Genomic DNA, 288,358 nt, shown 5'->3' with positions numbered 1-288,358 from the left:
TTCTTGCTACTTGCTTGGCGGCTTTTACGAACGCGAATTGTGGCACACGTCTTCTGCGTTGGACGAGCTGTGGCAATAAAGGCATCGCTCCGTCTTCCCCAAAGCATTTTTTATGCATGGCTTGAATGTGGTCCTCTTTTGTACCTAGGTATAAGTGCAGCAATCGTTCAACGGCTTTACTGTTTTAATTTTTTGTCTTCGTGGGGTCTATCATGGCTTTCAGTATGTTCCATGTTTTGGCCGTACTCAGCGTTCCATTGAGTGAATCACAGAAATTGGCCCAATTAGTTGCAGCTAGTTGATTGGCGTAATCCTCTGCGCGCTGGGTGATATCTTTGATTCTTTCAATTCACGGTTACGTTTCTGTCTTTTCCATCTTTTCGTAAGGCTTCTTCTTGCTTCCCAAAGATGTAGTAGGTGTGAGTCGACCTCAGGGGCATTGCTTGATTGCGTTATTTCTTTACTGTACCTTTCTTTTTGACGCCTTATTTCGTCACACCAATCACTCAAGTTTGTTATATCTGAGGCAGTCAACTTTTGTTCCAGTGATTTTCTGAACGCATGCCAATTAGTTATTTTGGCAACGCCAATCTTTTTACGTATCTGATCTGTGTGTATAGCGGTGCATAATATGTAATGATCACTGCCTAGATTTTCTAGTGTTGTGCCATTCCACCTCTTGACAATTTTTGCACATAGTTAGATCCGGTGTCGTGTCTCTGGAGTTACTGTTTCCTAGTCTTGTTGGCATTGCTGGATTCGTCAGGAGTGTCATACCTGTAATTTCAATTTACTGGGCTATGTTTCTGCCTTTGGCATCCTGAGTGAGGTATCCCCAGCTTGGGTCTTTTGCATTGAAGTCCCCCACCACTACGTGCGTGTTCTGCTTCGCTAGTTTTGCTGAATCTTCAAATAGTTTGTCGAAAGTTGCCTTTCTTTGTCGAGGTGGGCTATAAATGTTCAGGATTGTGCTTTTCTTTTTCTTCTCTTTATACATGATTTCCGTAATGGTATGTGGGATTTCGATTTTTTCTATTGGTTTATGCTGTATTGCGGTTATGGATTTGTGGACTAATGTCACCACTCTTCATTCGTTGTTATTATTCACAGCTTCACCATGAGTGTCACAACTCTGCATGCTTGGCCTTATTCCCACCTCTTGGAGAGCTATCACAGCAGGTGGCCTCGGCTGCATGGCCACCAGCTGTGAAAGCTGTTCCTTTTTTCGCCGGAATCCCCGGCAGTTCCACTGCCATATATCACACTCTTCCGTAGTTTTTCTTAGTCGCTTATGCATTGTCAGTATCTCCTTGTGTCATATTATGTAGGCCCGGCCTGTTGTATGCCTTATCTGCTTTTTCCTTTATGCGGCTGCCATTGGTATGCTTTCTTAACGCCTTCGTGAGTTCTATCAGTTGCGCTTGAATTTTTCTTTCCAACACGTCGAGTTTTCTATCTAGCTGCCCCATGACCTGTTCGACGATGGAGGGAACTATTTCTTTTACGGCTTCTTGGCTTCTTTCAGAATAGCTATCGTCACCACAGTGTCTCTTGGCGCTTGGTTTAAAGCAGGTTGGGAGGCTGCCGCTGCCCTGCTTACCCTGAATTATTGCTTGCCTTGCCTTGGCTTGCCTTGCCTTGCCTTGCCTTGATTTGCCTTGGCTTGCCTTGATTTGCCTTGCCTTGGCTTGCTTTGCCTTGGCTTGCCTTGCCTTGCCTTGCTTTGCCTTGGCTTGCCTTGGCTTGGCTTGCCTTGGCTTGCTTTGCCTTGCCTTGCCTTGCTTTGCTTTGCTTTGCTTTGCTTTGCTTTGCTTGCTGCTGCTGCTGCTGCTGCTGCTACCGCTGGCGGCGGCGGCGGCGGCGGCGGCGGTGGTGCGATCTCTCCTTGAGCTTTTTGTTCTTGTTCGTTTTGCTTTCTTCTTGCCGATTGCCTTTGGAACTGAAGTGGTCTCGGGAATTGGATCTGGACCTTGATCTCGAGCGGGAACTGGATCGAGATCCGGAGTGTGATCCCGCGTCGGACTCCTCCGTTAAATCCATATCCTGCCTTTCGGTGCTGAACCACCGACGCTTTAGTATTTCTGAAGATCGTTGTCCATTTACGTGTCCAAGGTGCTGTACCTGTTCTTTTCCCGTTGGAGGACTTTCTTAAGCCTTTTAGTGCATTCTTTTGCCGCAATTGGATGATCCCCGCCACATAGTGCACACTCGGGAACGCACTCGTGGTCTTTTGGAGGGTCTTTAAGCCTGCAGCCGCCACACACATTCACAGTGGGTGTTGGACAGACGTACGTCCTGTGGCCTTGGCTTTTACACAGTTTACAGTATTGTCTTGTGGGTTGGTATGGTAGACATGGCATCTCACCACCATAGTAATACACACAACGCGGCACAATGGGTCCATCAAAGGTTATCATTGCCGTCTCAGATTTTCCCAACATGCGTGCTTGCACGATTGTGACGACCTGAGTGCATACTCTAAGGTTGTTGAGAAGTTCTTCTTCCGGTGTTTCACGTTCCAGTCCGTGCACAACTCCCTTGAGAAACCACTGGAGTGTAGAAATGTAGGTATTCACGAGATGTCTGGTGTTCTTGAGGTCCAACGCCTTGATTTTCAAAATTTGCTCAGCGACGTGCTCGTGCGGAGTACTTGCAATGGTTATGTTGGATCCACTCCGGAGGCGCAGCAGGAATTTGTCATCTCTGCATATTTCCGAATCTCCACATGAACGTGCAATCGCTCGTGCCACTTCATATTGCCGCGTGCATAGCTGCATTTAGCGGCGAGATAGCAACGACAACGAAGAACGCAGATTTGCTCGAGAGGCGCAGTGCAGGCGAGTGAAGAAGACGTCAATTTTAGCGGCCTTCTCTGAGAGCGTCTCTACAAGTTCCACTGTCCGTGTTTTAAATAAACCCCCTGTAATTTATAACCCGCTGCACTGGTGGAGGAGCTGGGTACTACCACCTCATGATCAGCACCCCTGTGAGAAGCCCCGAGTCCAGCCATACGAGACAGCCACGCGCGGAGACGCATGTGCACCGCTCAAGCCGTCGCCTTCAAGGTCTTGAACCAGAATTTGGCCTTTTAAAGGGAGCAACACTTTCGACAGCCACCCCTACTCAAGAAATGGCAAGGAGTCCTGCACAGGTGACGGTTCAGAATATGCGCATTCCTGAACCATTTCATGGCCGGCCAAACGAAGATGCGCAAGACTGGCTTGAGCAGTTTAAACGGGTAGCTAAATCGAACTACTGGAGTCTCGATAGAACGCTCTTCCACGTATACTTTGCCCTTGAAGACGGCGCGAAGACGTGGTTTATAAACCGGAAGGCAACATTGACGACATGGCAGGAGTTTTGTCGTCGGTTTCTTGACACCTTCGGTAACGCGGACCGACGCGAAAACGCACAACTCCTTCTTGAAGGACGCACCCAACAGCTGCATGAAAGCGTCGCCATGTTTGCTGAGGATATGGTGCGTCTGTGCCACCGCGCGGACCCCAACATGCCCGAGGCTCGAAAGCTAAGCCATCTCATGAGGGGCGTCAAAGAGCCGCTCTTTGTTGGGCTTGTGCGCAATCCACCCACAACAGTGGACGAGTTCACCAGGGAGGCCACCCCAATAGAGCGTGCTCTGCAGAAACGGTACCGACAGTCTGTACGCCCGGCCACCGGCGCAGCTGCAGGCGCCGCCGCACTTAACGCAATTGACGAGCTTTCTCTACGCTACCTGATTAGACAGATCGTGCGAGAGGAGATCGCGAAGGAGAACGCAAAATACAAATTGCAGTCACAGGCATTCCCGCAGCAGGAGTCCACGGTATCCTCAGTCGCTGAAGTCGTTCGCCATGAACTTTGGCAAGCGTTTGCTTCTCCTCAGCAATATTCCGCTCCACCACACTGTCCAAACTCGTGTACCTATGCAGACGCTGTGCGTCGTCCATTGGCTCCAGAAGTATCCTACCAGCCGAACGGATACAGCTATGCAGACGCTGTTCGTCGACCCACGCCCATGCCAGCGCCGCAGTACCTCGAACCGCATCCTGTGGCAGCCTGGGCTCAGCAGGATTCTGTAAGGCGACCCTTTATGCGGAAGACCGACATATGGCGCACTGCGGATCGCCGACCACTCTGCTACAACTGTGGAGGGCCAGGGCACATTTACCGTTTTTGCCCATATCGCCGAGCTGAATACCACGGTAGTGCACCTACAGCTACACGCCGACAGTTCGACGAAAGCCATGCCCCCATCGACGACGACCAGGCTGGCAGGCGGGAAGGCTCTTCTACCTTCCGGACGTGCTCACCATGCCCGGCTCGCTTTGGTTCACCAAGCCACCGTAGTTTTGCTGACGCCATCAGAGGTCGGTCTCCCAGCCCACGGCGGATGGATGGATGGATGAATCGATGATCTTTTTTCAATTCCTAAACGCAATACGCGACATGCTTCGAATGGTAATTTCAATCTGCCCAAATGCTTTAATGTTTACGGAGAAAGACTGATACAGTTTAGTGGAACAAAAATATGAAACACGGTCCCCCTAGAGATTAAAACGGCACGTAATTTCAGCATGGCATGTAAATCATTTTTTCTGTGGAGTCAAGACATGTAAGCATGTGTGTGTGATTCGATTTTCATTGTATTTTTTTAATAAGTGCCTATGTATAGAAACTAGCTGCAAGCTAATAAGTATGCATATCTGCAAGAAAAAATGTATTACTGTGTTATCTGTATCACATGATTGTTTTTTTTTATGTTGTTACCTCAGAGCTGACCTGTACACTTTTTTATGTTGCACATTGTATTGGACCGTCCACTAGCCACTTTAGGCTATCGGTCCAAATAATCCCTGTAATTGCATATATCTATTTATGAAAATAAAGCTTCATTGATTGATTGATTGATTGATTGATTGATGAATATGGCTGTACTCTTTAGATCGGGCGGTGGCTAGCGCCACCAAGCCGTAATACTTAATGAACCAAAAGCTATACTTTGTTTTCCTTAAAAAGTGAGTTTGAGGATTCGTACTTTGCAGTGAAGAGTTTAATTTTCTCTCGTGCCTTGACTTTAGCCACCAATCACATAACCTCCTTCTAGTTAAGTCTACCCGCTTAAAGTACATTTTGCCCTCCCTGCCCCTAAACCCCAGTGCTTTGAAAAACTCTGCGCCATCATCCTGAACTATAGGGTGAAGCCTTTTACAGAACATTATCAAGTGTTCGGCACTTTCTTCTTCCTCTCCACACACACTGCATAATGTGTCTACCCCTTCGTATTTGGCCCGATATGTCTTGGTTCGCAGTACTCCCGTCCTGGCCTTAAACAGTAGAGAACTACCCCGAGTATTATGATAGATCCTTTCCTTGGCAATTTCCTGCTTAAAAGTTCGATAGATCTCTAGTGCGGACTTCTTAATCATGCCCATTCTCCACATGTCAGTCTCCGTTTCCTTCACTTTTTTCTTAACCGATAGTTCTTTTTGGTTTGGCCACCTGCTGTTTTCTAAGTATTTACCAGTCAACTTCCTGGTTCGCTTTCTCCATTTTGTATCGACATTCTTCATGAACAAGTAGCTGAAAACCTTCCTAGCCCAACGCTCCTCCCCCATTTCTCTCAATCGCTTCTCAAATTTTATCTTGCTGCTAGCTTCCCTGCCCTCAAATGATGTCCATCCCCTATCACCTTGTACTCCCTGATTTGGTGTATTCCCGTGAGCTCCTAAAGCAAGCCTACCTATTCCACGTTGCTTAATTTCTAATCTTGCTTGAACTTCTGATCTCATGCACAAGACCGCATTGCCGAAAGTCAGCCCAGGAACCATGACGCCTTTCCATATTCCTCTCACAACATCATACCTATTGTAATTCCACAGTGCCCTATTTTTCATCACTGCTGCATTCCTGTTACCTTTAGTCGTCACGTATATTTCGTGTTCCCTCAGGTACTCGGTCCCATTGCTTATCCATACGCCCAGATATTTGTATTTATCTGTTATCTCTAGCGTGACCTCCTGTATTCGAAGCTCACTACCTTCGTTGTCACTGAAAATCATGACTGCTGATTTTTCCTTACTGAATCTAAAATCTAACCTATCTCCCTCATTACCGCAGATGTCCATCAATCTCTGCAAATCTTCCTTGTTGTTGGCCATTAGCACTATATCATCTGCGTACATTAGTGCCTGTAGTGCCTGATCAATAAGTTTTCCTTGTTTCACTAAAGAGAGGTTGAAGCCCAGTCCACTTCCCTCTAATTTTGCCTCTAATCCTTGTAGGTACATCATGAATAATAAGGGTGACAGGGGGCACCCCTGCCTAAGCCCCCGTTTTACCGCTGCAGGCTTGGATATCTGTTTTTCCCACTTTATAACTACCTTGTTACCTTTATAGATACCCTTTAAAAGATTAGTAACTACATGTTCCACGCCTAGTGTGTCCAGTATTCCCCACAATTCCTCTTGAACCACGCTATCGTACGCTCCCTTGATATCCAAAAATGCTAGCCACAGGGGTCTGTGTTCCTTTTCTGCTATTTCGATGCACTGCGTCAGTGAGAACAGATTGTCTTCCAACCTCCAGTGTTTCCGAAACCCATTCTGCAGTTTCCCCAGCACCCCCTCATCCTCTATCCATGCCTGCAGTCTTTATAATCTGCATCGCCAGCATGTAGACCACTGATGTCACTGTTATAGGACGGTAGTTGTTTATGTCAGCTTTGTCCCCCTTTCCTTTATAGAGCATGCTCATCCTGCTAAGTTTCCTTCCATCGGGAACTTCACCATCGATTATTAATTTTGCTCACTGCCTCTCTCAAAGCCTGCTTAGACTTCGGACCTAATGTCTTTATCAGCCTAATTGGAATGCCATCTGGGCCTGTTGATGTACTACTAGGAACCCTTTTCTCAGTCCTTTCCCACTCTCGTTGTGGAAATGGAACCATTTCACCACTTGATTCGTGCTTGTCTATTGTGGTGCATAAAGTACTTCTTTGTTGAAATTTTTCTGTCACCCTTGCTCTTATATATTCAATAGCTTCGTCCCCTTCTAGCCTGGCACCTTGGGCTGTAGTTATAAAACTCTGCGCTTGGCTCGTCTCATTTCTTAGGGAGTTTAGATGGTTTCGAAATTTCGCAGCTGCCTTTCTATCTTTTTTCTACTAGTAACTAAAAGCAGCGACCTCTGGGGGGAAAGTTGCAAGCCGTCTAATTGCCGAAAATCCCCCACTGCTGCCGAAACACGTGAGAGACGACGATGAAGACTCCGCCGAGAAAACTGTGGACTGCCAACCTCACTGTGATGATTGACGGCGTTGAAGTGACGGCCTTAGTCGATACGGGTGCAGATTTCTACACAATGAGTGAACGATTGGCAGACGAACTGGCAGACGAAAGAAAGTCAGGATGGAATGGACGGGCCCTTCTATCCGAAATGCTGGAGGCCAGATAATGACTCCCACCGGAAAATGTACAGCAAGACTCACGATTGAGAATGTGGCTTTTGTAGCTACATTTCTGATCCTACTGGAGTGCTGCAAACCTATGATATCGGGAACGGACTTCTTAAGAGAGTACGGTACTGTGGTCAACATACGCGATGGTGTGATCACATTCACCGCTGACAAGTCTGTGACCTAAGATCCAGGCCAAGAACCCAGGGCGTTGTTACGTTTGGTCGACGACGACGTCTGCGTGACACCACTGTCATGTAGTCTTGTTTCCGTGTGTTGCGACGGGCACTGTAATGAAGACGCCATAGCCGAACTCATCACTGCCCTTCTTTTTCGCCAAGGCATCGCCATCACTCGCGGCATTGTCAGCTTAGTGGATGGGCGCACAGAGGTGCTTCTGACCAACTTCACGAATGAGCGCCGGCACGTTGGTAAAGGCACGGCTGTGGCGTACCTCGAAGAGCTCGACTACTCTCACGACTGTCTTCTAATGCAAGGGGAAGCCACAGCTCAATCACCTCCACATACACCACCAGTCGATATCGGTCCAAGTCCAACACCGACTGAAAGATGCCGTCTTATGGAGCTGCTCGACCAGTTCAAGGACTGCTTCTCATCGACATCACGATTGGGTCAAACGCCTCTGACTAAGCATCGCGCCATTACGGAAGACACAGCGAGACCAATCCGACAGAACCCATATCGCATCACTCAGAAAGAACGTGAGGTAATCCAGCAGCAAGTCAAGAAGATGCTAGATGATGATGTAATCCAACCATCACAGAGTCCTTGGGCATCGCCGGTGGTACTCCTGAAAAAGAAAAATGGCAGCTTGCGTTTCTGCATCGATTATCGTAAGCTGAACCATGTTACAAAAAAAGACGTTTATCCATTACCACGGATCGATGACTCTTTGGACTGGCTACGGCATGTGCGCTACTTCTCGTCAATGGACCTTAAAAGTGGATACTGGCTAATAGAAGTAGATGAGTGCAACCGAGAAAAGACCGCCTTCGTGACGCCAGACGGGCTTTATGAATTCAAAGTCCTCCCTTTCGATCTATGCTCAGCCCCAGCCACGTTTCAGAGACTAATGGATACCATTTTGTCCGGCCTGAAATGGAAAACATGCCTTGTGTACCTCGACGACGTGATCGTTTTTTCGGCCACGTTCGAAAAGCATCTAAAGCGGATACTGTCAGTCCTTCAAGCCATATGGTCTGCTGGACTCACACTCATACCGGAAAAATGCCACTTCGGCTTCGAAGAACTCCAGTTCCTGGGACACGTGATCAGTCGCGAAGGTGTGAAGCCTGACTCAGATAAAACGGCAGCCGTCGAAAAGTTCGCAAGGCCTGTTGATAAGAAGGCGGTCAGGCGTTTTTTTCTGGGTCTCTGCGCCTACTACCGGCGATTTATAGCAGGCTTTGCACACATCGCCTCTCCACTCACCCGCCTTACAAGGGAAGACGTTGCATCTGTATGGGGTGAAGAGCAAGAAGGTTCGTTCAACAAGCTGCGACAGCGTCTACAAACTCCACCTGTCCTCGCTCACTTCTTCGAGAATGCACCAACAGCCATTCATACAGACGCCAGCAATGTGGGCCAAGGTGCTGTTCTTGTCCACTGCCAAGATGGTGTGGAGAGAGTGGTCGCCTACGCTAGTAGAACGTTGACACGCGCCGAGTCCAACTACTCAACAACGGAGAAGGAGTGTCTGGCCATCGTTTGGGCAGTTGCGAAGTTCTGCCCGTACTTATACGGCCGCGCTTTCCAAGTCGTAAGCGGCCATCACTCTCTTTGTTGGTTGACCAACATGAAAGACCCATCTGGACGTTTAGCACGATGAAGCTTACGGCTCCAAGAGTACGACGTGGCCGTAGTTTACAAGTCCTGAAGGCAACACTTAGACACCGACTGTTTGTCAAGGTCACCGATTGAATCACCGGCTATAGAGGATGATGATTTCCCAGGTTTTTTAGGAGTTGTTGATTCAGGTATCATTTCTCGGCAACAACAAGATGATCGGGATCTCAACTCGCTTATAGAATTTTTGAACGGACGAGCCGCCAATGCACCAAGAGTGTTTTCGAAGAACTTATCGTCATTCTGTTTACAGGACGGAATTCTGTACAAAAAGAACTTTTCATCAACAGGTAGAAGCTATCTGCTGGTAGTTGCTGGAGCTGTCCGCAGCGAAATCTTACAAGCCTGCCAATACGAAGCCACTGCGGGCCACCTCGGTTTCACAAGAACACTGACGCGCATCAAAGAAAATTATTACTGGCCAAAAATTGCAGCAGAGGTTAAACATTACGTCCGAACATGCATTGACTGTCAGCGGCGCAAGGTACCATTTGTCAAACCCGCTGGGCTATTACATCCTGAGCCCGTGCCAGAAACCACGTTTTTTCAAATCGGAATGGATCTGCTGAGCCCATTCCCAACATCGGCGGACAGCGGCAACAAATGGGTTATAGTGGCGACGGACTACCTCACCCGATACGCGGAGACCAAGGCAATCGCGAGTGGCACTGCAGCTGAAGCGACCCAGTTCGTCATTGAAAACATTGTCCTGAGACATGGTGCTCCAGCTGTCGTCATAACAGACAAAGGCACCGCGTTTACAGCCGAGCTTTTGCGCACTGTGCTTACGCTCAGTGGCACAGAGCATAGGAAGACGACTGCTTACCACCCACAAACAAATGGGCTCACAGAACGACTTAACAGGACAATCGCTGACATGCTTTGCATGTACGTCGACGTGGAACACAAGAATTGGGACCGAATATTGCCGTACATCACAATCGCGTATAATACGGCACGCCAGGAAACAACAAAAATGACGCCGTTCGCACTAATTCATGGCAGAGAAGTTACGACAATGCTTGACGCCATGCTGCCTTACGATTGCAATGATTCAGAGACAGACGCCGCAGACTTCACTGAGCGTGCCGAGGAAGCAAGGCAGCTTGCCCGCGTCAGAATAATGAACCAGCAGCAACTTGACGCCCAACGGTACAACCTTCGCCATCGATTCGTCATTTATCAACCAGGAGATAGAGTCTGGGTTTGGTTTCCTGTACGACGAAGAGGCCTCTCAGAGAAACTCCTACGCCGGTACTTCGGACCCTACAAGGTTTTGCGCCGTCTTAGCGACATGACGTACGAAGTCGTGCCCGACGCCTCCTCCAGTTTGAAACGTCGCCAGCATCTGCCTGAGACGGTGCACGTGGTCCGCATGAAACTTTACCACTCTCAGTGATGTAAGCACCCGCTGGCTGCATCTCTACCTGTTGAGCATCGGGACGACGCTCACTCTGGCGGGAGGGTAATGCCGCGTGCATAGCTGCATTTAGCGGCGAAGAACATAAACTTTATTTGTCGAATCCAGACGATTCGAGTCCGGCGTTTTTTAGTGGGCCTGGGCACCCACCGGGGAGGCGGTTCCGAGTCCTTGTCTCGAAGCGGCTTCCTCGGCTCGCTGGACGGCCCAGAGTTGTGCTGTCAGGTTCGAGCTTAGCAGTGCGGCCTTCCAACGCGAGCGGAGGCTGGCGGTGGAAGAGTGAGATAAATCGGCACTGTTCGAATTGTTTATTAGGCCCTGACACTCCCACAGCATGTGACTAAGGGGGGCAACCTCGCCACATGACGTGCATCTGTTTGTAGTGTATATGTCTGAATACATGGCGTGCATGAGTCTAGGGTTTCTGTATTAATCTGTTTGTAATTGTCTGAAGTGTACCGCTTGCGTTCTGTTTAGCCTTTCGTGAGGACATGGGTATATGCGTCTTTGTAATTGGTAATGTGTGGTGATGTCGTGAAACCTGGTCATACGATCCTCCCATGCCCAGATGTCTGCAGTTTCCCGCGGGGGCTCGTCGTCCTCCGGCGATGCTCGGTGAGTGAGGCCTCGAGCAACGCGGTGAGCCGCTTCGTTGGGGGTGCTCAGTCCGGTATGTGCCGGGATCCATAACAGGTGCCTTCGGTTATGGAAGTCGACCTCTCCTGGATGTATGAGATGTCGTTGGAGTATGTCAAACGCCTCTTGCGAGATGCGTCCATTGGCAAAATTGCGAATTGCTGTTTGCGAATCACTAATCACGTATGTGGCATTGGTCTGTGTGAGGGCCAGTGCTATAGCCACTTCCTCTGCCGCTTCAGCATGTGCCGTGTTCACAGTGAGGCTTGTGATGTACTTGCCACGATGGCCGGTAACTACCGCCACGAAACTTTTTTATTGGTATAACGCGCAGCATCAGTGAAAACCGCTTCAGTGTCGTTGGAGTAGCTTTGAGTAATGCGTTGTGCCCTGGCTTTACGCCATCCCGTATGGTATTGGGGGTGCATGTTGCGAGGCAATGGGGGTACTTACACTTGCTCGCGTACCGATCTTGGAATTTTGGCTTTGATGCCGTGCTGCGTATGATACGTGATGCCAAGCTTTTCGAGTAGGTGTCGGCCTGGGCGGGTCTTAGATAGGCGCTCGAGCTGGGAAACTTGTTGCGCCTCCACGAGTTCCTCGAGGGTGTTATGCAACCCTAGCTCTAGGAGTTTGCTGGTGCTTACTACGGGCGCCAGTCCCAACGCGAACTTGTACGTCTTGCGTATCAGGGCGTTAAGCTTGTCTTTTTCCGCAGCTGTCCATTTGTGAAACGGTGCCGTGTACATTAGTTGTGAAATAACAAAGGCTTGTATGAGTCGTTTGACGCTGCCTTCGCGCATGCCCGCATGTTTGTTCGTGATGCGTCGGATGAGTTGCATCGTGCTGGTGGCGTTTGCCATTATCTTGCGCAGTGCTTCACCATTGCCGCCGTTCTGCTCAATCATCATCCCCAGTACCCGGATCTTCTTTACCATTAGGATTGGTGAGCCTTTTGATGATGTTTGATTTCTTGTTTTTCTGAAGGTACGTAGTTTTTGGGCGGGCGTCCCTTTTTCACCGGTCTATATAGCAGTAATTCGGATTTTTCGGCCGAGCAGGTGAGTCCCGTGCCTACGAGGTAATGTTCCACGCATTCTATGGCCGCCTCTAAGTGATCCTCGATCTCTCCGTCACTGCCAGTTGTCGTCCAGATCGTAATATCATCCGCGTATAGCGCGTGGTGCAGTCCATCAATTTGATGTAATCACTCGGGTAACCCCAGCAGGACGAGGTTGAAGAGCATCGGCGAGATCACCGAGCTCTGCGGTGTACCCGAGCTTCCAATGTTGATTTGATTTGAGTCTAGCTGTCCCACTCGCGTGGGTGTGGTTCTTCCCGTGTCGTCGTTTTGTTCTCGCGCTATAATTATCGTCATGCCATACCAACTAGCCCAAGCTGCCACACTTCGTAGTTGTACACTCGCATTCCGAGGTTCAATCTGTCTATTTGTCGCAATATGGCGTCGTGACGAACGTTATCGAAGGCCTTCTTCAGGTCCAGGCCAAGGATGGCTCTCGTTGAGCACCCAGGATTTTCTAAGATTTGATGTTTTAGTTACAGAAGAGCATCCTGTGTGGAGAGATGTCTCCTGAACCCAATCATTGTGTGTGGTAATAGGGTGTTGTCCTCGAGGTTATCTGTTAGTCTATTGAGGAACGCATGTTCCATCAGTTTACCTACACATGATGTTAGGGAGATAGGGCGCAGGTTCTGCAGCTGCAATTTCTTGCCGGGTTTCGGTATACGTATGATCTGCGCTACTTTCCATGGCTGGGGTAACTTTCCACGCACCCAACACTCGTTAATATAATCTTTGAGTTTCTCTAGCGATCTGTAATCGAGGTTGCGCAGTGCCCTGTTCGATATTCGATCTAGGCCTGGGGCTGACACTGTATTGAGTTTGACGAGGGCCACCTCGATTTCGGAAATTGAGAATTCTGCGTCTAGGATGGCGTTGCCTTCTGCCCTGTAGTCCGGATGTACTTGCGGGGGCGTTTGGGATATGTAATGGAGTTCCACTTCCCATAGGAAATCTTGCTCCGTTCCCCCGTAAGCGTGTATGATTTTGCATATGCCTTGCCTCTGTGAGGTCTTGGTGTTCGCGGGATCTATGAGGTACCGCAGTATCTGCCATGTGCGACTCGTGGTGAGCTGACCATCCATCTGCGCGCATTTTCCTTCCCATTGCTGTCGTTGCAGGTTAAGTGCGTGCTTTTCTATTTCTTTGTTGAGCTGTGCTATTCGTTTTCGCAGTCTCCTATTATGTCGTTGTCGTTTCCAACGGCGATGCAGTTGGGTCTTGGCTTGCCACATGTGCAGTAACCGGGTGCCTATTCTATCAAGCCCAGCTGTTGACGGCATCATTTGCGTCGCCCCTCTCGATGTCGTGCCGAAGTTGCTCGGTTTATTGCTCAATGTCTTTGATGTCTTCTATCTGTTGCTTGTCTCGATTTTTTCGTAGTAGTTCCCAATTGGTGATCTTCATTTGGCGACCGGCATTGTGTTCCTGTGGGTCGCCTTCTGCTTCTATAGAGATAATGTAATGGTCACTGCCCAAGTCTTTCGTGGTGTTTCTCCAAGTCACCTTTCGTGTATTGCACGTAAAGGTAAGGTCAGGCGTGGTGTCGGTGCTGACGCTGTTGCCCTGCCTAGTTGGTGCCGTTGGGTCAGTGACCAGCCCGAGGCTGGCGAGTTGCGCTGTTTCCCACAAATGCCTGCCTTTCGGCTGATCGTGTTTGTAACCCCACGCCGTATGCACCACGTTGAAGTCATCTCCAATGAAGAGTTGTTGCCCCTGGGCGATATCGAGTGCTCGTTTGAAGAGGACGTGAAAGCGGTGTTTGCGGCATCTCGGACTGCTATAGACATTGAGTACGAAGATGCTGTCGGGAGTCTTACGCGGTGGAATTAGCTATACGAGGACGTTTTCAATATCCTTGACATGGGTGTCGTGTTCGATGACCGTGAGCTCTCACTTGACCAGTGTGGTGACGTTTGAATTTTCCTCCTTGCCTGTTATAGACTGGTACCCTGAAAGTTTGGCGGGGCCGTTTGTTTCCTGCAGTATGATGACGTCTGGGCGTTCGGGGATTGTTTTCAGGTATTGTTGTAGGTGCGCTCGTTTGTTTTTGTAACTTCTGCAGTTCCACTGCCATAATGTATGTTTTTGTTTCGAAGGTTGTCTTGCCATGGTTATGTGGTACTGCAAGTGTGGCGCCGCTTCGCTATGCGACGTCACCAGCGCGCTGTTGGCAGCTTCTAATCTGGACAATCTGAGATAAATGCTCTCCAAGCTCTGTTGAATCGTACGCGTGATAGTCGCGGTGATAGTTTCCTCGAGATTGCTCACGCGAGCCTCGAGTGCCTTCACTCGGGTGTCGCCCGTTGCTGCGCGCGTACGCTTGGAACGTACTGACTTTTTAAGGGAGATAGCCGGCTAGCGTTTAGTATCAGGGCCTTCGACCTCACCGTCCTCTACGAGTTCTTGTGTTTCCTGCATAGCCTGTTGATCAGTCTCGCTGTGAGCGGCAGACTGGAGCTTTTGTATGAGTTCGTCCTTTGCGTGAATCCGTGCCTGCATGCATTCAATTTGTTTTGCATAGTTTGTATCATCTGTGTTAACTGAGCTATCTCCGCCTCTATCTTAGTGTGTATTTTGCCGCCAGCCTCCACGTTTCTCGCGCGTTTTCCTTTGACCGTGTAGCGGCGAGAGAAGAGGGACGTGAGACGGCGTCGAAGGCGGCCGACGGGGCCGTGCTGATCTCGCCACTTTATTCCACGCCTGATGAGGAGCCGCGGTGGCTGTCCACGTCCGACGCGCCAGGTGCGTGAGCTCGTTCTAATCCTCGCGCCGCTCGAGCTAGCATCAGCTGCACGAGAGGCGCGGCGCGGTGATCAAGAAATGATGATGGTGATGATGGCACCACAGGGCTCCCGCCTAGCGCTTTGCGCGATTTGAAGGCATATGAAAAAAAAAAAGATAGTGACAAAAGCTATATACATGAACGACAATCCATAAAGTGATCATTTGGAAAGTCCAGGTTGTCAACGTTGATGGGCCATCGGTAAGCAACGGGTCTCTGGCGGGCGACACTGGGAATGGCGCAGCGGACGAGGGTGGCTACGCAGGCACGCTGTTGGAAGGAGCGGGTGAGGGTCGTCATGAAAGGACACTTTTGTCGATAGCGAGTACCAACGACAAGGCGAAGAATGGTCAAGGGCCGAGAACACACACGGGCCGTTTCGGTGCGGTCGATTGTCGCGCGCACTCGGACACTGATGCTTAAAAGATGGACTGTAGCATGAGCGTAGTACGGCCAGTCCACAGGGTCTAGTGTTACTTCCATGTTGGAGCTGGTGGGAACGACGACAGGGAGTGCGGTCAACCCTGGTAGTGTGTTTACCGTGCTGGTACCGTCGCTTCCGGTGGCACATTACCGGCTGCGGCGGCCGCCTGGTCGGCCGAGTAGGGTGCATATATAAGTTGGAAACGGTGCGCTTTGGACCGATGAAGTGCGACATGGTTTACAGTGATAACGAGCCGGCTCAGAGGGCACTGATAGATTGCTTTTTCCGACCTTTGACGACGTGTGACGCGAAGGCGTACGCCGATGAGTCGTCGCGTTGTTCGAGCTAGAACCGACGTTTGGTGATGCGAGATTGAGCGGCGGGTATGTGGCGTCACAGTTGTCATGGGCCGTCGACGGCGTTGAATTGCTCAAGCACGCGTACGTAGTGGTAGGCGGATGGTTTAACTGCGCATCTGTTGGGGCATGCACGGTGTGCTCCACCAGTGGTGAGCCAGGCGTGCGGCTCTCGGGAATTCCCGACATCGTCACAGCATCATGCACGTTCAGCCGTGCATGCTCAGGGGCTTGAACTTCTGTAGGATACATAGAGGATGATGTTAGTAGGTGCTGGCAGTACACAAGGTTTTGAGCAGCAGGCACCGGTGTGCAGGGGAAACTGATGGCGTGGAGTGTCACAGCGGGCTCTGGGTCCATAGTGTGAGTGGTGTCGCGGGCCTCCACAGGTGCCGGGACAGGCGGCACCACAACCGCATCTGCAAAGCTCACCGAATCAGTTGAATTCGCGTCCCTTGTTGGGGTCCGTCCAGGTGTTTGGCTGCGAGCTCGGCGTTGCTGCTGCTTTCGGGGTCCCGGTGTGCGGCTACGAGATCGGGAGTGGCTTCGATTGGGTGTCCTGGATCTTGAGCGGGGCTTGCTGGTGGAATAGTTGATGGCAGTGGCCTCTGCCTCCTTGTTGGCCCTGCGTCGTTCCCACTGTCTCTTCGTCACGATGTAGGGCGTTTTGTACCTTGCACGGCAGTTGCGGTCCGCCGTCATGTGTGCGCCCCCGCACAGCTTGCAATGGGGGGAACACTGGTGGTTGGGGCCTGGGTTAGGGGCGTCACAACCACGACACACTTTGTCCTCGGGCTTTGGGCACACCTCCATGTGGTGACCAAGTCTCCCGCAGCAGTGACACATGTCGATTTGCTGGCGATACAAGGTACAGCGAAGGAGAGCACCGCCATAATTGACGTAAGTGGGCACTCGCGGTCCTTCAAACGCCACTATGACGGTCGTAGCGTTACTGTTTGGCTGCCAGGGCGTAAGGGTTACGTGCGTGAACGATGCTGATATGAATGGACTTGGCGTCTTCTTCCAACGGGATGCCCTTGATTATTCCCTTCACCGTGTTGTCGGGGGCCGTCTCGTACGCACTAACCTCGTGGTGGTGGTCGCCGACGGAGATGGTTTGAAGCTGTCTGTACTTATCGGCGTGAGAGGCATGGGGTGTGCTCACAACGATGATGTTTTAATGGTTGTTAGAACACACCGTGTCCTCCCCTGCTTCATGAGCCGGTACGTTGGCCGCATGGTAAATTGCCGATGCGAGGTGCACGGTTTCAGTGGTGGCCACGTCGAGGCCTCCTCGTGGTCGTATCACGATCTTGAAATCGCTCCGTGGGAGTAGTGGCATTTTGCTCTTTCTAATGACTTGCTGCTTGATGTTACGCGGTTGTCGACGCGAACGCTGTCGGTTGAAGTCCGCTCCCTCGCCGGTGCAGGAGGGGGCTCCGTTTTGGGTGTTGCTCTGCGCGTTTGCGCGGTTAACTTGGGTCTTAGATCCGATGGCGCACCAATCCGTGCCCTCCAGAAACACTTCGGGGGAGATATCCTCCCCGTTCACTTGGACTTCCATCGTTGTTGGGCGAAGAAAGCGCCCGCGTCCGAGGAGACGCTCAGCGCGTCTCGTCGGGTGGCCGGCTTTCGTGAGCGTCGGGCCAAAGGGGCGCGGGTTGAAAACCTCTCAAATCCGGCAAAAAGTCCTTTCCCACCTTGAATTTTGGTGTCAGTGGAATCCTGGTCACTTTCCGCACGTGTTGTAAAATTCATGGGCTGAATGACCGAAAATCACTGGCAAATAGTTCTTGGAAGACTGAGCCGACGTGATGCGCGTACGCTCTCTTCGGCGACCAGCGCGCCCTCCCTTTAGCGGCGAGATAGCAACGACAACGAAGAATGCGGATTTGCTCGAGATGCCCAGTGCCGGCGAGTGAAGACGACGACAATCTTAGCGGCCTTCTCTGAGAGCGTCTCTACAAGTTCCACTGTCCGTGTTTTTAAATAAACCCCCTGTAATTTATAACCCGCGACAATACGTTTTTAAGTCTCTCACCACGAGCCCTGGTTTGGGTCGTACAATAATTTTCATATCATTTTTGGGTAGAGGCGTCGCACGTAAGCGTCGGCGGCCTCTCATAGCACCCGACGCATCTCGTCTACTCCCGTGCGCCCGCTCAGGCGTTCCGTAACTGCCACCCGCGTTCCTGTCGCTGTATCTGAAGCTGCTGTCTGCCAGAGACGCAAAGTCATTAGTTCTTCTTTTTGTAAGATTTAGTGATAATGTTTGCTGAAAATCACCAACGTGCCTGGGATTTTCCATGACCTGCACTTGCTTCCTAGGCTCTTACGTTCGCGTAATGAAAGAGCAAGCTGCCACTGACCATCTTTCGCCTCGTCGTCAGCTCCCTTTGATGCTTCATGGTGTTCGCTCGCGTTGCCGCCGGCTGACTCCACTTGTGTCGCCTCGTCAGACGATGGGGGATATTTGACGAAATCTTCTGCAGAGCCCAGTTCTGTGCTCAAATCTTGATCGTACGTGTCCACGGCTTCCTTTGCCGTTACCTGGTCGTCGTCCGTTGGGTTATTGGCTGCTGCATTGGCACGCCCAGGAGAGTTGCTGGTAGTCGATGCACTGCTCCCCGGTCCGCCGCTAGTACTAGCCTGGCGGCCGGGCATGCCAGATCCTTGGTCACTTCAGAAGGGAAGAAATTGGTGTCGTTGTCCCGATAACTTGATGTCAAAATGGTCACGTCATACTTCCAGACACACTCTGCGTTTGCTTTAAAGAAGCCACGAAGTTTAACGCGAAAACAGGCAGAATTTTGAGGAGCCGAGACGAACGCGTCCGATCCGCTCGACGCCACCTAGCGTCTCCCTACAACGGGGCGTTTTTGTCTCCAACGCACAGAGCAGAAAGAAGAAAATCAATCTTGTCTCAGACGCAAAAATTCTCGTAGTACTTCTTAGTGCGAACGCATTCATTGAAAGAATTCTCGCTGGCCTTCACAAGGTTGCGTTAGATGTAGGAAACGGAGTATAGGAAAAGACATTCGTAGAACACATGAACATGGGCTCAGAGATGTGGCTCTTATGTGGGTGCCGTCGTAATCCGGTATGAGTTAGCAGTATGTATAACCCCCCTTTCTCCCACCCTTCCACTAAGTGTGACGCTGAGCTAGATTGTGCTGCTACACGATAATCTGTGTGTTCGTGCGATTACGTCGCATTTAGAAATCTGATCATGGCGAAAATTAAAAATTTCCTAAAGCAAACAAGTTCGTGGGAACTTAGTTTACCATGATTTAGGCAGCAGCACTAAGATGGTGAAACCAAGACGGGAAACAGCGAGAACCAACTTACGAATCATCCCATATACTAGGTGGTCCACGTAATTCTCATAAAAATTTTTAGAAAAACCATTTGCTCCTAGAGCTTCTAACTCCTCTATATAAGTGTAAAACATCCGTTCAACTAATCATCAACGAGAGGCACTTAATTTAGGTAACCCTCTTATTGTAGTTGGAGAGGGTGAAAGTTGGCAAAGAACTTCAGGATCCTCAGGTTATCTTGTGCTGAAATGCGCATGGCTGTTTTTAGCGTAAGCTACATTGGCTGACGTCTAGCAGTTTCGCGTGGCAAGTAAAAAAAAGGATGCGCTCGCGTGACGCTCCATCAAGCCAATTAATGCCAAGGGCGCTACATCTAAAAGAAGGTTAGCGGTGATGCCAGGGCACTCAAACGCTTCAAAGCATTTGTTTGATGTCATGTTCAATTGTTATACCATGGACTTGAGTGAGTTATAGAAACAAAGAGTGTGTGTTTGTGTATGTGCCTGCGTACGCGCGTGTGTTTACACTTTAGTGAAACGACGCCGGCTTCAGTCTGCCAGCTGTCACTGGGGCACCTTTCACCGTCGTTGAAACTACGGCCACAGTTGACGGATAGTAGGTGAAAGACGCCGCCTGCGTTTGTCCTCCTTGGTTTTCATCGGCCGATTTCCACCGCCTCGCGCGACATACAAGACACGCGCGAGGCAGGCGACACTAACTGTAGTTAATTGCGCGCGCAATTTTATCCCTTTTTGCAAGCGTGTATGAGTGGCGTCATCTGGTGACTTCTTTCAATTCAGTTCGGACTGGCACGGTGGACGGGCGTGCTTTTGGGGGCTCCCGATCGACTGCGTAGATAAGTGGTTTTGAATGTTTTGAGGTTGATATTATAATTATTAGGGCAGCAGTTTAAACTTTTGTAGTACTTATTACATTGTACGCTTTTTCGGGGGTCAGTCACCTGGTATTTACTAGTTTGTGTATGTTTGTTTGTTCGTGTTTTTTCCTCTTGCCACCCCGTGGTGGAGGTGCATGTACACCAAACACGCAAATCTTTGTAGTAGAGCTTAGACTTTCTTTTTTTTTCGTAAGGCAGGGTTCATCGTATGCCATGTTTTGTAATTATCGAGTGGGACAATTTATAACAGACGAATGCTGTCAAAAAGACATGGTTAAAAGACTGTAAAATGTTCAGGATGCGAAGTGGGTTTGAAAATGGGTGCAGACGCGAATGAAGAAGAGGCTGGCGCCAAGTGTAGGAAATGTGAGGTTGAGGAAAAAATGAAGAACATGATTGTTGCCCAGAGTGAACTGTGGATGAGAATCGCCGAGCTGGAGACTGCGTTGGCGCAGAGCAAGAGAAAACGAGGGCTAAGGGAGACAGGCTATAGTCCACCGAGGAGGCACTAGCGAAGGTGAACAAAAGAGCTGGCGACGGAGAGGACGGTAGGGCACTGGCAACCGGAACGGCACAGAAGAAAGAGCAAGCAAGTTTGAAAAAAAAAAGGTTCAGCCTGTTTTTTGGTTGCAAGACCCAGCTTCAGCGAAGTAGTGATGGGGTTGGGAGGGGACAAAGCAGCCGGCGTCACAGGTACAAGTAACCCATAGGTGCAGGACGCTCCAGCTGAAAAGTGACAGCACGTGATAATCACTGGGGACTCGAATTTAAATCAATGCACAGAAGCAATTAAAGAAAAGGTAAGAGGCAACAAGAGAGTTGCAGTAGGGACGTTCCTAGGACGCAAGCTGGAAGCAGTCATGAGGCAAGCGAGCGCAAAACACAAAATTACAGCTGATGGACGAAACCTCGTGATAATTGCAGGTGGTTTAAACGATGTCTTAAATGAAGATACGGCAGGACTAGCGACCACACTAGCGAAAGGGGTCGATGACATGCGCGCCATTCCTCGCCAGGTACAGGTAGTAATATGCATGGTACCAGAGGTACCGGTGCTGGACGGCAACCTACAAACAGCGGCTGTCAACGCAAACCAAGAGATATGGCGTATGAGTGGACAGAAAGGCTTGGAGGTGGTGGAAATAAACAGAGAGGTGCATAGGTGGGGTGGTTTTCAACGAGACAGAATTCACTTCGATGGGAGGCTAGGTCATGAGGTGGGTTGGCGACTTGCAGGACGTGCAGTAGCTTTTTTGGGGGGAGGAGGGGGGACACGTGGCCCCCCTCTCCTCCCCAAAGGAAGGAGGGAGGATAGCAAAATAGCTAGTAACGAGGAAAACAACCAGGAGGACTCGTTGACAGGTGGTATAGATAGATACCATTTCAAAGTGGCACCAATATTTAAAATATGTACAGTCCGGGGTAGAAATTGACGTAGCCACGAGGGCCGAGTAAATTCAGACGTAGTATATTAACATGCAGGGTGGCAGGTATAGGCTGAAGTGGGAGGAGATAGAAGAACAGCCAAGGTAGGAGAGGCCGATGGTGTATGGTTTTGTAGAAACACATCTTAGGGACATGGAACAACCTCCTAACAATCCGGTATACGCGTGGTAATATTGTAATAGAACAGAATGCAGCAGAAAGGGGGCGGGTGGTATTGGGGCGTTCATTCATAAAAGTACAGACTGACAAAGGGTTAATCAGGTATGCAAGAGACATTTATGACTAAAAGGGAAATTGGCAGGGCAAATGATGCTCCTGGGTTTTGTATCCTTGTGGACAGGGGCAAAAGCCAGAGAGGAAAATCAAGAAATGGTGCAGTGCATAGGAAATGACATTGACGAACTAGGAGAAGAGTGTGAAGTAATTATATTAGAAGATATGAATGCGCACATAGACGATATGGATGGATATACTGACCCAACAGGCAGAATGATAAGAGATATGAGTGAAAGGCATCATATAATCATTTGCAACAGCACCGCGAAATGCGAAGGGCAGATAACATGGGAGGCACGCGAGAAGGCTGCAGTCGACAGTAAATTACGCAATAATGTCACATAGGACGTATGATCGGCTAAGGGTGATGAACGTAAAAGATAGCAAAAAAAGGAAGAAAACATGGCACTACATGAAAGATAGCAAGAAACGAGTTACTCAAATATCAGTTAACGGGAAGCCAGTGACAGATAAGTGTGAGATTGCTCAACACCTCAACAACTATTTACGAAGTGTATTCTCTAGTGCAACTGTATGCGCGTGTGACGGCACATTCTCCAAACTATTAGATACGAGTTTTGTATCGTATGCCGGGGTATTTAATATGCTACTTACATTGAAAACTAAGTGTTCTTCTGGTCCCAATGAAACTCCTAACATATTTCTCAAGCAATATGCCGAGCTTCATGCCAACTCTTTTGTAATTTTGTTTCGTGTCTCAGTCATTACTGCACAACCGCCTATTCACTGGAAGACAGGCCGGGTCGTTCCAATGTTGAAGAAAGGGGACAGGACATTTGTACAAAATTATCATACTATTTCACTGACATCCCATTGCTGCAAACCTATGGAACATATTATAGCTGTGTTCGTGAATTTCTAGCAATCCCGGCTGTGGCGGCTGCATTTCCGATGGAGGCGGAAATGTTGTAGGCTCGTGTACTCAGATTTGGGTGCACGTTAAAGAACCCCAGGTGGTCAAAATTTCCGGAGCCCTTCACTACGGCGTCTCTCATTATCATATGGTGGTTTTGGAACGTTAAACGCCATAAATCAATCAATCAATTTCTAGCAAATAATGCTGCACTAACAGAACATCAGCATGGCTTTCGAAAAGGGTATTCAACGATAACTCAACTAATAACAGTAGTTCATTCGGTCGCTTCATCTTTTGATTCTAATGGCCAAGTAGACGTAATATTTCTTGATTTTAGCAAAGCTTTCGACAATGTTCCGCACGATAACCTAATCATAAAGCTTGGAAGTCTTGGCGTCCCTGAAGACTTCATCAGGTGGATTTCCGCTTACCTGACTAACATGAAGCAATATATTGACATTGGAGGGAAACGTTCTGAAAGTTTTCCAGTCCCTTGAGGGGTGCTACAAGGCAGTGTGCTAGGCCCCTGCTTTTTTTGTTTATATTAATGATATTGTTAACGTAGTAGGCCCTGGTGTTCAAATTCGATTATTTGCAGACGTCTGTGTATTATTCAAAGAAATTTTTCATCGCGATGATCAGGTTGAGTTAAATAGCAGTTTAAATAACGTATTGAAGTGGTGCGAAAAATGAGAAATGGTTTCGAACACCGATAAGACCGTACTGTTCCCTATAACGCGTAAAAAAGCGCCCCTGCCTTTTACTTACCAGCTTGGTTCTTCGCCACTTAGGCAAGTCGATAGCTCTAAATACTTAGGTGTTACAATAACAACTAGCTTATCGTGGAATAAACATATAAATATTATTTCCTCATCTGCATTCAGAAAGCTCTGCTTTCTAAAACATGAGCTTCCTAATGCCTCAAGCAATGTTAAATTACTGGCCTATTATTTTTAATAAGATATAAATTAGAATACGCCAGTGCAGTATGGGACCCATACACACAAACTAACATCAAGTACCTGGAAAGAATACTGAGGAAAGCCGTCTGGTTCATTTTTAACAAGTTCTCAAGAGTTGACTCTCTTTCTGAAATAATGAAGGCCAATAGCATTTCCCTTCTGCGCACGCGGCGAAAACAGATATGACCTTCTTTCTCTTCTTCTGAACCACGAACTTGCGACTTACCCATCGCCCTACCTGACATCGTTATCAACCAGGCATCATCACGCCAAATCTCTAACACCTTGTTTCTGCAGTACAGACTCTTATATGTACTCATGTTTTCAACGCACGGTCTCAGATTAGAACGACACAACTCAGGCATCCTCATAGAATCTATTTCTTCTTTGCTCTAAATAGCATTGTTTTGCAAATTCGAGTTTCCGATCTTTTATTACAGCGTTTTTATTTAGTTTCTGGCTTTGACACAATAAATTGTGAACATGTGCTGAGCTGTGGCATCGTAACCATATAATGAGATGATGATTATCGTGCTGTGATGCAATAGGTTGCGCGATTGCGCGGTGATGTTCTGTCACGGGTATATATTTCCTGCGTTTTCGCTAGTAAAACTTCAGTTGAAGTCAGTGCTCTTTCTGTCCTTGTATCTTCTTCTGTAGTTACGTCGTAACTATATGCTCGTAGTCTTGCGCTGTGCAAATATGTGAATTATGTCCTCTTGTAACTCCCCACCTGCTTGGACCTAAGGGTCTGCAGTATGCAATAAATAAAACATAGATGAATATGGGTCGAGAAGCTTAAGTTGTGATCACAAACGTATTAGGCTCAGTTTTGGAAGAGAAATGAAATTGTAAAGGCGGCATTACGAGCAACCACACAGTAATATTTATTCAGAAAGGCAAAGAGAAATAGCAACTAAAGAGATTCAGAAAATAATCCCCGAGGATACTAAAACAGAGTAGACGTACACAAATCTAACCGGATTGTTTGAGTTAGAGCTTGCAAAGGTGCGAGTAAAATCAACCGGGAAAAGCAGACACAAACCCAAGAGCTGGTGGAATGAGGAAGTTAATGGAGTCATAGTAAGACGTCAGGAAGCCTCCAGGGAACACAGGTATGCTAAACAGAGGGGTGAAGCGAAAGATGATGCCAAAAGAAAATGGGATAACTTTTTGAGCTGCAGAAAGGAAGCGTCCAATTTGATCAGTGACAAGATTAGAAGAAAGGGGGCCCAATGGATGGCAGAAGTAAACAAAAAGGATAGAAAGGCAGCTGCAAAGTTTTGGAACCATCTCAATTCTCTGAGTAATAAGACAAGCATGAAACGTGGTTTATAACTAGTTCAAGGGGTCAGACTAGAAAGGGATGAGGTAATCGAATATATAAAACAATGATGACAGACAAATTTAAACACCAAGAAAGCGCTACATGCACTGTACCAGATTAGGATGGACCAATCAGCTCAGTTGCTCCACTGGGATAAAGAGAGGGGGAAAGGGCAGAGAATTTAGTTCCTAATAGCACATCAACAGACCCTGATGGCATCGCAATCATGCTAATGAAGAAACTAGGACCAAACTCTAAACAAACATTAAGAGAGGCAGTGCGCAAATCAATAATTGAATGGTGAAGCTCCCAATGTGTGGAAACTAAGCAGGATGAGCATGATCTATAAACGAAAGGGGGACAAAGCCGATATAAACAACAATACCGTCCTGTAACTGTGACATCAGTATAGTTTACAGGCTTGTGATGCAGATAGTAAAGGAAAGACTACAGACATAGGTGGAGAATAAGGGGGTGCTGGGAGAACTAAGAAATGGGCTTTGTAAACGAAGGAGGTTGTAGTACAATCTGTTTTCATTGACGCGGTGTATCGAAATAGCGAAAGAAGAACACGGGCCCCTGTGGCAGGCATTTCTAAATATCAAGGGAGTTTAAGATAGTGTGATGGAAAGAAAGGTTTCATGTCACAAGCGCAGGGGCGGGCATGGATAAATTGGCAGCGCTTTCGTGGATGGAGGTGGCTAGCTGGTCCACCATTACGTTACCATAGATCTCGCGGTACCAGGGCAGCATGAAATGCTATTTGGATTTGAAGATTGTGTATAATATTCAATACAGCGAGACAAGGACAGAGTTTATGTGTTTATGAGTTTGCAGACCTTTTAGCATACTTCGAAAATCTGTGTAAATTACTGCTTTCTTTACTTTTAAATGCTCAGTGTGTTGAATGGTAGCAAGTATAGAAAAAGCTTCTGCAGTGGAAATGCTTGTATCGGGATACATAACGCCGGCCTCCGAACAAGATGGACCGACCGCTCCGTATGACACAGAACAGAAATACTTTGAGGTGTCTGTAAAGAACTAAGGACGTGTACTTATGTTGCAGTTCCAGGAAGTGTGTGCAGATATGTGCAATGGGCACGTGCTTCGTGACCTCCACGAAAGACACATCGCAAACTGTAGTCGGCCACTGCCATAGCGACAAGTGCGCTGCAGGAACCTTCAAACAGTGTTCACGTGGCACACCCGTTTCCTCGGCTAGGCCTCTAACACAAAGCGAGTAGGGCTTCCGAAACGAGGGATGGTTTTCAAATAGCACAAACTGGACATATTCATTGTGATGCATGATGGGTGTATTTTGTCTGCGTCCACTTTCAGATAGTTTGCAAAAGAAATGTATCATTGCTGCAGTTGAAGCAACAACTTGTTTGATCATACGTACAGGCTTTCCATAAGACTGGTTCGAAAGGCACTCGTAGAAAGACGAATGCCCAAATGGTGGATAGGGTGAAGCATTTGCAAGACGCTTGTCGCTGCAGATTGATAGATTATCGCCCCATGTCCAAAGTGTATGCATATAAGACTTTTATAAATATTCAGCAGGTATTTACTGCCCCATGATGTCCGTGACATAAACTTGAGTATATTTATAGCCTTAGGCACTTGTTCATGAGTTATTTTATATGGGTTACGAGTGATAGTTTCCAGTCAAATATAACGCCTAAAAATGTGAGTTCAGTTTTTACAGTTAACAGCTGACCGCGCAGGTCTATGTCTGGATCAGGATGGAAATCTCTCTTTCTTGAAAAGTAAAGACGTCATTTTCATCGGAACAAGGGTAAATTCATTCTCGTCTGCCCATTCGGTGACCCTTCAAACCAAGTTGAACTTGCCGCTCACACATTGAGATTGTAGGACTTCAAATCAATTTCCATGTCGTCGACATATGTGCAGTAAAACATAATGTGTGGAATGTAGGAATGTAAGGTATTCATTTTTCTAATGAAATGTGAGCAACTCAAGACTGTATCTGGCAGAACTCCACTCACCTGGACAAATGTTCGTGACATTACCCACCCGGACATGAAAAGTGCGGTTGTAGAAATAAATTTTGATTATGGTCAGCATGTCTGACACCTAAGTGTGAGAGATCTCGCAGTATGTCACAGCGCCATGTCATGTCATACCCCTTTTTCATCTCTAAGAATACTGCAAGCAAAAATTGTGAGCGAAAGCATCGTGGATTTGTGGCTCGGTGCATAGGAAATGGTCAGTGGTGGATCTACCCTCACGAAATCCACACTGGTATGGGTCCACTTGTTTGTTTCTAGAAAATATATCAGTCGGTAGTTAATCATCTTTTCAAGAAACTTACACTGGCAACTTGTTAGTGTATCGGCCTGTAACTTCCAATGAGGTACAAATCCTTGCCATTTTTCAAAATTCGTATGACAATAACCTCCTTCTAAAAAAATAGGGATTTCACTGGAGAACCATATGGAATCGTACAGAGAAAGTAAGGTTTGTCGCGTTTTGGGAGGTCAGTTTTTTAGTATTTTATACCCTACATGGTCAGAACCTGGTGCGAAATTACTGCAGCTATTTAGCGATGTTAGTAGCTCAGCCACGCTGAAAGGTTGGTTGTACACCTCGTATTTTGTACATTTCCGTTGTAGTTTCTGTTTCATAACTCTCATCTTGTGCCGCTGGAATTCTTGAGAGTAGTGCTACGAGCTGGAGATCTGTGCCCCAGCTGACTGTAACGCAAAGTGCAGCCCGCCACCGTGCACTACATCTGGACCACTCCAAGGCTCCCGGTTTTCTGCCGCACCCGTTGCCTTGCCCCAGGCCGCGTGCGCACAGCCAAGGCAGAGTTCGAAGCCATGCTTTGAGAAGGCGTCGCCCGTAGCTCCGATGGCGCATGGGCCTCCCCACTTCGCCGAAGGTTTGCGAAGGTTCGCAATTACATTCATGCCAATTTCAATTGACCAAGAGTGCAGAAAAGTGGATTGCCAATTTCAATCATTTCAATATAACCAAGCCCAAGCTGCAGTCAGCAGGCACGGTCACATCGTTATCACAATCGCATGTTCACAGGATATTAAGTTGCGACATAATCCTGAAATGAATGGTTTCTGGGTGGACACTGGTGCAACGCTTTCCTGGCATCATGCAAAGCATGAGCCTTCTTCGTTTCTCCGTAAAGAGATGGACACATCTGCGAAAGCACACATTTAAAACCTTGCACAATCAAAAGAATACACTCAAACATACTTTTGTCATTGGCATCAACTCAAGCTCATGGTTAAAAATTCTATAATCAACTACATTCTTTGAACTGTAATTGAGTGACTACTCTTTCAATAGCTATTTTGACGTTTGAGAAGACAAGCGCTGTACGTAGGGCAATATAATTAAGCACTTGAATTTGGATTGAAGCATGAAACGAACCCCGCAGGGGCGCCTATGTGAGCAGGCGTTTGGTGTGTAGCGACACCACGGACCCGAGCTAACGGGGGAGTTTCGACTCCCTCCCACGCTTAGCCGTGCGTGGCTTTGCCGTGTCCGGGGAAAAGGGGATCATGGGGGTTGAGCCAATGCTAGGTGGTTGGACCTTTAAGGCCCCCCAGCGGCGGCAACACACCCCTTTGGCCCCGGCTTCACGTAGAGGGCACTCCCGGATCGACCCGCCCGGGGGGAATCGGCAGTCGCCTTTTCCTGTCTCCACCTCACATCTTCGTCTTTTCTCTTTAAATCTTTCCTGCCCTCTACTCACTTCCATTGACTTCCGTGTTTCCTGGCGGAGAGGGTTATCCTTGTGTGACTATCCTACCTTGGATACACCATATCCGGTTATAGTGGTGCCGTACAGCTGGCGTCTGCAAGGCCTGTACTTACAGACTCTGCAGCGTCCCCTTGTAGGACTCTATGGTGAGTGGCTGGCGTCGCTGCCGAAATTAAACATTTACATATGGCTAGTTCCTTCCCGCTCTAACCACTATGCCATCGCTGCACACCCGCGTGGTGATGGAACTGCATTACGAGGCCTGGGGTGCGGCCTCACCGGTAACCACTGCCGGGAACGCACTCCCTCACCAGAGAAGGATTGACCACCCTGGTGCAGTATCTGGCCACTACCTCATCCCACATGCATACGTCAAATAACTCACGGCCCTCAGTCCCCAGCAGCTGCGAAGCAACTGACCACGGTGGCGGTCAGATCTGCAATACAGCAGAGGGTGCTAAGAATCTCTGGATCCGGACAGGCCGCCATTGGAACCTGAAATTGGCAACGTTTAACCCTAGAACCTTATCTAGTGAGGGAAGTCTAGCTGTACTGTTCGAGAAGCTAGAGAATGTTAAATGGGATATAATAGGGCTCAGTGAGGTTAGGAGGACAGATGAGGCCTATACGGTGCTACAGAATGGGCATGTCCTTTGCTATCGGGGCTTGGCTGACAGAAGAGAACTGGGAGTGGGGTTCCTAATTCACAGAAACATAGCTGGCAACATAGAGGAATACTATAGCATTAATGAAAGTGTGGTAGGTATCGTAATTAAACTGAATAAGAGATACAAGATGAAGGCGGTACAGGCCTACGCGCCTACATCCAGCCATGATGACGCTTCAGTTGAAAGCTTCTATGAAGACGTGGAATCGGCAATGAGGAAGGTTAAAACACAGTATACAATACTGATGGGAGACTTTAATGCAAAGGTAGGGAAGAAGCAGGCAGGAGACCAGGCAGTAGGAGATTATGGCATCGGTACCAGAAACGCCAGAGGAGAGCTACTAGTAGAATTCGCAGAACGCAATAATTTACGGATTTTGAATACCTTCTACCGAAAACGAGAAAACCGCAAGTGGAGATGGAGGAGCCCTAATGGCGAAAATAAGAACAAAATAGACTTTATAATGAGTGCACACCCAGGCATCGTGCAGGATGTGGAAGTGGTTGGCAAGGTACGATGCAGTGACTATAAAATGGTACGGTCTCGAATTCGCCTAGATTTGAGGAACGAACGACAAACACCGATACGCAAAAAGCCAATCAATGAGCTAGCACTGAGAGGGAAAGTACAGGAATTCAGAGTCTCGCTTCAGAACAGGTACTCGGCTCTTAGTGAGGAAACCAACCTTAGCATAGATGCAATGAATGATAATCTGACGAGTATCATTACGGAGTGTGCGGTGGAAGTTGGAGGCAGGGTAGTTAGACAGGACACTAGCAAGCGTTCCCAGGAAACGAAGAATCTCATTAGGAAGCGTCAAATCATGAAAGTCTTAAGTACAACAGACAAAATAGAACTGGCAGAGCTTTCGAAGTTGATTAATAGGCGTAAGGTATCCGATGTAAGAAGGTATAACATAAGGAGAATTGAACACGCTCTGAAAAACAGAGGAAGCGTCAAAGCAGTGAAGAGGAAACGTGGAATAGGCGAAAATTGGATGTATGCACTAAGGGACAAAGAAGGCAAAATAACTACCAATATGGATAGGATAGTTAAAATAGCGGAGGAGTTTTACAGAGATTTGTACAGTAGCCGGGACAACCGCGACTTTTATACTATAAGAACTAGCAGTAACCCAGATGACACCCCACCAGTAATGATAGAAAAAGTCAGAAAAGCTTTGGAGAGCATGCGAAGAGGCAAAGCTGCTGGTGAGGATCAGGTAACATTAGATCTGCTGAAAGATGGAGGACAAATTGTGTTAGAAAAACTAGCCACCCTGTTTACGAGGTGTCTCCTGACGGGAAGGGTACCAGAGTCTTGGAAGAAGGCTAACGTCATCTTAATACATAAGAAAGGATATGACAAGGACTTGAAGAATTACAGGCCAATCAGCTTGCTCTTTGTAGTATACAAGCTATTTACAATGGTAATCGCTAACAGAGTAAAGAAAACATTAGAATTCAATCAACCAAAGGAACAAGCAGGATTTCGAACAGGCTACTCAACAATCGACCACATTCATACTATCAATCAGGTAATACAGAAATGCTCAGAATATAACCAACCACTATGCATAGCCTTCATAGATTACGAGAAGGCGTTTGATTCAGTAGAAATATCAGCCGTCATGCAGACACTGCGGAATCAGGGAGTCGATGATGTATATATAAACATCCTGGAAGAAATTTACAGGGAATCAACTGCTACCATAGTGCTTCATAAAGAAAGCAACAGAATACCAATCAAGAAGGGTGTAAGGCAGGGGGACACGATCTCCACAATGTTATTTATCGCATGCTTACAGGAGGTTTTCAGAAGCCTAGAATGGGAAGAATTAGGGATAGGAGTTAATGGAGAGTACCTAAGTAACCTGCGCTTCGCCGATGACATTGCATTGATGAGTAACTCAGGGGACGAATTGCAACTCATGATTACTGAGTTAGACAAGGAGAGCAGAAAGGTGGGTCTTAAAATGAATCTGCAGAAAACGAAAGTAATGTACAACAACCTCGGAAAAGAGCAGCGCTTCGAGATAGGTAATAGTGCACTTCAAGTTGTAAAAGACTATGTCTACTTAGGGCAGGTAATAACCGCGGAGCCGAACCACGAGATTGAAGTAACTAGAAGAATAAGAATGGTGTGGAGCACATTTGGCAAGCACTCTCAAATTATGACAGGTAGATTGCCACTAACCCTCAAGAGGAAGGTATATAACAGCTGTATCTTGCCAGTACTTAGCTACGGAGCCGAAAACTTGACACTTACAAAGAGGGTTCAGCTTAAATTGAGGACGACGCAGCGAGCAATGGAAAGAAAAATGGTAGGTGTAACCTCAAGAGACAAGAAGAGAGCAGGGTGGATTAGGGAACAAACGGGGGTTAAGGATATCATAGCTGAAATCAAGAAGAAGAAATGGACATTGGCCGGGCATGTAGCGCGTAGACAGGATAACCGCTGGTCGCTAAGGGTAACTAACTGGATTCCAAGAGAAGGCAAGCGGGTTAGGGGGAGACAGAAGGTTAGGTGGGCAGATGAGATTAAGAAGTTTGCGGGTATAAATTGGCAGCAGCAAGCACAGAACCGGGTTAACTGGCGGAACATGGGAGAGGCCTTTGTCCTGCAGTGGACGTAGTCAGGCTGATGATGATGATGATTGAAGCAGAATTGTGGGGATTACTGGATACACTAGATGTGGAAGATGGAATAACTGATCGTCTAAAGGATACCTATAAAAGTAACAAGATAGTTATCAAATGAGAAGAACAGGTGTCTGAACCTATAGAGACAAAACCCGGGCTTCGACAGGGATGTCCCTTGTCACCTTTGTTATTTATGCTGTATCTCCAGGGACTAGAAGCAAAATTAGAGGGGTGTCGACTCGGATTCAGCCTTCGTTTTGCCAAACAAGGAAAACATATTGTACAGTCATTACCTGCATTGATGTATGCAGATGATACAACAAGAAAGATCTGCAGGAATTGATAGACAAATGTGCCAATTAGGGAGATAGGTTAAATTTGAAGTTTAGCAGGGAAAAAATCGGCAATCATGATTTTTTATTGATAACAAAGGCAGTGAGCATAGGATACTGGAAGTCACGCTAGAAATAGTAGATAAATAAAAATACTTGGGCGTATGGGTAAATAATGGGACTGAGTATCTGGGGGAGCACGAAAGATACGTAATGACTAAGTGTACCAGGAATTCAGCTGTAATGAAAAATAGGGCACTGTGGAACTACAATAGGTATGACGTTGTGAGAGGGATTTGGAAAGGTGTCACGGTTCCGGGTTTGACGTTTGGCAATGCGGTTTTGTGCATGAAATCAAAAGTTCAAGCAATGTTTGACATTAAACAACGGGGCATAAGTAGACTTGCTTTGGGAGCACACGGGAATACCCCCATATCAGGGGGTACAGGGAGACATGGAATGGACATTGTTTGAGTGCAAGGAAGCTAGCAGCAAGATAGAATTTGAGGAGCTATAGGGAAAAATGGAGGAGCGTTGGGCTGGGAAAGTTTTCAGTCACTTGTGCATGAAGAATGTCTATACTAAATGAAGGAAACCAACTCGAAAATTGTCATGCAAGTACTTAGACAACAGCAGAATACCAAGCCCAAAGGAAACATTGGATAAAAAGAAGGTGAAGGAAACAGAGAGCTTTGCTAAGGCACGTTGCCGGGCTAGTTGGTTGAGATTATCCAGGTTTTATCGGTCTACTGTTACATAAACAGTGTGTGTGATCGCAAATAAAACGTTAGTTGCATTTTAGCGCTGTGTGTATGTGCATCTCTCCTTTGTGTGTGTCCTTGTCGTGGAGCGTTATACCAGTGAAAATGATGAAACAGAGAGGAAACTGTGGAAGCTGGGAATGCTTACGAAATCATCACTGGATACCTACCGAACTTTTAAGCCAGCAATTGCAGGGGAAAAGATCTACGATAATTCTCGAGGTAGTTTTCTGCTCTTCGAGGCTAGAACGGGAGTACTGCGGACCAAGAGGTACCGAGCAAAATACGAAGGCACAGACACGGTAAGTAGTGCGTGTGGAGAGGAGGATCAAACGGCTGAACATTTGATAATGTTTTGTAAAGGGCTGCACCTTATAGTCGAAGATAATGGCGCCGAATTTTTCAAAGCATTGGGGTTCAGGTACAGTGAAGGCAAAATAGACTTTAAACGGGTAGAAATAACCAGGAGGAGGTTAACTTATTGGTGGCTACAATCGAGGCGCGAGTGAAATTCAATCCTTAAACACTCAGTGATAGTACTTAACTTTATGACTAGGTGGCGTAAGCCACCGCCCGATCTAAAGGGCACAGTCAGATCCATCCACCCATTCACACATTCATCCATCCATCCATCCATCCATCCATCCATCCATCCATCCATCCATCCATCCATCCATTCATTCATTCATTCATTCATTCATTCGTCCTTTCGATGATTGCGAGGAGGGAGTGGAACCGCCACCTTAAAGAACCCCAGGTGGTCGAAATTTCCGGAGCCCTCCACTACGGTGTCTTTCATAATCATTTAGTGATCTTGGGACATTTTACCCCACATAAAAATCAAATCATGTTTTCAGTGCTTTGTCACCCACTCCTTTCTGCCCTGCCCCTCTACGGATCCTGTTCTCTCAATAGAATTCTCCATAAGTGCGCCACGGTGCAGCAGGTGACGCAGCCAGTGTATCGTAGTGAGTGTGTTATGTAGTGCTTGTTGAGAGTAGGAGGACACAGCTGAACAATCGCTAATGAGCTGTAAAGGGCTTCACCCTATAGTCCAAGATATATCTGCACGTAATTTTTCAAGGCATTGGCGTTTAGTGAAGGCGAAATAGACCTTAAACGGGTAGAAATCACCAGGAGGAGTTTCGTCGATTGGTGGCCATACAATAAAGGTACGAGTTAACTTTAATCCTTCAATACATCACCACCGGTCGACGCGCACGCTCGTTTCCTTTACGACCTGTGCATGGGGGGCTGTTTGTACATACCGCCGCATACTCGCGGGTTCGCTCCAAGCCAACTTGCCGCCGGCCGTTGCGGAGGCTAGTGCCAGGAATGCTCAGTTACTGCTGTCGCACTTCCTGCTCGTATGCGATGGAAACATAGTAGCAATCATATATGACAACTCCGATCGTGGAAGAGCACCAACGCGGGTATAGAAAAACATTTTTTAATGCAAATAAATTTCTTAGTCGGAATATGTCAGGCATCTGGCGTTGTCCGCGCGCCGGCAGGTGCTATATATCTCTTCATTCACTCCCTTTCCCATAGCAACAGCTGCGGGCGCTCGCTTATTCTTAGGAGAGGGTATGTGCAGTACTTCGCCGCCTCTTCTCTCTAAATTCACTCTCTCTCCTCCCTGCGCCCCACTTTCTCGTCCACTCGCGCCTCACTCTCGACCGTTCACCGGCTGAGCGCCTCTTAAGAACATCCGGAAAATTGTGCTCGAGACGCCGCTGTGAAAGGCCATCGCTGAGCCGAGAATGCTTTTTTGTTTGTTCACTTCATAGTATTTTCAACCGCGCACGCTAGCTATCAGAGATGGAAACGCATAACGCGTTTCTCGCGACAGAAAAACGCCACGTGTAACAAATGGCGCTATTGGCTGCATGGTGTAAAAAAAAAGATTAGATTGTTCTACTAATACTGGGTCCTCACGCGCGAAACGCCGTTATGGACGCTACGCAATGCATTCGCGCATATTTATTTATTTGTTTATTAAAACATTATTTTGATCCCGAGAAGACGCAGGAGAGACCCGCGACATACCTGAAACCGGTCCATACCTCATAAAGTTCGGTACACGGTACCCGTCGAAAGCGGCAATGACGGTGCCGGTTTGGGCTATTCTCATGGCTGCTAAGGCGAGTGGATTATTGGTGTTGACAATCTTGACATCGATTACGTCACGGCCGTCTTGAAGGGGAACTTTGCACATCGAGTGTGGGGCAGTCTCTTAGCACATACCTCGTGCACCTTGCTAGAAATGAGTATTTGCTTCATCCGAACGTATGAACCATCATTTTCACGTTTAGGAGTATTGGCAACCTTAATATTTTGCTGCAGATTCGGGCTTATAGTATCCTAGCACAAATGTCTCTGGCTTATGTCAGCGGCAACGAGTATTGCGTCTGCACCGTAACTGCGCCAATTTTCGAGAAATTGAGTCCACCTCTCGGCCGTATCACAATCTTGATGTCATCTCGAGGAAGCGAGGGCATTTTCACCGCCACGTAGCACTTTGGACTTCAGCGCTGCACCACCCGCTTTGCCGCGGCGGGCGCCCGGCGGCGACAATGGCGCGTTAGAGTCAGCAGTGCGTGTTTTGGCACCCTGCAGCTCTTCTGGCCGCAGGGGAGTGCCAACCTTTATCTTGACTAAACTCTTCTTCAGAAATATCCTCCCCGTGCACTTCATACTCCATCGTGAGCAAATAATTCAGCGCACCGGGCCTCCAAATGGCCGGCCGCAGGCGAAAAAGTGAGGTGAAAGGCCCAGTGAAAGTGAGGTTTTTCGAGCCACTCGAGACGCGGCGTTTCAGCGCGCGCGTGAGACGCATGTCACGTCGGCTCCGTCGGAAATCGACGAATGTTGTGGACTTTTGGCAAATATTCACCAGAAACCGGGTTCAGCGTTTCGGCGAAGCCATCAGGAACCTCTGCATACCTATTTTATCCAGGTAGGCCCATTTTCCGCCAATCTGTGACTGGTTCAACACCACGCGACGCCCGAGCCCGGCTAAGCCTAACGCCGACGAGGCTTACGCCCGGGCTCCCCAGCCATGGCAGCGTCCACGAAGACAGGCTACGACCCCAGCACGATGCAGTGGGTTGACATCGAGGTGGCAGAAACACGGGAAGACCCCATACCAGGTGAAGACGAATATCTTCAGATCATGGTTCGCCAAACGCAAGAGAAGCTCGCTAAAATGAAGCCCCGAGGCTCGACGGCCGCCGCCCAGCCACAGGCTCGCAAAACAGGATCAACACCCGCAGCTTGCGTTGAGTACCCGCGGCAGCTGGTGACGTGGAAGCCAACACACACGCCTCGAATCCGGTCAGACGAGTTGGTTATTGTGCTTAAACCAAAAATAACCATGGATCTGCACGCTGCCTTCGGCTTAGGCGGGATTGGCACAGCAGTGCAACGCTTCACCGGCAGCACCACGAACGCTAATATCTCCGTGTGGCCGGTGTGGGACCAAAACATCGTTGTTGTAGGTGTGAAAACGGAAAGCCTGGCCTCGAAGCTCATCGGGGACATCACGCTTACGATCGGGGACCGCCAGGTACCATTTCAAGGACATTTGAGATCAGCCGGAGAAACCTGCAAGGGTGTCGTCACCGTCGCAGACAATGAAACTTCGGAATCCCTTCGACGCAAGCTCGAGTGGATCGACGGCGAAATTTTGTATGTGCGAAAACTCGGAACATCCAACGTTGCAGTGGTGACCTTCAAAGGACGCCGCGTTCCAAGATTCATTCACTACTGCTCTGAAAACGTGCCAGTGCGCTACTACAAGAAAACGGTTCCGGCATGTTACCGGTGTGGAACGGTGGGCTACAGACCGGATGCGTGCCCCAATCCGGACAATCAGCGGTGCATTCACTGTGGTGCGAAGGTGGAACTCACTCCGGAGGGCCCAGCGAAGCACGACTGTCAACCCGAGTGCCTTATATGCGGTGAAAACCATTTCACCGGCTCAGCGCAGTGCGTCGGAAAATTCCGGAAGGCATGGAAGCCCGCTCTAACACAGCGGCAACATGGACTAAAAAACAAGCAAGAAGAGCCCTCAGCCCCTCTCAGGACTGACGAAAAAGCGAAGCCCATGCATAACAGGCCCAAGCCGATCAAAGCCCCAGCCGGACAGAAGTTGAGGCCGCCTTCCTTCGGCGCCGAGGATTTCCCGTCACAGGCAAACCCACCCAAACAGGTGAGCAATTGGGTAGGGGTCTCCTCTCAGTCTCTCACCACCACCACTACCTCCCCCTCCAATTCTGAAATTTTAAAACAATTGGAAGCCATAAAAAAACGCATTGAAACTCTGGAACGCGAAAATCGGGCGCTGAAGGCGTCGCAGGCTGCTACTCCTCCACCACTGTCGGAACCGGTGACTATGCACACCTCCGACTGCTCGGACGATGAGCAGGACACTCAGTCAGACGTATCGGGTAACACTAGTGTGTCTAAAACTGTAGTAGGTGCTTCGAACGACATAGAAGGTCGACTAAGCAGACTAGAGGCTAAGCTTGAGGAGCAGAGCAAAATGATCCTAGAACAAACCAAGCTTACAGTACAAGACATTTTTCCGCAGCAGCTGAACCTATCAGTTTAAGCCGCTATGCAAGACCTCAAGCAAAGCATTTTGCCAATTCTCACAGCCAGAGTACTACAAACCGTTCAAAATTGGCTCACACCCCAATTGGACCAACTCAAAACTAGCATTAAGACAACAGAACAACCCCGACGCAAAATTGTTCATCGTAACCTGGCAAATTCTGAATCCGAGAACAACATAGCCCAGTCGTTAACCAACCAAACTGAGGCCCCCACGCCTCTCCAGGCTCCCACGCTGGATGCAGTGGCGAAAATGACACCTCCTCAATAATAAATTCATGATGGCAGGCAATTCTAAACATAATAATAAAAGCTCCAAACAACAACAACTCGATATTTTCCAGTGGAACTGCAGGGGGTTTAAAGATAGGAAAAAGAGGGCCACTTTTAACGTTTTCCTGCAGAATCAACATTTTACCCTTTTACCCCTGCAGTTTTGGCGCTACAAGAAACCGGCTTACAGGCGAAATTGCCTGGTTACAACTCATTTCAGGGAAGTGCGTCCACCTGTGTTCTCGTACACAAGGAGTATACCGCTTGTCAGATAGACCTTGATCTGTCAGAGGCGCATGAATACACGATGGTCAAAGTCCTTCCCAATGAAAGACGAGATCCTAGCTTGTACATTCTAAATGTATACAGTTCTCCAAAATCTAGGCAATGTGTCTTCAACGAAATGTTTTATAAAGTGATTAAGGAAGCAGATAAGAACGCACTAGTAATTTCGGGTGACTTTAACGCCCCCAGCTATCATTGGGGTTACACCCGCGAAGTCCCCAAGGGACGGAAATTGGCAGAACTGATATCCACTCTTCGTCTATCGCTTCTCGCAGATCCATTAAACCCACTTGAATCGGGAATTCTGTAAACCGAGATACTTGCCCGGATCTATCACTGACTAAGAACATTTCCTACGCAACATGGGAAAACTTAGAAGAAACGCTCAGCAGTGATCACTGTCTCCTCAGAATCACACTCTCCGGCAACATAGGCCGTAGAAAATGGAGCCAAGCTAAGCTGACAGATTGGACAGCCTTCCGCTCACAGGTGATCCCCTCTGTGCCAGGGGCGGGAGGATATACGGGATAGGCAAAACAGCTCCTTGCAGCCAATTCCAAGTTTCCAAGTGTCTTAAAACTATAAAGACAACGGAAGACACCCCGCCGTCGATAAGTACCTGCTCCACCTTTGGGACGCCCGCAGAAGCTTAACTAAACGTTGGCGGAAAAACAAATTCAACCGCAAGCTTAAACTTAGAATAGCCAAGTTGAGTAAACAAGCGGATGAATATGCTGCACAACTAAACGAATCCAACTGGATAGAACGGTGCAATGTTGTAGCTAAAGAAATGAATACAAAGAAAGCATGGTGCCTTTTTCGAACTCTCGTGGACCCCGCCCAAACCCGAGGAGAAGCGCAAAAGCAGCTCCGTCGAGCCCTGCACAGTTTTCAGGGAACCAACTCCCAGCTGGCTGATGATTTGTGTGCTAGATACCTATGTCGCACCACGGATCCCAACAGGAACGCATATGAATACGCAGGTAGAGAAAACAGTCAGCTCGATGCCCCTTTTGAAATGTGCGATCTGAAAGCAGTACTGAGAAAAATGCGCAGGGGCACTGCCCCGGGCCGAGACCTGATCACGGTAAAACTGTTAGCAAATCTGTCGGACGATTCTTATCGGCACCTATTGCAATACATTAACGCGATCTGGGATGGCCATCCACTGCCAACTGAATGGAAAACAGCAGTTGTCACATTCATCCACAAACCAGGCAAGCAAATCAGCACGGACAACCTCAGACCTATATCATTAACTTCATGTGCCGGCAAATTGATGGAAACAATGGTTAGAGACCGTCTCGCCACGTACCTCGAGAGCAAGGGGCATTTCGCAGATTCCATGTTTGGCCTTAGGCCCCACCTGTCTGCGCAAGATATCCTCTTGCAACTAAAACGAGACATTATCCAACCCATTCCCTCGACGCACAGCGACAGAGCAATCCTTGCATCGACCTTAAAGGCGCATTCGACAACGTTAAACATGAAAGCATCCTGAAGAACTTGAGTAGTGTCCATTGAGGTAAGAAAGTATTTGCCTACATCAGAGACTTCCTCTCTGAAAGACTGGCGTTCATTCGCATAGATAACGAGGAACATGGACCATTCAAAATGGGGACGCGGGGATCCCCCCAAGGAGCTGTCCTGTCTCCGCTGCTATTCAACATTGCCATGATGAAGCTCCCGCAAGCATTAGCAGTAGTGGAAGGAATATATCATGCAATATACGCCGATTATATAACAATCTGGACGAATCGAGGCAGTTTAGGAGAAATTGAAGACCGCCTGCAGCAGGCCGCCTCCATTGTGGAGGACTATGCGGCCCAGTGTGGGTTGCAGTGCGCTCCAACCAAATCTGAATTCCTGCATATCAGAGAAAACATTAAAGATAGGACGACCCTGAACTTGATGGTTTCAGGATCAACAATACGAGAGGTTTCAGAACTACGAATCCTTGGCCTTCTGATTCACAACAGAACAAAAAACAGCACCACGCTAGACAAGCTACGGAAAATTGGAGAACAGGTATAGGCACATGATCCGCCGAGTGTCAAACAAGCGCGGGGGGCTACGAGGAAGGGACGCGATTCGGCTTGCCAATGCTTTTGTAACTAGCAGGATTCTATATTCAATACCGTACTTACGAATGACTAAACACGAAGAGAACAGAGTCGATGCTATTCTTAGGAAAGTAATTAAGCGCGCACTTGATTTACCCATCAGCACTTCAAATCAGAAACTCTCTGCATTGGGAGTCTTTAACTCTATACAAGAGCTCCAAGAAGCCCACCTCACAAATCAATATACGCGTCTTACGCAGACGCCCCCCGGGCGGCGCCTACTGGACCGCCTCTTGATCCAGCACGAATGCGAAATCGAAAACGCGGAGCGTATTACTGAACTTTGGAGAACAAAACTCTGGGTGTCCCCGCTTCCCCGCAATATGACCAGGGAGGCGCACCAGGGTGGAAGGCAAGCGCGTGCTGAGGCACTTGAACAACGGCTTGGCTCCCGTAATGGGGTCTATTACGTCGATGTGGCCGGGCCGTCACCTAGGGGATACTACACGGCGGCGGTAATACATCAAGGAACGCAGGTGGACGGCCTCACTTTCAAAGCCACAAGCTCAAGTAAGGCGGAGGAGGTGGCCATTGCACTGGCAGTATCCCATCCAAACTCAAAATAAATAGTTACAGACTCTCGAAGAGCCTGCGAGAGCTATCTTGCAGGAGAAATCTCTCCATTGGCTAGTAGACTTTTAAAATTCAGCATCAGGAACCGCGATCCTACCCCAAAACGTCTTATATGAAATCCGGGACATCAGGGTCTACAGGTTAACGAGGCTGCACATGCAGCGGCCCGCGTGCTTACTTCCCGGGAAACTTCCCGTTTCCCTGATAGACCTGAACGTCCCACACCTTTAACACGGTTTCGAGAAATCAAAGAATACTACATTGAGCAACGCCGCTTGTATCCCGCACCAGCGAAGGGACTCTCGAAAACGGAGGAGCGCATCCTGCGGCGCCTACAGACAAATACGCTGCTCTGTCCAGCCATACTAAAATATTATGACCCTAAAATAAGTGGGCAGTGCCAGTACTGTGGGGAAGTGGCCAACACTTACCATATGGTCTGGGCCTGCCAAATAAACCCAAAATTAACCCCCTTTCCCAACCCCACCAAAGAGGACTGGGAGACGACCCTACTCAATAGCTCCACACTAGAGGAACAGCGAACTCTAGTGCAGCGGGCTCGGGTGGCGGCCTCGACTAATGACGTCCCGGACTAGGGATGTCAACCAGCCCGGTGGGGATAAGGGCTATCTGGCACAGCCAGAATCAATAAAGGTTTTTTCCTCCTTCCTCCTCGAGCCACTCGGTAGAATTCAAGAGGGCACCGCTCCGCAGAAAAACTGGGGTTCCTAATTTTTCAAAAAAAAAAAAAAATGACTTACTGTGGTCGAATATGGTATGAGTAAAATCCTGATGACTTCTCGAAACCGATGTGAGCAACAGCTCGTGAACACGTGACGAAAAAACTCTAAAAACACAGATTTAGTTTTACACCCGCCGCCGTATACAGACGCAGCCTCCCATTCCGCGTCTCCTATGCATTCGCATTTCCTCACGATTCTCTTCGGGGAGGTGGCGGCATTGTTTAAATGCGAAGCATTTCTTAGCGAACTTCGACGGCTTTGAGCGTATCTATCTATCTATCTATCTATCTATCTATCTATCTATCTATCTATCTATCTATCTATCTATCTATCTATCTATCTATCTATCTATCTATCTAGCCACCTAGGACTTTTCGCTCTCCTGGCCGTTTCGATAAAGATATCAATACCAAAATTATTATGTCATAACATGACTGTATGATGAGCATAAGTGATTAATCATAAAATGAAAATCATGATATGCATGCCAATATTGTCATGTTTTATATTTTATGCTCTTGCTGCTCTCGCACGCGGTGGTTTCGTTGACATGACATGTTACGAAACTGGTATGGTATGACATGACTGCATGGCAAACGCAAGCGACAGACCCTAACATAAAGATCATGACATGCGCGTCATGTAACAACATGACTACATGCCACAGCCATGATGCGCTGGCGGCCGTTTCGCTAGCTTCACTTATACCAAATTTGGTATTACGGGACGTTGATGGAAGACGAAGGTATGATACTGATGCAAACATGATAATCATGAGATGCGTGTCATGTAAGAACATGACTACATGCTACGCTTATGATGCGCTCGCAGATGTTTCGCTAGCTTCACATGTACCAAACTTCGTATTACGCGACGTGAACGGACGACATAAGTAAATGACACATCCAAACATGATAATCACGACATGCGTGTCATGTAACAACATGACTACATGCCACACTGATGATGCGCTCGCAGCCCTTTCGCCAGCTTCACATATGCTAAATTCGGTATTACGTGACGCCAATGGATGACGAAAGTATGTGACTGGTGCAAACATGATAATCATGAGACGCGTGTCATGTGAGAACATGACTATATCCCACAGTCAAGGCGCCAATACATTTTGACGTAACGCGGTGCGCGGGCTCATCGGTGTTCATTTCGTCGCGTCACGCCGGCGTTGCCACGCCAGGCGCCGGTCCTGCCGTATACTCGCAGGCGCGCGCCGCACTGCGTTGCTTTGACGCATGCGCGCTTCAGCACGTCCAGCGTCCCTCCATAACGAAAAGTGGGAGACGCAGTGTTGTCTGGGTAACGCATCGGTGATCGGAGTGAAATGCAGCATGTGCCGTTTCGCACCGGTTGCCGTCGGGCCGCGCCGACGGACGCTGGTCGCGCCTGGCGTCAGACTATAAAGCACTCGCGTTTGCTAACGTAGCGTTGCTGTGCCCAGTGTGAGCACGCGTCAACGCTACCCTGAAGTATATTGGGCCCTTCATGATGCGCTCGCAGCCGTTTTGGTAGCTCCACATATACCAAATTTGGTCTTTCGTCACGTCAGTGGATGACGAAAGCATGTGACTGGTGCAAACATGATAATCCTGACACGTGTGTCATGTAAGAACATGACAACATAGCAAGCTCATAGCGTGCTCGTGGTCGTTTTGTTAGCTCCACATATACTTAATTTGGTATCGCGTGACGTGAATAGATGACGAAGGTAAACGAATCATCCAAACATGACAATCATGACAGCGAAGTCATGTACGGAATCATTTACCCCCACCTCGTATTTTTGGGCTGATTTTAAAGTGACATATCAACCTTTCTCATACGTGCTTCGCATATAATCGATTCCCATTGTACGGGGGATCTGCCTTTTTTTTATTTCTGTAACCTGAAAAAAAGGGCAAAATGATGAATATTCCATTTTGCGCGCATGTACGTTCGGGCGTAGCGTTCAGGGGGCTCGGCCACATAACCCTTCACCAACCGGCAGAAGAAATAGCAGAAAACTAACTTTTGTTTTCCAAGAAAAGGTCACTGAAATGTGTCGCCGGGCTCGCTGTGCGTTGTTTGTTTGCACGCTTTTACTGAATTTCTGTTCGGTTTCTTTTTCCAAACCGGCATGCACGGGATCTTCTGGCTCTGCCTTTATTTTGGTCGGGTTGCTTGAATGAGCGGAGTTCCAAGCTGTTGACAATTTGAGATGTTGACACAAGGTACGACTTCCTTGAAATACCGTATCCTTGAAATACTGTTGACACAGTGCCGGGAGTAACTTTTTTTGTGTCTGTTGACATATAGTCACTCACTTGCTGAGCTTGTTTGCAGAATTGTTTGCAGCAACGCTTGCTGCAAACAGGAGGGAGATTTCACTGTTATTATTCATGAGATTTTCCCGGGAAATGCTTTTCTGCCACTTCGCGTATAGTTGCTCATTAGTAGCGAATTGGCAAAATGACACGCCGGCAGACTTTTCAGCTCGCGATTTGAAAAACAGCACACAACAGTACACAATGCATGTGCGCGCTGTGCAAACGCTGCACCAGAACACCAAGCAGACATGAAAGTCTTTTCGTAAAAGGCGAAAGGCAAGAATGCGTGCAAAAAAAAAGAAAAAAAAACATGCCTGGGAAACTCACCGCGACACATATATGGCGGGAAACTACTTGCACGACTACTTCGTGGTAGCTTGTGACCATTGAACCTGTCTTTTCTGTTTCCCCTTTTCTACCGCTCTGGGCGCCGGTGCCCTACCGTTCTCGCCGCCCGCTGCTCCTCGTTCATTTCGCCTACCTTCGCAAGTGCCTCCTCTGCTGACCTAAGCCTTTCTCTCAAAGCCTTCGTTGTTTCTCGCTCCGTCGCTTACGCATTTTGCAGATCGGCGATACACTTCATCAGTTCACACTAGGTAATCATATCATTTCCTCAATTTTTTTTTTCTCGACCTCACATTGTCTAGACTTGGCGTCGGCTCCCTCTGCATTCACATCCGCATGCACTAGCCTTTATTTTCCAACCTACTCCGCATCCTGAACATTTTAGAGTCTTTTTGACCATATCTTTTTGACACACTTTTTGACACCAGTTCATCGGGGTCGCTCACGCGTATCAACAATTTGTTGAGTCTCGATATGCTAGCTCTTGACCGCAAGGAACGACCTATAGACGGATCACCGTGTAGCCCGAGGCTTAATCAACTGGGATTGTGGTCCCCTCAACCCCGGACTTCCACAGGAAGGGATGAATACATATAACGAAATTGCAGCTTATTACAGAGGGAACCGCAAAGCTTACGCAGCCCTGCATACAGACCTCACAAGAGACAGGCTACGATCTGGAGCCAGAACCAAACAAATTCTTTTCCGAGCCCCCCTCAGCTATATAAAAGTTATAACCACACACATTCAGTTGCCTGAAGGCGACCCAAAATCGCAGTCTTTAGGAATGCGAGGGGAACCCACCACCAAAGACAATAGTGCCAGTTTTCAGAGGAGTGGGAGTCACTTCTATCGTCCACTCATTCAGGCAGAAGCGATTGACTGGGCCGGAACGGTCGAGGGAAGCTACAGGCCACCACCCCAACTGGTAGGTGTTCTGTGACCACCCTAGGACTACAGTGCCTAGTAAGTGTATTCTAGGCACTTTACTAGGACCAACCTTCAAACCACCGGTACCACCAGACCCTGTCGTGTCTTTTAATGAAGTTGTTTCTACCTCTCTATTTATGTTTCTTGCAAGGCGTTGCCTGCAGCGTTGCCTCTCGATAAAAACTGAGTGGAAAATAGAAACTGATTTTACAAGTGCTGCCATCTGTCTTGAGCGAAAAGAAGAGCATGTTGTGCAGCTTCAATCGAAGTGACATTGGTAGCGCGCACTTCGCAATAAGCTGCAAAAGGTTGTCATGGGGCTGCTGAAATGAAAGCCCCTGGAGCGAAGCCAGGTTGTTGGGCTATCATCAGATGATGCTCGGCTCTCCGGCGCTGCAGGTGCTTGCACTGCAACACAACTCGTGATCCGCCTGTCAGCGCGCGATGATGGCCACCGATGACATCGATGACGAGCTCTCCGACTACTGGACGAGTCCTAAAGTGGTGGTAAGGTTTACAATTTCACGCATTTGACGCACGGTTAAATGCTCTGCATGCAGTGTCGTGGCCCCTTTTTTTATGTGTTTCTTAAACGAGTTCTAGTAGCTCGCGCTCAGCTGTTCACGCGGCCTGCGCGCTGCGGGCGTTGTGCCAATGCTGAGATCGTATCAGACTGCGCGCAATGAGCAAGCCATGGTTGTGCGACGTGATGGAGATGCTGCACTTAAAAATGCATATCTGCCCAGGAAGACGACGAAAACATCTGTTTTTGCGTCGTGGGATTCACACGCTTGCGTGACACATTTACCCTTTCAGCCAAGGATTGTGCGGTCTTTCCAATTTACTTTGTATTCTCGAGTCAAGCGCTTGCAACCATGAACGAATCGCTTGTACGGCCGCGCTTGAGTCGCTGACGCACGTTTTTGCAGTGCGATTGTGCTAGGGATTGTTTCTCGGTTATCTCCACGAAATACGGTTGCGTCAACAGCGTGACGCATCATGCATTTCGTTCCTCGCGCTCATCCAGATCAGTGTTTGGCGACGTCAATTGGAACGCTGCATTTATCTTTTACCGACGAGATCATTTTGAGATGATCAAAGATGTAGAGCATGTTAGTGCACATGTTATTTACATATGGAAGGGCAGTAAGACGTATAAACTGTAGACCCACATATACAGAGATAGAACAGAACTGTTTAGTGTGTTGTGTGTGACAACACTGAGAATCGTCGAGACATGACATGAGAGAATGCGTTGTGATTGAAAAATATTGCATACTGATTCACCTTGGCTTATGATTTTCAGTCTAAGCTTTTGAAGTTGTTCAAGAGTTTTTAGATAACTGTTGTATGTCACACCCCATGATTCCAGACAGTAACCTATGTAACAATGACACAATGAAAAATAGATTGTGCGAAGTATAGATTGTGGAAAATATTGGTGAGCTTTTATTAGAGAATAGCAGCAATAAGCTACCTTTGCACACACACTCTGTACTTGCTCATGCCAGTGTAGATGCTTTTGAAAAGTGACGTCTAAATATTTAAAATAAGGAACTTGTTGAATAGGAGCGTTGTTTATTGTTATGTTAAAAAATTCAGCGTCGACGTGTTTCCTACGAGAGTGAAACACCATGTACTTTGTTTTAGTACAGTTAACAGTCAGCCGATTCCTGGCAAACCATTCCGAAATGCTTGATAAATCGGTCATCGTGTCATTTTGTAGATCTGCTAAGGAGTGTCCTGTGAAAACTAAACCAGTGTCGTCCGTACATCAATGCCCTGGATCTCTGTAGGGATCGCGGGACATCATTGATATAAAGAGAGAACAATATAAGGCACAAAACTGAATCCTGTGGCACCCCGCATTTAATATAACCGTAGGATGATAAGATAATCGTAAGATGACTTGATGTCATCAATGACTACCTTTTGTTTGCGTGCCGATAAATAAATAGAAAAAAAAATTAAGTGAGTTACCTTTTATCTCATAGGAATGCATTTTTTTCCAGTAAAATGGAAGGACTAATAGCATCAAATACCTTTCGTGTGTCTAAAATTACTGCTATGCCAAGCACGAATGAGAAAGGTTACGTCATTTTAAAATCGGCACAATGTTACGAGCACAAAAAGATTGCACAACGTCTCTTGCAAGTGCGCAGCGGGTACCACGCTTCTGCGAAGGTTAATAAAGTGTGGCATAATGAACGCCTGCCTATACTACCCAACGATTTATGGCGTAGAGGGTACTCTGCAGATGTGCTTGCAGCAGCTACCCGAAAAGTGTAAAAAGGCTCTGAAAGGCCGCTCTTCCAGCTTTCGCTGTGGCAGTGCTGTGCATTCTGCGCAGGCCTGGTGTTTTAGGGGCGAAGCTCCTTAGGGCGTGGGCTGTGCGTCCCCTGTATGTAGCCACCTCTAGTTTAGTTCTTGCAGTGTTCACTAGATGGCGGTACCGTCCCCTGTATGTAGCCACCTCTAGTTTAGTTCTTGCAGTGTTCACTAGATGGCGGTACCGTCTCCTGTATGTAGCCACCTCTTGTTTAGTTCTTGTAGTGTTTACTAGATGGTGGTACTTGTAGCTGATGATGAAAAGATGCAAGATGTTATAAACTAGAAAGCGGTACTTGTAGTTCATGAAAGACGCGAGATCTTATAAAATAGGAATGATGTCACATATGGCGCGTGTCATTGGTTGAAGGCAATCGTTCGATTTAGTGCGGCAACGTACGCTAGGGGGAGCGATGTAATAAAATCGAGTGGGCAAAATGTACAGAGGATTCATGGTTTACCAGGTTTACCTCCGGAGCTTCGCCCACTCATCATCATTCACTTCGTGGATATGGCGGCACTTTTTTTCTTTTTTTTTAGGTTTAAGTTGTTGTTTTTTTGAAATGTGTAGGCTGCATTTTTTATCGATTGAGTACGCCCAAAAATTTATTTCCTCAATAAGAATGCATGGACTGTTCAGCTAATTTCTATTCTTGGCACGATTATTTTATTATTAGGGGTGCAAAGTTTAATATTGGATAAGATATAACTGACAGTTATTTCATTTCTGTGTTGCTCAAGGTGGGGGGGATGGGGGCTTGTGTACATATATATGAAGTATTTTTTGGAAAATAAATGTAGTTACGAGTGTCGTGTCCCGACAAAAAGTGCGCTACTTAGCCGTACGGTATAACGATCAGTCACCAACTAGCCCAGCTCTCTACCTTATTGTACAGAGTTACATAGGGCGTGTAGTGATGACGTCTTTACATCACAACATCACGATATGATTGAGAAGCGCTGCGTAGTGGCAGGCTTCAAAAATTTCGCCCATCTAGTGTTCTTTACCGTGGTTTGCACACTACACGGTCCATCGAAATGTGATTGCCGTGGCCGAAATTGAACCCGCAAGCTCCAGGTCAGCAGAGGACCCACTCCGTCGCACAACCGCCTTCTGAATAGCATGCCGCATTTAACGGCTGCCTTGTGACAATTGCATGATGTGCTCACAAAAAAGAAAAGTAACCGTGCCAATGTGGCTCCGTCGTACTGAACACTGTAGTCGTACGGCTGGTGCGTTCGGCTCGTCTATGCCGCTGTTCATCAATATGGCCACCGTTATAGACATTTTCGCTCTGAGCTCCCTGGGCGCCGCCATAGTCCTCTCTGGGCTAATGTTAATGCGCGTGCCCCCCCCCCCCCCCCCCTAAAAAAAATATGCACTGCCGGGGCTATGACGTCGGCTTTTGTACACTCGCGCAACAGCCTAGACAGGAGAAAATCCTTCTCTCCGTAAAAAAGCATCCATAGGACCGCAGCAATTGTGACGTCACGTGCAAGCCATGTGCTTGCACGTGTGTGACTATTTGAGTTTCGAATCGAATAATATCTAATCAAACAATTAGATTTGACTCCTAAATAGCTACAATATTTCAAGTTTCCAATAATTCGACAGGACGAATATTTAATAGGCGACAAAGGCCAACTGCGCAACTTTTTTATGGTGGGATTCTCGAGTGGTTGTGCACGTGTTTGATGGTGCTCCTTATGACACTAAGTGCAGAAAAGATCACTTTGCTCCTGAATAATTTTTTTCGAAATTGTGCACTTTGTGTCGCCTCTCCTTTTGTCCGTCATGCGCAACGTTATACCCACTTTGATGGCAAACCAACAGGCCCACACTTTGCTCCTGAATAATTTCGAAATTATGCACTTTGTGTCGCCTCTCCTTTTGTCCGTCATGCACAACATTATACCCACTTTGATGGCAAACCAACAAGCCAACATAAAAACCTTGGTGATAGAGATATCGATATTTAGCTCTTTGCCTACTTTCGAAATGAAAGTCGGCAAAAGTATACTTTCTCGAATAGCAGGAATCCTTCATTCACACTACTACGTTCCTAGTTGGTTGAGACGCCTAATACACAATTCACTTCTTTTTTTATCCATTTAAGTTACTGTTGCCTAGTCCGGGAAAAAACTTCCTAAACTAAAATGAAGAGGCTGTATGTTCAGCAAAAAATAAAAAAAAAGGCTCTTCGTGCTATTTGTAACAAACCATACGGTTTCCCTCCCACCAGCACCTTTACTTCAGGATGTCAAGATACCGAAAGTAATGACTCTGTTATAAGGTATTTCTTAGTACTTGCGCACAAAAATGAGCGGAAAAAAGTTACATACATTGCTACTGTTGTGCGGGACGCGAGCGCGGCTGAAAATCGGCACAGAGGAGCGAGTCCCTGAAGGACAAACAATTAACTTTATTTCAACGACTGTGCGGCCACTATGGCTCGGTCGCGCACCCCCGCACCACTTCCCTTTTTCACGCGCAAGGCGACAACATTTCACTGAAGGGAGAGGGTGTGTAGCTGCTGCTGTGCAACTGTGGGGCCGCCACATCTCTTCCCAGAGTTGCTGCGCCCTGCTCCCAACCGGCTGCAGAAATTAGGCGCCTTCTCCCTCTTCTAACCACTACCACCACCATCCACATCCCAGGTACTGCGCCGTGTCGCCATTTATGGCAGACAGAAATTAGGTGCCTTTCTTCCTTTCTTCAATAACCGCTACCACTTCCACCACTTTCCCTCCTAGTGAGTTAGCGAACGTTCATAGCACCATTCACATTGTTCACAAATACATACGACGGGGTGCCTTGATGATCCGTCCACTGCGTGTCCTTGTGACTTGGCGTGTTTCAAGGAGCACTGCCTTGGAGGGTGGAGTCACAGATAAACGCACATGTGAAACACTATCTGCATCTCTTTTCAATTTGCGCTGATTTCATTCGTTCTAGTGAGACGAGTTCGTGACGACCATGCAAGTCGATATTTTGAACTGCTTGCTTTTCACCTCGACGTAGCAGGTGGTGGTGTTAAAACAGGTGGGGTTAGCCTGGCCTAAATGACCGGCATTTGTTCCGCCTGAGCATCTCTTGAATTATAGGGGTTCATCACCAGAAGTCGCTTAGCCTAGTACCTCGCAGCCAAGTCATCAGGATCTGTTGCACGCTACTCCTCGTCGCTTGGGCCCCACAGGAAAAATGACATTGATGTATCACTCTGAATGGTCGGGGTGCTTGGAGTGGCCGATGAACCGCGCGTGGAGCCGCCTTTCGCAGCGGCGTAGTTGTCATGTCTCGAAGCCGTAGGACGCGGTGGCTGTACAACGCGACAAATTCTCTTGGAAGGTGAATTGTCGTTCCGTATAGATTAGTTCGGCCGAGCTGAAGCTGATGTCTGCCTTGACAGCCGTCCGGATTCGTAAGAGAATGAGTGGCAGTGCCTCCATCTAGTTGGGCCTTTCGGCTGCGGCGAGCGCTGCAAACGCTTCACCACGCTGTTGCTGACAGGGTGGTTGTTCGACTGCGAGAAGCACCAATAAAATGTGTTGTGCTGGCAAATAGTGATGATTTGAGCTGCTTCCGTTATGGATGGTGCACCGAAACGAGTAACACAGTGGTGCAGGAAGGTGCTGGCTGCCGTGTCAGCAGTGCTATCCATTATATGCCTCTGACCAGCACGTAAATGTATTTGTGCACGGTCAGTGCATGCTCCTGGTATGGCGGCAGAGGTCCGACAATGTCGAGGTGGCCCAAGCGCTTGTATGGAGGCGCAAACTCGGCCAATGGGGCACAGTATGTCGATGAACTTAGGTCTGTTGGCACGGTTTGCATGGTTTTTCTCAGCACCGTACGTCTTGATTGATACCTGGCCAGATAAACCTTGCTGTGAGAAACTTTTGCGTACCTTTTATTCAATGGTGCGATAACTTGTGAAAAATGCGGCTACGCAAATTGGCAGGAACGAATGGTCGTGACTTGCCTGTGGAAGTGTCGCAGCAAATCTGGTCACCTAATCCCAGATTCTGCATCCACCTTAGCTTAAAGGCCGTTTTCTTGTCTTGTCGCCTAGATCTTGGTTCATACCCAGAAGGGGGATTGGCCACACTGTACCTTATAATGGAAATTTTTTATAGAACGCTTGCTTAAAAAAAGAGAGAAATTAGATAAGAACAATAATAAAGTGCCTTTGAAAAAACGTGAAACAGTGCAAAATAATTCGATAAACCAGAATATATAAAACAAATTAGTAAAAGAGAAGAAGGGGGATAAAGACTTGGATATATCTAGCAGTGCCACTAGCAGCGTATCCTTCCGGTTGTCTTGCTAGCAGGCTTTTTAGCTCTTCGTCTTCTTTTTGGGCTGCTGCGTTAACTCCTCCTGGATCGTTGATGGCATTTATCCGAGACAGGCCGCCGGCAACGACGCTCCCTTTCACGTGGCGGATGCCTGTCGTGAAATCGGAGATGTACGCCAGCTGGCGAAGTTCTCGGGTAGCGTGCGCCAACGTCCGGTCGCATCCAGTAAAGAGCACAGGTACTGGCAGACAGTTGGATAATTCCCAGCTCTGATATGTGGTCAAATTCGATCCTGCTGTACCACTGCTAGTTTTTCATCATCATCACACACAAGAGAAAAGGAACTTTCAAACAGTCATTAATAAAGCAAAAAATAAATAAAATTCACTAGGAAATATTCAAAATGCATGTGAAGGATAATGCGCTCAAGAAGAAAACACAAATACACAAAAATCTCAATTCGTTACGCATCAGCACTAAATAAATTTGTTAGTACGTTTCGAAATTTGATGGGGTCACGTACAATCAAAGCACGGTCAGGTAAATTATTTCATTCTGCAATGGCTATTGGCAAGAAGGAGTTGTTGAACAAATTGGTAGAGCCGTGAATTCTTTGAAGACTGAGGTAGTTGGACAGGCGGCATGAAATGCGGTTTGGCGGGAGAAAAAACTTGTCACGTAAGTGTGGAAAGTTGTAATAGGGCTTATGAAAGAGGCATAAGCGAGAGATTTTTCTGTGAAGTGCTAACGATTTAATGTCCAGGGCTGATTTGATATTTATGACACTTAGCCGACGGTCGTACTGGAATGTAATAAAATAAGCTGCGCGGTTTTGGGACAGCTTCAAGTAGGTCAACAAGGTACGCTTGGTGTGGTTCCATATTGCCGATGCGAATTGTAGTTTAGTGTGGGTAAATGTATCGTATGCCAGTTTTCGGATCGAAGGTGGTGATGATAGTGACCATCTAATGAAACCCAGGGATTTGTTAGTGTCGGCTACCAGATTATGAATATGTTCGGACCATGTGAGCCTGCTTGCGATGGTAACCCCGAGGTACCTGTATGAATCAACCAGCTCAATAGGAAAAGAACGCAAAAAGTAGCAGTAGGGTATGAGAGAGTGTTTCCGCGACACGTTCGTGAATTCACATTTTTTCACGTTTAGTTGCCTGAGCCACTGAGTGCACCATTTTTCAATTGTGAGGTAACGCGGTGGTATAGGACGCAATCATCAGCAAAGAGCTAGATGGGTGATGTAATACCGGTGGGCAGATAATTGATGGAAATAAAAACAAAAGGGGTCCGAGTACTGAACCTTGCGGTACTCCTGATAATACTTCGCTGACTGTAGACTGATGGGGCCCGGTCACTGTGAACTGTGATCTGCGAATTAAAAAACAACGGATCCATGACGGGATTAGTGAATGAAAGCTTAAGCTGCATCCATTAATCATTGACCAATAATCATTGGTGAGGTACGCGGTCGAAGGCTTCCGAAAAATATAGGTAGATTATGTCTGTTTGGAGGAGAGAATCAAGGTTCAAATTGTTACGAAAGCACGACGCCAACACAATCCCGAGCCGCCACTGCTCCGAACTCCGCCGCCAAGGTCACCAGCCGTACAGTAACGTGTGTTACTCAGCTCGCCACTGCTTCTACGCAAAGCTGATAGACGAGTAGACAAGGCGACGGTAAGTTAAGGCAAGGCTTATATACAGCATAGAAATAGAGGCGTTACACATTTGGCACTGGGGCCGACAGCTTAGGGACTCGAAGAGCCGAAATGTCTTCTCTGACGCGTACGTCGGCTTATCTCTGACACATAGGTCAACTGCTGGCGACGCGCCGCTTGGCCTTTTTATAGGCACCGGGTGGATCTTTTACGCCACCAACGTCCAACCAGAAGCGCCGCTGGCCGTGATGTCAGAATCCTCCAATGGGGACCCGCCGCTGGGCTGTGTCATGATCATCAAATCCGGAGCCGCTGCGCGGGTTGCACCCAAGGACGAGTGGAGTTGCCATGCATTGCGTAAGACTCGCCAGACTGGAAGGTGCCGATTGCTTCATCGGGCTCGTGGACTGAGGGAGCTCGCTGTGCGTTGCGTAAGACAGACCGGCGCCGCCGCTTGATGACGTCGTTGAGTTGATCGCGTCAGGCGGGCTCGATCGCTGGCCTTGACACAGATTGCCTTTGCAGAGGAATTGACGTTCGGTGTGGACTCCCAGGCGTAACAGCACCCCCGCCACCAGACAATGCGCCGGAAAGATGAGCTGCTTCGACGTGGCTCGGATGTCGGGCGCGCTCGTTCGCCAGGTCCTTCCAGGTTTGCCTCCAGGGCCATGGGGAGAATGTAGCTCTAGGCTCAGTCCCGTGAACACAGCCTATTTTTGAGGATGGATCCCAGCTCCACTGGCTTGTCGCCACAACTTGTCGGCCAGCTTCGCTAATCTTTTCTGGCAATTTTTGGTCTCAGCACTTGTCGATGGTTCTGCAACTTGTCAAGAACGGTTCGACAACAGACAACAGGCGACACAAGCAAGTGCCCTCGGTTACCAGACAGAACAATTATAGCACAGCATATGCCTAGCTATGTGTCTATCGGAATTTCGTTCACTCTACATCAAGAGGCACATGTGGGACACAAGACTCTTAAAATGAGAACTCAAACTTTTTCACGTAGAACAACGTAATGAAGTAGAATGCAACATAAGGTTGGCCCCTTGAGATCACTCTGGACGAGAGTGCTCAGCTAAGGCCGTGATGAGGACAAAATTTTGCCCCGACTCGCCAGCGAAATACCGAAAGGTAGAGAAGGTACTAACTAAAACGCACGGCTCAGTGCGTCTGCATTAGCGTTTAGCGTTCCTTTCTTGTAGCGAATGTCTAAGTTGTGCTGTTGAAGTATCATGCTCCACCTCAGTAGCCGACCACTTTTAGGCGACAAGTTATTTAACCAGGTTAGAGGACAGTGGTCCGTTTCGACCACAAACCTCGCATCGGAGACATAACAGGCTAGCTTTTGAACGGCCCACACGAGGCAATCGCACTCCTTTTCAGAGGTATTGTATGCCTCTTCCCTGCTGCTCAGTTTTCGACTTAAATACAAAACTGGCCTGTCGTTACCAGAACTGTCTTCCTGGCACAAAATATCTCCGAATTCCTGCATTTTATGATGAATCTCCTCTTTCATGATCTGCTTTTGCTCAGGGAAACATCGATACAGCTTGCTACGAATTGTCTCCTCACAAGTTAGCTCGATATCGTGTTCAATCACCGTCGTGTTTCCGGGACGGTCCGAAAACACGTATTCAAACTCTGAAACAATCCTTCTCAGGTCCTCCTTCTGGACTTCACTTATCCTAGGCTGTAGGTTTAATTGCTCCAAGATTACCTCCGATCCCCTTTCGATTACATCACTAGAGGTCAACATTTCTGCTCCCTCCTTTTCTGAAGCATTCAAAGGCCAATTTACGATCGGTTCTCGTTGAACGTATGGTTTCATCAAGTTACTGTGGTAAATTTTGTTCGGCTGCCTTCCTAATTTCATTCATAATTGGTGTCAGAAAGCTTCGATATCACTTTGGCGGGCCCTTCCCAATGAACCTCAAGCTTGTTCTTTTTGAACGGCCGCAGCAGCACTACCCGACTAACCACTTCAAAGGTGTGTTTCTTCACCGATTTGGCGCAGTACTTCTTCAACATCACTTGCGCAGCCTTCATGTGGCTTTCCACAAAATCTTTCGTTTTTCCAAGCCTCTGAAGGAGGTCTAGAACATACGCAGCTACATTAGGGTCCTCATGGAATCCCTCCCAGGACGCCCGCAGCATTCGCAATGGTTTTCTCAAACTCCTGCCATACACAAGCTCTGCAGGGCTAAAACCAGTGTTCTCCTGATGAGCTGATCTCAAAGCGAACATAGCGGGAGGAATACATGCTTCCCAGTCGCATTTGTGCTCGTAGCAAAGAGTTCTCAGTATCCGTTTCAGAACGGAATGCATACGCTCTACCGGATTAAATGGCGGGTGATGTATCGAGCTGTGCACTACTTTTACTCCGCATTTATTCAAAAAGGTAGAGGTAAGGCAGCTGGTGAAGACACTACCGTTGTCGCATTGAATTTCAGAAGGATATTCGACACGTGCGAATATAGATAGCAGTGCATCCACGACGTGAGGGGAATTGAGCTCCTTAAGCGGTATCACTTCTGGAAATCTTGTGGCTACACAGAGGGCTGTCAGGATGTACCGACAACCTTACTTTGACTCTGGCAATGGCCCGATGATATCAATTACTAGGCGCCGAAAAGGTTATGTGATAATTGGCACAAGCTTCATTGGTGCCTTCCGCTTGTCCGTGGATTTCCCCGCTCTTTGACAAGTGTCGCATGGGCGTACAAAGTCTTCGATATCCTTCCAGCATTTCGGCCAATAAAACTCTAGGAAAATGCTAGCCTTGGTCTTTTTTACACCGAGATGCCCTGCCCACGCGTTTTCATGCACCAGCTCCAATAATTGGTGACGATACTTTTGTGGCACCAAGAGCTGCTCATACTTGAGACCTTGTGCATTTGTGTAGCTCCAGTACACGAGCCCTGCCTTCTTAAAAAAGCAAACATTATTTTTCTTTTTTTTTTTTAAGCGCTAATGGAAAGTCTACGCTTTCCATTAGCGCTTAAATCAAGAGGTACTCACGCTGCTCTTGAATGAGCTTTTCTCGATCAACCCTCGACAACTTACTCCAACTTTCCGCTACAGGTGAGAGCGTTGCATCCCTCTCGCTCTGACTCAATGGCGCCATGTCCTCTCCTCTGCCGACAGATACTGCGCCAGTCGCTTCTGCGACGGGCTGCTTGAGTGACTGCTCAAATGACTCACACGAAGAATTTCCTGTCTGAGATTCCGTCGACTCGCCGCCAAGGTCACACTGATCAGCAGCTTTTGCGGTGCTTCACCACATTGAACAAGATCAAGTTCCTGCAAAAGCTCCCGCGCTTGCGACCGCGTGAGGGCCGTGTACGCTAAGTTGGAGAAGAACGATTTACCCTGCTCTTTGAGAAGCTGCTCAGAGTTATTAAAAAAATAAGGAAAACGATCGGGAAGCGCGGCAGACACGGCCGCTTCAGTGCGAAGCTTACCGAACGGGCCTTCAATGACGACCGTCGAACGGGCCTTCAATGACGACCGCAGCGTGCTTTGGGATCCGCCCAGGCCTCATCGACTTCCCCAGCCGACACTCCTTCTTGATAAGACAGATGCTTGGGCTAGTTGGTGATTGGGAATCAACATATTTGCATAGCGCAAGGCTACAAGTAGTTATGACGTAACTACAGAACAAGAGACAAGGACAAAAAGAGCGCTGACCTAAACTGAAATTTTATTAGCGAAAAGACTGGAAATATATACTCGTGACAAAACATCACCGCGCAATCGCGCAACCTATTGCATCACAGCAAGACAATCATCATCTCATTATATGGTTACAACGCCTCAGCTTAGCACAAATTCATGATCTGCTGTGTCAAAGCCAGAAACTCGATTTCTTTTTTTATTCAGAGCAAGCGAAGACATGCTGATACATTGATCACCCAGCATTTGCATTTCAGTGGCCTCCATAATCTCTCGTGTTAGCTGGTGACGGTGTTTGGCTACAACAGTGCACTTTTCGAATTCCGGTCCGCAACCACAATCCCTACAATGAATGCCCAAATGACCTTGCACAGCTGAGTATACATTGTAAGGATGCTCCCTCAAACGCTCATTCAGGCACCGGCCCGTTTGCCCAACATATATCTTGCCACATGACAACGGGAGCAAATAAACGACAGCTATCACGCATGCTACGAATAGCCTTCTATATTTGATTGTGCAGCAGCTACTTCGTGCGGACTGCACATTCACTCGTTCGCAGAGCGCTGAAAGCTTATATGGGGCAGAGAAAACCACCTTCACATCTACCTTATCACCTATCTTTTGGAAATTGTGAGAAATCCAATGTAGATAAGGAATCACAGCCACGTGCTTTGAGCTACTAGCCATTCAGTTCACCGGTGCTTCTCGTCCCTGTTTAATTGTCCTAAGCAACTTTTCCACCACCGAGACCAGCACATGATTGGGGAAACCAGCGCTGATCAGACGGGAAGCCTGCTCAACTTGCTAAACTTGCTTATTTTGAGAAGAACACGTGCGCGGTGAGACAGAGAGGCGACACGGTGATGGAGACGTTCGTGCGACATTTGTGATATTGTGGTAGATACGAGGTATTTGCCCGCCATGATATATATGTGTTCGCATTTGTAAATAAAGATTAGTTGTAAGTGCTCTGTCCTGTCTCATCCTTTCTTTCCTGGTGTTTTTGCGTTAGCTTTTAATAAGTATGTGAACCAACTCCCTTAAGCTTTAACCTTAGCAAAAACATTTAATTCTTTAAGTTATGTACAGGGAGGGTGAGGAATAATCCTTAAAGGGGCCTTGAAACACTTTTTAAGTAACCACTGAATGAATTCTCTAGAAAAGCTCATTGCCTCATGAATTCAACGCTGCAAAAATTTTAAGAATCCGTCCATTGCGAGCGGAATTAGAAAGATTTCTCCCGACGAAAGCGTTGCAAGCTAAGCAGGGAGAAATCGCAGAGGCAAAAAAAATACGTTACTGGCGCCTCGAGACCTTGAGCACTTTTTGTTTGTTTTTTTTTTCTTCGAATACGCGCTTTTTCCAGTGTGATCACGCGCGCACGTGTGAACAAGTCACGTCTTCCCGTTGCGATCTCTGTAATGACTGAGCGCGCCATGCTCAAATCAGCCAATGACTGACAGATGGCCTTCTACGAGTGATTTTGAGCATCCTCCGTCATTTGTCTACAGAGGAGAAAGCAATCTTTAGCTGAATTTAATAATTTATTGTGAATTCTTGGTAGCGTGCTGCGCTATAACATTCCCCGCCACGGTGGTCTAGTGGCTAAGGTACTCGGCTGGTAACCCGCAGGTCGCGGGATCAAATCCCGGCTGTGGCGGCTGCATTTCCGATGGAGGCGGAAATGTTGTAGGCCCGTGTACTCGGATTTGGGTGCACGTTAAAGAACCCCAGGTGGTCGAAATTTCCAGAGCCCTCCACTACGGCGTCTCTCATAATCATATGGTGGTTTTGGGACGTTAAACCCCACAAATCAATCAATCAATCAATGCGCTATAACATTTAGCTCTCGTATTCTCGGAAGCCTCTATTACCGATCGGCAGCGTTTTTTGACCATGCTCAAAAAGTGTTGCAGGGCCCTTTTAAAGGCCCGCCCCGTACTAACACTGGGTGGACACCCTTTTACGGGAGCCCATTGGCCGCTGTCTGGGCACGCTCAAGCAAGGCCCGTTGGGCCGTCAGGTCAGAGCAGCCGAGCAGGGCTGCCGCCCAGTCCTCCCGGGAGGTGTTGGGTAGAGGGGTGAAGTTGGGAGTTTTTTTGACATGCCCACACCACGTGGAAAATGTCATAGGAATTCAGCTATCAGATCAGACACTCTCCCGTGCAAGCGGGGTTGAAGTGTTTCTGGACTGCCAGGCACAATAGAGTTTTGGTGCTAAGGCGAAGGAGGGTGCGCTCCTCCGCCTTTGTGAGGCCCTGCAGGGTTTGGTATTGATCTGATGGCCGAATTGACGAAACTGAGTGACCTCCTTAACTGTATAGGCGGGATTAGGTTCGAGGTCCGAATCTTAAGGGAACGAAGATAGTGCCCAGGGAGTGAGCGTGCGGGCAGCTTCATCGGCCGACTAGCCGTCAAAAAAACCCGTGACGCGAGTGACGCGAGACTGATGTACCTTGAATGTAAAAGAGGTGCGCGTGTCCTTTGATTACTTGCATGCTGATTGCATGCGCCTTTCATGTTCACCCGTTTCAGCAAACTACATGCAATGCACGCACGCCTGGTGCAATAAGTGCGATAAGCCTGACTGCAGCATCTCCGATTCGTTCACGGCCGCTTATTGCAGGCTTCGTTTTTTCAAGCACGTGGGCCGATATCCACACCGACCGTTCTTGCTTCACTGTGCGCTCTTGTGGCTTCCTTTAATTGTGTTACTGTATTGCGCTTTTCGCTCTCGCTAGGTTTCAGCCATCACTCCGATTTGGCATATGACAACCATTGCCTTGGTCTTCTCATAAAAAATAATGCTCGTGTAGTCCACACATTTAAAGCAAGTAAGGGGTGTCTTTTTGTCCCACAGTAATTGTCGTTTATCAATCGCGCCTTTTCCATTATCCTCGCGCGTCGGGTCAGCGCCTCTTCTATTTTATCAATGCCAGCCAGATTGCGCCCTATCCAGCCGTTCGCCACCTTCTCCTCAAGCCCTTTTTCTGTTCTTGCTGAACGCCTAGCCTTCGTGAGTGCTTTGCGGTCATAGGGGAGAGACGAAAATAATATCAAGTAATTTTTTGTTCAGTTGCATACAGATCCGTGGGGCGGCGTCTTGCATTCCTCGTGTTCATAATGTTGGCTGTCGTGGCGGCTCTGCAAAAGATACGATGTTTTGACATAGCGTGTCGTCGTTCGTGGTGCTACGCGGGCAACCCGCAATGTAACGACATGCGCCGACTTTGAGAGCACTGTGAAGCAGCGGCGGCATTGCTTCGAGCCACAAAGAAGGAGCCCGAAGGAACAAATCTGACAGACGTGGGGATTAACAAATAAAGGAGGCGTTGGTCGGGTGATCACGAGCGGCGCTTGCTTTATCAGCGTGAAATATTTGGCGTCATTGGCAGCAAAGTGGCGAGTGCCGTTTTCAAGTACAGAAGTGCTAGCAAGAATGGTGTTCTGTGCCATCTATCAAATGTTGTTGACTGCAGCGCACTTGACACAATTGAGTAGTTGTTTTCTGTGGAACAAACTTATGCATAATGTGTATAATGATTAGCACAGGGATCGGGCTGTCGTTTTGGGCGTCGTGATCTTGTGCGTGGCTAGAACAATGCAGTGGCTCATGCGGCAACTGTTTTGACAGGTGCTTGCACGCCTTGCAGTCTCGAGCGCTGTTGGTGGTCCCTGCGTGCCTGAGTGGGTCGCATGACGACAAGCACTGATGATGATGCGCATTCGACCTGTCGAGGGTCGTCGTTGCGGGAGTGCGACACCGGGCGCGATTGACCTGCTGCGATCCTGCATTTGTGCTTGTGCTAGAGAGATAGCACCGACTGACATAATTCAGCGATAAGACGCTCATGTTGCGGCGCGGACCAGTGATGCCAGATTTGGCTATGTTAGCCAGATTTGGCTACACACAAAAAATCTTGGCATTGTCTTGGACGAGTTGGCTATCTGGCTATATTTGGGCTATTAAAAATCGGAGATTTGGCTTTTTTTTAGCTGTAAGTTGCACCGTCGTAATGAAAGCTCCAGAGGTGACTCTAATCCACCAGACACAAATTTCTAAAGGTGCATTCACATTTGGCCTTGAAGAGACCGAAAACTTCACAATTCACCAGAATTCCACACGCTTCGTTCCCTAAGAGAGCAGAAAACCGTGTGCGGGTGCAGAACACCTTTGTGCATCTCTTGAAGCCGTGCTTGGGCTGTACTGGCATGTGAACCACTCGATTTCAGCGAAGGAGTTGAATGTGTGTACAAGATCGAGGGATTTCGTTTATTCAAACTTTGTGCAACATCATCGATTGCGTAGCGGTGAATCATCTTTTTAATGAGATTGCAGGCGCGATGCCTGTATGCTGTGGAACCTACACAACTTCGAGCGCGTACCTTGCAAAGAGTGATGAGTCATTCACCTGGATGCGGTCATAAATAATGAGTCATGCGTTTCACCCAATATCAGATTTCGGCGCCTGTGCTCACTGCTCGTGCTATGCATGACGTCTGCATTACTCGCGGCAATTTTTTTTTTAATCTCGAGTGTTATTCACTGTGATGAACTTATTGTTGCGGGGCTCGACTGCTGGCATGAAGGTCAGGGGATTGAATTCCGGCCACAGCGTCCGCCTTCCCGTAGAGGCGAAATGCTTCAGAGGGTTCCGTGAAGAACCCCAGGCGGTCGTCATCTTCGTATGCACGACGTCTCTCATGGTCATGTTGTGGCTTTGGGACGTGAAATCACGGCTATTAATGTTATCTGCTCTATCCACTATTTTATCCTTCACAGTCGCAACAATATTAACGCATTCATTGAAAGTAGAAACATTTTTTAAAACTTTGACCTATATTAGACATCGATAAAGAGTGTCGTAGCCAGGGGGTGACGTACAAGACCCGTGCCACCCCCCCCCCCAAAAGTTTTTTTTGCCAGGGCATACAGAGCGAAAAGTTACCATTTCAAAAAAGTGCCCCCCCCCCCCCCCCCTCGAAAAATAACAACACAATTTCTATCTACGCTCCTGTCGATAAGTGGCCATATTTTTTATTTGCTTGTGCTAAACTGAATTCGACGAACCAGCCTAATAATATAGGATGGAGGCAAAACTAGTGTATGTGATCACAAAATTTGTCAAAAAGAATTCTTGGCCATGTTTTGCATGTGTATATAAATGCTAGGTTGGGGATAGGTGGCCTTATAGAACACCTCCCTTCGGAAGGCAGCTTTCCAATAGTAACGGACTGGTGAGACGCGGCTTGCACATTTGTGGTGTCTGTTAATTTTTTCATTATCCTTTTTATAGTCAAAAGCTTCCCCAATGGCACACAAAGTTGAAGCGCGTTTATTTGCTCAGGAAGTACCTGAATATTGATACTTTCACGCTCTCGAATGCCAACGACGAAGCCCGTGTACTCAGATATAGGTGCAGAACCGGAGTTCGTCAATATTTCTGGGATCCTCTTCTAAAGCGTCTCTCGAAATCGCATCGTGGTTTCTCAACGCTGTAAAAAGGTACACTAACGACTGATTGTACAAAATGATATCGTAGTCAAAAGTTAAAGGTAACTGTACATAAAACGGCAAATGTGAAAGGCTATTTTGGCTACAAACATTTTTGCTATTTTTTGCCTTTGGCTACATTTGGGCTAAGTTGCTGCAGTTTTTGGCTACGCCGCCTCGTCCGACCTTGCATCGCATGACCGCCCTCATCTCCAGTGAGGCTCTTGACCTTGTCGCTGCTCAATTCTTTCGTATACATACCTTACGTCCAAGATGAGAGCTTTCTTCTGCTGCAGCAAATATAGTGCGAATTGGTGGGTCATTTTGTAAATAGCTTTTCTACATTTCATATTCACTATACAACTCGCTAATTGAAGCTACTTTATGGTACCCCCTCACAGTTGGACACTGAAGGAAGATAACCGTCTACTTTTTCTAAAAATTTTTTTTCTCTAACTTCTGCAGCTGCACAGTATTTGAGCCTCGTCGCACAATTCGTCTGTGTACACGGCAGATTGCAGCAATAGCTCAGGAAGTCATGCATGTGAGGCACTCTCCGAAGTCTGCGCTCGCCGCCCTCCGCAAAGTGGAATGTGCGTGAGAAGTTGCGAGGAGGGGGAAATGCTATTCTCGACCGAGTTGAGGTGATTGCAGCGATAGCTCAGGAAGTCATGTGGGGCGCTTTCCCAAATCTGCGCTCGGCGCGCGCCGCAAAGTGTGATGTAAAAAGTTGCGAGGAGGGGGAAACTATTCTCTACTGAGTTGAGGTGATCGCAGCGATAGCTCGGGAAGTCATGTGGGGCACTCTCCGAAGTCTGCGCATGCCGCCCCCCGCAAAGTGGAATGTGCGTGAGAAGTTGCGAGGAGGGGGAAATGTTATCTCGACCGAGTTGAGGTGATCGCAGCGATAGCTCAGGAAGTCATGTTTCACAAATCTGCGCTCGGCGCACGCCGCAAAGTTGGATGCAAAAAGTTGCGAGGAGGGGGAAACTTTATTCTCGACCGAGTTGAGTTGATCGCAGCGATAGCTCAGGAAGTCACGTGGGGCACTCTCTGAAGTCTGCGCGTGCCACCCGCTGTAGAAAGAGATGGAAAAAGTAGAAAGGAGAGGGGGGATTTCATTCTTTACCCAATGCCGGGAGTTCACAGTGATAACTCAGCAAGTCACCTGGGGTGCTTTCCAGAGCTTGCGTGCACCGCTCGCCGGAAAGTAGCATGGAAGAAGTTGCGAACAAAGGGAGAGCTTTTATTCTTCACTGAGCCAGGTGATTGCAGCGATAGCTCAGCAAGTCATGTATGGCACTTTACGGAGCTTGCGCGCCACCCGCTGCAAAGTAGGATAGAACACGTTTCAAGGACAGGGGAGAAGAAAATTTTATCTTCCTACCTAATTGAAGGTGTTACAACGATAGCTCAGCAGGTTTTTTGGGGGATTTCCCGAGGCTGTGCGAACCAACCACTGGAGAGAAGAATAGAAATGGCCAGGAGAGCTAGGAGATTTAATTTTTTACCCAATAGCGGATGGCACAGCCAGGTTGTCGGAACGAACGGTTTTTCGTTCCGGTTTTTGTTTCGTTCCACAGACAAAAGTTTCGTTTAAGAAAAACCGTCCATAACGGTTCGCAACGGTTTCTCAATAATAAAAACTTACAAAATACCTAATATTAAAAGAACTATCTCAAGAATAAAGAATAAACTAACAAACAAAATGGCATTAATAAGTGTCGAGTTTTACGTCGCGATGTGATTATGAAAGAAGCCGCAAAAAATTCTGAGCAAGGCGACAACAAAAAATTGGGTATTTATTTTTCCTGAAGTTTGAATGCCGAATTTTCGTGAAGGGGGTGCACATGATTTCAGAAGCAGCAGGTCATCGAGTGTATTTCCCGATAAGCGAGACTGCTGCTCTGACAAAAGAAACTTCAAAGCCGCAAATGCCCTCTCCACGCAGACTTGTTTGGCTGGCACACCAAGTGCCACTTGTGCTAACGTGTATAGCTCCGGCTGCCACTACTTGCGCTCGTCCGAAAATGCCAACACATTCGTGGTTATTGGAATGCGCGGCTCCTTGTCCAGCATTTCCAGTTAGCATGAGATGTTTGCTGATCCTGGTTCACTTGTCAAATGCGATTGAGCGCCAACGACAGCTTTCTTATTAAAAAAAAATGCCTTGGCGGCATCTTCTGGTTCCTCTGAAGTTGGCACAGTGGTGCTATCTGGAATGCAGCATATACACTGATTCTGCTGAAGACCTGTAATGTGCTTCCAGGTTTTCGCACAGGCGCATTCTCGCGCGAAGTTTTTGATAAGGTTATAGTGGTTAGTTTTCTCAAGAGCGAATTAGGAATTTGTAGAGCAGGCTCAATGCTTTGTGTCAGGAGTGCGAGCATGATCTGAGAGGAAGCCCGTCACCTCATATGCGCAACCGCTGTTGTTATCTAGCAAACTGCAGTGCCAATAATGCCTTCTCCACGACGGCCTGTGTCGGAGGCACACCCAAGTCCACTTGTAATGATACAAATAGCTCTGATTGTGCCTTTTTTTAGCTTTCCGCAATATTTCAACATCTTTACTTTATGATATCTGTCCGAGATGCACACTGATTCTGTATCCTGAGTTATGCCTTCATGCTCCCGTGCATCACCTTGGTTTTTCCATTTTGCCAAGTGTTCCGGTGAACCTAAAAATGGTGAAAATATTTTGTTTTTACACCGGAACCTTCCGGTCACATTTTCATTCCGTTCTGACACTCTGGGTGCAGCGATAGCTCAGCAAGTCTTGTGGGGCATTTTTAGGTGCCTGCCCATTCCGCCCGCTGGAGCAAGAGATAGAAAAGGTAGAGAGGAGAGGGGGAGATTTATTCATGACCCAATATCAGGAGTTCGCTGTGATAAATGAGCAAGTCACCTGGAGTGCTTTCCGTAGCATGCATGCGCTGCCCTTCGGACAGAGGAGTGTGGAATAAACTGCGAGGAGAGAGAGAGTGGAAGCTTTTAGTCCCCGCCCAATTGCAGGTGGCACAGGGATCAAGCCATGAGGGGTGTTTCCAGAGCCTGGGGGCACCACCCGCCGTAGAAAGGGAAGTTGCAAAGCGAGAGGGAGATTTCAATTTGTTGCCAAAGTGCAGGTGGCACCACAATAAGCTATGAAACGTATTTGAGACGCTTTCCAGAAGCCGCCCACTAGAAAGTGGCATGGAAGTTGCGAGGAGAGAGAGGAGATTTGCTTCTCCGCCTAGCAGTAGGTGGTGGTTTAATTAGCTGTGGAACCGACATGGGATGCTTTCCGAAGCCTGCTTGCGCCACTTGCTGGAGGTGTTGATTGTTTCTCACCAAATTGTGGAGGGTGCTAAAGTTAGCTGTGTAAGCTACACAGGATACTTCCCAGAGCTCTCATGTGCTGCGTGCCTGGAAAAAAGATGGAAGAAGTAGTGGGGAGAGGAAGGAAGGGAAGATTAATTGCTCTTCCCTGCGCAATTTCAGGTGGCGCTACAATTAGCTGTGCATGACGACTTGTTGCGATGCAAGCTTGTTGGTACGAATCCATCAATAGAAACCCAGCACTGATTCAAACACATTCGAGAAAACATCACATGAAGATGGGTGCTGCTTTTCGAAACCTGCGCATGCCGTGAGCCTGAGAGAGTTGAAAAAAGTATCAGGGTGAAAGAAAGTGCTAGGTGTCTGTTTGTGGTGTTATTCTACAATGAGCTGCCAAGTCACCAATATACTGCACTGCCAAACCTACACAATCGGTTCCATAGTCATTATCCAAATATGGGCAAGGAACAAGTGCTCAGAAAAGTGTTTTCCAATGTACCAAGGGTTCTCTGTTGTCGTAATAAAAACATTAATGACCTGTCAGCTGAAGCCTCGTTCTATGGCCTATGTAATAGCTTGCCCTCGATGAAAGACTTGCAAACACTTAAAAAAAAAATGAGATTCTCGTATTAAGTGCAGCTATACCTGAACTAGCCTCAACATTATTTGTATGGTGTGTAGTGGGGAATTCGCAAGGCACTGACTAGTGGGACCATCCCTGAGTGCGAAGCGCGAGCTGTAGACGCTGGGCTGCCCGAGCTGTAGACGCTGGGCTGCCCGAGCATTTGTGTCTGTACTTGCCAGCCCTGCAGATCTTTCGAATTGGACAGCAGCTTGTGACAAATGCTTCGCAACACTGCGCCAACTCCTTACCTCACCACCCGTACTGCATCATTACGACCCTACTGCGCCGACTGAAGTACACACGGATGCAAGTGGCGTCGGTCTTGGTGCAGTACTCGCGCAACGCAAACCAGGTTTTACGGAGTATGTGGTCACCTATGCCAGCCGCGCCCTCACTAAGGCAGAAGCCAACTATTCTGTTACGGAAAAAGAGTGCCTGGTGATTGTGTGGGCGTTAAATAAGTTTCGCCCCTATTTGTATGGCCAAACTTTTGATGTGGTAACTGACCATCACGCACTATGTTGGTTGGCTTCACTGAAAGATCCTTCTGGTCGCCTCGGACGTTGGGCACTACGCCTCCAGGAATTCGACATACGCGTCGTCTACCGATTCGGGTGAAAGCACTCTGACGCAGATGCGTTTTCATGATCACCCGTGAAATCTGATGACACGGAAACATCAGCCCTTGACCTTCCCCTCTTTACCGTCAGCGTCACAGACATGCCATCCGAAGAGCGGAAGGACCCTTGGATTGGCTCGCTCTTGAATATGCTTTCTGACGCATCAACTTCCGGTTACTCGCGTGCTCTTCGCCGCCAAGCAACGCATTTCACCATACGGGATGGCTTGCTATACCGTCGCAACTACCAAGTGATGGGTCGTAAATGGCTGCTAGTCATACCCAGCCATATGCGGTCTGATATCTGCGAATATTTTCATGCTGAGCCGCAACACGCACACGCTGATGCACTAAAGACGTACGAACAGATCCGCCAACGTTACTACTGGCGGGGTATGTACACGTTTGTACGCAAACACATTCGCTCATGTTCCCAGTGTCAGCAGCGCAAGACATTTCCTCATTCCCCCAATCAACTGCAGCCTTTGCCATGTCCTGCACGCCCATTTGATCGTGTTGGGATTGACCTTTACGGCCCACTACCGTGCTCTGTTGGTGGTAATCGATGGGTGATAGTGGCTGCCGACCATCTGACAAGGTACGCCGAAACGGCAGTGCTACCTTCGGCTGGTGCTCGTGACGTTGCAACCTTCATCTTGCATTGGTTTGTTCTTCGTCATGGTGCACCACGGGAGCTCCTGAGTGACAGGGGCCGCGTATTTTTGTCCGAAGTTTTGCAGCAGCTTTTACATTCATGCCGCATGGTACACCGCACATCAACAGCCTACCACCTTCAGACGAACGGCCTAACGGAACGTTTCAATAGAACCCTCGGAGACATGCTCGCTATGTATATTGATTCCGACCACTCCAATTGGGACGTTGTTCTTCCTTTAGTGACGCACGCCTACAATACGGCGATTCAATCAACAACAGGCTTTTCTCCATTTTCTCTGTTATATGGTTGTGACCCATGCAGCACACTCGACACAATTCTACCATACAATCCTGTGCCTCCGAGTTCAGCCCAGTTTCTGAAATGGCCGAACATGCCGAAGAGTGTCGTCAGCTTGCACGGTCCTTCACAGCCGATAATCAAGCCCTCCAAAAAAATCGCCATGACCGTGATCTTGTTCAGGACACTTTCCCCGTCGGTTCTCTCGTGTGGCTCCGACTGCCTTTCCACTCTCCTGGACTGTCTCCCAAGTTTGCACCGAAGTATACTGGCCCTTACCGCGTCATACAGCACCCTTCTTCTGTCACCTATGTGATTGAACCGCTCAAGCCGTCCACAGACAAGCGTCGCCTTGGTCGTGAGACGGTCCACGTCAGTCGCCACAAGCCCTGCTACGACCCTCCTGTCTTCTCGTCACCTTGAGTCACCAGGATGGCTCGTCTTCGTCGCCGGGGTGTTGTAGTGGGGAATTCGCAAGGCACTGACTAGTGGGACCATCCCTGAGTGCGAAGTGCGAGCGTGTGCATGAGCTGTAGACGCTGGGCTGCCCGAGCCTTTGTGTCTGTACCGGCTGCCTGCCTACTACCTGGCGTCGCTATTAAACTCCCTTGCAGGTGGAATCTTTACTGTGACACGAGCAGTGTTAATTGACATATACAAGATGATATATTAATTGGGCATTATGTAGACATGGTGAGGAAATTATAAAAACAGTGACAAAACAGTTCAGTTTGGCAGGTTGCAGTTTTGATGAGAGAAGCCCTGATTTGAGGCTTCCACTCTCCTAAAAACAGAAAATATACTCATGTCTCATTGACAAGTTATGGTCCAGCCTATAGGTAGAAGCATTTCAAAGGGAGCTCTTGAGCACACAGTAGGTGCAGAATTTTAATTAGTGTTCTTTTCTAACCACTAACCACGTGTACCATTAGCCTTTTTAGTTGCTGTCTACATTATGCTGTGGTTCTATAATAGCACCATAGGCTCTCATGGTAGTAACTCCACACACTCTCAGTTCTTTTGTTCCTCTCTTAGGCAAATTTATGATTCGTCACTGCTGTGTTAATTTTTTGAGCACAAGCTGGAGACGGCAGCTGCTGTCTGAGAAAACCATCTCTAGGCTCTAGTGAAATCTGGTGTTCAACTAGTTTTTACCTGTTGAAAAATTTACTCCCTGGTTTACACATTTTTAGGAGATTTGAATTCACATACAGTCCTGTCGATTTTTCTTTTGCTCTTTTGACGGTCTTTAAATAGCCCTTGTTGCTTTTTAAACCTTTTGTAGTATTATAATTAGCTCTAAGTATCACTTATGCACTCTGGTGTCATTCTCATTGTTATGTTACTCAGTGTGGTAAAATCCTGCTCTTTTTTTTATATGAAGTGGCCTTGTTCTTCTTGTCCTGCCCTATTGTATTTTAAATTGATATGTGTATAAAAAATAAATGGACAACTGCATAAACTGTGCAGGTGAAATGTGTGGGTCCCAAACTGGTGCCGTTCTTGAAGACGGTTGCCCTCTACTTTGTGGTGGCCATCTCATGGCAACCATCATGGCTGGGCTGCCTGCTCAAGTGCCTGCCAGTGGTCTTCCTCATGGTGTTTGTCGTGCTGCACGGCATCTCGCTTGGTGACGCACGCCACTGCTACTCGCGCCGCGTGCTCTTTGGCCTCGGCCTGTCTTGTCTCGGTGATGCGCTGCTTGTGTGGCCTTGGGGTTTCCTGCCAGGAATGGCGGCCTTTGGTGCGGCCCATCTGTTCTACATTGCAGCCTTTGGCACGCAACCGCTCAACCTGTGGGCTGGTGCTGTCTGCCTGGCCTGCATCGCCGCTGCTGCCACTTTGCTGCTGCCAAATCTGAATGGTGAGTCACCGAATTGGTTTGGGTGAACTGCCATTTGAGGTTTTTATCAACACTGGCACGTTTTACATAAAGAAGGAAACGCTCATTCATAAGCTGCACTGTAGCTGTTATGGTGAGTGGTAGCGGTATTACAAACAAAAATGTCAACCCAAGCTTTGTATGAAGTTTCCTTTATGTGCAGTAATACCTCAATAAATAGAATGGAAAAAGATATCTAGACAAGCACATTTTCTAGGTAAGCAGGGTGTGAAAATTGCAGGGAAAAGTCAAGTTCTAGTATGAAAAAACTTTACCTTTACTGATCAGTTTTTTGACAGAAACACCTTTGTAAAGGTTTTAAAGAGAAAAAAGTGCTGGAAGTTTGCACCAAGTAGGAGCAAAGCATGGTACAGTGAAGCACGGGCTTGTCACCACTTGTCCTCCTCTTCAACTGACACGTCGAGTTTCGATGTGCACGGCTTCCTCCTTGTGAGTACGCACTTTCCTGGGATGTCCCATGACTGTCTTGCCATGATTAGGCAGTGTAGAGCGGAGGTTGCGCACAATTTCAGAATTGGTGGGTTAGCAGAGCATACTCCCGGAGACACAGTTCTGCAGTACCTAACTGGAGACGCGGTGTGAAGGCTACACTATTACGATGAAGGTGCTGTGCATAGAGGTGCTTGGAATCACAAGAGACAAAGGTGTTTCGCTTAGAGCGCTTATAAAGCCATCGATGTATGGATGGATCAGCAATGGATGAATTTTTCCTCTCTGCGACAGAGGTAATTCAATAACCAACGGGAAGCAGTAGAATTGCAATGCTTCACCTAGCAATTGAAAACTGCTATTGCTCTGGCTTTTTTCCCAACTGTAGTCCATGCTTTTCCTACTTTTAGGTCTGAGGGAAAAATAATGAAAGTTATTGCTATTTTTTTTAACTGACGAGACAGTTGACATACATCCACCCATTTTCTTAACCAGAACGCATGAACATCAACCACCGAGTCTGTAAGCATCTGTTGCAGGTGTCCCGGTGTCTGGTTCCTAGAACAGCTGAGCAGAAGACAGGAGCACAAAACTGTTCATCGCAGGCATGCACATATTCTTGTTGATTTTGCCGCTGTGCTCCGTTCAATGCGGCTTATCGACTGGGCGGCCGAGGCTCATGCGTTCAGGTTTTAAAAAATGGGAGGCTGTACATAAGGCGTGACAGCATATCCTTTGGCAATGCCTAGCTCGTAATTATTTGCCAACATGTCCCACTTGCTGCTTTGTTGAAGTGTCATTCGGTCAAAATAGTCAAATATGAAAAAGAGAACAACCTTGCAATACTTAGCCGTGCTGATGTAGAGGTTTAGTTAAAAATAAAAAAAGAAGAAATGAACTATGGCCTCCATGTTGTCTCCTAAAATATAGGTACACGCTGATGCCTTCAAAGAATAATTCATGAGTGTCAACTGAGCAGGCGTTTTTCAATTCACAGTGGTGGTTCAACTGGCGCCATTTTGCTTCAATTCCATATTGCTGCGCACATTCGAGTACAGCTTGCAGCAACTGCGGCAATGTTTACTAGTTCACCTGTTTACATAGCATCGGAATGTTTAAGGCCCAAAAATATTCTTGGTCTCAACAAACACTACTAGAGCTTTTTCATAATCCTGCCGTAGCCCCGCGATGCTTTCCAGCAATGCACTTTTTTTCATTACATTCAGCCTAACAAAGGCTTCTGCAACTCTGCTTCTGCTTCTGTTGAAAGTTTTGTATGCCTTTGATAGTCTCTTTTATTTGGTACGGAACTGGTGATAGCACATAGAAAAATGATTTTTATCATATGCGAGTCTTTTCACGTATCAGAATATAGACGCTAAAGCCAAGTGGCAGCAGCTGTCAACACGGCGCAAAGTAAACAACGTGGTCACGCAAATGAAGATTCGGCGAGCAAAAGTGATATTTCCGAATAAAAGTAGATGCTTCTTAATTGTGGCATGCAACACCCTTCTGTATGCACATCATAAAGCTAAGCCTTAATGCCCATGTTCAGCTAGTTCGACACGATGTGGTGCAGCTGCTGCTAGCGCACGTCCCAGCACTCTCTTAATTGTGAAACTGACTTAGCGTGGAGGCAAGCCTGCACATGTGGAACTGTGCTCTCAAGTGTTGTAAATGCCGTTAGAACTAAGTGTTGTCATCAATCAACAAAAATAATAATAACAAAAAAAAAAAAGGCCATCTGGTTTGTCTAGGCTGGAACTGCCATCAGCAGAAGCTTAGCGGGCTACTCATGCCTTTTTCTTATCATTATTACTGATGATGCAACAGCAATTGTCCTCAGCTACACACTTATTGCTGGTAGCTCGTGTTTCAAGGGTAGCATTTGAATAACTCCAGCTAAATTTTTCAGTTCAGTTTCGTGAGATTTTATAAATAAATTGGCAATTACTTTTTAGCATCATCTCCACAGCATAGTACGTTAATCAAAGTATCGTGCCGACATTCATGATTCATCTGTAGAATCAAGGAAGCTGTTGCACCTTGACAAATTCATTCTTGCCACCACATATTCAAATGTCGGCACTTTAAACGCTGTCCCCAGCTGTCATTGCAGCCGTTCGAGGACTTCCGTTGCACTTCAAGTGTCAGAGACCAGATACACAAAATACAAAAGTGCATGTGCTCGTTGGAAAAAGAAAAAGAAAATTTTGCAGTATGTCTCTGTTCTTGCAATGTTGTTGTTACCCGTTGTCAAAGCAAGGTGGACAGAATACGCGAGTAGAAGCATTTCTTTTTTTTTTTGCAGAAAAGTTTATTTTAGATGTCCGTAAATTAGGCGGGGACGCAAGTCAGTAGTAAATACAGCAATCCAGGTTGAATCAGATCTAATCCAATTCACATCCTAAATAGTTGAGTCAGTAAATACAGCAGTTCAGGTCGATCTAATTCAATTTAATGCAGTCCACATCCTAAGCGGCATAGGCTACAGCCATTATAGTAAACTATGCTCCAGTAGCAGAACTGGCCAGGCTCCCGTGTCCTCATTTTACTTGGATGCCATGAGATGGCACCACTTCTACATTTCCTAGCAGCTTTAACTGCGATGTCGGACTGTCGCAGGCTCCTTCAAACTTTCATGTGCAGTTACTTTTAACTTGTGTGTTTTCGTCCTGGTTTTTCTGAACATCAATCTGCGGACTTGCTCACTGCCTGGCTCAGGGGTATTATTTTGGCCAGATGTGCATATTCTTTCACATTTACTACATGTGCTCAGAACATTCTGAGTGCGCCTGGTAAACATGTTTACTTATATGGTGCGCCTGATTGTTTTTTTACCGCTCGAGGTTTTGTTTCCAGTGCACAGAGTTTTCCATGCAGATGTGGCGGTCATGGAATTTTCTTCTAATCATCATGGAATACCTGGAATAGTCAGGGAATTTAGAAATAGGAAATTGGTAGACACCCTGTCTTAGGTCCCTTGTTATGGCGCATCGAAGGAGTGGCCATTGTGGGGGTGGTGGGGGTTTGCCGTTCACACCATGCCCTCCTTTACTCCAAGGACTTCTAGAAAAAATAAAGCAAAAACCACCAGCATTACTTTCACCTGATCATTTAGTTGTCGTATCTCATATGGCATATGCATGTTCGCGGGAAGCCGTACTTATTGCCCAAGCATGTGAGTTGCACGAGAACACTTGTCCAGTAATCGCTTTTTAATAGCATATTCATGAACAAAAATTCATGTGTACAGGGTATTGTTAAAGCCAACATTTCGACAAGCTTACTTGGCTTCTTCAAAATGCCTTGTAGAGAAGAGCATCCCTCCACTTTATACTTGGATTGATCCCCGGCTCCGGCTTGGTATTATTGAATTTGGTACCAGTTTTATTTTCTACAAGACGTTTCATAAATATTATCAGAAGTGCTCAACTCGAAGTCTTTGACAGTGAAAGGAGAATGCCAGTTAGTGCTGACGCTTCTAAAAATTATATAGTACAATAGAAGTGATCCATAGTGAGCTGTGGCGATTATTCAATTCACAATCTATGCAGGCAATTGCATATAGTATGTCCTGATTTGCAACAAGTTTTCTTCACCTTCTTTCTTTTTTGCAAGGCTGCTGGTTTTCTGGTTAGGATTTTTTTTCCCCCTTTTGCAATCACCTTATGATGCCAATAATTTGTAGAAACCGCATTGTGACTAATTGTTGACTTCAGCATGCGTCTTGTTGCGCAGGCGTGTACCTGTTTGCTGTGCCAGTGTATGGCCTTGTGCTCATGGTGATGGTGTGGCGTGGCGTCTCACGCGTGCGATTCTTCGACGACCTCTGGACCTGGACCAAGCTGTGCTCCTGCTTTGGGGGCATCCTCTTTGCTGCCTCCGACCTACTGATTGCGCTCAACCTTTTTTACCTGAGCACTCCTCCCAGGTACATCCAGCACATCATCATGCTCTCCTACTATGCAGCGCAACTCGGGATAGCTCTGTCAGTCGTCGACTGTCGCACCATGGCGGCCATTAGTGCGGCCAATGAGCAGCCAGAACCCTGCCGCAATGGAAGCTCCTGCTCTGCAGCTGCTGCCACTCACATGCCAAGTACATCAAAGACGAGGCTAGAATAAAGCATGAACAGTGCAGTGAAATGGTTCTTGCCAAGGAAGCATTGTCTCCGAGAGCACCGTAAGTTCTTGGTCCCTTCCAGGATGAACGTGCACCAGGCTTAGCTTAGAGCCTGCTCCAATTATAGACATTTCTTCAGTGAACAAAACCGTTTCTGATTGGTGGTAATCATTGGAAAAATGCACTGTGCATGTGATAGCTGGCATCATCATATTGCATTCTTACATCTCGTGGACGCTGTGCATGTGAAATAGTGTTGACTCTGCAACCGTCAGCCGATTCTGTCTGCTGATGATGACCCATCTCCGTTGGTAATACTATGTCACGGAAATTCAGCAGTCCTCTCCGATCAAAATTTTGCCCACATGATTGTTAACTGGTGAAACCACCTTTGTGGAACAGGACAGAACAGCCGATTTTGGCTACGTTCCGACTAGAGCATCTAGTGGCGCAGCACTGTACGTTCTAATTATCCACAAGTACTCTTTTTTAGGTGTAGAGACTTATTCTTCACTGATCTGATGTGCTGCCATCATTTTGAAGAATTATTTAGGCCAGGTGTGCAAGGTTATAGATCTGCAACAAGGAATTGAATGCCTTTCCTGTTTCTTCCGGCATACAACACAGTCTGACAGCCTCTCGGAACACTACTCCAACCATCACACTCCCCGAGCACAGCAGTAATCTGATGGTGCTAGTCATGCTTCACACCTGGCCTGGAAAAGTTGTGTGGTCAGTATTATTGTCATGAGAGAAGGACGGAGATAGTTTTCTGTAGCTGGACCATAGAGTACACATATAAAGAACACGAACAATCGTTGTTCATGCTTCAACTAGATACATTCTTGCCACAGCTTGGTCTCCAAAAATTGTGCAATTCAACCCAAGATCAAACACCATGCATCTTGTAAGTCAGAGGCCATATTTTTTAACTAATTTGTCCTCTTTATTTATTTATTTATTTATTAGAATACCCTCAGGGCCCGTAGGGCATTACAGAGGGGGTGGGTAGAACATTTTATAACACACAAGAAAAAAAGACAAAGAAAAGAAACTAGTGTCAGATGCGCAAATCACGAAGGCAACATAAATCAACTAAACATGTATAAGTAAGAATTCAGGCACATACAAGACAAAGATAGATAATGGGAACTGCGTATAGTTACAAACATTGCTGAGAAATTGCAGTCTTGAATAACAAAGGGTCTGTTATTGTTACAATGGAAGAGGGAAGGTGGTTCCAATCGGCGGCTGTTTTCGGTAAGAAGGCTGCTGAAAAGAATTTGGTGCGGCAAAATGGAATGGCAACCTTATGCTGGTGATCAATGCGCGATGAGTGGTATGACGGTTGTGAAATGAGGTCTCGCTTCATTGATGGATTGTGAAAAAATATCTTATGAAAAAAATGCAGCCGCACCAGTTTCCTCCGGACAGTTAAATTGGGCAGGTCAAGGTTAGATTTCATTTCTGATATGCTAGCAGTACGGGAATAATTAGAACAAATGAACCGAGCTGAGCGGTTCTGAACAGATTCTAACGTGTTGATTAAATTTTGCTGCACGGGATCCCATATAGCAGACGCGTACTCAAGTTTGGGCGAATTAGTGATCGGTATAGTAGAATTTTGAGGGACAGCGGAGCGCGAGAAAAGTTGCGGCGTAAGTATCCTAGCGTTCGGTTAGCGTTATTACAGATGTAGATAACATGCGTGTGCCAAGATAGATTGTTGGTAATGTAAACGCCGAGGTACTTATATGAAGAGACATGCTGGAGGGGAACTGCGTTATTTCTGTAGGTACAGGGGGGAGAAATAGATCGCCGGGTTATTGACATGCATTTAGATTTAGTTGAGAGTCATAAGCCATTTATTGCACCAGGTTGAGACAGTGTCAAGGTCTGACTGTAGAAATTGGTTATCTGATTCATTGTTTATTTTGCGGTAAATTACACAATCGTCTGCAAATAGCCTTATAGTGGAGTTAATGCTGTCGGGGAGATCATTAATATATATATAAGGAAAAGTAGAGGGCCTAATACGGAACCTTGGGGTACGCCGGATGTTACTTTAGAAAGAGGTGAGTTATAGTCATTAGTTGTTACAAACTGAGTGCGATTAGTCAGAAAGCATTCAATCCATTTAAGAATGTTCGGGTCAATGTTTAAGGCACTAATTTTTAGGAGGAGTAATAGGTGAGATACTTTATCGAAAGCTTTTTGAAAGTCAAGAAAAATGCAATGCACAAGTGAGCCGCGATCTAAAGCCGATGCTATGTCATTAGTAAAATAAAGAAGTTGGGTTTCACATGAGTAACTTTTTCGGAATCCGTGCTGGTAGGGAGTAAAAAAAGAGTTTGATTCTAGGAATGAGACAAGGTTGGAGTAAATTATATGTTCTAACATTTTACAAGGAACACTGGTTAAGGAAATTGGTCTGTAATTGAGAGGAGACTGGGTGTTACCAGACTTGTGCAGAGGGACCACCTTCCCCACTTTCCAGTCAAGCGGCAAAGTGGAGGTCTGAATAGATTGCGAAAAGATTAGGGACAAGTAAATTGATGAATACAATGCAGTGTTTTTTAGAAACTTTGAGTTGATTTCATCTGCGCCACAAGAAGAGGATAACTTAAGCTTGTGAATTAAATTTTGCACTCCAACGGCATCAACGGTAACAGGATACATGGGTAAAAAATCACGACTAGGCATTTGTGGCAACGCAGAAGCAGAGCAACTTGAAAAAGAAGTAACAAAAAAATCATTTAATGCAATGCAACACTCTTCACAGCGAACTGGCTGTTCGTCTGAGTTCGTAAGCATAATGTTTTGCTTTTCCCTAGGTTTAACAGTTTTCCAAAACTTAGAAGGGTTGGTTACAAGAATTGAGGGAAGGGTATTATTAAGAAAAACGCGCTTGGCTTCCTTGATAGCTGCTCTGTATTCGGAAAGGACAGATTTGTACACGTGCCAACGGGCGAACGAATGAGTCTGCTTTGCCTGACGGAACAACCGTTTCTTTTTATTCCGCAATTTTTTTATGTCAGTTGAAAACCAAGGGGGGCGTTGGCGACCCTTGATAACGTATGTGGGAATGTATCGCGTGATTAAAGATTCAACTTTCATTTTGAACAAGTTCCAGTTTTGTTGAACACTGCGATCAAAGAAGCCATTAGCAGAGCTCTCAAAATTCGATTCGAGTTCACTGTTGATTGAGTCATAATCGCCGCGTGAGTAGTCTCTGTTTTCCGATTGTTTGACCGACGCCTTAAAGAACCTGTTAGATTGAAGTGCACGAAACAATGGTCACTTATGCCTGGGATATATGAAATAGAATGGACAAGGTCTGGTACAGTGGTGAGAATCAGATCAAGAACATTTGATGAAGTGGGGCCCATTCTTGTTGGCTGCGTTACGAGTTGGGTAAGGTTAAAGTCTTCACACAGTTCCACGAAATGTAAACTGTCGGCTGAAAGTGAGCTCAATGAACAAGAAGGAAGTGACCAGTTTATTTTTGGGTAGTTAAAATCGCCTAGAAGAAAAACAGGTGTATGCGGGTGCCTTTTGACAATATCATTCAAAGCATCATGCGGTTGCTCGCAAAACACTGGCGTCGCACTCGGAGGGCGGTAACAGCCACAAATTATGACATTTTGATAGTTGACATGGAGGGAAACACAGACAAATTCTAAAGGTGATGCTATTACTACTTGGCTAGAAACTATATAATCAGCTACGGCTATAAGTACACCACCTCCTGGCGATTCTTCTCTATCACATCTGTAAATGGTATAATATTTTCACAATCGAACAGCTCTACACTTTCAATGTTAGGGGTAAGCCAGGTTTCCGTTAACACTACAACATCGGCGGCGCAGTCATCAAAAATTGAAGATAATGCATCCCGTTTGTTAAGAACACTTCGTACGTTAGAATATAAAACTGAGTAGTTACGATAAGTGGCCGAGGGGTGAACTTTGTTAGGATAAGAGCGTATCTTCGTCGGCATGCGTAGCGGAGGACGAAGCTTCTGATGAGTTCTGCGCATGTGTATGCGGCTCACAAACGCTGTCGGTCACCGGCGAGTACACGAAGCACTTTTTGTTGATGTAAAGCTTATTGTACTTGACGGTATACTTCTCGCCACTCGCCTTGCCGAATTCAAAAAGCTTCTTGTGCACGCTTCTTGTTGCGCGGCAAAAATCCTCGCTGATTGACACATGAGACTCGCGAAAACTACTTCTAGACTGCAGTATGCTTTCTCGGAACTTAAAAGAAGCAAATTTTACGATCACTGGTCGAGATTTGCCAACTACGAATCTGCCTAGCCTGTGCGCGCGGGATATGCGGTAGTCGCTACCTCCCAAGTTTAGCTTCATAGCTTCATTGAGGATTTGGCAAACTTTTTCTTCTGATTGCGTCCACGTTTCCGAATCGCAATCTTCTATTCCATAAAAAATCAAGTTTTCTCGGCGAGAGCGATCTTCAAATTCGTCAAGGCGCTTGTTAACCGAAAGTACCTCTGGTACCCGTTGACGATTCGGCTCGCTGTCTGAGACCCGGACACATTCCTCAACTGCGCACAATCGCAGTTGAGGAATGTGTTTATGATTTTTGTCACTTGCTGATGCAAAACTCCAACACTCATAAAGGCACCCGGTTGAATTATGTGTGAGAAAATAATACTACTACATGTGTCAGCAAGTCTTTACAAACTGAAGTCCATATTGACAATTTTCTAAGTAATTGTCTTCACCAAAGAAGAGCTGATAACCTCAAGGATAGAGTGCTGCAGAAATGTTTTAGAATATGTCTGGTAGGAGTGTAGTTCTTAATGCGCCCTTTGTATCAGTGAGTACATTGAAATCTACGCAAGCATGGGGCTCTGACAAGGAGATGCGTGCATGATTTCTTTTTTTCCTTTGAATGTGCAGCTCGCCATGCTTTATTCGGCAGACTTTAGGTATGTGGCGTTCTTAACAGAGAAAAGAGAGAGCCGTTCTTGGCTGAATTTGAGGATGGCAAAATCCAGGCCACAGGCTGCGCTTTTATGTTTGGCTCGCGTGTTCGTGCTGGAAAAGTGTTGCAGGGAGAGAGGGCGCTTTTGACGAAGGTTTCGTGGCGTCATGAGAAAGTATACTTGGGGGAAATCTTGGAATGCATGAATTGCGGTGCGGCCGGCGCTGCAGTCAACTGCTGGCTCGCGCATGCGCAGACACTTGAAGGGCCATAGTGCTGAACCATGTCATCTGCTATAGTGGCGTGCGAGTAGTGTTAGCTGCACCACATGTTATGCGATCCGAGATTTACCCTAAGGGTGAAACAGACTGTACATGATCTGGTGCAACCAAGTGTTGCCAACAACGCTTTGCACATGAAAGGCAAAGATGCTATTCCCTCTCCTCCTGATGAGCATCGACTTCTGTCTTCATGTGGGAACCAGTTTTTTCTCGAGTCAGTACATTTGCGACTATAAAAAAAAAGAACTCTGAAAAGCAGCTTTGCCGGAGTACAAAAGTGTGATGGGGCGAAGCACATTGAAAATTTGAAGAGGCCACTGTCAATCGGACGTTGACCGAGTCATTGGGAATTTCGAATTGTTAGGATAGTAAAATTTCAATGTGAATCGAATCCAGTAGCAATTGCTATTAAAAAAAAGTTCAAAATTTCCAATATTCACTCACATCTAAATATTACACATGGCAGGACACGTAGGCGATTTGAATTAAGTAACGACAGGGTATAAAAATTGCTGTAGTTGTCCTTCAAGTACTACAGATTATAGCTAACACAATGGAGGGTTTTTTATGAATAAGTGAGTAGTGGTGTTATTGTAATGTGTTAAAGGCTTATTTACTTTTTTAGACAGTATAAAACGTACCACAACACTTTATTCAATGTATTTTATGCACACACATTTGGTACACAGTGCCTTCAAAATTTACATTAATGTGCACATTTATTAAAGTGCGACTGTCTTTGGCAGTGGTTTGTGTACATGCTTAATGCTGTCAGCAAGTTTCAAAAATGCTTCTCTATTCTAGTTACCTAATTGACATTTGCAATGTTGATGAACGCCTCTGCCACAAACCTGTGAGAAGTCTGTTGGGACCTTTTAGCAGAATGAAAAAGGAGGCGAGTATCATCGGGTGGAATTATCATGCAGGCTGCGAACATGCACTTGCATTGGCTACAAGCCACTTTCAAGAAAAGCCGCGCTTTGCCATTCGAAGACATTCCTATTTGCACTGTATGTTTTGCCTATGTTGGAACATTCTGTTGCAGTGTGTTATGCACGGTTTCAGTAGTGATGTTAGCTTAAAACAGCACGCATTTATACCGAGATTTTTCAGGCCCAGTTTTCCTGTTCTACCAATGTCAAATGAATGCTCAAGTCAACCTCCTTACGGAGGCTTTTGTAAAAGTGCATTTGGTGCTAGTCACATGAAAATAAATTCTTCTGAAGCTTCACATGTGTGTGTGTGGTTCTTTCATTTACAGACTGACCAAGCTTTGTAGATACTGAACCCTTGTTTTCAACTTCTTGTTCACACTAATATAGTTCTTGCATTTTCGATCGGATTATTCCAAGTGCATGGCTTCCACACTTTGTCTTCTATGAAATGCAAACTGGAATATTGGCAAAGAGTGCTTGTGCGTGGTAGCTTCCTTGTGCCATACTGCACTGTAAAGAAGACATATGTTTATCAAGGGTGTATTTATGATACACCTGCAAATATACCATGTGACCTGCCCGCTTGCACGTTGTGATTCTAGTGCTTCCTAAAGTTCTGCATGCAAACTATATTGACGAGTGTCTACATGTGAACGAAAACCACGATGGGGTGATTCAATGCACATCATCTAGTGCGCCTCGAGTTATTCAAGGATGAAGAAGACGTTCTTGCTATTCAGCTGTTTTCAACACGCTGCTTTCGCTGTTTAATGGAGTACGTAGCCGTCGTTTCCTCACGTTGCACCATTACACTAGCGAAGGTGCTAGACTGCAGCCCTGCCTGATGCTCGACACTCCCACTGGGAGTTGTTCATCCACCCCGAATGCATCGTCACCTATTACTCCTGTGCATTGCTTCAGTTGGTGGTTGCGAGGCCCCGTGCCAGAGTTCACTAACTCTCCGGAACCTTCTTCCAGGCGCTGCTTACCTCAACCAATGGCCACCACAAGCCTGAAACAGGCCCCACAGGGCAGCCCCTAGACACACCCATCTCTGGTTACCCTCTTTCAACTGCTAGTGCCCGATCGCTTTAGTGGTGGCACCCATGAAGAAGTTGAGCACTATGAGCATGTTGCCAAGATCAATCAGTGATCTGATGAGAAAAAGCTCTCTCGTGCCTATTTCTACCTTGACGACAGCATTCGTACTTGGTATGAAAACAGAGAAACCTGTTTGTCAACTTGGGGCGACTTCTGACAGAAGTTCGTCAATACCTTCGCCAGTGTCGACCGAAGGGACCGGGCACAGCAGGTTTTGGAGCTATGGGTTCGAAAACCCAATGAAACCGTTTGCAATGTTCGCTGATGATATGACTCGTCTCTTTCGTCGAGCTAATCCGAACATGACAGAAGCTAGGAAGCTGAGCTACCTCATGCTTGGTGTAAAGGAGCAGCTTTTCAATGGGCTACTGTGCAACCTTTCAAGTACCGTGGTTGACTTTATCAAGGAAGAAACGGCTATCGAGCAGGCCCTTCATCAACGATGCAGGCAGCATAATCGCATGTCTAGCAGCGCCCAATTCAATGCTGCCACCATGACGTTTACTGCCACCAGGCCTGATTAAAGAGATAGTTGTAAAGAACTACAGAAGTTTCGCACTTCGGTTGCTGAAACTCTCATGGTGTCCGTCGCTGAATTCATATGTAATGATATCCGCCACACATTTGTACCGCTGGTCCTGATGCCAAGTAGTGTCCCATGAGCTATGGCACGGCTCACTGATGTCCCCCATCCTCTATGCCGATGCCATACTGCCAGGCGCTATGGCCCCTTGGTCACTGCCGCAGAGCAGGCACTGAGCCGAACACCTAGCCTACCTGGATACCACCAACCATCCGCAGGAGCACCATGGACATCGTTGCAAGAGATACTCACATAGCCACCACTCCGAAAAACAGACGCATGGCACACAATAGATCGTCGTCCACTATGCTTCAACTACAGAGCGCTGGCCATATTGCCCGCCACTGCTGGCATCGCGGTGATTCGTTTCGCCTTCTTTGACCATGGCCTGACGGTCCATGTGCAAACAACGAATACATACCACACTGCAGCGACACCTATTTCCAAGGAGCCCGTTCTCACCTCAACGACTGCCGTACCACTGACAAGGAGGCAGTTAATAACTACTCACCAGCTGGGTTTGGGACGTCGATCCCGCTCTCCGTCTCCCGTGCATTCGCCCTCATCGCATCTTTGTGGACCTTAGTGCAAGAAGGTCACCAAGCCTGCGCCGGGAAAACTGAGGTTGGCGGGGGCAAGGCCAGGTAAATAACAAAAAGCCCCCACTCCTCTCACTACACGATGCTGTAATGTGGACAAGACATGAAAGTGATGAAATTGTGACCGCAGACATTAATCTTCAGCTTGACAGCCACTAAGTGACAGCCTTAGTTCATAGCGGTGCTGACTTTTCTGTTATCAGTCATGACCTCGCCGACCACCTCAAAAAAGTGGACGTCGTGGACGTGCTCTCGTTCTTTTCACTGGAACAACCTATGTGCTGAAGCAGTACAGGTAGATACCATTATGCTACACACACAGAATATACCATTAGTTGCTGTGCGACCCAGCGATTGCCTGGACTGCTCCGATCGAAAATGCCGGCTTTCGTTTCATGAACAGGTTATGTCCATCAGTGAGTTGCCCACTGTGAAGGAGGCAGGCGCAGTCGATTTCAACATCGAGGGCGCTACTTTCGCAACTCTGTTATTGGAACCAGCAGAGTCTACCAGTCCACGAAGGAACACTCGTTGAAAAGCCCAGATTGCGGTCGACACTGATGTGCTATACCAGTACCGGTAAATACTGCCATGCTGCAGATGCAGAAGATAGGATTAGTTGCTGCGCGACTGCCTGGACATTTGAGGCCTTATACTGCAATTTGAAGAAAGATAGTTATCCAGCAAAAGTGCACTCCTTTCCCATAATGCAACTACAGCTGGTAGCTAACAAAAAAAGGGGAGGCGGGGAAAATACACACACAGTCCGTTTAGTTTTCAACACCTTGTATTTTATTTCCTTGAGCAACTGTTTTTCATGGTGCATAAAACTGCTGTGCTTTGCCAACGTCTTGATGACCGCAGTGTAATAAGACAATGAGGTTCATGAGAACAAAGCAACCTCCTGACTAGCATGAAGCATTCTGGCAACACATACATTCATCCGTGATGGCCCGTCTAAATACACTCAAAAGTCTCTTGGCCTAATGCCATGACAAACAGTAGCTTCTAAACACTGTATATTTTTATGGAAATGCAAAAACATACCACTACTATACAGCATATGGTCTAACAGACACTTGTATGTCTTCTTTTTTTTACGAAGTTTAACAGGACTGTTAAATGAAATGTTGCTCAAGGAGAAAGTAAACTTGGCAAACTGAATGCAAGTTCCATCTTTTTGCCAGCTTGCATTGACAGTGCAAGCAAGCAGTTGTCTCAGAAGTATATTACAGATGTACCTAGATCAACATGAAAGATGCGTTACAAAAGGTGCGTAATGCTTGATTAGATGTTTTAGGGTCTACACAAGGTAAGCATGCCTGTTCATCTTAAGTACTTGTGTGTGCAGCCACAAAAACATTTGCAACCCTAGGGACAGGAGTTGACACTCAAACAAATGGATAACGACGACATGCGTGTATATGTCAGGCTTGCACATAGTATATCCATGGCAGTAAGAATCAAGACTGGCAAAATACACTCCTGCAATTACAAAACAGACTCATCATAGCAGAGATAAGAGAATATTAGAGTTTCGCCTTCCGACAGTGTCTGCTCTGCCAAATATTCCCAAAGGACAGTTACCTGTTTACCGAGGAACAATGAATACATTTTATTCTAAAAAAAACCATGTATTCAACGTAAACAGTCTGGATGAGCTTTCACTGTATGAAGAATTAGTTTCAAATCTGTGATGTCAAAAAAATATTTTTCTGCTGCAGATTGGAAGAGAACATGCTAAAGATATAAAACTGATTTTCGTCTTTTTTGTGAAAGCACCAACAAAAAATGAAAATGGTCGTAGAAGACCATTCTTACCGATTAAGCTAATAGAACCCAGCTGTTGAGGTACACAGCATGAATGGCACCCAATTAAGTTGGGCTAGCAGGTTCACAGGAAACTGCACTAAGAAGAAAATGCAACAGAAACATACCATTGGTAAGAACACATAATAATGCCGGGGAAAATATAGGGGATGTTCTTAGAAGTCCTAGTAGTGTAAATGTGAAGAAACAAAGTGGACGAAAAGATAACTTGCCATGGGCAGGGACCGAACCTGTGACTTTCGAATAATGCTCTACCAACTGAGCTACAGTGGCAGTGATCCCTCCGTCCACTTTACGGAGTGTACATGTGCGTTAAAATGTGGGAGTGTTCGTCTTCACCAGTAGCAGCCAATACGGCAATGGTCGGACACTCTTTTTCTGCCTGAAGGTGTGACGCCAAAGGAACCAAACTGTGTGTCACCATTTCCAACTTGAGCAAAAAGCTGTTGGTGCATGGTGCTTCCAAGGAGGATGAAGTTTCAAAAATTAGCGTGGCTGTATCCACTTAGGTGCATTAACTGAAATCACTATCACTGCAATCCTGAGCGTTTAGCAGACTGCCATGAAATGAAAGACCGGTCCACTTGCCAAAAAAAACAAAAAAAACATGCTATAACGTTTTGCAACACAGTATTTAAGGTGAAACCAAACCAAGACAAACCACAAAGAGATGAGAACTGGTGCCTTACTGGTGCCTTGTAGCAAAGCATATAAATGCCACAAAACCTTGCATGCACATTCGTAACAAGATGATTTGCACACGTAATGACAGATTTCTAACGAAGATGTGCAGGGGTATGGAGGGCTACAAAGCTTACGGGCATCTCTAATAGAATGAGCTTTCTCTTTCTGGATGTGGTACCCTTCCAGACAAGCTGCATGTGTTCATTCTTCCTTCTGCTCAGAATCAGCGTCTCACATAAATCGTGGGCCACTGCTGGAGCAGCAGTCAAGATGAGTGACGAGGCGGGCTCCTTTGTCACTGTTGTTATTTACTTTTTGCTCACTTATGCAGCATACAGTTAGCCCGATGTAGGCCTTGCCACAAGACAGAGGTACGGCACATATGATGTATCCTTTGCAGCACACAGGTGCTGCAAAGGATACATCAGACACTGTACTTGGTTTGGCAGTCATGATTCATTCGTGCACATTTCCGTTAGAAATCTCAGTTTTTTGCGTAGGCAATACGTCTTGCTGTGCGAGGGCATGCAAGGTCTGTGGTTGTGGCATTTAGAAGAATAAAGCATCTGCTGGTAGGCGCCAGTGCTCGTCTCTTCTATTCTTTGCGATCCGTCTTGGTTTGCGCTGAAGTTTTTACCGCAAATGCTGTGTACCAACTAGGCCCTACAGAAGTTTCATTCGTGCTAGAAGCCTCGTTTGAGTTTATCAGGTCTGTTCCACAAGTCTCACCTGAGGCAGTGAAATAATCTCAGAGTAATTTTTAAATGTTATTAATGTGCATACAAGCATTTTAAACAGCCTGCCTGCCCCTCCCTCTCCCCCCCCTCGAATGCAGGTTTAAGCAAGACTTTTGTACAACTGTGGAAACAAAGAGAAGATGACTGCGCTCACTTACAGCCTCTTCCTCACAGTGTTGCTAATGAGAAGTACCGACCAGCCCAAATGAATTGTGCTGCAAAAACTTTTGGATCATTCTTTCCTCTAAGCATTAGTGCATAGAAAGAATACATTCCATTAAAAAATAAATGTGCCTCCATACTGCTGCATTCATGACCCCACATTCACGAACATGGGTTCTTACACAAGAAAGGCTCACAATGGGTGGCATGTGAACTTTATTTTTTTTTAGGCCTTTGTTAGCAGCAATTATAAAAACTGAGGAGTGTGCAGACTCAAGAACATGTTTCTAATATTACAAGAAGATAGTCTAAAAAGGCTTCACTGATCATTTTGCAGTAACAAGTGTGTAATTACCTCAATTAAAGCCTAAGGGTTTTGGATGCAGCAACTTTAAGAATCTACTATAACATTATGCATTCACAACAACGAGGCAGAAGGCTGTGAATACTGCTTTCTGAAGATTTTAACCAAACCCATGAACAGACTGAGAAGCAGTTATGCAACAGTAAGATGATGATCAAACAGTACATCTTAAATCTCTTTATTTCAATAACAAATTATTTTTTTTTGTACTGGGAAGGTTTTAAGAATCAAGCATGCTGTGAAAGGGAAATCGATTTCACCTACACGCAAACACAACACACACATATACACGTCAAACATCATTTGAAAAGTCTCAGAAATCGCCCCTCATTATTAGTGGCGATTGAGTCATATTTGTCAAGCACCCTGACAAACGACAGCCTGCAGAAAGTGCTAGAGACACACCAATTCTGTCACAAAGCAAGAAATTCATGCCGTGCCTCTCTGTTGTCACTGTTGTCACTCAGGAAAATTAGTCCACCCAATATAGCAGCAAGCTTTTGCAGATTAAATGCAAATAGCAGATGAAAGAAACAACGCTCACACTGAAAAAGCCTTCAGACAGTTCACAGTGGAGACATGGATGATAAGAAGAAGGAATCAAGGCAGCAAGTACTTCCCAGATTTTCATCACCAATGAGGTGAACCTAGTCACACTGGCATATTACTCCAAAATTACCAGTTGAAGAATTTGGTGTGGCGAGTAAAATTTAGGTAGCAAAGTGCCACATCACTAAAACAGTGTGCAAAAGAGAGTCACCAGCAGCGATGACTTGGTGCCAGAATTAAAATGAGCGATAGCACGAAACTAGAGGTTCTCTTTTAATGTTAGAATGCGAGCATTTTCTTGTGCAGAGCCTGAAAAACTTTTTGAACATTCCAGAAGACAGGGTGTACGAACACAAGACAGAAGTGAACGTTTGTGGTTCTCCCTGTGTTTGCCTTCTAGAACGAAGCAACCAGCTAAGCTCACTGTTATTCTAAGTTTTCGAACATAGCCAGAAGGAGCTGTGTGTCTGCAGAACATGTGAACATGTAAGCCATGTTTTGCATGCCTCAGCTTCATTTATGATGCAGTAACATCACGAACTAGCGCAGTCATTCAATGATTATTCTCTTTACAAAAAGTTTACGAGGAAGCTGCTCATTCTTTCTGCATTTGCTATGCTACTTGTAGAACTGTCACTGTCAAGACTGGGAAACATTTCACCAAACAAGCTCATTGCTGAGTAGCTGGAAAGGGTGCTGTGCTTTTTCCAATTCCAAACGACAGCCATGGCTAAGCGGTCTGGGCTGTTGTGTCTTAACTGACGTTCAACAGGTTGGATGGTGATAAACATGCGATTGATAGAACGAGCTGGTGATACAAAGTTCACATTCACTTACACTTGAGACAATGTGTGAATGCAAATGATTGCAAAAACTACACATGCATTCAACTCAGTGATGTGCCTGAAAGAGTGTTCACTGCTTCAATATGACTCCATAACAGTAAACTCTGGCAAATGAGTAACATTCGGGGCACACGTTTAACACTGCTACTTATTCCACTGTGGCATACCAACATCTACCGACATCACAGCCACTCAAGAACCAGATGCAAGAAGTAGTCGGTTTTTAGAGGCCTTCAAGGGAAACATGAGGACAAAACAATTCACTTTAAAGCACACAAGCTAGCACACTCGTAAGGCCTTTGCACAAAGAGAATATCCACTTCCTAAGTCTCTACATCAACAGAATGGAGGTGCAATGCATGCGATGAAGAAATATGTAAGCACGAAATACTTGCAAGTGACAGTACAGAAAAACTTTGAAAGTGCATCACTGAAAAACAATGCTGTCACATGAAACAAGCTCGAATGAGGTTCACTCGAACCAAAAAGCAAGATGAGAACAATATGAGTCCAGATGGTTCAACGATGGGACAACAGACGTTTGTCTTGTCCCCTACAACAACATACTATTGCAATTATACATAGAAAAACCTAGAAAGCATAAACAGACATACATTTCCACTCCATCATAAAGGACTGACCATAAATTCAAAACCAAAACATGACTCAGTGCAAGTATTAATACTGACATTGTTTTTTTAATGCCATACCCAAATGCTTGGTCGCTGTTCCAGCCATTGTGCCTACCCAAGAAAGGTTGAATTATTCAATTTTCATACCCTGCAATGCCTCACAGTTTGTCCACATTATAAAAACCAACCCTGCTACTTGCTATTGTGCACCAAGTTATAGAAAAAAATAAACAGAAATGTATAATTTCGAACTCGGTTATTACATGTAAATATGACAGCCTTACACATAAAGCGTCTCAATAAATAAGCGAAACTTCCCACAGAACTACACGACATTCATAAGTGAAGCGCAAAAGACACTTATCTGCACAGACACTGTGTGAAAGCAAGGTCAGATCCCGAGTTCAGTTGATGTGATGGCAAAGAATGACAGCTGGTTGCAATGAACAACAGGCTGATGCAAGGACATTTTGCAAAATGTGAACCAAGTGGTTGTGCTAAGAGCAGCAACAGGCAAACAAATGTGCTGCTTCAATGCAAGACCGAATGAACTAACAAAACCATAAATTTCCTGCTGCTTGTGATCTTCAGATGCAAGGTTAGCTATCACAGGCATCCTACTACATCAGTGCCCAATCCCTATCTGTAAATGTAAATTTTGTTTTCAGGACCTGAAGTAGATCAAGACTGGAGTCGGACGGCAAAACTTTACCTTAATGAACAGCCACCTTGCTTAAGGGAACAGTGATTGTGCTTGCAACTGAAATTACATTTCTAATCGCACCTTGTCTACAGTTAAAACGCGCATTTCTATTACAGCAACATTAGAAAAATTTCAACAGACTGCAGCTTAATTTTTTTGCTGTCATTCTGTGAGACTGCACCACTGCCTCTGTATTGCTTAATGATACACTAGGCCACATTGTTCTTGATTTCTTCAAAAATACAAACAATGCAACTCTCTACACAGCTGGTCATTTCTGTAATTTTCTTCTCTGTTTTTCCAAATAAACGGAGAAGAATTATTGTGTGATTCATACCAAGATGTGTTCACACAATCTGAACCACAAAACACCATTAAAAGCAACAGTTTCATTTAGGGGAAGATGTGATTGGGAAAAAAGGTTGCGTTAGTCTGTAGGCTAAGGCCATGAACTTATTGCTGTATATATAGACATTTAGACTGATTTGAAATGTAATAAGATTTATAGTAAGTTGCACAGTTTTTAATTTGTGCCCTGAGAATGTGTAAAGTATAGTTTGTTTCGGGCAAACTTTTTATGCGACAAAATTTTTATGGTTGTTCTGAACCATTAAATGCTCATATTTTTCCTCAATATTGTAGAATGCAAATAACCATTAAGAAGGTGTGTATAAAATGCTTTGATATTGAAGAAAAGTTGTAATGTAAGAATTCTTAGAATCCTCAGCCTAAATTAATTGCTTATTTTAGGTACACAATAATTATACAAATGGTATAATGTTTTAAAAGAAATACTTGCACCCTTCCCATTTTAAGGTATATTTGGGAAAAATTTCATACCAGTCAGGCCATCAGAAGTACCAAAAACACCATGTCGAAATTGAAGAAGTTGCCTAAAAACAAATCTTGAGAAAACCGTATTGGAAAGGTATAAGTGAAAGCTCATCTATGCGAACAAGATATGTTTTTTAAGATGAGCTCTTCCATGATGAGAGCTTGCCAATCATTCATACTTTGAGCATGGGGCTTCTGTGAATCCCTCATGCGAAATGCAATGACAACCAGCCAAGTGACCATATCTAAGAGACTCGATTATGAGCTCTTTTCTAGTTTTTAGCAGCCACCTTGTGCTCTTTAGAAGCGATCTTGACATACATGAGTTTAATACAATCTTCAGCTTTTTGTAGTGAAAGTAGAGAAATTAAGCTTGCAAAAGCAAATAAAAATACAAAATATATAATTTTGTGAAAAGAACTACTGTTTTTCGACTTGAATCTCCCCTTAATGTTGGAAAGAAACCAGGGGTCACTATTACCAGTTCAGTCAATTATTCCTTAGTTGCTTTTACATACAATTAAAACAAAGTTGAATTTGCAACAGGTGCACAGGTCCCTGCAATCTATTTTGAAACCCTCTTAATATGCAATGCTTGTTACATGCTGCATTTCAGAGATGTCTCAGTATGCGTCAAGATACCAGTGTCAGTCGATCACTTCGAACAGCGCTTTCTCTTTCATGTGAGGGCATCGGCCAGTGTTCGGCTCGCCCTGCTAGCAGTAATGTCACCCCAGAATTTCTATCAGCCGCTGAACAAAGGCAGGAATGCAATGTACTCCCTCAGTGAAAGAAATATCAGGTGGACAGAACAAATAAAACGGCATCATAATGCAGGCAAAAAAAGAAGCAAACCTAAGTAATAAGTGTGACAGGCCATTCAATATCGGAAGGTCACCATTGACAATGAATGAATGAATGAATGAATGAACAACTTTATTTATCCCTTGTTAAAGGGAAGGGGGCAACAGGAAAGGGTGTGGTGGGGATGAACTACTTGAAGTAGTCCTCCTCTACCCTCTCAGCCCACTCCAGGATGGCCTCCTGGGTAGCGGGCCTCGAGCTGCGCAAGGCAGCCTCCCACTGCTCCTCACTAGAAATTAGGCGTTTCAGGAATGGGGGAAGAGGGTGCTTAGGGCAGCGCCACATGATGTGGTTCAAGTCTGCTGTGGAAGAGGCACAAAATTTACATGAGGGGGAAGGATAACAGGATGGATGAATGCGGTGTAGGAGGTAAGGCGAAAGAAAGGTGCGAGTCTGCAGCTGTCGCCACAGAATTTCGCACCTGCGTGAAGATTTGCGCGTGAGTGGCGGGAAGGTTAATCGCTCTAAACGGTAGTGTGTGCAAATATCGTGGAATGAAATAAGGCGATCCCGCGCTGTAAATGGCGCCTCATTCGTAGCGAATTGCGACACATCGGATGCGTGTGCCCGGACTGTGAATCCTCGGGCACTCGCATGAGCCGCCTCGTTTCCGGCAAGGCCCGCATGCGCGGGAGTCCAGATTAGTGCTACAAGTCGATCAAGGGGATGATGCAAAAGTAGGGAAAGGGCTGGCTTAGAAACCCTGCCCGCTCCGAAATTATATATAGCTGTTTTGGAGTCACTGATAATAACGGATGAACTAGGTATTGTCAGGGCCAGGGCTATGGCCGCCTCTTCCGCTTCCTCCGAAGAAGAAGCAAGAACGGAGGCGGCCGCAGCGACCTGGCCGTGAGAGTTGATTACCGATATTGCATAATGATGCCTGTTTCCGTAATCGGCGGCGTCAACATAGAGCACATCATTGGAGGAGGAGAATTGTTTTTTGAGGGCCCTCGCGCGCTGCATCCTGCGCTGTTTCTGGTGCTCAGGGTGCATGTTTTTTGGAAGTGGTGGAATGTATAGGTTCTCGTGTATGTGGTGTGGAATGGTGTACTTGACCTTAGTGATGGATGCCGGAGTGACAGAAAGGGTTTGTAGAATGTGTCGGCCTGTCACGGTGTTAGAAAGTCTGTTATACTGAGATGCAATATGGGCTTCTCCTAGTTCAGCAAGGGTGTTGAAGGTGCCAGTACGCATAAGCCTTTCAGTGGAGGTCCGTATAGGCACCCCTAAAGCGAACTTATACGCTTTGCGTAAAAGGATGTCTATCTGGTCGGATTCTGATTTAAGAAAGTGTAGGTAAGGCGTTGTAAAAGTTATTTTACTGATAACGAAGGCTTGGACCAAGCGGAGGAGTTCGGCCTCCTTTAGTCCGCCATGTTTATTACTGACCCGACCCAAAAGTCGCAAGGTATGATCAACGGTGGTGTGAAGTGTCTTTAGTGTGTATGTGTTGAGCCGATTGCTTTGAATGTGTAAACCGAGCACGCGGATCCTATCCACTCGAGTAACTGGTACGTCATCTAGAATTACCTGTATATTGGATATGTGTTTTTCGCCCCCTCTGTGAGATGGTAGGAGAAGTAGCTGAGATTTCTGTGGGGAACATGAAAGATTCATAGACCCTGTAAGTGCCACAACCGTATTTGCCGCAGCTTGCAGGGTGTCTTGAATCTCTCCATCGGAGCCGCCAGTCATCCAAAGAGTGATGTCGTCGGCGTAGAGTGAAAACTTGAGGTCAGGGATAGATCTCAATGCTTGCGCCAACGGCATCATAGAGACATTAAAAAGAAACGGTGACAGCACAGACCCTTGTGGCGTGCCGTAACTTCCCAAAGCGTAAGACTGAGATTGATCTGCGCCTATGTGTATGGTTGCGGTACGGTTGGCTAAAAAAGTAGCTATATAGTTATATGTCTTTGCGCCAACCCCTATGAGATTAAGCTCGCGGAGGATGGCGGAATGAGCAACATTGTTGAAAGCTCCATGGATGTCCAGACTCAAGATTGCTTGCGTATCTAGGCTGCTGTTGGGTGTAATGATATCATGCTTCAGTCGAAGCATGACATCTTGACATGACAGAGATTTTCGAAAACCCACCATTTCTGGTGGATAAACATTGTTGTCTTCCATGTATTTATTCAGACGGTTGAGTATAACGTGTTCAAGCGTTTTACCAAGACAAGAGGTTAGTGAAATAGGCCTGAGATTGGAAGTGTTCACTGGTTTGTTTTGCTTTGGAATGAAAATTACCCTGGCATCCTTCCAGGAACTTGGAAGGGTGCCAGTGTCAAAGCAGTGATTGAAATAATCTGTGATTGCCGTGACGGAGTTGTCGTCCAGATTGCGAAGTACTTTGTTGTTAATGTGGTCTGGGCCTGGTGCTGACGTTGTGCGCAGAGTGGCCATAGCATGCCGAACCTCTGCTTCCGTGATAGCGGCGCTCAATAACTCGTTGGGCTTTCCAGTGTACTTTGGTGTGTTATACTTCTGAGCAGGAGGCAGATGTTTATCGCGGAGGTCGTCGAAGAGTCCGTTTAGATCGTTTTTGTGAGCATATACAAGTTTCTTTATGCTCTGGTTTTGATGTGTGCGTGATGTGGTAGGGTCTAAGAGGTGGCGCAGTAGTTGCCATGTGCGTTTGCTGTCAAGGTTTCCCTGCATGCTGTCACACACCTGGCCCCATTGCTGGCAGGCCAGTTGTGTGGCGTACTCCTGGATCTGCAGGTCAAGCTTGGCTATTCGGAGTTTTAGCTTTCGGTTGTGCCGTCCTTTTTTCCATCTCTTCAAGAGAGACTGTTTGGCTTCCCACATATGTAAAAGCTTGGCATCAACCGTGGTGAGGGGGGTTTCGGGGGGCAAAATTGTAGTATGCACCCCAGCATCTGAGTGAAGTTGCTTCACCCATTCTGAGATGTCTTGGATGTTTCTGGGAGCTGATATCTGGCGGGCCTCTCGAAATTTGTCCCAATTGGTGTGACTGATTGGCTTAGGTGCGAAGGGTTTGTGCTTGAAATGTACTGTAGTAGTAATGATGTAGTGATCACTACCGAGATTAACTTGCAAGTTGCTCCATGTAACGTGCTGAATTCTGCGTGTAAGGGTAAGATCGGGAGAGGTATCTCTCGATACGCTGTTTCCTAGCCTGGTTGGTGCATCGACGTCATTATGTAGCGTGAGTCTGTGGTCTTGTATGTGTATCCACAGGGCTCTGCCCTTAGGAGTAGAAACAGTGTGACCCCACAACAGGTTGGGTGCATTGAAATCACCAAGAATTAAAAGGGGATGGTCTTTGGCAGCGGAAATGGCTTGAGTAAAAAGGGAGTCAAAGCGGTGATGTTTGTCTCGAGGGCGGCTGTAGACATTCAGAAGGTAAAGAGCAGATGTGTTATTCTTATGAGGAATAATCTCCAAAAAATCATGCTCTATATCGACGCCGTCGAAGTGGGAGTGATTTGCAGTGAGGTGTTTTTGAGTAAGAATTGCCGTATCAGGCCGGGACAGCTTTTTAGTTTGGTGGACATTATAACCTGGGAAGCTGACTGGCCCGTGAGTTTCTTGGAGGGCAATGACTTCGGGTAGATTAGAACGGGAGGCAAGGAACTGTTGCAGATGTGCTTTCTTTTTTCGGAACCCCCTACAGTTCCATTGCCAAACCTGAAGCTCGGAGCGAGTCGGGTTATTGGCCATTGTTAAGCGAAGCTGGTGCTGAGGTGGAAAGTGGTGCTATGCTAGGATTATTGGCACTAACTTCAGCTATCCAACTTGTAGTTTGTTGGATATGAGCTTGCACAAGGTCCATAAATTTGGCGAGTGCTTCATGTTTGGCTGCGTAATCTGCACTGAGTTTTTCAACTGCGGTGAGTATATTATGAAATTTAGTTTCTAATGCGGTTATTCTGTCATTATAATTTAAAACTGTCTCCTCCAGGGATTCTTCTGATCGTGGAGTGCTCGGAGTTTTACGTTTGCTGGGGGGAGGGAGAAGTGGTTCGCGTTGAGCACAGGGGCTAGTGTCCATGGGCAAATGTGCAGAGGGTTCAGGTGGGGCTGATGAATGGCACATGGAAGAGGCGGAATGAGAGGGAGGGGCTTGGGTGGTTGATGCGGAAGGAGGACGAGAATCAATTTGAGTGGTAGTAGCGGATAAGTGAAAAGACTCGAGTTGTAATTTAAGCCTCTGAATTTCAGCTTTTAGGGTTGCATTTTCTTTAAAGAGGGTGGAGTCGTTGTTACTGGTGTGATTTGAGGAGCAGCTAGAAGAGGCTGACTTAGCCCAGCCTACCTGGTGTGAGTTGACCGAAGAGTTGGTGAGAGCAGGGCTTGGTGATGGGGCTGGCCAGGCGTCGTCTTGCGTCGTTGAATCGGAGCGACGACCGCGATCTTTACTTTTGCTGGCACTGGAGCGTCGCCCGCGTTCCTTGCTTTTGCTTCGACTTTTCCGCCCGCGTTCCTTGCTTTTGCTTCGACTTTTCCGCTGGCTTGAACCGTGAGTTTGTTCGCGACTAGGAGATCGGTGGATGGGTGGGTCTTGCTTTTCCATGGACCGTGTAGGGCGCGGCTTAAATCGTTGTCTACACAGCGATGAACCTGTTTCATGGTTTCCATTGCACACAACACAAACATGGTCACACTCGTGGTCCATAGGTGCATCTTTTAGTCCACATTTGGGACAAAGTGTGTCACTGGTGTTGGTGCAGACGTCTTGGCGATGACCAATCTGACGGCACCGTGTGCAGGCTTCAACCTTTTGCCTGAAGGGACGACATCGAAGTGCACAGCCTTCGTAGTGGACGTAGTAAGGAACGATTTTGCCTTGAAATATGATTAGAATGGTTTCAGTGCTGCCTAGGCGTCGTGCACCTCCGATAGTCAGCTTTGGGTTGCATCGGCGGAGGGTCGAGATGATTTCGTCTTCCGAGTAATCGGAAGGCAGGAGAACGGTTCCTCTGCAGGTATCGACGGGATCAGCGACATGGGTGGCGACTTCATGAGGGGTGCCGTTGAAGTTCAAGAGCCGTATGCCATGGTAGAGGTCGGCACGATCCAGGTCTGGTGTGCTAATCAGAACGGTATGGTTGATGGAGTTGACGCGTATTTGGTCAGAACTGGTGCGGTCAGAGATTGGGAGACCCGCCGCCTTGAGGATTATTTGTCTGAGGACGCATGGATGTATCACAGCACAGTTTAAACCTCCACGGACTCTTAATATGATTTTGTAATCACTGCGCGGCAGTGGTGGGGGCTTCGGTGCTGCTCTTGATTGGCGCTCCTGAGCCACTGCATGGCTTGGTGGTGACGAAGGATGCTGGCGTTGTCTTGAGAGGCTCTCGTGGATCGCGCGCCAGGAACGCGCACCATCGACGCCGGCTGCGTCGCGCCCTGTTCCAGCGCTCATGCTAGGGAGAGGTAGGCCTAGCAGCGACACTGCCAGCCGACAGCCCTAAAAGGGCTGCGGCTTGCGTAAAAAACGTCTCAGTATTGAAAAAGTATCACAGGAAGCGTCGGTAACACTCACATATAGGTCCAGTCAAGTATTCGGGGCGTTTGGAGTGATCAGTCAGCCACAAGAGGAAAATTTGCAGGAGCCAAAGTCACATGCGACCGCTCACCTCCGCGCGCGTCCGGCGTCCCACCATTGACAAAAAAAGCTCAAGGTTGCATGCTGTTGAATAGCCAATGTCGAATAGCCAATGTTGAATAGCAGGCAGACGTTGAATACCTGAATGTCGCAAAAGCGAAGCTTCTGCTATCACACAAGTACACTAAACAAAACTAGAGCTAAAAAGAAAGAATTCTAATTTACAGCGTGGACAAAAAAAGCTTATGGCTGCTCTGAGTATCTCAGAGCAATCTTGAATTTTAAGCTTGTAAACAAATAGCATAACTCTTTAACGCATTTCAACATCACCACTCCAATTACTAAAAAAAAAAGAAAGGCGTTCAACACGAAATGGCAATATCTGGTGACAGTAATTTATTGTATAGGTAGACATCAAGATTTGCGGATGGCGATTATTGATCAAATAATTTTCATTCACAAACTTCTTAATGAGCGGCTGAAGTTGATCAGTGCAGTGGTCAATCAAATACGGCTGTTCTACTTCTCACGTTTGCGTAATAGAATACACCTTCTACAAAGAGGCACAGCTTCCAGCCTGCGTATGCACAATCTCTGCAACTAAAATTTACTCTGGAGCGGTTAATAAATAAAAATAAAATTTTTTAAAACCAAGACAGGTGCGGCTGTAGCACTATTCTGTACAAAACACCTCGAGTTCTTACGAACTGCACTGACTTCTTAACAATGCGTCATTGTTGAGTATGTTATGCACTTCATTGAAAAGTACTTGAAAGAGCCCAATAAATGCTACTGTGAAATGCTTCATGCAAATGTGGTAAAACTAAGCTGTCCAGTTCCAGCAAAAGTGATCCCCTCAAGTATGACTGCTCTTCTTGCTAACTATACTGCAAAAATTATCTTACAAGGTACCACCAGTCACCATTTGGCTACAGAAGGAAAATCTGCACTCAACAGTAAACCATGTGCCCAAAACATACTTTGCCAAACTTCCATTCTCTTTTACCTGTCATGAAGGACCCTCGCAAAAAATACTACTAGGAAATGAACAGATATGAACCCTGCCATGAGCTATTTGTAGCATTTCCATATATGTGCAAGTGCACATCTATTAACAAAAAAGACACGTGTATGCTAAAACAGACTTCTTTCAACAGTTTTACAGTAGGTGAAAACTAAATGACATTACTTTGCAACGCATAAACAAAAGTGGTCCAGCCTATGAGAAATGGGACCTCAAAAAACAAAAATGAAATTGCAACACTATACAGTTTCACCATTAGCTGAACCACTGCTGAAAAAAAAAAAAAACAAGCAAAAGCGGGACAGCTCCTCGCCATTTTTTCGTAATGCACCATCTAAAATTACTTGTACAGCCAAATCGAAGTAACCAAGGGTCTTCAAACAGTTTTTGAGAGAGGCTGCACAATTCAGACAGTGAACAGCGGTGGAATCGATAACACACAACTTCAGAGAACCGGATGATGCACTCACAAGGGCTAACTGACCACAAGCAAGAGTGTCCGATAACACTGTGTTGCCCTCAACAACTGCCTCTGTTCTGATGTCTGCGTTCTAGCCACATGTGCGATTCGCTGTGTTTACAGAGCGTAACTTTGTCGTAATGAAGTAGCATCTTACAAGGAAATACTTCCACTTCATTGGATTATGAGTGCACACACAAGCATCAACAAAAGATATATAATCGTGGAAGTGAAAAATTACTTCTCCATGTATAATGATTCGATATTCGTGTGTGTGTTGCAGTGTTGTTGAACAGGGATTGCAGCTTATCTAAAATGAAATGAGTGCAAGTGGATGCACCTCCTTTTTTAAGAACAAGAGTGCACACATACTCACAACACAAACAGCCGGACAAGAGGTCATTAAGAGCTGATGATTTAGGAAGCACGCTTGTCTTGGCAGCACTCCTAAAAAATTAGGTGGGATCACCTAAAATGGGCAACACACATAATGTCACTTGTACTATCACGCTTATGGCACCAGCACAACCAGACAAGTTCTTTGCACCAACAGGTTCACACATTCAATAAAAAGGAAGCACACACACGCCTACTCATCCACCCATAGCGAATAAAGAAATAATAATAATGGAATAATGATGGCTGAAATGGCAAAAGGCGCATTCGACAGCAGCTGGGTGCACGACACGCCCCGAGGGAGGAAAAGGTCCCACCGGTGAGAGCTTTTCGACGACGGTGCTGCAGTGGTGCACTGGCGGCCACACTGGTGCCTCCTGGCAGCCTCCCAGGTCCTTTACCCTGCTGAGCACACCACCAACCAGAATCTCAACGGGCAATTTTGTGGGGCAGTTCGCGCTCAAACAGGCACAGTGTTCGATGGACAAACTCGTACTGCTCGGCCGTCTGCACCATGCCTCCCCTGTTAATCAAATAAAACACCGATCAGTATGGCTCTTTCTTGTTGAAGGTACAACTTCAACCAAGCATGTATAGAACAATGAAGTGAAGCTTGACACTGGTAGCAGCTGCACCAGCGATGCTACTCGCCTAAGTTATTCCAGAGAATGTTTGGGAGCAGGCAAATATTTATTCTAGAGAAGAAAAATTGCTTTCAAAATGCAGAATTTTTATTTTTTGGAGAAGCAGAGAAGCCACAATTTTATGTCGCAATTTCACTGCAAGGCTAAAGCAATGCATGCAATAACAACAAACTGAAATGTTATACAAAGTAATGCTAGCAGTTAACTCCTTTAACAAGTGCTGTCAGTGCAGCAAGCAAACAGGTTTTCACGCTGGTCATGGCATCATTACAAACTTTGTGATAAGAGCACAACATGTATAAAGATATAAGCCATTTCCTCATACCTTTGGTACGATCTTGTGAACCAGATATACCTTAGACCAACGAAATTAGAGTTATATAAAAACCACAATATAAAATGATGTGCTTATCAAGATGCAGAGCTCCTGCCACAAACCTGCTATATTGAAGTCAATAAAATAGAGCAGTTGAAATCAGCAAAAGTGGCCGACAGACAAATGCTGCAAAAGGCAACAAGGCTTTAATTGTAACAAAAACACAAGAACTGCATGGAAGATTCTATCTTGTGTAAAACAAAGATCAGCTCTTCCATTACCTTCATGATCAGAAAGAAGAATATGCATGCTCAAGAGTGGAAGCTTGCGATAGTTGGTGCATAGTCATATTTGCAAGTTTTTTCAGCACGTGAACATAATAAAAAAAGGGGACAGGGTAGACAGAAAGAGCGATATTGGCAAGGCATAGGAATCAGCTTACCCGAGAAATTATTGAAGCTGAAAAAATACACTCGCTAGGTGATAAATGCGTAAGCACCTCATCGGTTGCTTTATCACAGGCAGAACATGACTACCTGGCTGGGCTTTGAGGCAATAGAGGACCCGTCACACGTGCTTTGACACTAGCGCATTGATTAGGCTTGTATTTTATCTTCATGTTCTGTAATCACCCTTTTTTAGGCATATATATTCTTGCCACTCTGTGAAATAAATTTAATTCGAAGTCAGCACTCTTTCTGTCTACCTTGTCCCTTTTTTTCTATGTTTGCGAGCTGAAAAAACTTGCAAATATGCATGTGCAGCTGCTTTGGGTGCAGGAAGAGAGAAAAAAAATGGGACGCCACTCAATGGGACGCCTCTGTGTGTGCTGCAGCGAGAGCTTTCTTGCAGTACTTCCAGGTGGGAGGGGCAGACAAACACAAAAGAAGAAATCTGCATATAGGTGTCTTGAAGGTAATACCAGTAACTCCGAAGGAAGCTGAAGAAATCGAGAGAGGGACAGGAAGGATGCTTTATTCTAATGAAAACGCGAACAGGCAACCAATATGAGCAAGCGTACACACAGCTATCACACAGAAGGGCCCCCTATGATAGAATTACTGTCAAGATAGTACTGGAGCTCTTTCTCATTCAGGAACACAGATGGCGCACTCACACACTTATCAGGACCAAGTTTGTAGATCGGAAAGGCTTCAATAGATTCGCACTGCTTCTGCATATCAGCCTTTCCAGTGACTGAAACATTGCTGAAAAGAGGGTTGCATTTGTTCTCTCGGTTTTTTGAGCTTCATTTGATTCTGCTGGCATTCCCACCAAGAATATGTACCAACCAGCCACACTAATGAATCTTATTTACTGTTTTCCAGGGCCACAGCAACAACACAGACAGCTCTAAATGAATGCCAGTAAAGTTCTTAAACATCAGCTATCAACCTACAATCATAACAGACCTTACAGTTTACTGTGTTTTCAACACATACATATTGACAAGGTTTTGGAGCATCTCATCAGTCTGTTCCGATTTGCACTGACCTGTCCCTGCGAAGAGCACACACAATGGCCAACACATCGACACTGTTCTCCTCTCGCAGCTGCCGGATGCCAATGCTGCTGGCCACAAAGCAGCCAGTGCGCCCAATGCCCGCACTGCAACAATCAAAAAAAAGGTGATGACCAGGCAATGCAAACACAACTCTCATTGCATGATGACAATGCACAGTGATGGAAGTGTCTTTTTAATTTTAGGAGCATACTTTGGAGCAGCCATAAGTGTTCTCAGAGCACAAAGAAGTCCCTAGTTTAGAGCAGCTTTTGGTGTTTAGGAGTAGATGTTAAATTTGCCGTACGTTAATACTAGCATTTTGTGTGTCAAGCATTTTGTGAATATCAATATTTATTATGAAATCTATTTATCAGAGAACAGTCAGTATAAGTTTCATGAAGAAAACAATGGCCGGTTGTCAAAACAATGCTGTGAAATGAGCTACAATTTAAAATACCAGTATTTGTGGCAGAAATCCAATCAAACCAGAAAAGCTGAGTGCCAAATTTAAGAAGTAACCGCAGTTCCATACAACTGTTGCCAAATTAGCAGTAGATAATTGTTATAAGACAAAAGCAATGCTGCTCATTTTTACTTTTCACCACACTAGCCTGCATGTCTAGCTGAGAAAAAAAGAAAGAGCGAAATGAGCTATATATAGCTTGTGGCACAAATGAGATCAGAGCTGAAAGTGCTGCACACTAGTAGCACACTGGGATGATAGTACACAGATTCTTTTCAGTTTCTTAGGACTTACGAGTCGGTCAAACAGTAAAAGTTTTTCATTGTCATTCTCTCAGTGTCATTTCAGAGCAGCTTTGGAGCAATTACTAACAAAAAGCACTGTTTGAAGCAGCATGGAGCAGCAGTCCTCTTTTGGAGCAGTTTGGAGCAATTGGAGCATCACTTCCATCACTGCAATGCAGGACCCGGGAGATTGACAATCAGAAGTGCCCCCGAAACATAAGAGAATACAAAGGGAGGGAAAAGAAAAAAACTATTCTTCTGCTGCTTAACTGATTCTTTAGCACAGCACTGCCTGATGTGAACTTTTTATGCAAGAGCCCACCGCTCTTGTAAGAGTTATTGTGCCACATGCAACAAAAGTGCCAAGGCTACGCAACAGCTTAGCATGTCACAATTTGTTCACATAAGATTTAGAGAGACCCGAGACAAAAGCAGTAAAAAAAACAAGAAAAAACATTGCAGGATTTGCAGCCAACAGCTGGACTAGGTACGACTGGGCGCTGCCTACGTACCGTATTTACTCGCGCAATGAACCCACCCCCCACCTTGCTTTAAAAAAAAAAGTCTGTTTTTAATGTATCTGTGCAATTAACTTCAGTCTGATTGCAAGTGCCGTTGATGATTGAAACTATGTTAAATCACGCCAATAAATTGCAAAATAACAAAGTAATAAAAGTCAAAACATAGTTTAACATGCAAGCTAAACAGTTGTGAGCAGCCCATGCAAGGACGATGACGATCAAAATTTAAAAGTGACGCCTCTTGCGGCAGAGCGCCATCTGTTGAGCGCAGACGAAACCTTTTTGCTTATGACGCCACACAAGCACAGCGGTGTGAAAACAAAGCAAAAAACAAAGTACAACCGCCCCCGTCTGACGCTGCGTTTTTCTTGATGATCGGCCAGTATGCTAGCGACCCGGCCAGCCTTAAACTTAAAGTTGCTCGAGCATACGCTGGAGCATGGGAATTGAGCAGCTGGATGACACTTTCAGCGTTGATCCATGCGCATGGCCCTGAACACGTGCTATCATCGCACAGCTGTGTTGCACATGCTGGGACACCTGCTGCACGTAAGTGGAGAGCCAACGTTACTAGATCCTGTCAGTTGTGAAACTGCGCCTGGAAGCACCGCGAAAATGTGACCCTTTGCCGTCTCCTCTCATGAAGTGGCGCTGCTGCTGTGATCGGCCCAGTTGCCTACATCAAAGACATGATGGAAGCCAGCAACACTTTCGCCCTCACCGAGTTTATCGAAGCTCCTATGATGAGCCAAGCTTGTCAACTAGCTTTCAACATTAACGCAAACCTTCTGACACATAAGAAAAAACAGCTCAGAACTCTGCTACGACAATACAAAAAGTGTTTTTTATCTTCGTCGAACATTCGATGGACCCCGGTCGCAAAACATCGCATCCCGACAGAAGAAAGTGCTAGGCCACTTCGTCAGAGCCCATACAGAGTGTCGACGAAAGAACGCGACACTATAAAGAAGCAAGTCAACGTAATGCTACGTTTTCAAAGAGTCCATGGGCGTCCCCCGTTGTGTTAGCCAAGAAGAAGGACTGAACCCTACGCTTTTGCATCGACTATCACTACCTGAACAAGATGAAAAAGAAGGACGTGTATCCTCTCCCCCAGATAGACGACGCCATGGATCGACTTCACATTGCGAGGCACTATTCTACGATGGGCCTCAAGACCGGCTATTGGCAGATTGAAGTCGACGAGAAAGACCAAGAAAAAAACTGCATTTATTACACCGGATGGCCTGTTCAAGTTCAAGCTTATGCCCTTTTGTCTTTGCTCGATACCCGCGACTTTCTAAGATGTTATGGATTCAGAACTGGCCAACTTCAAGTGGCAAACTTGCCTTGTGTACCTGAACAACGTCATGGTGTTTTCCTCAAATTTCAACGAACACCTCCAGTGCCTTGAAGCTATAATGCAAGCAATCAAGAACTCCGGACTCATCCTCAAGGTCGAAAAGTGCCACTTCGCATACGAGGAGCTCTTGTTCCTGGGCCACGTCATCAGCAAGTCCAGCGTTCGCCCCGACCCGCAGAAAACAGCTATCATCCCCACCATCCCGCCGCCCACCGACAAGAAGGCCGTGCATCAATTTCTTGGCCTATGTGCCTATTACAGGCGGCTTGCCAAAAACTTTGCTTGCATTTCAGAGCCACTCACTAACCTTACCAGGACCGACATAGAGCTTAAGTGGGAAACACCACAGGAGGAAGCATTTTAAAAACTCAAACGACGCCTGCAGACGCCTCCGCTACTTGCACATTTTGACGAATTCGCCGGGACAGATATACACACTGACGCAAGCAGTGTAGGACTCGGCGCCGTTCTTGTTCAGAGGACTAACCGACTGGAAAGAGTCATCAGTTATGCTAGCCAGTCGCTATCGAAGGCAGAGACCAACTATTCTACAGCCAGAAAAGGAACACCTTGCAATCATCTGGGCTACATTGAAGCTCTGCCCCGACCTTTACAGCAGAACTTTCAAAGCTGTGAGCGACCACCATGCCTTGTGTTGGCTAGCTAACTTGAGAGACCCTTCAGGTCGCCTTGCTTGGTGAAGCCTGAAATTTCAGGAATTTGACGTTACCGTCGTTTACAAGTCTGGGAGAAAACACTACAACGCCGATTGCCTGTCTTGTGCCCCCGTCAAACCACCACCGAAAGACGACCCAGGCGATGACCGATTCTTAGGAATCATAAGTGCCGACGACTTCGCTGAGCGACAGTGAGCTGACCCGAAACTCAGGAGCGTTGTAGAATATCTCAAGGGTAAGGCCGCCATTATCCCAAAAGTATTCAAATGAGGAGTTGAGTCGTTTTTCTTGCGGAACGGCATTCTCCTGAAGAAAAACTTCTCGCCCCTTCGGGCCAACTACCTCGTCGTAGTACCTTCAGCGTTGCATCCAGAGCTTTGGATACTTACTCTACACGATGAATTGACAGCTGGACACCTTGGTGTTTCCCGTATGCTCGCAAGAATACAGGAGAAGTACTACTGGCCACGTCTTTCCGCCGACGTTATTTGTTATGTGAAGACATTCCGGGACTGCCAACGATAAAAAACACCGCCGACCATGCCAGCAGAATTTCTGCAGCCCATTGAACCACCTCACAGTCCGTTCCAGCAAATCAGCATGGACTTACTTGGGCCGTTCCTGACGTCGAATTCCGGGAACAAATGGATCGTTGTAGCCACCGACTACCTCATGCGCTACGCCGAGACAAGAGCCCTGCCCAAAAGCAGTGCCGCTGTGGTAGCAAAGTTCTTCGTCCAGAACAACGTCCTACGTCATGGAACTCGACAGCTCCTCATTGCTGAAAGAGGTAGGGCTTTTACGGTGGGTCCAACTCATGCAATCCTGAGGTACAGCAAGACAAGTCACCACCGAACCACTGCCTACCATTCACAGACCAATGGCCTCACCGAGGGTCTTAACAAGACTATCTCCAATATGCTGGCCATGTACATCGACATTGAGCACAAGACGTGGGATGCAATCCTTCCGTACATGACTTTCGCTTACAATATGGCCATCCAGGAAATGACGCATATGACACCGTACAGCTGGTCTATGGAAGGAGCCCGTTGACGACGCTCAACGCTATGCTTCCAAACGTCGCTGACGCAGAGAACCTCGACGTCACCGCCTACGTTCAGCGCGCTAAAGAAGCTCGTCAACTCGCCCACCTGCGCATCAAAAATTAGCAGGCAACCCTGCCGTCATTACAATCTTCGACGAAGTTTCGTGGAATATCAGCCTAGTGACCATGTTTCGGTGTGGACGCCGATACGCCGACGAGAACTCAGTGAAAAACTTCGTCGACTCTACTTTGGACCAAATAAGGTAGTTTGACGTCTTGGTACACTCGACTACGAGGTTGTTCCCCACAGCATTATGAACTCTCAACGCCACCGTGCTCAACCCGAAGTCGTCCATGTCGTGCGCCTTAAGCCATTTCATGCGTGAACCTGAGGACTGTATTTTGTTGTTATTGCTGTGCTTTATTGCTTGTACTTATTGTTCATTTCTTAATTTATTATTGTACTTTCGTCTTTTGTTAAAGCATCGGGACGATGATTTTTTCCGAGGGGGGGGGGGAATGCCATATTCTCTTCTTAAGTTTGGTTATCGCCCTATTTCACTGTCAGTAATTCTCAGCACAAACTGCGCCTTCAGTGTCGAGGAGCTTTGGGACTGCAGTAGATCATTTTTTTAAGATTATGCCCACTTCATACACATTTCAGATTAGTGTGAAGCCTATGTGGCCACTAGCGATAACGCTAAATCTTCGATGGCTTGTGTATATAAATGCCAACGCGCTTCACAGCTTGTCAGTTGATCGACGGCCAACGCTCTGTTCACCACTATCAGTGCCAGTGTGTATTGCTGTGATCTTACTTTTCATTTGTTTGTCAGAAGTCCGACTCGAATAACCAGTTTCATCTTCAATCTATAGTCTGCTCTCTTCATCCACGTCACAACCCCGTGACTATACGTTTTGCCGCATTGCACTGTTGTACTGCAGCAAAAGTGGCTTAAGCAGTGTTCTGCACAGATTGGAGCAAGGCCAAGAAATTTTTGAACGCCACTACGCCTACTTTTCAGCTTTACGCCAGATAAAGTAACAAATGCATAAGCTTGTTGATCCGGTTCTTGACATTTATCGCCGGGAAGACGCAACTAACGCAACTTAGACGAAAAAATGTTTTATGTGCCTTTGCTATGGCGACCAAGGTGGTAGCAATGCCATCGTTCACAGCACGTTGACTCTGTTCGCAAGCAAAAAAAAAAAAAAAAAAAACGCGGTATGTGCTTCTAGCCCTAGCTGCTAACGTATACCAGGAAGTTCATATTTCTGCGAAGCGTTGGTAACGGTAACGCGTTTTTGTCTAGAAGTTGCGTCGCCCCACCAATAGGCATCCGCTGCAATCAGCGGATGGATGGGCGCGTGGCTTCGTCACTTTAGTTCGTCGATCGTGTGTCGCAACTGCCCTGACTTAATGAGAATGTATCTTACATCGTGGTTTAGGATTAGGGTCTGCGCGTTTGGTTTGATTGATGATGCAAACTGCAGGTGACCATATGGCCTTTATTTCTCGCTGAGAAAAAATTTTGAGGCTGGTGCAGCGTGGTGCAATTTCAGCGAATTTCATAATTTTTGCGTAGCTCGGCACAAAAATGGGGATTTGTACCAAATTGGCACAATTGCCGCAGCTATTGCACCCCTGCACTAACAGTTAGCTTAAGCTCACTTGATATTGTCATGAATTTTTCAATGCAACCAATAGTTGAATGTAGGAACAGTGCAACCGAGAAGTAGTTATACTTCATAACTACGGAAGCGAAAAAACAAGGACAGAAAAGAGCGCTCCTTTCTGCCCTTGTTTTTTCGCTTCCGTATTTACGAAGAAAGTACTTCTAGGTTGCGCTGTTCCTACATTCAGTCATGTCCTACCAACTTGCCCAAGTTTCCATGCAACAAATAGTACTTTCGAGCACAAGTTTGCGCAGAACAACCATATCACCAACTGCTTCCACCAACCATCTTCGCACCTTTTCACTATATCCAGCGATAGTTGAAAGCTCGTTGAAGAGCAATGCAGGGCTTTCGATGGCAACTGCATCATCATCTGCAGAGCACACACTTTCATCATGGTCAGAATCACTAGACACTCTGTTTTCATTTTCACCTCCATTTCATTTATTGCGGCGCTTAACGTCCAGAACTGGCCGCACAGTGCGAAGCTTCCGCTTCTTTCAGGGCTTTGATAAATATTACAGGCTATTGGGAAAGAGACATGCTACAGCGTCTTTTTTTAGTGTCCACTTATCACGTGGTACGGTGACCACTTAACCATTGACATTGTGGATGAAATCTTTAACGAGATCTTCTGGCTGGAAGTGCAGGTCACACACGACACAAGAGGTGGTAATTTCTTTGTCGAGCCTTGGAGTAGCACACTGCCATTCGTGAAGATGTGAAGCACTCTTCGGCGGCTTGAAAAAATGTTTCTTCTCGCTCGGAGATTGCACTGAGTCATAGCCACTCCTACAGCCCGTCACAAGACACTGAGGCATATTTGCTCACGGGGGACGCGTCATTATCATGGCGCATAGATAACCAACACGAGCAAACAAAGAGCACCCATCGGCACTTGTGCCAAATGTTACCAGATATAGCAACGTTACCTCTGCCAACGTTACCATTATTTTCTGCCGTACCATATACTTTTCCTGCCAGACTGCCTATACTTTCCCTACCAGACTGCAAAGGAAAGTATAGGGGATGTTAATGGTAGTAAATGTATTTTAACGAACAAATACAGCGCCGGAGGCTAAAACAGCTATTTATTATTGGCGAACTTGTGCCCGTCAACTAAATACACAAAAGTTGAGCTCACTAGTGAAAACCTCGTCAACTTCTCTTGTGTCTCGCCTCCAGCTGCTCCTCGAAAAACCGCCAGCGTTCTTTTTCCAGCGCGTGGTGTGGTGACACGTGCAGCCAGCGTTGCATGGCGCGTTTATAGCTTGGAGCGTTTGGCTTGTCCGTTGGTGTGGCAGAATTCATAGCAGCAGAAAGCGGCGCAGTACTTCAGCAGGTGCCTAACAACATGCGGCATTAGTCCCCCCCCCCCCCTAGTAAATGTCACGAAAGAAAAGTGGACAAAAAGATAACTTGCCGTGCACAGAGAATGAACCAGCGACCTTAGAATGATGCGTCCGATGCTGTACCAACTGAGCTGCCACGGCGGCTAACCCCTGTCCACTTTACGGTACACTATGCGCATTAAACATAGGAGCATCTGTCAGCGCTGCCAGTAGACACTACGGCGAGAGTAGGACACTTTTTCTGCCTGTTGGTGTCACGTAGCATGTGATTTTATCATGGGCTGGCAGCTGACCAATTTTCCCTCGTGTACTACTTGAAGACATCCTCTGCCAGAACAGAACCTTTGCTATACGTCTAGAAAGGAAGTGCAAACGTAAGGGCCAGTTTTTTTTGTTTAGACACAATATTAATGAGATTTAACAGACAACACTGTCAAGGAAAGTATAGGAGATGTTATTGATAATAAGTGTAATTTAAATGTCATGAAAAAAAAGTGGACGAAAAGATACGAGTGGCTTGGATTAGCTGCAACTTTGGCAGTTTGGTTTTGGAACCACTACTGTTGAGGTCAGCCTCGGCTGACCTTGGCACAATATATGCGAAAAACTGCCATTCGGCGCAGTATGTAGTCGTAATTCAGTTTTAGCGCAGTTTGGCACAGTACTTCCATCAATGACATGTGTGTCTAGTCTTTCTGCCTTGTCCTTGTGTAACAGTAGAACGACCCATCTCAGTCAGTCAGAGGACACCCCTTCCGCACTGTTGACCGAGGAGGCACCTACCTGCAGTGGACGACAATGGGTCCTGGGAAACGTGCCTGCAGCTGCTCTACTTCCAGGGCCAATGAGAGCAGCTGGGTGGGCGAGGCTGGTGCCCGATGGTCGGGCCACGCTGTGTACCACAGGTGCTGCACCCGCCGCTGCTCCCCACTTTTCTGCACCACCCAGCATCGTTGAGAGAAAATGGAGTGAAGCATAGCCACATCCATAGAGTTTACTAAAATTAACTAGAGGGTACTCTGGCATGCGATCATTCAGCGACCAAGGGAATGATTGGTAGTACAAGGATTTGCCTAGTTTTCGTACTTGGGGGCCTCGAATCGTAGTGCCTTCGTTTATTGCTGTGTTTCGGTTTTGTTTTGAAGGAAAGAACGAACCCTTTGGAACTTTGTGACCTGATTTGAAATGGTAAGCATAATAGAATAAGGTGGTGAAGCGCAACTGCTGGACATTTGCTGTTTTTTGTTTCGTGGGAAAATAGCTCCCAGCCACACGGACACACACGGAGTCAGAAGTACGAAAATAAACAAATCCGTGTACTACCCACCATTCCCATGCTCGCTGAGGCACCGTGCGTAGCAACTTCCATAGACAATAGCGCCAGAGTTACCGCTAGTGTATATTTAGGAAACTCTATGGCCACATCAAACAAACTTGCTCCAAAAAGAAAAATGTCGAGCTTGGATATATTTTTTTCTACATTGAACAGTTGTAACAACCTCAGGAGTAAGCAAATTATAGTGCCACTGTAGCGGGTACACTAAACATTCGCCACTTTTTGTACACCAAACATCGTGTGGCACTGTGCCCCTGCGAGTGCACTACAACTAGCCGTACTTCCTCCCTTTATTAAAAACAGTCACTCCATGCCAAGTGTACCATTATACACTCAACCATCTTCAACTATGTTTAAAAAATATACAAGAAAATATATTTTAGGGAAAATATTTTGTTGTGGAGTTTAAGCTAATTTAAATTTTCTGAATGACAATAAATCAGTTGGGATGAAAAAATGTGGGAATGATGATGATATATGTTGTTTAATGGCGCAAGGGCCATTGATGGCCAAAGAGCGCCAGGAATTGATATGGGATGAGAGCAATGGTTATGATAAATGGCTGTAAAAGGGCCTAAAGTTCTGCGCTCTAAAGATGCGTAAAACATATATTTATTAAAATCATGAAAGTGAAGTGAAGCATGCCTGGTGAGAACGGGTCTTTAATTGTCATGACATCATAAAATAGGAGCGTTATAATTAGCACCGATTTCTCGCCAGCGCCCTTGGTCCCAAGGGCCGGGAGACAGGTGCTCTTTTGGATGTAGCATCCGCAGCAGCAGCCTCCTTTCGGAGGCCGTGCTACCGATCACTTGAGTAAATAACATGGAAAGTATTTACTTCCTCCAAGAATGCATTCAATGCATTATACTTAAAAAGAGGTTCGCGACCAATAAACATAGCTGGGTGAAGGGATATGTGTTCCTTGTACGCTAGTGTAAAATGTTTTTTCCTGTAAGCCTCTAGCTCAGAGCATTCAAGGAGTATGTGAAGTATGGTAAGTGGACGGCCACATCTGTGACAGCTGGGTGGGTCACCACCAGACAAAAGGTGTGTGTGCGTGCTGTGTGTGTGTCCTATTCTAAGCCGACAGAGACTGACCTCTGTGCGGCGTGTTTTCGACATGGGTGGCCAGTTACCGAGGTATGGTTTAATCAAGTGTAACTTGTTATGAGTTTGTTGATCCCATAACTTCTGCCAGTAAGCCCTGAGCTTTTTTCATATGTTTGGTTTTAGGTCCATTATAGGGACAGCAACTGAACAGTTGGCGGAGCTTCTGTTAATTGACGTGGCGAGCTGGTCGGCCAACACATTTCCTTCGATCTCGCGATGTCCTGGCACCCAGCACACGACGATATGTTGCTTGGAAGTATAGGCCGCGCAGAGTACCCAATAGAGGGATATAATTATAGGGTTTCTGTGTTTTTTAAGATTTTTTCTACGCTTTTACGACACTCAGGGAGTCTGTGTATATAACTACCCTTGGCGTATTCAATTTTTTGATGCGTTTAACGGCTACGAATAACGCGTAAGCCTCGGCTGTAAAAATGCTTGTGTTGGTGGACAGAACGCCGGCATCCGAGAAGGATGGGTCGACCGCCGCATAGGACACGCCAGTATGGGACTTGGATGCATCAGTATAATATTCTGGACAGTCATATTTATGTTGCAGCTCTAAGAAATACATCCGAATGTGTATGGGGGAGGCATGCTTTGTGACAGCTACGAAAGATGTGTCACAGTCTATAACCTGCCACTGCCATGGCGGGAGCCGCAGAGCGGGGGGGCTGAGGTGGTATTCAAGCAGTGGGACATCTGTTTCTTCAGCTAGGTCTCTGACACGCAGCGAGAAAGGGCGTGTGTGCCATTGCAGGTCGATTGTAAAAAAGTTGAGAGCTGGACAGGTCGTTGATGGTGGAATATGCAGGTTGCTCACTGTTCGCATTTATTTAAGGAAATACATGAAGGAAGAATAAGTTCTCTGCAGATGGAGTGACCACACGTCCGATTCTACATAAAGGCTTTCAACTGGGCTTGTTCTAAAGGCGCCTGTGGACAGGCGGATGCCTTGATGATGAACAGGGTCCAACATTTTCAGAGCGCTTGGCGTGGCAGAGTGATAGACTATTGCCCCATACTCAAGACGTGAGCGTATAAGGCTTCTATACAGATTCATGAGGCACTTTCTGTCGCTTCCCCACGCTGTTCGTGACAGCACCTTCAGGATATTCATTGTTTTCAAGCATTTATTTTTAAGTTGTTTTATGTGCGGTACAAAGGTTAACTTCGCATCTAAAATTATACCTAGGAACTTATATTCTGTGTTTACGGGTAGACGCTCACCCTTAAGGACCAGTTCAGGATCAAGGTGCAAGCCTCTTTTTCGTGAAAAAAGGACACAGGTGCTTTTCTGTGGGTTCAAATTGAACCCGTTTTCATCAGCCCATTTGGATATCTTGTTAAGGGCGAGCTGAACCTGTCGCTCACAGATCCCAAGAGAACACGATTGAAAACCTATCTGCACATCGGCGACATATGTTGAATAAAAAATATTACGTGGAATGTACAGACGGAGAGAATTCATTTTTATTATAAAGAGCGTACAGCTGAGCACCCCACCCTGTGGCACTCCGGTTTCCTGTACAAATGTTCGGGACAGAACATTGCTCACTCTAACGCAGAAGGTACGATCAGACAGATAGCTTTCAATGACACTGAACATATTACCATGTATACCTAAGTGTGAGAGGTCTCTCAATATTCCAAACCTCCACGTGGTATCGTAGGCCTTCTCCATGTCGAGGAACACAGATAAGAAAACTGATTATGAACAAAAGCCTCACGTATGTGTGCCTCGATACGTATAAGATGGTCGGTGGTAGATCGGCCCTCTCTAAACCCGCACTGGCATGGGTCGAGCAATTTGTTTGTTTCTAAGTAGTGGAGTAAGTGGCAATTAATCATTTTTTCAAATAGTTTGCAGAGGCAGCTTGTTAACGCTACGGGTCTATAACTTGATACAGTAGAGGGATCCTTTCTCTGCTTCAAAATTGAAATTATAACAGCCTCCTTCCAGAAGGAGGGGATCACACCTGAAAACCATATGCGATTATAAAGACAGAGGAGGGTTTCTTTAGTTTCGGAGTTCCTTTAGCATCGCGTACATTACATTGTCAGAACCTGGGGTATTACAGCAGCTGAGTGCTGTTCGCAGTTCTGCTAAGCAGAATGGTTGATTGTATGCCTCATTTCTTGTGGATTTTCTTTCTAACTTTTGTTTTTCTATTCGTGCCTTGTAATTCTGAAAGGATTCGGAGTAGTGTGAGGAGCTCGATATGTGTTCGAAATGTGTGCGAAGAAAGTTGGCTTGATCCTCCAAGCTTTCCCCGAGGCTATTTACTAGTGGAAGGCAATACGTTTGTTGGCCCTTAATTTTCTTGACCTTATTCCACACTTTTCCCTCATCTGTGTACGAGTTGATACTCGATATAAAGTTTGTCCAGCTCTCTCGTCTAGCTTGTCGACGCGTTTTCCTTGCCTGTGATTTGACCCGCTTGAAATTTTCCAGGTTTTCTGCTGTAGGGGAATCGCGAAGCAACGCCCAAGCTTTGTTCTGAGTGGTCCGTGCTTTCCTGCATGCGTCGTTCCACCATGGGACTCGCCGCTTAGAAGACATGCCGCTCGTTTTGGCAATACATTTAGATGCGGCATCAAGTATAAAAGCTGTAAAATACGTGACAGAGTCATCTATGGTCTGGACAGACAGCTCAGTCCATGTCATGTATGTAAAACTTCCACACCTTTCCCAATCAGCTGAGTCAATCTTCCATCGAGGAACCTGCGGGGGTAGTTGTTCTTTGTTCGGCGCACTCAGGATGATTGGGAAGTGGTCACTACCATAAGGGTTTTTAAGAACTTTCCACTTAAAAACAGGTAAAAGGGAAGGTGATGAAATGCTAAGATTTATGGAGGAGTACGTGTTGTTTGCAAAGCTAAAATACGTAGGCTCCTTTATATTTAAAAGACATAAACTAGAAGAGAAAAGGAGCTGCTCAATGAGACGTCCTCGCGCATCACGCTAAAACAGAGCAGCGCTCGTGACATAGATGGAATTCAGATTTCCCCGATCAAACATGCAATCAATATCATAGCTCCCGTGCTCTCTCACATTTATAACTTGTCCCTATCAACAGGCTGTTTCCCAAAACAAATGCAAACGTCCGTTGTCAGCGTGTTATATAAGAAAGGAGACAAGAATGATCTTACGAACTATCGGCCAATTTCTATATTACCCATATTCTCGAAAGGCTTGGAGAAAATTATTTTTAAAAGACTTATGAATTTTTGTATGAAGTTTAACATAATATCCCAATCTCAACATGGTTTTATGAAGGGCAGGTCGACGGAGACTGCTTTACTAGCTCAGAAAGAAATAATCCTTAAATCGTTTGAGAGTAAAGAACTTTGCATTGGTGTTTTCATAGATTTTTCTAAGGCTTTCGACCGTCTCTGTCATCATACTTTATTTGAAAAATTAGAAGTATATGGTGTTCGCGGCATTCCACTTTCCCTCTTGAAATCTTACTTCAAGTACCGCTCACAATGTGTAAAAATTAAGGATTCATTTTCTTCTCTCCAGGCAATAACCACAGGGGTTCCGCAAGGTAGCATTCTAGGACCGCTGCTTTTTAACCTATACATAAATGACATTGTTAAGGTCAGTGACAAAGCTAAATACATAATATACGCGGATGACACCAGCATTTTCTTTACAGGTAATGACATGACTGCCATCACCACACTTATAAACACTACGCTAGAAAGCTTAAACACATGGAGTGAACGAAATTCATTACTTATTAATGCAACAAAGACAAAAGCTGTAGTTTTTCATTCGCGGAGACTGATTTCCTTAGCAATAGATTACGTATAGGTAGCGCGGCTGTTGAAATCGTAGAAACCGTTAAAACATTAGGAGTACTTTTTAATTGCACAATGTCGTGGGATCCTCAGATTAATAATCTAATTACCAACCTATCAAAATGTGTGGGCATACTTGCAGGAATGCGTTATTTTCTTCCAGTTTCTGTTAAACTAATACTTTATAACAGCTTGTTTTTGTCGCATGTAAATTATTGTCTTTTGGTATGGGCAAGTACGACAGCAACCAACATAAATAAAATATACAGACTACAAAAGAAAGCGATCAGGTTTATAGCAAATGTTGACTACTATGCACACACAGATGAACTGTTTCAGCGCTATAATATTGTCCCAATTCACAAACTTTACGAGTATTCCCTAGCAATAAGATATAAGCAATCTCTTTTTCATAACAATCGTGCCTTCCTAGATATTTTTGAACTGGAAACGCATGCTAATCCGTACCCTACTTGTCACCAACAACATTGGAACCTTCCATTCTGTAGAACAAATTTTGGGCGACAAATGTTATGTTTTAGTGTTCCTTTGTTATTAAATAAATTACTGGAGGCGAAAATAATCCTTGAGAAATGCAGTGCACGTGACATTAGGGAAGTGCTTTTATCGTGAAAATTGAGAAAATGGTGGTCCAGGCATTCATGGAACTCTCTATATATGTATATGTGTGTGTATATGTATGTGTATATATATGTGCGTATATGCATCTCCATATGTGTGTGTATATTTATGTGAATGTGTGTACATGCAATTTCTATGCATAGCATTGTTGTCATATATATAGTATTCTGTATTCCGTCATATTTTGCATTGTACTTCGGAATTTGTGCCGAACTACTTACGCATATTAGTCTCTGTATATAGCATTACTGTACATGCATCTTCCGACTTGTACCGCGCTAAACATCTCATGGCTTATGTTCGTTGCCTATATGTTCATGGCCTATGTTTCTTCACCCATGTCCACGTTGCTTGCCATGTATTAGGGAGGCTCGGGTTCTCCTCAAGTGACAAAACGTCACTTTTCTCCCAAGCCTGCCCTCATCCTTGGGATGAAATAAAATTGAATTGAATTGAATTGAATCACAGTGAGCATCGCCCCACAGGACATTGTGTGCATTAAAATCACCTAGAACCAGGAACGGCTCTGGGAGTTCATCTAATAATGATTCTAGATCACGTCTGTGTAGCTGTTGATGCGGTGGTATGTACACAGAACATATGGTAATGAGTTTGTTAAAAAGTACAGCTCGAATGGCCACTGCCTCAAGGGCTGTTTGGAGCTTCAAATGCTGGCATGCTATACTACGATCAGCTATAATGGCTACACCGCCAGATGGTACGACAGCATCCTCCAGGTCTTTTCGGAAAATAATATATTGCCGTAGGAAGTCCTTGTGCTTAAGAGTTAAGTGTGTTTCTTGCACACATGGCACTTTCGCGTTAAACTTACTCAGAAGTTCTTGGACGTCATCTAAATTTCTAAGTATTCCCCTTACGTTCCACTGTATGATTTTGTCCATAGTGAAAAAAAAAAGGGAAAAAGTGCTGTGTGCAGAAAAGACAGAGATTAGCTCATTTTACAGGGCCTTTGTCAGGCCCTGTAATCGGCGTTCTGTCTTTTTTGGGGCGGTCGAGAGAAGCTCGCCGCTCCTTCGGCGCTCCCTGCGCCGTTTGGCATGAACTGGTGTCCATAGCCTCTTGCGAGGCACTGGACGCCCGCTCTACAGAGCGATCTGTGCGCCGCTTAGACTTCGCCTCGATCGACGAAGTCTTTGTCCCAACCGAGCTGGGGGTCGATAAAGCCCCCTTGGCCTCGTGATTGCCCTGGCTGCCGTTAGAGCTTGTCGAGGTCGCTGGTGTGGACAGGCTGAATGTGGGCAGGGCAGCGCTAGCTGCTCCCGCCGTAGGGGCTTGTGGCATTGGCCTCGGCACGCTAGGCGAGGTCCGGGCAAATGCCAAGGGCCTTTGTGGTGCCGTCCCTCGTTGCACCACTTCGGCAAAAGGTGTTTTTAGTGCCAATGTTAGTGAGACCCGTTGTCTTGCTTCCTTGAATGTGATATTTTCCTTTACCTTTACAGTTATTATTTCTTTTTCTTTTTTCCAGGCTGGGCACGCTCTGGAGTATGCGGGGTGACTACCTTCGCAGTTAGCACAGAGGACCTCATCATGACTACATTCATCAGCACTGTGGCCGGTTGTGCCACACTTAGCACAGATCAGCTGCCCTCGGCAGCTCTGGGATGCATGACCAAATCGCTGGCATTTGAAGCAACGCCTCGGGCTCGGAATGAAGGGTCGGACATGGAGTTTTATATAGCCAGTTTCGAGAGTCTCAGGTAAAGTGGTTGAGTTGAAGGTGAGTATTAAGTGCTTTGTTGCTATTTCGTTGTTGTTGCGTCTGATTATGATGCGCTGGACATGTATTACACCTTGGTCCTTCCATCCATCAAGAAGCTCTTCTTCACTCAGTGTCATCAAATCTTCGTCCGATACCACGCCCTTCACTGTATTCATTGTACGGTGTGCACTCACAGAGATGGGGATGTTACCAAAGGCTACGAGGTGCGAGAGTTTATTGTACTGTTCCTTGTCTTTTAATTCGAGAAGCAGATCTCCACTTGCCATCTTCGTGGCCTTATAACCGGTTCCAATGGTTTCTCTCAAGCACTTGGCCACAAGGAATGGTGAGATTGCTCTAGCTTTTGTAGATGATTGTTCGCAGTGGAGGACATGGTATTTTGGGAAAGTTTCTCTGTTTTTCGACCAAAGTAGTGAAGTTGCATCGGTGCGTACCCTTTTCGAGGCACGATCAGTTAGAGAGGGGGTCGAGGATCCCATAGGAAAATGTGTATTTTTCGGTAACGGCGCCTACCACCCACCACGGAGTCCAACAAGGGGACGTGGCAGAGCATGTGGGCATGTCTGCGCAACGCCAGCAGTACGCAGTTACTATAACCCAATATGGTTTACCCTGGTTTGGATAGCCACACAAGGTTAACCCTTGCCGCCAGGAAAAATTGGAAGTAAAATGAAGTGAGGAGAAGACAGGAAAGATGTAAAGTGAGAACAAAAGACGAAGATATAGCGAGAGAGAGATAGGAAAAGGCGACTGCCGATTTCCCCTGGGTGGGTCAGCCCAGAGGTGCCGTCTACGTGAAGCCGGGGCCAAAGGGGTGTGTTGCCTCTGCCGGGGGGCCTTAAAGGCCCAATCACCCAGGGTCGGCTCAACCCCCAGGATCCCCTTTTCCCCGGACACGGCAAAGCCACGCACGGCTAGGCGTGGGAGGGAGCCGAAACTCCCCCGTTAGCTCGGGTCCGTGGTGTCGCTACACACCAAACGCCTACTTGCGCAGGCGCCCCTGCGGGTGAAAAAATGTGGGAACTCTACTTCCTTTCATCCAAAGGATACTTACAATAACTGCAATTGCTATACGTAGGTTGTAGTGTTTCAGAATAATCTGTGACTGACATTGTCACAGAAGTGTCACAGGGGTGCCACAAGGATCTGTTTTATACTGATTGTGATAATTTATTAGCGACATCGAAAGAGCATTGCTTAAAAGATACAGCCAAGCACAAATGAATTCTGTTTTAAACACCCTAGCTGGCTCTCTTGCACATCAATAATGCCTATGAGATGTCTTCCTAGCATTTTGTGAATAGCATGCAACCAGGAAAGTACCAAGCACAAATATTGAGTTTATTACCCAGGAACTTGGAAAGTAACGTTGTGTAGTACCAATTGGGAGACACAAATGTTAAGGCACAAACTGCAAGGAAGTTCCTTTATGAAAAGCTGCGTGTTTCTTGCCAATATTTTTCATGTTCTTTTTGTTTTAATAGCTTTACAAACTAAAATTCAGCCATGCCATCATGCCATTTTTGATACCATATGATATTCTTTACACATAATTGCATTATTTCTAAGTAAACTTCCAGCATGTTACTTTGTTTTCACTTGTAGAAGTTCAACACTGCATTCTGCAGTTGTAACTCTTTATTTACAGTGAAAGCTGTCATGAGATCATAACAGGGGTGTTAGAGTTGCGCACTGCCAGTGTCCGTGGTCGCTATCACGTTAAATAAGAAAGAAGCTAGGGGTGTGCAAATATTCAAAATTTCAAATATTTTTCGAATATTCTTGACAATTCAAACTCCCCGAAGACAAATGCAGTCAACGTCAAATTGACAGCGACTCTCTCAAATATTTACTATGCTTTACCCCATCACACTCATATTGCGGCAAAGCTGCCCTTCAGGCTCTGCTACAGTCAAAAATGTATTGAATCAAGAAAACGCTGGTTCTAACATAGAGATGATAGATGTGGCAGTGGGGGCTCAATAATTGCCATTTCATACATGAAACTAGGGCAGGAAATGCAAGAAGTTGGATGCTGAAGACTTTTAGCGTCCAAAATTATGAAGGAAGAAAGTGTATGCTTAAGGGCTAGTTTTTCTGGGTTTTACACAATATTAATGAGATCTAACAGACAATAATGCAAGGCAACAATAGGGGAAGTTATTAAACCTAATTGCAATGAAAATGTGAAGAAACAAAAGTGGATGAAAAGAGAACTTGCTGTGGGCAGGAACCGAACCTGCGATCTTCGAATACGCGTTCGATGCTCTAGCAACCGAGCTACCATGGCGGCTATTCCTACAGCTACTTTATTGGGTATATGTGAGAATTAAACGTGGGAGTGTCAGTCAGCCCCCACTAGTAGCCACTTCGACAAGTGTGGAGCACTCTTTATCAGCCTGTTTTGCTGATAAAGAGTGTTGGTCACTGTACGCCAAACAGGTTGCTATATATATATATATATATATATATATGTTATGTTATGATATGTTATGACGTCTGGGTTGAGACAGCGTTTATTCAGCCAAGGGCTCAGCAGCGAACGGCCAGTCTGAGACAGAGCGCGCACACACCCGATAATGATTGTGGTGACACCCAGTGAAGATGAGGACAGGGACCCACCCGGATGATGATGATTATGATAATGCATATATGAGAAGAAGTGCATAACGAATGCCCACACTAATTCCTCCACATCAAAGCGGCCAACCTGGCCGTAGCAAAACAATGTGGCAGAGAACGTCGCCTGAAGGGCTTCATGCGAGACACGTGCAGGATCTCTGTGGTGCGGTGACGGCAGTCTGTTGGGATGACAAGTGGGGTCACACGATAATTAACGGGCAAAGTCTGTTCGATAATTATGTAAGGCCCAATGAAGTGTGGCTGAAACTTGTCACACAGACAAGGTGTATGAATAGGCGTGAAAAGGAGCACCTCGTCACCAGGTCTGAAAAATACAAGGCGATGGGATACATCATAAATGATTTTTTGGTCTTGCTGTCGCGCTTCCATGTTGATGCGAGCCCGATCGCGACACCGGGCTAGTCTCGAAACGTATTCCTCCTGGAAGACTGAGACGAGTTGACGTCACTGTTGAAAAAGGAAACGTCGAGGAAGAAAGTAGGGGAACGTCCATAAACGAGGTAGAACAGCGAATAACCGGTGGTGCGCTGAACGGCCGTGTTGTAGGCAAAGGTGAGGAATGGTAGGAGAGTATCCCAGTTTTTGTGATCTGGACTGATGTAGACCGCTATCATATCAGCAAGAGTACGGTGAAATCTCTCGGTGAGACCACTGGTCTGAGGGTGGTAGCTTGAAGCTGTCTTGTGTGTTATTCCAGAGGTGCGCAATACTTCCTTTAGCAGTTCTGACAGGAACACCCTTCCACGGTCATTCAGCAATACACGAGGGGCCCCGTGGCGCAGAATTATGGCGTGCAGAACGAAGTCCGCAACTTCCGAAGCAGAGGCAGTTGATACAGATGTTTCCGCGTAGCATGTCAAGTGGTCTACGGCGGTCACTATCCATCGTTTGCAGTAGATGTGACGGGAATAGGGCCGTAAATGTCGATACCTACAACCTCAAATGGCGTAGTGGGGCACGAAACTGGCTGCAGAGGACCGGCGGGCGCAGTTGTCTGGATTTTACGACGCTGGCACGGGACACAAGAACCGACCTAGCGCGCGATGCTAGTAGAAATACCGGGCCAGTAGAAGTGAGCTCGAATGGGGTCGTGAGTTTTTTTAATATCAAGATGTCCGGCAATCAAGTCATCGTGAAAGGCCTCAAGTACATCAAGTCGAAAAAAGTGTGGTAACACGGGAACCCAGCTTTGACCATCAGGTTGGTAGATGTGACGGTACAGGACTCCATTCTCCAGCTTAAATCGCAAGAGTTGACGACGATGCCGCACGTTAGGTGGATGGGAAGCTTCTGAGAGCTGGTTCATAATACGCCTACAGTACGGATCAGACAACTGGCAGGAGTGAAGTGTGCGCTTGTCGTCCAATAATAGCTGGTCTATTGAGGCGAGCGTGGGGGCTGCAGTAGAAGCGATGGCCGAACTTTGACCAATGCTGAGCTGGGTACTTGGTAGCGGACAGCGCGAAAGGGCGTCGCCGTCTTGGTGTTTTCTACCTGACTTGTAAATGATATCTAAGTCATACTCCTGTAAACGTAGAATCCACCGACCCAAGCGTCCAGACAAGTTCTTCAACAAGGAAAGCCAGCATAGGGCGTGGTGGTCCATAACAATCTTGAAATGACGGCCGTGGAGATAGGAATGGAACTTTTGCACTGACCAGAACACAGCCAAGCACTCCTGCTTAGTTACGGTATAGTTCTTCTCGGTCGTGGTTAGTACTCTATTGGCATATCCAACTACTCTCTCTTGTGAAGAGGTGTCGCGTTGGAGCAGAACGGCATCTTTACCGCGGCCGCTAGCGCCCGTATGTAGGATAGTCGGTGCGGCCTCATCAAAGTGGCGGAGTAGAGGTTCAGACATGAGGGCACACTTTAACAGGTCAAATGCCGTTTGACATTCTTCCGACCACAGAAAGGGCACGTCGGAAGCAAGAAGCTGGTGCAGTGGAGCCGCTATTGATGCGAAGTTTCGTAAGAACGGCGAGAATAGGAGCCGAGACCAAGAAAACTTCACAACTCCTTTGGCCTTTCGGGGCGCGGAAAGCGAAGCACCGCAGCAATATTGTCCGGATCCGGCCGAATGCCGCCTTTGGTCACAAAGTGGCCCAAAACCTAGATAACTTTTATGGCGAAACGGCATTTTTTTTTTTTGTTTAGTTGCAGACCAGCGCCGGCAAGGCACGTCAGAACGTCGTCCAAACGTTGCAGGCGCTGAGGAAACGTTGACAAAAGAATGACGATGTCGTTCAAGTAGCAGAGACAGGTCTTCGATTTGAGGCCGCGCAGCACGGTATGGATCATGCGCTCAAATGTAGTGGGCGCGTTGCACAGCCCGAAAGGCATAAAGTTGAATTCGTATAGCCCGTCGGGGTTGCGAATGCCATTTTCTCTTTATCCTCTTTGTGCATAAGAATTTGCCAGTATGCGGAACGCAGGTCGAGGCTGGAAAAGCATTTCGCACCTTGTAGAGAATCAAAGGCGTCGTCAATGCAGATTCTTGCGAGTGATCTTGTTGAGCGCCCTGTAATCGACGCAAAAGCGCACACAGCCATCCTTCTTACGAACCAGAACCACCGGCGACGACCAAGGGCTAGATAAAAGGCGAATTACGTCTCGTTTGAGCATGTCAGCTACCTTTTCTTCTATAATTTTTCTCTCAGCAGGAGACACGCGGTAGGGTCGACGGCGTACAACAGATGTTCCGACTGTGTGGATTCGATGCGTTGTAGTAGTAGTGCGGCCCAACGTCGAGGAGTAAACATCGAAGGACTTGCGTGTTTCTTTAACAAAGCAAGTAGCTGTTGCGTCTGTGCAGATGTCAAGTCGTCGCTAATGGCTGCAGTAAAGGCGGAAGAAGCAGGCTCACCCCTAGGGCTGTTGTTGGAAGAGACGGCATGAAGTGGCACGACGCACGCAGGCTCGGGATCCGTCACGCAGGCCACCGTGGTGTTCTGAGGAAGTAGAATTTTTTTGGATGTTGTATTCACAGCAGTGACAAGTGCGGAACCATTTAGAAACCGAACTACACTGAAATCGAGAATGATGCCTTTACCGACGCAACTAAATGATGGTGAGACCAAGACGTCGCCACGGTTGATGTCCTTGGAGGTAATAGTTAGAATTCGCTCTTGACCTGGTGGTAATTCGGTATCTTCCGCAGCTGTCAAACGAAGTGGCCTCTGGGGGTCGTCGTTGAGCGTGCAGTTCGTGTCGGTGAGGTGGACGACGCGTTGGCCACAGCAAATAGCCGCAGAGGCAGAAGAAAGAAAATCCCACCCTAAAATTAATAGGTGAGAGCAGTCAGTCAGGACGGTGAACTGAATGTAGTGTCGCATACCATCAATAAAAATGCGGGCTGTACAGAAATCGGAAGGGTGAATGGTATACCCCTGGGCAGGAACCAACATGGGTTCATCGTAAGGGGTCATCACTTTTTTCAGACGTTGGCCTAAATAACAGAAAATGCAGCACCTGTGTCTACCAGAGCATCCGTGTACACTCCTTCCACTAACACTGAAATCATGTTTCACGGGCCTGGTGGAGGAATATCAGTCCTAATTCGGAATGCAGTTTTTCCACCACAAACTGCATCACTTAGTTTCCCAAATGACTGGCAGTGACGAATGAGGCAGGCCGAAGTGAAGAGGAGCAGCGACGAAAGGGTGATGGAGAACGGCTGTTCCAAAGTGCACTCGATGCGGGTGGAGAAGGAGACCGGTGTGTAGGTGATGAATGGCGTTGACCTTGATAGTAAAAAGCATCTCGTTCAAGCATGTCATAACAGCGGCGCTCGTCTTGTTGGCGCTTGCGGCAGAACGAGAAATGTGGTCGCAATACCCACAGTAATAGCGAACTGGGCGAAATAAGCGCCAGGGGGAAGGGTAGAAACCATGCGGAGTACCTGAAGAGAGTGCGGTCAGGTGCGCAGAGGAAGGGTCAGGCAGGATCGAACGAAAGTTGAGGGGAGAAGCGGCGGCAACTGACACGTACGATGGCAGCGGCAACGTCGTGTTTACCTCGCTGGGAGGCATAGCAGTGACCTGCACGTGGGTTCGTATGGGCCGAGACGAAGGTGACTGGACAAGAGCTGGAGAGTTCAAAGATGTTAGTTCCTTCCTGATAATGTCGCGTAATGCCACTCCAGTAGACTGTGGAGAACACGATGGAGAAGGCGGGAAACCCATATTCTGCAACTCTTTAATTTAAAAAAACAAAAAAAACAAGTGTCTTTATTAGGGCAAACTTGTGCCCACGATTCTAAAGACTATGGTCGTCAAGTCCGCGTAGCCGAGTGGCACAGATCCAACTATCTTCCTCTTCCTCGCTGCCGGAGCGCACGAACACGTAGCGCATGCCAGCCGAGCCCGGTCTTGCTGGTGCTGGTGCCATGATGATTGATTGATTGATTTGTGGGGTTTAACGTCCCAAAACCACCATATGATTATGAGAGACGCCGTAGTGGAGGGCTCCGGAAATTTCGACCACCTGGGGTTCTTTAACGTGCGCCCAAATCTGAGCACACGGGCCTACAACATTTCCGCCTCCATCGGAAATGCAGCCGCCGCAGCCGGGAATCGAACCCGCGACCTGCGGGTCAGCAGCCGAGTACCTTAGCCACTAGACCACCGCGGCGGGGCTGGTGCCATGATGATTGTGGCGGGCTACTTCAACGTGGCGAACCTGTCGCAGCATTATTATGTCTCTTATGAGGTCACGGAGAGGTCTGTTAGATTGTTCGCCTATGTCTGGTTGTAGATGAACCGAGTCCAGAGTATCGAGGCGCTGACATGTCGTGACGACCTCCGCTATGGTAGCCGGGTTCTTAGAAACCAGGGCATTGAAGACAACAGAACCCTTCAATATGTGGCGTACTTTGTCGGACTCCGGCATAGGTGAATTGGCCCGCCGGCAGAGCGTAAGAATGTCCTTGATGTACGACTCACCGGAACGTTGTTGGCGAGCGTCGAGGGTTTTCTTCGTTACTGCAGACCGAATGGCCGGTGTGCCAAAAACGTGATGGAGTCGCTGCTCGAAGGTCATCCAGTCGGGTATGTCGATGATGTGGTTAAAGCACCACGTTTTCGCCACACCGGTCAAGTAGAAAGAGACGTAACGGAGCTTGGCGCTATCGTCCCAGCGATTAGCAACACTCACACGGCTGCACTCATCAAGCCAGTCCTCCACGTTTTCCCCGCGACGACCAGCAAAGAGAGGGGAATCGTGCTGGTGGCTGTGTATGTAAAAAACAGGAGGCGCGGCTGAAGACAGCGGGGGAGACAGGGCAGCAGTGATGGCAGCAGGGCCGGCAGGCTCGTTCTGTGACATGCTGCCACACAGGGGGGGGGGGGGGGGGGGGCAATCGGCGGCCTGAACGCAGCTCCAGGGAGTCGAGCGAGGTGGGAGAGGACTGAGGACCGAAAATCCACCTCCACCACGTATGACGTCTGTGTTGAGACAGCATTTATTCAGCCAAGGGCTCAGCAGCGAACGGGCAGTCTGAGACAGAGCGCGCACACACCCGATGATGATTGTGGTGACACCCAGTGAAGATGAGGACAGGGACCCAGATTGATCATGATGATTATGATAATGCATATACGAGAAGAAGCGCATAACGAATGCCCACAATATATATATATATATATATATATATATATATATATATATATATATATATACACACACATTTTGTCGTTGTATCCTGTTTTCTTGAAGAAGTTAGAGTGATCCTATCATTTTAGTGAAAAGTCATATTAATATATGCTTAGGCAGTTCGACAGATAAACATGTGGAGAGGGTTTTTTAAATTATTTTGAGTTTTATAGAAATATGTACACTACCCAGGGAAACCAAAAATAACAGAATGCAAGCAATGACATGCATCTATTTAGCTAAACTTGAGGAGCATAGCCTTAATATATTTCGTGCAACTTATCACTGAAATCAGGAAAAAAAAAAAAAAACAGCAGAACAGGTAAACATGGCACTCCACCTCTTCGCCATTATTGATTTCTGGTGCTTCAAAAAAATTGTTATGACAAGACCATTTCTGGATCTCCTTTTTCCACTCGTCAGGCCACAACACATATATGATTGAAATAAATTTGAGAACCCATGCTTTGTTCGACCTTGCGTGGAATCATCCTATCACTGAGCTATGCTGGTGCTTGAAACTCCATTGCAAACTGCTGACCCCATGCAGGCTTCATGTCAGGTAAAAAATTGTGATTAATGTGTAATAAGGCACTTTAGAAAAATGAAAGCAATATCCAGGTGTCACACAATGTGAATTGCATGACGAGTAGGTCGTTGCTTGCTCCAGTCCATTACAAAAGACTAAGAGCTATTTTTCATTGTGAACCCCCCCCCCCCCTTCCCCCCAAAGGCTTAAGCTCATCTCAATAAAGTTCTTGACTCAATGACATGAGCTGCAGCATCAGCAATGTGAATGAAATGCCTTACAAGTGCATAGCAGGTACCACAATTATCCAAACAATGACGAATAATAGCATAGTGGACACTTCATACAATTTATGGTGTAGTGGGTACCATGCAAGTGTGTTTGTAGTAGCTTACCCTAGAGAGTGGTGAGCTCGCGCAGCCCTGCTGCGGTCTTTCTTTTCTTTTTCCTTACTCCAGAAAATGTAAGAGGGCATCGACTTGCAACCTTGTAAATACAGTACAGAACTGCTGATCATGGGCAAGTTTGGGGTGTGCCTATTATGCAAGTGATTACTGTACTTTGCATTAGGCGAAAAATGAGGGACATGGTCAATCTGCACATGGGCTGTGATGTGACGTCAACAAACGCCATAAGTGCACGCGTGAATGTCTGAGTGACATGATGTCACACTACACTTACCTACTTAATCGACCAACGCAATAGTAAGCCTGTGTTCTTTCCTGCCTGTGTTCCTGTTTTTTCAGCGGCGACGAGGTGATTAAACGCCACGGCCAGGGAACAGCATGGTGAGGCATGCCGGGCCACCTATTTTTGATGAAGGGAACGACAAGTGGGAGGCATATCAGGTGCAATTAGAAGCTTTCTTTGAAGCCCATGAGATTGACGATCCGAAGGAGTGTCGGGCTCTACTGTTTAGTGCCCTTAGCACCAAAGCGGTAGACCTTGTGGAAGGCTGCTGTGTCCCCGACAAGATTCAGAATCTGATGTACGAAACAGCACTTCGGAAACTGGCCGAATGCTTTGCATCGAAAGGCAACAAGATAGCGGATTCATTAGTTTTTCATCAGAAATCAGCAAGCTCAGGAGTCGACAAGCAATTTTACTGTTGAGTTATGGTAGCTGGCTCAAAGGTGCAACTTCGGCAAGGCGCTTGATAGAATGGTGTGTGACAGGCTTGTCTGTGGTCTGCAGGATGCTGGAGTTTGTTGTAATCTGCTAGCAAGTTTCTTTCTCACGCTGCAGGAAGCAGAGAATGCGACATTAATGGCTCAGATGGTGGCATTCAACCGATGGGAGATAGATCAATCATTGATGGCGTTAATGCAGTAGGAACAAAGCAAGCATGACAGAAGTTCTCCAGAAGACCGTAGCCAATGTCCAACAACAACAGTCCAACAACAAGAACCAGACCAGCTCCTTTGCTGCGGTAATGGGTGGGCTTGGCAGCATGACAGCTATGGTTCGACCTAACTGGCTCGTCTTTGCTATGCTGATTTTCGGCATTGTACACCCACCGTTGCCGTGGTTTGGAGAACCTGCTGCCTCCGGCAGCACACACGCCATGACGAACCTCCCTGAAATTTGTGGACTGTTGACCCCTTTCCACTGCTCTACAGTATAGACGATGGATGCAACACCGAGACCCCCCAGAACTCGACACCATCAAGACTACTGATCCTTTCACTTGCGGGGTGGGAGCGCACCGTCTGATGCGTTGAACGATGATAGCCCACCACGTTTCTGGTATCGCATTGGGCCTTGCAGCGCCATCACATCAGGACTGTGACGTCATCGATGATACCACAATACCACTACAAAAGCAACCAGCCTCGGGGATCACGGTGTAATGGACTTGGCAGCACGACAGCTATAGCTGGACCTAACTGGCTCGTCTTTGCTATGCAGGTAACTAACTGCCATTCTTTGTTTGCCAAAAAAACGAGTTCTGGCACGCTTGCTGTGCTTCCCAGCCCACGATGCATGCGGAAAGTATTTTATGACTGTAGTTGTATATTGCTCAAATCGTTACTGCTAGCCGGAGATATTGTAGCCAATCCTGGCCCTCACTCTGATTCTTCGTCCCGCGAACTTGTCAGTGCAATGAAAGAGCTGCAATCAGGGCAGTCGGAGATACTTGAGCAATTGAAATCAATCCGTAGAACACTTTCGAATCACGAGAAATCTTTTAATGAATTCAAAACAAGGCTTGAAAAAATTTAATTGGAGTGCTTGTCATTCAACACTCTTCAAGTCCACATAAAAAAACTTCAAAAAGCTACTGCTGATTGCGTAAGCAAAGTTTCTCCTCTGTCTGCTCGAATGGATGATGCAGAAAATAGGTCCTGTCGTAATTTTCTTTAGTATTAGTGATAGGCCAAAAGAATCTTGGCAAGAAAGCAAACAACTAGTCCTTGATCTTCGCAAGACATCCTTCGGTCTAATTATGAATTCCAGTTCTATTGAGCGTGCGCACAGACTTGGCTCCTACAAACAAGGCAGAAATTGACCCATAATTGTTAAGTTTGGCAATTTTAAAGCAAAACAAAGCATACTTTTTCAAAGTAAAAAATTTAAGGGATCTGTCTGTGGCGTCAGTGAGGACTTTCCGCCACAAACGTATTAAGCCCGCAAACAACTTGAGCAGTTTGGTAAGGCTCGTAAACTAAACTTCAAGCTCCGATACGACGCCATTTATTGCAAAAACAAAACCTATATTTATGGCCATACTGCTCAAAAGGTCGTTGAGAGTATAGCCTAGCACCAGGTTACACAATGTAATGAACCGAGTACGCCGCGCCGAACGCCCCTGTCATTCTTATACACAAATATCCGTAGCTTGATAACCAAGCATGACTTGCTTTGCAAACTCATTTCCTCATCCTCAAGCAATGTAGTGTTATTAACCGAAACGTGGCTTAATTCGTCTATCCTAGATTCTGAGTTGTTACCAGCATTTCCTAATTTTGATATGTTTCGTAAAGATAAACCAGATGGTTCGTGTGGTGGTGGCATTGTTGTTGCTACTAACTGATCTTTGCTTTGCACGTTAATAAACGTATCATCCCATCTAGAATTCTTATGGATATGCTGTAATGCTACATTGCCACGTATACTTATCGGTGTCTGTTATCACCACCTAATCATGTCAGCGCGTTCAATGAAAACTTCCATGTATGCTTGCAAACCATAAAAGAAGCCTATCCTAACTCTCCCATCTTTATCATCGGTGATTTCAACTTTTTTTTTGATCGACTGGACTAACCAAGCAATCACGCTATCAAGAAATAGCATCGAAAGTGATTTCCTGAACACACGTCTTACATTCAGTCTATCTCAACTAGTCCCTCAGCCAACATGCATTTCAGCTCATTCTTCAAACATTCTCGACCTACATTTTACAACACACACCGAAATCTGTTCCTGATTAACTTATGTTCCACCACTGAGTGATAACTGTATTGTTCATGGCACCTTGTCTAGTTATATATTGAACACCAAGAAAACTATAAAAACCTTGATGTTGTATGACAGAGGTGACTACGCCTCTATGACTGATGAATTAGCTGTCTTTTGTGATGAATTCGAAAAACACTATCAATCATGCTCCATCGAAACTAACCGGTCAATGTTTAAAAATGAGATGTTACGTCTAACTACAAAATATATCCCCACCATTATTGCTAAAGAGCAAGCACAGTCCCCATGGTTTAATGATAAATTAAAAAACTCAACAATAAGAAAAAAAGATAATTTAGATGTGTTCCGATTATAACACGGCTTGGGCGAGGTACTTCGCTGCAGCTAAGAATGATCTAACATATCACGCAGGTCAAAAGTAGCTTTTACGGTACCACGCTACATTCTTTGCTGCACAGCAATCCTAAATGGTTCTGGAAAACTATTAAACCCAAATAAACAGAAGGTATTTTGCTAATTGACTCTGATGGTCGTCTCATTGCCAAAGAGGATGTCGCTATTGTACTAAACAATACTTTTTGCTCAGTTTTCACCCGTGAATCCACTCAGAAGCTTCGTTCATATTCACCCTACCCGCATTCACTCATGAATTGTATTACCTTTAATCCATGTGGCATTAAGCATAGCATCGACGACTTGAGAAACTAGACAGCTGCTAGAACTGATGTTATCAATACCAAAGTGCTCAAAAAACACCAAACATGTAACCAGTATCATATTATCGCTAATATTTAAGCAATCACTAGATTCAGGTTCAGTTCCAGAGGAGTGACGGATAGGGAAGGTCATCCCCATCTTTAGGAAAGGTAATCGGTCGTCTCCTAACAATTGATTGATATGTGGGGTTTAACGTCCCAAAACCACCATACGATTATGAGAGACGCCGTAGTGGAGGGCTCCGAAAATTTTGACCACCTGGGGTTCTTCAACGTGCACCCAAATCAGAGCACACCGGCCTACAACATTTCCGCCTCCATCGGAAATGCAGCCGCCGCAGGGTCTCCTAACAATTACCGTCCCATATCCATCACCAGTGTCTGTTGCGAAATAATGAAGCATATAGTGTACTCTGAAGTAGCGCGTTTTTTGTCTACCAATAATTTTTTCCATCCCAATCAGCATGGTTTTCGTCCTGGCCATTCTTATGAAACCCAACTAGCCCTTTTCTTGCATTTAAATTCATTCTCACCTTGATAATAATATCCCTATTGATGCTATATTCCTTGATTTCAAAAAAGCATTTGATAAGTTTTCCCATCGTCAGTTACTGCTTAAACTTTCATGCCTGAGCTTAGACCCCTCCGTGCTGAACTGGATTCGCGAATTTCTAACCCATCGCTGGCAGCTTGCTGTCGCTAACTCTTGCGAATCTCCCCTTTCTCCCATTCACTCTGACGTTCCACAAGGTACTGTACTAAGTCCCTTTCTCTTTTCATTTACCACGACTTGCCCCGTAACATCACCTCTACTATTAGACTATTCGCAGATGATTGCGTGTTGTATCACTCTGTAAATAATGTCTCTCATTTTTTCGTTTTAAAGTCAGATCTTAACACTATACAGCAATAGTGTGAGGTTGGTTAATGTCATTAAATATTAAATAAACTCTCCTAATGACTTTTCATGGTAGTAAAAACTACATCGCTAACACTTACACTCTACACAAGTGCCCCGTATCTGCTACCAAGACTACCAAATACCTAGGTGTTCATATCTCATCTGATCTAACATGAACTTCACACATTATTAGCATCACTAACTCAGCTAATGGAGTTCTTGGATACCTACGTCGTAACCTTGCTTCGGCACCTGCTGCTACTGAACTAACAGCTTATAAAACACTCGTCAGCCTAAACTGGAGTATGCTAATGCCATTTTTGATTCTCTTCAAGCTAACCTTTCCACTATGCTCGAATCCATTCAGAATGGTGCTTCCAGATTTATTATCTCAAATTACTCAAATAACATAAGTCTGTCAGCAGTCAAACATCAGCCTCATCTTTCTGTTCTTGTCTTTCACCGTACAATTTTACGCTTGTGCTTGTATAAGTTTTTCATTCCTTGCCACCAGGCAACGCATTCATCAGACCTGCACAGCGAACATCACGACATTCTCAGCCCAATGCGGTATATCTCGTATGTCTAAAAGCAAAAACCTTCCAAAAGTTGTTTTTCCTTTAGACAGCACAAGACTGGAACGACCTTCCCGCCGTCATCGCCATGTCATCTCAGTTTGATCGATTTGAAAATGCCGTAAAAAGCCATATTTTATCTTTGTAATTATGACCTACTGCTGTTTTTCTATATTTTACTATTGTTAACGATGCTTTGCTTTCTTTTTTTTGTTTCATCTGTTATGTTTTTTTTTTCCACCCCTTATGTAATGCCCCTCGGGACTCTTGAAGTACTAATAAAAAAGGAAAAAGCAGTTTCCGCCACGCCCAGTGTTTTTGTTGTCAGAAGGGGGGGACACCTGGCTTCGACGTGCAAATCCAAGACACGCCAAGAAAATGTAGCTGAGCGTGAAGAACCAACCTCGGACAGCAAGGACTACGGACAGTTCCTGCTACACCTCAGCGAGTTTTCGACAGGATTGGTCGGGCCGTTATGGCAAACGTTGCAATGGAAAGGCGTGCCCCTGAAGATACAAGAAAACAGGGATCATAGTGACATACCCAGCACCATCGCCGACAGCCCAGGCTCATCGAGCCTTCATTACAGTTCAAGTAGCCTCCTTTGAAGACCACCAGTCAAAGGACAACTGCAAGTTCTCATCACCTAGGCGGGAAAAACCATCAACGTGACCCACTAATGGTGCTCGGCCGCTAAGGCCCAAACTTTTGTGGGTGGAACACAATTGAAGCATTCCAGCTGACTGGAGGGCTAACGTGGTTGTCAACAATGGTAAGTCAAGAACTGCTCATGAAATTTCCATTGCTGCTACACTGAAAGAGGAACATGCAGACATGTTTTCGCCAGTGTTAGGAGTATTTAGGGTCAATCCGGTTAATTTACAGTAGCAAAAGGAAACAGTGCCGTGATTTTACAAGGCCCGTTTGGTGCCATACATGCTATGAGAACCTGTAAATGCACAAATCGCAAATTTGTTAGGCAATGGCGTATTAACACGGGTCGCTAGCCTTTCTTGACAACACGGGTCGCTAACACGGGTCGCTAGCCTTTCTTGACAATTGGAACCCCGAGTGGGGTTCCAATTGTCAAGAAAGACTGCCCCACCCACTTTAAAATGACAGTAAACACAGCATGTCACACCAAGCAATATCCTCTGCCAAAGGTAAGGGATATACATATTTGCGAAGTTAAGGAGGGACGAGGGTCTTAAAGAAAACTTTTTTTTTATTTATAATCCTACTGTCATAAAAATTAGCATGTATGTGTGCCATTGAATGGATATTTAAAATCTGCAAATAGATTTTAAATATCTCATCTAGAAAAAAGTAATGACAAATTTCTACATTATAATTAGGTAATTTCTTACGGGTCATTCTGGTAAGTCACAATAAAAAATATTAGTTTTCAAAACTACGTGTTTCCTCTAAAAGGCTCATCCCCCAGGTTCAAGCAAACTAAAAGTCAAAACGGTTATTTCTTTGATCAGAAATAATTTTTAAACTTAGAAGGTAAAAATGAACTTCCAGTAACTAGGTGGTATTTGTCATATATTTACATTATTATTAAGGTTGAGAGAAAAAAAACAATTTTAGTCTGTAGTTCAAGTGCTGCTGAAAAGAATGGTACCAAGTTCGTTCAGTTATCTTCACAGAAACTTGCTCAAAACTTTCGTATGGCACATTCACTTCCCAAAAATGATGATGCCAACAAAATTATGCTTTCAGTTTTAAAAACATTTATGATTTCACATATTAAGCTTTTAACAAAAAGAAATGGTATTTTGCCATAACAGAAAATTTTTCCAAAACGCACTTTTGACTATATACCCCTCAAATTGCAATTTTTGAAAGACAGCACTTTTTAAAATTTTGTGCTATTTTAAGACCCTCATCCCCCCTTATTAAGCGAAGGTGAAATATACAATACAACTGACTTGAAGGACGTGTACAATCATGAAATGATGCGACAAAGATGCTGTTGGTGGTAAACACGAGAAAAGAGTTGGATTGCTTTAATCGGCTACTGTTTGGGGTCGCATCTGCACCAGTGGTTTTTTAGAAGAGAATGAAAACGATACTGAACGGTCTACCAGGTGTACAAGTATACTTGGACCATGTGGTGGGTTGCCAAAACAATAGAAAATTGTGACACGTTGCATAAGGTGTTCCAGCGGTTAAGAGAAGCTGGCGTGAAGCTTCACCCGCTTAAATACAGATGTCGTCAGCCGGAGATGGAGTTCCTTGGTCCCTGCATCAGTCCAAGTAGCTTCAGGCCAAATAATGAAAACGTCGATGCTCTCTATGAATCCCTCGACCTACTTGAGTGACAGAACTGCATGCATTACTAGGCATGGTCACGCATTACAATGCATTTCCGGGCAGCTTGGCTACAGTACTTGCGCTGTTATATGAGGTGTTAAGGGGGGACGCGGCACTTCGGGACCGAAAATCAGCCAAAAAATCGAGTTTTCGCGGACCTTCTTTTCGCGTTCCCGACATCATTGCGCACCTATTTACAAAATTTCATAGCCGAATATTATCAACTTTTATCGTTATTCAACTTTAAAAAAGCGAAAACGGGCGTCCTGCCCTTTAAATTGAGGGCGAATAGCGCAGGTTTCGGCTCTTAGATACGCGGGAACTACGCGCTCGATCGGCGCCATTTTGGTCTTGTTTGAAAGAACGCGTTTTCAGCTGTTTTTTTTATTCAGTAAGCAACATTGAGCATTTCCCCGGCTCGAAAAACGGGGCCTCAAAGACGAAGAGCCGCGCTCACTGCCATTGGCTAAACGGTGCACGTGACTGAAATGGCGCTTTCCGGTTGGCTAGAAGCTCGCGGCTTGCGCCTGCATGCGCGACCCGACGCCATTTTGAAAGGGTTACCGCTGTGACGCCTCGAAATCGGCAGAGCACTCTGAAGCTTCTGATCGTATCGCCATGCCTGGAAACGCAAAAAAGTATCGGACCGTGCACGCATTTGGTCGCAGGAAACGCAAAGGTCGTGGGAGAAAGTCTACGAAGTCATCAGAGCCCTTGGTTGACTCCGACGAACGATGTGTCGACGCTCCGCGGCCGTTCAGCGATGGTGCGACCGAGCGCGTTGCCTCCGACGACGATGACAGTGAAGCGAACTCCGGACGACTACGAATCGACGCCAAGGTGGTGACAAACGCCGAAGTTGAAGAAAATCATGCCCAGGAGAAAGCGACGCTCGACCGGCTTTCATCGGCGCCAGCAACTGCACGGAAAATTGACTTTTTAACCGCGAGTTGTAGCGAGGCAACCGCACAGGACTCGGACCACGCTGCTCCTTATCTGCTTATGCATCTAGATATCCTAAACGCGATAATGGGTGCCTTGTGTTGCAAAGCCTGCCACGGACCGGCTACGATCGTCAGAGGAGATCGGGACTACGGACTTGCCGTAAAAGTGCTAGTGCAGTGTGAAAGGTGCGGCGAGATCTCGAATGAATGGACTTCGCCCCGCGCGAACGGCACGAAAACGTGCAATCCGTTTGAAGTAAATCTTCTCGCTTCGAGGGCGATGGTGGCTACCGGCAACGGCCAAACGAAAATGAACGATATTTTCGCAACAATGGGCATCTCACACCGCGGTATGCACCACAAGACGTTTCAGCGGCATTTGAAGAACACGCTGGCACCCGCTGCAACGCGAGCGGCTGAGTCCGCTATGAGCGAATGTGCGGAAAAGGTTAGAACAATTTATGATGACTTGTGCTTCGGCCACCGGGGCAATATTGCCGTTAGCTACGACGGCACGTGGAAGACGCGAGGCCATTCTTCCCACATCGGCGTGGGCACAGTTATCGAATTATTTAGTGGCTACGTGTTGGACTACGTCGTTCTTTCCAACTTTTGCCTAGGCTGCGAGGTGGGCCCAAAGCCTAGTAGTGAGGGCTATCAAGAATGGAAGGCTAACCACAAATGCCAAAAAAATACGAACAGCAAAGCGGGGCAAATGGAAGTGGAGGCGGCTCTAATTCTATTTCAGAGGTCGCTTGAACGCCATGGCCTGCGCTACACAACTATGCTGTCTGATGGAGACTCTAGGACATTTTGCGCCATACAAGACGCCAAGGTGTATGGTTACATTGACGTGCAAAAGGAAGACTGTATTAATCATGTACAGAAACGGATGGGCACCGCATTGAGAAACCTGGTGCAGAAACAAAAGTGCGATGGGAAAAGAGGCCTTGGTGGGAAAGGCAGGCTCACAGGTGAGCTGATCACCAAGCTGAGCACATATTATGGCCGGGCTCTGAAATCACATGAAGGTGACGTGGGCGAGATGCAAAAGGCTGTGATGGCCACATACCGCCACGTCACCTCCACTGATGAATGCTCGGACCACAGTCTGTGCCCAGCTGGTGAAACTTCATGGTGTCGGCACAATGCCGCAAAAGCAAAGGGTGAGCCCGACCCCAGGCATGCCTACAATCTACCGAAAGACGTGGCAGAGGCATTACTACCGGTTTATACCCGGCTTTCGGAAAGAGCCCTGCTTCAGAGGTGCGAACGCGGCAAAACGCAGAACTCCAACGAGAGCCTACATTCGGTAATCTGGAGTTTGGCCCCCAAGGAGCACCATGCGTCCCTGTTCGCTGTTGAAGCAGCTGTTGCAGAAGCAGTGCTGCGCTTCAACACGGGCAATTTGAATTCTGCAAACGGCAATCTTAGGTGAAATGGACATGAATGCGACAAGTACTGGTGCCAGGAGAGCGAGAGAAAAAGACCACCGTCGCAGCATTGTCTCCAACAAGAAAAGAACAGCCTCATTGGAACTCCGGAAGCTAGTGAAGAGGAGGCATGAGCACAGAATGCATTCATACTATGCTTCTGGTGCGTTTTGAGGTTGTCTTGTTGCATCTTCTGCAATAAAAATGTGTGCCCACGTTTTTTCTCGATTTCTCAAAACGACAATTTTCATGTGCTTCCCATTATGCCGGAGCAATATCTCTTGTTCTATCTGGGTTATCATTACGATTTCTTTTTTGTTTCGAAGATAAATGCAGGGGATGTGTCGTAAAGTAAGTTTTATTGTAATAATTTTTGGAGAAAATTCTCTAAATGGATCTTTTGTTTCAAGTGTAGATGGGGAAATTTTTCATGTCATATTCAACATCCCACAACTTTGCTTCGAAATAGCCCAGAACAATGATTTATACTTTATTGCACACTGTGAACATACCCAATTGGTTCTATAGGTTGCACATCAATATCCAAGTTACAGTTAATTAGCTAATTAGGCCTTAATTGAAAAAGTCGCAGTTCATTATATCTTTAAAACTAATTGTCACAGCAAAAAAAGAATTAGATTTTTGAAATTAGCAGTAAAATCTACATAGGCTCTCGAAATTTGACTGAGGTACTCGCAAAAATAAAAGAGTTTTTGGAAGGTGTAGCATCCCCCCTTAAGAAATAGCACGCCTAGGCAATGGGAAGCTATGTGAAAAGATCCATTTAAACCAGAGAGACCGTTAATGAAAAAGGTGCAGGTTTCGACCCAATATGACCCAGCCAAACCACATATCTTGGAAACTGACGCATGCTCGTGTGGTATCGGAGCAGTCTTGTACCTCAAAGTGGATGGCGTAAACTAACCGAACGGGTTGCGATATTGCATACTCTCTTCAGCCAAGCAAAATTATGCCCAGATTGAGCGAGAAGCCTTAGCGCTGGTATTCGGTTTGAAGAAGTTCTGCGAGTAGTTGCTGGGAAACAAATTTACATTGATCACAGAGCATAAACCGCTGCTGCACATTTTTAGTCCCGATTAGCTAATACCACCTTTGGCAGCAGCAAGAATACAATGCTGGGCTCTTTTACTCGGTGGCTACAAATACTCCATTCACTACAAACCAGGAAAAGACGGGATTGTGGCTGACGCTTTGAGCCGTCTTGTTGTTCAAATGCCACATGATGACAAAACAGTGAAGGCAATGTTGAAAGACGAACGAGAGTATGTACTGCTTACAGACCATCTAGACACCGGGCACACCCGGCTGTTGTCGCGCAATTGGCCGAACTGACAACAAATGCTCAGGCCTGTCAAGCATTATGTTTCGCCAAATTATGTTCGCCAAATTATGGGAGATAATGGCATTGTACAGCTGCAATATCTGCCATATCATCTACAATACAGTAGGCTGGCAGAGAGGGCTGTACAAACTGTAAAACAAGGGTTGCGAAAGAACGTGCATGGGACCCTAGAAAGGCTCCTGGCCCGCTGGCTACTGCGCTATCAGTGCACCCTACTTCGAAACGGAAAGGCACCAATTTATGGTTCTTTGTCTTGAACCCTGTTCACTGTTGGACGATGTTGTGTCACGACCTTTTTCTTGTTGCATGTGCACCTCCCGGCATACATTTGGCTGAAGAACCCGTATGGTGTAAGAACTATGATGCAGGTGCCAGCTGGAGACCTGCAGTGGTACAGACTACCAGGGTAGCCCGGTCAAGACTGAAGATGGGGAACAGTGTGAGCGTTTAGAAGGTACCACTTGGAGGGGCATGCATTGATGTTTTCTGATGGGAAAGGGGCCGACGAAAAAGAAGCGCTGGCACTGCAAGTGGGGAGCTCTCCTAGTTCCAGCCCCGTTCTCGTGCACATCGCAGAGCATGAGACAGGACCTGCTGGAGTCCCGCAAGATCATGACCTCTGTGCTGTCAATACAGGGCTCCCAGCAAATCCAAATCTACCAGCCATTGTAAGGTGCCAGACCATTTTTAGATCTCCCCCTTAAGGGGAGATGCGGGTCGAAAAATGCGAGTTTTTTTCAAAATTATCAATTTTTTTATTTTTGCCTGTTTTGATAAGACCTCTACTGTTATGAAAAAAATAATACAGGTCGAGTCCTTACTGGAAATGCTTTAAAATTGCATCTAAAGAGCACAAGGTGCCTGTTAAAAGGTCGAAAGTGTGCAGTCTTCGAGCACCTTGCCGCCGATAATGCGCCGCCGCTCGCCATTGTTGATCGCATGAGTCGAAGAGTCGAGCCTCACTCTTCAAATAACAACAGTTTCTTTCGCTGTTGCAGCGCAAGAAATAGTAAAAAGAAGCACTCTTCTGCGCGTTTTTCGAGCGCCGCGACTGGCTTATCACATGGTACGAATCGGGGACCGCCATTAGCCGCTTCGCGCCTGTATGTGCTGTGAAACCTATTTGCGGGGTCCATGTCTCGTCATGCAGCGCAGCTGAACAATGCTTTTCTCGTGTAAATATCTTCGTTATGAATGAAAAAAAGACATTGCTCGCAAGTGAAAGCCGTTGCGCGGCGTGCTCTGTAGGAATAGGCTACGAGCAGCTGGTCCGATTTGTGGCCGTTGTTGGCTTGCAACAGCCAATGCATCAAAAGTCGTTCACACCCGTCAGCCGGAAAGTTGGTGATGCGGCAATGGATGACGTCAGTGCCAATCTTGAGAGGTCGAAAGCGCTCGCAGTGAGAGAACTTGGCAGGGACGACATTGCCATTATGTACGACGGTATGTGGCACAAACATGGCTGCAAAATGGCATGACACTGAACTTAGTTTCGATTTCGCAGTCTTGACAAACTTCTTCCTGGCTTGCAGTTGGCACAAGGCTCTGCCAGATGGAGCGGAAGTTTGGCAAGTGTTTCATGGCCCTATCTGTGAGCGAAATTCTGTGAGGAGTTGGCTCAAAAAAGCCGAGAGGGACAAACTCATGACGCTGGCGTATTTTAGTCACAGTGGCCCCTACAAGAAGGATTGTTCTTTTTAGTGTGCAAATTTTATCTGATTTAATGATACCTTTCAAAAATAAAAACTCAATTTTAACTTTAAAACTCGTTTTTCTCAAAACACAAATTTTGCCATTTTTTCCAAAGTGCCCCTCCTTTTTCGGGCACTTCTAGTGCTGAGATCTGCATAAAATTTTGCCCACATTATTTCTAACGTATGACAAATGCAATTATCTAGTTTAACTTTCAATATTTTATTGTAAAATAAAAAAATTGTATGTGTACCTTCACTAGAGTAGGTAAAATATGGACTTTTTACGTATATTATTTTTCACGCGTATTACATATTTTGTATGTGCTTCCTAATTAGTTATTTGCACTCTACACTTTATTTGAAGCATTATGAACTATGAATGATAAAAAATTACAGAAGTTTCGGGATGGAAAGAGGGGGCAAAAGGGTTAAGGTTTTCACTTTGTCATGGTGCAGAGCTAAAGGTGTGTAACTTCCAAGAAAACTAATTATATATTTGAAATCAACATAAAGAATTCTATAAACAGCTCAAGTTTCATAGCTCTAGGATGAATATTAAAAAAAAAGTGTCATCGAGTAGCTTCTCTCCTTAAGAGAGAGGAATCGATCTGATGTCAGCAAATGCCACGAGTGCATGTGTCAATGTCTGAGTGACACATGATCTGTTGCGTTAGGCCTGGCAGTTCGTCGTAGCGGATGCCATTGTGCGCAAACCCGTCTGCAGGTATGCTTTCACCCCATCGGCGCCTGGTCAGAAGCACCACGCACGACGCTGTCCTGTAGGTGTTCCAGGCAGTTCGCTGTGGTCAGGTCCCATCAAACTCAATGAAAGTTTCGTAAAACAACCGTTTTGTTGAACAGGGTCGAACAGCGTGAAACGGCGCCACTGTTGCAGTTATCATCAAGTGAACCTCTCGACTCAACTATTGTCGCCCACGCGAGGTCGTCACAAAAGCATCGACAGTTCGAAAACGTGGGAAGATGTTGCAGTGACCATTCTCAGAAATAGAGCACCTGGACAGCCACGTTCAGGAATGTTCCGGAACACTGTAGCTGAACGCAGCCATGAACCGCTGCTAACGTTCGTGTCAGCGGCCATCTTCTCCCCAAAAGAGCTCAACTTTCCCCTTCCACCGAACTCTACCTCCTCGCCCTGCGATGTCTTGAAGGCGTGGGCCATGTGCGTCTTTGTGAGGTACGCTCGTGCTACACACTGGACATTTTCGCCCATGTTTTTATAAGCCAAGTGGTCCAATATCTGCACTCTTTCTGGTGGGTTGACCACTGAGACTTCACGTCACCTGATTCGCGGAAACAGTGGTCACCGCCTTCTTTAGACTGCTGTGCACAGGAAATGACGAGCTATAAAAGCCGAAAACATTTGTGAATAATCGCTGAATCACTGTAGAGTTCCATCTTTCTCGTCACGTAAATAAACGTACACTCTGCCTGTCAAAGACATCGTGCCCTCACTGGCCAAGATCGGCTATGCGGACGATGGCGAGGAGCCAGCTACCGTAAAGATACCTGCCGTACCTGCCATCAACCTCAATCCCTTTACATATGTCACACTGCAGTTGCCTTACGAAATAAATCTGTGTTCATTCCTGTCTGTGCGGCTCTTCCTTCAGGCTACAGCATCATTTTCAACTGTTACAACGTCCAAGAATCCACACAAAATATCAGGTAATATATTTTGTGTCAGAGCGATAAATAAATGTCGCATTATAAGCGACTCATAAACACTGATGAAATAATAAGTGATGTGCCTCAGCAATTCAAGGGCAACCTGTGAATGTGACCAAGAGTGTTTGTGTGGGTAGGAGCAGAATCCCAAAGTGCAATGGCACCACTGCCACAACAGTCAAAGATAATTAAAACACCTTTGTGCCAATTTCCTATGCCACCACGACAAAGTTCCGCAACGCAAAGACTCACCTGAAGTAGGAGCTCCCTCAGCGTGTACCCGTCACGTGCCGATGTCTGAACCACTTCCACGGTGAAGGGCCCATACACACCATGCCCTTCCGGCAGGTACTTCTCACATTTCACCTGCAGAAAGAGACAGTGATGGCCCACACAATTATGGCAAGCACACACCACAAGAAGAAAAGCCATGGAGTGGTTCGAAGAGTTTTTAGTTTTTCAAATTCACAGCATTTGTTTAGCCAACAAATATGAATGTCGATGAAGGCCTTTGGTCATTGTAAGTTGCCTACCTCATACAACTTCCGGGTATAAATGACTTTAGAAAAGGGAGATACCACGCACACTTGAGCTAACACAACAAAAAAGGGCATTTGCTAACATTTCTTAATGATTATATGGTTGGTGCCTTCTTTCTTTTCACACTACAACAGTCGAGCCCACATATAAAGGCCATAGTTAAAACGAACTTTTGCTTAATAACAAACGATATCTATGTGATCGGAGAAATATGCATTAATTCAATGTCATAAAATCGGACTTACAACAAATGTCTCTGAGGGCCCCCGATCGGTTATAGCGAATGGTGTAGGCGCTTTGGCAACCTCCCGGAACCTCCCTTTTCACTGTCGATAAGCCACCGGGGAGGTGCCCATAGATTCTTATTCTTAGACGCCAACCCTGCCTCCGCATCCATTCAACTGGCGCTATCCCCCCCTCCCCAGAGCATTTTTTGTTACGCATTCCTCCATGCTTTGTAACCCCGTTACTCTGAGCACCCCGCATCGCTGCCAGACGAGGCCTGTGTTTTCACACTGCCACAGCTCTCTCACTGCCACCGATATTTCGAAGACTGGTCGTGTCAATGGAGTGGTTGGCCGCCAACTGTACCCGACCGTCTGCCTGCACACATTCGCGCTACCCCAACGACTTGCATTATTCGCGATTCGATCCGTGTTCAAGATCTGTTCTTCAACATGCCCTCCACAGGCGTGCGAAAACATAACGAATGGCTGTTTCACGGAACATATCATGAATTATCGAAGTCGGCAGGGCAGCACAAGCACCGGCGCCACAATGCGGTTCTTTGACCTCTGCGTGCACAGACCTCTACCAAGTTTTCCCACACTTGAGTTGCATGTTTTGTGGACCTTTCAAGCAAGCTACCTGACTTGCGTTCTTCCTACGTGATCTGAATTTCAAGGTCGCCTTCCCCCCATATGCTCCCCTCTCTTCATTCTATTGCAACTCCTTGCCCACCGCTACACGACGCTAGGCACGCTGTGCTGGCAACGCTGGATGTTCTGAAACTTTGTGTGCTATGTCTATGCAGCCACAGATGACAATGTACTCCCTTTTTATTGATCAAATGCTACATAGGATCCAGTAGACGCCTTCAAAATCTATGACATCCTGGTGTTTGGTGCGGGAACATTAAGGTGGTGTTTCCACCCGTATTTTTCTTTCGCACGTTTCCTTGCTTACGACCGTCGTCTTAAACGACCTGGAACAATCGTGCATGCGCACGATTGTTCCAGGTCGGCCGATGCAAATGCGCTTGTTTCAAATCCTGCAAGCCAATAGTGTCAGTCGCTGGGTCGCGGTGTTTGAGTGAGGTAGTGCGCAGTGCTCTCATTTGTTTTTCATTGCAAGGAAAATGACGGAGCGACTGGAGCAACGCTACTGCATTAAATTTTCCCAGAAACTGGGCGACAGCTGAGTGAAAAACATTCAGAAGATCAAGACAGCTTTCAGTGACAACGCTATGAGCCACACACAGATTAAGGAGTGGTGCTACCGGTTTAAAGATAGCTGCATACAGGTGGAGAGCGAGCCACGCTTCGGTTGGCCATCAACATGCCGAAATGACCAGGTCACTCCTGAAGTGAATGCTGTGGTGATACAGGACCGTCATGTGACTATCCGAGAAATTGCGGAAGAAGTGGGAATCTGCACTTTGCGCATTCCATTATGACTGAAGATTTAACCATGAGGGTAGTTGCGGCGAAATTCATGCCAATACTGTTCGTGGTGGAGCAAAAGCAACTTTGTGTTGAAGTCTCACGCAACATGCTGGATTTCACAAGCCGCGAGCTTAACTTCATGACCACCATCATCACTGGTGATGAGTCTTGGGTGTACAGGTACGACCCTGAAATCAAATCCCAGTCGTCACAGCAGAAGCATTCCACATCACCAAGACCAAAGAAGGCCTGCCAAGTGCGCAGCAATGTCAAAGTGATGCTAAGTGCTTTATTTGACTCCCGCGGTGTGGTACACCACGAGTACGCACTACAGGGTCAAACAATCACCCAAGAGTATACAGGGATGTCCTCCGCCGCCTTCATGACACTGTGTGGCGCAAGAGACCTGAGTTGCGGTCAACAGGAAACTGGCGCATCCATTAATACAGTGCTCCTGCATATTCCTCCCACTTGATTTGGACTTTTTTAGCAAAAAGTCAGACACCTGTAGTTCAACAGGCTCCGTAGTCTCCTGACATGGCCCCTGCGACTTCTGGCTGTTTCCCACAGAAGAGGACAATTAAAGGAGACCAATTTCTGACAAGGGAGGACATTATGGCTGCAACAACTATACCCCATTCCGAAAGAGGCCTTCTCAGAATGCTTCCAACATTGGCAGCCCCACTGGGAGAAGTGTGTGGAGTCCCAAGGGGACTACTTTGAGAGGAATAAGGTTTTCAATGCTTCAATTATGTCAGTTTTTTTTTTTCTTCTACCGAAGGTTGGATACTTTTCTAACAGACCTCGTACATCGAATGAGAGCAGAGTGAAATAAGAGTGGATGTGCTAAGCCCATTTGGACAGGAGTTGTGGTATTTAGAACATTTGCGACTCAAATTTCAGCTTGTCTGGAACTCGCTCATATATGTTCAACTTGCTACTGTTGTTCCAACAACTTAGACATCCACTCTTGTTCTCTAGCATTAAGCACCCAGTTCAGGTCACTCTGATGCGCTTATTTACTACGTAATTCTCTCTGGCCAGGAAACCTTTTGCTCCCAGAAAAGGATACTGTAAAAGCCGACGTATAGCCAGTTTTTTTGTTTTTTTTCTAGATTTGAAGGTATGAAATTTCTGCTCTGTACTATATCCGGGTCCCAAGAATTTTCGGCCAGAATTCAGCTTTGGTTTCGTCATAGCGTGGTCATATCATAATCATCAGGTGCTTGTGCTCTTCTGCGCTAGATGCTAGGAAGTGTTAGCGGTGGTAGCAGGCGTTAGTCTTACAGACCCACGCACGCAACAGTGGTCAATGCCTTTGCTTCAACTTGGCGACCCTAATGACAGCAACGATTTTGCTCCTGGAGTTTTACACCATGTCAGCACTGCGCAAGCAGTACTCGGCTACTTTTAAAAGATTACTGCTGCTGTTGAAACCATTGACAATTGTGCCGTGCAACGGCAGTTTGGAGTCAACGAGCGGAGTATTCACGGTTGGCGGAAGCAGAAGGACACCCTCTTTGTTTGCAGCGGCCAGCAAAAATGTTTCCGCGGACCAAAAAATGGAGCGTTTCGTGACGTGGAACGAGAACGCACAGACTTTATGCGAGAGCAGCAAGCTGCACATCTTGCTGTTAACATCGAGTTGCTACATGCGAAGGCAAGGGAGATCACTTGAGACAAAAGCATTCAGCCAGAGGATTTCAAAGCGAGCAAGCAATGGGTGTCTCTCTTCATGCGCTGCGCTGGGTTCTCTCTACGTCAGCGTATGTCAATCTTGCAGAAGATACCAATGAGTTGCGAAAAGGACTTTGTGAAGTTTCAAAAGTATGCAATTGCGTTGCAAAAGGCTGTCCCCTTTCAGCTGGGCCAGATTGGCAGCGAGAATCAAATGCCGGTATACCTAGATATGCCCTTAGCGTTGACGGTGCATCAGAAAGGCTCCAGGCAAGTCATCATGCGATCGACTGGGAACGAAAAAATGCGGGTGACTAATCTTGTTCTGCACTGCAGACGGTTGCAAGCTACCACCTTACGTGGTGTTTAAATGAAAGACGCTGTCGAAGGGGGAGAAGTTCCCAAAACATGCCGTCGTCCGCTGTCAGGACAAGGCGTGGATGGCCAAATCGCTGGTACGTGACCGGATAAAGCCCTTGCGTTGTTGAGGGCCCAAACAACTGCTGGGGCTCGCTTCGATGCTTGTGCTCAACAGGTTACGGTGTCACCTGATTGACTCCGTAAAGCGACTGCCGCACCGAGCTCGTCAAATGACATCACAGCAGCAGCCGCTTGATGTGTGTCTTAATGAGCAATTTAAGGACGATGTCAAGCACCTGTAAGCGGAGTGGATGAGGTCCGGAGAACCAGAAGTGACCCCTGCCGCACGGCTGCAATGGGCCTCGCCAGCGATGCTGTGCTCGTGGAATAGTCGAGGCTTGGGCCTGCATTCCCAAGGCGCTCATTTGCCATGTGTTCCGAAAGTGCTACATCTCAAACGCACTTTATGGCACTGAGGATGGTGTGCTGTGGGAGAACATTTCCCACAAAGAAGCTTCGGAAGAGCGTGCATTCTACAACGAGGATGAAGTGTGTGAATAAATGCATTTCTACATTTTATTCGGGCTAGATTCGGGTGAGAACTTTTTTTTTCTCGCGTTTGCTATTCGCAAATTACACCCCGGACTATATGCGGGCTTTTATGGTATAACATGCTTGGTACATTAAAAACTACAGACTACCATATTTACTCGCATAAAAGGTGCACCCTCAATTTCATCGCCAGAAATGAGACTTTTTTTTTTATTTCCGCAAAGCTTGGGCAAATAGTGAATTCGGTGTTCAACGGGAATTGTGATTTTGGTTGAATAATTTCGAATCAAATTCGAATAATGTATATTGCCACATTCTCTCCTCATGTTTTGTTATCACCCCGTTTTACTGTCGGTAATTCTCAGCACTAACCACGGTGACACTGTTTGAGAAGCTTCGGGACGGCAGTAGACCATTTTGTTAAGATTACACCCGCTTTGAGAACAGTACAGCTTATTCTGAAACCTACGTCACAGCTAGCGATAACGCTACAATATTCGATGACAAGTGTATAAATGCCGACACGCTTTGCCGCTTGTCAGCTGATCGGCGGCCGATGCTCTGTCGCTATCCGGAGACCTGGCTGGAGACTTACGACTGAGTGCCCGCCCTGAACCACTAGGACACGGAAGAGAAGCTCCACTGCGTCTACTTTTATCTAGAAGATGCGGCAAGGACCTGGTTCGAGAACTGGGAGTCTACCTTTCAAACCTGGGAACTTTTCTGCAGCGCATTCTAGCAAACGTTCACGAGCGTCACTTGCAAAGAGAAGGCTGCTGCGTTGCTGGAGGCCCAGGAGCAGCTGCCTAATGAAAATTTCATCGTTTTCACGGAAGAAATGACCCGACTATTCCGACACGCTGTTCCGATTATTCTGACACGCTATTCCGACATGTTCAAGGAGAAGAAGGTCCGTCTGTTCATGTGAGGAGTCAAGCAAGAACTCTTCGCCAGGCTGATCAGGGACCCACCCAACGATGGTCACCGAATTCACTTCAGAAGCATCTACAATAGAGAAGACACTCAAAATGAGGACACGGCAATACAGCCGAACACGGATATATCAAATTTGAAGGGGATCACGAACTAGCTCAATAGATGAAAAAATTCGATATAAAAAAGAAATAGAGGCCCCGAGAGCTTACCTGCAGCGGATCATTACCTACAACAGGCGCATTCAAACTAATTCTGTGCATTGATTGATATGTGGAGTTTAACGTCCCAAAACCACCATATGATTATGAGAGACGCCGTAGTGGAAGGCTCCAGAAATTTTGACCACCTGGGGTTCTTTAACGTGCACCCAAATCTGAGCACACGGGCCTACAACATTTCCGCCTCCATCGGAAATGCAGCCGCCGCAGCCGGGATTCGAACCCGCGACCTGCGGGTCAGCAGCCGAGTATCTTAGCCACTAGACCACCCCGGCGGGGCCTAATTCTGTGCACATGCTGTAACAGAATAATTTTTTGCATAAAAAAAACCACTAGTCTTGACCCGCTTCTTCGTTTTTGAAATGTTGAAGAAATGCTTCTTGACACACGAGAAGTCGACAATTTAAGGAGTCCGCAGTGGCTTTGTACACCACACACGCAAAAGAGGAATGCTGCACATGTGGTGGTATGTAGGTGATGCGAGAACGGAAGCAACAAAGCACTCGCGAGGCAATGGCCACCTGCAAGAGCAACACCAAAAGGCGCTAGCCAATCTGTGGTTGGCTGATCGAATATCGCAAAACAGCAACAAAAATAAAAGAAAATATGAAAGAAGGAGGACATTGGCTCCTTCGTTCCTGCTCTACGAGCCGATGGGTACGCAAAAAAAAGCATGAGAGAGAAAAAGAAATGACAAAAAAAGCAGTTCCGCAAGTTAGACATTGTGCAATCCGAGCCCTCTCGCCCTTACCCCTTTTTTTCGAGCGTTTTGGGTTTTGGCAGACGCATGGTACCCTGCAGAGGGTTCCGGGTGCTGCAAGTGGCAAAGCGTGATTTCCAACTCGTGCGCGGAGATAGCGAGGGGGTGGGGAAGTGCTGACGCGCACTTTCCAGCTCGCGTAGCGATCTATATATTTGAAGGTGGGTAAAAATACCGTTGGATATAAATGTGCGAATTTCTATACTTTTACAAAGAAATTTCAAGGGGATAACTTGCGAGTTCGATATACTGAAAAAGTCTATATATGTGAGTTCGATATAACCGTGTTTGACTGTAAAACCGTAGCTTCTCGTCTACAAGCTAATCGACATACAAGTGCTAGGAACCGCCGACCTGCTTCAGACGATGGGAGCGATTGTGCAAGAAGAACTGCGAAAATTGCTTCCTTCAGCACAGCCTCACATGGACTCCATTACGGCCGTCGTACTCCAGGCGATCCTGCGATCGCTAGGCGTTCCTCAGCCTCCAGAGTAGCAGCTGCAAGCCATGATCTATGCCGCTGCAGCCCGCCGTCACGCCCCTCCTCCACGCTTACGCCAAGATGCCGCCCCGTGGAACTTTCGTCGTGAGACGCCACCACCCATGTCCTACTCTTCGCCTGTGGGACAGCGCAGCGTGCCGAGGAAAACCGATGTTTGGCATGCACCTGACAACCGCCCGCTCTGCTACCACTGCAGAGAGGCCGGGCACACATGCCACCGTTGCCAGTACCTACAGATGGGTGGGTCTACAAGGTTTCGACATCAAAGCACCGTGTCAACAACTGGGTGAACTACTGCATGACATCGCCGATTACCTAGCAGGCGCGCAGTCGACACCCTCGACAACCTTACCGGTAGTTCATTGTCGCCAGGCTGCTACATGTCACCCTGTCACCAGTACACCGGCCTAACTCGGGGTCATTCCTCGAGCGCCTACTTAGAAAACTAAAGGCAGCAGCCAATAGAGGTGCGGTTGCTGTACGTCGAACTGCTGAAGATCATGCACTGTCGACGACGACGCCGCGTCTAAACCTCAAGAACCCGCTGCTACGTCAACGTAATCCCAATGTCGAAACGTCAATGCCAGAAGACGACTTGATAACGCAACATCAAAGCAGCAGTACAAACCGTCATTGCCATGATCCGACGCCCCGGCCCAATTGCAACGCGAAGCAATGAACTAGCAACCTCGACGTTCTCATCGACGACCACAGCGTCACAGCTCTTGCCGACACCGGTGTTAACTATTCCGTCATCAGTAGCACATTCGCCGCGAAGTTGAAAAAAGTTAGGATCACCTGGGAAGGCCTCGAAATCTGTACAGTTGAAGGTCACCTAGTTACGCCGGCAGGATTCTGCACAGCCAGTGTCACTATTAACAGCCAGAGTCATCCCGCAGGCTTCATCGTACTTCAGGACTGCTCGAGAGATATCATCCTTGGCATGGACCTTTTAAGCCATCATGGTGCTACCATCGACCTGAGCACAAAGTCGATAACACTATCCACTGAAAACGCACTGCCGCCACACACACCGTCAGGAAAGTACGCCTGAAATGTGCTGGAAAAACAAGTTGCAATTCCTCCTCGCTCCAGCGTCAGCATTTCCATCGGCACTAATCAACAAACATGCCGATAGTTATTCACCATGTTCATAGACTGTCGCGCCGCCTATCGGAATTCACACGCTTCCTCTCAAGGATGATCAGTACGCAGATGCTCCCAACGCTCCCTTGTTCGGCGGTGCAAACCTCAGTCTGCCTCAGTGTTAACCAACGTTTTCGGATCTAAAAACGTTGGTGTTGACGGGCTAGCAAGAAACAAACACAAACCACTTTGTAAGTAGCGTGCATCAGTGAATATATCGGACCGTCCGTGACACAATAAATCTGAAATGTTCTTGCGAGATGCGAAGTTTTTGTCAAAGAAAATACGTGGCAACTCACGCTTTCGATTATATAGCCAGCGGAGTACACATATCAGCTTCGCGAGATTTTCTGCAGCCAAGTTGGATAATTAAATAGTGTTGTCTAACCTTTGCAGTTGAAACTCACCTTGTTTTGCGTGCGTACAGCATTTATCAGTGCTTTTGTAGTGCATGAATCCTATAACATTCATTGCAAGCAGAAAGTAGTGCAGGCTCACGGTTTGCGCTTCCAAACCTTAGCCTACACTGTGCCGCTTGTTCTTTATGTTCGTTGATAGATGGCAACACACTGCAAGCGATTCCTTTCTTGGCTGGTATCGGAGCCACTGTTGGAGCAAAATGTTCTCTGCATCCCCAGATAAACGTGGTGAGCGACGCCGTGTTGGGTCTGTGCAATGACGCGTTGTTGGTGCAATCGGAAGTCATTCGGCAGAGAAAATGCTTCAGATTATTTTCAGCAGTATTGTTCTAATACACCGTCTTGACGTCGAGAATTTTTCACTGGACACAGATAGTTGTCAATGCGCTGAGAGTGACAGCGATGATGAACGATCAGCTGCTAGCTCATGAGCAGCGAGTTGCACTTCCCATCCCATCGCACGTTAATGTTTTTTTTTTCATGCTCGTAAGTCCCTTTGATTGTATTCATTGTATAATATCCTTCAGCAAGCTCAAAATAAGAAAAAAACAGTTGTTCTTGAGCACTGCATGTAGCCCAATTACAGTGAATATTATAAAATGCCGCATGCCGCCAATACACTCGAGCTCGACGAACAAAGCGAAATGGTTAGAGCAATGAAATATGCAGTTAGGACTACAGTGCACCCTAACTTTTCCGGCACTTCACCGGTGCCGTTCGAACGACGTTGTTGTTCGACAAATTTTCACGATTTTGACGTTGAAAAAAGCATACGCATGTTTGGATACCTTTGCTTCGATCGCGCTGATGGAACCTGCAAAATCCGAGTGCAGCAAATTGTGCACTGTTGGAGTCTGATCATGGCTGTGACACAAGCACTGCTTAATGGGAAGGTAAATGCGTGTGTTCCGTTGAAGAAGCAGCTGCATGATGTTTAAAGTGCAAGTAATGGGGACGGTGTAATATGTTTCGAAACCATCGCTACGGTAAACATTCAGTCCTGTGCAGCCGCGACAGCGCACTACTCGCTAGTGGCCTACTACTGCAGCAAATTCGCCAGGCAGGCTTGGCACAAATTATCTCGGAGTGCTGCTCAGTTCATACGAGAATTCTAGATCGTGGAGTTTTCTGTAGCACGCATGGGATTATGCAAAGCATGGTTGATACACGGTCGTCTGCTAACGCCACCACCCTTCGCACTGCGGTAAGAGCGATGTAGCGAACATTTAGCAGTTCCTATAGTTTTGAAAAGTACTTTGGTCTGATTTACATTCATTTACGATCAAGAGTTCATCTGGTGAAAGCAATACAGGGAGTACGTGCGGCCTTCCTATCTTTTCCTATGATAGTTCATGGGTTGATCATCTCTCCACAGCTATCTTGGATTGCACGGCGCGCCATCTATAGGCCGTGGGCATTGAGAATAGTGCGAGAACAGAATGAAGACATGGGAACACGAAATAGACGAGCGCTAACTTCCAGACATGCAAGACGTCGTTGAAGGCGACCAGCACCTATTGATCAGCCTCGAAATTCGCGTTGCCAGAGGAATAGCCGTGCAGCGAGAAGGGAATGCAAGGGAGGTGCTCACGAACTTCAGCAGTGAGTACAAGCACGTGAGCAAAGGCACGGCGGTTGCATACTTCGAAGAGATACTGGAAGCCAGCAACTCTTTCACGATCACCGATTCTGCTGAATTTACTCCAACAAAACAACTCAAGCCCTCCAAACAGCTTTCGATGTTAATCCGAGCGTTCCGACACATAAGCAAGAACAGCTCAAAAACCTGGTTCTAAAATACAAGAACTGCTTTTCGTCGGCAAGAATTCGACAGACCCCTGTTGCAAAATATGGAATCATAACATAAGAAAATGCCAGGCCACTCCGCCAGAGCCCGTACACAGAACGCGAGGCTATACAGAAACAAGTGGACAAAATGCTACGGGATGACATTATTTAGCCTCTAAAAAGACCATGGGCATTACCGGTGGTGTTAGTGGAGAAAAAGTATGGAACACTACGCTTTTGTGTTGACTATTGGCGCCTCAATAAAATCACGAAGAAGGACGTATACCCTCTCCCCCGAATAGATGACGCCCTTGACCGACACCCCAACGCGAAATACTTTTCATCGATGGACTTCAAGACAGGCTACTGGCGAATTGAAGTAGACGAGCGAGACCAAGAAAAGACTACCTTCATTATACCAGACAGCCTCTTCGAGTTCATGGTCATGCCCTTTGGTCTTTGCTCGGCGCCTGCGACGTTCCAGCATGTTACGGACACCGTGATGACCGGATTGAAGTGGCAGACTTGCCTCGTGTACTTGGACAATGTCGTTGTGTTTTCCTCAAGCTTCGACAACATCTCAGGCGCCTTGAAGCTGTACTTCAAGCAATCAAGACCTCCAGACTCACTCTGAAGCCGGAAAAGTTCCGCTTTGCATATGAGGAACTCTTGTTCTTGGGACATGCGATAAGCAAGTCGGGAGCACGCCCCAGCCCACAGAAGACAACAGCCATCGCTGCATTCCCGCCACCCATTAACAAAAACGCCGCACGTCGATTTCTCGGCCTGTGTATCTATTAAAGGGGTTTCGTAAAAACTTTCGCCTGCACTCAATAGCCTTACAAAGACCGATGTCGAGTTCAAGTGGGAAACCCCGCAGGAGGAAGCATTTCAAGAACTGAAACCACGCCTGCAGACACCGCCAATACTTCTGCATTTCGAAGTCGATGTCAACAAGGAAATCCCCACCACTGCAAGCAGTGTAGGGCTCAGAGCCGTCCTGGAGCAGAAGATTGATGGGCTTGAAAGGGTCATTGATTATACGAGCTGGTCGCTATCTAATGCGGAAGTCAACTATTCCCCAACAGAAAAGAAGTGTCTTGCCATCATCTGGGCTACCTCCAGGTTTCGCCCCTACCTCTATGGTAGGGGCGAAACCTTTCCCAGTTGTGAACGACCCCCACGCTCTCTGTTGGCTAGCTAACTTGAAGGACCCTTTTGGTCGCCTCGTACGGTAGAGTCTGCGACTTCAGGAATACGACATCACCGTTGTTTACAAGTCGGGGCGAAGGTACTGTGACGCCGACTGCTTGTCTCGCACCCCCGTTGACTTACCGCCGCAGGACAACGAGAATGGCGGCTGCTTTTCTGGAACCTTTGAAGAATGACAGTGATTCAATCAAAGACCTTGTAGAATACCTTGAGGGCAAGGCTTTTGTTGTTCCAAAGGAACTCAAGCGAGGAATATCGTTATTTTTGTTGCGTAACGGCATCCTCGTCAAGAAAAACGTCTCGCCACATCGAGCCAACTACCTCACCGTGGTACCTACACCGTTACTTCCAGAAGTTTTGGATACTCTACACGACAACCCAACAGCTGGACACCTCGGTGCTTTCCGTACGCTCACAAAAATACAGGAGAAGTACTACTGGTCACGCCTATCCGCCGACGTCACTTTTTACGTGAAAACATGCCAGGACTGCCAACGACGAAAGACACCGCGGACTAGGCCAGCCAGACTTCTCCAGCCCATCGAGCCACTTCACCGGCCGTTCCAGCAAATTGGCATGGACAGTTTCCGATGCCGAATTCTAGGAAAAAATGGATTGTCGTAGCTACTGACTACCTCACGCGCTACACCGAGGCAAGGGTCTCGTCCAAAGGCAGTGCCGCCGAGGTAGCAATGTTCTTCGTCGGGAACATCGTCCTGCATCACGGAGCTCCACAGGTCCTCCTTACCGAAAGCGGTACGACCTTTACGACGGACCAAACTCAGGCGATCCTGAGGTACAGCAGAAAGTCATCGCCGGACCACGGCCTACCATTCACAGACCAAAGTTCTCACCGAACGTCTTAATAAGACCATCGCTGATATGCTGGTCATGTACGTTGCGTCGAGCAAAAGACATGGGATGATATCCTTCTGTACAAGACCTTCGCGCACAATACGGCTGTCCAAAAAACCACGTAGATCACCCCGTTCAAGTCGGCCTATGAAAGGAGCCCGGCAACAACGCTTGACACTTTCAAACGTTGCTGATGAAGAGAACCTCGACGTCACCGCCTACCTTCGGCGTGCTGCAGAAGCTTGGTAACTCACCCGCCTCAGCATCAAGTATCAGCAGGCGACTGACAGCCGCCGTTACAATCTTCGACGAAGGTTCGTGGAGTACCAGCCTGGGGACTGTGTCTGGGAATTGACGCTGATACGCCGACATGGGCTCAGTGAAAAACTTCTGTGACGTTACTTTGGACCATACAGAGTAGTTCAGGGTCTCGGCCCACTCGACTTTGAGGTTGTTCCGGATGGCATTATGAACTCTCAACGGCGCGGTACTCAACCTGGAGTCGTCCAAGTCGTGCGCCTCAAGCCATTTCATGTGCGAAATTGAGGACTATTTTGTTGTTGTTGCTGCACTTTATTGCTTGTACTTATTGTTTATTTTCTTTATTATTGTACTTTCGTTTGTTAAAGCATTAAAACGATGCTTTTTTTCAGAGGGGGGCAATGCCACGTTCTCACCTCATGTTTTGTCATCACCCCGTTTTACTGTCAGTAATTCTCAGCGCTAACTACGCTGACACTGTTCGAGAAGCTTCGGGACGACAGTAGATCATTTTGTTAAAATTACGCCCACTTCGTGAACAGTACAGCTTATTCTGAAACCTACGTCGCAGCTAGCGATAACGTTACAATATTTGATGGCAAGTGTATAATTACTGACACGCCTTGCTGCTTGTGAGTTGATCGACGGCCGACGCACTGTTCACGCTATCAGTGCCAGTGTCTTACTTTCCTTTCACGTGGCCACTTGAAGTCTGCTCCGTTTTGTCACGTCACGAAATTGTGACAATATATCACATATCATAAAGAAAAAGGGACACATTTGTCATGACCGAACTAACTGCACAACATTTCTCGAAAATTCATACAAGGCAATAATTTAGTTTTTACCGCTAAATGAATGTCTTGGTGGTCTCTGACTTCAGTTCCCCTTTTGTTTGATTTGTGCGTTTATTTTCCAAATTTTCGTACCGTACCCTTATATAATAAAATATTCATAACAAACATTTTGGAAATTCATTTCATTATATCTAGGTTTTAACTGTATGTGGTTTTTGATTTGAACACGAATATTATGATTGTGATAATCGACGAATCTTTGGAACTTCTGAATATTCGCACACCCTTAATGATCACTTATTGGAAAACAGCACACAAGTACACATAACGTTTAGAAGTTTCATTTGAAATTTCAAGACCCATGTAGTGCGTGGCTATAGTTGTATGTATAGCACTCTCCGCATACAAGGTGGGCTTGCTATGTGGGGAGTGACAAATAGCCAGCGAAAATAAGACGACAAAGATTTGGTTGTGGGGCCAAGTCTTTAGCTGCCCTGTTGCTATGAAAACGTGTGCACTCTGTGCAGCGCTAGCTCAACTTGTGCTAGCTGGCGACTGTTGAAGAAACACAACACCAGCCAGCAGTGTGCATATAACAGCAAAAGTTGCCATTTTCTCCAGAGTTGATGCAACTGTTAATACTGGTGGCATTTATTATGCTGCTCACTTTGGCATCCTCCACCAGGTTGGTAATCATGACGATGGCTGGGGCCCGCTCCTGCCACACCATGGCCCAGAAGTCGGCCACCGTGTGGGCTAGGGGTCCCTGGGTAGCAATGTAGGCTTGTGGCTTGCCCCCGTAGCCACTCAGGTAGTTGGCATTGATGTACTCTTCTTCCACACCGTGACGCAGTCGCACTCGGCTGTGTTCATCTGCGCACGTCCCCAAAACACTTTTGTCAGCCACATGTGACGCAGACACAGTCAGACCTCACACTTGACGTTACAACAATGCTGGGATGAACAGCGCAGGCTAAGTAAGCTGAGAAAATCTTCGAGTTGCCACTCGGTCATAATGTAAGAATCACATGATCCCAGGAAGTGAAACATGAAAAGCAGTAAATGGCAGACCAGTGAGTGCTCAGATGCTGGTGGGCCACAAGTGGCAGAAGGGGCGTGATAGGCAGGGCAGCGTCCCTTACCGCACTGTGGGGATGCAAAGCTGCTTGAGTTCAGGAAGACAAGCAAATGGCCACGACCAAGGCCTCACTGTCATCAAGTGCTGGACTTGAGAAAGCCAGGTACAGCAGACTCTCGATAATTCAAAAAACTTTTAAACTGCTATGTTTTCAATGTACATTAAAGTCAATCAATTCAAACTTCTAGAGTGGTTAAGTTCGGACAATGCATACTTTTCACCCCCTAGTCCATTCCTCAATATATCTATTGCCTCTGTCCCGTCTAGCTGAACATTGACCTCTTTATGTTACTAGCAGTCACAAATAAAGCTGAATACCCACCTGCAAACAAACCAAACTGTGCAAACTGACAATCACATGTCTATTGAGAAAGAGGGGATAGTTTGGTGTTCACTGATCTCGTGCTAGCCTAATTCACCACAGTACACAAGTGTGATGCGGAAAAGTACACTCTGAGAACGAGCTACCAGCGGTCACAAAATATTGTGCACACTGTCCCTAAATTACGTATGTGTGCACATGCTGTATAGTTATGAGTACCAGTATGATTGCAGACATCTTAAATCTTACTTAAATCTTTACAGCCCAGCATGCAGAGCTGTCTATGACAGTGCTACAGCTCTCAGAAACAATACCCTGATAGTTGATTGATTGATTGATTGATATGGGGGGTTTAACATCCCAAAACCACCATATGATTATGAGAGACGCCGTAGTGGAGGGCTATGAAAATTTCGACCACCTGGAGATTTCTAACGGGCACCCAAACCTGGGCACATGGGCCCACAGCATTTATGCCTCCATTGAAAATGCAGCCGCTGCAACCAGGACTCCATCCCGCGACCTGTGGGTCAGCAACCGAGTATCTTAGCCACTAAACTACTGTAGTTTACAAGTGTGTAGGCTTAGGCTTATTGGTCTCGAATCAGAAGTGTTCTTTTCAGCTCTGTCCCATTTTTCCCCATGTTCTCACGCTGTGAAATTCGTCATCACAATAGCTTTGGCTTGGAGCTATCGAAAGCCTTCTGTATTAACCCTTTTGTGACCAAAATAAAAAAAGAAAAACCTTCCAAAATTATTGCAAAAAAAGTTTTTTCTCACTTTCTTCAACTATTTTCTTGCTTAAAACGGTACCATTCTTTCAATTCCATGGATTCCCGTTATTTCACTCATAGCATAAAAAAAGGTGGCTTCACCGTATGGCATTACAATTAAAGATGGCAATAATAAAATAAAAGCCGAAAGACAAACAACTCGATGTGGCCCAGTGTGGCCATCAAGAGACACAAGCATGAGCAGTATAGTTATCATCGGTTCCCCACTGAGGGACCAATTTTTGCTGATGGTACAGTCGCCATCGTTCATTTTGTTAGAAAATCGCATGACTGTATTACTCAACAGTTGTAAGAGAATTCATGCTTGGGTGATGCACTAAGCAGCTTTTTTCAGTGTATCGCACTTCCCATTATTAAACGTAGCCCAAGAGACACAGACGGGAGAGCACAAACATGACCAGTAGCATTGTGTTTGTGCTCTCCCAGCTATGTCTTTTTTTTTTGCATTACGTTTAATAATGAGACATTACCAACTTTCTCAGCAAGAGAACCTTCTGTACTTCCCCTTCTCCATGACCTTTGACCCACTGTCAGCCAGTCTCATTGCCAAACAGCACAGGCTCTGATGCCCCTGCAGCCTACTCTCTTTCGGTGCCAGAGCTGCACAGGCACCCGTCCTCGTGATCTCATCGTTTTGTGTCCCGTGTGTTTTGCGCTGTTCTCAACTATGAACCCACACCAACTTGCCCAAATGTCAGTGCTACTGATTGACAAGTGCTTAGAGTAATGCCATTCCTGATGTCCGGCACACATCACACAGCACATCTGGAAGTTTGATTAGTGTCTCCTACATGACCATCTGACAGCATGGTCGAACTTACGTGTGCATCAAAGTGCACACAGAATCACCGACTACTTGCGCTCACTCAGCCTTTTCATTCTTTACATATTGCCTGCAAGAATACCGTCGACGTGCTGAGCTGCACAGACACCACCATGGACGGGGTAACTAAAGTAGATAATGGGTACTCTAGAAGATTGTCCACCTCTCTTGCAAGTGGCCAGAATTGATAAAGAACCTGTAAGCTCCATCAGCAAGGAGTTATCACTGGGCATAACTAGCGTAAGCTCTGGCTCTTGATGCATTACGAACTTGAAGACGGGGCTACCACTGAATACACAGAGAAGGCGTTAGACACGGACGCCATTAGCTAGTGCATTCTTGAAAGTAAAATACAGAGATGAATCACATCACCATCTCGACATCCCCATTTTCTTCTCCCAAGCTGTGTCTAGGAAAATAATCTTTTGCAGGAATGAATGTTGAAAATATATTCCTCTACATTAGCACTTTTTTTTTGCAATTTTTCGCGTGACGTAAGGAATGTGCCAAGGCTCATCAAAGATACCAAACTTTTTTTATTTTGGCTGAGTTTGCCTATTTTTCAGAATTTTTTGAGTTCTGCAGACAGCTTAAAAAGGCCCTAAAACAATTTTTCAGGTAACCATGGAATGAATTCATTGAAAGAGCTTATTGCCTCCCAAATTCAATGCCACGAAAATTCCAAGAATCCATCCAGTACGAGTAGAGTCACAAAGATATGTTGCACGCTGCAATTGCATTCTCTTTTCTCTCCTCCTGACAAAAGCACTTGAAGCTAAGCAGGGAGGGATGGCAGGGGCAAATAAAATACGTAATGCACGCCTTGTGACCTTGTGTTTTTTTCTTCCAATACGGGATATTTCGCGTGTGATTGTGCGCTCAAACGCGGACAAGTCGTGGCCTCTCGTGGCAATCTCTATAACGACCGAGCGCGCCATGTTCAACTTAGCCAATGGCTGATAGATGGCCTTGCACGAGTGATTTTTGAGCGTCTTCCATCATTTCTCGAGAGATTGATATGTGGGGTTTAATGTACCAAAACCACCATATGATTATGAGAGACGCCGTAGTGAAGGGCTCCGGAAATTTCAACCACCTGGGGTTTTTTAGCGTGCACCAAAATCTGAGCACACGGGCTTACAGCGTTTCCGCCTCCATCATAAAATGCAGCCAGCGTGCTGCGCTCTAAGATTTGGCTCGTGTGTTCTCGGGAGCCTCTATTGCCAATCGGCAGCATTTTTTTACTATACTCAAAAAGTGTTGCAGGGCCCCTTTAAGGAAAGCATGGTTGTAATTCACGTTGATGCTTACTAAAAAAAAATTCAACAAAATGTTTACAGTGTGCATATAATTCGCTGCGAAATCAAGAAATGTTGAAAGAAGCAATAGCGAGACGCGCGCGCCGCCATCTTCAAACATTTTTTTGCTGTGCTGGGATTAGGTTTTGAAACTAAAATTTTTGGTCCCGTGCGCCTCAAATATTCTCACATAACATATTGTTATGCACAAAGAGGACCAGGACGTACATGGCTGAAGGGGCCGTTTATTTTGGCCGCGAAGAAAAGCGCCGGATCTGCCAACAGGTTGATGATCACAGCGTCGTCGTCTTTCCTCTTCCTCCAGCTTGGGGCGACCTGCACGTTCAGCGATCTTCGTTTTCCTTCCAGGCATGCGCAACATTCCTCCCCTCGCAGACGAAGCCCGCCGGGCGAGGTAATTGATTCACCTTGGTGTGTACAACTTCAGTCGAGCGACATGGACTGCTTTGGTTTCAGGGGCTCTTCTACCACTTCTCGTGAGGTGAGCTATTGTGTATGGGACTTTCGTGATTTTGTTGAGAACAACAAACGGTCCGTCATATGTGGTCAACAACTTTTGGCATAACCCGCATTTTCATACCCGAGTCAAGAGGCACACTAAGTCGCCTAGATAGTAAGTTATAGGCTGGTAGCGGACATTAAAGCGTGCTTTCGATTTTTCCTGGGATGCCAAAGTGCGTAGACGAGCAATACGACGCGCCTCTTCTGCAAGGCAGAGAATTTCGGCGACAGAGAGGTTTTCGTGCGTCGAGAATGGCAAAACTGTGCCGAGTGTGTGCCGCAGTGGTCCTGCGTACATCAACAAAAAGGGGCTATAGCCTGTTGTCTCATGCTTAGCAGTTTTGAACGCGTACGTTATAAATGGTAGCATGTCATCCCAGTTCTTGTGGTCAGATGCCACATACATAGAGAGCATGTTTACAATTGTTCGGTTGGTGCGCTCCGTGAGACTATTTGTTTGCGGATGGTATGACGACGAGTGACGAAGGCGGGACTCACTCAATCGAAGCAGCTCTTCTGCTATATCTGCCGTGAATTGTCATCCATGATTACTGATGATCACATGAGGTGATCATCACTTCGTGGGCTCTGTGGCTGTGCCATCGCACGGTCCACTAACCCTTTCGTCTTCCCAATGCAGGCGCTCGCCCCTATCATCGCCCAGTTGCTGGTTCCTGCTCTGCTGGCTGCTTCATCGGATGTTCCAACGTGCCGAGAGCGACTCGGCACCGGATATGACACCGTCCTTCTCATGCGTGCCGCAAACGCATCCGGCTGTCCTGCTGCGCCGCCAGCAAATCACGGGACCACCGCCGTCATCAACCAGTTCAACGACAACAGCTATAAATTGTCAGCAACAACCCGTCAAGCTTTGTGGGCTCTGTGGCTGTGCCATCGCACGGTCCACTAACCCTTTCGTCTTCGCAATGCAGGCGCTCGCCCCTATCATCGCCCAGTTGCTGGTTCCTGCTCTGCTGGCTGCCTCATCGGATGTTCCAACGTGCCGAGAGCGACTCGGCACCGGGTATGACACCGTCCTTCTCATGCGTGCCGCAAACGCATCCGGCTGTCCTGCTGCGCCGCCAGCAAATCACGGGACCACCGCCGTCATCAACCAGTTCAACGACAACAGCTATAAATTGTCAGCAGCCACCTGTCAAGCTTTGTGGGCTTTGTGGCTGTGCCATCGCACGGTCCACTAACCCATTCGTCTTCGCAATGCAGGTTAGTGTACCATATGACCTGTTCACTAAAGGAAATAGCAATTATTTTTTGGTACAGCTACCGAGCCCACATTGCTGTTGTGCCCTTGCCATTCAATGCGTGAATGTCGCTCGTGCTCTTTTACTTCTGTCGGGGGACGTGGAATCCAATCCTGGTCCAAACTCTCTCTACCTAAAAAAACCCCCTCCCAGCAAGCCTTATTCTTTCCGAGTTGCAAAAGTTATCTACGGGTCAGTCTACACTGCTCGAGGAAGTGCAGGGACTTAAATCTGCGCTACTAACAGCAAACAAAGCCATGGCTGATCTAACTAAACGTATTACGGAGCTTGAAGTTCACTACCAAGGTCTTGTGACAGTTAAGAAGAATGTCGAAACAATTAATGATAACACCGCAATAATGGCCCATCAAATCTGCGACATGGAGGCGCGTGTTGATGACGCCAAAAATCGTTCCAGGAGAAATAACCTCATCTTTTACAGCCTCCCTGATCCGAACCCGTCCAAAAAATTTTCAGACTCCGAAGAAATACTTATTAACCACTGTCGCGACCACCAAAACTTAACTCTTGACCCTAAACTTATTGAACGTGCTCACCACCTTTATCGGCACCGGCATGATCACAAGCGGCCTATAATAGCCAAATTCACTTTTTTTAAAACCAAAGAGGAAATTCTCTCGAATGGACGCAAACTAAAAGGTACTAATTACAGTATTGGGGAAGATTTCTCCGAATCCGTTCAAAAAGCCCGAAAGCATCTTGTTGAATTTGCCCGTACGAAATCTGAGCTTTTCTTCGTGCGGTACAAGACTTTGTTTCTTGGTAAACAAAAGATACGTTTTCAACGAAAATTCCCAAACTGTAAACGAAATTTCCTAGCAATCGCCCCGTCGTCCAAAAAAACAAACAAAACGTGTTAATGTTACAACACGTAAAACAAGCCTTCCTTCTCTGTAACCTTCACTAGTATACGTAGCTTCCTTTCAAAACGCGATGCAGTATCAAACCTTGTATCAACATCGGACAGCAACGTACTGGTTCTCACAGAAACATGGTTGAAGGATAATGCCACAGATATTGAGGTTCTTGCCGAATTGCCAGAGTTTGTTGTTTTCCGGAAAGACAGGAAACAAACACGTGGCGGTGGCGTACTTATCACTGTCAATAAGCGATTATCCTGTTCACTGATAAATGTCCCTTGCAAGCTGGAAATTCTGTGGTTAGTCTGCCGCGCTGTACCGGAGACAATTTTGCTAGGTGTGTGCTATCGGCCACCGGACAATGACCCAAATTTCGCACAAGATTTAAACGATATACTCAACCAGCTAACTACTAAATATCCTACCGCACATATCCTACATTTTGGTGACCTTAATTTTCCTGACATCGATTGCCAAGACGCCAACCAATTAATAATAGGCCACTCCAGAACAAAAGAATTCATTAACGTCTGCTTAAATTTTAACCTAACACAGGTAATAACAGAACCTACACGTATTGCTGGTGAAACTTCTAATATTCTGGATCTAATACTGACAACTAAACCCGAAAGCTTGTCACATATTACACATCTTCCTGAGATTAGCGATCACAAAGCTATTCATGCTGTTTTTGAATTCGTCCCTAAACTACGCAAACCATGCAGTCAAACTATACGTTTGTACGACAAGGGGGATTACAACCCAATAAACGCTGAACTCAAAGCCTTCCTACCTCATTTTGAAACAACATTAATTGAACAATCAGTGAACGATAACTGGTTAATTTTCGAAGATAATATTAAGGGGAGAACAAAGAAGTTTATTCCCACTACCACCTTCCGTTCTAATCAACAAAATCCATGGTTTTCTAAACTTTTAAAGCGACTTGAAGATAAGAAAAAAAATGACTTTTTCATGCAGCTAAACACGCAGCTACCGCCAGCGCATGGGATAGGTATAAAGAAGCTGAAACCTTTTATTATAATGCCATTCGAACCGCAAAAAGAACATTTTTTCTTACTGATCTTCCGAAGATCTTGGTAAATAACCCTAGGAAATTTTGGGAGGTAATTAACCCTAAGAGAATTCCAGGTATTATTTTGAATAATCCTTCGGGAAAAGAAGTTAGTGATTCTGAATGCGCAGAAGTATTTAACTCAGCATACGCTTCCGTGTTCACAAACGAAACTAACAGTCCCCTTCCGATTTTTCCGTCTAGCATCGTCTCTGTAATGCCCAGTATTGATTTCGTCGCTTCCGGAATAATGTTGTTAATAGACAAACTCAATCTCTCTTCTTCAGCGGGATCAGACGATATCACCTCAAAATTTCTGAAAAATACCAAGCACATGTGTGCCATATACTTATCACTATTGTTTTGTCAGTCATTATCCACAGGTAACCTACCAATAAACTGGAAAATAAGAAAGGTCATTCCAGTCTTCAAATCAGGCGATAGATCATGTCCTCTCAATTATCACCCCATTTCCTTAACAAGCGTGCCTTGCAAGCTTATGGAGAACGTCATTTACACCAAATCATGCACTTCTTGGACTGTAATAACTTTTTTCATTTTGCACAGCATGGATTTCGAAAAAATTTTTCCTGTGAAACCCAACTTGCCCTTTTTGTTCATGATCTGCACACTAACCTGGACAATAACATACAGACTGACGCTATCTTTCTTGACATTGCAAAGGCATTTGACAAAGTACCCCACAACCACCTGATGTTAAAACTTTCGAAATTAAACTTAGACCCTAAAATTTTAACTTGGATTCGAGAATTTTTGACAAATCGTTACCAATTCGTTACCGTTTATGGACATAACTCTTACCCTGTGGCAGTAACATCAGGCGTCCCGCAAGGATCTGTTCTTGTACCCCTATTATTCCTAATATATACGAATATCTTTCTTTTACCCTATCACCCTATTATTCCTAATACCTATTACCTATCATTCCCTATTATTCCCCTATTATTCCTAATATATACGAATATATACGAATATCTTTTTTTTCATTATTCCTAATATATAGGAATATAAATATACAATCTATCTTTTCATGTATCCGGCAATATTCATATGTTTGCAGACGATTGCGTTATATACCATGCTATTACTAACACATCAGCCCAAGTTGCATAACAAGATGACTTTAACCATGTGCTTAACTGGTGCAATCGTTGGCTAATGACACTAAACCCTAATAAATGCAGGTCCCTTTCATTTCACCGTCGGCGCAGCCCCCTCATCTATTCTTATCAAATCGGTAAAGTTGCATTGGAAAATGTCATCACATACAAGTACTTGGGAGCCACTTTGAGTAACGATTTATCATGGCGCGTCCACATTACCAATATCATATCATCAGCTAACAGATCGCTTGGGTTCTTAAAGCGGCACTTACGTCATGCTCCCCCTCCTGTAAAACTACAAGCTTATAAATCTTTAATTCGCACCCAACTTGAATACGCATCGCCTATCTGGAGCCCTCATCAAGCATACTTAACCGACACACTAGAATCACTCCAGAATAGAGCAGCTAAATTAATTTATTCTTCATATTCAGATAACGTGAGTGTTTCATCTCTTAAACAAAATCCAATTTTTCAAACCTTAACATTCGTCGCCGAGTTTCCAGCCTCATTTTGTTCCACAAGCTCTATCACAGTCAACTCGGCCAACCGCCCTATATCTTGCCTCCTGTCCGCACATCTCACCGCACCACTCATTCCTTTCATGGCAGCCGGCCACGCGCCCGTACCACGACATTTTTCACCTCCTTCTTTTTTCGTGCAGCTTCCGACTGGAATGGCCTTTCCACTGATCTCGCAACCATAATGTGCCACTCAACATTTACACAAAATGTCACTCGTTTCTTTTCAATTTGAATACATCACATTGTTCCTTTTTGTGCCACTGGTTCTCACTTTGTCTTGTTTTTTTTTTTGCAAGGTGTTACGCCAGTTAATATGTATACTGATCCTGCACATGTATTATTTTATTTCTGTATTGGTTACCCCTGTTCATACTTGTACCCATCCTGCATATGTATTATATTTGTTGTATGTTTCCCACCCCTTATGTAATACCCCCTCTGGGGGTCTTTAAGGTAATAAAGTGAAGTGAAGTGGTGGTGGGCCATGTTGGAGGATAACGTGCTGCAGCAGGAACACAGAGACGTCGCTGGCGGTTGTGGTTGGTATGGCCGCCGTCTCGCAGTAGCGCGTGAGATAATCAACGCATAAAGTTATCTAGTGATTGCCCTTAGCCGACTTTGGTAAAGGGCCCCGGAAGTCAATGCCCACTTGTTGGAAAGGTGTGCTTGGGGATGGCAAGGGCTGTAGAAGGCCAGCCAGAGCAGCAGATTGGCGTTTGTGGCGTTGACACTGCGTGTAGCTGGCCACATACACCTCGACGGACTGTCGCATTCTCGGCCAATAAAAGCGTTCCTTAGCAAGGTAGAGGGTTCGCGCAGAACCTAAATGTCCGGATGTAGGATCATCGTGCATAGCACTTAAAATCGCTGTCCAAAGGGTTTCTGGCACCACTAGGAGGAAACTTGCGCCAGTGTTGGAAAAGTTCTTCTTATACAGGAGTCTGTTGCGTACACAGAAATGGCATGCCGTAGGAGCTGTGCAGAGCAATGATAGTATGGTGTCCTTTCACTGTTCGTCTTTGAAAGTACTGAGGTCGGGAAACTTTGGTGACACAGAAGCTACGACGTGGTCGAGGTCATCGGCATCACACTCTGTAGTGCTCAGTAGCATTGCGCAAAAGGCAAGAGTATAGCTTCATGGTCTCGTATAAAAGCGGTCGGTGACCGCTTTTATACGAGACCATGAAGCTATACTCTTGGAGCCGAAGGGCCCAATGCGCTAGACGGCTGTAAGGGTCCCAAAGGTTTATGAGCCAACACAAGGAGTGGTGGTCGGTGACGACTGTAAAAAAGCCCCCATATAAGTAAGATAGAAACCGCTTAATTGCAAATACTACCGCGAGGCATTCTAGTTCTGTGACAGTATAATTCTGCTCGGGCCTACTCAAGGAGCGACTTGCGTATGCGATTACTTGTTCGTGGTCACCGTAGCGTTGAACTAGGATTGCACCAATTCCTATGCCTCTGGCATCTGTGTGCAGTTCCGTTGGAGCTTATGGGTTGAAGTGTTGAAGAACAGGCGGCGACGTCAGGAGGAACTTCAGTTGACGAAAAGATGAGTCGCACTCCAGAGTCCACTCGAAGGGAATATTCTTCCGTAGCAAACATGTCAGCGGACACGCGACATCAGAATTTTTATGTATAAAGCGGCGAAAAAAGGAGCAAAGCCCAAAAAAACTACACAGCTCCTTAACAGAGCGTGGCGCACTGAACGCTTCCACGGCTGCTGTCGTCTGAGGATCTTGACCGACGCCATCCTGATCGACTAGGTGTCCGAGAACAAGGGTTTGTCGGTCTCCGAAGTGGCATTTATTTGAGTTAAGAACAAGGCCGGGGTTTCTTATGCAAGCCAGTACAGTATCCAGACGTGAATTGTGTTCGCTGAAGGTGCGGCCAAAGACGACGACGTCGTCGAGATAGCACATGCAAATGCTCCCCTTGAAGCCACGAAGAACAGTGTCCGTAAATCGCTCGAACGTCGCCGGTGCGTTGCACAGTCCAAATGGCATCACGTTGAATTCGAAAAGGCCGTCAGGGGTTACAAAGGCTGTCTTTTCTTTATCTTCAGGATGCATGGGAATTCGCCAGTAGCCTGATCATAAGTCTACAGAGGAAAAGTAAGAGGCCGAATGTAGACAGTCGATGGCATCATCAATACGTGGAAGTGGGTACACATCTTTTTTCGTTACAGCATTCAATAGGCGATAATCGACACAAAATCTCCAGAATCTATCTTTCTTTTTTAACGGGAATCACTGGAGCTGCCCATGGACTCGCCGACTCATGAATGACTCCGTTTTGAATAATTTCGTTGACCTGCTCATCAATAATCCACCGCTCGGATGGTGAAACCTTATATGGCTTTTGTCTAATTAGATTGGCCGAATCCGTGTTGATGGTGTGACATGTCCGTGAAGCAGGAATTAAGGGCGTTTTGTCTTTCTGCACAAAGCTAAATGCAGAGACGTGCTTCGAAAGTACATTCACCAATGTTTGGCGTTCACTTGTACTTAGCGACTTATTCACCATTGACAGAAGAAGAGCCGTTTCAAAACTGTAACTATGATGCTCTTCCAGCGCATCTCTAAGCTCGGTCACTAATAAGGCCTCGTGTTGTCCACTCACGACGGCTAACTTCAGACCATCTGGTAACATCATGGGCTTTGTGGAGCAATTGACAGCCCATGAACCAGCGTGTCCACGTCTGATCGACACCCCACAATGTGGGATCAACACATTATTTTTCATGCAGTTCGTGTATACTGGCTCTATGTTGGCATCAAAGTTGCCGAAATCGCTGTTGCTGCAACCAATAGGTACACGAACGATTGATAATGGTGGTATGATAGTGTCGCCACAGACACACAATGCCGTCTCACCATCTACAAGGTTTTCCAAAAGTGCTGACGGAACGTGATCACTCAAAAATATTGTCCCTGTGCGGCAGTCGACAATCGCACCACACTCCCTAAAAAAACATACAAAACAAAAATATCGTCCGGACACGCATGTTCAATCTCTCGTGGGATCACCCTCAGGTAAGTTCACACATGTTGGCTATGGGACCAGGTCATGGGCTAAACACACACACACGTACATGCACACACGCACAGTCTGTGCTAAAGTATTCACTCAATGAATGTACTGAAGATGCTTTCTATTCTCAGAGGTGTCTTTACTGTCTGACAAACCAGTTGCTACACAATTCAAAACTTTCTTCCAACTTGTCATAGCTGAAGTAAATGAAGCAGCCACATCGTTTTTTCATTCAGACAACATATCCTGTACATACAAATACTCTACAGGTACGTTTCCAACTGACTGCTTGACCTTTCAATGGCACATGTTTTAAAAGGAAAAAGCAGTGGGGAATAAACAGGCCCCCACGAAATAGCTGCCACATTTAAAAATGGTCCTTCGAAGCAATAATATCCACCGAGACATCTGCACCAACAGAGGCCAGCTAGAACACCATTAATTAAGGTTAATATAAAGAAGAGGGCCAATAAGTGATTCCTGCAAGAGAATGCATAATTATTATGTTGCTCGTGCTTGACGCATAATTTCTAGGCTTGTGCGAATATTCGAATGCTTCGAATGTTTGAAACAATAGATGAGTATTAGAATTCACTTCGATTCGAATTTAAATGATTGAAAATTTCGAAGTACTTGCAATCAACAAATAGGCGTACATTAATCTGCATGTAACCGCCTGTAAAAATGATTTCACTGCAGTGTAAGAGTGCTAAGTCATGAAAGCACCTACACAGGTGACCTCCGCTATGCCACGAAGCCCCACTTTAAATATAAAGGAGTACTGACACAAAATTTTGCAACCGAGATAATCTGCGGGATCGATTATCAGGAACATGTGTATATAATCCACAAAATATCAGCAGCAAATATTACTTGGAAGGTATTTTAAATTAATTTTGAAGTTTGAATGAGCGATCGACTCCATCTTGCTATGAACACCCTCAAGGTGGACCCTTGGGAACCCTTAACTTCCTTCACGTGACCCCGCCGGCGCAACTTATGACGCCATAGACGCCATTTTTCTTCAGTCATGTTTGCTCCAGTAGACTATTACTCAACAGCTGCTCATGAGTACGTGACCATGGCGCACGAGTTGAAAGTTGGCGCACGAGTTGAAAGTTGCGTGTTTGATGACACTGCTGTCCTGTTTTCTGTTTGAAAAATCTTCTTGATGCGAACCACACGAAAGTGTCCCACAGTTCTGTGTGCTGACAAGGTCAAGCATTGCGCCTGCTAGGTGGCAATAGTTTCACCCGGTGGCTTGTCCTTTGCGAAACCAAAACTGACACTAGTGAGCAATAACGAGCCTGTCATTAATTGTCTGTCACACACTTTAGAAAACGATGTATTATGTAAGATGTAATGATGTATTATGTAAACGATGTAAGCGACCTTCAGGAATACATCGCAGCGAAAAAACGAGAACCGAAGTTTTTTGTGTCAATACCCCTTTAAAAGAGCCCTGCAACAGTTTTTGAATTTCAAAAGCATGGCCAGAAAACAATGCCCTGATTCGTGGTCGAGGCTACCAAGAACACATGACCCAAAGATTATCGCGCAGCACGAGGCCTGCAATTCACAATAAATTCTTTGCCCATAATGTACATATCACCAACTAGCCCAACTTTCAGTCTTAAATTCTCTAAGTCAGCTAGAAATTGCTCTTTTCTGTGGGCAAATGACGCCACCAGCTCAAAAATCATTCGTCACAGCCGTTGTATCAGCCATTGCTAGGTCGTAACTGGGGCCGCTGCAGGAGGCCCCCTGTCCACGTGTATGTGCACAATCCCACTGACAAGCTGCGTATTTGAAGAAAATAACGCCAGGCCTGCGCGGAAGGCGCAGCACAGTCACAGCGAAAACTAAAAAAGCGGCCTTTCAGGGCCTTTTCGAAACACTCATTGGGTAACCACTGCAAGCACATTTGCTTGATACCCACTAGGTCATATTAATAAATTTACTTGGGTAGTAGGCTGGCATTCGCCATGCTATTATTCGTCAGTCTTCTGCGAAGCGTGGTACCTGCCAAACACTTACAAGGAATTTTTGTGCCAATTGTTCGTGCAGTGGCTGACGACGAGAAATCATGGCTGAAGTGGGTATGTGCCACAGTCTATAGGTGAACTAGAACATGCTTTTGTAATGGTTTGGAGCATTGCAAAGCCCACTCGTTACTCTATTCACATTGTGTGATGACTGGTTGTTCTTCCGCTGTTTTAAAACGCTTTATAGATCGTATTAACGCGATTGCTTTCCCGACGTCAAGCCTGCCTAAGACAGTTTGACAACAAGTCACAAGCACCGGTTTAGCTCAGTGGTAAAATATTGGGCTGGCACCCAACGAACAAGGGTTCGAGCACAGCTGTGTCATTGGTGCTAGGTCAAGCCTGTCTAAGGTTAGTTTGACAAGTTACAAGCACTGGCGTAACTCAGTGCTAGAATACTGGGATTGCACCTGGGTTTGAGCCCCACGGTGTCATCGGTGCTAGAATTTTTTTTCTAATTTCGCGCAATGTGGTTACGGACACTGGCGATGGCGGCGGAGGGCAACTGTGCGTGACTCGAGTTGTGATCTCATAACAGCTTTCGCTGTAAAGAAAAGAGAGAAAAAGTTCTCAAGGGTGACGAGGCATGCGTGACGTATTTTCTTTCTTCATGCCATCTCTCCCTGCTTAGCTACCAGCTCTCTCGTTGGGACGAGAAGAGAGAACACAATTGCAGCGTGTGACAAATCTCGTCAACTCCGCTCTTACTGGGTGGATTCTGAAAATTTTTGTGGTGGTAAATTTGTGAGGCTAGAAGCTTTTTTAGTGAATCCATTCCATGGCCATTTGAAAAAGGGCTCCTTTAAATGAACAACTGCCCTAAAATCAATTCATTCGTTTGTTAAGCTTAAAGTTTGTTATGACGCCTTATATGCTCTATGCATAATAAATTTTAACATGTTACATATTTTACAGGTTCTCACTTGCATCCTACCAAATGTCAGATTATGCTACTAATCAAAGTTGTTTAAACTTCCTCTGAACGAAAAGAAAAAGGCATTTGCATAGAGGCTTTATTTCAATAAAAAAATATTGTGCAGGTTAGTTAGTTTATGGGCAGTACCAGCGCACAAACTCAGGGGACGAAGAGAAGAGACACAAACAAGCGCCGACTCTCATGTCCAACAAGAGTTGAGAGTCAGCGCTTGTTTCTGTCTCTTCTCTTCGTCCCGTGAGTTTGTGCGCTGGTACTGCCCATAATGTATCCCCAACTAGCCCAACTATCAGTCCTGCTTCAGGTTAGTTAGGTCATAATAATAATGCCCATTTTTCTTTATATGTCTTATACATGTAATACCCCCTGTAGAGATCTTTAAGAAAAATAAAGTTATGTTATGTTATATTCCCTATTCGCACAAGCCAAATGATTTCCAAATGCATTGTAATGCACGTTACAGAAAAGAAATTAATGATGATTGTTTGACAGCAACTACAATCATGCAGACTCAACTATGGCAGGCCATTCCTAACACTGAGTGCTGTTTGAATTTTGGACCTGGGAGATATATACAATAATACCTCGTTAACTCAAAATCGCAAAACTTGGGAAATTTCAAGATAAACCAATCTTTGCGATAAGTAAAGTTGTGTTAATTGCCATGAAAATAAGCGTTTTTCAGGAAAATCATTTCTGCTTACCACCTTTTCAGTTGCAGTTTCTAATCTTTCTTCTCATGCAGGTTTAAAAGAGAAAAAGATAACATACAAGAGACTTTAACCGGCTGGCTTTTGCCGCACTGTCACTTTTGTTTAGCTGACAAAATCTGCCTAATACTTGTCTGCTTTGCAGTCATACTCGGGCCTAGGAAGGCCTCCTCCAGCTGCTTGATGCATAGCATCAGCCGATATTCGCTGTCACTACACTAAACCTTATTTTGAAGCTATACAATCAACGCCACTTAAACGTCTGGAAACTTCAACCCTCAAACCAGCTTCCACTGGCTTGAGAAGCTCTGCTGAAATCCATCCGACACCTTCTGCTTGTTTTTTCAGCACTGTCGAAAGCTTAGAAAAAGAGATGCCGAATTCCTGCGCGATGCTTGATTTCGTTCAGCCTCATTTCTCCACTTTCTTAGTTAGGGCAACCTTTTTTTTTTCTAGCATTAGCGACTTGCAGTGCTTTGATGCCATGCTTGCTGCACTCGCGCTAAGTTGCCGTTCCTCACAGTCAGCTAAAAATCTCACCGCTTAGTTTGTGCAGATGAATGAAAATCACACCTCAGGGAATATCATGAGCACTGCACTCACACTCAGCGAAAAATCCGTACCGCATGATTTGCCCAAATGAACGAGACAAACTACGCCGAGCACAGGCAGAGGGCCTCCCTGCTCAGCGCTTGTGTCACATGACGTGCCTCAGGGAGGCTTGCCAAAGTTGATATGTCACTGGGCTGAGACTTTTCGTTAGCAGAGAGCATCGATGTAGTGGCAGGCACGGCTAAATAAGAAAGAAAAATCGACGGACTTCATGCGTGAAGCATTGCGCTAATCTTGTGAAATGGCCCTGAGACGAAATTGACGTTCCACTCCCACTCAAGACTTCGAGTTATCCGCAATCCAACCCAAAAATACTTCGAGATAAAGTAAAAGATGTACATGGCACGTATGGGAAGAGGTTCGGTGCGGCGCCAAATTTCGACTTAGCCGATTTTTTTAGATATGCTAATTTGACTTAACGCGGCATTACTGTACATGCAGTTTTTAGCTTACATTCTTGGAGAAACAAGCACAGCACTTGACTGTAAAGCAAAGGGAGGCCGGAAATCAGTGTATTGTATGGTAGTCATGGATGAGCTCACTAGTGCTACCAGTGAGGTTACAACTGCGGTCACAACTCGGTTCATTATTGTGCTCATGCAAACTCACTAGTCAGGTTTAATGAACTTCAAAATCAAAATGGTGGATCGATTTCATGCAAAAAACAGTCGGCGAGTAGCTGCCTGTGCTACATTTCAGCTTTGAGATCAGTGTTACAAGATTGATCGACATTCTTGTGTGAGCTAAGTAGCAGCGGGCATGTCAATGACTACTCACACGCCTAAAGAACAGTCTAACATGTTTACAACATAACATTATCACTCAAGCTAGAACACAGACATCACTTTTATTGAAAGGAAGTGCATGCTGCAGTGCGATAATGCTCCCGTCATAAGCTGTTGGTAATTTCTCAAGGAGGTGTGCAATCTTTTACTGCGGCTTGTAGAGTGATAGGAGTACACTTGTAGTATTTATTACAATGTTGTAAGAGCGGACAACTTCCAGCACAATTGATATGTTGCTTTGACATGGCTGTTTTTTAGAACACCGGACTGCCGCATAGAAGGCCTGAGTTCGATTTAAGTTCAAAGTGCGGCTCTGTCTTTGCGTATATCATAATTCGCTATTCATAATCAACCGCATCGCTTACGCCAGCAACAGACTTTCCCCGACGCTCCGATATTCAAGGCATCTTCTCTCTGTTCATTGGTTCATATATACTGTGAAACACGTGATGCACACCAGCACGTTTCATGGGCTGCAGTATGTGGGCATGCGCCACACGTGACTGAAAGAAAGGGTTCCATGATGTACCAGACGGGCATGACATATTATTCGTGCTATGACCTGCTAAAGGGACACTGAAGAGAAACAATCACTTAGTTTAGATTGACAAACTGCACTCTGAGAACTGTAATGCCACACATTTCACTAGCACAAGTTCATTATAAGCAAAGAAAATCAAGGTTGAAGTTTCATTTTAAAATTTCACACATAAGGTCAAAAATTTCAAAATGTATGTATCGTAGTTTTAAGAAATTGGTGCGACGAAATTTTCTCAGACTTTGTATCCTGGTAAAAAAAAAGTTGTAGGGCCCAGTAGACCCCTTCCAAGTCTATGACGCCACAGTGTTTGGAGGGGAAAGCTCTCACGGCGGTGCCTACATTGGCATTTTTTTAAAAGTTGATAGTCTTTTTTGGGGATTTTCAATGCAAAACTTTTGGTCTGTCTGTCTGTACATTTGTCCGTTTGTGAACTCTTAACAGCGTCGGGTACTTGAAACGGCCGACCCTATCCACAGCGCCTACCAATGTTGCTCAAGATTCAGCGTTCATACTTGTGCAATTGTCGATTAAAAAGCACATATTGCGCATGTCTGGGGCACCATAAAAACACGTATATATTCTGCATGTGTGCCATTTACTAGAAAAGGCATACATAAGTAATTTTAAGGACCATAGCGCTTATCACGCTGCGCTGACTATTCAACGCTTGCACGAAAAGGAGAGTGTTTCCAACGCTTTGCTAAAACGAGACAACGGTGGCACCTACCCGCCGCCTTGCGTTCTACACCTTATCGCCTCTGAGACGGGCGCACACACCCGTCACAGAGCCAGGCGCTTTGTTTTCGCAGAAAACTGCCAGATGGCACTCATGTCTCATGTGTGACGCGACTTGATGCGTTCATTTGCCTCCGCTGCACGCTCAAAGCACTCTGCAGTGCCTCCAGAATATCATTCACAGATTTTCTTGCGTAGAACATCAAATAAATGTTTTGTTCACTCTCTCCACACGCAAGACTATCATCTTTCGACGACATTTGCAGATTAAATGCAGATACGGGGCCAATTTTTTTCTTTGGTGCACGTTAAAGAACCCCCAGGTGGTCAAAATTTCCGCAGCCTTCCACTACAGCATCTCTCATAATCATATGGTGGTTTTGGGACGTCAAACCCCACAAATCAATCAATGAGTATTTTTTTCCCAGAGCGTTTTCTCCCTCACCAAGTACTGTGTCACGGTAGGGATGGTGTTTTTAGGATTGTGAAATTGTTCTTCACTAATACGTGAAAAATTTTTTTGCTTTGTAGTGTCTCTTCATTCATGTTTGTCGTACACTAATATCTTCTCATGCTGATTTTGGTGTTTCACGAGATGACCAAGAAAGTGCCCAGGGGGGACAGAGACACGCAGCCAAGTCAAAGTACAGTTGTTCTGCAAAGAAATGCTTCGCAGTGCAGGCATATTGGCATTGACTGTTTGTTGGGACTGAAACAACAAGGACACTGCAAGGGAAGAACCAGACTCACTTGGCAGTATGCTCCTGTACCTGTTCTTGGCCCCACAACCAGCGATTTCAGCCCTCTCTGGGTGATTCATCGGGATGTCCTGTGTGCATGCAACGACAAAACTGACGTTGCAATCAGTGCTATCCTTCCAGTGAACATTCAATTAAGGACAGCAGATTTCACACGCCTTCAATGACAAAGATTCATAGTCTGCACACAGGCAACTAGGTTTATAATGTGAGGTCCTTGCTTGCTTGTTCCTATATACTTTGACTCATACCTACTATGGGGGATCGGCCATTAAACCAGCGGTTATTGTAATGGGCAAAACGAATTTTTAAATTTTAAAGAAGAAAAAATAATTCTTCAGTCATCTAGGAAATGTAACAGTAGATAATCATAAGGTGACTTACGAACAAAGTAGGTAAATAACTAATAATTGAAAGGAATAAATGGGTGGTCTTATAAAAAAACTAAAAGTCCATCAGTTAAAAAAAAGGGAGAAAAAAAGTGATGTGAAGGCACTTCAGGTGTCTCTTCTTCTTTCTTTCGTTCGACCCATATACCACCTACGTCTGGACAGTCTCATATTCGTATGAACTGAAATTGGCATAGCTGGACATAAGTGTATCACAAACACATCCAACACTAGCGCTATTCATGCACACCTGCAATTCAGCCTAGTTGGAAAGTTTTTGTGCAAGCATACAGAGACAAAGAAGAGAAATATATGCAAAGGTACAATCTAACAGTTGTTTTACTTTTTTAAAACATTCACTTCAAAACCCTCAGATCTGCAGGATCTGGTCGAAAAAAGTTATGAACAACGCACATGGCACAACTTGTGACTACATGCTGAAGGAACAGAAGAATGAAATGCTTTTTTCAAGCAAGATGGGTGGCTAACACACTTTTCTTTCACCCTGTCAGTGTAAAACACTTCTGCTATCTCTCTCAAATTTTGGTTGCAATGCTTATAATTGACAATGGCACTATTGAAATTAGGCCTGCCTATAACACATTACAATGCAGCATAGGGCGACCTCTCAGACATGATATATGTTTCCTTAGCCTCGTCATCTGCCAGTTTTCCCAACGTGCCCATGACCACACGACAAAAGAATACCTTACCCTACATTGTTCGCACATTTAACAAACTGGAGCTTGTGTTTAATGCTAGTCTTTGTCACATTGCCGATTAACCAACACACACACCTCTCTGATTTTGTTTTCGGCCGAAAACACAACCTTAAAATTGTAACTTCCAGCCCCAACCTTAAAATTGTAACTTCCAGCTACGCTTTTATTTTATGAGATAGCCCGTGCGCATAAGGAATTGCTACCACTTTCGAGCTAGAATCAATCTGTCCATCCTTTTTTCCTGTCCAAACTTCTTTATTAGCCTAATGCCTATGGCCAGCATCACAGACAACGGGTACCCTGTGGCCTCCAGCCAAACAATTTGTTTTTGAACATGCTATATGCAGTGTGAATACAAGATTATAGTAGTGCTGCCTGAAAGAAATTTGTGATAATGCCACTTGACATGCTTAGAATGATCTGAAGCAGAATTCACGAGCAGCTTCTGAGCCCGAGGCGGAAAGGTCCCACACATGTGGTCTCCCAAAAAAATATAGCTTCCAATTGAAAATTGCAGCTTCTTTTCCAAGGGTATTTGAAAAGTAAACATTTCTTGCCTAAAAAATTAAAAGGCTATAACTCGATTTTTCTGAAGTCCTCCTTGTGAACATCACACCCTAAAAATAAGTAGTCATCTACATATATGTAGATTCTGCCGACTACATCTAAGCACCTTGCTAAGTCTCAATCTATGCTGCCCATGAATATGTCGCTAAGGATTAAGGCTACCTTTAACCCAAGGCAAACTCTCTTTGCCTGGATGTATGTTTTATCTCAGAAACTCATGTAAGTGTTCTCTGAGAACACACATGAGTTTCTGAGATACACACAAGAGAACACGATGCACGTGTTCATGATTTTTTCGACCAGATTGTGCAAATCTGAGGTTTTTATGTGAAGGCTTAAAAAAAAAAAGACTAAAGCAGTTGTTAGATTGTGCCCATTCGTGTGTTTCTCCTCTTTTTCTATGCCTGCTTGCACAAAAAATTCAAGATTCAATATTCATAGATGTAGCTCTTTACAATTTCTTGCCATCCCAGTAGAGGTTACCAAGATGTCATTACCCATTGGGGCTGAATCCAGCTGTCTCCCTCAAATCTATAAATCAAAGAGGATCTATGTTTATGGTCATCATCAAAGTTTGTCTAAACAATGAAGCAGTTTGTATAAGTTGACTTATTTGTTAACCGTGAAACCTATGGGATGCTAACGAAACATACCTACAATCGCATAAAATTCACTTTGTTTTCAATAGGCCTGCAGTGCATATCACTTTTATTTATTTAAATAATGAAGTGCAATACTACATCATGCTGATGCTGCCTACCTAACTTAACCACTAAAGTGTGTGGACGTTTCTTCCAGTCTTCACTCTCTCATCTATCCTAGCACCTCAAATTCCGACTGTGCAGGAAATGGATAAAAACTGAATGACTGAGCCTGAACCCAAGCCAGACAAGACTCATACCCAGAACTCCGAGTGCAGGGCTGCCACATTTGAGAGGCAAGCCTGTAGCTGGGAACGTGTCAAGCGTCGACTCGCTCGCCGCAAATACGGGTCTTGGCACCTGGAAAGTTATGGTTGGTTTGAGAGGCCGAGACATGGAGCACCACAACTTAAGAAATATTAACAGTAACAACAAAGCTAGTTTCAGCACGGAAACAAGCTTACAGAAACCTCCTACTCTTGGGTACACATGAACCAATTTTGAACAATTCATAATGTAGTGCGAAAATTCTATTCCCATAGCTTGGTTTCTTGGATGGAAGAAAAAATGGGGGCTGGCATACTTTATCGAAACGAAAAGAAGCGCAAAAAGTCACAGATGAAGGATGTTTGCACTGTTTTTAATTTCAGTATACATCAATACCAACTAGCCCACTACAAAGCACTAAGCGGTAGAGCTGTTCTTCCTGTAATGGCAACGTCGCCAGTTGCCTTTTCTCATTAAAACGGCACAGTTTATAGGCTCGTTCAAATTGCACATTTCTTTGCGTGTGACATGCAACTCTGCTTACTTCATTGATTCTTGCAGCTAACCTGCATGCTCCTACCACATGCACCAAGCTTTTTAACACGAAAGTCTTGTATGCTGGGATCCACAATGACCTTAGACACATATATCCATGCACGGAAATGATGTAGAAAAAAGCACATGATCGCATGGCAAATTTCTGTCAACGGGAGTCGAACCCACAACCTCTCAGTCTGCCACCACTGATGCCAGTCACGCTATTGACTGCGCCTTTGAAATACGCCTCTTCTATACCACACTTTCCTCTCGTATTGCTCTTGGTGAAGTGGTAAAGTGAAGTGATGCATAGTGACCATGACCTGTCTCAGTGTTTAGCTTCTGCAACGACTCGTTGGTGGAAATCTCTCCCATTGAGCTCATTTCCCATTGTTGATATGCAATTTCAATATTGCATTAAGGGGGACGCAACTTTTGTACCACAAAAAATAGCGAAAAAATCAATTTTTGAAAATTAAGTTTTCAGATTCTGGAACCCTTTTTTCTATTTGAGTCCAAAGTATCTACACTAAAAACCACGCAGAAGTGCTTCAAAAAATTTGTTTTGCCCTCCTAGGTGGCGAAAATTATAATAAAAATCATAACAAAACATCATAGCTTTGCGGTGGCACGGCCGAGAGCCGGCTTTTTGGGCTCATTGGAAAGAGCGTTTCTCTGCTTTCAAATTTTTCGCTCCAGCTGGCTCCTCCATTCAGAAAAACCGCACAAAAGGCTAATACTTGAAGGACATTACAAGGCCTTCGATTGGCCGCATTCGGCATGTCGCCTCAGCTCGCCTCGCCATTGGTCCGATGCTCACTCAAGTAGATCGTCATCTGGTGCTTATGCATCGCGAAGACACAGCTGTCGAAAATCGCTACTTCGTGATGTGTTCACGGGTCGACAGTCACTCGGGATATAATTACACTTTAATAAAGAGCTTTAAGAAGATGCTCGATCAGATTACTGTGGTGCGCCACGCTCGTAGACTGTGCGGCGTGCCTTCATAGTCGTCTTTAGGTCTGTGGACGGCGAGACGAACTCCAAACTTTGCGGGCTAGAACAACATGATAGCGCACTCGAGGCATCGTGGTTTTTCACAAGCAATGAAGCACATCTATCGCTGACTCCTCGGAATTGCAGATGGGCATTTCACGCCTCATCAGCAGACTCCGCAGTCGAGCTTGTCAGACCCCACTGCCAAGGACTGCTCAAAACAGCAGCTAGCAGTTTCGCACGTTGGCACTCGAAAATGCGATACCAAGTGCAGCACACACTAATTTCTAGTCATTGTTGCTGCACATTCCACGCATCGTTGCCAAACTCTGTCACCAAACTCATCACGCGCCGGCTGCATGGTCTCCGTGGCCGCGCACTTCATGGTCATATACAGTGCTGTCAATAAGCCCTAGTGATGCGATTTAGACGTGCTTTGAGCCATGCTTGGTGTTGCCGCGAGCGTCTATGAATGTTCTGATGCAATGAAGGCCTCATAGATTAGAATTTCTGTGACTGGTCATATGATAACGCATTTCACTGCTACAGTGGCAAAAGAACATGTATGAAGCAGGGGTACGAACATGCACTGCTAAAAAATTGTTCTGCCACCAGTTTCCTGCCAATGACTGCTCATTATTTGGGAAGACAAAGGCTGTCATGGTGTGAGCCATTTTCTGACCCAATAAACCTATTTCTATAGAAAAATTATTCAGTGATTATTTGTAAGCTTGAACACATGAAAGATGGGCAATCATTTAAGTATTCCCAATGCCCATAGACTGTTGAACCGCAAAGTGGAATTCGGGAGCGCCCTGTCGAGGATGGTTAGTAGGTAGTTGCTCCCTTGTTATAGTGTCCTAGTTGGACTGCGCAAGACTCAGTGTTAACACGTTTGCAAGAAACGAACACTAACCACTTCGCACGTTTTGTGCATCAGTGAAAAATTCACACCATCTTCCCAAAGAGAGAACCCCGAAAGAATGTGAAGCAGCAGCGTTGCGCAGGGGTGGCGTCACGGTTTGAACGGCACTAGTGCAGGTGCTGTGGTGAGCGTTGGAAGATTCGTTTGAAATGATGGCTGGTGTAGGTCTTGCCATTTCTTTGGAGTGGGCACGGGCGCTGGACCGGAGCTGGCGCGCATTTGGCCTCGACTACCACGGCTTCTAATTGGTGAAGTGCATGCTGAGAGGTGTATGTTTTGGTGGGCGAAGGAGCATTGTCTTTCGGTGTTTTCTCCATAGCAGACAAATGAGCCAAAAGAGTGTGATTACTTGATGTGCGCTCACGCATTTTGAGCGGTAGAGAGCGTGAAGCGAGAGAGCTGACACATACAGACACGTTTCAATGTGTACACTAGGCGCGTGTGAGGTTTATTGCGTGTGAACAGAGGAGTCAGCAGTGTAGCGAGCAGTAGTCGCGGTAGCGGCAGGTGTTGTGGGCGAAGGGATGAGGAGGCCACTGCGGGCACTGCAACAAGCGCTGCAGAGGGAGGGTGTGACGCCAGCGTCTACTACGAGACGAGCTTGACATAAATGCGCAGCGGCCGCATGACCTACTCAGCACCGCTCCAACACCTGCGGTGAGGGGAGTGCGTTCGTATGGATGTACGGAGGAACAGCATTACACAGGCTAGTCAAAGAGCTGTTTCGCATATAATAAACCGGACCATTTGTGAGACAATAAACCTGATTCGTTCTTGCGAGATGTGAAGTTTTCGTAAAGTGAAAAATAGGGTGACTCGCGCTTTCAAATAGTGCACATATATCAGCGTCGCGATATTTTATGTAGCCACATAGTTAAATGTTATCGTCTAACCTTTGAAGCTGAAAAGCACCACATTGTACATGCGCATAGCGTTCGTCAGTGCTTTTGTAAAGCATAAATCCCATAAAATTCATTGTACGCCGGAAGTCGCGCGGGCTCGCGATTTGCTCTTGAAAACATGGCCAACGCTGTAAAGCTTATTTTTGTGAGTTTGTTGACAGATGGCAGCACACTGCAAGCAATTTGCTTTTGAACAAGTTTTAGAGCAAAATGTTCTCCGCACCCAGATAAGCGTGGTGAGTGACACAGTGTTGGTGTTGTCGAAACCATTCGGCGGAGAGAATTTCACATATTGCTTTCAGCAGTCATGTTGAAAGAAACCGTTACGACAACGCGAATTTTTTACTCTACAAAGGAGCTCACTTTCTTTCCTGATGTCATGAGCGGATTTCTTCACCACTGTTCAGCCCTCGACAGCATAGCAGATCTTGTGTCATCGCTTGAATCTGCTCGAGCAAACAGACATTCAGCGTATGTTTTATTTCTTGACATACAGCAAGTGTTTGACTCGGTGCCACATAAGGCGATTATTTGTGCACTGATGTATGGAGGAATTTCAGGTCGTCTGTTACACTTTCTCCGTGATTTTCTATCTGTGCGCAGAATGAAAGTACGCGTTGGAGAAGTACAGAGTCAACCTCGCGCTGTTAAATGTGGCGTCCCGCAAGGCAGCGTCTTGTCACCGCTTCTCTTTAACAGCGTACTTGCTGGACTTCCAGGCCGACTGCCGCAAGAATGTGACTTTCCTATAGGCATAGCGATTTATGCTAATGACATCTCACTCTGGGTCAGTGGTCCGTCACACCATGGTCCATGTCTTCGTGGCATGTCTTCGTGGTCCATGTCTTCGTGGTAAATAAACAATCATAGTCTAGCTGAAGTATCATCCTTCAAATATTTAGAAGTTTTAATCACATCCGATCTGAAATGGAACGAGCACGTCACGTACATTCAGAAAAAGGCAATGCGAAATCTGGGATACTTAAGGAGAATGTTACCGAAAGCTTCTCAGGATACCAAACTGCTAGCTTACAAAACTTACATCAGACCACTATTAGAATATGCTTCAATTATCTGGGACCCATACACTCTAGTTAATACCAATAAGCTTGAGAGCATACAAAGAAAAGCCGCGCGATTTGTTTACAGTTCATACAGCTGGAAAACGTCTCCTACGAGTCTTCTCCGCAGGGCCGGTTTGGAAAGCCTTGCGGTAAGACGTTATCATGATCGGCTAAAATTTTTTTACTTGATGTATAACGATAGACTTCAAATTAACAAGGAAGCATACATCCAGCCGAGCATTTGCCGCCCAACACGATCCAATCGCCCAATGAAAGTCGCTGAATTTTCGTGTAAAACAAACGTCTTCAAAAACTCCTTTTTTCCCCGTACGTGCCATGAGTGGAATCTGTTACCTGCTAATGTTGTGCAATGTTCTGATGTCTCATCCTTTCTTCGTGCCCTGTTGAATTCGGCATGATTTTTTTTTTCTGGTTCAAAGTGTACCCTTAGAAGTGTATTGTTATGCTTGTATGTTATCCTGTTTTCTTCTTTTGTATCGCCCACACCTGCTCAAAGCCTGGCACCCAGGCTAGCAGTAACCTGTAAATAAATAAATAAATAAAATATTGCAGCGAGCTCTGAATGCAACTTCAGAATACTTGGTGGAAGTTGGCCAGCAGGTTTCACTTGAAGTCAGCTGCCATGACGTATCACTGGCAGCAGTGGCATTGCACAAGCTACGAATTAAGCAGAGTTCCCTGTTCTTGCAGTTATCCTGACCACTCGTTTCTTTGCCCGTCCCGACAAAGCCCGTCCCGTCGCATTGCCCGTCCCGTCGTTTGCCCGTCCCGTCGCATTGCCCTTGGAAGGTGCTGGATCATTCACACATGGTCGAGCTGCGACTGCGCGGTCACTTTGCGGCCTGGTGCTAGCATTCGACGATTTCGTCACTCGAGGTCGCTGCCCTGAGAGCAAGCCCTATATATTTGCCAGCACCAGCACCGGCTCTTCATCGGCGGTTATCTTCGTGGTTCTTCATCATCGCATCGCCTTTGAAAGGTGCTGGATCATCTCCACGTGGTGAAGCTGTGACTGCGCAATCACTTTGTGGCCTGCTGCTAGCATTCGACGATTTCGCCGCTGGAGGTCGCTGCCCTGAGAGCAAGCCCTATATACTTGCCAGCACCAGCACCGGCTCTTCATTGGCAGCAGTGGGATTGCACGAGCTACAAATTAAGCAGAGTTCCCTGTTCTTGCAGGTATTCTTTCAAGCTATTTTCTGTTTATTTCTATTTTTTTTTTCAACTGCCACTGCTGCCAAAAATTGCGTTCTGATTCGAATTTTACTTTTTCTGTGTCTGCAATTGTTTTTTTTTATCAAGAGTATCTACCATGCCAACTAATGCTGAACTCTAAAAAAAAAATTGAAGACCTTGAGATTAAAATTAACAGTTTGGCTAGGGACACATCTGAAAAGGTCTTCGGCAGGTTCTTACTCAAGCCGCAAGAATCGGGCATAGATGTTGCTGAACTAAAAAAAGAAGTTGTACCCCTACAATTGAGTGCAGAGCACTTGAGCGAACTTGTCGAGGACCTACGTAACCAAAATGTCACACTGTTAAATGAGAATAAACAGCTAAAAACTCAGAATGACTCCCTCAGCCGCAAGGTTGAGGAACTGGAGCAATACTCGCGCATGAGCAATGTAAAGATCAAGGGCGTTCCCTGCTCTCAGGGGGAAGACTGCAGTGCAATCGTGAAAATGATAGGGGAGAAGGCTGGCTGTCCCATATTGCCTGCTGATCTCGACATTGTGCATCCCGTGCAAACACGTTCTAACGTTAAAATAAACATTATTGCGCGCTTCTGCTCTCGGACTAAGAAATCTGACTACATCAGTAAAGCACGTAAGGGGAAGCTCTGTGCTAGTGATCTTGGTGTCACTGGTGGTACTAACGCCCCTGTCTTTATCAATGATCATTTGACTCCAAGCAACAAGGTCCTTTTTTCCAAAGCCTTAACACTAAAAAAGGGAAAGAACTGGATGTTTCTCTGGACAGACAACTGTCTAATTAAAGCTAGAAAGACTATTAATAGCAGAGTTTTGCGTATTCGCGATGACTTCGATTTGACCAAAATAGACTAAGCCTTGCACAATGTGATCATTGCATCATTTTTTTCTCGCATCAACATAGATGCTCTTATAGAACCAGACCATGTTAAATCATTCATAAGTGAATATAATTCTATCATTCATTTCAATGCTAGGAGCCTGCGTAAACACTTCGATGAAATCCATGATCTTCTTTCTTCATATAGTAACTCTTTTTCACTTATTGCCATAACAGAAACATGGTTATCAGTTGCTGACAAAATCTCCATTGCTTCCCAAATTATAACTCAGAATACTGCAACAGAACAACTAGCAGTCATAGCTTGAAATACATATATCACATTTCTCACATCAAAGAGAAAATAGCATACGGCATCCGCGCTCTGATTAAAACTCGTCCATAATTCAGGCGTTCCACTTTGCTGTCACTCTACTATTCATTCGTTCATTCTCATATTAATTATGGCATAATATGCTGGTGTAACACCTATAACACTCATTTGGTTTCCCTTCAAGTACTACAGAACCAATTCATAAGAATCATTACAGTTCACGTTTTTCTAAGGGTAAATTCCTACTTCATAATAACAACATTTTGACCATTTTAGACCTCCTCGCTTACAACTTAGGTATCACATTCTATAAATACATAACCACCTATCTAAATACATAACCTCCTATCTGCTTCTCCTCTTCCAACCTTGTTGCCCATAGTAATACTAGATATACACGTAACAATAACATCCTTTTGCCTAAGGTAAGTATTAATTATGGTACACTAACTGCTGAATTTTCATCTATAGCATTTTGGAACACAATACCATCTGTTATTAAGAATGCTAGAAACTTGCATCACTACAAGAAAAAACTAAAATCACACATTATGCATGCCTAGCTTTACTGTTTCTTACCATAGCGCTACCTTGTTTGAATGTCCGCATGTTATGTGTTACAACTTTTTGTATTATTTTTCCGTTATACTCTTCACATTACTCATTGATTCATTTAGTTTTCTTTTATGTTTGTTTTCCTTTGGTATGTATATATTGTATGTGTATGTATGTGTGTATATATGTGTATGTATATTGTATATATGTGTGTATATGTGTACACACACACACACACACACACACATATATATATATATATATATATATATATATATACACATAAGGGAAAGAAGTGTATACCTAAGGGCTCGTTTTTCCGTGTTTTGACACAATATTAATGAGATCTAACATAACAGACAGTAATGCCAAGGAATGTCAGTAATGACAGTAATGCCAAGAAGCATCGAACGCGTTATACGAAGGTCGTAGGTTCGATTCCTGCTCAAGGCTGGTTATTTTTTTACCCACTTTTCTTTCTTATTTATTTATATATACATATATATATTTCAATGTTCTGTTGCAATTATGTTTAGTTTATAATTTTGATTATTGCTTACGTTGCCTCTAACATTGTTTTACCTCAATTTGCCCTCAAAAGGCGGTCCTGATACAGTCTTTGACTTTGGGACCTCCTTTTGTATACTAAACACATGTCACATTCTTGTATTCGTACCAATAAAAAATCTAAAAATCTGAAAAAAAAAAAAAGATCATCCAAGGCAACGCCCTCGTCGAAGCCTTAACAGGCTTTACTTCGGAGACACACCGATATAGTGGGTACACCAACAGCGCTACTTGGGTGTAATCATCGATGATCGCCTTTCTTGGGGCCCTGCTGTTAAAATTGTGAGACGAAAAGCGCTGTTTCTGTTCAAGTATGCAGCCGCCTTGACTGCTAGGGGTGAGGGCATTGATCAGAAGACGGCACTACTGGTTTACCAATCAACTGTACTCTCTTGCGTGATGTATGCTTTGCCAGTCTTGAATGTGCCGCCTGCTTTAATGTCCCAGCTGGACAGGATCATCGTGTTGCCCTCGGAGTACTGTTTGGCTTACCTCGTGAAGCACAATCCATCCCACTACTGACTGAAGCACACCAGTTGCCCCTAAAGCTGCAAGCTGACCAGAGAGCGCTACATCATATTGAGCGTCTGAACCGAGCCCCACATGGCAAAACACGCCTTAACAGGCTGTTACAGCGCCCACTTTCTTGAATGGGTAAAATGGCGGCTTTGTTCAATGACATTACTGGCAATTCCGGCACAACTATTCAGTTGCCAACATCAACAGAGCACAGGCCATGTGCCTTCCCTACCCATCTGTCGATTCCAGGAATATGCAAAAGGTGTAACCAACCTGTTTCGGAACTATACCAATTTGCCCATTCACACTTATTTGACAACTTTGAAGACTATGTAAAAGTATTTTCGGACGCTTCTGTACGCAGCAATGGCCTGAAAACATCTGCAGCTTCCTTCTGCCCTTCAACCGATATCAGGCGGTTGTTTAAAATACCGCACCCTTCATCGACGATGACAACTGAGCTAGCAGCGATTGATGTCGCCCTTAAGTACGTACAAGAAGGGTTACCAGCATCGAAGGTTGTCATCCTCACCGACTCTCGTGGTGCCCTTAGCAGACTCACCAGCAAGGAGACCGACAGCCCTATTCTGAGCAGCATCATGGAATCTATTAACAATATTCTGTCACATGGGGTATGCCTAGCTGCACAGTGGGTACCTTCGCACGTGGGTATCGCGGGCAATGAAGAAGCGGATCGCCTTGCTTCGTCATGTAACCATGATGACTGTGACTGTCCGGGAATTCTATGTACGATGGACAACGCCCGTCTGCTTATACGCCAACACCTCCTAAAGCAGCACCCAGACTAGCGTGTGGCGAATGGATCGTTCCCTCCCCGTGTTCGTGGCCGTGGTTTGCCTCGTAGTTCCCGAGCGCTGTTGTACAAACTAACAGTGGGCTCTGTGCTGGTGCGTGAACTATTACACCGTCAAGGGCGTGTGAACAGCCTGCTGTGCGCAGCTTATGGCTCTTGCGAGACACTTGAGCATCTCGTAGTGCACTGTCCCACATTTTCTACAGAGCGGTCTTTGCTGATTAAGGAATATAAATTCGTAGGACTCAAGTGGGCGACCCTAGACGACTACCTCTTTCCGAGTGGTAGTGCTTCCCGACGCGACCAGGCCCACCGAGCTCTCCTTACATTTATGAACCAAACGGACCTGGCCACCTGTTTATAGACGGTCTTTTTTGTACACTGTTGTACACTACCTTTAATTAAAGCTAGCACTGCAAGTCTGTAACTGATTGATTGATATGTGGGGTTTAACGTCCCAAAACCACTATATGATTATGAGAGACGCCGTAGTGGAGGGCTCCGGAAATTTAGACCACCTGGGGTTCTTTAACGTGCACCCAAATCTGAGCACACGGGCCTACAACATTTCCGCCTCCATCGGATGCAAGTCTGTAACTAATCACTGCTCGTGAAGTCTTCGTAATCATGCAATCATGCTGTCAAATCGATTTAGTATGTATCAAATGAACTAGCCTGCCTCCCTGCTAAGTGAAATCTAAATGAGTGTCATGACGATACCCCCCCTCCTCCTCCGTCACAAGGAGTTTGTATATTATGGATTTCGAATAATGATGTTACGGGGAATAAAGTGCACTAGCGAGCAAATGCGTACTGGCGAATATACTGGCGAGCTAATGCGTACGACGCTGCTGCAGTCCGAGCACGTTCCCGTTCAGCACTTCGTCGCCGTCATCCTCAGGCATCTACTTAACCCGTGACATTACCTGCCGGCAGCAGAAGCACCGTCCCGGTGCGATCAATTCTCGAGGCGTGAGAAGTATGGTTTAAGCCGTGAGACGTGCACTATATCAGTCGGGACTGAAGCTGGTACTGACGTGGTATGGAGTGGAGCTATCCCATAGGTCACGCTGGTGACCTTGCGTATGACGCGGTAGGGGCCAACGTAACGGGACATTAGTTTTTCGCTGAGACCAACACGACGTGATGGTAACCACAGCAAGACGAGTGACCCCGGAGAGTACTGTACGCCGCGGTGCCGGCGATCGTAAGCACTCTTTTGGTTAAGCTGCGAGGCACATAAACGATCCCGAGCGACTTGGCGGGCGATGTCAGCTCGGGCCAGGGCATCACGAGCATAAGCAGTCGATGAGGGGGCGTCAGATTGGAGCATGGTGTCCATGGGCAAAGGCGGGTCATAACCGAACAGTAGGTAAAAAGGGGAAAATCCAGCTGTATCATGACGTGAACTGTTGTATGCGAAGGTAACGAAAGGTAAGTGGATGTCCCAATCTTTGTGATCCTTGGAGACGTACATCGCTAACATATTCGTCAAGGTACGGTTGAGGCGTTCCGTGAGGCCGTTGGTTTGCGGATGGTACGCTGTAGTGAACTTGTGGTGGGTAGAGCAGGATCGCAGGAGCTCGTCGACTACTTTAGATAGAAAACAGCTGCCGCAGTCGGTGATCAACTGACGAGGAGCACCATGACGCAGAATGATGTCATGCAGAAGGAAATCGGCTACTTCAGTAGCGCAGCTGGTGGGGAGGGCGCGTGTAACGGCATACCGCGTTGCGTAGTCGGTAGCAATAGCAATCCACTTATTACCGGTGGCCGACACGGGAAAGGGTCCTAGAAGATCGAGGCCGACTCGTAAAAATGGCTCATCTGGTACTTCAATGGGCTGGAGGGTACCAGCAGGTCTCAGAGCAGGTGTCTTGCGGCGCTGGCAGAGGTCGCATGCCGCAATGTACTGTCGCACAGAACGGTAGAGGCCAGGCCAAAAGAATCGGCGGCGAATGCGGTCATACGTGCATGACACCCCTAGGTGTCCAGCGGAGGGGGCATCATGCAGCTGGGCCAAAACGTCTGAGCGAAGATGCACAGGAACGACGAGTAAAAGCTCAGCACCATCAGAGCGGGTGTTGTAGCGGTGCAAGATGTCGTTGTGAAGAACGAACAGTTGTAAGGAGTGGTCAGGGTGGGGAGAGTGCAGACCATTGATAATAGCACGCAAAGAGGGGTCGCGGCGTTGTTCAGCAGCTATGTCGGTGAAGTCGGTAATTGAAAGAACGAGGGCCTCTTGCTCATCTTCCCTCGTGTCAGGGGGATCGACTGGGTAACGGGACAAGCAGTCGGCATCCTTGTGAAGTTGTCCAGATTTATAGGATACGGAAAAAGTGTACTCTTGTAAGCGCAGCGCCCAGTGACCAAGGCGTCCCGTAGGGTCCTTGAGTGAGGAGAGCCAGCAAAGCGCATGGTGGTCCGTAATAACTGAGAATGGTCGGCCATACAGGTACGGTCGGAATTTCGCAATGGCCCAGACGAGAGCTAAGCACTCGCGTTCTGTGATGGAATAATTTTGTTCCGAGCACGACAACAGTCGGCTTGCATACGCGACGACGCGGTGAATGCCTTGTTGCCGCTGCGCGAGCACTGCACCTATGCCGTGGCCACTGGCATCAGTACGAAGCTCCGTGGCAGCAGATGGGTCGAAGTGTGCTAGGACTGGTGGATTGGTGAGATTGTCGACGAGCGACGAGAAGGCGTTTGCTTGCTGTTGGCCCCAGGTGAATGCGACATCCGTTTTGAGGAGGCAGGTTAGAGGACAGGCTACTTCAGCAAACTTCTCGACAAAACGACGGAAATAGGAGCACAGTCCCAGAAAACTTCGGACGTCCTTGGCTGAGCGGGGTGTGGGGAAGTCGCGAACTGCTCGGACTTTCGCAGGGTCTGGTTGAACGCCCGCAGCGTTAACAAGATGGCCGAGTACGCAGATTTGGTGTTGCCCAAAGCGGCATTTGGACGAGTTAAGTTGCAAGTTGGCACGTCGAAAAACATCAAGCACTGCGGACAGACGGGTAAGATGGTCGTCGAAAGTAGTCGAAAAAACAATAACGTCGTCAAGATAGCAGAGGCAGATGGTCCACTTCATGCCTCGAAGGAGAGAGTCCATCATGCGCTTAAATGTCGCTGGGGCATTGCATAATCCAAAAGGCATCATCTTGAACTGATAAAGTCCATCAGGAGTCACGAAGGCCGTCTTCTCTTTGTCTTTGTCGTCTACAGCGATCTGCCAGTAGCCTGAGCGAAGGTCTATTGAAGAGAAATATTTGGCACCGTGCAAGCAATCGAGTGCATCATCTATGCGCGGTAGGGGATAGACATCTTTCTTGGTAATATGGTTGAGATGGCGGTAATCAACACAGAATCTCCAGCTATTGTCCTTCTTTTTAACAAGTACAACGGGTGAGGACCAGGGACTTGATGAGGGTTCGATTATGCCCTTATCAAGCATTTTATCGACTTCTCGCTGTATAATAGCACGCTCCGGGGCTGACACACGGTAGGGTCATCGGTGAATGGGTCGAGCGTCACCGGTGTCGATGCGATGGGTTACCACAGATGTCTGGCCCAAATTACGGTCGCCGAAGTCAAAGATGTCCTGATAAGAAGCAAGCACACGGCAGAAAGCAGAGACTTGTTCAGAGGTAAGCTTGTCAGATAGCATTGGCTTGAAAAGGTCGGAACAGGAACGTGACGAGAACGACGTTGATGAAAAATCGGGTGGCGAATCGGTGGTTAGAGCGGAAACTGTGTGGTCGACCAGTGGTGTAAGATGCGCAAGTGACATGTCGCGAGGATTAACTTGCGCTGAGAGGCCGAAATTGAGGACGGGAAACGAAGTTCGGTTGTCCTTAATGGTAACCACCGTGTTGGGGAGTGCAACATTGCGTGTCCTGGCGACGTCAGAAATTGGGGCAGCAACATAATCACCATCGGGTACTGCAGGATATGGCGAGAGTTGGACTTGGACTGCGGCTTGCGGCGGAAGTCTAAGGAAACCGACAGAGCGTAGACGAGGTGGGCTGGTAGAGACGGTCTCCGAAAAGGATGGTAGTTCGAGCCGAAGAAGACCTTCGGAACAGTCAATGAGCGCAGCGTGTGAAGTCAGAAAGTCGAGTCCAAGGATGAGGTCATGAGGGCAATTTTCCAGTACAGCGAACAGAACTGAAGCTTGATGCTCAGAAATTGTTAATCGCGCAGTGCACATTCCAAGCACAGCAGGAGTACTCCCATCCGCTGTACGAACGGTAGGTGCAATCGCAGGCGTCAGAACTTTTTGGAGGCGGCGGAGGAGGTCTGAGCTCATCACAGATATTTGTGCACCAGTATCAATAAGAGCAATTATAGGTAAACCATCAACGAGAATTGTAAGGAGGTTGCACCGCTGGTGGGGAGTAATCAGAGGATTTGCAGTCCGAGTCGTGTATGCAGCGTCACCTCCGGGGGCTGCACCGGCTAGTTTTCCGAGCGACGGTCGTAGGGAGACCGAGAACGGCGGGGTTGGGGCGAGCGGGACTGACGACACACGGGCGATGGCGAGCGCCTGGTCCGACGTTCTGGATTATGCTCTGCACCTGTCTCAGCACGGTAGGACGGGGCATGAGGTGCACGTTCAGAGCGAGGCCGCCAATCATAGAAGCTCGGTCGAGGTGATGGGGTCCAACGGCTGCGGCAATGGCGAGCGATGTGTCCTATTCGATGGCACGTGAAACATATGGGCCGATCATCATGAGTGCGCCATTCAGCTGGGTTTCGTCGTGGCGCGAACGTGCGGTTCGGAGTGGCAGCTGCAACGACTGGAGCCGAGCTGGAAGTAGCAGGGGCATTTTGATGAGGTGGCGAAATGCTCATATTCGCGATCTCTTGGCGAACCACGGCCTGTATCATTGAAACAGCATCGAGGTTGTGTCCTGGCGCGCTGACGCTAGACATAGCGGGAGCCATAGCCTCGAGTTCCCGACGGACTATTCTGGTGACGTTTTCTGGCACTGGTGGTTGGTGTAGTGTGGGCAAATCTTCGCAAGAGGACGTAGCCGCCGTGTTGGGAAGGCGGTCAAATCGGTGAACTATGCGCCTACTTTTTGCCTGTACGAAGCGACGACATGCTGCGATGACCGACTCCACCGTCGAGCAGTCCTTGCACAGGAGAAAATTGAAGGCGTCATCCGCAATTCCTTTCGGGATGTGTCCGACTTTGTCCTCGTCGAGCATGTCCTTGTCGACCTTGCGGCACAAAGCCAACACGTACTGGATGTACGCGATGTACGGCTCTGTGGATGTCTGGGCACGAGTCGCAAGCTCTTTCTTTGCGGCCACTTGACGTTCGATGGGTTTCCCAAATAGATAGCGCAATTTCTGCTTACAGACGTCCCAGCTAGTCAAGTCTTCTTGATGTGTCTCGTACCAGAGTTTTGCCGTGCCATGCAAGTAGAAGATGATGTTCGCCAACATAAGCGTCGGACCCCAATGGTTGCTGCTGCTGACGCGCTCATATTGAACCAGCCAGTCATCGACGTCGATGCCACTTGTGCCGTTGAATGGACCTGGGTCACGAGGTTGCACCACAACGATCGGCTGCGGGACTGACGGATCTTGTTGACATTGAGTAGCCTGGTCAGTCATTGTGGTAGTTGCAATGCGCCGTCCGCTGCGAAGATCCAGCTCGTTGGGCTGTATAGCGAGTGGTACCCCGCACCTTCCACCAATGATGTTACGGGGAATAAAGTATACACTAGCGAGCAAATGCGTACTGGCGAATATACTGGCGAGCTAATGCGTACGACGCTGCTGCAGTCCGAGCACGTTCCCGTTCAGCACTTCGTCGTCGTCATCCTCAGGCATCTACTTAGCCCGTGACAATACAGACTCATTTTGCCAGATTATCACGGTCCGTTGTAAGGACAGTAGACTGTATCATACATTATAAAAAAAAATGGGCATATTTTTGATGACCCAACTAACCTGCACAATACTTTGTGAAATTTGAAACAAGGCCTGTGCAAACACCACTCTTTACCGTTCAAAGAAACTGAAAACAATTTTGTAGAGTCGCAGGATTTGACTTTTAATAGAATGCTAGTAATAACCTGTAAAATATGTTATGTTTGAAATTTACTATACTTACAGCATGTAAGACAGTACAACAAACTTTAAGCTTAAAAAAATGAAACGATTAGAGGGTATTATGTTCATTTAATCTTGAAGTGGGCTTCACGGCAGTGCGGATTTGTCCTGGATAAGTATTTTCATGCCTTAGCAACCCTTCACAGCAGAGAAACCCCCTCTACGAAGGGTTACAAGTGAAGGAATATACATCCACTTGTTCATTTCGAATACTTACAAATTTGAAATAATTTATATTTGAATCAAAGCAAATTTAAATGCTACAATATTTGCACAAGCATATGAAGCATCCCCATATTCACACAATGCCTTACTGAGGTGTAGTGGGTACCCTGCTTATCCCCAGAATCACGAATATTGGCATAGTGGGTGCTGTCCTACTTCGCAAAAGATTACTATTTATGGCGTAGCCAATACCGTGCAGAAAGCGAAAACTTCAAGAACAGTTGGCCTTGCCATGATAACCCAAAGTTGTGCTCAGAATTCACATGAGGCAGTATTGTAATAATCTTAGAACTGTTTTTATGCCATGTGTGACCATGCGTGGGCATTAAAGTGTCTGTTGAAGTGAATAAAGAATAGCTGAGAGTTTGGCTCCTGTGCTCTTCATTGCCAGTGTTTTGCATCTCTTCATAGTACTGTTTCACAATCACGAACAACCTGCGCAACTATCAGTCAACTAGAAGTTTGGCTTTCCTCAAATGCACCACTGTGTGATGGAGAGGATCGTGTATATTTAATTTCTTTCTTGGCCACAACCATACCTGACCCAGCCTCACATGCACAGAGAAGATACCTTGCAATGGGCCATGTGATCGGTTAGGACTTGATATGGAACACAATGTTGACAGCAAAGATTTCTGTCTATAGTGTCCATATCCCAATAAAATGAAATTGGTGGGCTGTAATAAATTTGCACAAGCTAATGCTGCAATGTTTTCTTTTTTTCAAGCATAAGCATTGAAATAAAGCTGTGCATTTGACTGTGAGTAGATCTTTCAATTTTTCTGCTTCTTGGCTCTCACATTTCCCCATTTGTATGGAGTTGTTATGGCCCCTCTCAAAAAATGTATCAACGGTAGCACATCACTGTACAATCTTGCTTTGGAGAAAAAAAGCTATACATAACCAGTGATTCATCAGATAGGAGACTTACCTGTCCTTGCTACCATTTGGGCTGAATCTACCATTCTGATTTGCCTTGTTCAGATCCAGTGTCAGGGAAGCATTTGAACCCCGTCTGCAGATGTAAATAAAATTAAGACAATAAAATACGAGAGATCTCCATTGAAGGCATTACACAACAAACCTTACTTCAGCTTTACAAACAAGAAAACAACGATTCTAAAACCACTTTCTGTAATGCACGACACACACTAGGTGTTCTTTCATTAAGGAGGGACGTGCCTTTTAAAACGAAATTTCTTGTTTCTGGTTGGATATTTATGAAAATTGGCACCAACACTAAGAATGGCCTCACAGTACTTCGAGCTCGACTATGAAGTGCGCTGCCGGTGTGTAAAATACCTGTCCGCAGTTCCGGGGAGCTAGCGAGTGATGTCTTCATTGCTTGCGAAGAAGCACATTGCCATGAGTGCGCTAGTGCGTCGTTCTTGCCTGCAAAGTTCGTCTCGCCATCAGCGGAGTTAGGTCTAAAGAGGACTTCGATGACGCGCAACCGCACACCCGCTCTAAGTAATCTGATCGAGCATCCGCTTACAGCTCTTAACTAAAGCGTAATTATATCCTAAGTGATAGTCAAGCAGTGAACACGTCACGAACTAGCGATTTTTGACACCCATATCCTTGCGACGCACAAGCAGCAGACGAAGATTTCCCGGAGCGAGCATCGGGCCAACGGCGAGGCGAGCTGGGGCAACATGGCAGCCTCAGCCAATCAGGGGCCTTGAAACGACCTTCAAACATTTGCTTTTTGTGAGCTTGTTTTTAAAGGGAGGAGCCAGCTGAGGTGGTAAATTTAAATTTCAACACGGAGAAATGCTCTTTCCGTTGAGGCCAAGAAGCTGGCTTCCGGCCGCGTCATCAAGAAGCTATAAACTTTTGTCCGTTTCGCCAACCTAGTGCACTTTTCCAAAAATACACGCACACTGATTCACGCAAAGGTCCGTCGAAAATCCCTATGTTGTGAAAACGAGCAAATTCAAATTCATTCTGAAAGTTGAGTGGCTGGACTAACTACTAGAAGTGCTGAGTGCACGAGAAACAAATTTAACATGCCTGAAACGATGATCCAAAAGCGTCGGTCACCGGTGATCGATTTGAATAGGCATGGTAACGAAAGAGTTAATGCACACAATGCCTCCATATGGTAAGGATAAATGGTGCGAAATACAAGCTATATTTAGGCTGGTAGCGAAATTCTCACAGAAACCCACACAGCAAGAAGTCGCTGGCTCATTGCCACTGTCGCCATCTATAGAGAGTGAACGAGTTCACAGCAGCGTTAGCGGAATGCTGAACCATTTTCTGCTTTTTACGCAGCGTTAAGCCTGCCTCGTCAATCTTGTCAACCACTCGTCCGAATTTCTTCACCCAGAAAGCAATGGCATGAACTACCCTTCTTTGATTAAGTTTTGGTCCGTGCACAGCTTGCGTCTTGGTGGCGGGAACGGCCCCATCATGAACCTCGTCAGCTGACATTCAACGTGCCGTCCCCTATGATGACGATATCCTTGCTGCTTCAATTTTCAACCAACCTGGATCGGTGACACTATCAACTAGGCATATAAGGACATCAATGACGCCTGCCTTCTTCAGTGGGCAAGTTCCCAGCAGCTTTAACGGTAATGCTGAGCCGTTTCCTGCTTTTTACGCAGTATATTACCTTCGGAATGCCAAGTGCATACATTCAGATAATTGCTTCACGATGTTGTTGTCTCGCCCACACAGTTTGCCATGTAGCTCTGATATTCTGATTGCTCTGACCTTATAGTCTGCGTTAGCAGGCTTCTTTTGTCCGGCGATGTAAAATTGATTTCGGGGCCTACTAAGTTAAACAAGACTAGCACTCGTTTACGTGGTTCGTCCTTTGTCAATGAGATGGGTGATTCTGATTCTGTCAAAGTTGAGTTGTCTTCAGTGACTCAAATGCTTACAGATTTAATTAAGGGTAAGAAACGTATATCACAAGATATAGCTGATATCGAGAAACTTCATGAAGTTGCCAACTTTAGGTTCAATGTTTTGGAGACTCGTGTCTGCGCAATATAATCGCTTCCTTTTGCACCTTCATCCTCAGCTGCCAGTAATAATGTGAACAGCCATATTCAGCAGCTGGAAATCAAGATCAATCAACTCGTTATGTGTAATGATGATCTTGAAGACCGGTTTAGCCGTATTAACTTGCTGGAGCATGGTTTTGCTGAGATACAGGATGAATCGTCCGACCTTGAACTTTATTTTCGCATCTATACATGGTACAGATAACAGGAACACAGACAAAAATCCACATAGCGGTTTGACGAGGTCTGTGTCCCTTTTTTTCTTTTGTTTTTTTTTTCTTCTGTCTAACCTCTTCCTCTGAATGGTTCAAAAGAATTCTACAAATTGATTGCCCAAAAGAATTCTACAAATTGATTGCCCAAATAGTGAAAGGTGTCACAGATTGGGGCGTACGCAATCCGATCATCCGCGCCCCATTATCATAAAGCTGCCCGATTATCGCAAAAAAGCTATTGTCCTTAAAAACTGTAATAAATTTAAAGGGTCTAACTTTCACGTTTCCAAAGACTATTCATCGTACGTAAGAACCATCGGAAAGAAGATATGGGAAGCATCAAAGTCCTTTCGGAATAATGGCTGCATTGTACGCTTGAGCTTTGATCATGCGTTTGTAGATCAAGTTCGATACAACTAAAATGATGACACTAATAACATCGTTAGGATCCATTCTTGCCAGAAAACACCTTCTGATGTCCCCACTGCACATCTGTTAAATGTTAATGCCAAAAGCCTAGTCAATAGGTTTCCAAAATTTTGTTCGCTTATGACGGCCCATTCACCGCACAAAGCTAACGTAACAGAAACTTGCTTGAATGAACATATTATTACGACGTGTATGTGCCGGATTGATAAGAGGGAATAGAAGTGTGGACTTGGGAAGAAGAAGATCTCTCGGCAGTTTTATCCGGGGCGGCCTCGCCATCCCAGCTTCCGTTCAATAAACCCCCGTACCCCTACTTCAGGCGTAACAGAGTGGTGGAGGTGCTGGGTACAGTATACGTCGACGAACCACGGAGCCACAGCTGTTCGAACTTCGCCGGAGCCGTCGTATTGCCGGTCTGCCACCGACACCAACTGCCATGGCCGAGAGCGAAGGTCACGCCTTCTCAACCACACAAAGGTCAGTGCCAGCTGCACCTCGATATCACTATATGGAACCCCGCCCGTTCGCGGGAAGAGCAGGAGAAGATGTGGATGCGTGGCTGACACAGTACAAAAGGGTGAGCCGGTACAACTGCTGGGATGCCACCGACCAACTGGGAAATGTCGCGCTGTTTCTCACGGAAACAGCTCTGATGTGGTACGAAAACCACGAAGATTCCTTAACAACGTGGGATCGTTTCACTGAAGAGCTCAAGAAATGCTTCGGCGACTCTGATTCAAAAAAGAAGAGCGCGGAGCGCACGTTGGCTCAAAGAGCTCAGACTCCTGGAGAAACGTGTACCACCTACATAGAGGAGGTCCTGATGCTCTGCAAGATCATAGACCCGTACATGACTGAAGAGGACATGGTCGGCCACCTTCTGAAGGGTATAGCAGAGGACGTCTACAACTTTTTGATAGGCAGGGAAGACCTCACTTCCGTCTCCGCCGTCCAACGTCACTGCCGTACTTTTGAGAAGCTAAAGACCCGTCGTATTGCCCCGAAATTTGGTAGGCTGGCAAATGTAACAACGGTCGCCAGCGTCGACGTGAGCCCGCCCGCCGACCTTGCCGCTACTATCCGGACAATAGTGCGGGAAGAACTACAGCGACAAGACACACTGTTCCACGACACCATCCGCCATACGCCTACCTGTTCATCCTACTACCCGGCCCCGTTCGCTCCTCTGCCACCATCAGTATGTGTGACAGACGTTCGCGAAGCTAGGGCTTCGTGGCCACGCCGAGACTCATTCGCGTCTGACCAGCGGTATGACCAACGTCTTCGTCCCGGCCCCGCCCCACAGAGGCGCGCAGCTCCCGTTCAGCAATCTGCTCCACCCCGTTCGGTTAGGCGACCCTACACAGCCCAGCGCTCTCAGCAGTGGTTCGGCGAGCGACCCCTACCCATCTGCTACAACTGTGGCGTCGAAGGCCACATTGCCAGGTACTGTAACTACCGGCAGCCGCCGAGGTACGACTGGCCACCGAGATCCCACCTGTCCGACTTTGCACAAGCACCAACGTTCCCTGGAAGCGCATCTTACGAGACACCAAGGCCGCTGCGAAACCGTTCTCCAGCCTCTGACCGCAGTCTGACACCCCCGCCAGCCCCTCGCTCCAATCGGTCGCCATCTCCTAGGCGCCGCTACCCTTCGCCGCCTCCGGAAAACTAGGCAGCGCGGCCGCTGGGGGTGAGGTCGCTGGTGATTCGCTGCAAGAAGAGATACCTCCACCGGTGCTTATGTTTAAAAACAAAGTGCAAGTTTTTGTTGATGGTGTACATACGATGGCTTTGGTGGACACTGGAGCCGCCGTGTCGATCATGAGTGCTGCGTTCAAAGCTCGTTTGGGAAGAAAGGTGACCTTTTTGTTGGAGAAAGCGATAACGTTCTGTGGCGTGGGCGGCAACTCGTTGTGTCCGATTGGTGTTTGTACCGCGGCAGTGTTACTGAGTGATCAAGTGTTTGTGACAGAATTCACGGTTCTTCCGCGGAGCACTCATGACATCATTCTAGGCATAGATTTCTTGCGAATGTGCGGAGCCACTGTAGACTGTCGAAATGGCGAAGTTATCATAAGTGACGCTGTTCCTCATGGACTTATCGAGAATTCGGGTACGGAAAGCGGTGCGCTCCGAGTCTATGAAGATACCGTTATCCCGGCCTTCTGTGCTGTGCGCGTTCCAGTAGCTTCTTCGCATATTAACGACAATAAGACCAGTTTCGATGCGCTAGTGGAGCCTTTCCATCTAAGTTGTATAAAGAAGAACACGTTGGTACCCCACAGCATAGTTTCAGTGAGTGAAGGTCGTTCAGACCTTTGGACAACGAATTATTCAAACGAACCGGTGCTGCTACCAGGAGGACTTAAGCTAGCGTCGTTTAAAGAATACTCGCCAACAACAGTAGCTGTCCTCAGTGACGTTCGACGGGATGAACAAGTGACCGCCTGCTCAGACAGTTCGAAAGTTTTACCTATGGTTGATAAGGCGCTGACTGCCGACAAGCGCAGAATGCTTGTGGACGTTTTGTTAAAGTACTTGCAAGTTTTTGATTTCTCCCAGAGTGACCCTACGCCTTCCATTCCTCCATTTCGTATACGCCATAGGATAAATACACAAACAGCACAGCCAATCCGACAAAAACCGTACCGAGTATCGCCGTCCGAGCGCAAGATAATAGACAATCAAGTGCGTGAAATGCTCCAAAAGGGCATCATTCAAGAATCATCGAGCCCTTGGGCAGCTCCTGTGATCCTTGTGAAAAAGAAAGACGGTACCTGGAGATTTTGTGTCGACTATCGCCGTTTGAACTCCATCACGAAGAAAGATGTTTATCCTCTTCCACGAATTGATGACGCCTTGGACTGTCTCCATTCGGCGTCATACTTCTCGTCTATCGATTTACGTTCAGGCTACTGGCAGATTCCCATGCATCCAGCGGACAAGGAAAAGACTGCTTTCATAACTCCAGACGGACTTTATGAATTTAACGTGATGCCGTTTGGATTATGTAATGCTCCTGCCACATTCGAAAGGTTCATGGATACCATTCTGCGTGGCCTAAAATGGAACGTCTGTATGTGCTACCTAGATGACATCGTGATCTTTGGGCGCACATTTCGTGAGCACAACGAACGCGTGGACATTGTTCTGGAATGCATTAGAAACGCTGGCCTTGTTCTTAATTCGAAGAAGTGTCATTTCGGCGAGCGACAAACCTTAGTACTTGGGCACCTTGTGAACAAAGATGGGATCAGGCCTGACCCGAGCAAGACAGCAGCTGTGAAAGCGTGCAAACCACCTCGCTCAACGAAAGAGCTTCGCAGCTTCCTAGGCCTGTGCTCGTACTTTCGCCGATTTATTCCCGCATTCGCCGACGTTGCCTTCCCCTTGACCAGTCTGCTACGTCAAGGTACTAGCTTTGAATGGACACATGACTGTGAGACGTCTTTCAACCAACTCAAGTTCTTACTCACATCGCAGCCCATTCTCCGACACTTCGACCCTTCGGCGCCGACCGAAGTTCATACTGACGCCAGTGGCATTGGCATAGGTGCAGTTCTAGTACAACGACACAGTGGAAAGGAACATGTCATTGCGTATGCCAGCAGAACTTTAAGTAAACCAGAACGGAATTACACAGTGACTGAGCAAGAATGTTTGGCACTCGTCTTCGCTGTACAGCGATTCCGTTCATACCTGTACGGTCGTCCCTTCCAAGTGGTCACAGACCATCATTCCTTGTGCTGGCTTGTAAGCCTCCGAGACCCATCTGGCCGCCTGGCACGCTGGGCCCTCCGCTTGCAAGAGTATGACTTCACGGTGTCATACAAGAGTGGCAGGAAGCACGCTGACGCTGACTGCCTTTCGCGGATGCCGCTTACTACAACACTTTGCGATGTCGACAATTTCGATCACCTAATTGCGTCAGTGACTCCAGTATTCCCGGACAAGACCACCTTTGAAAATGAACAGCGGAAGGATGTCAGCTTGGAGCCATTATTTGCTGAAGCACGAGCGTCCACTTTGGCCGGACGCTTTTGCGTTCGTGAAGGATTACTTTACAAGAGGACCTTCTCGGCCACGGGTTCCCGCTTCTTGCTGGTGGTGCCGCACACACTCCGTTCCTCCATTCTGCGCGCCATGCACGACGACGCAACTTCGGGTCACCTGGGAATGACGCGAACACTCCTTCGTACACAGGAGCGATTTTACTGGCCACGCATGCGCCAGTCAGTTGAGCAGTACGTGGCCAGTTGCACTCAATGCCAGACGCACAAATCAGTCACGACTGCTCCGGCTGGACTTCTACAGCCTGTGACGCCTCCCAGCACTCCCTTTGAGCAAGTTGGCATTGACCTCGTGGGCCCTTTTCCACGCTCGGCAAAAGGCAACCGTTGGATTGTAGTGTGCGCCGATTACCTGACCCGCTACTGCGAAACGGCCGCCCTGCCATCTGCGACTGCTGGCGAAGTATCCTCCTTTCTCCTGCACTCTATCATACTGCGCCACGGACCTCCTCGCGTCATAATAAGCGACCGCGGCCGTCAGTTTACGGCAGACGTTGTTGAGGAACTGCTCCGTATGTGTGGCTCGGAACTTCGTCATTCGACACCTTACCATCCACAGACGAATGGCCTTACTGAACGAACGAACCGGACACTGGTGAATATGCTTTCAATGTACGTGGCGTCCAATCACAAGAACTGGGACGACGTCTTACCGTTCATCACGTATGCCTTCAACACTGCCCAACACGAAACCACCGGCCACAGCCCTTTCTTCCTTCTTTACGTTCGACCCCCTCGTTATACCCTGGACACTATCTTTTCGTTTTATGACAATGACGATCCTTCATTAGCTGAAACACTATGCCTTGCAGAAGAAACTCGGCGTCTTGCCCGCCTGCGTACTATAGCATCGCAAGACCGCTCAAAGCTCCGCTACGACAGCAAGCACCGCCACGTCACATATGAACCGGGAGACCTTGTAATGGTGTGGAAGCCTATCCGCAAGCGTGGCTTGTCCACAAAACTTCTCGCCCACTACACTGGCCCATTCGTTGTCCTTGAGCGCCTCAGTGCAGTAGATTATAAAATAGCACGACTGACAGCTAGTGGGAGACGATCAACCAAGACCGAGGTTACCCATGTGGCTCGCCTCAAAGCTTTTAGACTGCGGGACGATGCATGAAACGCGCGGTGCGCTTCGTCTGCGAAGGGGGAAATATTACGACGTGTATGTGCCGGATTGATAAGAGGGAATAGAAGTGTGGACTTGGGAAGAAGAAGATCTCTCGGCAGTTTTATCCGGGGCGGCCTCGCCATCCCAGCTTCCGTTCAATAAACCCCCGTACCCCTACTTCAGGCGTAACAATATATCTGACAGGCAAACAATGTCTCCAGGTTTTATGGTCGTCAGAACTGACAGACGTCATGGCAGGGGAAGGGGTGTTGCACTATTCTTACCGTCTCATCTTAAATTTTCAGCTATCCCCACTCCGCCTGATACCGAATCTGTTTGGCGCAAGATCTCTTTCGGAAGTATTTTCATAGTCTTTAGTGTGGGTTACTGCTCACCATCATCAAACATAGATCAGCTTCTCGCTTTAGCAACTTTCATGCACGAGCACTTCTTATTTACTTCCAGCTTTATCTGCCTGGGTGATTTGAACACTCCAGGCATTTTATGGCCATCTCTTTCGCTCACAGGCTATGACATAGAAATCAGCAAAGTTCTGTTAGAATTTTCGCTATATTTCGCATTAAAACACATTGTTGAAATGAACACACAAAGAGATGCAGTTTTAGATTTAGTATTGGTTCATTTTTTTCTCTTAGACAGTGGTTGGAATGCAAAGTTTCTGATGGCATTTCAGACCACAAGGTCGTTCTATTATCTATTTTTGTTCCTGTTTGTAGCAACCATTTTGTCGATTCTACATTCCCCGATTTTTCACGAGCCGATGATGCGTCTGTTCTTGATCTTTTATCCTTTTCTATTGATGATTTCGAACCCCTCAATGAACTTAATGATGTGAATTCCTTGGTGGCCTTTTTTTGAAAAGACTGTGGCAACTTGTACTGAGCGTTTCCTACTAATAAAAATAAAAACAGAACAAAATTCTCTTTATAATAAATTTATGTGAAAATTCATTTATATTGCTATCTCCAGGTTTAAATGTAAATAAAAAATTAATAGTAAGTCAATATGACAGTACAACTGGAAGCAGTAGTAATGTCACACATTTGCATTACAGAGCACAAAATTGTATTTTCTTTCAAGTGCTGCTCTTTTACTAGCTTTAGAGAACTACATCAGTTCATTGTGCCTTTACAACTCACTACTAGCCAGAGAAAAGGGAGGTCAACAAGATTTGAGAAGCAAGTTTGTTTTATTTCCATCCATAATACACTGCGCAAAAAACGGACACAAACACGAAAAGACAGAAAGGTACAGACAATGTATGACGTGTGTGCTATTCCTGATGTGGCCTAGATTTTTTGTTGATTTGGTCCCTTGTGCCTGTTTTCCTCCTCCCCCTTTGCACTCCCTTGCTTTTTATCCTTTCCTTTATATATTGCCAGGGTGTTGCGATAAAGCTTCAATTGATAGTCTGTGCTTGTCTGTCCTTTTCTTTCCTTTCATGCTTCCGTACGTTTTCTGTGCAGTATAATATAGATCATTACCAACTCGACCAACTAGCCATTCTTCTGTTGTTTCATTTGCTAGGTTGTGTACCTTCAATATACTTAAAAATACATTTCAGATGGAAAAATATAACAGTACAACGTTTTACAAGCACGACGGCGCAATAGTTATAAAAACTACGTTGCTTCAGATGTTTGCCTATACCTTCTACAAGCTTCAGATGTGTGGCCTATACCTTGTGTGTATATTTTACGTTCTCGCTGGGTAGGCTGGCGAGCTCAGGAGCTTTTTGCGCTAGACAAATGCACTGAAAGGCCACAGAAAATTTTTCGCAAGACTTCCAGCAAAAGATTTAGAGCATCACGTTGTGGTGTCACAGCAACACCTCCGACTGGCCGCTGGTTCACGCAGCCACTATAACTTTCATCAAAGCACTTTTCGTGAATACACACATCCGGGTAACCATTCGCGAAACCACCCCTCTCTTGCCTAAGTATGCCACTTCCACTTTTCTCGCAGTTCTAAGCAGCCAAAACATCGACATGTTTTCGTCATTGCCCACGCATCCTAGTGAATTATATGGGGCAGTGTTAAGATGAATAAAAGAATGAGAAAACACAGGACATGTGGTCCTGACCGACACCCGAGTAAACAACAGGTACATGGCATCTTTTTTGACCTTCAGGCACAACACGTAAGGACATAAGCTGAAAACTGTGCACAAACTTGTTGCAATATTCTGCACTGACACCAGCAGCTGCCTTCACTACTGTCTGCCCGATGCCAAAAGACTGGGCACAGCGCCGTCTCCTCTTGCAGTGCACAAAGCTCCCCCATAGAGCTTTTGCCATTTCCCCAATATTTTTTGGGCAGCGTCTCCTGCGTCGTGCGGCGCAGCAGCCAGCCCCACACAGAAGTGGCTCCTGCGCCGCACGGAAGTGACGTCACTTTAAGTTTTATTGCCTAAAGCTACTTAAAAGTGTAAACTATTCGTGTGTAATGCATTAAACCTACGCAAAATTTTAGTAAGCAGGTGTTTAACGAGTCAATTAGCCTAGGTTTGTTATGTAAATGCATATTACAAGTATTCTAAGTACAGGGGGCGCCATGGGCGCTGCGGCTGCAAAAGGTAAACACTGCAAGATGGTAGCCGCCTGCGATGTGTTAGGTGGTGAAAACTCCGATGAAATCGTGGCCATGGCCTAGGCCACTCCCAAGAAGGACTGGAGTGTCGTCGCTGCTTCATGTGATTGCTGGATGCTTAGTTGAACCTGGTGGTTGGAGCTAGCGCGGCCGTCCACCGCGCCGCAGCTTCATCTGAGTGTGTGAGCCATAAAGTTTCTCAGTATGATGTGCAGATTACAGTTGTTGGACGTACTGCATTTTCTAGATTGCAATGCCAAGCGTGGTGTTGTCAAAGGTGAAAGTGTTCTTGCTGCCGAGTTTTGCCTGTCGCGAAGGACAAGGTCGACGATGAAATAAATGCTTTCGCATAGTTCACGTGTGACTGACCGGACGCACATGCATGAAACCCCAGTGCGTCGGCGGAGTGTTCATACGGTGGATGGAAACAACACGTTCTTACGAAGCCTGTGATCTACGAAGGCCAGAGCCTCTGCATTGCCGTCTGTTTTGTCAAGTGTGAACACGTACGGCCGTTCTCATTCGTTGCTACGTGAATGCTCCCGTGCTGTCACAGGCCGCGCGTGTTATTGAGCAAGGCAGACAAGCTGTTTTGTAGTTAGATGGGCTAACGCCGTCGGCACTTGCCCTTGGGCATTGTTTATCAAGTGCTGATCGCCTAGAACATTGCGGTGACACGTCAGTATTTTTAAAGAAAGTGGCCAGCCGGTTACCTCGTCAGGTGATGGTACACTGAGCGACATAAAAAAAGTTGCCAGAGACCACGTTGCAGTGCACCTTTCTGTCATCAAAACTTTGATAAACCGTGGAAATCAACATTCCTGACACCTGTGCCGAAGAAACCAATGCAGCCAGCTGCATTCGAGTTTTTTGTGTCTTTTTGCGTCTCGCCGATTAAGAGCACTAATTCGCAAAACACTTTATTATAATAAATATAGTCAATCCTACAAGAGTCATCGAAGATCCAATATTAAAGGGCCTGTGGACGGGACTACCACCACCAGCAAGTCGGGCTGATGAGGAGGCGCAAATGTTAGAACAATACATGCGTGAACAAAAAAAGAGAAAGTATCGATAACTGCAATGAGACTTGAACCACCGACCTCACCAGTTGATGTGTTGCTTTAACCAACTACGCCACAGCTGCCGATCAGTTTGAGATGGCAAACAAGCCGGTTTTGTATTGTTGTCACGCTAAACCTAACTAACATTTTTGTTCATTTTTTCGTTTGGACGTAATTTTTACTGCTTTTATCGTTATGTCTAGACGCACCGCTAGACACTCCCAACTATTCAAACAAAGCGCCTAACCGGAAAATGCATGACGTCACTTCCGTGCGGCGCAGCAGCCGTTTCTGTTTGGGGGTGGCTCATGCACCGCGCGGCGCAGCAGTCTCTGCCTATTTTTCGCCACCTCAGCAGGGGTAAAAAATTTTTAAAACTTTTCGGGAATGGTTTTCAGCGAAGATACTGTACTTACTTGTGTAATCCTCGCACTTGTGTAATTTTTGCATTACGCGAATCAGCTAAAATACTTTTTTTTGTGAGTAATTATTGCAACCCTGAAAACTGCAGCAGTAATGTGTTCTTTCCACCACAGATGATGATGATGATGATGCATGACACCCCAGCGCCATCTCTTAAGCACCATGCATACTATCTACGCACTGATCCTCAATTTAATCCAAGTCAAACCAAAATCACAAGTATGTGTTGTGACATGTTAGTGCTTGCATTGGTAGTCCGGGTAGCTTTAGAGGGGCCCTGAAACACTGTTTTGAGCAACCATAAAATTAATTCACTAAAAAAGCATATTGCCTCACAAATTCAACATCAAAAAAATTTCAAGAATCTGTCCAGTACGAGCAGAGTTACAAAGATTTGTCACACGCTGCAATCACATTCTCTCTTCTCTCATCCCAAAGAAAGCACTGGAAGCTAAGCAGGGAGGAATGGGAGGGGCAAACGAAAAATGTCACGCACGCCTCATGACCTTGAGCACTTTTTTTTTCTTTTCTTCGAATACACGACTTTTTCAGTGCAATCGCGTGGGCACGTGTGGACAAGCGACGGCCTCTCGCAGTGATCTCTGTAACAACCAAGCACTCCATGTTCAAATCAACCAATGGCTGATAGATGGCTGATAGAGTAATAGATGGCTGATAGAGTAACCAATGGCTGATAGAGTAATTGCTGCCCCCAAACCTTTTATCGGTTTTTTGCACAAAAAAAGTGCAAAGATTATCGGAGTAAATACGGTACTAGGAAATTGGAAAAAAGTTTACAGAAACTGAAATTTTGGTCATAAATCAATTTTTGGCCGTTTTGCACAATACAAAAGCTGCACTTTTGCTTCAGCATGATGCCACTAGCAAGTGTATTTCATAAAATCTTAAGAATTTAGCTTTGTCTCGTCCACTTGCCTCTCAAGAAGGCGCCTTGTTTTGCGTCGAAGAGGGCTGCGCGTTGGGCTCAGACCCTGGTCCGAATCTGTCTCGGAAAGCGAGTTGCTCCACAGTGCAGCACTCGCAGCCGTCACTGATGCTACAGCAGGAGCACTGGATGCAGTCCCGGCGGGGCACACTACCGCCAATACCGCAGCACTCTGAGCAAAGTCGTCCTCAAAGCCTACTTTCGATGGCACAGTTTCAGCAGCATCAAAAGATGGTCTCCTGCAGAGATGTACACAGCACTCAAATTAAAGCATCCCTTCTTATAAATGCAACAAATTATCACAAGTGGTAATCAATATGCATCATCTGGTTGATGCTCATTCCAATTAACCGTAACAATAAGGTTCAGGCAGCCCAACTTGGCAGCAAGAACCTTCCCCCTTTACTGATTGATTGATTTGTGGTGTTTAACGCCCCAAAATCAACATATGATTATGAGAGACCCTGTAGTGGAGGGCTCCGGAAATTTAGAATATCTGGGGTTTTTTTAACGTGCACCTAAATCTGAGTACACGAGCCTACAACATTTCCACCTCCATCGGAAATGCAGCTGCCGCAGCCCGGATTCGATCCCGTGACCTGCGGGTCAGCAGCCGAGTACCTTCGCCACTAGACCACCGTGGCGGGGCTCCCTTTGCTGACATCTTGAAAATAACAACCACACTAGATTAGGAAACGCTGCAATCTAGTAAACAGAAATTTCAGACAAAAATTTTTACATAGCATATATTATAGTCAAACAGGAATTATTAAAACAAGATTTAATACAAGTTATGTGTTTGAAGAACATCAAGAAACTGCTGCCTCTGGCACAACTGCTGTGATTACCTCATGAAAGAATTCACCACATTCATCCCTCTGTCTCCAATGGTGTGCCAATAAGTGCTGTAATGCCTTTCATATTTGAAGTAAAGAAATACGCAAAAACTTGGAATTGGAAACATGAAGAAGTGAAAGGCAACACATTGCACTGCTTTTTTAACTGCAAAGTGTTTCTTTACATACTGCAAGCACTGTTGGCCCTGCCCTGTCTGTCTGCCTAGCCACCTACATCTGGACGCTCCCGTGATCACCCTCTTGCCTAGGGGTAAACCAGATTTAGTATGGAAGGGTACGATGGTTCGACGAATATGACTCGCTGGTCACGACATAATTATGTCCCAATCCTGCCTCATACGTCGTCAAGCCCTTTCCGCCGAATGTGTGGCACACACCCGCGAACGGGTAAGCAGTGCGTTTTCCAATGAATCCATACCAACGAGCTTGGCTGAAGAGTCTCTTAAATTTGTACACATATTTAACGTTATTTTGTAGCATTTTGTTCCAATAAAAAAAATTACAACACAGTCACCTTCCCTCAGCATGCTCTCCATAAAATTGATTTCCATGATACGTGGGATCTACAATTTTTTTTTCCACAAAAATAAAACTGCAACATTTCTGCCAAAGGCAACTTGTAGTAGTGAGAAATCTTGTTTCATATACATATATTCACTCAGTCCATTTTAGAGCTACAATTTGTGGTCTTGGCCCAATTAAATAGCATGCAACTTTGCCGACTGCACAGTTCAAATTCCTTTGAGTTAACGAGAGTACAGCACATTAGAAGAAATAAATACCACTGAGTTACACAGAGTACAGCGCATTAGAAGAAATACCACTGGTGATTCTTACAAGGATGGTCTTATGTCTATAGGTGTTGTGTGGCCGACAGTTGGCTCTGGTTGGACCTCAATGCTGGACCTTTCGTCCAGCTTTGGCTCCGGCTGGCAGACGACATGCTCTGGGGGGGAGCAGTGTGACGGCAGTGGCTCCAGGGGCTGGAAGAAGAGCCCCGGGGACTTTGCCTGGCTGCTTCGCTGGAGCCACCACAGGAGCTGCGCAGCGCAGTTCACACTTAAAACATGCACTCTCAGGGAACACAAACTGGGAACACAGAATGGTGGTGCAATGAGTCATTGCAGGCCAACCTTGGCAAGTTCTCCACACAACTGCCGAAAGCAGAGTGGGGGCCCTATCTGGCTGGGAATCTGTCGCAGCTCACCAAGCTAGCATGGCTGGCTTGGTAATTAAAGGGAAACTCTGGTGCATTTATGGCCATACTGAGATAATGCTGTTTTCAAATAGTATTGACAGTCCTGCAGAAGCTAGGGTGGCTCATTTTGCCCAGGCACTCGTCAAAAATTTTAACTCAGCAATAAACAGTGAGTCAAAACGGAAACCAAAACAGGGAGCTGCTCCGTCATTCATGGTGGGTATCGGGTGACGTCACAAGAATCCATCACCGATGACGTCACGAGATCCGATACACCCCGGAACGGTTGGCCAAGATCTAAACATAGCGCGAAAAGCAAGTTGGCGATGTCATTCGACGCGAAATCTAGCTGTGGTAGCTTGTCTGAACTTTAAGTTCAATGATGATTGCAGCTACTATCTGAGCACGGAAGCATCACTTGTTTTCGACTTGCAGGCTCATGAAGCATCTGACATCCCCCGAATCGATTTTCTCATTGCTCAATATTGTAAAACCCAACATCAACGGCGACTAACATGCTGTACGCAGCTGACAAAACTGAACTGTTCTCGTTTTGCCGTCGCCTCGTAGAAGAAAGCGACCGCTCCATCCATCTGCTGAGAAAGGCAGGGTTTCTGAAAAAGAGGAGTCCCTTACGTCACATACACAGGGTGGCCCGCATTTACAAGTGTAATTCCAGAATCAGCTACAAATTCTAAAATTTGTTTTCTAAAAAACTAAACGAACTACGGTTGTATAGTTTGGCACATATCACCTCGGTACCGACGAGAACACACGTTGAAAGTTTTATTGAAATCGGTGAATACGAAAAAAACACAGGAGTTCCCCTTTTGCAAGCGCTGTCTTTCTGCAGAAGTACAGGGGACTTCCACCTTACTGGCCTTTAATGATAAAAGAAATCAACCAACTGTATCAATTTTCATTGTAACATTGTCACGGGTATAAAAAGGTACCTAAGGCACGGGCGCAGAAATGACACAGAAGGAATGAAGACAATGATATTGTTGTGGGGCTGTGTCTGGACTGCACTGTTTTCCTGAATCCTTGCGCACTATGTGCAGTGTTAGCCCAACCGGCGTTAACTTATTAAATACTCCCCATTACATATTTTTGGTGGAGGTGCTGGGCAACATTCCGACTCTGGATCTCCGTAGCGGACGTCAGCTTTGTCCAGCCATGATGCCTGAAGGCAGTGCGCCATCCGTTCAGTCTACGCCTGCTCCGTCACCTGTGATCTCTTCCCATCTTCTCGATCCGAGTACATTTTGCGGCATCGACACAACTGACATTGACGAGTGGCTCGCCTTATACGAGCGCATCACCAAGCAATACAGGTGGGATGAGGCGCTTATGCCGGCCAACATTATCTTTTACCTGCGAGGTACTGCACGCGCCTGGTATGAGACGCACGAAGAAGACCTGACGAGTTGGAACGTGTGCAAGCAGAAGCTCCGTGACTTGTACAGCTGGTCAGTTGCTTCACAAATGGCAGCCAGGCAGAAACTCGCGTCACTAGTTCAATCTTCCACCGAGTCATATGTCACCTATATTCAAGACGTGCTCGCCTTGTGCCAGAGGCTAACAAAGACATGACCGAACTAGACAAGGTCAGCAATGTGTTGAAGGGCATAGCTGACGATGCCTTCAACATTCTAATCTGCAAGAACTGTACCACCATTGACTCAATTGTCAGTGATGTCGGCAGTTCGAACAAGCCAAAAGCAGGATAATCACTCAACGCTTTTCCCTACTCCCGAACACCACTGCGATTTCTTTCTGCATCACGTCCATTCGTGAATCCTAAAAACGTCACAAGAATTGTCCGCCAGGAGCTGGAAGCCATGGCTCCTTCCGCTTATTACCCCCTGTGCCTAACAACTTGGCCCCAATATCTCTTATTCAGGCTGTTGTATGACAAGAGTTTGCCAACATGGGCGTCTTAGTTCCCCAAAACTCCCGTCACACACCGCAGCCCATAAATCTTTACGCTCATAACATTCCCTACCATGCCGCCCCACTTGTTGCTACAGCCGCATCAGTCTCGCGGTTCTCATCGCGCTACCGAAATCTGAGTGACACACAAGATGATTGACCGATATGCTTCTCTTGCCATCGTGTTGGCCACATTTCCCGCTACTGCGGCAACAGATGGTCTTTAAGGCAATGTTTTCTAGACGACCATGGACAGGATCGTGGGCAGTATTCTCCACCTAGTTTTGCCGATGACCACCTTCAGGACCTCCCACCTAGCCGTTCTACGCTACACTCTGAACCATCCTTCGCGATGTCGTCGTCCAGAAAACCCGGTCCAGCCACTCGCCGTCACCTCAGGGTCGCCAGCCCCACTCGTTACAACGCCATTGCTCCCCGTCACCGGCGTACTCTGGGCAGTTCTCGGGAAACTAAAAGATGCAGCTCCTGGAGGTGGCGCTGCATTGACAACTCGGACCGAAAAACCTCTACCGACTGTGAAAAAACTGGTCACGGCATTTGAAGAAACAAGACTATATTTACATTATTTACATATAGCAGTTAGAACAGTCCATGGCGAACGCTTTCTTCTTTCTCCTCTTTCTTGAGAGTTCACGCCTTCTTTTCGACCACTGCTATCACTTCATCATCTTCTTAAGAAAAGACAAGCATCCAATACCGACCACTCATTCCAGATGAAATTTACTTGGTGTTCTCATCGATGGCCTGACCGTTTCAGCTCTAATAGACACTGGTGCCCACATATCCGTTATGAGTTCATGTCTTCGATCCTGCCTGAAAGAGTTCTTACCACTGCCATGTCTTGGACTGTGCGAGTAGCCAAGGACAGCCGAACATCAGTTCTTGGTATGTGCACTGCCCGCGTCACTGTTGCCGGCCCTCACACTTCAGTCCTTTTCGCTGTTCTAAACATTTGCCCACACAGCGTGATTCTCGGCATTGACTTCTTGACTGTGCATTCAGCCCTCATCGATTGTTCAACCGGCACTTTACAGCTAGAGTTGCCTTTGTACTCTGATGTCCCTCCTACAGCACGCACACGGCTATGGTCTGTGGAGTGTCTACGATTACCGCCTCAGGCCGCTGTGTACCTTTCTATGTCGCCGTTCCCACCTGTTCCTGATGGCGACTACTTGGTAGCTCCACTCATTGACCTGACCCTTTCCCGGAACATCATACTTCCTCATACTATAGTGAGGATTATAGACAACAAGACACTTCTCGCTGTCCTCAACTTATATGTGTCGACCCGGGTCATTCCTCAAGGTATTGCCTTAGCAGAACTCTCCACTCTGGAGCAATGTACAATTTCATCTCTCACTCCTGACATCAAGACCGTAGCGGAACCTGTCCTAGCCGCGCAGCATAAAGCTTTCCTAGACAAAATGATATCAAACGACCTGTCGCCGTCCCAAGTTGAAGCACTCCACGGTGTTTCATTTTTGTATCTCGACATTTTTTATATCGATGACCCTTCCTTGAGCCGCACGAAGGTCGTAGCCCACCGTATCGACACTGCCGACGCCAGTCCCCTTCATAAGCGTCCTTACGGTGTGTCTCATTCAGAGCGCCAAATAATCCAGAAGGAGGCAGAGAAAATGCTCGACAAAGACGTCATGGAGCCTTCGACCAGTCCTTGGGCATCACCTGTTGTGCTTGTTAAAAAGAAGGACAACACCAGGCGGTTCTGCGTCTACTATCGCCATCTTAATCGAATAACCAAGAAGGATATTTATCTTCTACCTCGAATTGACATGTTGTCTTGACACAAGGACATGTTGCAAGAACTTCATAACGCCCCAACTTCTTGACATTTCGGTGTCTCCAGAACCTATGACCGTGCTTGCTGATGGGTATTCTGAAAGTTCTGAAAGGGTCTTTATCATTCCGTTTGCCACTACGCTGCAGCGTGTGACCTGTGCCAGCGTCGGAAGAAGCCTACGTCTCTCCTGCCGGTGATCACCTTCAACCTATTGAAGTCCCAGCCGAGCCATTTTACCGGGTGGGTTTGGATTTGTTAGGTCCCTTCCCAACATCGACAACGGGAAACAAATTAATAACAGTAGCTATGGATTATGCCATTCGGTATGCAATTACTTGAGAGCTACCGACCAGCTGCGCAACGGACGTCGCAGATTTCCTACTCTATGACATCATCCTTCAGCATGGCGCTCCTTCTCACCTACTCACAGACTGTGGCCGCTGCTTCCTGTCTTGTGTGGTTGACGACCTCCTTAGAACCTGGGCTACGCGGCACAACTTTACAACTTCTTACCATCCTCAGACTAACGTACTTACTGAACACCTCAACTGCACACTGACGGACATGCTTGCTATGTATGTTTCTGACGACCACACCGATTGGGACACTGCCCTTCCGTTCGTAACCGTCGCCTACAACTAGTCTCGTCATGAAAGTGCCAGCTACTCACTATCTTATCTTCTCTTTGGCCACGATTCCTTACTACCTTTCGATACCCTGCTTGCGCATGACCTTCCATCTACCACTTCGTACGCACAAGATGCCATTTCCCGTGCTCTCATCGCACGTACAGTAGCCCGCGCCAGGTTCTCATCGTCCCAGAGAGCACAGAAGTCGCTCTACGACAGCAGACATAGCGATGTCGATTTTTCTCCGGGCTCTCTCCCGTGCTACTGTGGCTCCAATCCCGTTGTGTCGGCCTCTGCGAGAAACTTTTATCGCAATATGTGGGGCCTTACCAAGTTCTGCACCAAGTCACACCTGTCATCTATGAAATTTCTTCCACTACGATTACCACTGTTACATCCAGAAGTGACATTGTGCATGTTTCCCGCCTGAAGCCCTATCACAGTGACCCTTCCGTCTAATAACAGCAGGCACCAGGACAGTGCTTTGATGCCCGGGGTAATGTCACGGATATAGAAAGGTACCTCAAGCACGGGCGCAGAAATGGTACAGATGGAATGAAGACGACGGTGTTGTTGTGGGGCTGTGTCTGGACTGCCCTGTTGTCCTGCATCCTTGCGCACTGTGTGCAGTGTTAGCCCAACCAGTGTTAACTTATTAAATACTCCCCATTATAATATGCCTTCATTTCAACTCCTTTTCACACCTCTCAATTGACTCGTCACTTACTACAGTTAAACCTGGATATCGCGAAATTGATTATTTCCCATAAAAATTCGTTATAAATAGAATTTCGTTATATGCAGATTCGGTAGGATACTTAGAAAATAAATGCACAAATTTAACAAAAGGAAAACTGATGGCAGAGCTAACCCAAAACATTTACTTAGTGGTAAAAACTGTGTTACTATTGCGGTAGATTTACACTCTCGGCGGGTTTTTGCCATTGCCACCATGTTTCATGAAAAGTGAAAATTGATAACATGCCCCCGCGCATCGTAACTTTAACGAGTGAGTAAAAGCGTGCGAGCGATGCTGAAGCAGAGATCAAATGAGCCGGCCCCACTTTATTGCCTGGAAGGCGCATAAGATAACATTCCCCGTGGGTTAGACCTGACGCTGAATTTTCAGAGAGGAAATCACCTGTCTTGAAAGAGCATGAAAAACATCGGAGGGGGGATCGCTCGAGTAGCAAAATGAACTTTGAGTATAAGGGCGGTCGCGATCACTGGCGTGCTTGCTATCTCGGCAAGTATCAGTGCGCTTTCAGTACGAAGGGACTTTCTGAAAAAGAGCACTTCTTCTGGACCAGCCGTATTTGTTCCCATCAGCATTTTGTAGAAGTTCTGCAATATCAGGTCCAAAAGTGTTGGCCGACAGCCTTACTTCATACAACATTACAACTTTTTGATATCCCATTTGTTGCATTGCATTCAACGTGCCATCGTGTTGTTGCCAGAACTAATTGGCTAATCGCGAATACTAGAAGCCTGCGAACTCGCAGAACTGCGCAAGACGAAGGTGCGTGACGAGTCAACCTCTGAAGATCTGTTGACACTGTGGTCGGAGAGTTTCCATCAGCACCTATTCTGATGCCCCTCGGTAATGACGACACGGCTGTCCACATTTTTAAAAGAGCCAAAAAATAGCAAAGCTGAAAGTCGTCGGGGACGACACCATGCGCACACAGTGAAACCATGGACGCGCACACGGCGTCGAAAACGAAAAGCGAACAACAGACACAGATACTGTGGGAAACTATTTGGTAAACTACACTTAATGTGCAGCGTTGCCTCACGTATGTGGAACTAACTAAAAGTGTGGCACTGCAAACGTGACAGTAGTTTTCTTCTTGGTTTGGAGGGAGAAAAGGCACACCCGTGCATGCACCCGCGGTGGTAAGAACGGCAGTGACGCTGGCTTGTGGGGCGCAGGCCTGCCTCACGCTCACCCACGTGCAATCACGAGCACTCGCGCTCTCCTGCTGCGCTGTGCGCGCCGCCGCTGCTTCGCACTTTGTCGGAGGCGGGGCATTCGCTGAAGATGCATGCTCGTACCATAATCAGGAGCAAGACTCCTAGATTGTCCGTGGGGAAAATTCGTTATACAGTATCAAGGTTGTCTCTCTCTCTTACTTTGTTACATAGAGGTCACAATACATGTGGTTCTATGGAGCAATGGCGGGAAATAGAAAAACTTCGTTATATCGAGGAATTCAGTTAGCTTTAAATTGGCTATAATTATTTCCTGCTTCTGTTTTAGTACTTCTTTAACTGTACTCAAACAACGCTTAGTCAAGCTGCAGTATCCATAGCTTCCTTGCCATGTGCCGCTTTTCACTGGTGAAAGCCCCTCACTCATTGACTGACATATGTATGGTATTCAAGAAATAGTCTGAACTTTAGTCTTCAATATGCCCACTTTTTGTTCAGGTGCTTCTTGCCTCAAGAGATATTTCTGCAGCTTTGAGAAGAAGTAATGATCACTGGATGCCAGGTCAAGTGGGTGATTAACCTCTGTGAAGCCTTTGCTGCCTCCTTCCGAACACTCCCAGTGGAAACTGGCCTGCTGTCGTGCAGCAGCGATTCCACAATGAAAATCTCTTTTCTCTTCCTACTTATTGCATCATGTGGTTCGTGTAAACGCACATATCAATAAACCTTTTTCAAGCGATCCCACAATGCACCACGGGCACGCGGAGCATAATGGGAAAACTTGGTATGCCGAGAGAACCGGCCCTTCCTCCGCCTGCTGCTCGTTGACACTGTGCGAGCACAAAACGTAAGAAACATGCCGCCGCTTGTTGAATAGGGTCCGAACGGGCACCTGCATGTATATCTACGCATGAAATGTGAAATGGATAACCCAGTCAGTGCAAGTATCACTGGACGGATGTACGTAGAAGATAAGCGGCATGCGAGTTGTTGCGTACCGACATGTTGTCAAGACATACTATCCTCCAGATTGTGAGCTGCAACACGGAGTTCATAGTTATTTAATGATGAACTGCTCATAAAGCGCTCTGGCTTTTATTACCATTGTGGTTTGATTGGGTCATTAACACAAGACTGCAAAGAAGTGTTACAGCTATAAAATTTTAAAAATTTTCATGAACATGTCACCCGCTGAAAATAAGAAAAGTAAACACATTCTAAACGTGTTTAAAGACGATGGAATGGAACTAGAATTAACGTGAGAAGTACCTTGCTTTGATAATTTACGGTTTCTTATAAGATGCTTAAGTGTCTGCAAAGCATGTTTGCTAGCAGTTTATTCCGCATTGAGTGAGACCACTACTGAATTTCGCGTTGGCGTGTTCAAATGTTGTTCTGTGAGGAATAATGATATCGTACGTACGCTCGGCGAAGAATTAAAAAACTTAGGCCCATTACATGAGCAATAGTTTGCAGCTGCAAGAAGGCGTGGTGTTCTGCCTATATATCATTGCATCGGTTTGTGAACAGTTTATTCGCACTGAAAAAAAAAAATAAAAAGAAGAAGAAGAATTCGAGATGATCTTCACCCGCGAAGAAACTAGGAATGTTGCAGTTAATCCATGCATACGTTTTGCACAGTCTGAAAGGAAGTTTGGAAGTGATGCAAGGTGAGGATAGTGTTTTCCGCACCTTATAATTAGTAACATGTCTTCCGTAGAGCGCAAAAGGCCGCAAGGGTCTGCAGAACTTGGGCAGAGAAAAGTACTATGAGAGGCCTGCCAGTTGTTCTTTCAATTGTTGTGCAAGAGTTGCTAATCGAATTCATCTTGTGTTAAAACGTATATAGACCGATCAGACTGGTTGATGTATCAACATGTGCACAGAACATCAAAATTCATTGAATAACGCCATCTCATCTCACCTTGAAGTTTCAGTAATTCAAATGGAATTTCATCTTTGAAGGACTGGTAATCTTGCAGTCACCCTAAACAGACCCTGCAAGAAATCTCAGCGCCATATCATGAAAAGCACCGCACCTTGTTTAAGTCGACTAACCTTCCCTATGGCTACAACACAAGAAACTTAATTTCATTAATCAACTGTGAACACGCACCTCGGTTATTAGTCGTTCTGTACCTCTTTGTGACATGCACGGTGCACCCCAATTTTCTTACATGTTTGTTAGCGCGTGCGATAACCTTTTAGTTGCGAGTGAGCGTTTCCGGTGTGCATATTTCTTCCCTGGTTGTGCTTCTTCTTTTTTTTTTTCTGCCCTGTAGTCTTTATTCTAACCTGCAGTTGCAATGTCAAGGGAAGTTGGTAGATGTATATCCTGTGAACGGCGAGCAATGGTCCAGTCAATGTATTTTATTTTAAGAAGTGCCGCTTATTTCTAAAGCACTATTTAAATATACCAGAACCGTACAATTTACTTGTATACAGCATCAAAGGACATTCATTGATTCTTAATGCATCCATGAATTTATGGATAGTGCTTGCACTTGATAGGCACTGAAGTTATTCTGTTTTTATTTATGTCAAAGCTGGAAGGATAATAATAATAATTAACTGACAAGCCAACTGACGCTTCTCAGCTGGGTGGACATGTGGACAAGTGCAAATTGTTGACATGCCATTGGACCCAAACACTGCAGTTTGTGAGTGAATCATGCAGTAGTATATCACACCTTGCCGAGTTTACTTGACTTGAGAAGCGCTGGCACGGTGCAAATAGAAAGTTGAGGTATGAGTCCAGCGTGCTCCGTCGCAGCGCCTGCTTCGGCGTACAAACAAACGTTTCCCTTAAGCGCTTGCATGCCTGTTGGCGGCGCTAGTGGGTTCGAAAAATGTCTACCGTGCAAGGCACACTGGTCTCGCCAGTGTGGAGTGCGAAAGCAGACAAAGATAACCTAGCTGCACCAGCCGTACCATGTCTGTGACTAACTGTGCCATGTGTACAAGTTTCTCGGAGGTCTCAGATAATGACCGCTATCATTCGGACACATTTGGTGACCGATTAAAATTGCCATTCCTTTTCTGTCAAGTATAACACACTATACTTCGTTTATGTGCTTGCCTGGTTGCACACTATACCACCAGTTGGAGCCCCCTGTCTGGGAAACTCCAGCTTACGTTTGTCACTGCCGCAAATCGGGTAAACTGCCAATAAGCTTGCAAACAAAACAAACTTTCTTAAAATACTGTTATGGGGAAAGTTCATAACATTGGGGATAGTAGTATTTGACATCACCGCCGTAGAATCAACGAAGTTTAATATAAACCAAGCGCAAACCACTTCTCGCATATGTGTGGGGTCCACAGTGACCAGATAGACCTGGTCACAGTGGACCCAACATACACCACGGAAGGTGTTTTTGTGAGGTGCACAAGCACTGCTCGGCTGGTTAAGTATTTTCATATTTGGTATGACGTAAAACGTCATTGCAAGCTAAAACACAGTAACTTCAATACGATGAGTAATCACAGTAAGAAGGGTCGGCATAAGGGTTAATTGGTTTTACATAGCTGATACTCGTGACGCGCTGAATTGCACACGAAAAAAGACACACGGAGGCACAGTTAGGACTTGTGTGTCGCGCTCGTGTGTGTTCTACTTGTACCACCGTGTGTCTTTTCTCGTGTGCAATTCAGTGCATCACGAGTGTCAACGATAAGTAAATCATTCGCTGCGACTGTTTATGTCATGGTAATTATACGAAGAACCATGAACATCCCACAATACGGCACTACTTGCCTCACACTGCGCGCCTGCCCATGTGGAACTGCAATTCACACACCCTACCAATGAAGCTTTGGTCAAACAAGCAGTATCATTGCATTGTGGACAGTAGATACTTCAGTGGCACCTTGATTCACAAGCTTCTGTCACTTTGCCCTGTCACACATAATACTGTCAATAACTGCAAGATGCCATGTGGAAGATTCGAGCCAATACATAAAATTGATTTTTAAACAATCGGCATATTTCTCCTGCTTATAATTTGCCATAAATGATGGAAATGTGCAAATACTCGTACCCAACCAATTTCATTGAAATCTGCTCATATTAAAAAATCACTATAGTTGGCTATTAAAGGGACACTACGGTTGAAGATTATGCCAAAATTTATAGTTGAATAGTGGCCCAGAAACCTTGTGATGCTACTTTCGTGTCATGAAAATGCTTATTTTCAAATAAAATTGCATTTTAATGGTTCACACAGTATTAGCGTACTTCCAATCACCCGCCTGAATGGGCGTTTTGATGTAGCAGTTGCCTTGCCCAACCTTGTTCGCCTTTAAATTGCAGCCACAAACACTTGCAGCAATAGAGCAAAAGTAGTGGGAGCCACAACAGCAACAATGGCCATTTTGCGGAGAATCTCATAATCCTCCATACAAACTCCTCCGCACGAACGTGCGGCGGGCAAACACGCAGATTTTGTGGTTGCTTTGCATACTTGAGCAAAGGCAAGGCACTCAGCCACTTCGAGCATAGAAGCTCGCTTTGAGGCACCAAGTGGAAAGTCACATCGGTTTATTTCCTGCAGCTCAAGCAGCATACACTATTTGGGCATCCGGCAACATACCATGCAAGTGCGCTTTAACCATTTAGCCCAAATAGCCATTCTTCTTACACGCATGCGGCACTTGGCCCAATTTTCCATCACAGCAACTTTCGGGAGCACACGCAACAGTACACGAAACTCAAACTACCTGGGACTGAGACGCAACCACGTGAGCAAAACGCAGTTCGGCGAAAATATACCTTCTGAACCATTCGTGTTGTTACCCATTGTAATGCCATGTGGTTCTTTTTTTCTATGAATGAAACAGAACCCGACAAGAAGTATTTTATTAGAAATATTATGAACGGAAAGTTTTTATTTGCTGCAAATGGTTCAATCACTAGTGATTCATTCTACTCTAACTCTTCTCATCACCGGGATCATTCCAAGATATCCCACTCGTGGCCCATATTGCGTTGTACATTTACCTTAATTTCTAGACTTGCGGAGCACTGCTCTCTATAATATTGTCATTTTGGACACTATAAAACGTTGATCTGTCTGATCTGTCACTCCGGCGTCAATTGTTATGGGACCTTTACCCATGCGAACCTGTGCAGCAACGGTGGCGTGACTCGCTAGTGGCCTATTACTGCAGCCAATCTGGCAGGCAGGCAGGTACATATCTCAGAGTGCTGTCCATTTCAGATGTCTGTTCTCATTCCTGCAGTTTTCCGTAGTATGCACAGTATTTCGCAATACATCCCTCATGCCAAGTTACAGAGCTCAAACACAGCTTTTCATGCCCCAACAAAAATATGAGGTGGCGAACATTGGGCACTTCCCATAATTTGAGCCATTGAGTTTCCCAGTAAACACTAGAGGGGATTCTAGTGCTAGTGTCTATGGGAGCTGCAACGCACGGCGCTTCAGCGAGCACGGGAATGATGGGTGGTACACACATTTGTCAAATATTCGTACTTCTAGCCTGCTTTTGGCTCCGTGTAGCTTGGAGCTGTTTTCTCACGAAACAAATATTAGCACATGTTCAGCGGTTGCACTTCAGCATGTTATTCTTTTAGACTTACCTTTCCAAATCGGGACACAAAGTTCAAAAGGGCTAAATCTTTCTTTCAAAACAAAACCGAAACACAGCAATAAACGAAGCCGCAAGTATGATTCGCCGCCCGCAAGTACGAAGACTAGGCAAATGTGTGTACTACCCATCATTCCCATGGTCGCTGAATGTTCGCAGCGCCAGAGTCCCCTCTAGTTAATTTTAGGAAACTCTATGATTTGAGCGACTACTTTAGTTGGACGCACATTTCGGAGGACGTCATCTTGTGCGCCGCAGTCATAGCGGCACATGTCCTATTGTCCCATCTGTCCTTATACAAGAGACAAGTTGATGACCCTCCGGCAGCCTTCTCAAATCACATAGCCTGATACCTCTAGTTTGTGGGAATTGTGAATAACCTGATGATAATAAACATTTTGTTGAAGCCAGCTTTCTACAATCTTCAAGGAGCCCTGGATCACTCTTTCAGCATGATTAGAAAATGGGGCCTGTCGATAATTAAGGCTCTTAGAACATGCGAGCGAAACATTATATCATGACATGCATCTTGGAATACACAATTCTCAAAGTTAGCAAGAAATTGCCCTTTTGTCTCTCTACAAATAATGCCATATGCAGCAGAACCCCGATTATACGAGTTTCAGAGGACTATGCAAAACTGTCGTATGATCCGTCGGTCATATATTAAGAAACTAAGAATATTATGAGACCCCGTCCGGTACGGCAGCAACCAGGTTATCTTTTTTAATCCAGACGCACGAGCCAGAGAGCCAGCCCGCGTGACATACGATGATGATGACTACAATGGTTTGGTCATACAGATGAAGATGAAGTACATAGTCAGCGCTCACACTATTTTCCCCCCTTCGCGAAAGAGGGCAGCAAGTTAGAAAGGGTTGGGACGCTGAATATATCGTTTCAGTCGAAAGACAGGGCGATCTCGCTGTGGCGGCGACGGCGATCAGGAGCCGCGTTGACAGGAGCAACGCGATAGTTGACTACAGATGTTCGTTCCAGGACGGTGTATGGACCGAGATATCGGTGAAGGAATTTTTCGCAGAGCCCAGGTACACGAACAGGTGTCCACAAAAGGACTTCGTCGCCTGGGCGGAACACAACTCGACGCTTCGCATCAATGTCGATTTTTCTCTTGTCCTGAATAGTAGCAGTGTTGGCGCGGGCGATTTCACGGGAGCGGGCGACGCGAGCGGCGGACTCTTCCGGGAGAGATGAAAATCGATTGCAAGATGTGGACAAAAAGGTGGTGTCCAGAACAAAAGTCGTTACACGGCCATACACAAAAAAAAAAGGGCTGAAATTCGTCGTACGCTGTATGGCAGCATTATATGCGAACGTGACGAAAGGAAGTATTGTGTCCCAGTTTTTGTGATTCGGTTGCACGTACATAGAGATCATGTCGGACAAAGTTAGGTGAAAACGCTCAGTCAGATCATTAGTTTCTGGGTGATACGCTGATGTGGTCTTGTGGACGGTGTTAGAGGCCTGTAAGACTTCAGCAAGGACATGTGAAAGAAATGTCTTGCCACGGTCACTAAGGAGCACACGCGGTGCGCCATGTCGTAAAATAATGGCGCGAAGGAAAAAATCGGCTACTTCAGAGGTAGCACCAGATGAAAAAGCTGCCATCTCCGCGTAGCGAGTAAGGTGGTCTACGGCAGTAACAATCCAACGGTGACCGGCTGGCATAAGCGGAAGAGGTCCGTATAAGTCTATGCCCACAAATTCAAAGGGAGTGGACGGGCACGGCAGTGGTTGCAATGACCCCTCGGGAAGAGACGTGGTACGTTTTCGGTGCTGGCATGACGCGCAGGAAGCGACGTACTTGGCGACAGAAGTGGAGAGGCCAGGCTAAAAGCAGCGAGTCTTGAGGCGGTCGTAGGTCTTGTGGAACCCTAAGTGGCCAGCTGTCGCATTGTCATGGAATGCTTGTAGGACTTCCAGACGAAGTGAGCGAGGAATGACGGGAACCCATTGGTTACCCAGAGAATGGTAAATTTGCCGACATAATGCTCCCTCTTGAAGCTTGAAACGGGCAAGTTGACGTCTTAGGCGGCTGTTTGGAGCACGCGATAAGCCAGTGAGCCGATCGATGATTGTGCGGCAGTAGGTATCGGCATGTTGGAGTGAAGCGAGATCTGTGGACGAAAGAAGGTCCGCCGAGGCAACTAACTGTTTCGAAGCAGCAGCCATCTGTTTGGTCACTTTGGTGGGCGGTGACGAACAGATGGAAGGTGAAACTTCCGCGCTTTGTGAGAGCGGGCAACGTGACAAAGCGTCGGCATCTTGGTGCTCTCGACCCGACCTATATGTGACGCTGTAGTCATACTCTTGCAATCGTAGTACCCAACGGGCAAGGCGTCCCGACAAATTTTTGAGAGACGATAACCAACACAGAGCATGATGATCCGTCACTATTGTGAAATGCCGGCCGTATAAATAAGAGCGAAACTTTTGTATGGACCACACGATGGCGAGGCATTCTTGCTCAGTGATGCTGTAGTTTCGCTCAGCAGGTGACAGAGTACGGCTCGCGTAGGCCACGACTTGTTCTTCGGAAGCATGATTCCGCTGAAGAAGGACAGCACCGATGCCAAGTCCACTTGCGTCAGTGTGTAGCACAGTAGGTGCTGCAGGGTCGAAATGGCGAAGCACTGGCCGTAATGTGAGGCATTGCTTGAGGGTGTGAAAAGCGGCTTCGCAGTCATCTGACCAGAAAAAGGGTGCGCTCGTGGTCAGAAGTTTGTGCAGAGGAGCCGCAATGGTAGCGAAATCACGTACAAAGCGGGGGAAATACGACGCTAAGCCAAGGAAGCTGCGGAGGTCTTTCTGTGTGGTTGGTGTAGCAAAGTGCAGTACCGCAGCAACCTTGTCGGGATCGGGCTCAACGCCATGTTTACTGACGACGTGACCTAATACCTTGATGCTGTGACTGGCAAACCGACACTTCTTAGTGTTGAGCTGGAGACCGGCCTTAGCTAAACACGTGAGGACTTCGTCTAGCCGTTCCAGATGCTGTGAGAAGCTGGACGAAAAGATGACAATGTCGTCCAGGTAGCAAAGGCAGGTCTTCCATTTTAATCATCGCAGTAGCGTGTCTATCATCCGTTCGAATGTGGCTGGGGCATTGCACAGGCCAAAAGGCATCCCATTGAATTCAAAGAGACCATCTGGCGTAGCAAACGCAGTCTTCTCTTTATCAGACTCGTGCACAGGAATCTGCCAATAACCGGAGCGCAAGTCGAGACTTGAAAAGTACTCGGCAGCTTGTAAAGTATCAAGAGCGTCGTCAATGCGAGGCATTGGGTAGACGTCCTTACGAGTGATTTTGTTGAGTGATCTGTAATCAATGCAAAACCGCACCGAGCCATCCTTTTTTTTCACTAGTATGACAGGAGAAGACCATGCGCTTGTCGAAGGCCTGATGACGTTGCGCGCGAGCATGTCGTTGACTTGTTCTTCTATAAGCTTGCGTTAAGAAGCCGACACACGGTAAGGGCGGCGGCGAATCACACGGGATCTGTTGGTGTCGATACGATGGGCGGTCACTGTTGTTTGACCCAGACCTTCGGAACAAACGTCAAAGCAAGTTTTGTGCTTCACTAATAACGCTAGCAAGGCATCAGTTTGCATTGGGTTGAAATGTTCACACAAAGTGGCCTTGAGAGCAGGTAATGCATCTTCCGCTGGCATACACTAGGAGAATGACGAAGCAGATGAACCAGCGATGACACAAAGCAGTGCTTCTTCGGTAATGCTGGCAATAGTGGTCCCCTCTGGCAAAAGAAGTGGTTCTGGCGTCATGTTGCAGGCCATGATGCTTGCATAACCATGGGAGAACTGCACTAAACAAGATGCGATGATGATCCCTCGAAAAATGCAGCGCTGGCAAGGAACAACCACAGCGTCACTATCTAGAATGTCTCGCGACTTGATCGTAAGGACACGTTCTTGTCCGGGAGACAGGAGGAAATCCGCAGCTGTCACAAGATTGGGCGACGAAAGGTCGGCAGCAGAAGAAAGCTCAGTGTCCGTAATACGAATGAGGGGCCGACCACACGAAATTACAGCAGACGCCGCTGACAAGAAGCCCCAGCCTAAGATTATCTCATGAGCGCACGAAGACAACACAGCCAATTGTATGTGATGACGGATTCTATCGATGAGAACAAGAGCAGTGCACATCCCGGTCGGGCAAATTGGACTGTCATTAGCGCCGCATAACATGGGACCGGCATAAGGAGTTTGCACTTTACGCAGGCGAAAACACAATTCACGATCAATTAGCGAAATTGCGGCTCCAGTGTCTATAAGGGCGTCAACAAAAACACATTCCATACAAACAGGTAGTAAATTAGCTGGGCGAGACGGAGGAGTTGTAACGTTCCGACAACAAGCAGTTTCCCCTCCAAAAACTGCACCTTCTAGTTTTCCGAATCCAGAGAGATCGGCGCGGGACGCAGGGGTGATGACGTACGCCGAAACGGTGACGGAGAACGGCGGCGAGATGAACGAGAAGGATGACGGGCAGCATGAGACCGTGGAGGCGAGGGCGACTGACGGGAAGTAGATGGATACGGTGCGGGATTGTATTCATCGGGTCTCGGGGCAAAGTCTCTCTCGTAAGCTGAGTAACCACGTCGTTCATCCTGCTGACGGCGGCGGCAGAAACAGGATATATGACCCCTTATGCCACAGTAGAAGCAGATGGGGCGCGGAGGACGCCATGTAGAATAGTTGCATGGCCTTGGCACTTGTGTTGTCATCGCAGCCACATGGTCGCATCCGATGTCCGCAGGCACGGTTGGAACTGGTGCAGGGGCCCGCGATGCGTACGAAGGCACTGGGTACGAAGGCACTGGGAAGCGCACAGGAGACGGGGCATGTGCAGCGCTTGTCATTGATGCCAGTTCGTCCTTGATTATCTCACGCAGGTTGGGAGGAGGTGTGCGGACAGACGCAATGGTTGGGTTGCCTGGAATAAGGCCGTGAAGTTCTTCTCTGACAATTGTGCGGATAAGGGCCCACAATTCATGCTCTCTGGTAAAGCGAGCGTCGCAGGAGGCGTGTGGAAGGCGCATGGAATGAAGCGCGTCCAGGCGTTGGCATGTAGTGATGACGTCCCGGACGGTAGTCGGATTCTGGATCACGAGAGCATTGAAGGCCACAGAGTTGATACCTTTCAGTAGATGTCGGATGCGATCGGCCTCCGTCATGTCATTTTGTGCTCGGCGACTGAGAACCAGAATATCTTCAATGTAGGACGTATACGATTCGTCGTCCCCCTGGATGCGGGTTGCGAGCTTCTGTTTCGCTACTGCAAAGCATCCTGCGGACGTGCCAAATACCTGGCGGAGATGCCCCGTGAAGGCTGACCAATTGGAGAAGTCGCTCTCGTGGTTGTAATACCAGGTTTTAGCGACGCCATCGAGGTAAAAAGGAACGTAGCGCAGTTTGTGCGCCTCGTCCCAATAATTACAAACGCTGGTTCGATCATAACTGTCGAGCCATTCTTCGACGTCTTCGTTGCGAAGGCCGGAAAATACTGGAGGGTCTCGATGAGAGGTACTACCGGTGTAGTGAAGCCTAAGTGGCTGAAAAGGAGCGTTTGCAGCAGCGGGCGCGTTGGGTTCTGCCATCGCTGTTGCTTGAGTGCACAATCGTCGACCAGACCGGAGCTCCAGGGGTGACGGGTAGTGCAGGAGGACGTGGGAACCAAAGCACGCTCCACCACTTATGAGACCACGTCCGGTACGGCAGCAACCAGGTTATCTTTTTTAATCCAGACGCACGAGCCAGAGAGCCAGCCCGCGTGACATACGATGATGATCACTACAATGGTTTGGTCATACAGATGAAGATGAAGTACATAGTCAGCGCTCACAATATATTCAGTGAACACTCAGCTTTGCCCCCCTCCTTCTCCTCCCCCACTCCATATTAGAACCACGTGGACTGCTTGAATAAGCCCACGGCACAACCTTTTGCTTTTGCTTCTCCTGGGAAGGTAGATTAAATTATTTTTAAAAATGGCAGCATTACTTAGTTGAAGGAAGAGTGAATGCACCTTCTTTCTGAAACTTAAAGAAAAAAATCAAACTCAGCACGCATCTTTCTACCTGTAAATTGGGTCCTGAAATTGCCTGCACGTATAAATTAAACCGAAATCACGTTGTCAACAGCCTACCATCAGAAGAGTCAGACACCGAGTCATCACTATCAAATTACGGCGACGGACCACCAGTTTGCATAGAATGCCTTCATGCGCGACCGAGTTGTGCGTGTTGTAATTTGTTGCCATGTGAAGTGAAACTGGTGTTGTTCCACTGTCATTATGAACGTTCAGGCCAAACGAAAGTTTTTCTTAATGTTGAAAATAGCTGCGCCGCGTCCTTTTGCATGTAATTTTTGCAATTTAAATACTGTTAAGTGAATCCAATAATATCTAACTAATAGGACGCAATACGTGGAAATCAAAGGAAAGAAATCGAAAACGTTAAATGTAATATCCGGTGTCCCTCAGGGGTCAGTTTTAGAACTATTTTTAATTCTTTGTTATATAAATGTTATTACAAATGACCTTGGCAGCAAAATCACTGTTCTCCTATTTGCGGATGATTGCCTGATTTATCTAAAATATCATGTCATGAAGATGAGTTAACTTCATCACTACAATTACAAATTGGTGCACACAATGGAAATGAAAGTAAACTCCGAGAAAACAGTATATGCGTGCTTAACTAGGAAAACAAAAAATGTGTTAGTTTATAATTATATGCTAGATGGTAAGCCAACAACACAAGTAAGGCACTTCAAGTATTTAGGCATTAAGATATCTGATGACTTACTTTGGAAAAAGCATATTTTTAATATATGTAATATCGCAGAGGTAAAGCTTTGGACGCTAAGACGTAACCTAAAATTTGCCTCCTGAGATGTTAAACCAACTGCATACTTGGCTTTGATATGACCCGCCCTTGAATTAGGTATCATAATATGGAATACGTATAGAAAGAACGAAATAAAAAAATTTAAAATACAGAGACGGGCAGCAAGATTAATTGTGTTGAAATATAAGTACAAAAAATCAGTGACCGAAATGCTCACTCAACTAAACTTGCCCACGCTTTCATTGTGGCGAAAAGTGGCTAGATTATAATTATTTCATTTAAAGAAACACGGTTGGTTCAACTTTAACGCTAACAAATACATACAAAACAGAATGTCAGGTATTTCATGGTCTGTCAGATGGAGCCATCAGGATCAATTTGTGCCCATACCTGCAAAGGTTGGCACCTTTAAATACTCCTTCTTCCCGAAAACGATAGAAGAGTGGAACATGCTACCTCATAATATTGATATGAGGTGCCACAGATGAACATAATAGGAAAGAGGACGAAGTTTAGTGCGAGCTCGTGCAGACTGGACTCCATATTGTATGCGTGCCTGTTTACCTAAAGTAAATATATTTTTCAGGCGCCTTTTCCCCGTAACATTTTGGTGGAGAGTGCGGGTCTTCCCACAGTCAGCATCATCGACGATTCTACACAGCGGACGATCCTTGGCTGCCTCTGCAATACCTGATCAAGACAAGAACGTCGATTCTTCAGAGACTACCCCAACCTTACTTCGTCCAACTAAGCAGCAACCAACAGCACTGCATCTAGCCGCTACTAACCACACTATCGTTCTGACCCAACTGCGTGACCCAGGCATCTTTTCGGGCAGTGACAGCACTGACGTGGAGGAATGGCTTTAGCTGTACGAACAAGTGAGCGCTCTGTACAACTGGGACCCGACGCTCACGTTGGCCAATATTATTTTCTACCTTGACAGCACAGGTAAAGTTTGGTTTTCCAACCACAAGGAAGAGATCACAAGTTGGGACATCTGTAAACAGAAACTCATTGATCTCTTCGGCAAGCCCGTTGGGCGTCGTCGTGCTACGCAGAAAGAACTAGCGTGCCGACTCCAGTCCTGCACTGAGTCATACGTTACATACATACAATGTGTGCTCGCCCTTTGCCGGAAGGTTGACGACAAGATGCCAGAATCTGAAAAGGTCGGGCATATCTTCAATGGAATAGCCGATGACGCCTTCACTCTCCTTGTGTTTCGAAACTCATCGACCGTGGATGACGTTATTAATGAATGCCGATGCTTCACTCTCCTCGTGTTTCGAAACTCATCGAACGTGGACGACGTTATTAATGAATGCCGACGCTTCGAAGAAGCGAAAAGTCATCGTATCATTATACACTTTTCGCGTCTTCCCAACCCGTCTTCCCAAGGATGCCCGTTTGCCACTAGCTTCTGCTGCTTCCGAAAATATTGTGCACATCATGCGCCGCGAAATCGAGGCAGCAAGTCCACTGTCTGACCAAGTCCGGGCCCCCGACGATTCTTGCACCACGATTTCTTTGATTAAGAGGGTTGTGCGCCAGGAACTGGCCAACGCCGGACTTCAGACGCTATGCCCCGTTGACCAACCTGACTACTGACTGCCCAGCACACCTAATATGTCCCGCGGATCGACCAACTTTCCACTTTACCAGAACTCGGCAGAATGGCGAACTTCTGATGACAGGCCAATCTGCTTCAACTGTGGACGAGTCAGCCATATTTTACATCATTGCCCCCCTTCCTGGAATCGGCAGCTATGGTCGCATTATGCCTACACCTGACACCTACCTGCTGGTTCTCGGATACCGATCCACATAGAACAAGACAATGCTTCGCCATCTAGGACTGCCCAACCAAACCGCTCCCCGTCGCCCTCTGGACGAATGTCCCGCTCAACTAACCGACGTCATTCTCCCTCACCCTCCTACTGCCAGTCCTAGGAAAACTGACATGCGCAGCTCCTAGAGGTGAGCCTGCTTGTAAACAAACAAATAAATAAATATATAAATAAATACTCAAAGCCTGCGACTGCTAGTGCTGCAAGCAAAGGCAAGCTGTATGCTGACGAGGAAAAGTTTTCACAGAATGAAAACGCGAAAATATCCGGATCTCGAAGATGTGCTCTCTGGCTAGCTTAAGCTACTTCGTCAATTAGAGCTTGTCCAGGTAACGACCCTGGATACAGATGCAATCAAGACATATGCAAAAGCACATCACCTACTTAAAGAATAAATTTCCATTCTAAGAAGATTGTCTCACTCTCTATACTTTTCTAATCGTCAGCCTAAGGAAACGTCGGTCATTATTCTGCACTGGAGAATATTTTGTCGACGTTCGATTCTACTGCAGGTTTTTTTTAAAGACGATAGTCTTTCTTGGGGACCTTCAACACAAAAATTTTGGTCAGTCTATACATTTGTCTGTTCGTCCAGTCTTAACGGCATAGGGTACTTGAAAGGGCCGACCTCATTCGCAGTGCCCACCAGTGTTGCTCAAGATTGAGCGTTCATGCTAGTGCAATTGTCAATTAAAAAGCAACTATTGCGCATGTCTGGGGCACCATAACAACACGTATATATTCTGCATGTGTGTCTTTTGCTAGAAAAGGCATATAAGTAATTTTAAGGACCGCAGCGCTTATAACGCTGCGCTGACCATGCAATGCTTGCACGAAACGGGGAGTGTTTCCAATGCTTTGCTAAGACGAGACGGTGGTGGCACCTACCTGTCGCCTAGCGTTCTACACCTTATCACCTCTGAGATGATCGCGCACACCCGTCTCAAAGCCATGCGCGTTGTTTTCTAAGAAAACTGCCAGATGGTGCTAATGTCTCACGTGTGAAGTGGTTTGATGCGTTCGTTCGCCTTAACTATACGCTCGAGGCACTCTAACGCAGCGCCTTCAGAATACCCCTCACCGATTTTCTTGCGCAGAACATCAAATAAATGTCTTGCTCACTCTCTTTACAGGGAAGACTATCGTCTTTCGACAAAATTTGCAGAAACATGCAGATACGGGGTCATTTTTTTTTGTTTGTTTTGTTTTTCTCTCTTGGATAAAATAGTAACGTAGTATGATGCAGGGTGAGTGTAAAAATGTGTCGCATAATGAAGTTTTATTTTAATAGCGCTTATTTCAATGCAGATTTGGCCAGGACCCCGCTGCCTATGAGCTTGTGCCTAACAGGAGAAGCCTTGACCATGGCAGAACGAATGTCCGCAGCGATTCCATTACAGAAGAGGACCTGAAATTCAGGGACGTCTGGCCAGAGAATGCCGAAACAGGTCGTCAGTAGTTTGCGGGACATCTCTGTGGATACTTCGACAATTGGCAAAAGTTTGTGAAGACTTCCAAAATGTATAACGCACTGTGAAACAAGATGGTGTCTGAGCAGTTCCTCAGGTGGTGCGACACGAGGTTGGCTGTCTTCCAGAAAGAACAAGGGTCTAGTAATCTGGACATGTTGGCGACGGCAGCAGATCAATATTTGGAGGCTCAGGGAATTGTCAATCTCGCTAGAAGAAAGGATGAAAAGGGGAAATCGATGACTGCTGCTAAAGTTGACACTGCAAGCGAAAACAAAGGAAAGCCACTTTGTTTTCTGTACAACAAGCCGAGTCATCGATCTTCCGATTGCTGAACTAGGTCTCGAGCACCGAAGTCGACGTCGTGCCGGATTGGTGAGAAGACGGAGCACAGACACGATAACTATCCCTCAAACTCGAGAAAGCATAAAGAGGCATAATTTTCTGCCTTTGGATCCCAGACAGCGCGGCACAACAGATCCATGGATGCAAGATCAAAACTCCAGTCATGATGTGCGATAGGATATGAAACAATGCAACTTGTGACAACGGGCCAAAGCAAATGCCAATAGTAAATGGCTACACCCCCCCCCCCTTCTGGAAAGAAATCTGTATTATGGGATACCGGATGCAACATCATCGTGGGGAACGGTCACTGATTCTCCATTGCAATTTAACTGGTGGCCCCCCATTCCAATAGTTTTTTGGACCGGTCTGCAAAGGACTTACAAGCAATGGTACACATTGATGTTCCACTTTTCAAGTGGAAGGTGCCAGCTGTTTATATGGAGGAGACGTTGTACGATGTAGTTTGCAACATTGCAGGTGTACTGTTCGATACACAAGTCCCGAAGCCGACGAAAACACCGAAATTTGGATGGATTCCTTATGATCAAATTGCTTTTGAACAACATGAAGGTGTGAGCTCATGGGATAGAGGACAGCAAGGTGATGTGACTGTAGCTGCAGGAAAAGAAAGGCAAAAGCCTAGAGAGCTTGTTCCTTAGATCTAACCCCTGGAGAAGAATGGCTAGTTGGGCGAGTTGGTAATGGTCCGTAATATACTGTGCGAAAAACTGAAGGAAACACGAAAGGAGAGACAAGCGCACATAGTTCCTGGATATGAGCCAGGATCAGGTGCAGAAATTACAGCACACAGATCCCACGCTGCAAACATACTTCTCTGCATTGGGGAAGAAAATCATATCCAAGAAGTCGGCAGTCACCGAGATCAGGCTGATACAGGACATTTTTTTTTGCAGCGCCACCACATGGCAGAAAGGCGAGACTTAGAGCAGCTTGAAGTCTCCAAGGATCTCCGGAACACTGTAATGAAGATAGCTCAAAAAGGACTTCTATCTGGTCACCAGAGATAAAGAAGGACAACAGACCGTGTTCTTACAGAATTATATTGGCCAAGCATATAAGCAGATGTCATACAGTTTGTGAAGTCGTGCGACATATGTCAGCGGACCAGGCCTAGACACATTGTTGAAAGAGTCCCATTTGGAAGCACAGCAGCCTCTCATTAAACAGTACACGAACGGACCAAGAAAATATGTTCCATTTAACCGAGGTTTCGTGTGTTAAGACACGATCAGAGGTGAAGAATACAAGAATGAAAACAACCTTGCCAGTAGAGATGTTCTCCGTGTTGGAGTGCCATGAGAGATAGTCAGGTACAATAGAAAGTCATTCACCCCAAGTCTCATGCAGGAAATTAGTCAGCTACTCTTATTTCACCAGCTAGCCACAACGCCTTATTACTCGATGGCCAACGATCTTGTGGAGAGGTTTAAAGGCACTCTACAACAAATAGTTTGCCACATGTGCCGAGAACGGCCTCGACACTGGCATAGATACTGGGCTCCCCTGCTCTTCACCTACCAGAAAGTTCTGCAAATGAGCATTTGATTCTTGCCATTTCATCTCCTATGCGGTACACTTGTATGTGGGTCAACTACGATTCTTGGTGAAGAGTGAACAGGGGCAAACATCGATTCCAATACAAAAACAATATATGAGTATGCTATAGATCTCCAGGAGCATCTACGGGGCACCTACAAAGTATCACATCAAGTGTAGACTGGTTACAATGCAATCTTTTTCAACTTCTGTTTACCCTCCTATGAAATTCTATGTATAGGCATACCGTTAATAGTGCAGTCCCCCAAGATGAAAGAACGTTTGTACTACGTTTGTCAAAAATCTTTGTGACAAACGAGGTAGTGAGTGCACTTCTGAAAGGAGATGCGCTGGGTGCGTGCTGTGAAGCGAGAGACGAGGTCGTTACAGAGGAAGAGGGGATGCCAAATAAAAGAACGAAGGGTGGAGGGAGAAATAAAAAAAAGGAAAGACCGCACCTAGGCGATGGATAAGCCCTTGCACAGACACTGGTGTGGCTACAGTGTACTCAATGAGTTAGATAACGACAGAAAGAAAGAACACAGTGCTGACTGTGTTTTCTGCGTATATTTACTTCTTTCCACTGTCAATTATTCTATGATGAACATTCACCAGCTTCAATCAATCAATCAATCAATCAATCAATGTTTCTTTATTAGCATCAGAAATGTACATTGTGAGTAAGTATGCAGGAGGAGGTCCCAAGGTAGTAAACCGCAGGCGGGACCTCCTATGTTAATACAATGAACAAATAAAATATGAATAACGAAAGAGCAAGTCACGGAACATTTCGAACTTTTTTTTTTACAAACAAAGCAAGATATCGAAAATTAACAAAATCTAGCAGTTATACGTTTAATAGAGACTTTTTCAATTTTCTTTTAAAAACATGAATGTGAATTGTCTTTCACATCATGTGATAAAGAATTCCATAATGAAATTGATGAAAAAACAATGCTCATTTTTCCATAATTAGTGCAAACTTTAGGTAATAACAGGTTATGGGCGACCGCGAATCTAGTATTATTGGAATTATCCAACAAGGTAATAGGAAATATGTCGACAGTGAGGGTGCGGTAGAAAATTTTGAAAAACAAAACACACACATTATAAACGTACATTTGGGAGATGGGTAATACGTCAAGCTGGCGAAAAATCGCATGTAATGGCGCTTGACGTGAAGCGAAAGTTATGAGTCGAATTGCTTGTTTTTGCAATACTTTTAACGGCCAAATGTGCACCGAATATGAATTACCCCATGATGTAATGCAATAACTGAGATGACTGTGTAAAAATGCATAATACAATGCCTTCAGAGTTTTGATGTTAAAACACATTCGTGACTTGACTAATGCCCTGATACCGTACGAAATCTTTTTACAAACAGAATTGATATGTTGCTAAAATTTCAGATGTGTGTCCATTATAACTCCTAAAAATGACGTATGATCACTTAAAGAAATAACTACTGAGTTCACATAAAGGTAAGGAATGAATGCTAGTTTTTTGTTTGGTGAATAAAAAGGCATAAAACAGGTTTTGGAAGGATTAATCAACAATCTATTATAGTTGTACCAGTCAACAAGACAATTAAGGTCAGCTTGAAGTCTTGACACGAGAGTCACTAAATCCAAGTGATGAGAAAAGAGAGTCGTGTCATCAGCATAAAGTAAACAAGAATAATTAAGGCAACGTGGTAAATCATTTATGAATAATAAAAATAATAACGGACCCAAAATTGAACCTTGCGGAACACCTCTTGTAATGGGGTTGGGACTGAACGCAAAATTTTCGACCGAGACCACCTGGAACCTATTAAGAAGAAAGCTCTATAATAGCGTAATTGCGGGACCAGTTATGCCATAGTACTGGAGTTTGCGAAATAGGATAAAATGATCAATACTGTCAAATGCTTTAGTAAAGTCGACGAAGACAGATCCTGCGACGTTACCATTATCAATGAATGATCTGATTTTGTCAGTGAAACAAGCAATTGCAGTATCAGTGGAAAGACCAGCCCTAAAACCAAACTACCAAGAAGAAAGTATGTTAAATTTACTTAAATATTTAGATATTCTTACTTCAATTAGTTTTCCCAAAATTTCATCCAGAAAGGGAAGGACAGATACGGGCCTGTATTTGCACATGCTGAGGGGATCACCTTTTTTAAATACTGGCACTACCTTCACAACTTTTAATTTATCCGGGAAAACACCGTTCTTCAAACAGCGGTTAAAAACGTGGCTTAATATAGGCGCTACAAGAGATCTTACAAGTTTAATGTGTTTTGAATGGATGTTGTCTAACCCAGCTCCCGTAGCTTATAATCCAGAAATAATTGAGGAAATTTCAGAAGCACATGTAGGAAAAAGAAACATCGACTGAGGACTGTGAGAAAACGGAGGTACATAGTCTGAGGAGAAGGGGACAGCAAGGCTAGTAGAAAAGTGTACATTAAAGGCGTTGGCCACGTCACTGGCCGCAGTAAGGGTGACGTTGTCGACACGAATAGAGGTCACTTTTCTGCGCGACTGAGTGGAATTTAAACATTCTTTTAAAAGCTGCCATTTTTTCCCTGAGTTATGTCCACAATTCTGTAGTTCCCGCTCATAATAACTTTGTTTAACCTTTCTCAAAAGTGTAGCTAATGTGCTGGAGTAAGTTTTATAGCGTGATTTCAAGCATGAATTAAAAGGCTGACGTTTCGTCTTTTTATATAGGTTCTCTTTTTTGCGAAGAGATCGTATCAGTGATTGTGATAATCAAGGGCACCGTGGGGCAAAGTAGCCTCTGTTGGATGATTGCAATGTAGTTGAACGCACAACTGCTGAATAAATAGCATCGTAGAACCTGGTCAAGGCCTCTTCAGGATCATTCGCGGCATATACACTGGACCAGTCTTCATCGGCAATGAGCATGCAGTACTTGTCTGAATCAAAGCGATACTTTTGACATATTATGTTGCTATCAGTGATTACCTGTTCAAAATATAGGAATACAGGAAAGTGATCTGTGATGTCACTCTCAATGACACCAGCATGACTGACGTCATCAATGTTTGTGAGGATGTGATCGATTGATGACCGTGAGTTGTTATCAGAACAGCCTGTTGGTACAGATATTAGCGATTTAAACCCAAAACTATGCAAACAAGTCTTATACTCGAGAGCAGAATGATTAGAGGAATCTCGTAAATCAAAGTTCATATCGCCCATAATTATTATATTCTTGCGCTCAGCAGTAAGTTTATCAAGCAAGTGATCAAGCGCATTACAAAAAGCAGAGGTGTCACTGGAAGGCGATCGATAGACAGTAGCAAGAATAGTTTTTCATTGATTCTGACAAAGACCGAGCAGATCAATTTCCAACTAAAGAGATTCACGTTTCGCCACATTTAGAACTAAATCATTGCGCCTTTTATACAGAATGTTGTTTGATATAAAAATGGCAGAGCCACCATGACGGTCATCAGTTCGATGAGCATATTCGCTTACATAACCGGGAAAGCCATACAAGTCCCCAAGACCAGGCGATAACCAAGTTTCAGAGCAACAGATAGCCGAGAACTGATGATTAAGGGAAGCTAGTAAAGCGGTAATACTGTCATGATTTTTAGGAAGGCTATGAACATTGAAATGAATCGAAGAAAAACCCCAGTTCTGCGAAGATATGTTATTAAAGTCACCCGGAAGAAAATAAGCCATTATGTTTTCTTTTTTTTTCCAAGCTTACGTTATTTTACGCCTATGCGTTGAACACATGTAGATCAACATCACTGACAATTCTGTGCACCACACTATCGAGAGTTTGTCTTGCGTTAATAACACAATTGTCAGTCCACAGAAAAGCCCACTTCATTTTTGTTTCTTGAGTGCAAGTGCTTTAGAAAACAGCCGCTTATTATCAGACGTCAGGTGCTCATTAACGTATATTGGCTTTTCCTGCGCTGCCGAAAAACCGAGAAAGTCTGTTTTTGGGTGGAACTTCAGAGCCTTCTTCAGAAACTCTGTGCACATGTCGCGCGAGCAGAAGCGCACATTGATGTCTTTGTTATTTACGTCGCGCGTTGGTACTCTGTGTACAGTATCTATGTCCTCAGGTTTGATAGGACAACCGACCTTTTCGCTGAGAAGCTCGACAATGTTTCTGCAGTTTTCGCCTTGCGTTGTTCGAACACCTCTTATTTCCAAATTATTGAGGCGAGAGTACTGTTTCAAATGTCTAATCTTTTGCAGCAGCATCTGATTATTTTCTTTTAGGTGCTTATTGTCAGATATGAGGCCGCTGTTTTCCAACTTCGCAGCCTCAAACTTACTACTCATGAAATCTATGGCTTTTTTGATGTCATCGACCTCAGATTGCGGTTTGTTCACACTTTCAGGGTGACACCCAGTCACTGCATATTTTACAGATTCCAACGTGTTATGAACGGTAGCTAATTTTCTTTCAATTGACACCTTAAAGTCTTCAAACTCTCTAGAAAGCAATGCAACGGTAGGAGCCATATCAAAACGAGCGATCAGAGCACTGCAGTCAGGGGGGAAAATAAAATAAAATAAAACGCAAGAATGAAGCACTTGAATCACCTGTGTAGGAAAGGTAGACGGATTAGAAGACCGAAATACAGCAATCCACAGGCTCTGATCGCTCGCTCAAATGATGCTGCTAGATGGCCATGGGGCAGCTTAAGTATCCTGAATACAGGCACAGCAACGACACCAGTGGCGGAGACAGCAGATAGCAGTAGTTGATAGAATCCAGTTGCTTGCAAAACACGTGTTGAAGTTGCCGGATTGCCGGTTCACCAGGGGGGTGATATGTAACCGACCCGTAGATACAGCAGCGCGGCCTGTGTAGGAAAGGTAGACGGATTAGAAGACCGAAATACAGCAGTCTGCAGGCTCTGATCGCTTGCTCAAATGATCAGAGCACTTGCCCAACTCGTGATTTTGCTACAATGCATTTGCATGGCTCTGGTGACTGGTCGCGTGTGGCTGAACATGGCTTGTGTGATCGTTTTCTCAACTGGCCTTATGATCCTAGTTTCCTGTAAAGAAAAGGTTTATCATTATTGAGCTTGCTACAGATATCGCGTTTGCTGCCTCGTCCATAAATCTAAAAGAATGCAGGCTTTGCTGCCGTTGTACGATTTTACATAAGCTTGGTGGGCTTTTGTCGGCCTTGATCTCCTGGCCGCAAACTCAAAGTTCGTTTTATTTTTTGGTTCAGTGCTCCAGTGTGGTCTTTTTGATGCTTGATATTCATGTCTTGGACAAACTTCCCGCAACATGCTAGATGGCCGGCTAGGTGTGATAGGCGTTGATAGCATTTCATTAGCCGTCGTGCGCAATCTAAGTTGCGTTTCTGTATGTAGTCAACAAAACTCTTTGAGATGGCTGCACTTGAAGCGAAAGGATACATATTGTTACGGGGTCAGTGATTTCTGTATAAATGCAATTACAGAGGAACAACCTCAGGCGAGAATCACAATGGCTGATTGGCACACTCGCGCGCCTATCAGCTGATTCTGTCTTTCATCTTCCTTTACTTCCTAACAGGACCCCCGGGCGTTGGAGCGCCGTCTCGGCGAGAGTTTGAAGAAGTGCGACCGAAGTAGGGTTTCATGCGCGAAACATGAACAATGTCAACAAGTGACGAACTTGGTGACGTATTGGAGTGCAATGGCGCTATCTCGTATAAGACGTTGCTAACTTGACATAAGGCTAAGTAGGGTCCTGCGTATCGAGACAAAAGTTTTTCGGAGAGACCTACATGGCAACACGGTGACCAGAGGAGCACGCGTTCACGTGGGGCAAGCGTTATATTACGATGCCGGTGGTCGTAGCGGGCTTTTTGCATATCCTGTGACCTGGTGAGACGAGGCTGGGCAACTTGACGAGCCATGTGAGCCCGATCGATGGCTTCGCGAGCGTACTCGCAAGCAGATGGCTTGAGAGGTAAGGTGGTTTCAAATGGCAATATGGGGTCGCGACTATACAAAAAATAAAAATGTGAGAATTCCGTGGTGTCATGTTGAGATGAATTATATGCCGAAGTCACATAGGCCAACGTGGTGTCCCAGTCACGATGATCTTCGGAGATGTACACCGAAAGCATCTCTGTGAGCGTGCGGTTGAGACGTTCAGTTAGGCCATTAGTCTGTGGGTGGTAGGTGGTAGATAGCTTATGCGCTGTGGCACACAATCGAAGGAGGTCGTCGACAACTTTGGACAAGAAAGAGCGGCCGCAGTCTGTAAGCAGTAGTCGAGAGTTCGACGGAATGCCATCTGGTCAGGTAAAGGCATTGTTGAATAAAACAGGTCACTGACCAATGTCAAACAAAACAATGACGTTTCGGGACCCGTACGGATCCCTTGTTCACAATGGAATGACGGCTGAGCAACAGGTTCTTATGTAACGTTGAACGCATGATGCAAAGTCCGGGAGTACACGTGGTTTAGTGTGCCAGATGATCCATTGATTGTGTTACTTGTCGTCTGAATGATTAGTGATTCGAGGTTCAGTCTGGTTGTAAAATTCTTCTCCGTGGCCATGATGCGTGCGTTGTCCCAGCTTATCTCGTGGCCCGTCTTCTCGGCATGCTCTGCGAATGCATTTGTCACTGTGTGGCCCTTGGCGACGTCATTCTTGTGTTGCATCAGACGTCTGCAGTAATTTCCACTCGTGCCAATGTACACTGATTCGCAATCGGCGCATGGTATCTTGTAGACCACACCAGGAAAGTGTTGCCGAGGGAGAGGATCCTTCACATTTAGCAACTCAGCCTTAAGCTTGCTTGCTGGAACATGCGCGATCTGTACACCACGTTTTCTGAATAGACGAGCTAGGGCTTCGCTTACATTTCGAATATAAGGAATCGATGCACGCTTTTGCGTAGACGATGTGTTATGCATGGCTTGACTAGTGGACTGCAGTTTATGCATGACGGATTTAGTTTTTTTCCTAATAAAAATCTTGGGGTATCCATTCCTGATCAGGTCGTCTTAAATGGTCCGGAGCTCCTCCTGCAGGCTTCCTTCATCGGAACAAGTGCGAATCGCTCGTTGAACTAAAGACCGAATCACTGAGCGTTTGTGGGCTACCGGGTGGACTGACTCATAGTCGAGGTGTCTACCGGAGTGTGTTGGCTTTCGGTACACAGTGAAGGCGAGGCCTGTGGGAGTACGTTTTACAACTGCATCCAAGAAAGAGAGGCAACCGTCTTTTTCTTCTTCCACAGTAAACTTGATGGAAGTCTCGACGCCATTTAGGCAGTCAAGGAAAGCTTGGACGTCTTTCTTCTTTGTCACGCAGAATCAGTCGTCGACGTATCTCAGAAAAACCTTGGGTCTCGGCTGAAATGTTCCCAATGCTTTCTGCTCAATCGCTTCCATTGTGATATTCGCAGTTGTGACCGAAATCCACGCTCCCATTGCGGTACCGAAAACTTGCCTGTAAAATTCACCCTTGTATGAGAAGTAAGTGTTGGATAGGCAAAACCGTAACAAGGTGCACAGCTCGGTGACGTCGAACGCTGTGCGATCGGCCAATCGGTCTTGGAAGAAGGCTAACATCATCTTAATACATAAGAAAGGAGATGACAAGGACTTGAAGAATTACAGGCCGATCAGCTTGCTCTTTGTAGTATACAAGCTATTTACAAAGGTAATTGCTAACAGAGTAAAGAAAACATTAGAATTCAATCAACCAAAGGAACAAGCAGGATTTCGAACAGGCTACTCAACAATTGACCACATTCATACTATCAATCAGGTAATAGAGAAATGCTCAGAGTATAACCAACCACTATACATAGCCTTCATAGATAACGAGAAAGCGTTTGATTCACTAGAAATATCAGCCGTCATGCAGACACTGCGGAATCAGGATGTCGATGAAGTATATATAAACATCCTGGAAGAAATCTACAGGGGATCAACTGCTACCATAGTGCTTCATAAAAAAAGCAACAGAATACCAATCAAGAAGGGTGTAAGGCAGGGGGACACGATCTCCCCAATGTTATTTATCGCATGCTTACAGGAGGTTTTCAGAAGCCTAGAATGGGAAGAATTAGGGATAGGAGTTAATAGAGAGTACCTTAGAAACCTGCGCTTTGCCGATGACATTGCATTGCTGAACAACTATGGGGACGAATTGCAACTCATGATTATGGAGTTAGACAAGGAGAGCAGAAAGGTGGGTCTTAAAATTAAACTGCAGAAAACGAAAGTAATGTACAACAACCTTGAAAGAGAGCAGCACTTCAAGATAGGTAATAGTGCACTTCAAGTTGTAAAAGAGCATGTCTACTTAGGGCAGGTAATAACCGCGGAGCCAAACCACAAGATTGAATTAACTAGAAGAATAAGGATAGGGTGGAGCACATTTGGCAAGCACTCTCAAATTATGACAGGTAGATTGCCACTATCTCTCAAGAGGAAGGTATATAACAGCTGTATCTTGCCGGCACTTAGCTGCGGAGCAGAAACCTGAAGACTTACAAAGAAGGTTCAGCCTAAATTGAGGACAACGCAGTGAGCAATTGAAAGAAAAATGGTAGGTGTAACCCTAAGAGACAAGAATAGAGCAGAGTGGATTAATGAACGAATGGGGGTTAAGGATATCATAGTTGAAATCAAGATGAGGAAATGGACATGGGCCGGGCATGTAGCGCGTAGACAGGATAACCGCTGGTCATTAAGGGTAAGTGACTGGATTCCAAGAGAAGGCAAGCGAGTTCGGGGGAGACAGACAAAAATTGTTTGTTTGTAAACACCCAAGTGTGCATCTATTCTGTACTTCATAAACAACCACTAGAATGTTATTTTCTTTTCTTTTTTCTTTCAATCATACGTGAGCACCGTATGGAGCTTGGTGTGCCATTGTTTCTGTTGCCTTGTACAAATGGGAGGTGGGGCTAGTCAAGCTGCTATAGCGCAGCTTTTTTCCTACTTTCCATGCCACAATTGTTTCTTGTTTGTGTAAATCACGGTGTATCGTTGTGGTGAAATAAATTTCAACTTTCAAATTTCAACTTTCAACAGAAGGTTATGTGGGTATATGAGATTAAGAAGTTTGCGGGTATAAATTGGCAGCAGCAAGTGCAGGACCGAGTTAACTGGCTGGAACATGGGAGAGGCCTTTGTCCTGTAGTGGGCGTAGTTAGGCTGATGATGATGATGACCGTTCATAGTGTGAATATTTGGAACTGCTGCAACTTACATTATAAGCGGTCTATACAACACACTGCTGTTTACAGTCAGACGCTGCTGACGAGCGAGACAGTCCCTTCATTGCTTTGCACCAACAGGAAACATACAGAAATGTGTTAGTAGCGGCTAACTTGAACAGGCTGCTGACAGACCCAATTAATGAACTCCTGATAGTTCTATGCTGCATTTACCGATGTCCCAGGCAAGATGGACCTTGTTGAGTGCAGGTTACGCCTCACCACTGAAACACCGGCAAAGGTGCGCTATACCATTCACCATCAAAGAAGCTGAAGAAAAAAAGAGCAGGACATTGATGATTGATTGATTGATATGTGGGGATTAACGTCCCAAAACTACCATATGATTATGAGAGACGCCGTAGTGGAGGGCTCCGGAAATTTAGACCACCTGGGGTTCTTTCACGTGCACCCAAATCTGAGCACACGGGCCTACAACATTTTCGCCTCCATCGGAAATGCAGCCGCCGCAGCCGGGATTTAATCCCGCGACCTGCGGGTCAGCAGCCGAGTACCTTAGCTACTAAACCACCGTGGCAGGGCGAAGTGCAGGACATGCTAACTCAAGTCATTAATGAGCCTTCGTAGTCTCCTTATGAAGCTTCAATTGTTGTGGTCCGGACAAAAATACGAAAACATCCGACTTTGTATTGATTCCAAATAGCTGGATCGAGTCGTAGTTACTGACAACAAACCAATACTTCAAGTGGACATGATGTTTGCCAAACTGGAAAGAGAAGTGCTGGCTCTTGTGGGGGCTATTCCAAAGTTTAATGTGTACCTCATCAACAACCGGTTCATGCTGCAAACTGACCACTAGCTGCTTGCTTACATAAACTCCACAAAACGAATCAACAGACGAGAGCTCTGCTAGAGTCTCTTGCCTACTGAGTATGACTTCATAGTTGTGCCGACTACCTCGGCCGCATTTCAGTTCTTTATTGGGTAAAAAAGTTTAGCGGCGGCACAATTTAATTTTAATGTTGAGATACCTTTTCACTACTTACGCACTGAACACCTGTCCCTAATGTCTTTTTCAAATATGTTTTGTTTTTGTGTACTTCACTTCATCCGCATGTAAAAAGTTGTTTTTTCCAAAACTTTTTTGAGCAGGCGGATATCTTGAGAAAAGAACACAGAATGCATGTGTTAATTGCAATTTGTTCATATTGTTGCAAAGAAGAAAGTATAACCGCAGGATATATTTACAAACAAAGGCACATGACGCTACTGCAGTCCAAGTGTGTTTCACTCAGCCCTTCGTTGTCACCATTCTAAGCTTAGTCCACGACAATGTGAAGGACTTAAAAGTGTCAAGAAAGCGGAAACCGAAGAAGAGGAGAGGCGGGCAGCTGGTGTGGAGGCGGCAAGATAACAGCGAAAGAAGAACAGGCTACAGGAGAACTTGCGGAAAAGGCTCGTGACATGAAGCCACGAAGGCAGAGAAGCGGAATGCCGTTCCGCAGGACGAGCTTCTGCTGGCATTCATGAGGCAGGCGTGTGACCAGGACAGTTCAGTCCAAGGTACAAGGAGTGGCTCCTGCCTAGGTGCGGTGACTGGGGGCAGGTTTGTGTACGAGCTCTGGTGCTGCCTTCATGGGCCCTGGCCTGGGCACGGTCCTGGGGAGTCTAGCCTATTGTAGCAATGTGGTTGCCACGCGTTATTCAACGCCACCACACACGGTAATGCATCTGTGCGCAGACAAACATCACAGCCGCACCAACCGTGCCACTTCTGCACTCGGTACGTTGACCACCACACACCATGCCATGAGGACAGTGCTTCAAACTGCAAAGCGGTATTTTTCTCATTATTCAGGAACTATATGCATTTGACACAGTCACGTACTAGCGTAGCTAAACTCTTGTACTTGGGAGGACCAAGTTTACAGACTAGGACCCACTTTGAACTAGTAACCGACCACAAACCGTGAACTGGACTCTTCAGTCCAGACAAGGCGGTTCCGCCAACGGGCGCTGCTCACATTCTGTGTTGGGCCCTGCTGTTGGGCAGATATTGATACAGTGTGACCTATCGTAAAGGGTATGAAAATGCAAATGCAGATGCCTTCAGGCGACTTGGGGGAACCTTGATAACGAGCAACACAATGCTCCCGTGTATCCATTGTACACTGAAGCTGTGAATGCGGCACCCATCAGTGCCAAAGAGTTGGCGATGCTAACCTTTCAAGTTGCTATGTTACAGCAGGTGCGAAAGTGGATCCTGCAGGGCAGGCCAAAGTACCTGGCAGAGACCGAGGAGCAATTACGGCTGTTCTTCCAGAAGTGCGAGTTGACTGTCAATCAGGACCTCACTTATTGGGGGCATAGAATAGTCGTGCCATCAGTGGCTGCAGCAAATCTCTTGAGCGGAAATCTATGTCAAACACATGCAGGAATAGGGGCATTGAAAAGCTTTGTTCAAACCATTTTGTGGTATCCAGAGCTGAATGTCGGCATCTAAAAGACTGTACGGGTATGTGAGATGTTATCCCAAACCATTGGGTGCCTGCTGTGCAGATCCAGCACCATGGCCATAAACAGGCTGGAAATGGTTTCGGGTGCACATCGAGTACGCAGGCCTCGTCGAAGAACACATGTAGATGCCGAAACCACGTGGTTGAAGGCCATATCAACGCACAGTACAACGACTGAAACCACAGTGGAAGCGTTAAAGGATCCCTGACAGTGCAAGTTTTGTTTGTGACTTTTTAACAAGTATTTGTAGCTTTGCATATAGTGTGGGCATGTGGAGCATAGGCAAGATAACCACTGGTCATTAAGGATAACTGACTGGATTCCCAGAAAAGGTCAGCGACTAGGGGGAGACAGCAAGTTAGGTTGGCAGATGAGATTGGAAATTTTGCAGGTATAGCATGGCAGAGCAAGCACAGGACCGAGTTGACTGGCGGATAATGGGAGAGGCCTTTGTCCCGCACTGAACGTAGTCAGACTGATGATGATGATAATAATTATAATGCTAAAATAGAATCATAAATGCTCCAACACATTGTAGAATTAATGCTAGTGTCGTAATTCGAAACGATTTTGCGACAGCTCGAAACGCCCGCCAAATACCATAAGAAACTAGCGCCCCACCGCGGGGCAGCGCCTGAAACTATGTGCACTCAAGCTTCGGTGATGCTGAACATGCCAATTTAAAACAGGAAGGCCTGCGGGTGGTGAAGAATGAAATGATGTGAATGCTTTGAGCATGTGCCCCTCAGAAAAAAAAAAAAAAAGCATTCCTGGCATAAGCAGCCAAACCACCTTAAAAGCAGCCCGACAACAAAGTAAGAGAGGTGACGAACAATAGTTATCCTCGTTTGCCAGTCGGGGTATTGTACGTGTCCGCCAAACGTTTTCTGACACCAACAATACTTGCTTGAGAGGTCGAACTCTGTCTAAGTCAAACCAAAGAAAATGTCAATTGCACCTGAATACTCAGACTACACGCAACCTTACTTTAAAACCAAATTTAAATATTTTACAGGCAACGCTCCTCACTAATAATCGGCCAGAAGGAAGCTCATGCAAGACTTTCTGTGAACACAAGCATCTGGAGTTTCCAAATTTGATGTCAGGGGTCCTAAAAAGGTCCCTGACACCAAATTCAAACTGCCACATGCACGGGTTTCAGATAACAGGCCACAACTTGTTTCAACCGAGTTTCAGAATTTTGTAAAAATGAACGGAATCAACTACGTGATGATGACGCCTTACTACCCACAGTCAAATGGCCTGGCGAAACGGGCGTCCGCACGACTATGAAGGGCCTTCGAAAAGCTCAAGGTGCCCCAACTCCTTCCTTAAACGCCTCAGTCAGTTTTTATGCCGCTACAGAGAAACACCGGTGAAGGCTAGAAAGTCTTGATTCGAACTAGCTGCAGACGAGGCTGGACTGTTTCCTCCTAAGTACAGGTGTTGAACCGCATTTTGAAGAGCCCTCAAATACAATGCTGTTGTTTGCAGGACAGCTCGTGTGGCTGAGAAGTGTCCACTGCCGGCTGAAATGGTTGCTTGGAGTGGTCACGCGCATCCAAGGAACTCAGATGGCGATTTTGTCCACGTTGAATGGCAAGCAACGTCGTCATACGGACCAACTGCAATCACGTACCCCTATGGACTTGGACATAGCCAAAGAGTGCTACAACATCCACCTCCACTCATAAAACCTCGCCCAAGACAGCCTGCAGGGCTGACCCCGCTCGAAGATCTCCACCTTCTAGCCAACCTGAGGCACCACCACTTCATCGGCACAACAGGCTACGGCGGCCACCTCAAAGGCTCAACTGGTACAAAGAGGAGAAGTGCTACATCCTGCAGGCGTGTCACGCTTGCATGACATCACCGCAGGAGTGAGGCATACAAACAAAACCTTTTCTTTTTGCTTGGTTTTTGAGCCATTCACTTGTGACAACAGATTCGATGCTTACTCACAAAAGGGTTTCAGTGCCCCTTTACAGAAGAGCACTGCAAATAGAGCTAAAATGCGCATGCAAGACAAACTCTCTAGCGGAACTCTTCAGTGACTACCAACTTACGGGACAGAGACCAGCAAAGAGCAACAGTAGCACAGCTGCCAGGCCCAGGGCCAGCAGCCAAGCTGTTCGTGCTGACGGGTGGGCTCCAGCTGGGGTGTCCCAAGGGGGAGTCGGCCGCACATCCCGCTGAGCCCCAGACACCACAGCATTCTTCTTTTGGTCAGGCGTTGTACGAGGCTGCACAGAACATCATCATAAATTGTAATTATTCACGGTGCTGTACCCCAAGGAGCAGGTTATTATTGCATTAGCAATTGTATGGACACTCTTGCCTGCATTTTCCCGCCAGCGTCGATGTCATACACCGTATAGGTGTATGTATCTATATATGTGAAAACGCAAGAAAGAAAAAAATCCAGAATAAAGCACTCCGGCGTGCAGAATCGAACGTGGGACCTCTGCATTGTGAAAGCGAGGCGTTAACTACTGAGCCACCCCGGAAAATGTTGTTCAACATACAAACGGCAAGCTATTTATACCTACCACTTACCTCTGCTGCGTTTTCGGCATTACCAGAAAGGTGGGGCAATGAGTGCACGTCGCCACATCGTGCAGCGGCGCCTGCTCTAATCTCCTACGCGTACTTTGCCTGGCTTAGAGAAGGGGAGCTACGCTCCCTCACGTGCCCTTATCTCGCGGTGGTGAGAAGGGGAGGATCGTACGCCTTGGCTGGCCTCGGGCTTTACACGGAATGATTCTGCTTAAGTTACCAGGCGCACAAAGGTCACTGCAATCATTGCAGTTTTTGTTCGCGAAAAGCGCGTGCTTTTCAAGCTCAGCGAAGTAACAGATGAAACGCTTATACGCGTGCATCCGCACCTGTGAGTACATTTCGTGCATAATTTGTGCGCAAGAAATGCGGGGCACATTTCAATCTGCTTTCCATTCTGCACAGGACCTTTCACATTGTTGCTATCGCGTTCATTGCTTCGCCTTTGCGGCAAATCTGTGACTTTTTTGTTGCACTTTATTTACTGCTGGTTTACTTATATGTAAACAAGTGTAAGGCAGATATATATTGAAGATCAGTACCACAGATGCTGTCCCATGTGTCCTTAAAAAGAATCTCGCGCTGCCACATGAGACTATATTGGCGAAAAGCCCCAGCAGGCATCTATGCAAGCTATGAAATTTGCAAGTCACTGAGGATCGACATCGCCCGCATGCCACGTCTGTCGTTTGCTTTACACCTAGCTATGCCTCCCTTGTTATTTTACGCTCAACTTTTGCAGAGGAATGCAAAAGCCAAGTGCAGTAATTTAAGAAGCACTATGTCGCCAAAGAAAAAAAAAGGGGGGTTTAAATATCTGAGCATTTATTATCGCAATGGCAAACACAATAGAGATGTATTGCCATGCAAGCTTGCTTTAGAAGTTGGCAGTCACATCTCAGTAGCAAACAATTTTCCTGAACGCCTATCACAGATCAGTAGTGTACGTAACTGCTTAAGCACACTTTGGTTTTGTAAGGCAGTGTGCTTCTTGCAGGTGTCGTTAGGATGACCTTCCGGCATGCAGAACTCCGATATTGTGTTTTCATGAATTCGCAACAATACATTTTGGTCTCCTGAACGTTCAGCGATTAACGTCAAAGAAAGCAGCCACATTTTCTTAGACGATAAACACTTTTACAGACACCCCACTGGTATTAGCAAAGGCCGTGGGGTGCCTCATAATTTTGGTTTATGATGCATGCGTTTAAACATTGTACGAAGTGACCATGCGGAATGGAATAATGTAGATCAACGTCAATACTGAAGGCACCAAAAATCTTTACATCATTTGCCTTGAGCTAGTCAATTGCTTGGATTGCATTCGAAACCGAAAATGGATAAAAATAAAATTCAGCAGATCCTACGTACCTTGGGAATCGATTTCATTTAAAGCGTGTGCATGGAATGCGACTGTGTTGCAATTAATTTCATTGAGTGAAACGTAATGAAGTGGTGGTAAAGATATGTACAAGTGCACACACAGACGTACGTTAAACTGCCACATATGTTTTATATAACCAGTTGTTCACAGTTGCATCACGACGTCAAGAACAAGATGAATACAGTAGACTCTCAGTAAAGGGAACCTGAAGGGACCGGGAAAATATGTTCCATTTAACAGAAGTTCCGTTTACTGAGAGGTGAACATGTGTGCAGAATACAAGCCCGAAACCAAGCACTGCAGAGGCGATAGTTCCGTTTAACCAATAGGTCTGTTTAATAGACTTCCCTTTACTCAGAGTCTACTGTATTAGCAACACCAGAAGTGGTAAGACGGCATGAAGTGCTGGTGCTTGTGGGGATGGTAGCCCTGGACACTGCTATATATATCAACTTCAGCAAATGACACCTAACTACAATTGATGTTAACCCGACGTGACAGCTGTATCATAGCAGTGCATGTGTAATGTTTATAAAATTGGATAGCTAGCACTCCAACCAGAATTTACATTTCACGAACAATAGCGTCTATTAAAAAAATAGTACCGAGAACTGGCATGGCTCTGTGGTAGAATGCTTGATTGCCATGCAAAATGCTGGGGTTCGATTCCTGCTGGAACCCTGACATTTATTCTTTGCATTCGTTAGGTTGACGCTGCCTTTGTCAGCTTTTTCTTAGAGCTTAGGCGTTAAAATTACCCGTATGTGTTCCCGTCATTCCAGCGTCAGAGCTCTTCGAAGCTCATCAGAGTCGTCCCACTAACCAAGTGCTTCGGCTAGCACGTACCAAGGCAGGCCACGCCACGTTAGATACTCTCGGCATAAAACCACCAACGCAGGTCGCGAGATATCTTAATCAAGAATTCCTTTGAAATGTTTCAAAGGAGGGGGACGGTGCACATGCCTCCCCTCTCTATCCTTTATAACTCACTTTTATGATCAATAAATATTGAGCTGGATAATGAATGCTGGTGCTCTAAAGTACGTGTGTGTCGACGTGGGTGTAAATGTGAGCTTACATAAGGTTGAAAGTAATGCTGAAATTGAGAAAATAGAATGACAGATTGGCAAAAAATAGCTCGCTCAGACTCAAAAGTATATTTTGTGCATGGGGCTCACCCAGGCTCACCAAAACATTACTTACCCGGACTCACCAGTCGATCTCACTGATTTGACACACGAGTGGGTTTGCCGACCTATATCTATGACAAAGCCATCATTGAGAAGCACGAACAGTGAACCACAGGGGAAATAACTGAAGCCTTTGAAATTAAGAAGGCAGGAAATAAGCGTGTCAGCCAGGTGTCCTTACTGCTATCAGATTCTGAAATTGCCTTCTTGATGATTGATATGTGGGGTTTAACGTCCCAAAACCACCATATAAAATTTCCTTCTTGGATGCAACATAGTAGCCTTTCTTGTTACTCAGTGTCTTAACACGTCCGTCCCCAATGTATGCAATCTCTCTTTGGTGGCCTATTGGTGATCCAGAATGATTTTAGATAAGCATAGTATATGGTGAGATGCATTTGTGTGATATACATTGAAGAATGCTCTTTCCTGAATATAAGTATTCAGTTGCTAGCAAGCACTCACTCTTATGCTTTCTTTGCTTTTTGAGTCTGCAGGCGAGTTTCACTTTTTTCAACATAAGCCTTGACCAACATGCCCAATTGGCAGTTATCCTGCACGCATTTTTGCTGTTTGTACAAAGAATTACTGTCTTGCATAAAGGTGAATAACACTATTGTAAGTGAAAAAAAAAACAACACAATCCTCGGCTCTAAAGAGGCAGGAGAATACAGTGGACGCCGTACCTCGCTTCCCTCCAAGAGCTCCTCGAGTATTGTCGAGGTGCCACCTTGGTCAACTCGGAGCAGCCAAGCTCTGTCCTCCTTGGCTCCCAGGCCTGCAGCTTCTGAAACTGAACCGGCACAGGGCTCAGTGATACAGCCGAAACAGCAGTACAGCAAGTCACAAGTCACTTCATCAGAATGCACAGACAAGATGTTGAAATTGTGCCCTAGCACGACCCAAACCTCCATAGGCGACGTAAATCCTGGTTGGTGAATATGTAAATAGAGGTTTGCGAGTCATCACCATCATGCTGTTCCATATTCAAAGCAGGCCAAAGGCATCACTCATTAATCTCCATTCCAACCATTCTAAAAGTTAATTCGAGCGCAAACACACGACATGATCACTCACACACGCACGCAACCAGGCATCAAACACACACAGCGCTGTGTGTGTTTGACGCCTGGGTGCGTGCGTGTTTGAGTGATCGTATCGTGTGTTTGGGCTCGAATTAACATTTAGAAATGTTGTATTAACTAGCCCAACAACAAGTTCTTTTACATTCCAACCTGTCCTGCACAAGCAGACTACATTTTATGCCTGTGAAATACTCAGTTTTAGCCCCACACTGAACCTTCTGCCATAATTCACTGCATTTCCCATTTTTTCATATCATCCATTCCCTTGCTCTTACTGATCATTACATGCCCTGCCTTTGTCCCAATGTCAAAAGAATATCCTCTAGTCCTATTTGTTTCCTACATGCGTGATGATATTAGGACATTAGCAGGAATAAGATGGGTTCTCAAAGAAACTACCCCCTCGCTTTTTTTTTTGGTGCGCACAACATTTTAGGAAAAGAAAAATTGGCAGATCCCATGTCATACAGGAATCAATAATATGCGAAGTACGAATGAGGAAAGTTGATATGTCACTTTAAAATCAGCACAACATTGACTTAAATTATACCGTACATGACTTCCATGCCATGATTATCAAGTTTGAATGTGTCATTTACCTTCGTCGTCTATTCACGTCGCGTGATACCAAATTTGGTAACGTGACGTGATAAGTCGCGCTAGTGAAACGACCAAGAGAGCGCTATGAGCGTTGCATGTAGTCACATTTTACATGAAGTGTATATCAAGATTATCATGTTTAGACGTGTCATTTACCTTCGTCGTCCATTCACGTCACATAATACCAAATTTTATATATGTGTCACTAGCAAAATGGCCGCGACCTCGCTTTCAGCGTAGCATGTAGTCATGTTCTAAATGACGGGCATGTTATGAATATCATGTTTGGTCGTGTCATTTACCTTCGTTGTCTATTCAAATAATACCGAATTTGGTATATGTCTAGCCAGCGCCTCTATTTTTTCAGTGTCCGGGCGAAGAACCGGATTTCAATGCGAAGCGACCGTTGGTGCTACTGCGGCGTTTCACCGCCAGGAGCCGCAACTGGGGTAGAGATGCTGCCGCATCATCTCTCGTGCAAACGAATGCCGCGGCTGCATTTGAAGCTGGTACATGGCTCGATTTTCAGCTGTATTCACATTAAGGTGTAATAGAAGCTTGGAAACGAGAATCCTGGAGCAGTTGTTATTCTAGACACCCAGCTCATTTCAAAGGCATGTGTCATTCGAGACTACTTGATCGAGGTGCTCGCGCGTCATCTGCTAGGCCAATACCAGATAGTTCATGCCAGTAATCTGCGGAAGATCATTTTGTCACCGCGGCGCTCGCTTGACTGAGAATTGCTTTTTTGACTAACTGAAAGTCGACTTTTGAAAGAAGCCGACTTTTGAGAAAAGCCTTTGCCAGAAGCTAATATTAAAAGCTTGGGTGCCTAATGTTCCCCGATGCTTTCTACCCTCGAGTGATGTAGCATAGTTATTTTTTTTTAATACCTCAAAGGCCCCAGCTGGGGTATTACATGAAAGATGGGTATTAATTACAGAATAAAAAAGTGATTCGAGGGCAATCTTGAATTGATGCGGGTCGGAGTGGTGCACGGTAGCTGCAGGCAGACGATTCCAGTCCCGTGCGGTTGTCACGAAAAAGGAGCGAAGATGTGCGGTGCTTTGGGCTGGTGGAGGATACACTGCGCTTGAATGGTTTTGCGGCTTGATGAGCGATGGACTGGTAGGATGGCCGGAACTTCGATGGGGACAAGACGAAATTTGTGAAAAAGGCATAGTCGAGATATGTGATGTCGTAATTCTAGATTAGAAAGGTGAGCACGAGTTTTAAGTTTGGAAACACTGGAATTGTAGGTATACTCAGAGTAGATAAAACGTGCAGCACGGTTTTGAATCGATTTGAGAATGTTGGATAAGTGAGATTGGCGGGGATCCCAGACAGAACATGCATACTCTAATTTTGGACGAACAAGTGTGACATACGATATTAGTTTAACTGATGGGGGCGCAAGTCTTAAGTGTCTACGTACAAAACCCTGAGTGCGATTCGCGGAGTTGGCTATGTTAGTCACGTGGGCTGACCAGGAAATATTACTTGAAAATATGACACAAAGATATTGGTAAGATTCAGCGGGTGAGACTGCAGAGCCGGAAATGGTGTATGCACAAGCCTGGAGTTATAATGCACAAGCCTGGAGGTCATGCTCTAAATATCACGAAATGCCACTAGACTCCTTCCAGGGATACAGGTCATCATCTGTTCTCTTCATAAAGCCTTGCATGTGTTGCCACCGAGAGAAAGCAAGTGTCAGAAAATGAGGAACTATGATTTCACCATTTCAGAGCTTGAACAATGAAATCATCGTGAAATAAACAAGAACAGCTCCACATGCGAAGTGATTTTTGTGATCATTGCCAATGTTTTCAACAGGCGCAGGTAAAGTCAAGTCAAAAGCCGACTCTCGACTTGAGCCAAGGTGACAGGAATGAAAAATGCGGCCTATGGTCTGTTGCTTAAGCTCGCCTGCGTATTCGTGGACAGATTGTCGTTGCCTTAACAGCCGGCTGTACAGCTCGGTTTCTTTCTTCTCCTCTCTGGTCTGTTAATTCGGTAGCGAGCAGAGTAGAGGCAGAATGGCTGTGTGGTGTCTATGGGCTCCCATTCAGTTTCAGGGCGTAATGTTAGCGTTGCAGACGGCAGTGAGCACGAGACAGCATTGTTAATGATACTCATTTGTTGACTGTTCCGATGTGGTGCATTCCCGATTAGTGATACCAATTGCCATGTTGCCAAACGTGACGGGTCGTCTTCAGCCACCCCTACTTATCATTAATAAAATACTCGGGTTGTAAATGACGGCTACATATTAAAGCGCAGTACGAAGATTTATCACGAAGCTAATTGTTCTGCCTAATTACTGCTATCACGCTCCACCAAACACCGGCGGAAGCTGTAATTTTACGGAGCTACAGCCGTGCATTGCATTGAGGCGATAGCATTAAATGCCTCATCAAAAGCGAAAATTGATCATCGGCAGCGTGAACACGAGTGATTCAATAAATTATCATTACATGAAAACGTCATCATATGACGTCACATATCATAAATGTTTGAGGCGTATCGGAAGGGCACATGACTTGACAGCATCACATAACATCTTCGCTTGGTTGAAATGGGCTGATCATGATGGGAGTGCATAACCAGCTAAGGGGCTAGAAGTGCATAACCAGCTAAGAGCTAGAAGTCCTAGGCAGCTAGATAGATAGATATGCTCAAAGTCGCCGAAGTTCGCTAAAAAATGCTTCGCATTTAAAAAATGAGATAGAACAAAGGGCACATTTACAACCAGTTTATTGTGCAGATGGTGGGAATATATTGATTAGCAAACTGAAGTCATTCACGTTTCAAGGCTGAAACCATACTTTTCGCACTGCGACTAACCAGCGGAGTGACCGACTTTATTGGGAACTTTGCTTTTTTTTTTTTGTTTCTTTCCTCCTTTTCCTTATATTCTTAACTATTTTTCCCATTTGACTACTGACTTCAGAACTGAGTACTTCATTTTGCATTACGCCATTGATTTTGCGTGTATAGTAACCTTCGTCTCATTTTCGTTTTTTTGCCCTCATGTACAGTATCCAGGCAATGCTTCTTGGAAGACGGGGTAATGACGCATGCCACCATTGAAGAACGAGCCCACAGTGGCTCATACTCATTTTGGCTCTAAAAGAAAAAGGGAACATTTTTGCTGCTCTCATTCCGGTCAACTTCTGGCTGTCGGTCTTGTTGTGCTCGTGAAAATATATACACATCCGGGTGGGTGAGGAGACGAAGCACCAATGAGAATGTCAAAGATGATGCATGTGCAAAACAGCATATTCATACGTTAAATCACACTTCAACTCAAAAGATACTGGTATTTTAACAAGTTAATGGACAGGACGCTCACATGCTCAGTTTCTGCCTCACAAATCAAAAATGCTTCAAGCATATTATGTGCCATATTATTCCCATATCTTGCCATTAAGTAGCAGTCCTCAAACATGGGTGTGCACTCGCACTTGTCCCAGTGACTGGCCACAGATGATGCTCTCTGGGGCACAAGCATCTAATTGAGCAGCAAAAGTGTGTTTTCTGCGTAAGCACATTTTTTTTTCTCTCTAGCAGTGACTGTGCTGACTGGTGTGTGCAACCTGCATCATCGAAGCCAAGAAAGAAAACTACCACCTATCAGAGAGAATACCTACATCAATATCTGTGATATCTGTGACCGTACAGTAAAGAAAAACAGTGCCAGCCCCTTCGCTCTTGAACTACTTTTATTGCTGCTGCTATTAGCCCAGAGGGTTTGCACTGAAGTCAATGTTTCCTGAGCTGTTCCTAAAAAAAAAGAACACTCAACAGAAAACACCAAGGTGGTTTTTTTAATTGGTGAAGCTATGCTGCTACAATTGGCAGCTCTTGGTGTGCTTTGTGCAATGGCATTTTGAGCTCCATGTTTGAAATGAAGGTACACTGCAGCGAGATATTGAGTCAGCTCCAAGATGTGGCCATACTAAACGCTGCTTGTTCTCAAGAGTGTACAAGCTGCGGACTTGTCGCTCTTGCTCGCTACTACTGCAGCTTGTCCCTATGAAAGCTCTAGATGTAGCAATAGCGGAGTCTGCTCGCAAACTGCATGTTTGTTCATTTATTTGCTCTAACTGTGGGCATGTGGCAGCAGCAGTGAAGATGGCGTTGCTTAAGCCCTTCCTGTTTTTCATACAGATATTGGCTGTCTCGTCTCCGGAATCAACGCCGCAGCCTGGCTGCTTTGTGCGTTCTTGGTCAACCCCGTTGACCAGCTGCTATCTTCAACGAGTCGACTATGTGCGGCCATGCGTGGACGCCGCTCCACTGCGCACCTACACCGGAGGAACCACCGCATCACAGCCGCCAGGGGATTCGGACAGTATAAAGAGCCAGCGTGAACAGGCTGCCATCGGTGGGCATGTGGCAGCAGCAGTGAAGATGGCGTTGCTTAAGCCCTTCCTGTTTTTCATACAGGTTAGTTGTTCACCTTCCTTGCATTGTAAAAAAACGAGCAACCGTTGTCTGCTGCTTGTCCCATGCCCCCATGTGCTTTTGATGGTTTGCACTGACTGTGTTCATGCTATGCAATTGCTTATTATGTCTGGGGATATAGAACTTGACCCTGGGCCTCCTAAACCGGTAGCCGAGATTACCAATAGTGAAGTACTGGAAGCTATAAAATCCCTCGCAAGTACAACGGAATCACGCCACGCCGAAGTAATGTCGTCGCTAAACGAAGTAAGAGCCAGCCAGAAATTGCTCGAAAATCGAGTAACAGATGTAACCGAGAGATGAGCAGCGGTTGAGAACAAGGTTTCCACCCTGGAACGCCTTACTGACGACGCTGACACTCGCCGCACAGTAGCTGAAATTGTCAACTGCGAAAATTCGGCTGCGCTGTCTCGCCTCGATGATTTAGAAGATAGGGCTCGGCGGGACAACTTGCTTTTTTACGGCTTTGACGATAGTCATTCAGATACATGGGCGTCAGCTGAAGAGAAAGTACGGAAGCTCTTCTCCACCACCTTTTCTGAACCAGTGCCCGCTGATGGAATTGCTCGGGCACACAGATTAGGCTCCTTTATCGAGAACAAGTGCCGACCTATAATTGTCAAGTTTGCGTCTTCCAAAACAAAAGACCGAATTTTATCTCAAAGGGCTAAACTTAAGGGCACCGGTATCACAATCCAGGAAGACTTTTGTAAGGCCACTCGCTACTCGCGCAAAAAGCTTCACGATTTTGGCAAGGCTACAGGGAAACAGTACAGCTTGCGCTATAACAAGCTGTACGTCGGCAAACAATGTTATGCTTATTGCAGTGTAACCGATAGTGTCTGCGAAATTGGGACATACAGTGCCCCTCTTTCCACTGGTGATACAGCCAACTCTCTGTTACCGCACCAAACCACTACCTAGCAACCCTCAGCCGTGCGGGCGAAATCCAAACGCGACTATTCTTTTCTGTTCACCAACATCAGAAGTTTGATTCCTAAACGTGATGAGTTATCGTCTGCGATTGACGCGTGCTCAGCTGATGTTGTTGTGCTCGCCGAAACTTGGCTGCATGAACATGTGGATAATAAAGAACTGCTGAAGTGCAAAAAAGATTACACCATATACAGGCACGACAGAATTGAGTGGAAAGGAGCTGGAATTCTTATTGCGGTATCCGATGAGATTGCGTCTTATGACGTCAGCATTGCATCACATTTAGAATTTCTTTGTGTTTGTATCCAGATAAACTACGCAGATTTCCTGTTCTGTGCTTGCTACCGTCTGCCGAACAGTTCGTCTACTTTTTGCGATGAATTCCACGATTGCCTCAACCAAGTCGTCGTTAAATTTCCTAAAGCCCCATTGTTTGTTTTGGGTGATTTTAACTTTCCGGCAATTTCGTGGAACGAGCCGTTTCCTGTAACAACCAGTCCTTCTAAAAGAATGCTCAAGTTTTATTGACTTTTGCTCTACATTTAACTTAAGTCAACTTGTTAAAGGACCTACTCGCATTACCCAGTCGTCTTCCAGCACCCTTGACCTTTTACTGACCACTGCTCCAGAGCCTGTTTCATCTTTAACGCTTTTGCCTGCTTTGAGTGACCACTTAGTTGCCCATTCCACTATACCGTCATCCTTTTCGCGCCCCGCCAAACAGTTTAAACAAATTAGAGACTACGTTAAAGCTGATTTCCAAGCCATAAATAGGGAACTGGAAGCTTTTATAGATTATTTCCATCCTGAATTTTGGGAGCGTCCGCTCAATGTTAATTGGGCTTTATTTCGAAACAAGGTTCAATGGCTGACTGATAAGTACATACCGCTCAGACGAATACCCTGTCCTAAACGCCAACCGTGGTACAACGTCTCACTAAAACGACTGTTTAATAAAAAAAGCGCATTTTTCGCCGCTGTGGACTATCAAGTTCTGCTGAAAGGTGGGCGGCTTATGCGCGCGTCGCATCAGAATATAAAAAAGCCCTTTCTCGTGCAAAAACCGAGTTTTATCAGCGAACGCTCCCATCCCTCTTATCGACTGATCCCCGCAAGTTCTGGAGCGCTGTTAATATGAGCAGATCTAACGATGTAAAATTAAAAACACCGGATGGAACACTTGTTCCACGAGAGCAGTGCTGCGTGTTGCTCAACAATACGTTTTCTTTATCTTTTACTAAAACAATTCCTACTTCTTTTCCTGTTAAAGAAAGCCTACATCTTGAACCAATGGAACCCATTTTTATTGACTGTGCTGGAATTCTCAAGCTGATACAGAGGGCTAAAATTTCTTCATCTTCTGGAATAGATGGAATTAACTATAAGTTTCTGAAAAGTACCAATGTGAACTCCTCATTGATCCTTTCCTATATTTTTTCACAGTCTTTACAGTGTTCCTTACTGCCCGACGACTGGAAGGGTGGAAAGGTGATTCCAGTGTACAAGTCTGGTGAAGTTTTCTCCCCTTTTATCTATCGACCCATCTCTCTTACATCAATTCCATGCAAACTACTCGAACACATCATTTACACTAACTTGATGAGCTTTCTAGAATCTAATTCATTTTTTACAGTCTATCAACACGGTTTTCACAAAAATCATTCCTGTGAAACTCAATTATTCACCTTTACTAATGATCTCTGTTCTTTGTTGGATCGTGCATCAGTAGTCGATTGCATTTTCATTGATTTCGCGAAGGCATTTGACTGCGTCTTCCACCCACTACTACTTTATAAACTTAGCAAACTGAGCATTGACCCTAACATTTTAAGGTGGATTGAATGTTTTCTGCAGAATCGCTTTCAATATGTAGCCGTTAATGATAACCAATCTCCTCACTGTCCCGTTACATCTGGTGTCCCTCAGGGATCAGTATTGGGGCCTCTTCTTTTCCTAATTTATATTAATGATCTTCCTGATACCACAACCTCATCAATACGTCTTTTCGCTGACGATTGTGTTATATATAGAAATATACGCGAACCTTCTGATCCCTCACAACTTCAAACCGACCTTAACACAATTTCAGCCTGGTGCAACACCTGGCTAATGAAAGTAATCGTCGACAAGTGCAAATATATGAGGTTAACTCGAACAATCAGGCACATCCCTGTAAACACATATTTCCTGAATGGCTCCCCTCTATTATCGTTTACCACCTACAAATACCTGGGCGTTCAGATTTCAGATAACCTTTCATGGCACTCGCACATTGAATATATTAGCAATAATGCGAACTGCATGCTCGGCTTCCTTCGACGAAATTTCTCTCGAGCTCCCACTTCATTAAAACTGCAGCTTTACAAAACCCTTGTACGGCCGAAGATTGAATATGCCTCTTCTGTATGGGATCCACATTCCGCCAATCTTGTCTCCATACTTGAAGGTATCCAAAATCGGGCCGCTCGTTTCATTCTCTCTGATTATTCCCGGTCATCCAGTGTCACTAACATGAAACAAGTAGTACAACTACCTGATCTTGCAACCCGTCGTATGATATCCCGCCTATGTGTTTTCCATAAAATATTTTACACCAATCAGACCTTAAAACAATCCCTTTTTTCAGTTCCATCATACGTGTCATCCCGCATTGATCATCCGTTAAAAGTTGGTGTGCCAAACTCCCGAACAAACCTCTACCTGAACTTGTTTGTCCCAACGACCAACGTGCAGTGGAATCGCCTTCCAGCCTCCATCGTCTCCATCAGCGACGCTGCGCACTTCAGGTCCACTATCAGCAATCACTTTTTGTAACCACCCCGCTGTTGTCTTTTCTCTTGATTGTTTAATATTGTACCCCTCCTCTCTGTAACGCCTTATGGCATTGAGAGCAAATAAATGAAAATGAAATGAAAAAAACTTATGCAAGTTTGCACACTTGCCCCTGCAAGTATCAGTTATCTGCACTTTTTGGCAAGTACAGTGAGGTGTGTTCGTGAGGGCAAGAATAATCCCTCATGCTGTTTTTTAAACACCATGACTCGTTTTCTTCGGCACATATGTTCAGGATATGTAACGATGGGCACCTTCAAGTTACAAAGCACGCAGTAACAAACCCGTATGCTAGGGCTGAAGTGAGTTGCATAGCTTTGACCCACCCTAGTCGCAAACTGTCTTCTGTCATCACCACTGTCATCACCAATAAACTGTCATCACCAATAACCAAGTGAGTTCTGCATATCCACTCAAATGCTAACCTTTGCTGAGCCACATGTGGATGTTGAATATTGTGTGACTTGCCCAATTAATGGCCTATTATTAATGGCAACAGGCAATGCTGAATCAAGAAAATTTCCAAGCTCCCACTTCACCACTATAACTACTTCCAGTTTCTAGATTATCTTTACTCGGCTGTCTGTCAATGACTGTCATGGATGAGGCCACCTTAATTCGTAGGGCAAGCAATATATATTGCAATAATCACCATAATTGTAGTGCCTTGGGTATGCCAGCAAAGAGGACTCCGGAGTTGAAGCCGCGCACACAGGACAAGGACGAAGAAGAAGAGTGCAGAACTGAGTCACTGATAGCAGTGGTTTACAGTTACCGCCTGATCCTGTTTGTCTGCCTTCAAAGTGCCTTCAAAGTCGTGGCTCAAAGTTCACACATTCAATTCACAGTCTGCCTGGCATGCCCTCATTACGCCAAGCAAACTACTTAAGTTCCCTATGCACCTTGTGTCATTTGCATGCTGTCACATGGAAAAGCTTAGCGACACTCTCTGAAGAATAGGCTTGTCAGCAAGCGCACTTGTCAAACTTGCTTTGCTGCATCTAAGTGTATAGCCTCAATAGCAATGGCTCAAGAATGCATAATATAATATTTAAAGTTGACTTTGTAGCCCATTTAAACTATCTTTTTTGGAATATAGTTACGTATTAAAATGTGCCTATTATTTAAAAAATTTTCAATTTACGATACGGTGAGGGATTTGGTTGTACGTGCTTGTTAGGAAAATAGCACGCAAAAGAGGAAACATGAAGAACAACAAGAAAATTCTGCTGACTTACACGATGACTCAAATTGTTTGTAAGGAAGAAATAGTTGTATATAACTGAGAAGACAAGTGGACAAGCAGATAGTCGCTTTTTTTTTCCCCACCTCCTTTAGCTCTCCTTTTGTACTGCTAGTAAAAATAAACATTATTGATAGATTGATATGTGGGGTTTAACGTCCCAAAACCACCATATGATTATGAGAGACACCCTAGTAGAGGGCTCCGGAAATTTTGACCACCTGGGGTTCTTTAACGCGCACCCACATCTGAGCACACGGGCCTACGACATTTCCGCCTCCGTCGGAAATGCAGCCGCCGCAGCCGGGATTCGAACCCGCGACCTGCGGGTCAGCAGCCGAGTACCTTAGCCACTAGACCACGGCGGCCGGGCAAAAATAAACATTATTATTATGAAAGCCTGTACATCCCCGCACATAAGACGGAAAGCATGAAAAACAATGACATAGTTGTGATTACGTGCCATTATTAATTCAGCATGAGATAAGGCTGTTCACTGAGATTGTAGTGGCCTCATACTCATTGTATTCTTGAGCATCAGTGTAGCCCTACTAAGTTACTATTTTTCTCAGGAGCAGTCTATGGCCAGCATTACCAAGGGCCTACTGAGCACATGCTGTACAATGGCCACATTTGCTGCTTTTGAGCCAACAGTTTAATTACTGGCTGTTTATGACATTTTTGCTTTAAGCAATCTTGCATAGAATGGCAAATATACATGAACTACTGAAACAGCAAACATTATTTTCAGAGTACAGTTTTCACTCTTGCATAGCCACACTCAGACAACAAAGTGACACTCCATCTGACACACAGCTATTAGGCATACCTGAAGCACTAAATAGGAAAATCTGCTCTGTCAATACCACATGCATTTGCTCGTGCAGAGACAAATATACTGTGCAAATGTTAACACTAAAGTAAACATGATGCCAGGACAGCACTGTTAAGCAAGTAGCACCCAACGGATGGCTAAGGATGATACACGACAATGAAACCAACGTCGTTCAGTAGCAGCCTGAGGGCCAAGTCGTATGCTATTTCGTCCTCATTCAGCCCTGACTATACGCATCACATTCGGCGTGCTACACTTGACCAAGCGTGTAGCGCACAGACTCAGCGACGACAAGCACGTACTGAAACCACACAGGATTCACTGCTCGTATGATCGCTCAATCAAATGCACGTTTTCCTCGCTCTCGTGTTTACAAATGCCTGCGCACGGCAGCGAGCAGAAATCGGGCACTAGCGGCAGCCTCATCGTGAGTTGAGCACCACCACTCATTCACTGTGGTCAACGATACGTGTAAACTCATCGCGGCGTGTCAGAGAAGTGTTCCGTCGCGGCAGTTTGCACGCGATCAGAAGCATGAGCATTCCGCAGCGGCTGGTAAACAGGGAGACACGACAAAGCCCGTTCGGCGAACGAAGACTGCTTTGATTCTCAGGGCGATGCAAAAGAAGGGCCCATCATATCTGGAGAAGAGGCCAACAGGAGGTCAACGCGATGTAGAGGCAGCGCGCGCTCGGAATCAATAGCTGCGGCTTTCATATTTTATTCCCGGATATCTGGCCGGGTCTTTCTAGTCGCACGCGAAGCATGCAATATGCATCACAACGCCGCTCTACTCTGGGCGAAACGAGAAATAAAAGCGGACAAGTGAGTCAAAACACATCGCCAGTCCGGCTCAACAGAAAGCTCACGCCACACAAATGCTCATCTTTTCGCATTGCTACTCGGTCAGCCGAGAGCAACAAAACGATGGCCACTGCAAAAAAAAAAAAAAAATGCAAAGCACTCTCCCTACCTATCGCTGTGCACGGTAAACACACTGACACAAACACACAACACAGGAAGAAGCAGCACGGGCTTACGCCTGGCGCCGACGATGAGGTAGCCGCATGCCAGTAGTAAAGAGGCGCAGCTTCGCCGCGAAAACTTCATGTTGCTCTCAACGGACACATGATGTCGTATTGAAAAACATTCACACAACAGCGTGACCACTACTGAACCACATTAGACGGCGTACGCTTCCACGGCACGGCCTGGCACGGCATCCCCCGCTCAATCGTTCACTCTTCCACTCACTGACTTCGCTAGCGCATGCCTTGCAATACGCGCGCGCTGCTAGTCGGGGACGCGCGGCAAAATCGTTGGTAGAGGTGTGCGCACAGAACACCTACCAGTCGAAGTGTCGGCGCGGAGCCACCACCAATTTTTGCTAAACCGTTGTCACCGACGCCAACTTATAGGCGCGCCGCCGCCAACGTGTGCTTTTGACGCGCCATTTAAACAGGATTTTTTTTTTTTCAGTTAGCCTACGTTTATTTTGCACCTTCTGTCAGCTGTCTGGCCTTTCTTAATTCTGCCCACTTCGCAAATGCATCGAAATTGGTTCACCTGCTATTTTGAGTTAAATACCTGGGCCATAAGAAACTTGTGGAGGGCTCCTTGTAATGTGGAAACGTAGCGTTGAATGCGATTTAAACATGAATTTTAAGACACTTTTGAGTTCACTGTATTTCAGCGAATCCCGGTCGGTGACAGCGCAACGGTGGTGTTTGGCGAGGACTGTAGACATATTCTTGCTGATGAAAACATGTAATACGTGATGCGGGCTTTGAACAATGATGAAAGGTCAGGAAGGTGGTGGTGGTGAAAACATTTAATAACCATTAAATGGTTACAGAGAGGTGATTGGGTTGGGGCCTTATTGGCCTCCTACCCTCACAGCACTAGGTGGAACCCCTATTCCGGGGCTCCATTGGCAAGCAACGCCGCCCGCGCACGTTGAACCAGAGCCTCTTGGGCCTTCAGGTCTTGACAGCCGAGCAGGGCCGCCTCCCAGTCCTCTCTCGTGGGATTGGGGTTGGGGGGGGATAGATGGATTAGACTGGCACGCCCAGACGATGTGAAAGGTGTCAGCCACCTCACCACAGAACTGGCACGTGCCATCAAAGGATGAATTGAAATGTTTTAGCACCGCCGGGCACAGTACAGTATTGGTAAACAGTTTTAAAAGGAGGCGCTCGTCAGCGCGATGCAGTCCCTTACAAGGGTCTGGATAGCGCCGGTGCTCCTCCTTGTAGTAATTGGTAATATCTTTGAATGAAAGGGCCGAATTGTCTGATTGCGAGTAGGCTTCCAAAGACAGGGAGATAGCCCGGGAAGAGAGTGCGCGGGCGGCCTGATCGGCCTGTTCGTTACCCCTGAGTCCTTGGTGACCGGGTGCCCAAACCAGATTTCGCGGAGTTGGATTAACGTATCGGCAGCTAGGTTCCAGTATGCGCTGAGCAAGCGGTGAAGCCCACCCTAGCTGATAGTTCCGACAGGCCCCTCGTGAGTCGGTGATATGTTTAGAAGAGGGATAGGTGAGAGCCAGAGCGATGGCAACCTCCTCCGCGTGTGTTGCGCTGTAGGCTTTGAAAGTGAGCCCGTTTACGGTGTTTGCGTTGTGTATGACTGCGGCAGTATACCACCCCCCATGGTGCGGGCCGGCAACGTCCACGTAGCACACGTGTTCCTCTTGACCAAAGTGTCGCTGCAACGCTTCCGCGCGCGCCTGGCGGCGACCACTGTGGTTTTCTTTGGACATGTTGCGGGGAAGGGGTCGGACCCGGAGGGCGCGTCTCCAAGGTTCTGGCACTCTCACCCTTTCCTCAAAGGTCAGGAAAGCCGGTACTGGAGTATTCATAGTGCTGATTGTGAAAGCGAGTCGAAGAACACAGGCAGTTCAAAAGCGAAGGGTGGGGGCTAGGACTGGGGATGGGCAGGGTAGAAGCGCATCTCTTCAATGTGTATGGAAGATATTGTTATTACTGAGGAAGGGCTAGCTGTGAAGGGCTTATATATAAAAAAATTCAATTGAAAAACTGGTCCACATGCATAGATTTTAATTAACAAAGAAAAGTAAAATGGCAATTAATAGACGAAATGCTCTCTAAACAGGAATGATCCCACTTGTAGTCGGCAAGTTAAGCAAGATCAACAATATTGGACGAGATGGTGATCACCATAAATTAAGTTTGTGTGAACTGTGCATTAAGTAACGCACAGAAGACGAATGCGGACAAAACACTGAAGCGTAGGCTTGTATCTTCAAAGTCCTTTGTCCTGTACTCTGTGCGATGCTCCACGCCGCACAATCAATCAAGTAATCTGCCTTTCCTTCACCCGCTCTTATCTAGGACTTAATTCGACTAACTACAGATGCCGATTTGTCACAACCGTGTTTGAAAAAGGACACCGCATACGTGTAGCTCGCGGGGTTAGATGGTTCATAATATTTTCGGAAGAGTGAAATAAGGAGCTCAGCCTGACCGGACTTCGAACGAAGTGTTTATTGCGGAAAGTACACACACCCATATACCAGAAGCGCATTCGTGAAAAATAGGCTGAGACGTTCCACAGCTGCACACCTAACACTACAAATATAAATATAAACAGCAGACTTCCATGATCAACACCACATGCACCCGCTATCTAGCAACGCAAATTCTTTATCCAGCTGTAAGAACAACTGAAGGATCACTTATACATGCATTACGCTTTACCCTGTGTTTTTTGTTTTTTTTAAGGCTTCAAAATCTTCAAGTTCAATCTATTCCTTCCTTTGCCAATGACACTGGTATATCGTGGACGCAGAGACTTGCGATGAGTTCAGTTTTGTGCCTATGTTCACACTGTTTATAGATGTCACTCGTCGACCCTCTAATCTCTGTAGACACGGCTGCATGACAAAGGAACTTCTTTCAAATCATTGATTGCGATTGGCGAAAGATATTAGTAAGATTGAAAGCAAAAATCGTGAAGCCTTCGAAATAAACATGGAGCGAAGTGTCATGCGTGAGTGATCCCCCCGCTTTCCTCACAGACAAAGAGCTCATGGTTCTATAGATAGCCGGTACACTCGGCGTTGATATTTTAGTGTTCCATGAAAATCGGCTGCCTATACCACATTGAAACATTTGTCGCAGAAATGTATGGTTAATAGTACAACTGTGGCTTAGCCTTTTTAAGCATGTGCTTCTGGTTAATTTGTGTATGGGCTTTCTTTATTAAACATCTAGTTGTAAGTCCAGCACTTGCCTTCCTGGTGCCTACTCTGCATACGTACTTTTCGTTGGTTTCTTCTTACGTAGATCGGTAAAGATGATCCCTATTACCGTCACGAGGGCATAGAAACCACCCTTCCTCATTGTCCCATATTTTACAACAGAATCGAAAGTTGGGCTAGTTGGATATGCATGGTATAACTGTCAGTTCAAGGGCACGAATAAGCAGAAAGGACGATAGGACAAGCGCTTTCCCGCAACTTAACTGTTTATTAGAAAGGGAAGAATATATAAACAGGCAATCAAAAAACAACGCATGCGTGTGCAGGCAAAAAAGTACATACGTCGCATCGAGAACACAGGGTAAAAGAAGATTGCTTTTCTGGTTGATGTTCCGAGATAATCTAACTATTTATCGTGCAGCAAAACTGAAGGCTGGCTGACGCATTGTTCCCCTCTTTTTCTTATGTGAAAAGCTGCACGATAAAGAGTTTGCTTTTCTAGATTATGTTCCGAGATAATCTTTCTTCTTTTACCCTGTGTTCTCGATGCGACGTATGTACTTTTTTGCCTGCACACGCATGCGTTGTTTTTTGATTGCCTGTTTATATATTCTTCCCTTTCTAATAAACAGTTAAGTTGCGGGAAAGTGCTTGTCCTCTCTTCCTTTCTATTTATTCGTGCGCTTGAACTGACAGTTATACCTCCCATATTTTGCCATCGTGAACACGCACAGAATGTCTTCACCAACGCATGACGTGAACGAGAGATGTGTTCTGATTATAGGTCAGCAAACTCACTAATGATTCGATCAAAAAAATTGAAAGACTCAGATTAAGTCAGAGTCCGAGTGAGCCCGCCTGAGTTTTACCATGGTGAGTATGAGTTCGCTTCAGAAAAAATTTGGTTAGTCTGGGTCCTAGTGAGCTATATGCAAAAAAAAAACTTATTTAATGAGGGATCAGTGTATTTTTATTTTGCTGACCTATGCTTACAAATATTGAGTCTTCTTTTATGCCGTGCCTTGTTATGGTGTGTTTGCCGGCTTGTAAAGCCACAGAATTAACTTATCAAATCGTAAATCTGTCTAATTCCCCACACCCTTGGCACTCATTCCAGTGAGGGTCCTTGATAAAAACCACTAGCTCATATCTTCGAATAAAAATTATAAGTTCATATTAAAGGCACGGGATGAAATGGCGCCATAAAACGCACCACTGAAATGAGATATCAACATTAAAATGCTAACATGACGAAGGAACTAACGTATACTGACTACTTCCAAGGCGCACAGCCATTTGTAAAATTGTTTGTAGTGTATTTGGTCACGGAGCTAAGGCTGCTCGCGGCGGCGTGATTTCGCAATTAAAAGTTAGAATTTTTAACACGTTATGAGTTTCTCCTAAAAAATCCGTAATTTTTGGTGATCTAATAGGGATTTTATGTATCGCACCAACTCCAACTTTAGTGCTAATAGGTAATGCGTTTATAAAGTACACCGTCCACGGACTATGGTAGAAGAATCAGTTTATACTCATGCATGCAACAAAACTCGTATGATCATTCCCCAGAGAGAGTAATGCATATTGGATTGTGATCCTAACGACAGGAAAAACTGAATAATTATCTGTAACTTCCTTATTGTGTCACTAGTCTAATTCACAATTGCTCGAAATAAATGAACATGCATGGCTTTAAGAGGGCATAGAAGTGAGTTGTGCCGAATGTTCTGGCACATGTGCCACTTCAGGCAATTTTATTACGTGACATTGTGATTCACATTGAGTTTGATTCACAATTATCTACCAAATCAACAAAGAATGAGCATTGAATTTACCTGCATAAATCACACGGCTTACAAGGCGACAAAGCAGCATGATTTGCGAGCATAGAGCGAGCCTTAGCTTTCTCCTGCATAAATTGCTTGTCCTCAGTTGCTGCTTCCGTTTTTGCGGGAATAAATGTGGCGATTGGGAAATTACGGAGCGCAAAACAAAATATTCACAAGAACGACAAAGACGGGACGGGTGCTGTGAATCGTAAATGCCCTGTCGACGCATTAATTGTTTTTCGCTAAAAAAGTTTCCAATAGCAATGTAACATCTAGACGAATTTCAAGTTTTCTTGAAAATGTGGCGACAACCCATGCTACCAGCTTTTGTCATCTCCACTCCTGCCCTGTGGTTCGTTGAAAGCTTTGCGAGCGCGTTTCAAGGAGGAAGGGGGGCAAGAACACACCGTTCATGCCGTGTACGAAGGCAGCTTGGGCTAGTTGGTATGGCATGACGATCGTTATAGCGCGAGAACAAAACGACGACACAGAGACTCGGAAGTCCTTCTTGTCTCTGTGTCGTCGTTTTGTTCTCGCGCTATAACTATCGCCATGCGCAAAGCTTCATTACTGGCAAAAACAATTTTCTTCAAGCTGTAATGCTGTAAAAGATGTATGTTACCTCGTCAGAAGTTGAGGAGCTTCTAAAAATTTTATCAGCACACTTGCATTTCAGAACTTCGTACCAACGCAACATAGAAGCACCCGTTTTTTTTAACTATTTTTCTTTTTTTCCTATTCAAACTATTTTGCATTCATAGTCAGGTTGACACGCGGAAGCAATTTCGGCGGTCCCTCATACGTCATTGTGTTCGCCCAGTTCACTCTGTGAAAAGCTTGACGACACGGGCATTTCTCAGGATCAAGTTACTCATACCTGAGCTTTTGCGCTCTTTGTATGTGCGCCCCAAGGAATGCAGACAGGCTACAAAACTCAGCAACGAGCTCTACGCCCCGGGTATAGGGCGCGCTATAGAGATATCTGTATTTTTGAAAGGTGAACATTTGGCAGAAGTCTGCATGGTTCGGATAACAGAATTACGAAAAAAAAAACTGAAAACTGCAGCAAACATTTATATGTTAGGAATCCCGATGTCTTGAAGCATGATCGGCTTTTTTCTTTAGGGCTGAGAAGACCCGAGATGTTTGCCGCAACTTGTCGCAAGCCCTGGAAGTAGAGGGAGGGCAGTGTTCCACGTGTGGTTCAAAGGTGAGCCGCTGGTGAAGATTTCTTTCTGTTTAGAAGATCACCACGTCATCGGGACTGGTATGATGGCCAACCCGCTTGCAGTGTTCTGCCTCTGCGCTCCCATCACTTTTCATTTGACGGAAGCCATTCCTGTGCTGCCACACTCGTTCATGGACGTTTTTTGGTTTAGCCCGCACACGCGATCCTGCACACGAAGCCTTGCACTCTTCCCGCAGGTGCAAGGTCTTTGAACCAGCGGATGAAACTGCTGATGGTGGTGGAAAAAGACGTTTTTGGGCAATGTCGACTCCTGGCTTTTCAACTTTGCTGGCGCCCACAATGTAGGGGATCGACACGTGGCGTTGGTGCGGTGCGGTTGGTGTCACATTCTCGCTTTCTTTTCTCCTACTGAGGGCTCTAGGAATAGACACCTTTGTAAATAACCATCACGGATTATTTTAACCCTTCCGCCACTGTGGAGACGAGTGGTGATTGAATGATTTGTTATTTTGATTGGAGTTTTCATGTTTGTTCAGATTTCTTCATTCTTGCCCGAGAAAGGTGATTTCGAACACTTTGGTACGTCTATTGTTGCTTTTCAGGGGAAGCTTACTGTGACTGATCTGGGAGGCTGGTTGGATTAGCTAAACCTCACCTCCCCCACAGCTGCCAAGCACAAAACAAAATTTAAGGGGGGGGGGGTCGTGAGAAGGCATGGAGATAGCACAGCAAGAAGAAAAGAGAGGATCTTTTGCGCAGTGAAGGGTTGCTAAAGCCTTTTTGTGGGGACAATTAAATTTATGACCATCCCCACTTCCAGTCGTACATTACGCCTTAACCAGCCCGTTCCCAACACACTGCGATGGGAGTAATACTGGTGCACGTCATGAATAGTCTCTATTTTTTTTATCTCTACAAGCAAAAAAGCGCTGACACATTTTTTTTTTGCAACAGGAAGCTAACTATCCATGGTCGGAAAGCTCGTTTGTTCGAGCACGCAATGTTAATTGTTGAAGTCTTCGTTCCACAGAGCACCGGGTGAGGTGGGACCCAGAGGGATTTTCGCACGCAGGAAAGGAATCCTGGGTTTTCGTGCAAAGCTAGCTGGCTAGGTGAACACACGAAACCACGTGCACTTAAATCACCAAGTCGACAAGTATCTTCAACCAAAGTTTTGGGGGGCTGCTGTGATCTCCTCTCCGGCGTTTTAAATATGCGTGACCCCTCTGAAAATTGCCGCTGAAGCTCAAACACCAGCCTTTGTTTTCCCATCTGCCCCTCTTTCCGTTGAATTTAATGGTTCGCCAGGGGAGAGTGGCAGCCAACACAAAACTCATGACGCAAGGGGTGGTTGGTTGTTTACCCGAATAAAGGCATATTTAGTATGCCACAGGGCCACACGCAATTCAAAATAAATCAAATTAGTTTTAAATACGTTTTGGGCGATAATATTTGTTGATATTTCGTAGATAGTGTGTGTCTACACAAATCTATCTGACAGGTCATCTCGCTTTCAAAATTTTGTTTCAGTACTCTTTTTAAGGGAAAAAAAGGGGAGGGACATAAAGAGGGGCTGGTATGAAAACAAATAGTGGTCTCACAAGCAAAGGAGACTCAAGCACTGCTTTCCAACCCACCCCCACCCACACCTTCTTGCGTTTTTCAAGAACGTAGTCTTTGAAAAAGGGAAAAAAAGAAAAAAAGCGCATATCCTATATTCATATCTCTTCTTTTGTATTCGTTGTAGGACTTGCATCATAGGTTGCTGGGCAGTGTGCCCTCCAGAGAGACGAATTAGCGCCCTGTGTTTCATGAATCACTACATGTCATTGTGACCTCCATAAATTGTCCACCTATCTGTTGCTCCCCCCGCCCCCCAAAGCAGTACATTACGCACGAAGAGTTCAAGTTGTGCTTGCCCTACTCACCCGTAGAAAAGAAGCTCCTTCATTATTGATTTATTTAATAGTAACCTTAAGGCCCGAAGGCATTAGATAGGCAAGTGGTACATTTGATAATAAATAAGAAATTAACAGTTACTTGAAGTGAAAAGAAACTACAAAGTGTAAGTTAATTAGGAATAAAACCTAGCAGATATCACATCATCGCTGTGAGAGTAGAAAGAAATTAAATTTGCGATACAGTGTCAGGTATGTGAACAATCGGGTCGTGCTGAAAGAACCGTATATTCACTATGTATGCTGAAAAACAAAACATTTACGGAACGTTTGCCAGTCCTCTCACATCTTCATGATGTTCTCCCAAATATTACTGTTAAAAGTACTGAATTTCAGACAAATAAGCAAAAAAGACACAGCAGGTTGCTCTTTTTTTTTTTTTTTGAAATTGTAGTTTCAGTTCTCACGCCACCGGCACTAGCGGATTGGATTGATTGATATGACTGTGCCTTTAGATTTGAATTGATTGATATGACTGTACCTTTGGTTCACTGAGTATTACGGCTTGGTGGCTTACGCCACCAAGCCGTAATACTCAGTGAACCAAAAACTAGATTTATTCTTTTTCCTTTAAATAGTGAGGTTGAGGACTCGTACTTTGCAGGGAAGGGTTTAATTTTCACTCGTGCCTTGGCTTTAGCTACCAATTAGATAACCTCCTTCTTGTTGATTCTACCCACTTATAGTCTATTTTGCCCTCCCTGTCCCTAAACTCCTGTGCTTTGAAAAACTCTGCGCCATCATCCTGAACTATAGGGTGAACTATGTGGTATAGAGGAACTAGAGTTCCTCGATGCGACCCCCCCCCCCCTCCCCTATATGCCCGCACTCACCTCCACCACCATGAAGCTGGAGGCAACCGCGTAGTCTGCTAAAAAGTCCACCATTACAATGCCTTCTCCGCGAGCCGCCTATAGCACTTTCCAGAAACGCCTCCCTCAAGGCGTTTTGATGGGCGTGACCCCTCAAAAATGCATTGACAAGGCTGCACCCTTCGCCTTTGTACTTCGCGCACAGCCCATCATGGTGGTGTTTTTTTTTTCTGTGAAAAGGTGTTACCGGACAGTGGACCAGAGAAGCGACGAAGCTTTTTGGGCCACCTCAGCATTGTTGGTACCGACCCTCTGGAATACCAAGAAAATGAACCTCTCCCTGAACACATTGAAATGCTGAAGTGTCAGTGCCCCTTTTGGCACATTTTCAAAGAACGCTTCCTGGCCACTTACATGATCAGCCACGACCTCCTGCTCATATTAAAAAGAAAAGAAAATAATACGCACGTGCAAGCCCGGTTTTGCTGCGTCTACTCGTTAGGCTACCCAGTGGAATACTCAGTTTTGCTGCACATACTCGCTAGGCTATGGGTTTAGGCACTACCATCAGATCTCGTAAACTGCATTGCCGGGTGCCTATAACCACAATGGCCAGCCAACAAGTTTTGCACGGCTGCGTAAAAGTTTGTTGCGTCCAACGTGTGGTACTCAAACAACATAAGAGAAATACAAAGCTTTTGCACCGGGAGTGTGAAGGTCTAAGATTTCTAGTCCCTAGTCTTCATTTTTAAAGCGACATTAGCAGCTGGCGTTGTTCGTAGCAGAAAAATACCATCGACACCAGACGCGTTAACACCTTCAATTAGCGTCTTTCGGAGGCGAAGCTCCTTATGCCGTGGGCCGTGCGTCCGCAATGTATGTATGTACTGACCATCCTGACGAAGGCCCACGTCGTCCATCCTGATGAAGATGGACGTTGCATCCTCACGAAGGCCGTGCCACGGCCAAAACGTATAGTAAACAAGTATCCCAATTTCGTAAGCGTACTTTTTTATTTCCTGACTATATATATATATATATATATATATATATATATATATATATATATATATATATATATATATATATATATATATATATATATATATATATATATATATAGGTATGGGATATGGCACAACGGGAGCGTTGTCAACAAGGATAAATATATTTATTTCCCAACAGTTTCGGGAGGGGTCCTCCCTCATCAGGGGATGAGTTATACTAACATGAACTTCCAAACTTCGTTGCTGCCGCGTCCCTCTCGCCTTGAAAGATGTTTGCAAGAGTGCGAGAGAACTAAAAAAAGAGAGCACAAAAAGAAGAAAAGAAAAAAGAAAAAGAAAGAAGAAAAACCACTGTGAACACTGAGCACGAAACCAAATGTCGTTGTACGTTTATATCTGGTTCTTTTCCCGTGCTGGTCAGTTCTCGACGTGTGTCGGGCCACCCGAGATTGTCGCCGCGGTGGAAGGAGGGGTCCGCGACGGCGTGCGTAAGGAAAGGATTTCCACTTAATGGGTCGGTCGGCTCTTTACCTTTCATCTTCGTCCGTTTCCCTTCAATGCTCATCAAGTGGTAGGCGAACGTAAACACTTTGTATGTGCATGAAAAAAAAACAAAAAACAGCAACAACAGGGAGCCGAGGGACACAAAGAGCCATCCAGGGTCCCAGCAGTAACGACGTCGCCACTCCCACCAGCGAGGCCTTACAACACCAGGCGGACGAATGGGGCGAAAACCAAGGCGGCGGCTTCCAAATGACACGGGGAAACAAAAGGTACGGGCAGTCTTAAACACGCATGGTCCCAATAATTTCTATCGATTAGGAAAATCATTGAAAAACGGATGCAATACAAAAAACACGCGGAACAACTAACCAAATATCTATCTCACCAAATTGCACCTAAGGGCCTCCGCCTAGCCTGCAACCCCTCAATGTCTACACTAAGTAAAGTAGAAAGGGGGAAGTGGGAAAAAACATTACTAGAAGCGTCTCTGCAACTGACTAGGTTCATCGCGGACAATAGTGAGCGTAAGGCCACCGAATACAGTGTCGCGGAGGGCACGCAGAAATTAGTATCTAATCTCGGAGACCATGAGGCAAGAGAACTGGAAAGATATGAACTGAAAAAGAGAGGCGAAATTTCAGTAGTAAAATATAGAAAATTCAATGGGGACTGCAGTGTGACGTCCTCACAAACACGGACTGAACCCCGGTCCTTTCAAGATGTTTTCGCTCGCTTCTTAAGCCCACGCATAAAAAAAAGGAAAGGGAAACCTTCGGTGTAACGAATGGGCATTCCGGAGTGGAGTACCTCAAAGGATTATTTCTACTATTCTCGCGGGCTCCCCCGCGCAAACACGAGGACCGGGCGGCGCCTTGTCGTCTACAAACAGTGTGACAGTGTACAGTGGAGATAATCCGCGCGCACCCTTCAAATTTGTGGCATGGGGGAGCAGCAGAGCACCTTTTGTTGGTTCGGGGAATGCGACCCTGCCGCAGCGCCTGTGCCGGGTCCGACCTGACTTTTCGTCAGCCGCCGTGGCTCCAGGGCTCATTACTGCGTTCTACTGCGTTCTGCGCGGATGGCCGCCCGCGGCGTTGAATGACGAAGAAGCGGCGGCTACGGAGAATTTCGCGGGAGACACCGAGCTGCATGGAAACGTTGAGACTTGGTTTGGAAACCGGCTCATCAAGTACCGGAAGCATCGGGACCATTGTTCGCCCGTAATTAAATGGTCTTGGGACAGCTTGTCCATCTCTCTCTCTGAGGCTTGAGTTTGTACATCGTCACTTGCTCGGCTTTGTTTGGGAGAGGGTTTTCTACTAGTGTAGGCTGCGGGGGCGGCCGCCGAGTCTTCTTGAAGGTATGGGATATGGCACAACGCTCCCGTTGTGCCATATCCCATACCTTCAAGAAGACTAACTGGCCCATTGAATTATTAATATATATATATATATATATATATATATATATATATATATATATATATATATATATATATATATATATATATATATATATATATATATATATATATATATATATATATATATATATATATTGTCACGAACAAAACAAGACCCGCAGCCAGGAGTTCACTTGAACCAGAGCAACGAAGATGTTCTCTTCTTCTTCGCGCCCAAAAACGCGTATGAGCCACTGTGGCTCGTTTATCAATGGTGGCACTACCCCCTCTCCCAAGAAGCATCGTCTCGATGCTGTACATGAAGGCAAAAAAAAGAAAAGAAAATTAAATGAAAATTAGCATGCGAGCAAAATGAATGGCGTAAGGCGGAATAACGTAGTTGGTTGTGGGGACAAAAGTTAGAGAAATAAGAAAAATAGGAAAAATGTAAGGAAAGGACGAAACAAAAAGAAAGACGCGAAGTTACTAATAAAGTCAGTCACTCTCTGGCGATTCACAGCGCGAAAAGTATGGTTTGAGACGTGAAACGTGAATGACTTCAGTTTGCGGGTTGAAACGGGAACGTCTCGAATTGCCTTGTGGGAGAACCTCGTAAGTGACGTCACTGAGACGTCGCACAACCTTGTAAGGGCCGAAGTAGCGGCGAAGAAGCTTTTCGGAACGTCCACGCTGTCGGATAGGGGTCCACACCCAGACTTCATCACCTGGCTTAAAAATTACTTCACGGTGGCGAAGATTGTAGCGGCGCGCGTCTGCGGTTTGGTGACGTTGAATGCGGTGACGAGCAAGTTGACGGGCCTCTTCTGCGCACTGCGCGAATTTGGCGGCATCCGTGTGGTATATTCCTAAGTTGTCTGGCAGGAGCATGGCGTCGAGCATCGTCGTGACGTCACGACCGTGGACTAAGCGAAAAGGCGTGAAACCAGTACTTTCTTGAACAGCAGTGTTATACGCAAAAGTTACGTAGGGAAGTATGGTGTCCCAGTTCTTGTGATCGATGTCCACGTACATTGACAGCATGTCTGCAATTGTCTTATTGAGTCGTTCAGTCAGCCCATTTGTTTGCGGGTGGTAAGCCGTTGTTTTACGATGTTCCGTGCCACTTAATCGCAAGACTTCCTGCAGCATCTCTGCGGTGAAAGCTGTCCCACGATCAGTTATGACGACAGCTGGAGCACCGTGACGTAAGACGATGCTGTTAACAAAAAAATTGGGCGACATCTGCTGCGGTGGCTTTTGGAAGTGCCTTGGTTTCACAGTAGCGTGTTAAGTAGTCTGTAGCGACAACAATCCACCGGTTTCCAGACGAAGACGTGGGGAATGACCCCAGCAAGTCCATGCCAATCTGATGAAAGGGCGCCTTGGGTGGGCCAATTGGGTGCAGTAGTCCCGCTGGTCGTAAAGGTGGAATCTTACGTCGCTGACAGTCGCGACATGTGCGAACGTAGTGCTTCACAGTCTTCGCGAGACGTGGCCAGTAGTAGGAGCGTTGAATCCGTTGCAGCGTGCGCGTATAGCCGAGGTGTCCGGATGATGGCTCATCGTGACACGCACGTAAAATGTCACCACGAAGCGTAGTTGGGACAACAAGCAGATACATAGCTTGTGTAGGATGAAAGTTCTTTTTATAAAGCACTCTATCACGGAAACAAAAGGAAGATAGTGAGCGCGCAAAGCTTCGGGGAAGGTGGGAATTGCGTCCTTCCAGGTAGTCAATGAGCGGGATGAGCTCCGAGTCATGACGCTGTTGCTCCGCTAAGCTGGTCGCTGATACGGCAGAAAGAAAAGTGTCGTCGTCTTCAAGGTCAGTGTTGGCATTTTCGACCGGTGCACGTGAGAGACAGTCGGCGTCGGTGTGTTTCCGCCCAGATTTGTGGACGATGGTGACATCGAAATCTTGTAGCCGAAGGCTCCATCGTGCTAGACGACCTGAGGGATCTTTGAGATTCGCGAGCCAACAAAGGGAATGGTGGTCACTAACTACCCTGAATGGGCGGCCATACAAGTATGGGCGGAACTTTGTTATGGCCCAGACAACAGCGAGGCATTCCTTTTCGGTTGCAGAATAGTTTTTCTCCGCTGGGGATAACGTTCTGCTCGCATAAGCGATCACGCGCTCTATGCCATTTTGCCACTGAACTAATACCGCTCCTAGTCCAACGTTGCTGGCGTCAGTGTGTAATTCCGTGTCAGCGCTTTCGTCAAAATGACCTAGTACAGGCGGAGCCTGGAGGAGGTTTCGGAGGGTGTCAAACGCATGGCACTGATCGGGACCCCAAACAAACGAGACACCGTCTTTTGTAAGCTTGTTGAGGGGTTCAGCAATCTTCGAGAAGTTTTTGACAAAGCGCCTGTAATACGCACAGAGCCCCAGAAATCGGCGTAGGTCGCGCTTATTTGTGGGCACGGGAAAGGTGGCAACGGCGCGGGTTTTCTCGGGATCTGGGCGGATGCCAGCATGGCTCACAACGTGACCAAGGAACTTCAGTTCTTCATATCCAAAATGACATTTGTCGGATTTGAGAGACAACCCCGCTGTTCTAATTGCCTGAAGAACTGCATAAAGGCGTTGGACGTGTTGTTCAAACGTGTCTGCAAAGACCACGACGTCATCAAGGTAAACAAGGCATGATTGCCATTTGAGCCCCGTGAGAACCGTATCCATCATTCTTTGAAAAGTAGCTGGCGCTGAGCATAGATCGAAAGGCAACACTTTAAACTCGTACAGACCGTCGGGAGTAATAAACGCTGTCTTTTCGCGGTCGCGCTCGTCCACTGCGATTTGCCAGTAGCCGCTACGCAAATCCATGGAGGAAAAATATTTAGCGTTGCGTATACGGTCCAACGAGTCATCTATCCGGGGTAGAGGATAAACGTCCTTTTTGGTGACCTTGTTCAGTTTACGGTAATCAACGCAAAAACGCAACGTACCATCCTTCTTCTTTACTAGCACAACTGGCGAAGCCCAGGGACTGGTCGATGGCTGAATGACGTCGTCCTGAAGCATCTGCTGGACTTGGTCACGTATAGCATCTTGCTCTTTTTGCGACACCCTATAGGCATGTTGTCGGATGGGTCTCTCAGTAGATTCCGTGATGATACGATGTTGAGCAAGTGGTGTCTGTTTAACCCTTGACGTAGTGGCAAAGCAGTCTTGAAATGAGCCGAGTATACGCAAAAGGCTTTCTCGTTGAGCCGAAGGTAGTCTCTCGTTTACGTCGAGAGTGCTCACGAAGGCCTCGTCAGGGTGGCCATTCGATGAAAATGAAGCTAACGTAGATGGACCATCGGCAACGGCAAGTTCTTCACAATATGCGATGGCAGTGTGTCTCGTTAGGTGGCGATATTCGTCGCTGAAGTTCGTGACCAGCAGGTGAGCATGCCTATTGCTAGGCTGAATGATTCCTCGGGCAACACAGATTTGTTGTGAAATAAGGAGAGACAAATTGGCCTCTGCAATTACCGCGTCAGACAAGTCCTGTCCCAGTTCTACTTTGACAAAGAGGCTGCTTCGAGGTGGGAGAGTCAGAGAATCGTCGGTAACACGGAGCGCTCTTTTCCGGAATTGCATACTGTCAGTTGCAGCGCAAAAAGGATCCTCGAACGACACAAGTAATTCACGGAGGTCGATGACGGCGCCGTATTCACGAAGGAAGTCCATTCCTAGAATGACTGGCCGAGAGCACACGCGCAATACGAGGAAAGAGCCCGCAAATGTTGACGTACGTATTCGAATGCGTGCCGTGCACATACCAGTAGGCGTCACCAGATGGCCACCTGCCGTGCGCAACTGAGGTCCTTGCCAAGGCGTCATAACCTTCCTCAGTTCAGATGCCAGTGTTGCGCTCATTACGGAATAGTCGGCCCCGGTATCGACGAGGGCGTTAACAGCATGATTGTCGACGAAGACGGCAATTTCGGCAGAAACAATCTTTTTGCTGTCGGAGAACACTGCAAAACCGGAATCGCCCTCGTCTGGTCGTTGCGTCGAAGGAGGGTCTTTTACAGTTCGCCGGGCCGCGACTTCACCCCCAGAAGTCGCCGTTCCTAGTTTCCCCTGCGGGGACTTGGTGACCGGCTCCTGAAAGGAGCGGAAGACGATGAGGGCAAACTGGGTGACGTAGACCGGCGAGGCGATGGTGATCTCGATTGGTGGTGCCGAATAGTCGAAGGAGTACGTTGGCCCGTGAGATAGGCTTCAATTTCGCGGGGGCGCTCACCGTAGCGCGGGCATCGAGCATCAGGGTGGAAGCCGCGGAGACCTAGTTGCCGGTATTGACAGTTCCGGTATACGTGACCCGCTTCGCCACAGTGATAGCAGAGCGGACGGTTATCCGAGGTGCGCCACGTGCTTGCCTTGCTACCACTTTGTCTTGAGATGGACGGCGGATAGGTGGGTGGGCTCGAAAACCTTGAGCCGAGAGGTGGGCTTGAAGCAGTGTCGTGAAATGGCTGCATAGCCTGGTACCTTGGCCGCATAGCAGTATCTGTAGCCGGTGGCGCAGGGGATCGCAATGCCGCTGCGTATGTCAGGACTGGGGCCTCGGGAATCGGCGGTGCGATTGGGGCTAGGGGTGTGACGGCCTGCCGGACTTCTTGTCGGATTACATCCGCGAGGGCTGACACGGGTGGATGGGATCCCACTGCCTGCAGCTGTCGCAATTCGTCCCGAACGATACTTCGAATGAAGTCTGCGAGGGTCTGTCTCTCGCTGTCAGAGCCGATAGAGCATGTGGTGGCCGGGATCTGGCGTTCGTATTGTGACGACCGCTGCTGCAGCGTACGTTCCATCGTAGCCGCCTCACTGATGAACTGGGCGACTGTCGTCGGTGGATTGCGCACGAGCCCAGCGAAAAGCTGTTCTTTTACTCCGCGCATTAAATGGCGCACCTTCTTTTCCAGAAGGTGCGCAACCAGAGCAACGAAGATGTTCTCTTCTTCTTCGCGCCCAAAAACGCGTATGAGCCACTGTGGCTCGTTTATCAATGGTGGCATTATATATATATATATATATATATATATATATATATATATATATATATATATATATATATATATATATATATATATATATATATATATATATATATATATATATATATATTGTAACGAAGAGCGGCGCGGCCGCTGTTGGCCATGGGCTGGAAAGCGAGGAAGAAGAAGCAAAATAGAACAGCTTGCAGGTGCTGTTCCATTTTGTTCTATTTTTCTGTAGACGAACGGCCACGTTCGTCTACAGGAAGACGAACGTGGCCGATATTCTCGCCATCAACAGGCTCGAACAGCTGCGTTCGAACAGCTCCTGTTTCTCTGATCCTGTTCTGTTCCTCTGATCCTCTTCTGCGCTGCTGCTCACGGGTTGGAACGGCTTGAACGACGGGCGGCGGGATCGCACTCGAGTTTAACGTTTACTTCCTTGTGGTTTTAGTGCTTTATTGGCAGTTGTTTGTGGTTTGTGCCATATAATTTTCTGAGTTCAAGCGACTCAGGCTATTTAGATGTCGGTTTCTTTGCCTGGCCAAGGGCCTTCTCCTAGGCTAGCATCTATACAGGCCAAGGATTGGCCGATTAATTCTTTTCTTTGCAGTGGGGTTATCAATGTCCCCGTGGCTCTGGTACCGACGAATGGAGGTACGATACCTATGAAGAATCCGAAGATGATTCAAATGGAGCTTCGGAAAGCCACATCACACTTTCAAAAGATCACTCAGGTCCGGCATTTCGGTCGTGGTGGTATTTTGTGCTGCTCTGCCGATCAGGAGTGCGTCCGAGAGCTTCTCAATTGTTCCGAATTTGCAGCGCAGCTGGTGAGCCCGTTTATTCGAGCGCATCTTGCATGTTCAAAAGGCATAGTCCGCGGTGTAGATACGAGCCTGACCCCTGCAGAAATTCTTGAGTTATTTTCGGTAGCAGGTGCAGTGTCAGTATACAGGTGCACCTGTCTGGTTGACAATAAAAAATCACCTACCGAATCGGTGATAGTAACCTTTGCGGGAACGATAAGACCATCTGAAATTAAAGCTTGGCCTCTTATCTATAAGGTAGAGCCTCTATCCCCTAAGCCACTGCAGTGCTTGAATTGTTGGAGATATGGGCACAGCGCGAAAGGGTGCAGATCAACTGCCAGATGTCGACTATGCGGAGGAAATCAGGACAGCCGTAAGTGCAACTCGACGGAGAGAAGTGCTGTTTATGTCATGAAGCGCATCCTGCAGACTCTTTAGATTGTGAGGTGAAAGAACGAGAAGTTAAGCTGCTGGAAATTGTAGAACGCAGGTGTTGCTCCCGCAGGGAAGCTGTGACTGAATTACAAGAACGCTCTAAAGGTTACGCAAGCGTAACAGCACGACATACCACTGCTACGGATGCATCGTTAGTAAAGTATATAGCAGAGACTATAGAGAAGGCAACGGAAAAGGTGATGGAGCGTTTTGCCAGCAGTATTATTGGAGTCGGGGCTGAATTGTTAACATCTCAGTTGACCCAAATCATTGCTTCAGTGTCTATGAAAAATCAGACTTAGAATTGGGAGGTTTCAAAGTGTGCAGGGACAGAAAGTCCGATAGCTCCTACACGATGCGCATCTCCTCAAGCAGGACCCTCCAATAAGATACTGCGGGCAGATACAGAACCTGTATCAGATGACTCTGATGAATTCACAGATATGGATGCGGAATCTCATAATTTCTTGAAGCGTGCCAGATCTCCCCAATCGAAAAAGTCTTCACAGAAATCAAAATCTAAAAAAGTACCTGTCAAAGAAAGAATTTTCGGAGAACCTCTCCAAAAAAGACTTTTTGAAGAAATATCTTTTGGATCAAGCAGTCTCTGCGGCGGGTTTATAGTGTCAAAATAGGCTCCTTAAAAGTATTACAGTGGAATTGTCGATCAATAGGGTCGGCTACCGCAGATTTATTGTGTATTTCTTCGCAAATTTCCCCAGATATTATTACTTTACAAGAAACTTGGCTTACAAATGGACAAAATTTTACCTAAAATTATCGCTTATTTTGTTTTGACAGACCTAGCAGAGGTGGTGGACTTGCAATTTTTATATCAACTAAATTTAGTCATAGAGCGAAGATTAACTACCTGTGCATGGATTTTAACTATGAAATTATGGTATTAGACATCACTCTGCCAGGCTGTTCCCCTTTTTCTTTTGTTAACGCATACTTTCCGGTAGGAGTACAGGACACAAGATGCTTAGATGCAATGTTAGCTTCCTGCAGGAAGGATGTAATATTAACTGGTGACTAATTCACACCATGTGTCTTCGGGTTTCAAGAATGATGCAAATGGAAGGCGCTTGTGGGAATGGACTTTTGATAATAACTTATCTTGTGTAAATTTCCCCAGTGTTACGTTTATTAGGAGAAAATCAATGTCGGCGATAGATCTGACCTTTTCCAGCTCCTGACTAAACATTTCGTCGTGGAAAACATTACATTGCGCAACAAACAGTGACCACCTTCCTATTAGCTTCGATATTAACTTTCCCGGGATATTTTTAACTGATAAAATTGGCTAGTTTGTAAATTATGAGCGTTTACAGAAAGACTTAAAGTCTACTTTGGTTCTTCGGAAGGATATGCAGGAAGACATTCGGGCTATGAGTCTGTGTGGGGTATTGAGAAGAGCAATAAAAAAGTCAACTTTTTCAATAACTTCAGGCACAGGCGGGTCGTTTAGCCCATGGTAGAACGCTGATTGTATGAGGGGGTATAGAAAACGGAAAGCGGCGTGGAAGCAACTTATCCACAACCAATGCCCAAAAAACTGGTGTGACTATAAATACGTGGCAGCAGATTTTAAACGTACAGTACGCAAAGCAAAAGATGACCATGACACTAACAAATTCAGCTATCTTTCAAAACCATACAACAGAAAAGTGCTTTTTAGATTTTTGCGTTCCAGAAAAATGATACCACCATCATACAATATTGATTCTTCAATTATATCGTCTATTGAACTCACTGAAATATTAGAAAACGTTGCTAAAGGATTAGAAGAAAGATTCAGATCAACAATGACAAGACACATAGTAAAACCAATTGCAGGGGAGGAGTTACATGAGGTGAATGAGGTGAAGCTGAACTAGCGGGTGTAGTGAGGCACTTAACTCCTACAGCACCTGGACCAGATGGAGTAACCTCAGCAATGATAAAAGTACTATATGACATTTCCCCACATGAACTCTGTAATATGGTTAATTACTCTTTGAAAAATTCTTGAATACCGGCGGATTGGAAACTTTCCAAAATAATTCCGATACTTAAAAAACAGGGACTTGGGTATACACTTGACAATGTGAGGCCAATTTCTCTTACATCTAATTTGGTTAAACTAACTGAAAGAGTTTTGAATGCACGTGTAATAAAATACATTGAGGAGAAATCAATACTGAACCCCAGTCAAATTGGCTTTGAATCAGGATGCTCCATATAGTGTGCGCACGCGGATTTGGATAGTCGTATACAGTTGGCCAGGCGTAGAAGAGAGTATTGTGCATTAGTTGCTCTGAATTTGGCCAAGGCGTATGACAAAGTGCAGCATAAAATACTATTAGAGCAGATGGAAATGTCACACTTACCAAACTACATGACAGCATGGGTAGCAGAGTTTTAAAGGGAGAGAGAGTTTTATTGCTTTCAAAGGGTTTGTTTTTCTAACAGATATCGACAATACCGTGGCGTACCACAGGGGTCAGTGCTCTCACCGGTGTTGTTTAACATCTTCCTCAGTTCGATTCCAACACATAGCGATATTCATTTATATGCGTATGCAGATGACATTGCTTTCTTTGTGACAAACAGTGATCTGCAATTACTTTATCAGATATTACAGAATTACCTAAACATGATAGAGGAATGGCTTGAAAAAATTGGAATGTCTCTAAACGTAAACAAAAGCACGCTTCTAGCGTTCTCGTTCAGGAATCCTGTCAACATCTCCTTGATGTATGGCACAGAGCAGATTCCCCAGGTGGATTCACTCAAATACTTAGGCATCATATATAACAGCTCGTTAAATTGGAAAAGCCACATCGATCACATTGCGTCCAAAGCAACACGAGCCATGGGGTGGTTACGCAAGCTCAGCAACATAAAAAGGGGGTTGCGAAGAAATACATTGGTAATGGTCTATAAAATGTACATTCGTCCTATCATGGAATTCGGCTGTGTCTTATTTCCGGGCAGTGCGACATATAAACTCAGTTAAGCTAATACTATTAGAAAGGGAGGCTTTACGACTGTGCCTTGGACTGCCCAAGTTTGTTGCTAACAATGTGCTATACATGGAAGCGCGTCTACCATCATTGTTGAATAGATTCAAAATGCTTACTATCCAAACATTTTTAAAACTATACACTGTGTCCCAGAAAGCATCGTTTCATGCTTTTATTAAAGACCCAAGCTTATTTTTTGAAACTTGGTGGTCGCGATTACACTGCCCACAGATCTTGTTCGTTCAAGCGCTGCTAAAACCACTGAACGTCAAAATCAAACATATTATCAAACAAACAAAAAAACGTTAATTTAGATCTTAAGATAGAATTTGAAAATATTTATCCCTCTAATGCAAAGCAAATGCCATTTCAATATTTAAGTGATCGGCTGCAGGATTACTTGGCACACGTGAACATGAACAACATAATTGCGACTGATGCATTCGTATCAAATGAAAAGGCTGGGGCAGGTATCTTCTCACGTTCCCTTGACTGGTCCTTTTCGATTAGACTCCCAGATTACACACCAATATTCATAGCAGAATTATTTGCTATTGTACTGGCACTACGGAAACTTCCTTTGGTCGAATCGGAAGCAGTCGTAATTACAGATTCTTTTTCAGTATCTGCTGCTCTGTCTTCAGGAGCCAACTTAACACTTATGCACATGTTTCGACAACTCATACCAACAAACTTGAAAAAACTGCAGCTCTTATGGGTACCAGGCCATCGTGGCATATATCTCAATGAGATGGCGGATGCACTAGCCACAGTATCTCTTAGCGGTCCCCTTATCTCGATTTTGCCTGATACGGCTTACGATACAGCAATAAGGTTTAGAAACCTCTGTTTGCATGAATACGACTGCTACTCATTGGATAAATATCGAGATTTCGCACATCTAAGGTGCCGCTGGAATAGACAGTGGTGTGCAACACGGTACTTGGAAGTTACTTTTACAAGATTGCATTGCAGATTTCCACCACTGAATTATTATTTGCATAAAGTTGGTCTAAAGGCGTCACCTTTATGTCAGACTTGCGAAGAAATGGAAACGGTAGATAACTTCTTTTTGTTCTGTCGCCGATATTCTCATCAGCGGAAAAGATATCTGGTAGCTCCACTCGAAAAATTGGGATTAGAATTAAATGTGGCAGTAATTTTGTCGTTTGGCAGCATTAAATTCGGTTAGAGCCACAGGGACGTCTGCTCTGCGGTATTCAAATATATAATTGAAACAAAGCGATTGCCATGTTAATCTGAAATCTGCCTATATATATATATATATATATATATATATATATCATTTTAGACCCACCATTACCTCTGTCTCAAATTGCATCTGATAGCCTGCATCGCTCCCTGCTCAGATATACTCCTTTTTCGATTTTCGGCTTTTCTTTCTATATATTTTTTCAGCCAAAAATTACGTTGCGTTTGAAAAACCATAAGCCTTTTAGTTAAGATTCTGCCACCCAGTTCTTGGCCGATCCCCCTTTGTGGGTGTGCGCCAGAGTATCAAGGATCATCATCATCATCATCAGGTGCACCAGAAGAAGAAAATTCACCGTCGTGTCCAGATTCTGGTGACAGCTCGATCAGCGACTGACGTTTGCCTGCTCTGAGAGTTTGGCCAAGAATTCACTAGTTGTGATTGATTTTGTTTATTCCTTTTTTCATAAGCGTTTCTGTAGTGTCCTAATTGATTAGCGAGTGTATTTTCAGATAGTACGACCAGGCAGATGCCGTTTTCCTCACCTGGACCAGGGGCTATCCTCTGGTCTGCTTCTCTTCCTTCGCAGGAATTGCCAGTGGACTTGTTTTCACGCAATGGCATCTCATCCATTCCTGTGGCATTGGTCCCAAGCAATGATGGTATTATACGAATGAAGAATCCAAAAATAATTCAGACGGAGTTAAGAGCTGCTACAACTCACTACCAAAGCATCACAGAGGTTAGGCAGTTCGGCAAGGGTGGCATTCTTTGCTTCTCGTCTGACCAGCTCTGTGTTCGAGACCTACTAAAATGCTCAATATTCGCTACCAACCCGGTGAGCGCATTCATTCCACCTCACCTAGCTTGCGTCAAAGGCCTCGTTCGGGGTGTCGATGTCAATTTGACCCCAACTGAGATATTAGATATGTTTTCAGAAGCAGGTGTGATAGCTATCTATAGATGTAGTCGAGTTGTGGACAAGAACAAGGTCCCAACGGAGTCCGTGATTGCTACATTTGCCGGGTCGAATCACCCAACCGAAATCAAAGCGTGACCTTTAATATACAGAGTGGAGCCACTATCACCTCGTTCCCTACAGTGTATTAAGTGTTGGCGTTATGGGCACACAGTGAAAGGATGCAGGTCAGTACCTAGAGGCAGAATTTGAGGTGAGACGCACAACTCAAACAACGTAAAAGTAATGAAGAAAAGTGCTGTCTTTGCCATGAAGCACACTGCGCTGATAACCCAAACTGCGCAGCCAAGGCACGTGAAATCCAAATCCTTGAAATTGTAGACAGAAGGCGATGCTCCCGAAAGTATGCCATTGCTGAAATTCAAGCCCGAACTCAAGGGTATGCAGGAGCAGCTGCCCGCCATAACATAGCAATGGAAGCATCCTTTTCTCTATCAATTGCGGACATGATCGAGAAGGCTGTGGATAAGGCTATGCAACGCCTTGCTACCACCCTATGTGAGTCGCTGTCGCACATTGTGAATAACCAAATCGCACTAGTCTATGGAGCACAGATAGATATAAGTACGGCTGTAGAAAATGCTGAGTCTACACACCCGACAAGTGAGGCAGAATCTGAGATAACTCCACCAGATGCACAGTCTGCAGAGCCCTCTGGAGAAGGCGTTCAGAGGCAGAGCGAGGGTGCACAGGAAGCTTCTCAGGACACACAAGATATGGACATAGATCTCAAATGCCTAAAGCATTCTAGATACCCTGTACCGAAAAAACCTGGCTAGCCGAAACATGTAAAATGCAAGAAATACCAGAAAGACAACCTTTCAAAAACCGATTTTCTAAAAGAAAGTATTTTAGATAAGGTAGTTGCCGAAACCATTTCAACGAAATCATAGGGTCTCTTAAAATTATACATTGGAATTGCCGATCTCTTCACTCAGCCATAACAGATCTGTTATACCTGTCTTCTAAATTCGATCCGGCTATTATTGCATTACAAGAAACTTGGCTTTCCAAACATCATTTATTTCACCTGCCCAACTTCCAAACCTTTCGTCTAGACCGTCCATCCAAAGGTTGGAGGTTTAGCTTTCTTTATAAACAATAAAATTAGTTTAAAAGTCAAAAACTCATACAAATGTATGTCTTCTGAATGCGAAATTTTCGCGTTAGATATTACCTTGCCAGGATACTTGCCTTTCTCGCTAATAAACGTCTACTTTCCTGTAGGTGTTCAAGACACGAGATTGTTAGATATGGCTGCTAATTCATGCTGTAAAGAAAAAAATTATAGTTGGCGACTTCAACTCTTACCATACCTGCTGGGGTTTTAGAACAGATCAGTGTGGAGAACGGTTGTGGGACTGGTCGGTAGACAACAACTTATTGTGCCTTAACGCTAGAACTCCCACATTGATATGAGGTCATTCACGCTCCGCGTTAGACTTAAGCTTTGTAAGCTCGGCCATTGCTAGTACGTCGTGGACAGCCCTTGAGTGCACCTCCAACAGTGACCACTTTCCAATATTGTTCGAGATCACTTGCCCCGTCAAATAATCATGCTTTCATGCCCGGACCTATATAAATTATACGAAATTTAGACGCTCCCTCTCTGGATGGAGATGACAATAAAGCTATGAAATTAAGCGCAGTAATTAAAAGGGCATACAAAAACACTGAATTTGCTGTTAAATCGGTGAAAAGAGTACCCTATAGCCCTTGGTGGAATCCCAACTGTTCACGAGATCACAGACGAAGACAGGCAGCTTGGAAGAAGCTAATACATAATCAGTCCCCTAATAACTGGTCAGATTATAAATTTCTTTCCGCTATATTTAAACACACGGTGGCCCAAGCTAAAGAAGAATATAATAAAAGACATTTCGATTTTCTCTCGAAACCTAAAAATAAAAAAGCTTTATTTCAATATATGCGATCTCGCAAAATCCTGCCGT

The 288,358-nt window shown here is 46.0% G+C and overlaps 2 protein-coding genes across 2 annotated transcripts; one reads left to right on the top strand and one right to left on the bottom strand.

The window, feature by feature from the left end:
* Positions 1–45,752: 45,752 nt before the first annotated feature.
* On the top strand, positions 45,753–81,392 carry LOC119169179 (lysoplasmalogenase TMEM86A). Its single transcript, XM_037420294.2, has 3 exons — positions 45,753–45,989; positions 69,944–70,337; positions 74,547–81,392. The coding sequence occupies exons 1-3, from the start codon at positions 45,927–45,929 to the stop codon at positions 74,930–74,932; spliced, it is 843 nt and encodes a 280-aa protein (XP_037276191.2). The 5' UTR covers positions 45,753–45,926; the 3' UTR covers positions 74,933–81,392.
* A 16,151-nt stretch (positions 81,393–97,543) lies between these two features.
* LOC119169180 (tyrosine-protein phosphatase non-receptor type 7) lies at positions 97,544–263,430 on the bottom strand. Its single transcript, XM_075886283.1, has 13 exons — positions 263,082–263,430; positions 250,727–250,833; positions 246,977–247,153; positions 208,804–209,006; positions 207,100–207,348; positions 194,150–194,233; positions 177,593–177,692; positions 175,006–175,084; positions 155,762–155,967; positions 141,660–141,773; positions 109,677–109,828; positions 101,499–101,612; positions 97,544–99,567 (listed from the first exon to the last, which is right to left on the bottom strand). The coding sequence occupies exons 1-13, from the start codon at positions 263,149–263,151 to the stop codon at positions 99,474–99,476; spliced, it is 1,749 nt and encodes a 582-aa protein (XP_075742398.1). The 5' UTR covers positions 263,152–263,430; the 3' UTR covers positions 97,544–99,473.
* Positions 263,431–288,358: the final 24,928 nt, after the last annotated feature.

This window comes from Rhipicephalus microplus, chromosome 2 (assembly GCF_043290135.1).
Source record: "Rhipicephalus microplus isolate Deutch F79 chromosome 2, USDA_Rmic, whole genome shotgun sequence".
NCBI lineage: Eukaryota > Metazoa > Arthropoda > Arachnida > Ixodida > Ixodidae > Rhipicephalus > Rhipicephalus microplus.
Note: the sequence above shows the minus strand (reverse complement) of the source record. Positions and strands in the feature narration are given on the sequence as shown.

Bases quoted from the DNA above. Each gene is read 5' to 3' on its own strand.
- LOC119169179 (XM_037420294.2), top strand. From the start codon at position 45,927: ATGATGGCCACCGATGACATCGATGACGAGCTCTCCGACTACTGGACG. The intron at 45,990-69,943 runs GTAAGGTTTACA...TAAACTGTGCAG, and splicing joins GGACGAGTCCTAAAGTGGTG to GTGAAATGTGTGGGTCCCAA. The intron at 70,338-74,546 runs GTGAGTCACCGA...CTTGTTGCGCAG, and splicing joins GCTGCTGCCAAATCTGAATG to GCGTGTACCTGTTTGCTGTG.
- LOC119169180 (XM_075886283.1), bottom strand. From the start codon at position 263,151: ATGAAGTTTTCGCGGCGAAGCTGCGCCTCTTTACTACTGGCATGCGGC. The intron at 141,774-155,761 runs GTGAGCAGCATA...CTCTTTCTGCAG, and splicing joins ACCTGGTGGAGGATGCCAAA to GTGAAATGTGAGAAGTACCT. The intron at 101,613-109,676 runs GTAGGTGCCTCC...TGATTGTTGCAG, and splicing joins CCCATTGTCGTCCACTGCAG to TGCGGGCATTGGGCGCACTG.